The sequence below is a fragment of the Trichomycterus rosablanca genome, chromosome 12 (genome assembly GCF_030014385.1).
Source record: "Trichomycterus rosablanca isolate fTriRos1 chromosome 12, fTriRos1.hap1, whole genome shotgun sequence".
NCBI classification, from domain to species: Eukaryota; Metazoa; Chordata; class Actinopteri; order Siluriformes; family Trichomycteridae; genus Trichomycterus; species Trichomycterus rosablanca.
This window is the reverse complement of record NC_085999.1, coordinates 11,704,497-11,992,854: the sequence shown is the minus strand read 5'-3', so window position 1 is coordinate 11,992,854 and position 288,358 is coordinate 11,704,497. Positions and strand designations below refer to the sequence as shown.

General features: G+C 38.6%; 2 protein-coding genes and 1 long non-coding RNA gene across 3 annotated transcripts in view; 1 reads left to right on the top strand and 2 right to left on the bottom strand.

Moving 5' to 3' along the window:
• The first annotated feature begins 88,816 nt into the window (after nt 1-88,816).
• Nucleotides 88,817-215,601, top strand: epha3 (eph receptor A3). Its single transcript, XM_063006562.1, has 17 exons — nt 88,817-88,972; nt 98,240-98,304; nt 109,422-110,082; nt 155,644-155,799; nt 161,888-162,223; nt 169,798-169,922; nt 178,458-178,620; nt 181,475-181,577; nt 182,491-182,558; nt 183,759-183,884; nt 184,893-185,078; nt 192,143-192,204; nt 199,088-199,297; nt 204,077-204,226; nt 207,574-207,764; nt 211,904-212,059; nt 214,888-215,601. Exons 1-17 carry the CDS (start codon nt 88,885-88,887, stop codon nt 214,991-214,993), a joined length of 2,952 nt encoding a protein of 983 aa, XP_062862632.1. The 5' UTR covers nt 88,817-88,884; the 3' UTR covers nt 214,994-215,601.
• Nucleotides 212,130-244,498, bottom strand: LOC134324656 (uncharacterized). The gene is made up of 5 exons (XR_010014210.1): nt 244,421-244,498; nt 243,250-243,305; nt 237,473-237,594; nt 231,656-231,762; nt 212,130-212,266 (listed from the first exon to the last, which is right to left on the bottom strand). It is a non-coding gene; the product is annotated as an uncharacterized LOC134324656 (long non-coding RNA).
• Nucleotides 244,499-281,351: 36,853 nt separating this feature from the next.
• Nucleotides 281,352-288,358, bottom strand: part of stx19 (syntaxin 19) — a 7,695-nt gene continuing 688 nt past the window's right edge. Inside the window, exon 2 of the mRNA XM_063006478.1 lies at nt 281,352-283,210. Within this exon, the coding sequence (XP_062862548.1) occupies nt 282,242-283,126 (885 nt within the window). The 5' untranslated portion in view covers nt 283,127-283,210 and the 3' untranslated portion in view covers nt 281,352-282,241. The remainder of the gene's footprint in view (nt 283,211-288,358) is intronic.

Below are 288,358 nucleotides of genomic sequence, written 5' to 3'. Positions count from 1 at the left end.
TTTGCCCTACCCAAATTGCCCCTGCAAAGTGCAGATGAGAGAATGTTTGTTGGAGTATTTTTAAAGGTACGCGATCCAGAATTTATTCTTCTTTATTTTTGTTTTTATGCATTTTCTCCCCTTTTGTCTCCCATTTAGTGCATCCAATTGCCCGAATGCGTCATGCTTCCTCTCCACCAATGCTAACCCTCCGACACATGGGCAGCAGCCGTATGCATTTTGTCACCTACACTTTGACAAGTGCAATGCGGATCAGCACTGTGTACGGAGAGACACACCCTGACAACACTCTTTTCCCGTCTCTGTGCAGGCGCCATCAGTCAGCCAGCAGAGGTCGTAATTGAATTAGTTATGAGAGAGTCCCAATACGGCTTTAATATTCCACCCCATTCGAACAACAGGCCGATTGTTGTTTATGTGGCTGCTCAGCCCAGCCAGCAGGCAGAGCTGAGACTCGATACGATGTATTTGAGATTCCAGCTCCGTTGTTCCAGTGTGTGTTTTTACCACTGCACCACCTGAGCGGCGAATTACGAATCATTTTATACTTTTTTTATACTAATTTCTCAACTGTTTCATAAGTTGAAGTTATTTATAAATAACGGAAATGTTGGCTTCTGAGTCTGTTACATAAATAGAGACTAAGTTCAGCATGCACCATGTAATATGGTCCCACCTTCCCTCAGAATGAATTGAAACAGATTTTGATTCATCAGGACGGACAGCTCTCTAAAAATATCAGTTTCCTGACCTGAATTAAACTTCCTGTCACTAATCTGTAACATGAAACATGACACACTGAATGCAAGTCACTGTTTTAATAATGAAAAATCAATGACTAATACAGCTAATGCCTATAGCATTACGAGCAGTTTAGTTCTTTATCCAGGCAGTTTTGTGCATGACTTCTATTTCCATATGGATTACATCTGCTAATGAAGGCTTATGATGCAGGCCTGAGGGTTTGCTCAGGGATCATGTCATGCTAAAGGTATGGAGTTGATCAGACCATAACACTGCTCTGCTTGGGCCTCTGAATACAGCTGAAGGAATAGAGAATTTGGGATCTTTTTGTTGGGAGGGGAAAATATTTTTCTCCATCATAAAGTTTGTTTATCTTTCTTTTTTTCCTGAAGGCAGTCAGGGTGGGCTTTGGGAGGTGCGGCTTCTATATTGCTACTTAATGAAGATTTCTTTCTGAGACCCTGAGCGGATAGGTTCTTTACAAAGTGAGGCTATAAAGAAGAATTATGCAGCTAGTGTAGTCTAATCTTCTCCACCTACATTTTCTCAGTTACTCAACAAAGGTCATCATATTAAAATGTCATTTTTAATGTCTTGTGGTGTATAATTCTTCACTAAGAGCAGTTATTTAGACTATATGGATGTCCTTTTTTCCTAAAACATTATGATGGAGGAGGATGTATTTTTTACAAGCGCTTGTATGAGATCAAACGGAGCTGTTGCCGTCTCTGCCCGAAGTCTGATCCTTCCCTCAGCACACCCGAGCACTGCCAAAAACCAGCAAATCTGCCGTTACAATCCTAAATTAGCATGCTGTAGCTTTCCTAGCTTATCGCAGCACAATGAATGGCTCATGGGTTGTGCACGTTATGATTAGAAATGACATCTTCATCGGGTATGAATAATAATGAACCGGATTTCTAATGCTCCAGAATTACATTTCAGTTGGTATAAGTTCACAGAGTTCATGGAATCAGAATCCTCTCACTTTAGGCTTTTAATGGAAGTGGTATTAATTTTTACACCACATATTGTATACACCGATAGGCCATAACAATAAAACCACCTCCTTGTTTCCGCACTCACTGTCCATTTTATCAGCTCCACTTACCATATAGAAGCACTTTGTAGTTCTACAATTACTGACTGTAGTCCATCTATTTCTCTACATACTTTTTTTTAACCTGCTATCACCCTGTTCTTCAATAGTCAGGCCCCCCACAGGACCACCACAGAGCAGGTATTATTTAGGTGGTGGATCATTCTCAGCACTGCAGTGACACTGACATGGTGGTGGTGTGTTAGTGTGTGTTGTGCTGGTATGAGTGGATAAGACACAGCGGTGCTGCTGGAGTTTTTAAATACTGTGTCTACTCACTGTCCGCTCTATTAGACACTCCTACCTAGTTGGTCTATTGCTGCTGTTTGAGTTGGTCATCTTCTAGACCTTCATCAGTGGTCACAGGACGCTGCCCACAGGGTGCTGTTGGCTGGATGTATTTTTGGTTGGTGGACTGTTCTCAGTCCAGCAGTAATAGTGAGGTGTTTAAAAATTCCATCAGCACGACTGTGTCTTATCCACTCATACCAGCACAACACATACTATCACACCACCACCATGTCAGTGTCACTGCAGTGCTGAGAATGATCCACCACCTAAATAATACCTACTCTGTAGTTGTCCTGTGAGGGTCCTGACCATTGAAGAACAGCATGAAAGGGGGATAACAAAGCATGCAGAGAAACAGATGGACTACATTCAGTAATTGTAGAACTACAAAGTACTTCTATATGGTAAGTGGGGCTGATAAAATGGACAGTGATTGTAGAAACAAGGAGGTGGTTTTAATGTTATGGCTGAGAGTTTAGAGACTGAGACAGACTGACTATATTCTCTTGGAAAATGCACAGCATTGCATGTTCAGGCCAAAAAAATGCAAGTATCACAAAATAAAAAAGTGTGTGTTACGGTTCAGCTGCAGTTCTACCAAACTAAACTTGAACTGTGCGTACATAATTCCCAACCCATAAAGTCATTGCTTTACTTCAGCTTCTGCAAACAATTTGTCTGTGGCTGGAGGATAGGAATTAACCACCACAATCTCATCATCTTTAAATTGCAAGGTCAATTTGTCTGTCTTCCTCAGAACTCTAGAGCTTCTGAAACTTCCAAATCCTGGCTAGGAAGATAAGAATGAGGAACATCGTTGTAGAAGTTTCACTAACTAGTGACAGAAGATTTTACAGAGGTTAATCTGACATTTAAAAACCAGACTTTATATAGAAATGTACATTTATTCATTTACTTTATTCACTTAATCTCAGTAGCTGCTTGATCTTGATTATAGGGTTGCAATGGATATCTGTCGCCATCAGGAAATACCAGGCACAAGGCAGAAACCAAGTCATTGTAGGGCAACACAGACTCATGCATTTACTTAATCACTGAAATTTAAGGCGATTTTAAAGTTTCAGTTGATAGTAACCTGAAGAAAAAATGAATTAATATAAAAAAATTATTACAGATAGTAACAAGCTGTGGGGTTTGAAGCTTATCATTTTTGGGGGAAAAAAGAAAAGAAAAATACAAAAACCACATGAATATTTACATAAAATAAAATATAGTGCTCGTCTCTGTGGAGATACATTTTTAAGACTTTTTACTTATTATCTTTCACAATAGATGTCAGCTTATCATTTCTCACAATGGATGTCAGCTCATCATCTAAAACTCAATCCCAGCAAGACCGAGCTGTTACTTATTCCTGGAGATCAATCTCCAACCCAGGACATAGTCATCTCTCCTGATGACTCCCAGATCAGACCATCTGACAATGTGAGAAGCCTTGGTGTTGTCCTGGATAACCAGCTGACCTTCTCTTCTCATGTAGCCAACGTGACGAGATCGTGCCGGTTCCTGCTCTACACCACCAGGAAGATTTGGCCATTTCTCTCCATGGAAGACACTCAGATTCTGGTCCAGTCACTTCAAAATGCTCTCTTCACTAGCTTCCTGTAGCTGCCCACATTCCGTTTAAAACACTAATGCTCGCCTACAAAGCCAAAAATGGACCAGCCCCAAGTTACCTTCGTGATCTAATCAAACCCCGCTCTGTACCACGCAACCTCCGAGCCACTAGTCTCGCTCGACTTGATCCTCCACCCAGGACTCGAGGAAGACAAGCATCAAGGCTCTTCTCAGTTCTGGCACCCAAGTGGTGGAATGAGCTTTCCCTGTTAGTCCGAACATCTGAGTCTCTTGCTGTCTTTAAAAAAACAATTAAAAACCTTCACCTCTTTACTAAGCACTTAAGCTGACTTGTACTTACTTACTTACGCTCTTAATCATTTCTTGCAAAAAAAAAAAAAAAAAAAAAACTTTGGTTTTAGATTTAAGCAGATTTGAATTCTTGGACTGTTGTCTACTTAAACTAGAGTAATGAAATGTTTACAATGGAAGCACTTCTGTAAGTTGCTCTGGATAGAGGCGTCTGCTAAATGCCAAAAATGTAAATGTAATTATTTGGATATTCCTGGGGCAACACGGCATATTTTAATCTAGTAGAACAGTCTGTACGTATCATGTGTTGATCTAAACTTGATAAGCATGTTTACAGCATGTCAGCTAATAATAAAGAATCTTATTTTGTGCTGTTCCCACAAGCTGTTCCCACAAGAATGTGACAGCATGATGTGCTTACAACACATCATGTGGCTTATAAAAATATATCCTTTAAATGAATTGCAGTTATTTTCTGAACAGATCTTGGAATTTAAATTACACATTTTTCCCAGCAAGTGCAGTAGCTAAATTAAACGTTTTTGGGTTTTTTTCTCTCCCTCATTTTCTGTAACTTGTTGACAGCTCTGACTGACTAAGCAGATGTCCAGGAAATGTGTAAATTGCTCAAAACTATGTAGTCCAGTTAAACACTTTTTACTTTATTTTCATGATGCTGTTGTTTGCATAAGCTACATAGAACATAGAATTAATCGGTGCATACGTCTAGATGTGTGACGTCTACACACACACACACGCACATGTACTGGGATTAAAAAGAAGCCTAAATAAACATTAACTCCATAATGTTACCAACAAGCAAATTAAAGTTAGTCTACCTGCTTTTACTGGTGCAAAATAACCAGACGCTATATGCACAGTAACAGTGATCAAACTCATTAACTGTTAATACAGGTTTTTGAAAAGGTAAATATTAACTACATGGTGGCAGTGTTACCAACAAACTCATTATTAGAAGTATTAGAGGTCCCAATAATCTCATATCTCATATCCAAATGTGGCCTTACATTATTGTGCTGCTTATAAAGTCTCTGTTTGGTATGGGGATGGTACAGTTTATTCATTTTTTCAGTTATTACTACTGTGCACATACACCGATCAGGCATAACACTGTGTTGGTCCCTCTTTTGCTGCCAAAACAGCCCTGACCCTGGCATGGAGTCTGACACCTTTCTATCAGAACCAGCATTAACTTATTTAGCAATTTGAGCTACAGTAGCTCGTCTGTTGGATCTGACAACAGGGGCCAGCCTTTGCTCCCCATGTGCATCAATGAGACTTGGTCGACAGGCCCATGACCCTGTCGCCGGTTAACCACTATTCCTTGCTTGAACCACTTTTGATAGATGCTGACCACTGCAGATCAGGAACACCCCACAAGAGCTGCCGTTTTGGAGATGCTCTGACCCAGTCGTCTAGCCATCACAATGTGGCCCTTGTCAAACTCGCTCAAATTCTTACGCTTGCCCATTTTTCCTGCTTCTAACATCAACTTTGTGGGTTAAAATGTTCACTTGCTGCCTAATATATCCCACCCACTAACAGATGATGAAGAGATAATCAGTGTTATTCACTTCACCTGTCAGTGGTCATAATGTTATGCCTCGTATGTGTATATACCAGGATTAAAAAGCAGCCTAAATAAACTTTAACTCTATAATGTTACCAACAAGCTAATTAAAGTGAATCTACCTGCTATTAGTCTTGTTGTCACAAAGCTGAAAACATATAATTTATTTAATATAATGGATTCAAAACACCTGCCATATACTTTCAGCCAAATGGCACAAATCTCCTAATATTTCTGTAGTTTCTTAAAGAACCAATAAGACAACATTAAAACTAGACTTTTATTTAAGTCTACTGTTTCCCACTTATTTTTCCTTGACCAAAAAAATACCACAATGTTCTCATGTGTCTCCTATAAGTTTCAGCTGAGACTGTCAAAGCTTGGATCTGCCAGGCTACTATGTTCTCAGTTTGCATGGGTCTCCTTAAGGGTTCCCTCCAAAACAAACCAGCAGGGATTTTAGCAGCTTTGACCAAAATCTTTTGGGCCAAGATATTTTTTTTAAAAGAAACAAAAAAGACGCAATAGAGATATAACTTGCATCAATGGGATTCCCAGACTTACACCGATCAGCCATAACATTAAAACCACCTCCTTGTTTCTACACTCACTTTCCATTTCATCAGCTCCACTTATCATATAGAAGCACTTTGTAGTTCTACAATTACTGACTGTAGTCCATCTGTTTCTCTGCATGCTTTGTTAGCCTCCTTTCATGCTGTTCTTCAATGGCAGGACCACCACAGAGTAGGTATTATTTGGGTGGTGGATCATTCTCAGCACTGCAGTGACACTGACATGGTGGTGGTGTGTTAGTGTGTTTTGTGCTGGTATGAGTGGATCAGACACAGCAGCGCTGATGGAGTTTTTGAAAACCCCACTGTCACTGGTGGACTGAGAATAGTCCACCAACCAAAAATATCCAGCCAACAGCACCCCATTGGCAGCGTCCTGTGACCACTGATGAAGTTCTAGAAGATGACCAACTCAAACAGCAGCAATAGATGAGCGATCGTCTCTGACTTTACATCTACAAGGTGGACCAACTAGTTAGGAGTGTCTAATAGAGTGGACAGTGAGTGGACACGGCATTTAAAAACTCCAGCAGCGCTGCTGTGTCTGATCCACTCATACCAGCACAACTCACACTAACACACCACCACCATGTCAGTGTCACTGCAGTGCTGAGAATGATCCACCACCTGAATAGTACCTGCTCTGTGGTGGTCCTGTGGGGGTCCTGACCACTGAAGAACAGGGTGAAAGCAGGCTAAAAAAGGTATGTAGAGAAACAGATGGACTACAGTCAGTAATTGTAGAACTACAAAGTGCTTCTATATGGTAAGTGGAGCTGATAAAATGGACAGTGAGTGTAGAAACAAGGAGGTGGTTTAAATGTTATGGCTGATCGGTGTATTTCTTTACTCTCAAAAAAATCCTATTTGTCCTTTTCCTTTTAATGAAATTCATTTGTAATAAATGTTCTTAAAACAACTTGAACATAAATCAAATTAGAATCACTATTAGAATAAAAAGAAATAGCATTATCTATGGGTAAACCTTTTTTATTAGAGCCCTTGGTTATAAATGCAATTGTCTTATGAAACATGGTGCCAAATAACATATGGGGTTCATGGGGTTGTGGTTATGAGAACTGAAGAGAGTGGCTTTAGGCCCTATTCAGTTTCATAGGGTTTGCTCAATTGCCCAGTTTAACTCGGAAAGTATGGCTTATAGGTGTAGCTGTTTTTGATTGTCTGGTCTCAGTGGTGCCTCCAGTGGTATACCATACCATACCATGGTGTTTTTTATCCACATTTGAAGGGAAATTCTAAAAATATTAATGAATTTATATAAATATAAATATCTGCATAAAAGCAACACCTACCTTCGAAAAACCCCCAAACACCCAAATAAGGCAGTAGAGGTACAAATGTTAAAATAATGACAGGGTGTACATCTGAAAAAATTATGACATGGAATTGTTTAACCAATAAACAGCTAATATCTACAGAAGCCTGTAGGACAGTTAATGTAAAAAATAGAGATGCTTAAAATCCCCCTGCCTGACTGCTAAAAGAAGGATTAGGACGTTTTTGTAGAGGTACAGAAATGGTTTCTAAGTCCCATGCCTGCCTGTTCCTATTAAAGCATGCAATAATATATAACACATTTAATATTACAGGGTTTCATAACTCCAGTCCTGGAGACCTTCTGCCCTGCAGAGTTTTTAGCTCTTCTTGCTTCCAACACGCCTGATGTAGCTTTAATTAGAACGTATTAAGAAGTACTCGATAAGTGTGGTCAAAAGGAAAAGCTTGAGACTGTGCAGGGCAGTCGGCTTCCAGGGCTGGAGCTGAGAAACCCTGACATTTTATATTATCTGGCAACTTAATTAGAGACGCCATAATAATACTGAATTAGACACAGCTTTAAATATTTGTGGTGTGGATTTCACAAGATGTTAAAAAACGTTATATTCAGTGTTGGTATTTGTTAAAATGACAGCATCAGATATTTGCTGCAGAGTTGACATCTGGATTCAGATCTGGTGACTGAGGCCAGTGAAGTACACTCATGTTCACTGAACTGAATTTAAATAAATTCCACTTTCTGGATTTTTTTTGTACCAGCTTTAAAATACAGTAGACCCTTGACTTACGAATTTAATTTGTTCAGAAGGGCTGTTCTTAAGTCAAAATGTTCGTTAGTTAAACCTATTTTTCCATCTATCTATTTAACCATCTAACCTTTCTAATGTCTTAAATGGTCTTTTTTTGTTATAAATACAAGTATATTTTCCCTTAATCTTAAATTATAGAATAGATAATACTGTAATAAACAATAATGAACAATGGTGGTAATCCAAAATTTTTTTATATGTTAAGTTGAAAAAAATCGTTCGTAACCCAAAATGTTCATATGGTAAACCGTTCGTAACTCAAGGGTCTCCTGTATAGCTATTGTTGTGCAGAAAATCTATAGATCATTTGACACACCAACCAACCACTCTCACAGTCCTTTCCAATGATACTGTTTTGTTTAGACATTATCTGGAGCTCTTGACCTGCGCCTGACTTAATGCATTGTGCTGCTATACCATATGACTGGATAATCACATACAGGTGTTTCTAATTAAGTAGCTGGTGAGTGTGTATTTCAGTGTTAGTGGTGTGTCAACCTGATCAGTTGCAGCTATAACCACACTCAAAGGAAACCAGTAATAAGGATATGAACTCATCTAGCAGTAATAAGTAACTTGTGTTGCTATAATCCTGCTGAACATCAAGATTAAACACTCCAGCTGTTACTTCTACACATCTTTGAGGTAGGTTAATTGTTTCCTTATTTTATGTACATCGATCAGCCATAACATTAAAACCACCTCCTTGTTTCTACACACACTGTCCATTTTATCAGCTCCACTTACCATATAGAAGCACTTTGTACAATTACTGACTGTAGTCCATCTGTTTCTCTACATACATTTTAGCCTGCTTTTACACTGTTCTTCAATGGTCAGGACCACCACAGAGCAGGTATTATTGGGGGGGTGGATCATTCTCAGCACTGCAGTGACACTGACATGGTGGTGGTATGTTAGTGTGTGCTGTGCTGGTATTAGTGGATCAGACACAGCAGCACTGCTGGAGTTTTTAAATACCGTGTCCAATCACTGTCCACTCCATTAGACACTCCTACCTGGACAGTGAGGTGTTTATAAACTCCAGCAGCGCTGCTGTGTCTGATCCACTCATACCAGCACAACACACACTAACACACAACCACCATGTCAGTGTCACTGCAGTGCTGGTCCTGTGGGGGGTCCTGACCATTGAAGAACAGGGTGAAAGCAGGCTAAAAATGTATGCAGAGAAAAAGATGGACTACAGTCAGTAATTGTAGAACTACAAAGTGCTTCTAGTTAGCTAGTAGTTACAGGTTACACATGATTCATCAGTTCAACTTGTATTACATCTAACTTGCATGTCTTTGGACTATTGGGAAAACACACAGACATAGGGAGAACATGCAAATTCCACAAAGAAAGAACCCGGACCACTCCACTCTACGCAACAGTGCTACTCGCCAAGCCACAGTGCCACCTGATTGAAAACTGTTGATAGGATATGCAATAGTTTTGTTTGTGGTTTGTATAACCCTTACTGGCATCCTGTTTGACTCACATTTTATTCAATGACATGAAGGTCCTGGGTTCGATCTCCAGGTGGGGAGGTTTCCTTTCTGTGTGGAGTTTGCATGCTCTTCCTGTGTCCGCGTGGGTTTCCTCCGGGAACTCCGGTTTCCTCCCACAGTCCAAAGACATGCAAGTGAGGTGAATTCGAGATACAAAATTGTCCATGTCTGTGTTTGATATAAACTTGTGAACTGATAAATGTTGTGTAATGAGTAACTACCGTTCCTGTCATGAATGTAACCACAAGTGTAAAACATGACGTTAAAATCCTAATAAAACAAACAAAATTATTCAATGACACGTCACCAGTGTAATGTGACTTACCACGTTGTAAACCTACATGGATAGTAACATTTAACTGTCAAAATCTAAGCTGTTCTTGTAAAACTTCATGTGCCACTGCTAAACACAACTGCTGTAAAATAAATTACTCTAGTAGAACAAACATGTCCAAACTTAATTACATTTTGGCCTCTATCCTTAGATTTGTCACCTGCCCACCAAAATCTTACCCATGTAGTGAGTGATGTAACATGCTTCCTCTGAGACATTTGAAGCTAGTCAGTGTAGCTTATGCAACCTCACTTGTCAAGTCAATGTTCTGCCACCCTTAAACAAGTTGATAGATTCTTTTGATTCATAAAGGAGACGAAAAGAAATGTTACTCCTTCTGAAAGCAGAAGATTAAGGGCAGCTGTAGCCTAGGTTGCCGGTTCAAGCCTCACCACTGCCAGGTTGCCACTGTTGGGCCCTTGAGCAAGGCCCTTAACCCTCAATTGCTTAGAAAGTATACTGTCACAGTACTGTAATTCGCTTTGGATAAAAGCGTCTGCTAAATGCCGTAAATGTAAATTAATGTTTACCCCGAGAACAGGTTTCCAAACTTGCCGTCTATTTCACTAACCAGAAGCTCAGCAAGCTTAATGGTATTAAAGTGACGGAGTAAGTGCTGGATCAATAACAACAGCAGGGCATGAATTTATATATTTACAATTTAATTTAATTGAATTTAATCTGAAGTCGTCGTGTAGGTCGTTATTTGCGTACTTTTCGGTGTCTCGTGCCTTGTTTGAGCTCGGGTCTTTTATGCAGATAGCATTTAGCCATCCTGCTAACCAGTTTCAGCCACATTAAACCCCCCTACAACATTTACCTTAATAATATCTCTTTTATTCTAAAGGTTTTTTTTTTTTAACTTTAATGTGTAATTAATTTGTATTAGCGATATATTAATGTACTGTATATATTGTATGTATTAGTTTTCTTTATGCGCTTGTTAATTTAAAAAAGTTGTTCTGCCAGTTAGCTTAGCACAGCAAAATTGTTTTCGCTTATTATTATCACCTAAACATTATTTTAACAGACATTTTAGACAGAAAACATTCTACCCGGTCAAAATTCCTTAAAAATAACAATAATAAAAGAACCTTCTGTTGTTTTATTTAATTTTGTTATTTATTGTTTATTTTACCAGTTATAGTGGGCGGCACTGTGGCTAAGTGGGTAGCACTGTCGCCTCACAGCAAGAAGGTCCTGGGTTCGATCCCCAGGTGGGGCGGTCCAAGTCCTTTCTGTGTGGTTTGCATGTTCTCCCCGTGTCTGCATGGGTTTCCTCTGGGCGCTCCGGTGTCCTCCCACAGTCCAAAGACATGCAAGTGAGGTGAACTGGAGACACTAAATTGTACACGACCGTATCCGATGTAACCTTGAGAAGTGATGAATCTTGTGTAATGAGTGACTACCGTTCCTGTCATGAATGTAACCAAAAGTGTAAAAGTTGACGTTAAAATCCTAATAAAACAAAACAAACCAGTTATAGTTATAGTGGCAGTTGTAGCCTAGCGGTTAAGGTATTGGTCTAGTAAGCAGAAGGTTGCTGGTTCAAACCCTGCCACTGTTGGGCTCTTGATCAAGGCCCTTAACACAACTGCTTAGACTGTATAATGTAAGTTGCTTTGGACAAGAGCGTCTGCTAAATAATTCACATAGACAGAAATGCTCTCACTGGAACTCTGTGGTAATAATAAAGACCATTTAGGATCATTTACGTTTGGGCTCCACATGTTAATTAAAAAGATATATTTAGTATCTGTGTTTTACTGATTATTTAAATGTGCTTTAAGGTTCATTAAGACCACATCACAATCAACCTAAATGTATACCTTGCACTTAAAAGTCTAAACACCTACAAGTTTATGTTCCTCCTTTTCCTTCCTTTTAACAGTGGGGTCTTGTTGTAAGTGGCCATGTCCTGCCTTTTTGTTAGTAAAAGCTGTAGTTTTAATTTAAAATAACATGCATCTGCTTTATACAGGCTTATTACCCACCTGTCATTCACATGTTTGCACATATGGTTGTGATTTTCTTAATATTTCATGAAGTTTTAATGAAACATTCCCTCAAGGTAAACCTGTTCGAAACAGCTTAGCAGCACAGACTTGCTTCTTACAGCTGTGAATTAAATTTGACTTCAGTAGGGCTCCCACAGGACGCAACTGTCGACATTATCATTCAAAGGGAAGGGCGGCAGCATGTCTCTCCCTGCCTACACCAGCCACTTTTGCTTCTGCATAATAGCTTGCACAGCGGAGCACAAAGGATTCTTCGTAAAGTGTGTTGAGTTTGGCTTTGCTGTGTGGCTGGTAGTTTAAAATATGCAACAGCTGATGTGTGTGTTGGCTTCCACTCGGCCAGACTGTTTTTTGACTGATTTAAGAATACGCTGTGGAAAGTGTAGCATGTAAAGACAATCCAGTGAAAACATGGTTATGTCATCTGTAGTATATCATCAAGATGTTTAATCAGGGAAGGACCTCATGCTAGCTTTGTGCAATACAGATAAGCTTGAAGATTTTAGGACTGTTGTGAGCTTAAACTAGACAGATCTGTTCTTACATTAAATGGAAAAAACAACAACTTGTAATTGTGCAGTATAACGACAATGAAAATTGGTTTAGCAGCTACCAAAGACATGCAAAGGTGAACAAAAGTGCATATGCTAACTGTACAGTATAGTATTGCTTATATGATAAGTAGCGAAGCCAGATAATAGTCTTAGTCTTAATACAATAGTACAACACTACTTTTGATTAGGTTCCTAGAAACAGGGCAGCAAACTAGTCTGGTAAGGCGAAATGGGAATACCAATTAAAATCAAGTGAGGCTCTAAAATGTGTTCCTATAGACTTAAAATCATTAGTATTTTTTATGTATTTGTTTTATTATGGCAATTTTATTGTAGTTGTTGTTGGTAATAATGCTGGTGTGTATTATAGTCCAGAGGAAAGCTAATCTTAACGTTAGAATGGGTATTTGTGCAGTTTTAACAGCACTATCATTGAACACTCACTATCATTGTACACTCACTATCAAACTGTGGTGTTAAATGTCCTCTAAATATAAGTTGATAAATTACATATAAACATTTTACAATGGTGTGGCTGCAAATACATGAATTCATATTTGTTTTACTACCGCTTTATCCTACTCAGGGTTGTGGTGGGTACAATTCACCAGGCAAAAGGTAGGAAACACCATACAGGTCAAACTCATACACACATTTACACCTAGGGCAATTTTAGTAGCTCCAATTAACCTAACTGCCTGTCTTTGGATAGTGGGACTAAATCGAAGCTCTAGGAGGAACCCCACACAGACACTGGAAAAAGAGAAAGGACACAGCCCTCTCCACCTGGGTATCAAACTCAGGACCTTCTTGCTGTGAGGTGACAGTGCTACCCATTACGGAACCCTGCTGAAATACAGATATGATATAAATATTGTCCAGTTTTCTCGATTTGTCCAGTTACAAATAGTGGTCAAAATAAACAGCAAGCAAGAAAGCCCAATATAACACAATGTAATTTAAACAAGGGTCAGTAAGTAGCTCTGTCGCTTCACAGCGACAAGGTCCCGAGTTCGATATCCAGGTGGGGCGGTCAGAGTCCTTTCTGTGTGGATGTTCTCCCTGTGTCTGCTCCGGTGTCCTCCCACAGTCCAAAGACATGCAAGTGAGGTGAATTGAAGATACAACATTGTCCATGACTGTGTTCGACGTTAAACTTGAACTGATGAATCTTGTGTAATGAATAACTACCATTTCTGTCATGAATGTAACCAAAGTGTAAAACATGACGTTAAAATCCTCATAAATGAATAAATAAATACTATAATAGCTTCATAGGGTGTTACAGGCAGGTCTATGTGATGCACTGCATCTTATCATGTTAAATTACAGAATAAGTAACAAATACCAGTTTTGCTTTCAGAGTAACTGTAACTATTCGATTGCATGTACTGAAACACAATGCATTTCTTTAAAAGGCCTGTAGTTGTTTGACTGATGTAGAAGGTGAAAACTTACATCACATTTTGTTCCAGAACTTTGCATAATAGTTCAGTAATGCTTATATTAGATGATTTATGACAACTGGACAAAGCTTTAATGACTGATAGCTTACAACTGTTTGGCTGTGTGTATGGAACCAATAAATCATAAATGATTCAGTGTTGTGATGATAAAACGGCAATAATTATTTTCCTAACTGCATGCTTCTGTTTCTATTGATCTATCCTATTTTATCTATTTCATCTTATCTATCTAATCTACAATAAGTTAAATGCTTATAAGAATTCACCTCTCTTTTTTCTTTCCTTCTCTTGATTAAAACCTTTTTTGTGCTATAAAACAAAACAGCATTAAATCTCTTATGGACTTATGGACTCTGGGATCTGCTCTAATTAATTTCTTCATTTCATTCTCACTTGATGCTTCATCCTGATAAAGAATCGTCTTTAATAAAATATGCTCCCCTTTTACCAGAAAAAAGTGTGAGCACATTGACCTAAAACCTACTATCAAAGCAACAATGGACTGGTGTAAAATTAAGTGGCCCACAAACTATCACAAACATCAAAGATTAGATCTAAAGATTGCTTGGCAGAACTGAAGAATTTTATTAAGATTAATGAGGAAAATTGTTTCATCACATTAGTCAAAATTAAGAACAAGACCAGTAACTATAATGACTGCCAAAAACAATACTGGTACTAAACCAGAGGAATAAAAACCTGGTAACTGTTAACTGTTTTTTTTATTTATCGTAATTGCTTCATTTTGGTCTTTAATTTTATTTATGCAAAACCACAGTTGGTGTCTTAAGACACCATTACAATATACACTGCCTGGCCAAAAAAAAGGTCACCACCTAGATTTAACTAAGCAAATAGGTAAGAGCCTCCCATTGGATAATTACTGCATGGGTGATTATGTTTCAGCTAGCAACAGTTATTTAACCCTAACTGATGCAGTGAGTAGCTTCTCATTTGTTAAACAACCATGTCGAAAGACACATCCTGTGGTCGTGGAAAAGATGTTCATCTGTTTCAGAAGGGTCAAATTATTGGCATGCATCAAGCAGAGAAAACTACTAAAATCGGGTTAAGAACTGTCCAACGCATTATTAAAAAGTGGAAGGACAGGACCGTACAAGCCTCTGGGGTTGCTGCAGTTGGTCAGGTCTAGGTTCAGCAACGTTATGTGCCCAAAGAATGAGGTCAGCTGACTACCTGAATATACTGAATAATAACGACCAGGTTATTCCATCAATGGATTTTTTCTTCCCTGATGGCACAGGCATATTCCAAGATGACAATGCCAGGATTCATTGGGCTCAAATTGTAAAAGAGTGGTTCAGGGAGCATGAGACATCATTTTCACACATTGATTGGCCACCACAGAGTCCAGACCTGAACCCCATTGAAAATCTTTGGGATGTGCTGGAGAAGACTTTGCGCAGTGGTCCAAATCTCCCATCATCAATACAAGATCTTGGGGAAAAATTAATGCAACTCTGGACAGAAATAAATGTTGTGACATTGCAGAAGCTTGTGGAAACGATGCCACAGCGAATGCGTGCCGTAATGGAAGCTAAAGGCGATCCAACCAAATATTGTGTGTGTGACCTTTTTTTTGGCCTGTGTGTGTGTGTGTGTGTGTGTGTGTGTGTGTGTGTGTGTGTGTGTGTGTGTGTGTGTGTGTGTGTGTGTGTGTGTGTGTGTGTGTGTGTGTGTGTGTGTGTGTGTGTGTGTGTGTGTGTGTGTGTGTGTGTGTGTGTGTGTGTGTGTGTGTGTGTGTGTGTTAATGCCTAGTAACTTTTGAAGCTATGGGTGAGCGTTTTACTCCATGTTGGTTTGGCTTTAACTTTTGGAATTTCATGTGGCAGGAGAAACGTCACTGTTAAATGTCACACTAATTTTGGCCTGAATTATCCAAGACTTTGTGAACTGGTTTCTGTTATATCATTGCAGTGATGTTATTAGCCTAACAGCTAACATGGTGGTTTGTTTACCCTTAAGTGTAGCTTACTGTAACAACTTGAACACCGGCATAATTACACCCTTTTTGAGCCGTATGAGCCACTTTGGTTAGCCATATATAGTGTCTGAATTTGACTTTCCTACAGTTTGCCAGTACGCTGTGATTAAATGAGAAATAAGAAGGAAAAAGCAAATCAGTGTGGTTTATTTTTCACTTCCCATTTATTAAAGAATAATCTGAATCTAATCTAGTGGCTTGTTAAACTAATTTAGTGGTTAGAAAATGACAGTATGCTGTGCAGTATATTTGATAGATATTTTACAGTTAGCCAGTTTAAATAATCCACCTTCATTTCATACCAAATTTCACCCAGTAAATCCAACCATGTGTTAACATTTGAATGTAAAGAATACTATACTTTTGTAAATATAAGCATGCTATACTTTTATCACATCCAGTCTGGTAAATATGAAAAAACAAATGTTAAACATAAATCTGTATTATAGGAGCTGCTCATCTCAGTTCCACGCTCCATGTGTTTTCTCCAGATACTTTCCTCCCTGCTTTGAAAAAAACACGCCTTTCTGGGAAGGGCTTCAGTCCCACTGCAACCCTAATTAATACAAAGCACTGAAAAAAAACCACATTTGGTGTGGGACAAGATCTTAATAAGCTAATTTTTACTTTCTTTTAAAAGGTGTTAGTGAATAATCTACATGTATGTCATACAAAGTGCTTAAATATATTATGACTTCATAAAATTCTACCTGCTTCTGTGTATACACAGAATGAATACTTGTGTAGTTCAAAAACAAGAATCCTTTAGGGAGGATATAACTGTCAGCATTAATTATTCAGGGTCATTAAGCCATTATGAAGAAGCATCTCACACCCTCTGTGTATTATTGCCACTGTAAAATAAAAATTTTGTTTCAATTTTGAGCATAAAGTCGAAATGATTTTGAGAATAAAATCGAAATCTTCTGGCCAAAGAGTGTGCAGCCATCGTAGGCTTGTCAGTTCAGAGAAACATGGGTCTCAGTACCTGGATCTTCACGCAAGCACTGAGGGCAGCCTATAATGAGTGTTACTGTGGTTATCCAGTAACCCGCGATTACTTTTAGGTCGTTGTTTGTATTGTATCTTTCCATCCACATGACATGACGATGACAACCCATCAATGCAACCAGTTATAGCGATGCCATACGGCTGTAGTTTGTCGTACGGGTCCATATGCCATAAGGCTATAAGTCTGTCTGATTTTTTTTCTAAATAAACACAGTTTGTTGCAAAGCCATTTCAGCATCCATATGCTAATACCAAACTGGTGCTGCTGTGCCAGGAGATTGGCACATTCTTTTAATATTGTTATATCAGGTTGAGTTGAAGAGGTCAGTAAAACACCAAATAGTAGTTCTACTGTAACTCCATTAGGCCTTGTTAAGCAAGGCCACCAGCTCTGTCAAACCACCTTAATAAAGGTTATTAAGTCTAAAAATCACCATGGTGCAGCATGATCATGAATAAAGAGGTAATGTTTAGACAGGAACACAAAGTAAGTTTTGGCTGGGTGGTAGGGTAAAGTGCATTGTGGTAACAATAAGTATTTTCTATTTTAATTTTAACAATTGACTGTGTTTTGTTTGGTTTTGGTAATCATACAAAGCTTTACTTGACTAGTACGTATCCTTACTGGTGGACAAAATATGACAATAACTAAAGAGTCTACTGGCTAATGTTAAACACTTCATTCAAGAAAAGGGAATTCCATGGTTAAAAAGGGCTATCATCAATTCTGTTTCCTAACTGAGGATAGGAAATGTCTTTGATAGTGTTGTTTCTTCCAGAGGGTCTGGCAGGCTGAAGTGATAAGATATGAAAAATACCAGATATTTTTGCCCATTTAAAAGTCTGGAAAGTCAAAATTCTTTTAGCCTGATACACAAAGTACTAGGCAGCCAAAAATCTATTTAAGAGCAGCTCTTCAGGCTATGCAAAAATGTGTTGCCCCTTAGTATTTATAAAAAGCAAGTAGCAACCTTAATTGAAAGTGATTTTTTTGGAAGCTGTTAGAACTGAAAAAAGCAAGGATTGGAGACCTGTTCAAGGTGTTCCTGCCTTGCACCCTGGTGGAACCGGACCCGGTTTTAGGCATTTAGTGAAAAAAAAGTCCAGGGTAGATTTTAGCCAATATATTAAGACTTCACTTTAATCTAAAACTATAGTTTTGTGAGGGTGAGGGCAAGCATGAGCTTTCCTTGAGAAACTTAAAACTACTGACCACTTTTAATCTTTTCTGCCCACTTCTGCCCACCAGTGCTCAAATGCACCATATTGGCGAGTGCATTTGACCATCCCTTTCATCTAAAGATCAATGCCTATTATTTAAAGATTTAAAATAGAAATCTTAACCAGCAAGAGGAAACAGTTGTCTAAAGTGTATAAGCCTTCTCGAAGTTGATTTTAGTGACAGCTAATAGTGACTCATTTTGCTGTCACAAATGAGTCTTTGTGTGTTGGGAAAGAAAATCCAGATGTTTTGGGGTGAATGAGTGGGTGAATATTTTGTGGAAACAGTTTTGTAAAAGTGATTTGTTATAGGCAGCATGCCTGACACTAAGCCGGACCAATCTTTTTGTAAGGCTTTTAATTAATAGGCTCATTACCTTTCAATCTAACCTTGCTCCCTCTCTCAGGGCCTGAAAAGGACTTGTCTTTGTGAAGAATACCACCTCAGGACTGTTAGCAATGGTTCACTGGTGCTGTGCAATCGATGTCATTGTAAGCGGAAGCCCAAACAATGGAAGAAGACAGCAATGGTGCATATTTAATGCCTTCTGGCCCTTCGGCCAATCACGAGAAGGCACTGAAAGGCCATTATCACTCAATCTTTATTGCCTAAGCTTTGACGGGGCCCACTGATGAGATGCAAGACCATCTATGTGGGCACAAGGGAAATTACACTACCTTGATGATACATATAGACAGGGAGCTGGAAAAGCGTCTGGAGGTGGGTGCTGGGGCCCCTCTTGCAAATATTATTGAAAGGATTATTTTTTATTTTAATGATCACCTAGGAACGGTGTAATTAGATCTTAGAATATATTGTTATTTATAACAGCATGCCTGTTTTCAAATGTTTATCAGTGCCAACCAAGGATGACCTTGGTTAAAGCAAATCTAATCACTTTTTCATATGTAAAATTAAATCTTACATTAACATTTAAAAAGTCTAGAATAGAAACAGTAGTTACAATGTATTTAAGGCAAAATGTTCTATTAAGAAAACAGACCATTATATTCCTCCAGTCTTCCTTTTTTATTGTCAACAGTCAAACTATTGGTCTTTACAACTGATAACATTTTCATACAAGTCAAACACCCCAATCTTTGATCTTTATATTGTTTGATATATATACAGTATACACTGATCAGCCATAAGATTAAAACCACCTCCTTGTTTCTACACTCACTGTCTATTTTATCAGCTCCACTTACCATATAGAAGCAGTTTGTAGTTCTACAATTACTGACTGTAGTCCATCTATTACTCTACATACATTTTTAGCCTGCTTTCACCCTCTTCTTCTATGGTCAAGACCACCACAGAGTAGGTATTATTTAGGTGGTGGATCATTCTCAGCACTGCAGTGACACTGACATGGTGGTGGTGTGTTAGTGTGTGTTGTGCTCGTATGAGTGGATCAGACACAGCAGCACTGCTGGAGTTTTTAAATACCGTGTCCACTCACTGTCCACTCTGTTACACACTTCTACCTAGTTGGTCCACCTTGTAGGTGTAAAGTCAGAGACGATCGCTCATCTATTGCTGCTGTTTGAGTTGGTCATTTTCTAGACCTTCATCAGTGGTCACAAGACGCTGCCCACAGGGTGCTGTTGGCTGGATATTTTTGATTGGTAGACTATTCTTAGTTCAGCAGGGACAGTGAGGTGTTTAAAAACTCCATCAGCATTGCTGTGTCTAATCCACTCATAACAGCACAACACACACTAACACACCACCACCATGTCAGTGTCACTGCAGTGCTGAGAATGATCCACCACCCAAATAATACCTACTCTGTAGTGGTCCTGGGAGAGTCCTGACCATTGAAGAACAGCATGAAAGGGGGCTAACAAAGCATGCAGAGAAACAGATGGACTGCAGTCAGTAATTGTAGAATGACAAAGTGCTTCTATATGGTAAGTGGAGCTGATGAAATGGACAGTGAGTGTAGAAACAAGGAGGTGGTTTTAATGTTATGGCTGATCGGTGTATATTGATTTGATCAGATTTGATAATTGCAGGTCTTTTCACTGCACTATAGCCCAAATTTATTTGCCTCAGATTGTATCTTCCACTATTTTAATAAAAGAGAAAATAATTCCCAGTCTTGCTTAGGCCAACCACAATTTGTAAGAGGATCCTCAGTGACCAATGGTCCATATGCAAATGAATAGTTTGAGTTGTTTTACCAGACATTTTTTTTCTGGTGCTTTCTCGCTGGGGCACCACAAGTCTGTGGTAAGATTATAAGAGCAGTAGTCCTTATTCAGCCTGAATTGTGTAAGCTTTTTTAATTTATTGAGTCTGATCTCTGCTTGCATTTATTACGTTATGTAAAAACAAGAAAAAATAACAGAATTGGGTAAATTTGATCAGTATGTTTTTTAGATGGTGATGTTATTGTAATGTAGTTAGTTACTTCAGAGCACACACTTAGGGCTCCCTGTGGAAATTTAGGATAGCAAATTAAGTATCATTTTCAAAAAAATTTCTGGTTTTAGGAGGAATGTTAAAAAAATAAATCTTCATTTTAACCATAATTATATTTTAAATTTTCTGAAGACCTTGATTAACTGACTGGGTTGAAGCCACAATAAGACAGGGATTTAAATCTCCAGAACTGTGTTTAGGCTGCCGTAAAGGAAAAAAAAGACATAATAAGTTAGTGGATTTTTTACACAATAAAAATTTCTTGATGATTGCAGGTCACAGCACTATAAACTAAATCGCTCTGCCTCTCTAGGTTGTCTCCTCCACTATTTTTAAAAAAAGAGAAAGTAATTCCCAGTCTTGCTTAGGCCAACCACAATTTGTAAGAGGATCCTCAGTGACCAACAGTCCATATGCAAATGAATAGTTTGAGTTGTTTTACCAGACATTTTTTTTCTGGTGCTTTCTTGCTGGGGCACCACAAGTCTGTGGTAAGACTGTAAGAGTAGTCCTTATTCAGCCTGAATTGTGCTTGTTTGTGTGTAAACACAACCAACATGACTCATGAGTCTTACCTCTGCTTGCATTCATCAAGTTACATACAAAAGAGACAACATAACGAGTAAAACAATAATTTGCGTGACTTATTTACTTATGATTTTATTTAACTAATTAAGTGATAAAATATTTTTTATATATACAGTATACAACCCCTGGCAAAAATTATGGAATCACCACTCTTGGAAGATGTTCTGTCAATTGTTTAATTTTGTAGAAAAAAAATAAATCACAGACATGCCACAAAACTATCATTTTTCAAAATGTCAACCTTCTGGCATTAAGAAAGAATAAAAAAAAGAAACAAATATAATAGTTGTGGTCAGTCACAATTGCTTTTTTTAGATCAAGTAGAGGAAAAAAATATGGAATCACTCAAATGTGAGGAAAAAATTATGGAATCACTCTGTAATTTGCAGTTTAAAAACAAAACATCTGCAGCAGATTAGATTTGCTAATTATTCTTCAGTTTAAAAAGAGTGCTCACACCTCGGAGAGCTGTTGCACAAAGCAGATTGTCATGAATCATGGTTCCAACACAAGATATGTCAGTTGAAACAAATGAGAGGATTATAAAACTCCTTCAAGAAGATAAATCATTGTGGAATGTCGCAAAAGATGTTGGTTGTTCCCAGTAAGCTGTGTTTAAAATATGGACCAAGTACAAACAAAATGGGAAGGTTGTAAAAGGGAAGCATACTGGTAGACCAAGTAAGACATCAAAGCATCAAGATAGAAAACAAAGCAATATGTCTTGAAAACAGAAAATGCACAACAAAACAAATGAGAAACAAGTGGCCGGAAAGTGGAGTCAATGTCTGTGACTGAACTGTAAGAAATCACCTAAAAGAAATGGGATTTACATACAGAAAAGCCAAACAAAAGCCATCATTAACACCTAAAAAGAAAAGAACAAGGTTAAAGTAGGCTAAAGAAAAGCAATCGTGGACTGTGGGTGACTGGATAAAAATGATCTTCAGTGATGAATCGCGAATCTGCATTGGGCAAGGTGATGATGCTGGAACTTTTGTTTGGTGTCTGTCCAATGAAATTTATGAAGATAACTGCCTAAAGAAAACATGTTAATTTCCACAGTTGTTGATGATATGGGCCTGCATGTCGGGTAAAGGCACAGGGGAGATGGTCTTCAATAAATGCCAAAGTCCACATTGAAATTTTGGACGCTTTTCTTATTCCATCAGTTGAAAGGATGTTTGGTGATGATGACTTCATTTTTCAAGATGATAATGCATCTTGCCATAGGGCAAAGGACATGAAAACTTTCCTTCAAAAAAACATATAATGTCAATGGCATGGCCTGCAAATAGTCCGGATCTCAATCCATTTGAAAATCTCTGGTGGAAATTGAAGAAAATGGTCAATGACAAGGTTCCAACCTGCAAAGCTGATCTGGCAACAGCAAGAGACAGTTGAAGGCAGATTGATGAAGAATACTGTTTGTCATTAGTTAACTCCATGCCTCATAGAGTTTAAACCATTATAAAAGCCAGAGGTGGTGCAACAAAGTAATAATGGTGCAGTGTTTTCTAATGATTCCATAATTTTTTCCTCAGATTTGAGTGATTCCATATTTTTTTCCTCTACTTGATCTAAAAAAAAGCAATTGTGACTGACCACAACTATTATATTTGTTTCTTTTTTTATTGTTTCTTAATGCCAGAGGGTTGACAGTTTGAGAAATGATAGTTTTGTGGCATGTCTGTGATTTCTTTTTTTTCTACAAAATTAAACAATTGACAGAACATCTTCCAAGAGTGGTGATTCCATAATTTTTGCCAGGGGTTGTATACTTACTTTTGGATGGCACAATGGTCTATTACACTAGGCTTTCAAACAGTGCTATTGATAGGCTAGGCGCTTACTTGGATGTGATTAACTGTGTCTCGAGGGCAAGTGGAAGATGACCAGAATAATGCTGTTGAATTAATAATTTTCTTATATTACATTTTATGTATTTTTATATTAATACTGTTTATAATGGACATACTTTACAGTGGTACCTTGTAACTCAACGTCCCCTAAACTCAAAATCTTTGAAACTCAACGCCCTTCGTCGAGAAAGTTGTGCCCTTAAACTCAACGTTTCCCTTAAACTCAACGTGTGCAACTGCTGCTTTGTTCAGCGCTCATCTTGAGTGGTGCGGTAAAACGTCATGTGAACAATACGAATCTGCATTTGCATGAAATAACTGTCAAATCCCCTCTGAAAGCTCCACATGTATCTGTGTTTAGCTGGATTTTTCTCCTGTTTCACTTTCAAACTTGTGTTATAGCTCAGGGTACCGAGAAACTCTAAGAATCAGCTTTTTTGAGACCGTCTAAAATGCTTATCATAAAAAATAATGTAATTTAATGTATTAAAATAATGACATATAAGCAGTAATAATTAAGAGGGGTTTAGTGTTTCTAAGTTCTCTCCACTAATTAAGAAGCAAAAGAAAACAATAAAGAAATAAAGGTAAAGTGAAGGTTTTATTGTATTTCTTATTGATTTTAACTGTTTTCAATTATATTTCAGTGTTTTTATATTATATTTGTGTTATTTTCAGTGTATAAGTGTCAAAAGCAACCCCATTATTTTACTTTCGCCTAAAATATATGCAGTTCCTCAAAACAATGGAGCGCATTAACACGTTTCCCATACATCCATGTGGTTAAAAAAAAACCTTAAAACTCAACGCCTTTCAAACTTAACACCACTCCCAGAACCAATTGACATTGAGTTTCAAGGTACCACTGTAACAACATTGACAAAGTAAAAGGTGGTCATAACAAAGGCAGTGAAACCAAAACCAGTTACAACCAAGCCAGTAACACTGAAGACAACTGCACATAATTATAATGTATTATTCAAACAAATAAAGGTTTTATCATTTTAGCTAAAAGAATCATGATGACATTACATTTTTTTCTTGGGTCCTGTTTTATTGGGACACTAGACAGGGTGCAAATCCATGGCTTGGGTAATAATGAGCAATGTGTAATGAACAGCACCAGTGGTGGTCTTACAAGTATTTCATATTCAAATGTTTTTATATCTTTCTAATCTCCTCTTTATTTAACATTAAAAGCATTGAATACATGTTTAAAAGTTGTTTTTTTTACCAATATAAACATTTATATATTTTTTTCCTTTGCAAAACAAAACAATGTCAGTATTACATAAAATGCACAATGCAATTTATAACATATATTATTGACTCCAGATCTGGTCCAGAGGCAGTCATGATGCTGCTGGGTTATTTTTGCTACTACAGCTGAAAATTAAAAGATAAAATAAACACCCAATCTTGGTTTCCCTTCAGGCATTACTGGTTAGTTACTGAGAGAAAGCACCTTCACCTTTGACCCTGACCTGGAATAATTTGACCACACATTTTCATTGAGGGATTATGCTTTGTTAAAAAAAAAAACATGCTTGTGGCTAAAAGAATGGCTAAAAGCCCAGCTATTGAAGAAAAATAAAAGCAAATGTGGGTGTATTTAGTGAAGTGAACCTGATGCTTTGAATTGTGAAGTGTAGATTGTAGAATCTTTGAGTGCATTAATGTTCTGAATCTAATTTGAGTTGACCTGTAAATGAGAAAAAGTCTCTCTAAGGGCTGTATTTACTGAATAACTGAACAAATGGCAGAGTGAATGAGATTATTAGCCTTTGCATAATAGAGGTTAATATTTTTGCTTCTGATATTTTGCTGTGCAGGCCTAATTAAAGGACACACTGGCATAACAAGTGGCACTCCAGTTATATAAAAGGTCGGCACATATATCTATAAAGATTTTCAAGATGATGTTGGGTGATATATACACTGATCAGCCATAACATTAAAACCACCTCCTGGTGTCTACACTCACTGTCCATTTTATCAGCTCCACTTACATATAGAAGCACTTTGTAGTTCTACAATTACTGACTGTAAGCAATCTGCTTCTCTACATACTTTTTAGCCCCCCATCATGCTGTTCTTAAATGGTCAGGACCCCCACAGGACCACTACAGAGTAGGTATTATTTGGGTGGTGGATCATTCTCAGCACTGCATTGACACTGACATGGTGGTGGTGTGTTAGTGTGTGTTGTGCTGGTATGAGTGGATAAGACATAGCAGCGCTGATGGAGTTTTTAAACACCTCACTGTCACTGCTGGATTGAGAATAATCCAGCAACCAAAAATATCCAGCCAACAGTGCCCTGTGGGCAGCGTCCTGTGATCACTGATGAAGGTCTAGAAGATGACCAACTCAAACAGCAGCAATAGATGAGCGATCGTCTCTGACTTCACTCACTGTCCAATGATGTAGACACGGAATTTAAAAACTCCAGCAGTGCTGCTGTGTCTGATCCACTCATACCAGCACAACACACACTAACACACCACCCCCATGTCATTGTCGCTGCACTGCTGAGAATCATCCACCTAAATAATATCTGCTTTGTGGTGGTCCTGTGGGGGTCCTGACCATTGAAGAACAGGGTGAAAGCAAAGTATGCAGAGTAACAGATGGACTACGGTCAGTAATTGTAGAACTACAATACTATATGGTAAGTGGAGCTAATAAAATGGACAGTGTGTGTAGAAACAAGGAGGTGGTTTTAATGTTATGGCTGATTAGTGTATATATCTACGTGTACAGTACAGTGAAGTTCTTTTCTCGCATATCCCAGCTTGTTTGGAAGCTGGGTTTAGAATGCAGGGTCATCCATTGTACGACATCCCTGGAGCAAACAGGGTTAAGAGTTGGGTTCTTAATTCATTGCTCAAGGACCCAACAGTGGCTACATAGCAGAACCTGGATTTTAACTGACAATATTCCGACTAATATCCCAAAGCTCTACCCACTAGGCTACCACTGCCCCCCTTCAGTATCATCTTTATTTTAATCAGGCTTACAGTAGGCCCATATAGCCATGCAGAAAATTCTGGGCTAAATACACCCTACATGGGGCATCTATTACAGGAAACCACATTCACCGATTTACAAACTAGCTTACTCCTAGAGGCGGTTTATATTAGTCAGTACATTTACTGGCATGTTTTTCATAAGTGAAAGGAAACCAAAGTACTTAAAAGGACACCCACATAAACACAAAGAATAAGGCACACATTTTCTGTTCATCATTTTTTACACTCTGGTTTCTCCATAAGTCAGTTGCAAACAGTCGTACAGTGAAGTTTTATCTAACAGTAAACATAACATTTTCATTGGAAGGGGCTTGAGCAAGCACGCCAATCTTTTACAATCTAAAAGTGAGCTATGCAAAAATATAGTGAATAAAAGACAGTCCTGGTGGCTTGATCCTGCTTTTATGAAGTCTAAAAAAGCTAGAAAGGCTGCAGCATTTATGCCAGAGTTTACTGTACATAGTAAAACACAAAAGTACGATGCTATAAATGTGGAGTAATGAGGTAAATGAATAATAGTTTCCTCTCCAGCCGTCTGCAGCTGAGAGGCTGTAGCACACTGAATGATGTACACACAGCACTCAAGGCCTCTGTTTTTCACACTCTTCTTGACAGCCAGTGGCTAACTTAGCAACTCACTTATTACCCGGGTTGTTCAATAGACCAGTCTGGTCTGTGCTTAGCTCCAAGATAGGGGTTTTAGTGTTATTGTCCTCCTGCACCTGCTCGATGCCTTGCAGGGAACGCCAGCCCAAAGTTCTGTCATCTTTGATTACTTAAATCCCTTATATCCCAATTCTTACACACAGTGGGGGCCTATAAAGCCCTATTCTTGTAATGATTTGCTATCAGGGGCAGCGTGGAACAGGGACTGTGGTAAGTTCTCTGGACAGCCTGAAACAAAGACTTTAGATAAATATTGGGACTACGTCACATGTATCTGATGCTACTGGGTAGAAACAGTAGAAATATAGTACATTATAAGCATGAATCCCTATTAAATACTGTAATACACCGATCAGGCATAACATTAAAACCACCTCCTTGTTTCTACACTCACTGTCCATTTTATCAGCTCCACTTACCATATAGAAGCACTTTATAGTTCTACAATTACTGACTGTAAGCAATCTGTTTCTCTACATACTTTTTTAGTGTGCTTTCACCCTGTTCTTCAATGGTCAGGACCCCCACAGGACCACCACAGAGTACGTATTATTTGGGTGGTGGGTCATTCTCAGCACTGCAGTGACACTGGCATGGTGGTTGTGTGTCAGAGTGTGTTGTGCTGGTATGAGTGGATAAGACACAGCAATGCTGATGGAGTTTTTAAACACCTCACTGTCCCTGCTGGACTGAAAATAATCCAGCAACCAAAAATATCCAGCCAACAGCGCCCCGTGGGCAGCGTTCTGTGACCACTGATGAAGGTCTAGAAGATGACCAACTCAAACAGCAGCAATAGATGAGCGATCGTCTCTGACTTTACATCTACAAGGTGGATCAACTAGATAGGAGTGTCTAATAGAGTGGACAGTGAGTGGACACGGGATTTAAAAACTCCATCAGCGCTGCTGTGTTTGATCCACTCATACCAGCACAACACACACTAACACACCACCACCATGTCATTGTCACTGCAGTGCTGTAAATGATCCACCTCCTAAATAATACCTGCTTTGTGGTGGTCCTGGGAGAGTCCTGACCACTGAAGAACAGCATGAAAGGGGGCTAACAAAGTGTGCAGAGAGACTACATTCAGTAATTGTAGAACTACAAAGTGCTTCTATATGGTACGTAGAGCTGACAAAATGGACAGTGAGTTTAGAATCAAGGAGGTGGTTTTAATGTGATGGCTGATTGGTGTATGTTACATGTATCTGATGCTACTGGGTAGAAACAGTAGAAATATAGAACATTATAGTTTTTTTTTTCCCACTAAGCATGAATCCCTAATAAATACTATAATAAATTGCTAATAAAGTTCTGATTCATTTACAACCTTTTGCCATTTACCACATCATTAAATTTAACAGTCCACATTAATTCTCTACCAAATGGTCTGATCGTCAAGGATGCCATAAAAAAGATTAATGCATTCTGTCTAAAATAAACTATTGTATTGTTCTTATCTATTGAATCCTTTAAATAATCAAACTGAAAAATCTTCTGTCTCTATTTAGTAATTATTAAAACCTTTATTGTCTGTATGTGTAATTCAAACTTCACAGTATAGTGGAGAACTGTAGATCATAACTGGACTTGCCACAGCATCTCTATTATACGGTGGCCGAGAAGTGCAAAACAAATTTACATTTCAGAAAACAAAATTACAAAAAAACAAAAACAACATTTACAATGAAAGCAAAAACAAATTTACAAGTGCTTGGGTACCCAGTGTTTGTAAATATGTTTTGGCATATGTAAAAGTGTTTCAGTACTTGTAAATTTGTTTTCGGCATATGTAATTTTGTTTTCTAAAATGTAAATTTGTTTTGCACTTCTCGGCCGCACATTTCTGACGGAAAAGGTAGGGACAATAACACCGGAAGTGCGTGTTGCTTACCTGCTGTCAAACAAACTGTTTCTCAGCGGTAAAGTGAACGGAGTTTGTGATGAGAATCACAAGAAGAAGAAGAATCTGTGATTCATTAAGTATCCAGATTTCCAGTTTTTCATGGTGTATTTTGTATATATAAACACACTTAGAATTTAATGCCTTCAACACACACCAAAAAAGCTGGGACAGAGGCGTGTTTACCCCTGTCATGCATTACCTTTTTTATTAATGAGACTTTTCTAATGATTAGGGAATTGATGGCACTAATTAAAGTTTTACAAGTGAAATTTACTTAATTATTGCTTGACTTTAGCTGCTCCACAGTCTGAGGTTGCTGTTCTTTGATTCTCACCATTACTATTCTATGAAGTCAGTGTTATAGTGCATGCAATATACACTGATCAGCCATAACATTAAAACCACCTTCTTGTTTCTACACTCACTGTCCATTTTTTTCAGCTCCACTTACCATGTAGAAGCACTTTGTAGTTCTACAATTACTGACTGTAGTCCATCTGTTTCTCTACATACCTTTTTAGCCTGCTTTCACCCTGTTCTTCAATGGTCAGGACCACCACAGAGCAGCATGATTCTCAGCACTGCAGTGACACTGACATGGTGGTGGTGTGTTAGTGTGTGTTGTGCTGGTATGGATCATATGAAATTATGGTATGGTCTGGAGTGGATCAGACACAAAGTGCTTCTATATGGTTTTAATGTTAGGGTTGATCGGCCTGGCATTATTTTGCTAAAGAAAAAACGTTGCCTTGATGACAGCATGTGTCTCTCTAAAATCCCAATATACACCTAACCTGTGTTAATGGTATCTTCGCACATTTGTAAGCCACCCATGCCCATTTCACTAATAACAGTCTGTGTGGTGTTTTGTGAAGTTTGGCTTAAAGTCGTCAACCACAACCCGTCACTGCTTATATAGACTGATCCCTTGGTGGATCCTCATTTTATACCCAGTTATAAGTTCCTTACCTGTTCGCCTGTGTATTGTGTAATGTTTTAAAACACTGTAACTTGAATATTCTATAATTTTTTACTTTTTTGCCTCTGTCCCAACATTTTTGAGTGTTTTGTAGGCATCAAGTTGTAAATGTGCTTATATTTACAAAATACAATGAAGTTGATTATTGAAAACATTGGACATCTTTTCTTTCTGCTTTTGTCAGTTAACCAAAGATTCTAAAGTGAACAAATACACATACATTTATTTACAATTTACAAAATGTCCCAATTTTTTCTGTGAATGGGGTTTGTACATGAAAAGTACTGTTCTTTTTTGTGTTATTCACTTACTAAGACTGAAAATCAGGTTAGTCCTGGGTTCACAAACTGTTCTCATGCAGCTGTAAAATACCCCTAAAATAAATAATGTAAAAAATAATAATGCCAGTGTGTTTATGAGGAAAATGGATTGATGTTTGCTGTGTTAAAAGCCTTCCTCGTGCCATTCAATTTCCCCCTTTTCACACCCACTGTGTTTTCCCCAGACCAAAAAGTGTAAATGAAAAGCATGCCAGGGTATACTCCATATTTTTAAGGACTCCATGGGAGGGAAAATGTGAGACATTTTTGTGAGAGGAGATTTTGATTCTCTCACTAACACGTTACTACAAGCCAAAAGTTCAAGGGCGCTTCCTAATGGGAAGAGAGCCAGCATGTTTGTCTGCATGTGTGTGGTACAGGAGTGCTGCTTAGCATGGATATGTATATCAAAGTCTGCTCAAAGAAGCCCACAAATCCCTCTCATTCAGGTTAAAGCACTTACCCAGCAATACAGAATGCAGCCATCAACATGTGATGTCTCACTCCTGTATTTTTTCTTTGAGCTCCTGTGAACTTAGGAGCGATGGAGTGTTGATTAAGGACGATGGGTGGTGAGAGTATGAAAGTGTTTGCAAACCCACTGAAAAAAGTGAGAAAAGTCTGTGTGAAATGTGAGATGTGATGAAGATGGGATGGCACAGGGCTGGCTGGTAAGCCCAGGACTCACAGGCTTGAGGAATGCACAGACAGATACAAAGCAAATAGGATTTTATACCACGTTGTCAAGTAGAGTTCGGAACTCCAATCTGGCACAACCTCAGTGGGAACTTAAGGCTCACAATAGCAGGGAGTGTTTTCTGCTTTAAGAGCCATCTTTATTAGCCAAACCAGCGGGCTACTGGGTTCAATGGAACTCGGATGAACTGCTTTAAGTTTAACTAAGGTAACCTACCTTTCAGACGGCTTTAAAATATTTGCAAAAGATTTAATATTTAAAGACACAGCAGACTGTGATTTAGAGTTTTTGAGTGTAAACAGAAAAAGAATCCTAATAAAATAAGCTTAACATGCCACAAGTGAAAGAACAATTGAAAAAACAAAGTGGATTTAGAAATTATCCATATTCAGTGACTGTGTTGCGGATTTAATTGACAATGACTAAGTATAAAGGTTTTTATAGTATTTATTGGGAATTTGTTGTGCCTGGCCACAATTTATAGTGCCACATCAGAATTTTTTATTGTATCATTGTAGAATGATGCATAAAAAATTCAATTATATACATTTAAAGTCATTCATAACACATTAAATAGTTATGAGCTGTAGCCTAGAGGTTAAAGTACTGGACTAGAGCATAAGGTTGCTGGTTCAAACCCCACCACTGCCAGGTTGCCACTGTTGGGCCTTTGAGCAAAACCCTTAACCCTCAGCTTAGACTGTACACTGTAAGTCGTTTTGGATAAAAGCATCAAGGGTCTGAGTACTTTTTGGATCCATTTTACCTACCACATTTAGAAACACCTGCACTTGTACATTTGAAATGCATATAATCATACAACTGGTCAGCAGCTTCAGTTTATGTTTTCATTAAACATTAGAATGAGGAAGAAATGGGATTTAAGTGAATTTAGCCATGATTTTACTGTTGGTGCCAGACAGGCTGGTTTAACTATGTCAGAAACGGCTCTCATCCTGGAATTTTTTTTTACATACCCTAATCTGTAGAGTTTACACAGATTGATGTAAAAACATTGAGTTAGCTGCAGATCTGCTTAAAGCTGGTATTTTGTGTATAAACTTTATGTATACATAAATAAATATATATATATTGTTGGGCCTGTTGTCATGTTTGTTTGTTTTTCAAATGATCCATCTGCAAAGTTGATTACCCCAGTATGATTCAGGGGTCTGTAGTCTAGCTGTTTGTCTGTTATTGAGGCAGAGACAGTAGAATCCCCTGAGACCCACTAGTTACAGAAAGCAAATGAGCAAAGGCTCTGGTGCTCCTGGTCTGTGAGAAGCCCTGTGAGGGCAATCAGTAGGATTAATTCCCAGAGTTGATTACAGCAGAACAGAGATGAAACACTAACTAGATGCTGCAAATCTACTGAATCCCAGTAATACTTCGAGTAATAATAGCAAGAACAATACAAATTAAGCACAATTCAGTAAAGAACCATGAAGAAATAAGTGCAGATGATGTTGGGAGCATTTCGCAAACACTGTTTTAGCTCAAAATAAATCAATACAATGTAAATTATCACCTAATCAAATCATGAAACATTTCCTTTGATGGGAGTAGTTTCTATCAGGATCAATATGTCCATATTATAAGTAACAAACTGATGTTGGTATCACAAGTCAGTTAAATCAGGTTCAATGGCATTTTCTATTAATAGAAAAATAGCTGTTAAGGGTATGATAGAAAAAGAAGAATTTATTAGGCATATGTGGGTGATTCAGGAGATGAGGTCGTCTCTAGTTGTAATTCACATTACTTTTAAGTCAAGCTTTTAAATACCAGTGGGGTAAACAACTACCTCCCAGCTTCCCAGCTATTTTACCATAGATCATGTACCGCTGGTACATTACAATAGACTTGAAAATGATGTGTTTGCCCTCTGATCTGCAAACCAGCACATTTTAAGGATTAAACCAACACCCGCCCAGTTTAAACCAGCAGTATGTAAGCGTGTTATAACAGAAACTAGCAAATCTAAGTAAATCTATAATAATAAAAAATCTATGCAAAAGCTTTAGTGCTAACACAATTTATATGAAGGCGTATGCACATGACTGTTGATTTGTTCACAGACCAGTGATTAGAAAATGCCTGATCACCTCTCTGTGTGACTGAGCACAGTGGTTAGTCCAGCACAACCAGCCGCTCTCCTGGGAAAGACCCAGGTTTAATTTAACAAAAGGTAGGACAACACAAAGCTGGATATATCATAAATAATGCCTTAAAAAATACAAAGCTAATATGAATTATTAAAACCCTCAGACTATATTGATAGTAGGGAAAACAAGATTCAGGGTTTGAGGTGTTTATTCATTAGCTGGATTAGGGCAGGGGCCTCAGGGTGACTGTTCAGCTGCCCCAATGTGTGCTCAAGCAGTCATTATTGAATCATGACCGACATGGCTGGCTTACACAAAGCTAAGCAGCAGGAGCTCCATATAGCTTAAACCACAGGAAAACCCTCTCTGTATGAGCACTGAGGACAGAAACAGCAGCACAGTGAATTCCACAAAACCATCCAAAATGTGTGTTTGTTCCATGATGTATGTATGCAGACTAAATTATATAGTACATGGAGAAAAAAATGTGTATGTCCAGATTTATAAACTGACACTACACAAATAGAGAAGGTCTAAGCAGTAGGTCTTTAACAGTGGTTAAAAATAATAATGACAGTGCATGACAGTAAACATGCTGTTCTATTACAGGCAGATTTCAGACAGAGTTCCTGAATTTTAGTTAAAATATTCAATTAAACAAAAACTTACTCTTACACAAAAGTAAATATCAATCCAAAAGTAATATCAATCAACTGTAATAAACTATAAAAACCAGAATGGCTTTTGTCAGGGGGGGGGGGGGGGGGTGGGCAGTGCAGTGCAGTGCGGGGTTTAGTGGATAAAATATGCCACAAACAAGTGGATAAAATATGCCACAGCAATGACATTATCAAGAACTATTTTATCCCTCCATTGATAAATTTAATAAAAGGACGAGGCTGGAAGGCACTCAAGAACTGCATGAATTTCTGGCAAGTACAGGTTGTGTACTACATGTAACAGTCTGCCGTATCCTTTATATGTTTGGGCTGTAGGGTAGGGTGTCAAGAAAAACATCCAAGCATCCCAGCATTTTGCCAAAAGCTACATCAGGTCTGCCAAAAGCATGTGGAAAAATGTGTTATGGTCTGATGATCACCAAAAGAACATCATACCCACAGTAAAGCATGCGTCTTCCTTTGCTAAAACTGGGGCTTTATTTAAAATAGAGGGGATTATGAACAGCTCCAAATATCAGTTAATTTTAACAAAACATTCAGGCCTCTGCTAAGAAGCTGAAGAGGAATTTCACATTTCAGCACAATGGCTTATTAAGAATTATTAATGAAAAAAAGAAATACATTTTTTTATTATTATTTAATTTATTAGGCTTTTAACGTCATGTTTACACACTTTGGTTACATTCATAGCAGAGACGGTAGTTACTCATTACACAAGGTTCATCAGTTCACAAGTTTAATGTCAAACACAGTCATGGACAGTTTTGTATCTTCACCTCACCTCACTTGCACGTCTTTGGATTGTGGGAGAAAAACCGAGCTCCCGGAGGAAACCCTCACATACATAGGAGGAACTTATTTATTTAAAATCAAGTAACAGCGGAAATAGTTTATGTAGAGGTGAAATGTAAACATTTATATCATTGTAGTTCCTGAGTTCTGTTTTGTAGCTTATCCCAATAAACACTTCACACATATGCAACTTCACACATATGCAAGCCACCCATGCTTGCACTGATGCATCATCATACCAAGAAACACGTTGGCTTTTGCACCTTTTATTAATAACATAACACTAGATTGACACAAAGACCGCAACGTTTCTTTTTCCTGAAAACAAGCTGAAACATGGGCTCATGTGACCACATCACACATTTCTATTATCTTTTGGTCTGGGATGAGCTTAAACCCTGAGAGTGTTATGTACTCCAGAGCTCACTGCTTTTTTTTTTTTAAAGCAGCATGCCAGTTTCCCACGCAATGATATCTGAGGGCTTAAAGGTCATGCCTTTTCAACAGTGCTGTTACCTGTTACCAATTCAACCACCTGCATTTAAATTTTTAGCATTTAGTTAACACTCTTATCCAGAATGACTTACAGAAGTGCTTCCACAGTAAACAGTTCCCTACTCTAGTTTGAATAAACAACAGTCCAAACCCTGTTAGAACAAAGGAATAGGTAGAATATTTTTAAGATGCTATAGAAGATTAGAAAGTGCATGTTAGTTCTCAGCTTAAGTGCTTAGTAAAGAGGTTGGTTTTCCCCAGTGGTGTCACGTAAATATTCTATGAACATCTTATTTTGCCCTGTCCCAACTTTTTAAAAATGTGTTGCAGACAACAAATTCTTAATTAGTTTATTTATACCTTTGTTCATTAAAATGAAAACAAATCACAGATCAGCCATAACATTTTATCAGCTCCACTTACCATATAGAAGCACTTTGTAGTTCTACAATTACTGACTGTAGTCCATCTGTTTTTCTACATACCTTTTTAGCCTGCTTTCATGCTGTTCTTAAGTGGTCAGGACCCTCACAGGACCACCACAGAGCAAGTATTATTTAGATGGTGGATCATTCTTAGCACTGCAGTGACAATGACATGGTGGTGGTGTGTTAGTGTGTGCTGTGCTGGTATAAGGCACAGCAGCGCTGCTGAAGTTTTTAAATACTGTGTCCACTCACTGTCCACTCTGTTAGACACTCCTACCTAGTTGGTCCACCTTGTAGATGTAAAATCAGAGATGATCGCTCATCTATTGCTGCTGTTTGAGTTGGTCATCTTCTAGACCTTCATCAGTGATCACAGGCCGCTGCCTATGTGGTGCTGTTGGCTGGATATTTTTGGTTGGTGGACTATTCTCACAACACACACTAACACACCACCACCATGTCAGTGTCACTGTGGTGCTGAGAATGATCCACCACCCAATTAATACCTACTATGTAGTGGTCTTGGGAGAGTCCTGGCCTTTGAAGAACAGCATGAAAAGGGGCTAACAAAGCATGCAGAGAAACAGATGGACTACAGTCAGTAGTTGTAGAGCTACAAAGTGCTCCTATATGCTAAGTGGAGCTGATAAAATGGACAGTGAGTATAGAAACAAAATCAGATTTATTGGCCAAGTATGTGGATACACACAAGGAATTTGGTTCTGGCTGATGGTATCTCTCTAGTATCAATCCAGTATACAAGAAATGTACAAGTTACAGACAATGCACAAGGAGGTGGTTTTAATGTTATGGCTGATCTGTGTATCTTGTAAATAAATTTACCTGCACTAGTGTTTAATAATCTGTTTGCGAGTGTTTCTCATTACAGCAGTAAAAGCTTAGCAGGCTTTGATCTCTTTCTTATTGAGGTCTTGGTCCTGGCCTGTTTAGACTACAGAGCTTCAGGCCACTGGCCAGTTCTTGGCTCTGAGCTGATCTACGCAGCTGAATAGAGACGTGTCCCACCACAACTACCTTGGCCTCTGACTACTGAGCCCATTGAACTCCTCACCCCCTTCAAAGACCTCCTCTCTTTTCATTACACAAATAATAGCCAGTCTTGACACCATTTTGTAGGTCAGCTAGCGGGGTCTTTGTGCGCATGCTAAATAACCACAAGAAACGCCTTTAATTAAACATGCTAAAGCAAAAAAATCTGCCTTTTTAAATAAGAATTGGCAGCATAGAATATATTTAGGTGTGTTTTATTTATAGGATGTAAATTCTGCAGTTTGTTTCACAGAACTGTGCAGTGTATGTGTACTTCTTACTTACTGCTGTAACAAAGTTGTTCATGAGAGCTTTTTGTCTGATACTGGCAGGGAGGAAAATCAAAGAAGAAGTGAGCACAATGGCAGCAGTTTAAACAGGTTGGTGAAATTTGTTTAGAGACACAAAGGAACCTGTGAGATCCCCTGAAACAATTCTTACACAGAGCCTGGATTTGCATCTCTAATAGCGTTCAGGCTTCTGTTTGTAAAAGGCTTTGGTTGGGTCCAACCCTGTGGAGCAGCCCCACATTGACCCTCTGCATCCTGCCTTGGCCCCATCTTATCATGGGAAAACTCACCAGGCTCAAGGATCTTTTAAGAGCTTTAGAAATGGAAGCTTAAGGTGACTGCACTGGTGTTTATTAGGGAGAATTACTTGACCATCAGTGACCATCAAGCAGTTAGTTACTGGTAATAAGGCTCCCCAAGACCTGCATCACCAATATTAAACCTCTTCCTTTAAAAGTATTTTCTTATTTACTTTAAGTTCAACAACAGTATGCATTTGTTAAAAAAGACATCATGCATGTGTCCTTTTTGTCACTGGGATTTTTTCTAAACCCTTGCTATTAAGACCCTTAAAATAGATCAATTTAAAACAGATCCAGATCTAAACAGAGTCTACTAAGTCTTTATCAGAACATAAGAAGCCTGTTGGGACAGGGACAGTGGTAGCCTAGTGGGTAGGGCTTTGGGCTATCAACTGAAAGGTTGAGAGTTTGAATTCCAGCTCTGTCATGCAACCACTGTGGTGCTCTTGAGCAACTCTGCTGTAGGGGTGCCATTATGGCTAACCCTGCGTTCTGACCCCAGCTTCCAAACAAGCTGGGATATGAGAAGAAAGAATTTCATTGTACTGTACACCTGTACTGTACACAATGACAAATAAAGGCATTTTCTCATTCTCTATTGTTTTCATGTAAAATAGAGTACAGTTATACAGTTATTATACAGTAGAGTTAAAGGGCAGTTGCAGCCTAGCGATTAAGGTACTGGTCTAGTAAGCAGAAGGTTGCTGGTTCAAACCCCACCACTGCCAGGTTGCCACTATTTGGCCCTTGAGCAAGGCCCTTAACAATGTTATAACAAATACATTTACAAGAAATACAAAATGGATCTTGTTTTAAAGCTTAGCATTGGTCTGTTTTTAGTGAAAAAATATGTATAGTTTTGCTCAGGGCGTTCAGCTGGTGAGTGACATGAAATAAATCTGAATAATATGTAATAAATGTATGAAATATATCATATATTTATATATATTTACATCAGCAAGTGCAATGCAAAGCATCGGATGCAGTGGTGTAAAACACTGGACTCTAGAGCAGTGGAGACTTGTTCTATGGAGTGACGAATCACGATTCTCTGTCTGCCAATCTGATGGAAGAGTCTGGGTTTGGCAGTTGCCAGGAGAACCGTACCTGTCTGACTGCATTGTGCCAAGTGTAAAGTTTGGTGGGACAGTTGTGGCCTAGCAGTTAAGTTACTGGACTAGTACTCCAAAGGTTGCTGGTTCAAGCCCCACCACTGCCAGGTTGCCACTGCTGGGGCCCTTGAGCAAGGCCCTTAACCTTCAATTGCTTAGACAATATACTGTCACTGCACTGTAAGTCGCTTCGGATAAAAGCGTCTGCTAAATGCTGAAAATGGTGTGGGGTTGTTTTTCAGGAGTTGGGCTCGGCCCCTTAGTTCCAGTGAAAGGAACTCTTAATGCTTTAGCATACCAAGAGATTTTGGACAATTTCATGCTCCCAACTCCCTCCTCCTGTTCCAGCATGACAAGGTCCATAAAGACATGGATGAGCGAGTTTGGTGTGGAAGAACTTGACTGGCCTGCACAGAGTCCTGACCTCAACCCGATAGAACATCTTTGGGATGAATTAGAGCGGATACTGAGAGCCAGGCCTTCTCGTCCAACATCAGTGTCTGACCTCACAAATGCGCTTCTGGGGGAATGGTAAAAAATCCCATAAACACACTCCTAAACATTGTGGAAAGCCTTCCCAGAAAAGTTGAAGCTGTTATAGCTGCAAAGGGTAGCCGACATCATATTAAACCCTATGGATTAAGAATGGGACGTCACTCAAGTTAATATGTGTGAGAAGGCAGACGAGCGAATACTTTTGGTAATATTGTGTGTGTGAGTATATATATATACTGTATATAATAAACACACACATACATATATAATAAACACACACATACAGTACATACAGTATATACTGATATAAATCATGATGAAAAGTTTTGGTATGACTGCTCTTGACCCCTCTTATAGCTCTGTCTACTTAGCACAGCTGGAGCTGAACACACATATTCTCCCTCATGCCTTGCTGTGTTTCCCTGTGAAAAAAATGAAAACATCAAATAGCGCTGGATGGCATTATGGGTGAAGTACTATCCAATTAGTAAGTCCAGCAATTTTGTTGAATTTATGGGGAAAATAAGCTAAGCTGTTCATTTCCCATATCATGAATTTCATAGTTTGAAAATGGGTTGCATATGTTGAGTAGTTTTCCCTCCTCTATGGTTTTCATAATTATGTCAAATTTTTTCACCCATTGCTTATTCACTCCTGTTACAGAAGAATACTGTCTGAAGTTGAATATTCCAAGTTTTACATATGTTAAATTTAAGAGAAGACGATTTTTATATATACAACCCCTGGCAAAAATTATGGAATCACCACTCTTGGAAGATGTTCTGTCAATTGTTTAATTTTGTAGAAAAAAAAGAAATCAGACATGCCACAAAACTATCATTTTTCAAAATGTCAACCTTCTGGCATTAAGAAACAATAAAAAAAAGAAACAAATATAATAGTTGTGGTCAGTCACAATTGCTTTTTTTAGATCAAGTAGAGGAAAAAAATATGGAATCACTCAAATCTGAGGAAAAAATTATGGAATCACTCTGTAATTTGCAGTTTAAAAACAAAACATCTGCAGCAGATTAGATTTGCTAATTATTCTTCAGTTTAAAAAGAGTGCTCACACCTCGGAGAGCTGTTGCACAAAGCAGATTGTCATGAATCATGGTTCCAACACAAGATATGTCAGTTGAAACAAATGAGAGGATTATAAAACTCCTTCAAGAAGATAAATCATTGTGGAATGTCGCAAAAGATGTTGGTTGTTCCCAGTAAGCTGTGTTTAAAATCTGGACCAAGTACAAACAAAATGGGAAGGTTGTAAAAGGGAAGCATACTGGTAGACCAAGTAAGACATCAAAGCATCAAGATAGAAAACAAAGCAATATGTCTTGAAAACAGAAAATGCACAACAAAACAAATGAGAAACAAGTGGCCGGAAAGTGGAGTCAATGTCTGTGACTGAACTGTAAGAAATCACCTAAAAGAAATGGGATTTACATACAGAAAAGCCAAACAAAAGCCACCATTAACACCTAAAAAGAAAAGAACAAGGTTAAAGTAGGCTAAAGAAAAGCAATCGTGGACTGTGGGTGACTGGATAAAAGTGATCTTCAGTGATGAATCGCGAATCTGCATTGGGCAAGGTGATGATGCTGGAACTTTTGTTTGGTGTCTGTCCAATGAAATTTATGAAGATAACTGCCTAAAGAAAACATGTTAATTTCCACAGTTGTTGATGATATGGGCCTGCATGTCGGGTAAAGGCACAGGGGAGATGGTCTTCAATAAATGCCAAAGTCCACATTGAAATTTTGGACGCTTTTCTTATTCCATCAGTTGAAAGGATGTTTGGTGATGATGACTTCATTTTTCAAGATGATAATGCATCTTGCCATAGGGCAAAGGACGTGAAAACTTTCCTTCAAGAAAACATATAATGTCAATGGCATGGCCTGCAAATAGTCCGGATCTCAATCCATTTGAAAATCTCTGGTGGAAATTGAAGAAAATGGTCAATGACAAGGTTCCAACCTGCAAAGCTGATCTGGCAACAGCAAGAGACAGTTGAAGGCAGATTGATGAAGAATACTGTTTGTCATTAGTTAACTCCATGCCTCATAGAGTTTAAACCATTATAAAAGCCAGAGGTGGTGCAACAAAGTAATGATGGTGCAGTGTTTTCTAATGATTCCATAATTTTTTCCTCAGATTTGAGTGATTCCATATTTTTTTCCTCTACTTGATCTAAAAAAAAGCAATTGTGACTGACCACAACTATTATGTTTGTTTCTTTTTTTATTGTTTCTTAATGCCAGAGGGTTGACAGTTTGAGAAATGATAGTTTTGTGGCATGTCTGTGATTTCTTTTTTTTCTACAAAATTAAACAATTGAAAGAACATCTTCCAAGAGTGGTGATTCCATAATTTTTGCCAGGGGTTGTATATATATATATATATATATATATATATATATATATATATATATATATATATATATATATATATATATATATATATATATTAGGGCTGTCAAACGATTAAAATTTTTAATCGCGATTAATCTCAGAATTTCATATAGTTAATCGCGATTAATCGCATTAAAAAAAATCTGTGTAAATGTTATAGAAAACAAGGATTTTTATGTGAAATGTTACAATTAAAATGGTGAACACATTTTATGCTAAATGTACTGATGTTAAAAACTGCTGGGACAAGAGAAAACTGTAAGGGAGTTTTATTCACTCACATACTAGGCAGTAAATGTCAGATTGTAGTTTAGAATTTCTCCATCAGCAAACATTGTAGATCAGCAGTGCTTTAGGTGGGATAAGGCGTAGTTATTGTAACAGACTTTTCTGTGGTTGTATTGTGACAATGGTTTGATGGCCGTTTCTACACGAAGTGAGTGTGTTTTGACCCTTTGGGGCTTCCATAGCGCATGGACTAACGTGCTTGACTCAGCTTTCCGGTATTTGGTACCTTAACAGAATAAGTTCATAAAAGTGTTCTGCTCCCGACAACTTGTGAATATAGCGTGTATTTATTTCTTTATAAGTGCATCACTACAACGCTCGGTTACATTATGCTAACAAACCGCAAATGAAAAACGGTGGCAAGTCCGACATTAAAACGTTTGTTTTAACATAATGTTAACATAATGTAACCGAGCGTTGTAGTTCTACCAGTCAAGTCTCAACATTAACTAGAATTTGCGTTAACGGCACTATTATTTTTAATCGCGTTAAATTGAAATCGCGTTAATGCGTTATTATCGCGTTAACTTCGACAGCCCTAATATATATATATATATATATATATATATATATATATATATATATATATATATATATATATATACAGTATATACATACTGATATACTGTATATATATATATATACTGATCCATATACACCAATCAGCCATAACATTAAAACCACCTCCTGGTTTCTACACTCACTGTCCATGTTATCAGCTCCACTTACCATATAGAAGCACTTTGTAGTTCTACAATTACTGACTGTAGTCCATCTGTTTCTCTGCATGCTTTTTTTTAGCCTGCTTTCATGCTGTTCTTCAATGGTCAGGACCCCCACAGGACCACTACAGAGCAGGTATTATTTAGGTGGTGGATCATTTTTAGCACTGCAGTGACACTGACATGGTGGTGGTGTGTTAGTGTGTGTTGTGCTGGTATGAGTGGATCAGACACAGCAGTGCTAATGGAGTTTTTAAGTACCGTGTCCACTCACTGTCCACTCTATTAGACACTCCTACCTAGTTGGTCCACCTTGTAGATGTAAAGTCAGAGACGATTGCTCATCACGATTATTCTCAGTCCACCAGTGACAGTGACAGTGAGGTGTTTAAAAACTCCAGCAGCGCTGTGTTTTATCCACTCATACCAGCACAACACACTGCAGTGCTGAGAATGATCCACCACCCAAATAATACCTACTCTGAAGTGGTCCTGTAGAACTACCAAGTGCTTCTGTATGGTAAGTGGAGCTGATAACATGGACAGTGAGTGTAGAAACAAGGAGGTGGTCATAATGTTATGCCTGATCGGTGTATATTGGTGGCAAATTCTTCTTTTAAACAAATAAATAAATAAGAAATTAAACAAACAAGCGGCTTTAAAATGCTGCTGTGAATAAATATTTTTGTGCTCAGAGGATTTATTGTTAAAAAGATTTATGCTTAAATGTATTAGACAAACACTGCAGTAATTAAATAAGCACAGAAGAAGAGCTGACTGCAACAATCACAAGCACTGAAGTATGAGTATTTGCCAGGGAACATTCAATTACAGAGAGTGAATTGAACTGTTGCTGCTGCATGTGCAAGATAAATAACAAAGAGCTCAGCCAGTAAATGAAACAATTAAACCAATCCATAGATTTAATTAAAGAAACACATCTGGGAATGTTGACCATGTAGACAATGATTGTTAGTAATAGACGAGTGCCTGGCAAATCGAAGTATCTAACACAATAACTTTTAAAGCCTGTTCATAAAGCATTCCTATAGACAAGCGAGACACCCCCGAGCCTGACTCAAACACATTGCTTTCTAGGGAGTAAGCACTCCTACTTAAGATTGGTGACTTCTGGCATAAAAGCTCAGGTTTCAATGATTGTGAATTATGAGCAGAAGTGGACAGTGTATCAGCATGCATTATTGCAGTGACTGACTTTAAAAGTAAATATCCCTGTCAGATTAAACTATTGCTCTCTTAATGGAAACTAGACAAAAATGAATAGGCTTTTGAAGCCATTTCCTTTAATTGTTTACAATTGTTTATCACAGTAGCATTCAATCTTATTCGCAAAGAGTTGGTGTGACTACAGGGTTTTATATTAAAAGATCTTGACGTACTTGTATCACGTGTTGAATGCTGCAGATATGGGCCGGCATAAAGAACTGACTTTCATAAGGGTCAAGATGACTGGATGAAAGTATCTCAGAAACAGCAAGGGATGCACACAGGCAGCCGTGGCGAGCACCCACTTATGGTGACCCGAGGAGACCACTAAGACTCGTTGATGCCAGAGTTGCTGAAGGCTATGAAGTCTTGTACGGACCAACAGAGGTGCTACAGTGGCTTGAATTGTAGATAATTGTAATAGTGTTGATGTGAAAGTGTCACAACACACATTGCACCAAACCCCTTTGTATATGGTGTTGTATAGTTGTAGGCCAGTCAAAGTGACCATGGTTTGGGGGACAAGGTTAAAGACACTTCACTAGTTCACTACAGTTTTACACTAGACCTTTAGTCTGCTTTCTATTAATGACAACTTATTGTAATAGTACTACAAATATTAACAATAATTTCAAACAATATACTGTTCATTATACCCTTTACCATTTTCATTATACCATTTAATCAATACTACAGTCACTTATTGTTCAGGAGTAAATCAGTGGCCATTTAATGCGATTGTGTTTGTTTTTGCTTAGGGCAACAGACTACAGATTTATAGGGCTTGATGACTGTAAAAACATCTACAAGTTTAATAGCACTTGTAAACAAAAGCATTACACCGATGAGGCATAACATTATGACCACTGACGGGTGAAGTGAATAACACTGATCATCTCTTCATCACGGCACCTGTTAGTGGGTGGGATATATTAGGAATCAAATGAACATATTATCCTCAAAGCTGATGTGGTAGAAGCAGAAAAAATGGGCAAGTGTAAGGATTTGTATTCAAGGTCAGGGTAAAAAAAAATACACACAGGCTTGAAGAATTTTTTAAATACAGTAATTACTAGGGCAGCACGGTGGCTCGGTGGGTAGCACTGTCGCCTCACAGCACCTCCTGGGTTCGATCCTCAGGCTGGGTGGTCCGGGTCCTTTCTGTGCAGAGTTTGCATGTTCTCCCCGTGTCTGCGTGGGTTTCCTTTGGGAGCTCCGGTTTCCTCCCACAGTCCAAAAACATGCAGTCAGGTTAATTGGAGACACTGAATTGTCCTATAGGTGAATGTGTGTGTATGTGTGTCTGCCCTGCGATGGACTGGCACCCCGTCCAGGGTGTTACTGTGTGTCTTGCGCCCATTGAAAAGCTGGGATAGGCTTACCGCAACCCTAATTGGATAAGCAGTTAAGAAAGTGAGTGAGTAATTACTAACAAAATAATGTGGGCAGCTAGATCACCCAATATTGTAAAATATTATGTTCTAATTCATGGTGTAGAGGAATTATCCACAATGGGGTTAAAGAGACATATCTGGGGTGTTTCCCAACTTTCTCCCAGTAAATTAGCTCCAGTACAACCCTGAATTGGATAAAGCAGTGGTAAAACAAAGAATGAATGAACAAATTAATGAATAAATAAATGAATTAATAAGCTGTGTTGAAGGTGTGTTCCAACATCAGGTGCCGACCTTGTCATTCATGGTCATTTCACTACTGTGAAGAGTTACATTTCTACTCATGTACTGAACTTATAGCAAGAACAGGTACACAAGGCTGCGTTTGTATGGTAAATAAGGGCTTGCTTCAACACCTGTGATATGTAGCTCTGAGGCACCATGGGTCAGGTGAGCCAGTACAGTGTGTAAATGATTCCACAGCTCCTCCGGTGTGTATGAGCAACGGGGCCCAAGGTGACTTGGGTTCCATTAAGTGTCTGAGGGCAAGAGAGGCCCTTCAACTATTATTCTAAGGCCTGACTCTGCCTGCATTTTCTCAGGGAACCAATGTTCTCCGAATGAAAGAGCAATTTGTGCCGCCTATACGATACAGGACATGTGTTTCCTATTCACAAAGTCTGTGTAGCTAGCCAGAGTCCAGATTAACATAAAATAGTAGGTTGAACTGTTCTCACATTTAGCTTTCGGCCTGCAGGGAACGAGTGTGAAGAAAAAGAGTGCTTATGGATGACCTAATTTATTATTCTTTAAATCCTATTTACTTTTCTAAGTGTGCATCAGAATGAGACAAGCTTCTGCAGACCGTGGCTCTGTGCTAATCACATTCTGCTTCTGCGGGTAGGCCGAATAATGTAGGCTTCTGTACGAAAGCTGCCAGCCTTAAGGCCAGCACACATACCCAAACAGACCAGACCACAGTATGCTGACCCTAATGGCCCACTTACACACACAGGTGGCACTGGACCGCTGCCACAGGATGTAATTGAAATGGTTCTTGCTCTCAAGTGCAGTAGATGTGTGGCCTTTCCTCCCTATGGAGAAGCTAGTTGGACAAGCATTCTCTAATCCGTCTCCGTCTCGCCCAGTCTCAGCTCTTTTCCACATGCTTTGGGCACTTCCCTATTAAGTGGTGTCAGCTGCAGAACACAGCTTCGGTTTGGCTAATGCTCAGGTTCTGAATTGATAGTAGTTACAGGAGTTCATTAGTGATTATGATTTATAGCATCGTGTAGAAAACTGTTATTGGAGAACTTAAAGCAACAGGTCTCTTCCATATGACATTTTTAAATGAAAATACAGCAGTCACTTGAATCTAGTGGAAAATCTGCCGTTTGAAGCATTTAAACACATTTTTACTAACATATCATTAACTCCATTCTTCTTCCACAATTGCTTTAAATTGTCACTAAGCTTTTTTCACATATACATACATTCAATCCTTTACATTTGTACTATATAAATTAGCTTTTTTTCATTGCCCTAAAATAGTGCCTAACATCACAGTAGCATAGCATACTACAGTCTCAGTAAATACAATGACACTGTTAACATTACTGGTACTGTTATTACTGTTCTTATGGCAATGTAAATTAAAATCTAACAAAAGAAAAACTTTTTAAGGCTCAGTTTAATTAAATGGTTTGTAAACGCTTAATAAACTAATTGTTATCAAATGCTAGCTAAGTTTTGTCATAGATGCCACATGCATAATGTTTTTTAGCTTGGTAAATAGTAGCTATCGACAAACTTGTCCACTCACTCATGCCATTGTATAAATTACTGACACTGCTTTAATATAATCATTTTATTTTAAGTTAGTTTATAGGCTTTACTGAACCTAACCTACCTTAAAGATTGTGATTCAGTGTAAAGAACAGTTTAAAACTTAAAGGATCCCTTCTACTATATGTTTATCTTTTACATTAAGAAATTCATTCACTCATTCATTCTCTGTTTTACCACCATTTTATCCTGGTCAGGGTTGCAGTGGGATGGAATCTTTGGGTAAAAGGCAGGAAACACCCTGGACAGGCCAGTCTAACATGAGGCGGACACACATGTAGTCAGACTCCAACTGGCCTGACGACATGTTTTTGGACTTGTGAGTGGAAACTAGAGCACCCTGAGTAAAGCCAAGCAGACACAGGGAGAACATGCAAACTCCACACAGAAAGAGCCCCTGCCACCTGGCCGGGAAATTAAACCCAGGCCCTTTTTGCTGCGGTACTGTGGAAATTGTTCTATACCAGAAATTGTTCTATACCAATTAAAGTCCTAGAACAAAATGAAGCAAAAAACACAAACACCACAAAAAACTAAACATAAATCCTCCTAATTGTTAGGATACACCTTAGAACCCAGTCTTTATCCATTATTACTTCATTAATTTCAACTTTCTGAATTGATTAATCTATTTCTTTTGCACTTAGGTTCTATTTCATATTTTTTTGATGATTTGGATGTTTATAAGTAGTCTGAAAAAAGTCTAAATGTAAATTTTATTTATAAAAGGTATAAAACTGTACATGTTATTTCTATCCATAACAGTGTCAGCATGAGACAGTGTGAGCATATGTGGAGATCAAAGTGTGGTAGACTGCCACTAAGAGTGGCTCCACTTACTGCCAGTCAGTGCCCTCTCCTGGAAGGCCTGTTGCTGATGGGCATAAGCCACAATCTAATTCTTTTGATCTTTTGAAAACCTCGGTCTGGATCGTCTTTGCTTCTTGTTGTTGATTCAGTGAGGAGCTGTTTTAGCTTTGCACAACTTCAGTCTGGCCTTTTGGAGCCTGTTTTGAACTGTCCTCACCATGCATTTTAACCCAGCTGCCATTTGTTATTCTTGAGGTCACTTGATGTCATCCTATGGTTATCGAGTCAAAAAGTTGGCAGTCATCTCAGTCAGTGGGTAGTTATTTTTGCTGTCTGCCTGTCTTACCTTGTTCTTATGAACTTTTGTTTTTGAAATTTTAGAAATGGTAGCAACCTGACGATGGTTTTATTACTCTTCCAGTAAAGAACTGAACCCCTCTTTTACTAACTCAAAACTTTTCCAGTCTTTGGGATGTTAAATTGAATTTTTTACCTCAGTAACTTTTGAAGGGGCAGTGGTAGCTCAGCAGTAAGGTAATGGACTAGTAATCAGAAGTTTGCCAATACAAGCCCCCAACAGCCAAGTTTCCACTGTTGGGCCCTGAGCAAGGCCCCTTAACCCTCAGTTGTATTCACCTTGAATTGTATTCAGTTGTAATTGTAATTGCAAGTTGTTTTGGATTTAAGTATCTGCTAAATGCTGCAAATGTAGCCCATTGGACAGACAGCCATCTCTGCAGCACTCCACATATCAGGCCTTTATGACAGTGTGGCATGACTGAAGTCACTACTTGGCAGGAAAAATAAGGCCACATCATGTTATATGGGTGCTTCTCAGTGGCAAGGAAAAAGAGAATTTAGGGACAGATGAATACAGCCAAAAACAGAAACATCCTTGAAGACAGCCTTCTCCAGAGTGCATGCGAACTATGACTGGGGTGCCAGTTTACCCACAACATGACAATAACCAAAGCATAATCTAAGTCTCTGAATATCCCTGAGTGGCCCAGCCAACTCACAGATGCTCCACATCCAATCTGATTGAGAAGGTCTGTCATGAAGAATGTGATAAACCACCCAAATCCAGCTGTGAAAAGCTTGTAGAGATGCATCTAAGAAGACTTGCAGCTGTAATTGCTGCCAAAAGGTTTCTACACAGTATTGAATTAAAGGGTATGAATACTTTTGAGAGTAACTAACATGAACGTGAGTAGTAGCAGATGCAGCACCAGTGATAATGTTACTATTTGTGTGTGGGGATTAAAGTTTGTGGTTCCGAGCACTGTACTTTAAAACCTTCTGCTGAAGATGAACAAAGTCAGACAGAAACCATTAACATAATTAGCTGGAATTTCACCTGAAGCCGGAGTTCGAGCTGCACTGTGGAAGTTCTGCACCAATCCAATAGTAGCAATTAGACCATGTGCCTACCAGCCAACATGACAGCAGAAATAAATGAGCCTTTTGTCAAAGAATAATGAATATCATTTTGTGCAGTTTGATTAAATCATAATGTGTTTCATAATGAATCCTGCACTCACTTCCATTACTCAACATGCGTTATCAATGCTAAATATAGCTGCGTAATGGATTCTGGCTTTTCCTGCTTCATTTTAAGGGCTTTTATGCATGTGTCAGGTGTAGTTTGTTTGACTGTACTGTTACATTTACATTTACACCAGAACAATGTTATAAATCCTTACAGTGTTCCAGTTAGATGGAATTATAAAATGCAAACAAAAATGTGTATAATGCTGTACTACTAATAGCTTACTTTAGTAAACAATATCTTCAATTTGCTTACTAATTACCAACAATAATTGCTAGATAAAGTTTGATCATTTAATTTTGTGAAATTCAATGCTAGTATTTTATTTAAAGTCCTGCAAATATGTACACAGCACAACCTTATTTCAAATGGAACTACCTTCCTCAACAGAAGGAAAGGATTAACTGTAGATAAGTAACTCATCAATGAATCTGAATTGAAAAACTAATCTGATAGTGCTCCGATTAGAGCTGGTGTGTGTTTATTCTAAATCTCATTAAGTGGACCAGCTGTGTGATCCCAGTTTTGGTATTAGGGCAGTAATGTATTCCTGTTGGTTTGTGTATGCCCCATAGCAGGCAACAATAAAAGTGCACAAAGGTTTAAATCCCTGAGTATTCTTTAGAAACAGGCAGATTTTAAAAAATAGAGTAGTAGTGTAACTAATGTAAATGTGTATAGTTTACAAGTTAAAACATTTATATAGGTTTCCGCACTTTTATATTTTTGTGGAAATGGTGAGGGAGGGAGGAGTAGTAATTGGTCATGTCTGAGAAACTGAGTAAGCTTATAGTCTGGATTTAGCACCATCTGATTTCCCCCTTTTTGGATAGGTGCCGTGAAACCAGCCACATTTTGGGTTAGAACACAAGATTTATTTTAACGTTTCACACCACAAAATATTAGAAACCAATGCAGTGCAGGCAGATTTGAAGATTCATTTTTTAATGCACTCATGTGGCACACTACGCAAGCCCACCACCACTGAGACCTGGGTTAGAATCACAGTGGTGCTGCAGTCTGGCTGGGCATCTACTCTGATGTATAGGGGATGATGCTTGGGGGTGGCCAAACTAGACATGACACGACCCTGACCAGGATAAAGCAATGATAAAAAGCCTTTTTTGGACTGCTCTAAGAAGCTTTAAGAGGAAGAAGCTTCCAAAACTGACCCCATCCGGCTTAGTCCCGCCCATATCTGAACAACAGGCCAATCGTTGTTCATGTGGCCGCTCAGCCTTAGCCGGCAGGCAGAGCTGAGATTCGATATGATGTATTCGAGATCCCAGCTCTGGTTCCAGCATGTGTTTTTACCGCTGCGCCACCAGAGCGGCCTAGATCTATAGATCTTTAGTTTAATATTTTGTAGAAGCTTCTTTGAGCAACTACAGCTGCAAGTCTTCTTGGATACATCTTTACAAGCTTTGCACACCTGGATTTGGGTAGTTTATCCCATTCTTCATGGCAAATCCTTTCAAGCTGTGTCAGATTGGATGACCAAAGCATTAAGCCACATTAAATCTTTAGAGAGGCATAATCAAAAGACTTGCAGCTGTCATTGCTGCCAAAGGGTTTCTACAAAATACTAAATAAAGGGTATGAATTCTTTTGGGACTAGAAGTTAGATTTCAGTTCTTGTATTTGGCCTTTTTTTTGTTTTCACTTTGTCATTATGGGTGATTAAGTGTAGATTGAATTATTATTAAACCCACAACACAATAAAATGTGCAAAAAGTCAAAGTGACACGAACTGTTATAAGGGCGGTACAATAAAACATCAACAAGTATTAGTGCTACAAATTAGCAAGCTCGACTCTAGGCTTGATCCTAGTCTCAGGTTTCTGTCTGTGTAGTCTTTGCATATTCTGTCTGTGTTAATGGGTTTCATACGACTTGCCAAAACATGCCAGTATTTAGTCTGGCTACTCTAAATTGCCCCTTTACTCTAAAACTGCTGGGTTAAAAATAGCCCAATTTAGGTCAATTATGTGATCAAATATAGACCAACCCAGTCTGGGTTCCACTTTTAACACTGCAGGGTCAGGTAGGGTTAGGTTAGGTTGCTAAGGTTAGTTTGTGTTAGGTTACTTTTTTGGAATATGCTTCAGGCGTTAAATGTAAATGTGACTATATTTACAAACCTCATTAAAGCTGATCAGTAAAACATTGGAAATCCAGAGAATTAACAAATCACAGATTCTTCTTTTTTATTGCATTTTACTAAACTTTCCAACTTCTTCCAGAAATAGGGTTGCAGTTTTTATACCCTGTACTATTTAATTTCAAGTTTATAATAACATTATATAACATTAAAACCACCTCCTTGTTTCTACACACATTGTCCATTTTATCAGCTCCACTTACCATATAGAAGCACTTTGTAGTTCTACAATTACTGACTGTAGTCCATCTGTTTCTCTGCATACTTTGTTAGCACCCTTTCATGCTGTTCTTTAATGGTCAGGACTTTCCCAGGACCACTACAGCATAGGTATTATTTGGGTGGTGGGTCATTCTCAGGACTGCAGTGACACTGACATGGTGGTGGTTGTGTGTTGTGCTGGTATGAGTGGATAAGACACAGCAGCGCTGCTGGAGTTTTTAAACACCTCACTGTCACTGCTGTACTGAGAACAGTCCACCAACCAAAAATATTCAGCCAACAGCGCGCCATGGGCAGCGTCCTGTGACCACTGATGGTCTAGAAGATGACCAACTCAAACAGCAGCAATAGATGAGCAATAGTCCCTGACTTTACATATACAAGGTGGACCAACTAGGTAGGAGCGTCTAACAGAGTGGACAGTGAGTGAAAACGTTATTTGAAAACTCCAGCAACGCTGCTGTGTCTGATCCACTCATACCAGCACAACACACACTAACCATGTCCATGTCAGTGTCACTGCAATGCTAAGAATGATCCATCACCTAAATAATACCTACTCTGTGGTGGTCCTGAAAATTAAAGAATAGCATGAAAGAGGGCTAACAAAGTAGAGAAACAGATGGACTACAGTCAGTAATTGTAGAACTTCAAAGTGCTTCTGTATGGTAAGTGGAGCTGATAAAATGGACAGTGAGTGTAGAAACAAGGAGGTGGTTTTAATGTTATGGCTGATCGGTGTATATAAAATCATAATTATAGTTTATATACAATCATACAAATTAGTGTGTGAGTGAATAGTGAGTGATGGAGTAAGTAAGTAAGCAAGTGTTGTACTGCTCTGTCTAATGTAAATTCTTGATTGGCTCTCGACCCACTGCTACCCTGATTAAGATAAAGTTATAAAAATGAATTACTAGTTTTCAAATACATATAATTGTACACCTAGTGTAGTATTAGAGTCTTGCTTTCTGGCAAAAAACTTACTGGCATTTATAAGAAGCCTATTATAATCACATTTTTATGGAAATATATGGTATCATTAGGATCAGCAGCAGCACCACTGTCACATCATTAACATTTTATGGTTTGTATTTTAATGCAGGCTGAGTGGTTACTGTTCTTTTGGTTTGGTGGTCCAGCTTTGATGTTTCCACCACTGATGCTGTCAGCACATTTGCAGTTCACTCACATCCCACACCTTCATGTTTTGCAAGAATCTCAGGAGACAAAGATCTTTGAGTCGCCCTACCTCCTACTCTTACGTCTACCTCTCTCCCCTGGTCACACCTGCTGTTTCCTTGGTAACCAAGCAGGTGCTCCCCTGGTGTGGCAGGGTCGTCTCCCCTGACGTTTCACCCTGGTGCTTGGAAAAAAAAAAGAAAAAACAGAATGGTACATAGTGACTAAGCAGTGAGCTCCTACCTAAGCAAATCCATACACCATTAATATACTTAGACAGAGTGATGGCCATATTTGAACTTATTAGGTATTTTATTACATTTGTTTTACACTTTGGTTACATTCGTGACAGGACAGGTAGTTACAGGTTTACATGATTCATCAGTTCAAGTTTATTGTCAAATATCGACACAGTTAATTTTGTGTCTCCAGTTCACTTAACTCACAGAGGAAACCCCGAGCTCCCAGAGAAAACCCATGCAGACACAGTGAGAACATGCAAACTCCACACAGAAAGGACCCTAACCGCTCCACCTGGCAATTAAACCCAGGACCTTCTTGCTGTGAGGCAACATTGCTACCCGCTGAGCCACCATGCTGCCCTGTTTTGTTTTGTAAAAGACTGGTGTAAAATTGCTTGGAGAGGTCCCATGGATATGTCCAATGAGCAGGTGTTAATCTTGAAGGGTCACTGGTGATCATAAATCAACAGGGGAGAAGTAGGGCATAAAAACAAATTGAATTCTATAAACAGAACATTGTGTTTTCACAAAATGTTACATTTATTTCATTTGTCCATTTCATGGTTGACATCAAAGAAATTATTAAAGTTAAATTTTATCTTAATTTTATGTTAGACTTTATAGATACTTTATTCATCCCAAGGAAAATGTTCACCAAGCATTAGATGGAACACAAAACAACACCCTTGTTTAGTCACAAACCAAATACTAGGTACTACATATTGTGTAGTAATCTACATCCAAAGTGTATTAAGGCCATGATTTATAAGGTAGAATAGTTTGGGTTTGAACCCACAGTTAATTTATGTTACAAGGAAGCAGATTTAAAATGTAAACTTAATGCTACACCGATCAGCCATAACATTAAAACCACCTCCTTGTTTCTACACTCACTGTCCATTTTATCAGCTTCAATTACCATATAAAAGCACTTTGTAGTTCTACAATTACTGACTGTAGTCCATTTGTTTCTCTACATACTTTTTTAACCTCCTTTTACTCTATTCTTCAATGGTCAGGACCCACCCAGGACCACCACAGAGCAGGTATTATTTGGGTGATGGATCATTCTCAGCACTGCAGTGACACTGACATGGTGGTGGTGTGTTAGTGTTGTGCTGGTATGAGTGGATCAGACACAGCAGCACTACTGGAGTTTTTAAACACCTCACTGTCACTGCTGGACTGAGAATAGTCCACCAACCAAAAACATATCCAGCCAACATTGCCCCATGGGCAGCATCCTGTGACCACTGATGAAGGTCTAGAAGATGACCAACTCAAACAGCAGCAATAGATGAGCGATCTTCTCTGACTTTACATCTACAAGGTGGACCAACTAGGTAGGAGTGTCTAATAGAGTAGACAGTGAGTGGACACGGTATTTAAAAACTCCAGCAGCGCTGCTGTGTCTGATCCACTCATACCAGCACAACACACACTAATACACCACCACCATGTCAGTGTCACTGCAGTGCTGAGAATCATCCACCACCTAAATAATACCTACTCTGTGGTGGTCCTGACCATTGAAGAACATGGTGAAGGCAGGTTAAAAAAGCATGCAGAGAAACCGATGGACTACAGTCAGTAATTGTAGAACTACAAAGCGCTTCTATATGGTAAGTGGAGCGGTAAGAAGTTTGAGTGTAAAAATAAGGAGGTGGTTTTAATGTTATGGCTGATCGGTGTATTCTGTCTTTTATTCATTTATTAGGATTTTAACGTCATGTTTTACACTTTGGTTACATTCATGACAGAAACGGTAGTTACTCATCAGTTCACAAGTTAAATGTCAAACACAGTCAAGGACAATTTTGTGTCTCCAATTCACCTCACTTGCATGTCTTTGGATTGTGGGAGGAAACCAGAGCTCCCGGAGAAAACCCACACAGACACGGAAAGAACATGCAAACTCCACACAGAAAGGACCAGACTGCCCCACCTGTGGATCAAACGTTGCTGTGAGGCGACAGTGCCACCCCTTATTCTGTCTTTTAATTAGATGGTTCATCTGCTTTGTTTATTTTATGTTTGTATCAGCGTATCAAGTATCAACGTTAATACCACACCATTTCATAGATGAAGATTTGATCCTCACCTCCTGCTGCTATTTGTCATGAAATTTTATGTCCATCTTATGTATTTTAGGCTTCACTTTATTAATTTCCTATTACCTTTTTAAAAGCTTGCATGGATTAATTACCTGTTCTAAAATTATTCATCCAAGGTGGGAAAGAATAAATGTGTTATTGATTGAGTAAGAGCAAGAGAGAGAGTTAGCGGAAGGATGTAATTTTAGAATAGGTTCAGACCCACTGTGACTTTAACCAGTAAAAAAAGGCTAAATAGATTAATAAAAACTGCAATATTATTAATTTAGTAGTTCTAAGGCACCCACCAGGTTTGGACATGAATTCTAGTGGCATGATATGAATGGTGTACCACCTCTGCTCAGCAGTTCCACATTAGGCTCTAGATTTACCCTGGTCAGGATCAGAATAAATTGCTCACTGAATGGAAGTCATTTTTTGTCAGCTTACAATTAGTTTACTTTTTTTTTTTTAACCCCTTTTTCTCCCACTTTAGCGCATCCAATTTCTACCCGTCAATCATCCTCTCACTAATGCTGGTCCCCGCTCCTGATTGGGGAGGACGAGGCTGCTCCACGCCCCCTCCGAAACGTGCACAGCAATCGAACATCTTATCACCCACACTTGACGAGCGCAGTGCAGTACAGCGCTGTGTACGGAGGGCCACACCCCCTGCCACACTCCTTCCCCATCTCCGTGCAGGCGCCACCAACCAGCCAGCAAAGGTCGTAATCGCACTAGTCTGAGAGAGAGTCCCCATCCGGCTATAGTCCCGCCCCTTATCTGAACAACAGGCCAATCGTTGTTCATGTAGCCACTCGGCCTCAGCCGGCAAGGCAGAGCTGAGATTCGATACGATGTATTCGAGATCTCAGCTCTGGTGAACAGCGTGTGTTTTACTGCTGTTATAAATGCATTACTTTGCATTTATATTTTGTTTGTCCCTTTTGGATAAAATAAAGAAATGCAGGCAATTAAATACATAAACTACCAAAGATCATCTAGATCAATAAGCCAAAAAAAGCTTTGTTACCATTATAAATGATTTAAGATACAGCTACAGGCCAGAAAACCTACCCCCACATTAACAAATATCAATCAATGGCACCAGTGGTTGCAGATTAATTGGTTATCTACTACCAGTGAGTATCTTGGTCTGTGCTGGACTTCCCAAAGATGGTGTCTAGCAGCCATTGACTTAAAAAGAGTTTAAAAAAATGGGGGTAAATGGCCCTAAAGTTCAGACCGTGAAATCTTCTATAATGATGCGTTTGTTTTTTCAACATTTTCACAGTCATGCCGACATTTTGCAGACTGTTGGTCAATAAGATCTAGACCACCTGAGCATTAACCTCAAGGTCAGTGCACTGCAAGGTCATCTTGAGATAATTACCTTTTGTATCGGGACAGAACCATACTAGCATAATCTCAGTCACTTGAACAGTCCAAATATGATCAGGGGACCTGAGGCCATCATCTGGCCCCAGTGTTGTGATAGGCGCTGCTTTTGTTTTCTCAAAAAACATGGAGGGTTCTCCCAGGGGAAGCTCCTATCAGAGCATGGCTGGGGTCTAGGTCAGCCCATATGATAAGGTTAGACCAGTCTTGAGCAGGTGCTGATGAGTGACCATGACCACTCCAGACCTTTAACATGCTGTATTTGCCGTTGCCTTCAGCAACATGAGGCTGTGGGAGATAAGTGTATTTGCTTCTCTATCTTGGGTGCAGACAAACAGACTTAACATAATCATTTTTTTAGACTAAGCTCACATAATTAGGGTTTTGAATAATGAGAAATCGAGAGTGTATTGTCTGTTTCACCTCGTAGTTTGCTTATCACTTAATTATACACACCTAATGTGCTTTTACATGTGAGCTCACAATTCATGGCATTGTATTAAAATAATTCTGGGTTCTCTTTGAGTTTATAAAGCATGCATCTGTGCAGCACGTTGGCATAGCAGGTAGTGCTAATTCTACCATGCTGTAGTGACCCAGGTTTAATCCTTACCATTGTTGAGTTTGGCATAGTCTCCTTGTGTATGGGTTTCCAGAGGGAATTCTGGTTTAGTACCACCTTCAAAAAGCGTTCCAATATGTTGTCTGGCTACATCAAAAACTTGTGAATGGATGTGTGGTGTCCATTTATACAAAAAATTTATATTTATATTAAAATGTATATTTTCACTCACTCACTTTCTTAACCGCTTATCCAATTAGGGTCGCGGGGCGGTGCTGGAGCCTATCCCAGCTTTTCAATAGGGGCAAGACACACAGTAAGACCCTGGACGGGGTGCCAGTCCATTGCAGGGCAGACACACATACACACACCCATTCACCTATAGGGCAATTTAGTGTCTCCTGTTAACCTAATGGCATATTTTTGGACTGTGGGAGGAAACTGGAGCTCCCGGAGGAAACCCACGCAGACACAGGGAGAACATGCAAACTCCGCACAGAAAGGACCCAGGCCGCCCCGCCTGGGGATCGAACACAGGACCTTCTTGCTGTGAGGCGACAGTGCTACCCACAGGGTTGGACAAATCTTCCACAAAATCTTTATACTGCTGCTTTCTCCAGATTGTTGTCTTAAAAAAATGTCCACATTAATTTATTTAGTATTAATTCATCATTAATAATTATCAGTATTGACTTTAATTACCAATACATGCTTATTTTTAATATTACTAAATAATTATCATGTAATCATAGGGGGTTATCTGTGGTATTTACGGCATGGTGGCTAAGTGGATAGCACTGTCGCCTCACAGCAAGAAGGTCCTGGGTTTGATCCCCAGGTAGGGTGGTCCGGGTCCTTTCTGTGTGCATGTTCTCCGCGTGTCTGCGTGGGTTTCCTTTGGGTGCTCCGGTTTCCTCCCACAGTCCAAAGACATGCAAGTGAGGTGAACTGGAGACACTAAATTGTCCATGAGTGTGTTTGATATAACCTTGTGAACTGATGAATCTTGTGTAATGAGTAACTACCATTCCTGTCATGAATGTAACCAAAGTGTAAAACATGACGTTAAAATCCTAGTAAACAAACAAACAAACTATGGTATTTAATTGTAAAATTGCTTCCTTACAATATACATATTTTGAATTGATCTGTAGAGGACAGGTGTTTAAATGTAAGGTTTTTGTCATTCATTCAATTGTCTTTATTTACCACTTTATTTTGTACTGATCAGGATCACTTTGGATCCAGAGCGTACCCTCGGAACACTGGGTCGAAAATACACCCTGTACAAAACTTACTCGTTCATTTTCACTCATGCACAGAGTAGCCAGTTCACCTGGCTCTGGATTAAACATCTGGATCATAAAAGAACCAGCATTATACTGATACCACTGTTATGCACAGATTGCAAACACATCTGCACTTATTTCTTTAACACTTACAACACTGAAATAAATCATCATCATTTAAATCCTCATGCTATATTTTTGTGTCTGTGATTCATTCACAATATGTCGAGGTGTAATGAATTTTCGTTGTGCAAAGGGCCTTTTTTACATCTCGATCACACCCTTGTTTTGGCACATGTATATTTAAACATTTCTAACATCTTTGAGATAAAACAAGGGAGCGGCTTGGTACATGTAGGAAGTTCCCCCTAACACCCTCCCAACCCCAGGCCTTAATTAAGGTGGGAAGTAAGAGAGCTGCCAAGCTGGAGAGAAAGTGAAAAATATTCAGTGAGATGGAGGAGGGGAGGTGTGATAGTGGGGTGAGAGTTAGTGGAAAAGAGGATGAGATAGAGAAGAAAAGGTAAGGGAAAAGCCTAATAGGTCGGTTAGGGTTGGATGGGTCATTGACCCAAATACTGTACATGAAACATATAGGTATTATTAGCATTATTACTTTCTAAAGGAAAAAAGGAAGAGTAAGGATGCAATTTCAGGTTAGGTGCGAGACCAACATACACTGCCATTAAGGTTTTTTCAAGAATTAAAAAAGTATGGCAAAGAAATTGTCATGTTAATAACCCAGGTGAATATTTAGCTCCAAATTGTGCATGTTAAGCACAGATTCTGTCAAAGCACTTTTTCTTTCAAGATTTTAAGTATATCCCATCATTCACATCCTTCACTGCATGTTTGCGTTTGCACTTTCACCATCTCACTATTTCTCTTTCTTTTGTTTGCTTTCCGTCTTTCTCTGTCTGCCCTAAATGCTTGCGTTGCAGTTTCATTTTTCGGCGGTCATTAACAGATCACTTCTTGAAAGGTCACAGAAAAGAGTTAAATAATTCACTGGGACGAGTGAACCCTGCCCCTTGGATGAAATAATCAATTTAAATTGGGAACAACTGTGACATTAAACAAAGCTGAGCTTATAATTCTTTGTGACATGTGCTATGACCCCAGCTAACATATATTCAGTGCTTGTCTACTCTCATCCATCCGTTCCCACTGCATTTATTGTTTGTTTCTTGTTACTATCATTAAGGTTTTAAAATTAGGAAAACAGTAACTTAGTGGTTACTGTACTGGTCTAGTGAGAAATAAACTGATCAGCCATAACATTAAAACCACCACCTTGTTTCTACACTCACTGTCCATTTTATCAGCTCCACTTACCATATAGAAGCACTGTAGTTCTACAATTACTGACTGTAGTCCATTTGTTTCTGTACATATCTTTTTAACCTGCTTTCATGCTGTTCTTCAATGGTCAGGACCCCCACAGGACCACCACAGAGCAGGTATTATTTAGGTGGTGGATCATTCTCAGCACTGCAGTGACACTAACATGGTGGTGGTGTGTTAGTGTGTGTTGTGCTGGTATGAGTGGATCAGACACAGCAGTGCTGCTGGAGTTTTTAAATACCGTGTCCACTTACTGTCCACTCTATTAGACACTCCTACCTAGTTGGTCCACATTGTAGATGTGTCAGAGACGATCGCTCATCTGTTGCTGCTGTTTGAGTTGGTCATCTTCTAGACCTTCATCAGTGGTCACAGGATGCTGCCCATGGGGCACTGTTGGCTGGATGTATTTTAGGTTGGTGGATTCTCAGTCCAGCAGTGACAGTGAGGTGTTTAAAAACTCCAGCAGTGCTGCTGTGTCTTATCCACTCATACCAGCACAACACACACTAACACACCACCCCCATGTCAGTGTCACTGCAGTGCTAAGAATGATCCACCACTCAAATAATACCTGCTCTGTAATAGTCCTGGGAGAGTCATGACCATTGAAGAACAGCATGAAAGAGGGCTAAGAAATGCAGGCAGATAAACAGATGGACTACAGTCAGTAATTGTAGAACTACAAAGTGCTTCTATATGGTAAGTAGAGCTGATAAAATGGACAGTGATTGTAGAAACAAGGAGGTGGTTTTAATGTTATGGCTGATCGGTTTGCCAAGTTGCCACTATTGCATTTTTTTTTCTTTACAACTGTAAGTTGCTTTGGATAATAGGGCAGTTGTAGCCTAGCGGTTGAGGTACTGGACTAGTAATCGAAAGGTCGCTGGTTCAAGCCCCATCACTGCCAGGTTGCCACTGTTGGGCCCTTGAGCAAGGCCCTTAACCCTCAATTGCTTAGACAATATACTGTCACGGTACTGTAAGTCGCTTTGGATAAAAGCGTCTGCTAAATGCTGAAAATGTAAATGTAAATGTAAAATGGATAAAAGCATCTATTAAAATCCATAAATACAGAAATAGTATAAAGAGCATGTCTTTGTCAGGGTATTTGATTTTTCCATTAATCTTTAGTAGCTGCTAAATTCTGATTATGGTCACAGTGAGCTTATCCAGAGCTTACCAAGAATAACTTATAATCATTATCCTCAAACTATGTACTGCAAACACACCTAATAACATGCTGGATCTAGTTCTGTGGAAATACAGCATAACAGCATAGTACACTGCAGCGTTTAAAAAATTTCCTTGACAACATAGATGACCTTAGCAAAATCCTCAAAAAAATCTTATGAACTTCAACTTATGGAATGCTCTAACACAGATCCCGGCCTCCAAAAACAATAGTCAAGACTGCTCAGTGTTATTATGTGGTTGCATGGATTATGCATATTTGAACTGGATTCACTTAAGTGCATTATAATGGATGGCATGATAGTTTTTTGAGTTTTAAACCTAATAAGAAACAAATGTTCCTCTCTCTTATTACCGAGTGCAAGCGCAGGACAGTTAACAATCATCAGTTATGTTGCATTAATAATAAAAGGCTGAAAATAAAACAGAGGAACAGGAACATGAGACAAGAGAGGTTGTACTGTTGTACTGTTAAAGATCATAGGCATTTTTATGCTTTAAAAGGTAAATAACCAACTATAGTATAGATCATATAGCATGATCTTATTTACATATAGCTGTGTAACAAATTAAAGAAAACCTTCCAGATGGGCATAATTCATAAAGAATGTACACAATATACAATTTTACCATGCTTAGTTAGATGTATAAAATGCTTACCAGGTCTAGTTCATTTTGATGTTGAATGAAGTTGGTGGCGCGGTGCACTTAGTGATCCACTCTTATTAATTAATTAATTTCTACTAACCCTTTCATCGTGGTCATGGCCACAATAGTATTGGTGCTTCCTTAGGTGCTAGGCAGAAATACCTTGGACAGTTAGCAGATCTAAACACATACACCAATCAGGCATAACATTATGACCACCTTCCTAATATTGTGTTGGTCCCCCTACTTAACAAACTGTGATGCACTGAGTATTCTGACACCTTTCTATCAGAACCAGCATTAAATTCTTCAGCAATTTAAGCTACTCGTCTGTTGGATCGGACCACACGGCCCAGCCTTCGCTCCCCATGTGCATCAATGAGCCTTGGCCGCCCATGACCCTGTTGTCGGTTTCGGTTCTGCAGACCGGGAACGCCCCACAAGAGCTGCAGTTTTGGAGATGCTCAGACCCTGTCGTCTAGCCATTACAATTTGGCCCTTGTCAAACTCGCTCAAATCATTGCGCTTGCCCATTTTTCCTGCTTCTAACACATCAGCTTTGTGGATAAAATGTTCACTTGCTGCCTAATATATCCCACCCACTAACAGGTGCCGTGATGAAGAGATAATCAGTGTTATTCACTTCACCTGTCAGTGGTCATAATGTTATGCCTGGTTGGTGTAAAAAAAGACTTTGTGTTTCATTTCTACAATGCAATGCAATAGCCTTGTAGGATCTGTGCCACTACATATAAAAGCTGCTCTGGCAGCTCACTGTAGTACAAAGCCTCACTAAGACATGTTATACAGTATTACTTTCCTTGTGAGAGCAACCAGATATTTTACCATACATACATGGATAAAGTGTGGAGGATTGACGTAATTTGCATTTTGGCAGTGCCGCTACATAAGAAGAGGACTTACTGACCAAACGATCAAAATGGCAAAAACAGTGTAACCACAAGTGAAAAGACAAAACTCATACAAAAATCAGAACCAGACACAAGTGACAGCAACATTAGCAGCAAAGTAATTGTTTGATTAGAAGTTGGTTAGATGTTGTCAAACATGTCTGTTCTACTTACCCAAGTTGAGCATTATGGCAAAAGCTTGCCATGTGTAGCTTTGCTAATGCAGGGTTGTGTTCATTTGCCTTGAAGGCTGCTCTCATTCACTGCACATATTGGACTAATTGCAATATTGGTAGCCCCAGTCATTTAAGTGTTTCTTAGAACACGGTTAATTGCTTGAACTTGGAGAATGAACTAATTATCTGTTCGATGTTTTCCCAGCAACGTCAAGTAATTTAGAAGCAATTGACCCCCTGCAGTTCACTGACAAATGAAAATATGTAGGCCAGTTCACTAATGACCCAGACTAACAACCTGGCTAAAGTCTCTTTGCTTTACAATGGTTCTGCCTTCAGCTCTAATTTACCACTTATTTACTTTAGTGTGAAACATTACTCCAGCTTCTTTCTGTCAATAGCATTATGAAACAGCAGTATGTTTAAGGAACTAAAGGCAACTTCTCAATATTAAGCTTATAAAATGAGAGAAAACTAGTATTTAACTGTATATTTAATGTGCTTCCAGCTGAGATATTGACTTTGAATTCACTAATAATGGGGCTGGACTTTGTTCTTTAGAATATGAACAACAAAATATGTATTTGTAGGCGCATACAACGACTTAAAAATAAAAATGACATGCTTTGAAGTTAATTGATTTAGAAAGTGTATTTGTACACTGTAATAAAATGTATATACAGTGGATACAGAATGAACTCAGACCCCTAGACTTTTGCAGACTTTATTATGCAGTGGATTTTATATTGAATAGATACAGTATATTTGCTATTTTTATACATCAATCTATACTGAATCCATTCACATATATCCATATACTGTACATTCACAAAAGTATTAAAACCATTTATTCAAGACACATTTATTTGTAGACACACCTTAGGCAGCATTTACACATTCACGTCTTGGACTAGTCTTTACAAGCTTTGCACATCTGGATTTGGGCAGTTTATCCAATTCTTCGTGGCAGATTTTCTCAAGCTGTTTTAGATTGCATAGCAATAATCTGTGAACTGCCACATTGAGGTCTCAGAGCACTTCTTAAGGTTGTTGATGGCTTCTTTAGGTTTTGGCATCCAGTGAAAGGTACCCAATTTTTTGCTGGGCAGGACAATTAGTGCTGCAGGGACAGTAATAAAGTTCTTTATGAACCACTTGAAGAAATTGTTGAAGCCCAGGAATCGTTGAACCAGCCGAACCAGGGTGGGACAAGGCCACTCCATGATGGCCTTTGTTTTGGCCGGATCCATTTGCAGGCTGAACCTTGGAACAACAAAATCCAAGAAGGCCACAAAGCTGGTGTGGAACTGGGACTTCTCAAGTCTGACAAAGATGGTTATCCAGGAGGTATCTGTAGAAAGCACCTAAAGTGTGCCACATGCTCTTCTGGATTCTTACTGTAGATAAGACTGTCAGTGAGGTAGACAAACATATAGTACCCCAGTGTTTCCTGTAGTACCTCATTAACAAAGCAAAATTCAATCCTACAGCAATGCAAAGTCCCTACACAAACAAAAACACTTCACAGAACAGCTTCCCGGATGGTTAAAGTATAACCTGAATACAGTGCGGGAACACAATTAATTAACCATTTTAGTTTTTATTTAATTTACGTCCAGTGCACATATCCACTTTAAGTTTACACATACAGCCTTTCCACTTTGGACTTTATTTATTTAAATGATTCAATGATTCAAACCAAAAACAAACAAAAAAAACCTAGCCAATGCTATGGAGGGAGAGCACTAGGTGAAACAATGACCAGGATCAGTGTACTAGCTACTCGGTCCATCAATACACTAATAACAGCCCTATACTTCTCCTCAACCTTAACTAGGGAACAAAAGAACAAAGAAATTGATAAATGGAGTCAGATGGCTGACCCAACTCCAGGAGTCGATTTAATGAAGCGGAGATCCAACCCAGCCATAAAAAATAATAAGAATAACTAAAAAAAAATGTAATAAAATATAAAGGGGGTAAAGTTTTTTTAAATTACATATCCATCTGAGGAGGACAATTGAATGTTTTGAAATAGAGAAAACAATTGAGTTTACTGTCTCAATGCTGTAAATGCCATCAAGTGTGTTGCAACAAAGTACTTATTTATTTTGTTCATTTGTAATGTCTTAATACTATTCCAATTTATTTATGTCTTATAATCTGCTTAAATAAATTTTATGTTCATATTTATAAGCCCAAAGTGGAAAGGCTTTATGTGTAAACTTGAAGTGGATACGTGCACTGGAAGTAAATAAAAAGAAACAAACCTGATTAAATAATTGTGTTCCCGCACTATATTCAGGTTATACTTTATGTAAACCATACGAGAAGCTGTTTGTCTAGGGAGTTTGCATTGCTGTAGGATTGAATTCATGCTTGTGTTGGAAATGGATGTAGCAGAAGTAAATCAGCCCAATATTCAGAACAGGTTTTAACATATTCCCAATATAGAAAATGTTTTTTATTTTATTTAAAGCTACATTTTTTATCTAACATTACTCAAAATATACATTGATCAGCCATAACATTAAAACCACCTCCTTGTTTCTACACTCACTGTCCATTTTATCAGCTCCACTTACCATATAGAAGCACTTTGTAGTTCTACAATTACTGACTGTAGTCCATCTATTTCTCTACATATCTTTTTAACCTGTTTTCACCCTGTTCTTTGATGGTCAGGACCCCCACAGGACCAATACTGCGCAGGTATTATTTAGGTGGTGATGATTCTCAGCAGAGCAGTGACAATGACATGGTGGTGGTGCGTTAGTGAGTGTTGTGCTGGTATGAGTGGATCAGACACAGCAGCGCTGCTGGAGTTTTTAAATACCGTGTACACTCACTGTCCACTCTATAAGACACTCCCACCTAGTTGGTCCATCTTGTGGATGTAAAGTCAGAGACGATCGCTCATCCATTGCTGCTGTTTTGAGTTCTATGAGTTCTTTGAGTTATTCTAGACCTTCATCAGTGGTCACAGGACGCTGCCCACGGGGCACTGTTGGCTGAATATTTTTGTTTGGTGGACTATATTCAGTCCAGCAGTGACATTGAGGTGTTTAAAAACTCCATCAGCACTGCTGTGTCTAATCCACTAATACCAGCACAACACACACTAACACACCAACACCATGTCAGTGTCACTGCAGTGCTGAGAATGATCCACCACCTAAATAATACCTACTCTGTAGTGGTCCTGTGGTGGTCCTGTGGGGGTCCTGCCCATTGAAGAACAGGGTGAAGGGGGGCTAACAAAGTATGCAGAAAAACAGATGGACTACAGTAGGTAATTGTAGAACTACAAAGTGCTTCTATATGGTAAGTGGAGCTGATAAAATGGACAGTGAGTGTAGAAACAAGGAGGTGGTTTTAATGTTATGGCTGATCGGTGTAAGTAATGTGTTGCTTCAGGAAACTTCTTTTTTCATGGAAAACAGTGTAAGGAGTTAAGTGTCATGTTATAGTGTCTACATTTTTGATTGACTAATAGACCACAAAAGACATTATTTAACCCACACAAAATTAATAGTCCAACCTGAACCCTGCTTCTGCTGCTTTATGTCAATGGATTTTTGCTGAAGAACATCACAGCTATCAGCTGGAAGGTTTATGATAAACAGTTCATGACATCCTTGCTTGTCTCCTACTAGAGTTGCTCTTTTTGAAAACAAAATGGTTTCCTTAACCATACAGTATTTAAATGGAATATTATATACTGAAACACATAACTCAGACCTCCCACTTGTTCACTGCCAGCACATATGTCGACCTACAAAGAAATATGAGGTGACAGCAGTGTTTGAAAAGATGTATGTTTACAGCAAGCGACTGAGTAACAGTTCAGAACAGATGCACTGAAACATTAACCGTCCATACTTTTGGGTGTTGTGTTAAACAAAGAGACAGCAGAAAATAAACAAGTGAACCACGGCATCTCAGATAAGATTGATCACACCGAGTCATGTCGTATTTACAGTGTTTTTATATGCGAGTAACATTTTAAACACACTAGAATTTTAAATATTACATCCTGATCAAGGTTACTCAGTAATACTGGCATCACACTGGCATCACAAAAACATCCCCAACCCCAACCTGGTGCCAATACATCACAGGATCTCAAACTAATTCACTGGCAAACTCACATACAACTAGGCATATTTTAGAAGCCAATCCATCTTCTGCTTGTTTCTGGGAGCTGGGAGTGCCCAGAGGAAGTCAATGCAAACATGGGGCAGCAAGCAAACTCCTCAAACACTGTAACCTGAGGTAAAGTTTAAAGCAGGAACATAATGCAAACATTCTGCCTCCTGGGCATCATTTTTAAGTTAAACCTTAAAAGGAATTACATTTGTGACTTTTGAGTCATAAAAGCATATCACTTGAGTTAACTATTTTAATGTTTGTTTATTAGGATTTTAACGTCATGTTTTACACTGTGGTTACATGCACGTCCTGATATTGCAGAGTGAGATGTGGCCCTGGGTCAACAGGGGATATGTGTTCCCAGGAACATCATCTATGTGGTCCCAGGAACATCATCTATGTGGTCCCAGGAACATCATCTATGTGGTCCCAGGAACATCATCTATGTGGTCCCAGGAACATCATCTATGTGGTCCCAGGAACATCATCTACAACCCCTGGCAAAAATTATGGAATCACCACTCTTGGAAGATGTTCTGTCAATTGTTTAATTTTGTAGAAAAAAAATAAATCACAGACATGCCACAAAACTATCATTTTTCAAAATGTCAACCTTCTGGCATTAAGAAACAATAAAAAAAAGAAACAAATATAATAGTTGTGGTCAGTCACAATTGCTTTTTTTAGATCAAGTAGAGGAAAAAAATATGGAATCACTCAAATCTGAGAAAAAAATTATGGAATCACTCTGTAATTTGCAGTTTAAAAACAAAACATCTGCAGCAGATTAGATTTGCTAATTATTCTTCAGTTTAAAAAGAGTGCTTACACCTCGGAGAGCTGTTGCACAAAGCAGATTGTCATGAATCATGGTTCCAACACAAGATATGTCAGTTGAAACAAATGAGAGGATTATAAAACTCCTTCAAGAAGATAAATCATTGTGGAATGTCGCAAAAGATGTTGGTTGTTCCCAGTAAGCTGTGTTTAAAATCTGGACCAAGTACAAACAAAATGGGAAGGTTGTAAAAGGGAAGCATACTGGTAGACCAAGTAAGACATCAAAGCATCAAGATAGAAAACTTAAAGCAATATGTCTTGAAAACAGAAAATGCACAACAAAACAAATGAGAAACAAGTGGCCGGAAAGTGGAGTCAATGTCTGTGACTGAACTGTAAGAAATCACCTAAAAGAAATGGGATTTACATACAGAAAAGCCAAACAAAAGCCATCATTAACACCTAAAAAGAAAAGAACAAGGTTAAAGTAGGCTAAAGAAAAGCAATCGTGGACTGTGGGTGACTGGATAAAAGTGATCTTCAGTGATGAATCGCGAATCTGCATTGGGCAAGGTGATGATGCTGGAACTTTTGTTTGGTGTCTGTCCAATGAAATTTATGAAGATAACTGCCTAAAGAAAACATGTTAATTTCCACAGTTGTTGATGATATGGGCCTGCATGTCGGGTAAAGGCACAGGGGAGATGGTCTTCAATAAATGCCAAAGTCCACATTGAAATTTTGGACGCTTTTCTTATTCCATCAGTTGAAAGGATGTTTGGTGATGATGACTTCATTTTTCAAGATGATAATGCATCTTGCCATAGGGCAAAGGACGTGAAAACTTTCCTTCAAGAAAACATATAATGTCAATGGCATGGCCTGCAAATAGTCCGGATCTCAATCCATTTGAAAATCTCTGGTGGAAATTGAAGAAAATGGTCAATGACAAGGTTCCAACCTGCAAAGCTGATCTGGCAACAGCAAGAGACAGTTGAAGGCAGATTGATGAAGAATACTGTTTGTCATTAGTTAACTCCATGCCTCAGAGAGTTTAAACCATTATAAAAGCCAGAGGTGGTGCAACAAAGTAATAATGGTGCAGTGTTTTCTAATGATTCCATAATTTTTTCCTCAGATTTGAGTGATTCCATATTTTTTTCCTCTACTTGATCTAAAAAAAAGCAATTGTGACTGACCACAACTATTATATTTGTTTCTTTTTTTATTGTTTCTTAATGCCAGAGGGTTGACAGTTTGAGAAATGATAGTTTTGTGGCATGTCTGTGATTAATTTTTTTTCTACAAAATTAAACAATTGAAAGAACATCTTCCAAGAGTGGCGATTCCATAATTTTTGCCAGGGGTTGTATGTAGTCCCAGGAACATCATCTATGTAGTCCCAGGAACATCATCTATGTGGTCCCAGGAACATCATCTATGTGGTCCCAGGAACATCATCTATGTGGTCCCAGGAACATCATCTATGTGGTCCCAGGAACATCATCTAGTCTTCACCTGGGAACATCACACAGTTGTATGGACCTGGGCATTTCAGTATTTTATATTTTAGCTTTAATGAGACAGTAAGCTATTTAGCATATTATGTGGTCCCAGGAACTTAAACCAGTCTTGACCTGGGAACATCACACAGTTGTATTGACCTGGGCATTTCATTATTTTATGTTTACCCAGGAGGAGTAAATTTGATATTAACAGTTGCAAAATTCTGGAAGTGATATTTTAGCTTTAATTACACTGTAAGCTAGCTATCAAATTTGCAGTCCCAGGAACATCATCCAGTCTTAACCTGAGGACACAATACAGTTGTGTTGGCCCAGGGATTTCATATTTTATGTTAATCCAGGAGCAGTATTTTTAATATTAACATTACTAGCAAAGTGCTGGAACTGATAGCTTTTGCATCACAGTAAGCTAGTAAGCATATTTTGTAGTCTTAGGAACATCATCCACTTTTGACCTGGAGACATCATACCCAGGTATTTCATTATTTTATGTTAATGCAGGAGCAGTACATTTTATATTAACTGCAGTTCTGGAACTGATATTTTAGATTTTTCACTACAGTAAGAAACCTAGCATCTTATTTAGTCCCATATGGATTTGAAAATGTATGAAAAATCTGTTTATTTAATGCACCACTCCCCCAAAATGATAAATGTATCCATGCATGAAAGATTTAGTGAATTAATTAATTAATTAATTAATTAATCTCTCCACTCAGGAAATGGTGAATAATGGAGGACTGTATTAAGAAAACAGTGCTGCGTGAGGAGAAAAGAAAAGGAAACTAGCATATCACAACTGATGTACATCTCTTAAAGAAAGAAGAGGATCATGGGATGTTCATAGAAGCAACACTTGAAACTTTGACAACCTTCAGAAAAACAGATTCAGCATGTCACAAGGACAAGGGATACTACATTTTCTATTGTATCCGGTCAGGAAACACCTGTGATAAAAGCTATAAGATTTTAGGATTTAAGGCTTACACGTCATTTAAGATAAAAAAATGATTCGTTGAGCCAAAAGTAATTGTGCAGCGCGTTTACAATGAGCACAATGGAAAAAGAGGGTCACTTCCAAACAGTATGTCCAGATTTGGTGTCACAATAACAACAAATACACCTACTCTCTCTCAAAACAGCACTTTATTCCAATCCAGTGAAACAGCAGCACATAGCACTACAACAGTAATGCAGAAACTAAATGAGATACTGTGCAAGAGTGGTTCCTCAGCACATTAGGCATCAAATTGAAATACTACATGACACAGTCACAAATGCCAGCAAGGCTACAGGTGTGTTTCCAGCAGTAACTGATAATTTGACCAGAAAGATTAGGCCATTGTTTCCACACAGGGCAAAAAATATGAAACGGAACTATAGAAAGCATGTTCAGAAGAAAACTGATTAAAAAACTGAACAACATTGCAAGTAGATAAGAACATCACCTAAGAAAATCAGCTAAGTAGTGTTGAATTTAACATATGAACTTTAATTTTCGTGTAGCATCACTTGACCCCATTTTTGTTATGCCCTTCTGTGTAGTTATTTCAAACTATAGAGTCTCTAAGTGTCCTCTGTATGGCAAAGATTTTAATGTGTTTGTATCTGTTGTTTTCCATGAAATATTGTTCTGAACAGAAATGTATTTGGATTGTTTTCTGATTACTTAAGAAGGCTGATTAAAAATAACATGTCAACTGCCTGTGGTCCAAATGTATGTGTGAGAAGAGTAAATTAATCTCCCAGTTTTTCCCTCAGTGTTTGCTGAATTGTGCAGAGTGTCCTGAGAAAGAACAGAGAGAAACATATTTTTAATACAAAGAAGTGATAGAACATTACTAATCAACAGTTATATCATTTTTATTAAGGGTAGATTTGTAGACAGCAGTCAGTAGCAGCAATATTTTTAATACTTATAGGCAGGATAAATCCATACTAACAACTTACTTTGTAGCAGTGAAGATGCTCATTTTAGTCTTGGCTTTTTTTGGTCTTTGCTCTCTAAGCTCCTCAGGGAGATCTTCTTTCCGAACCTTTCGACAAAAGCAAAATGATTTAAAAAATTGCTATAAAGTACTAGAACTTACAGTCCCTTAAGTCTGTGCCTTAACCAGATTAGTGTTAGGTACAAACTACAAAGTGGAAGGTGTTTTTAAGATGGTGGTAAGTTTTAAAACAGTGTAAATAACACCGAATGCACTATACTGTCTACAACAGGGCTGCCCAAAGTTGGGCCATAAGGATATTTGATTTACCACACCAGACAGTTATATAGTTTAAAGTGATGAAATATATTTTTAAAGACTGGTTTAAGTTCCTGGGACCACATAATATGCTAAATAACTTACTGTGTCATCAAGGCTAAAATATAAGTTCCAGAACTTTGCTGCTACTCTTATTATTAAATGTACAATTCCTGGGTTAACATAAAATAATCACATCCTTGGGTCAACGCAACTGTATGATGTCCCCAGGTGAAGACTAGATGATGTTCCTGGAACCACATAGATGATGTTCCTGGGACCACATAGATGATGTTCCTGGGACCACATAGATGATGTTCCTGGGACCACATAGATGATGTTCCTGGGACCACATAGATGATGTTCCTGGGACCACATAGATGATGTTCCTGGGACTACATAGATGATGTTCCTGGGACCACACAGATGATGTTCCTGGGACAACATAGATGATGTTCCTGGGACCACATAGATTATGTTCCAGGGACCACATAGATGATGTTCCTGGGACAACATAGATGATGTTCCTGGGACCACATAGATGATGTTCCTGGGACCACATAGATGATGTTCCTGGGACCACATAGATTATGTTCCTGGGACCACATAGATGATGTTCCTGGGACCACATAGATGATGTTCCTGGGACCACATAGATGAGACCACATAGATGATGTTCCTGGGACCACATAGATAATGTTCCTGGGACCACATAGATGATGTTCCTGGGACCACATAGATGATGTTCCTGGGACCACATAGATGATGTTCCTGGGACCACATAGATGATGTTCCTGGGACTACATAGATGATGTTCCTGGGACCACACAGATGATGTTCCTGGGACAACATAGATGATGTTCCTGGGACCACATAGATTATGTTCCAGGGACCACATAGATGATGTTCCTGGGACCACATAGATGATGTTCCTGGGACCACATAGATGATGTTCCTGGGACCACATAGATGATGTTCCTGGGACCACATAGATGAGACCACATAGATGATGTTCCTGGGACCACATAGATTAGACCACATAGATAATGTTCCTGGGACCACATAGATGATGTTCCTGGGACCACATAGATGATGTTCCTGGGACAACATAGATGATGTTCCTGGGACCACATAGATGATGTTCCTGGGACCACATAGATGATGTTCCTGGGACCACATAGATGAGACCACATAGATGATGTTCCTGGGACCACATAGATGATGTTCCTGGGACCACATAGATGAGACCACATAGATGATGTTCCTGGGACCACATAGATGAGACCACATAGATGATGTTCCTGGGACCACATAGATGATGTTCCTGGGACCACATAGATGAGACCACATAGATGATGTTCCTGAGACCACATAGATGATGTTCCTGGGACCACATAGATGATGTTCCTGGGACTACATAGATGATGGTCCTGGGGCCACATCTCACTCTGCAATAACAGGACATGTGTGGTTACATTCATGACAGAAATCTTTGCAATCATGTATTGAGATAAAGGTTATTCTTAAATCTCATCTATTTGCTTTCTTTTTCACAAAAGTGGCACCTCAATCCATTCTTGGGATGGAAGTGGGTAAGTGGGTAGCACTGTCGCCTCACAGCAAGAGGGTCCTGGGTTCGATCCCCAGGTGGGGCGGTCCGGGTCCTTTCTGTGTGGAGTTTGCATGTTCTCCCCCTGTCTGCGTGGGTTTTCTCCCACAGTCTAAAGACATGTGGGGGAGGTGGATTGGAGATGCTAAATGACTGTCCATGACTGTGTTTGATATAACCTTGTGAACTGATAAATCTAGGGTAACAAGTAGCTACCGTTCTGTCATGAATGTAACCACAGTGTAAAACATGACGTTAAAATCCTAATAAACAAACATAAATAAACAATCCATCCTTGGTCAGAACCAACTGAGGACTTTGATTAATGTTGATTTTTACACCCATTTACTGTAGTGTCACTTGGTACCTATTAATCTGTTTACATAAATTTTTTTTAAATGGCTGCTTTTGATCCTTTCTCAAACTTTTCAGTCATACATTGCCTTTGTCCTAATCTTTCTAATATTTTGTAGGCATGACATTAAGAATTAGGAATTCTGCAAACATGAATTACATTAAAACATTTCGTTTTTGGTTGTTATTTGTTTACCACTTCTTTTTTTACCACTTGATCACAGAACCAGAAGCCACAAAAACAGCTTAGATGTATTCTTTAGTTTCAGCAAATATTAAACAGGGGATTTTTGCCTGAAAACCTTTAATCCCCACCTTCCCATAAGTTACTGAAATGTTTCTGTGACTCATCTTGTGTTTACAAATGTACAGCTCACTTAAAACACTGAGCTAAACTGAACATTATTTGCTAATCTACGTAAAATAACACAGTGTATTTCAACACAGGATATAAACAAAATGTTTTAAACCTTATAATTATCACCTGTGTTCTTTTTAAAAACCTTAAAACTTATCCCTAAGTGCTTTCGATTGGCTTATTTTGGGGCTGGTTCATGTTGTTGCAGACTTGTTCTGGCAGGCTTATTTGCTGGAGTGTATTGTCAAGAGTAATAATGTTCTCGCTGAACATCGTACACATTTTACTGTACCGTTATAATGCTCACTTTCTGCAACAGCTAATTAAATGCAAACAAGTACAAAATCTTTTTAAATACTACACTACACTTACTTACACATTACCACAGTAATACAAAGCAAGACAAGGCAAAGTTTATTTGTACAGCACCTTAAACACAACTATGGTCGACTTGCTGTACAGTTCTGTACAGCCTCAGTACATTAAATTCAGATAAAACTATTAAGAATACAAATAAATAAAAAACTAGACATCAATGCATGACTCTCCGTCTGCAACACTAATCCCTGTGTGAACCCATGGTGTGCAGTGGTTGGCAACTGCACACTAGGTTAGGAACAGCCCTCCTTGTCCAGGATAGGGATCTTCAGCGGTGAAGAAGAGATATGAATTCACATTAAACTATCAAGAATACAGATAAATAAATACAGTCATACACACTTTAGTTACATTCATGAGAGAACAGGTAGTTACTCATTACACAAGATTCATCAGTTCAAATTTAATATCAAACACAGTCATGGACAATTTTGAATCTCCAGTTCACCTCATTGCATGTCTTTGGACTGTGGGAGGAAACCGGAGCTCCTGAAGGAAACCCACTCAAACACGGGAGGAACATGCAAACTCCACACAGATAGGACCCGAACCACCCCACCTGGGGATCGAACCTTCTTGTTGTGAGGCGACAGTGTGGCCCCCAGTCATAACAAAAGCCTAATTTATAAAACATAATACATGGTAAAATAATGTTAGTCACAATCGCTACACCACTCAACCAGTATTAAAAACCAGTAGTAAAAATATGTGTCTTTAGCATTGACTTAAAAATGCCAAGTGATTGTGCAGTCCTTATCTGGGGGGGCAAGTTATTTCATGAAATTGGAGCATCTAGTGCAAAGGCTAGATTGAGCTTGAGATCTTGGTGTTTCTAAAAGAATTAGGTTGCCAGATCTTGGGGCTTTTAGTGGAATGCAAACTTGCAGAAGATCTGGAAGAGCTGGAATCTCGAATACATCGTGTCGAGTCTTAGCTCTGCCTGCAAGCTGGGCTAAGCAGCCACATGAACAACGATTGGCCTGTTGTTCAGATAGGGGTGGGATATTAAAAGCCGGATAGGGTCTCTCTCTCATAACTAATGCAATAAAGACCTCTGCTGGCTGATTGATGGCGCCTGCACAGAGACGGGGAAAAGAGTGCTGTCAGGGTGTGTCTCTCCGTACACAGTGCTGATCCACGTTGCACTCGTCAAAGTGTAGGTGACAAAATGCATACAGCTGCTGCCCACGTGTCGGAGGGGGCGTGGGTTAGCTTTGTTCTAATCAATCAGAGTGGGGATTGGCATTGGTGGAGAGGAAGCATGACGCAATCGGGCAGTTGGACGCGCTGAAAGGGAGAAAGAAGGGGAAGAAAATGCATAAACAAACAATATATATATTATATTAATTTTTTTTTTTTTTTTTTTTTTTGGTCCTGGGAGAGTGCTTCTATATTTCTATATGGTAAGTGGAGCTGATAAAATGGACAGTAAGTGTAGAAACAAGGAGGTGGTTTTAATGTTATGGCTGATCTATATATAAAACGGGCATTATCAAGACAGGTTTCCTTCTCCCAGTTAAAAGACAGGCTTCTAAATTTTGCACCAGTTGCAACCAATGTAGAGACAATTGATCTACGCCTACATACAAAGAGTTACATTAATCTAACTGAGAAGAAATAAAAGCATTGGAAGGCCCTTTCAAAATTCTTAAATGACAAAGACCAATACAAAGATAAATACATTTCATTTCTCAGTTTTAAATTGCTGAATTGATTGTCTTTTTTCTTGTTCAGTGACCTGAGTTATATCTTCCTCCCTGATTACTGTCAGTGGAGTTATGTATATTTGGCCTGGTTTTCTTCTTACATGTACTGTAGGTACTCTGGTATTCTCCTACATCAAAACAAATGTCAGGAGATGGGATGTGGAAAGAATAAATAATTGGGCTGCAGGGTGGTGTAACTGTTAGAGTGGTTGTCTGGGCTTAATTCTGTGTGGGTACTTTTTCTCCTAGAAAAAAATGGCAGTAGGTAATGCCGGATTTTTATTCTTGCATCTGGCCACTATACGGGTACTTTTCGTCCTGCTAAATAAATGCCAGTAGATGAACTGCATGCTATAAATAGCCTCTAGTTGCAGGTGAGTAAGTAAAGTGCTATTGTGTGATGTTTTGTGATGGGTTGGCATCCTGTCTAGGGTGTTTTCATGCATTGCAAATCTTTAAGGGACTTCACTGACCCACCACAACTGTAAACAAGATACAGGGTGCAGTAGTAGCTCAGTGGTTAAGGTACAGGACTAGTAAGCAGAAGGTTGCTTGTTCAAGCCCCACATCTGCCAGCTTGCGGTGGTGCGGAGGTAGCTTAGTGGTTAAGGTAATGGACTAGTAATCAGAAGGTTGCCAGTTCAAGCCCCATCACCGCCAAGCTGCCACTGTTGGGCCCCTGAGCAAGGCCCTGAACCCTCAATTGCTCAAATCGTGTTCGGTCATAATTGTAAGTCGCTTTGGATAAAAGCGTCTGTTAAATGCTGCAAATGTAAATGCCACTGCTGGACCCTTGAGCAAGGCCCTCAACCCTCAATTGCTAGCGATGCATACTCTCAGTTGTAAGTCGCTTTGGATAAAGGCGTCTGCTAAATGCTGAAAATGTAAATGTAAATATGATTGGTGCACTGCATCCAGCTTTTCTGCTCTACCTGACCATAAGTTACTGAATATGAGTATATATTCTTAGTTCTGTTATCGGCCGGCCGGGTGCTTGCATGTAGACATGATTGGTTAACATCTGCCTGGTAGGAGGGCAAATGGGGTCCTCATTGCTGCTGTAATTACGGCCTCAGCTGGCTGGTCTGAAGTGCCTGCACAGAGACTGGGAATAATGGAGATCAGTGCGTGATACTGATCCCTGAGTGAATCTGCCTAATGAAGGTGAAAAGAAGCGGTTGGCAGCTGCACACTTGTCAGAGGGGGGTGTGATAGCTACGGCCCTTCTTAGCCATAATAGGGGTCTGCAGAGGTTTAGGAGAGATACAAGCATGTAATTGGATATGACTAGGTTGGGAAGAAAAGGAAAAATGCATAAATAGAATTAGTATGCATGAGTATGAATAAATGATCCTTGTTTCCAGACTTGATCATGAGTGAACATTTGCATTAATTATTTACAAACAACACTCTGTTTGGCAGCTCTTTTGATTTAAATGGAAAATATAAATAGATATACTGCATTAAATGCTTCTTTTAAGTAGCAATGTCTACAGAAGCATTGATTTATTTTCTTACTTTTCTCATTGCCAGATGAAGTGAGACCAGTAAGTGTCTTTAAGTAGACCCAAACAGGACTAATCCACCAACTGATATAGAAGCAGATGACAGACATGGTGATTTATTTAGTGAACTCCATACACTGCTGACACAGTGTCCTCGCCATCCATTGCCAGACAGGGTGGTGCACCCAAACTCACACTTCATCTATTTAGCTTGAACTGCTGGCATTATACATGACGTTTGTTTTATCCACATCTCATTTAGGGCTTAGCACAAGGGAACACCAGTCACACATTTCTTAAAGCACATATTTAATTTTGTGCAATTGGCAAAAGCTCTATGTGTATTTTAGGCTGTTTAGAAAAACATTTGTGCCTTACTAGTAATGAAGTGGTTAGTAAGAACAAAAAGTGGTCCAGGGAAGGACAACCGGTGAACCAGTAACAGGGTCATGGGCACCATGGGCTTACTGACGCATGTGGGAAGCAAAGTCTTGCCCATCTGCTCTGATTCCCTCAGATGAGCTACTATAAGACAAATTGCTAAAAATGTTAAAGCTGGCTTTGATAGAAAAGTGTCAGAAAACACAGTGCATTGTAGCTTGCTTTGAACCCTGAGGGTTCCGTACTTAACCCTATCCACCTCTAAAAGTGCCTACAGTGGGCAGGTGAGCATCAGAACTGGACCGTGAATGTAAGAAGGTGGTCTGATACGATGAATCACACTTTTGCCTGGGGCTGAGATGGCACCACCAGGATACCTTAAGTGAAGAAGGCAAGTTTGTAGAGGTGGTGTGATGATCTGGACAATGTTCTGCTCAGATACCTTGAGTCCTGGAATTCATGTAGATGTTACTTTGACAAGTACGCCTGCCTAAACAATGTTGCAGACCAAGCACTCTACCTATGGAACTGTTTGTGGAAAATGACAAAAAATTCAAGATGTTGACTTAATACAGTATTTCTTAGATCTTAATCCAGTTGAGCATATTCAAGGTGGACCTATCTCACAACATATAGAATTGCTAATGTCTTGGTGCCAGATGTCACAGGGCACTCTCAGAGGTCTTGGGAAGTTTATGCCTTGGTGGGTCAGAGCTGTTTTGTCAGCACAAAGGTGGAAAATTAGTATATATATAGTATAGTATAGTAAATATAGTATAGTAATTCAGCTATGAAAATGAAATCATGGAATTATATTAAAGCATTTGATGATACTGAAATCAAAGATTCGAGTGCTTCATTGGCCAATCGAGTTTAAAAGTTGTCAATAGTAAAGTGACACCAACCTCACATTTTAATTAAATTTTTCATTTTTAACCTGCTTTAAAACAGCAAAGTCTTTTGCTATTGTTGTCATACATTTTAGTACTATACTTAACAGTACAGTAATATAGTATTTTAAATTCAATAAAACAATCACCCTGGTATATTAAATTATTATTATTATTTTATTATTTTTTACCGTTATTCAGAGACAATCTTTTAATCACTCTATAGCCCTGACACTGTTTAAAAGAAATGTATACACTAAGTTTACATATAAGTAAAAGTGGATGCTCTAGGGGCAGCACGGTGGCTTGGTGGGTAGCACTGTCACCTCACAGCAAGAAGGTCCTGGGTTCGATCCCCAGGCGGGGCAGTCCGGGTCCTTTCTGTGCGGAGTTTGCATGTTCTCCCCGTGTCTGCGTGGGTTTCCTAAAACATGCAGTCAGGTTAATTGGAGACACTGAATTGCCATATAGGTAAATGTGTGTGTGTGTGTGTGTGTGTGTGTGTGTGTGTGTGTGTGTGTGTGTGTGTGTGAGTGTGTGTGTGTGTGTGTGTGTGTGTGTCTGCCCTGCAATGGACTGGAGCCCCATCCAGGGTGTTACTGTGTGCCTTGCGCCCATTGAAAAGCTGGGTTAGCCCCCCCCCCCCCCCTCGCGACCCTAATTGGATAAGAGGTTAAGAGAGTGAGTGAGTGGATGCTCTGGTAAGCACAGTGGTAATTTATGCTAGACCTTTACCACTGACCACTGAGATACAGGGTTTGATTCATCATTGTTGCTATTGGCCGGTCAGGCGTCTTCAAACAGACATGATCGGCTATGTCTGGAAAGGTCAGGGTGGGGGTCGGAGCATTGTAATGGATTGGTGTTCTAGCTGTGTGTGATGCTCCAATGTGACCTGGGATTCTCGAGAAACTATAAAACTAAATTAATGAAATGTAAGTAAATGTATTGTGTTTGCCAAGCACCAGTCCTGACTAAGGGAGTGTACTTATTTGTTTATTCATTTAGTCAATTAATAACTCCTAGGATTTGTATTAACTTACAGACTTAACTTAGTCTGATTTTCATTCTGATTTTCACCAACCACTTTAACCTGGACATTATTTAATTCATAATTCATTGTAAATAAATGTAACCTAACTGATTGCAAACTACCCAGGTCCTGTGGTAGCAAAGCACCCCAAACCATGATGGAACCACTTTGGGAAAGTCATTAGCATAGAGGTTTAGTTTGTTTGCATCATAGTTTTTCTCTCTAAGACAACACAATTGTTTTTCAATAGTTTAGAAGAACATATCTGTCTATTATTAAGACTTAATTAAAGTTTAGACTACAATCTTTGCGTAACGTGTAATATGCAGTTAATGTAAGAGGTTCAACTCAAGAGTTATAAAGGCACATGGGTGGCGCAGCAGTCTATTATGACAGCCCGCCACTGTGCTTTTGGCTGTTCGGGAGTCTACATAGACATGATTGGCTGTGTCTGGAAAGGGGTGGGGGTGTCAGAGACAAGCTGGAATGTTTGCTCAATAATAGAACAATTCTCTGCGTTGAGTCAAGTTTTAATGCCTAAAGACCCACATTTCCAATCACATGCACAAACAAACAACTGTGTGTAATTATTAGCAACTGCATTCTGGGCCTGCTGCTACACAGTTTAGCTTCTGAAGCAAAAAAGCAAAATCAAAATAATATGTTTTCCAGGGTTGCTTGCAATTATTGTCTTTTTAAAGCTTTTGAGGTCTGGAACTTGGAAGGTCTGCCTCACCATGCCTTGAAAATAGTGAAACTACTGAAGTGCATCCCAACACTAATAAAATTCTATTGACATGAAAACCCTATTTCAAAGATTGCAATAGCTCACTGCCTTGAAGTTGACTGGTAGGCTTTGGGGGATTTCTTATTATATAATTGACTTTGCTGGAAGGTGTGGTTGTGCACACATTACAAACTGCACACTACTTACTAAACAGTAACAGCACTAGTATAGCACTAATTTATGAAGAAAATATGGTATTTGGGACATAACAGATCATAGGCTCTGCTCTGCTCAGTATATTAATGTCTTGGACATACACTGATCAGCCATAACATTAAAACCAACTCCTTGTTTCTACACTCACTGTCCATTTTATCAGCTCCACTTACCATGTAGAAGCACTTTGTAGTTCTACAATTACTGACTGTAGTCTATCTGTTTCTCTACATATCTTTTTTAGCCTGCTTTCACCCTGTTCTTCAATGGTTATGACCCCCACAAGACCACCACAGAGCAGGTATTATTTAGGTAGTGAATCATTCTCAGCACTGCAGTGATGGTGGTGGTGTGTTAGTGTGTGTTGTGCTGGTATGAGTGGAGCAGAAACAGCAGCGCTGCTGGAGTTTTTAAATACCGTGTCCACTCACTGTCCACTCTATTAGACACTCCTACCTAGTTGGTCCACCTTGTAGATGTAAAGTCAGAGACGATCACTCATCTGTTGCTGCTGTTTGAGTTGGTCATCTTCTAGACCTTCATCAGTGGTCAAAGAACGCTGCCTGTCAGTGTCACTGCAGTACTGAGAATGAGCCACCACCCAAATAATACCTGCTCTCTGGTGGTCCTGTGGTGGTCCTGCCCATTGAAGAACAGGGTGAAAGCAGTCTAAAAAGGTATGTAGAGAAATATATGGATTAAGTCAGTAATTGTAGAACTTCAAAGTGCTTCTATTTGGTAAGTGAAGCTGATAAAATGAACAGTGAGTGTAGAAACAAGGAGGTGGTCATAATGTTATGGCTGATCAGTGTATAACCCCAATGTCCTATGTTAAATACATCCCTCATCTTTTTGGTTACTCCTTGAAAAGTTCAGAGTATATAATGAAGTCATAGTGATTGATCATCAAGGTGTGGACATCACGTCTCTAAAAAAAAAAAAAGCTCACACTGCACTCCACAAAATCTCGTGCACTAGGCTTTAAGAATCCCCGTCCTTGCTGTAGGGAAGGGTAGAGAAGACTGACACAGCCCGGGCCAGCTTAGAGAAAGGCAAAAGACAGCTGTAATTATGTTGCTTTCAGTTAATTACCCCCTAAAACCCACATTTTTAGTCGAGGTCCCCTTGAATATGCAGATGCTGCTCTGTTGTAATTAATTCTGCTTTGGAGCTTTTCAAAGGCTCCTCTTCCCTTGGCCTCTGATCAAGTGAATCGTGCCCAGCTATATTTAGAGGAAACTTTGAGGCTTTTCAGGAGAAAGGAAAAAACAAATGTGCTGAGTTTTGCTGTCAGCAGTTCAGACTTTCAGTGTCTTCTGAGCTGGAGCAATGCTTTAGAACAGCGTCGCACTCGCTCGTGTAGATGCCGTCAACCAGACAACCTGTAATCATGGGACTCATCTGTCAGCATCTTATTATTAGTTGATAAGATTACTTTCAATTGAGCAGCAGCAATTATCTACTTGACAAACTGCTTTATACAGAGGGAATTATGCTATATTCAATAAGCAGCCTGTAACCTGTCTGAAACAGGTCCAAATTAATATTCCCTTTATTCCTAATGTAGTTTTAACTGTTTTCAATTGTATTTCAGTGTTTTTATATTATATTTGTGTTATTTTCAGTGTATAAGTGTCAAAAACAACCCCATTATTTTACATTAGCCTAAAATATATGCAGTTCCACGGGACCATGGAACGCATTGACAGGCTTTCCATACATCCTAATGGGAAAAAAATACCTTAAAACTCAACACCTTTTAAACTCAACGCCACTCCCAGAACCAATTGACGTTGAGTTTCAAGGTACCACTGTACATTATCATTGTTCAGTATGTGGTGTCTTTTCCAGAGAAACACCTGGATGTTTGTCAAAGCTTTTGGTTTGTGGTATCTGAATAATAGTACTGATCTCTGTATTATTCCCTTAACCTAAAGAGTATTTTTCTAAGTATACATAATTAGTAATACAAAATAAATTAAGCAGAATCACAATCAAATTGACTAAAATGCTTAAACTTCTGTAGTTAATATAATGCTAAACACAGTTTTATTTAAAAAGAAGTTTCAGTAATTAGTTAAATACTGTAGGGTAGGGTCTTTTATTGCAATTGTTATTTATCATTACAGTGCTAATAATAGATAAGCTAAAATGATCTTCTCTTAATAAAGATGTTGTTGCCCACAGAAAAAATTCACAGCAGAATAACTATACAGCAACTGTTACATTGGCTGGCCAGATAGAGGTGCCATTCCAAATGCTGATTGGCATACTGCAGGAGCAGATGGTAAATGGATGGAATCCAAACGAGGCTGGCATCGTCACTGCAACGTGGCACAACAAATCTGTGAATCCACTGAAGCACAAGATGGAAAAGACGTGTCCCTTACAATCATAGAAGCTCATCGGCATGTCTTCTATTAAAGCTTAGAAAGTCGTGAACCAAATGAAAGAAACAAGCAGAGGAATAGATGCGTGTTAGATATTAATTACATTTTGGGTAAAATGCGGAATTTCTCTGAATTTTGTGAACACACTGAATCTGTCAAACTGCTTGTTGTGCTTTTATTACTCAAATGAAATCAGATCAGATAAAAGTAATTCCCTCTCATATTCACACAATATAATAGAAGGAATTTATGCATCATGAAAACAAATCATCAAGAGTAACCAAACTTTGCGTCCCATCTTTTATGTGATTATATTAATGTGAGGCCTCTTTGTTTTCTTCATCAGATCCTGTCAGTCATTTTTACTTGATAAACAGATTGTAGAATTTGGGCTTTTGCTTTATATTCTTTTGGAAGAGGAATGTGATGTGAAATAACATTGGCTGATTCTGGGCCGTTATGTGGGAATATCCCCCCAGGCAGCTTGGGCCGCGGCCCAGGTTTCCTGGTAATATTCATGCTCTAAAGCTCACTGCCCAACATGAGAAGTCATTTAGCTTTGCATTTAGAGTTTTTCTGCCAGCTCCCAAAACTGTTATTACAAATAATCTACAAACCCAATTTCCAGAAAAGTTGGGATACTTTTTAAAAAATGCAATAAAACTGTAAAAAAAAAAAATCTGTAATTTGTTAATTTACTCGAACTTAAATTTGACAGACAAGAAGAACAAAGAAAAGAATTTTCCAATGACAAACCTAATTACCAAATTATATGTGTTAAATATACACTGATCAAACATAACATTAAAACCACCTCCTTGTTTCTACACTCACTGTCCATTTTAGCAGCTCCACTTACCATATATACTTCTTTCTCTATATACTTTGTTAGCCTTCTTTCATGCTGTTCTTCAGTGGTCAGGACCACCACAGGACCACCACAGAGCAGATATCATTTAGGTGGTGGATCATTCTCAGCACTGCAATTACAATGACATGTTCGTGCTGTGTTAGTGTGTGTTGTGCTGGTATGAGTGGATCAGACACAGCAGCGCTGCTGGAGTTTTTAAATACCGTGTCCACTTACTGTCCACTCTATTACACACTCCTACATAGTTGGTCCACCTTGTAGATGTAAAGTCAGAGACGATCGCTCATCTATTGCTGCTGTTTAAGTTGGTCATCTTCTTGTCCTTTATCAGTGGTCACAGGAAGCTGCCTACAGGGCGCTTCCTGTGTCTTATTCACTCATACCAGCACAACACACACTAACACACCACCACCATGTCAGTGTCACTGCAGTGCTGAGAATGATCCATCACCCAAATAATACCTGCTCTGTGGTGGTCCTGTGTGGGACCATTGAAGAACAGCATGAAAGGGGGCCAACAAAGCATGCAGAGAAACAGATGGACTACAGTCAGTAATTGTAGAACTATAAAGTGCTTCTATATGGTAAGTGGAGCTGATAAAATAGACAGTGAGTGTAGAAACAAGGTGGTTTTGATGTTATGGCTGATCAGTGTATAATTCACCTATAAATTTATTTCTAAATCACTTTAATGATCTTATATTGCTGTCTTGTAGCCATACACGTATTTCAGAACTCATCACTGATAGCAGTGTCATTCATTTTATCATATTTGTGGACAGACCTGGTGTGAAAATGCTGGGCTCTTTATTTTAGTATTATAAAAGTTGTGCAAAATGTTTTAACTAGTAGTGTAAGTCGGTTTATCTGGGCTCTTTACACGTTTGCCTGTACTATAGTAGACACTCCACCCAGCAGCTGCCCACAGCCCGTATGAAATGCACACATATGACATCATTACCATCGTGTTTCTGTATAACAGTGGTAGTATGAATGTAGTCATGCATTAATGCAGATTTGCCCAGTAAAATATGGATTTAAGCCTGTGGTCACTGGCAAATGTTTCCTTATCCAGAGGACATGAAATTAAAAAAATGTAAAAATATGCAGTTCTTATAAGCGTGACAGCTGTAGCTAAACCACTTATGTGGAACATATGAGAGAGATTCTAATAAGGAACATAAAATGTAAACAGTGCTAAATAACTCAATAATCAAATTGTAAATGTATTTTTATATCATTGTTCAGTTCGTCAATCAGATTTAGCATTGATTATTTGTTTTGAGGTTACCAATGTAGGTATGATTAAAAAAGATACATTTACATCAGATGAAACAGGCAGACTTATGAAAATGAGAAAGTAATAACATATTAAATTTTTTGTAGGTTGCATTAAAGCTGTCTGTGTGTATATGTATGAATGTGTTCTTCCTACATACATTCACTCCTAAATTATACATAATCCTTGTCACCTTACAGCAAGAAAGCCCTGGGTTCGATTCCCAGGTGGAACGGTCCTGGTCCTTTCTGTGTGGAGTTTGCATGTTCTCCCCGTGTCTGTGTGGGTTACCTCCAGCAGCTCCGGTTTCCTCCCACAGTCCAAAAACATGCAAGTAAGGTGAATACAATACATAATTCTCAAAATTATGAAACGGCTCTAAATGGTAAAGATTTGTTCCAAATAGAATATAAAGCTTGAATAAATGCAGGAAAATATAATAAAAAAGAAGACTTAATTTAGAAGATTTAATAGATTTTCTTGTAGCATTTGAGCTAAAAAAAAATCTAGTCGTATTTAAGCAAGAAAACCAACCTTCAACCAAACTCCAAACACACTTGAAACATGAATTCAGATGTAAACAAACTTGTGCTGTAAGCATGGCATACTTGGACCACTCTTAGATGTTCACTTCCAGCCCTTATTGGCATATATTAGCCTTGTTATTGAGAAGTGAAACTAAGCATGTCAGGACTCTCACAATGCATGCAGTTTACCCGTCTCTGACAATGCAAAGCTGTGTTTACATTAGCAACATCGGGTTAATTAAATCATGGCTGTTTCAGAAACGTTCAGGTTGAAGTAGTCTATACACTAGCCCACCATCACTGGGATCCGGGTTCGAATCTTAGCGGTGCTATCATTTTTAGGGTATTTCTGCCTTGAACCCAGCATTTCCCAACAGAACCAGACCCCCTGCGACACTGCCCACTTATTGTTCATAACACTTATTGTAGAAGATTGAGAGAGAATATGAGAGAGCGTGACAGTTACAAAAAGGGGGCATATGCCCAACAACCTCACCTGGATCTGTTGGAAGACTAGTGCCAGAACATGGCCGTGGCCTTAAAAATGTCATGTCTTAGAAAATGCCCAGGAGCTAGGACACCAGTTCAGTCTAGGTAACATTGCACTAGAACACACAAGGCAATACACATGTCTCTACAACATCATTACTGCATCAGTAAACACACCTAAAAAAAAAAGCTTGCAGAGCATCAAAAAGAGAACATTTTACAATATGTATATACCAGTGGCGGCTGCTGGTCTTTCAAAGAGGGGAAGCTCATTGTCGGCTTACATCATAAAATTTGTCAATTTATTTATACATAAATTCTGCCCTCCGTTCCTTAGCATTGTCTGCCATCGTGTGCACCTTGCTAACTGGCTAGTTCACTCCGACCTAGCCAACTGTGTGAATGATTGATTGAACGAACTAACAAAACAATATTAAACTCGAACAAGGAAATGTTGAAATTATGTTAAACTGAGTGTGTTTACTATGAGTGTGTTTTATTTACACAATGAACAATGGACATGGTCAAGTAATTTCACCAAGCAAATACCAAGAAATGGGTTGCAGTTTGTCTTTCGACTTCACTCGCAAAATCCGCGATTGGACTGAAGCTCCCAGTGATTAAGTGACAGTGTAGATCTGAAAATAGCTGTCAATCAAAACAGGATTCAGCCTTTCGACTGATCCTCCAATCATCTTGAGGAAGCTCCGCGTCCAGACCCGCCCACAGCTCCATTCACCCCCAGAGACGCTCAGCGTCCTGGGGGCGGGACAAAATTGTGGCAGTCACGTTGAAGTGAATAGACGCTCAGCTTCTATGGGCAAATGCACTGACGCTACGGGAATGTATGAGAAGTTAACAAAATCGAGTCAGTCGATTTGTGATAAGTAGCTGATTCTGAACGAACTCGTCTTCGAGATGAACGTGTTCTAACGCATTTGTAGTCAATGAAATGTTAACACAACTGTACATATTTGACCATTTAATTTTTTACATTTTAGGGGAAGCTGAGTTTCCCTTGCAGTCTTAGAGAAATCCCCACTGGTATATACCCATTATTATTTGGTTACATTTATTTGATAATGCAATCCAGTCTATTGCTTGCTTGGAGTGATATATGAGGTCCACTTAGTTACCGTTTTCACTCATAATGGAACACACCTCTGTCAGAAACCCTGTTAAATGCTTTTAAAAAACAGAAAAATAACACCAAGCAATAGACATTAGCTATAAACATCCAAAAAATAGCCCTTAAGTTATGGGTGCATCTACAGATCAATCCCAGAAACCATAGATTTTTGCCTAGTGAAACTGCAAGTGGGTGGCATGATTGCTTGGCGGGTAGCACTGTTGCCTCACAGCAAGAAGGTCCTGGCTTTGATTCCCAGGTGGAGCGGTCTGGGTCCTTTTTGTGTGGAGTTTGCATGTTTTCCCTGTGTCTGTGTGGGTTTCCTTCGGAGGCTCCAGTTTCTCCCACAGTCCAAAGACATGCAGTCAAGTTAACTGAAGATACTACAAAGTCCCTCTAGGTATGAGTGTTTTGTGTGTGAATGTGTGTATGCCCTGTGATGGACTGGCGACCTGTCCAGGTTGTTTCCTACCTTTCGTCCAGTGAATCAGACCAACTGCGACCCTAAATGGGATAAACCGGTGAATTTTAACTTCATGTTTTACACAGTTTGGTTACATTAATGACAAGATTCATCAGTTCACAAGTTTAATGTCAAACACTTGCATGTTTTTGGACTGTTGGAAGAAACCAGAGCTCCTGGAGGAAACCCACGCAGACATGGGGAGAATGGACAGAATGGACCCGGACCGCTCCACCTTGGAATCGAACCCAGGTCCATCTTGCTGTGAGGCGACAGTGCTACCCACTGAGCCACCGTGCCACTCCAATAAAATGATTAAAACTGCATAGTATAGTATAAGTAAAGTTGTATCAGGTCTTGAGTTCAGAATACAGGTTGGCAGAATATCTCCTTATTGTCAGAGGTACAGAGCAGAGATGTATCCTGTCCAGTTACAAACTCAGTTAAGGGCAGACACAGAAACATCTGGAAGCCCAGGAAGAAGAGTTATAAATTTATTAGGATTTTAACGTCATGTTTTACACACGGGCGGCATGGTGGCTCAGTGGGTATCACTGTCGCCTCACAGGAAGAAGGTCCTGGGTTCGATCCTTTCTGTGCGGAGTTTGCATGTTCTCCCCGTGTCTGCGTGGGTTTCCTCCGGGAGCTCCGGTTTCCTCCCACAGTCCGAAAACATGCAGTCAAGTTAATCGGAGACACTGAATTGCCCTATAGGTGAATGTGTGTGTGTGTCTGCCCTGTGATGAACTGTCACCCCGTCCAGGTTGTTACTGTGTGCCTTGCACCCATTGAAAAGCTGGGATAGCCCCCAGCACCCCCCCCCCCCCCCCCCGTTACCCTAATTGGATAAGCGGTTACATTAGGGTCATGAATGTAACCAAAGTTACATTCATGACAGAAACGATAGTTACTCCTTACACAAGATTCATCACTTCTCAAGTTTAATGTCAAACACAGTCATGGACAATTTTGTATCTCCAATTGACCTCACTTGCATGTTTTTGGACAGTGGGAGGAAACCGGAGCTCCCGGAGGAAACCCACACAGACATGGGGAGAACATGGAAACTCCACACAGAATGGACCCGGACCACCCCACCTGGGGATCAAACGATCTTGCTGTGAGGCAACAGTGCCGCCCCAGAAAGAAGAGACTCTGTGCCCATTGCGTGACGGTTTAAGACAAAGGTTAAGACAGAGATGCACTGTCTCTTTTATTGCACAAAACTGCAAAACTTCACATTCCAGACTTAAGAGATACTGGAGGAAAAACTACCAGGATTCCCAGAGGGGGAGAGAATGACATTGGAAGTGAGGGAGAGGAAAATACTGGGAGAAAGAGAGGGGAAGTGGGAAATTGAGGAGCGAGAGAGAGAGAGAGAGAGAGAGAGACTCCTCCTTGTCTCCGGTGTCAAACTTGACATCAGCGCTCCTCGCTCGCGCTGTGAATGGTAGCCTAACTGAGCGGGGCGGCGGGACGCTCAGTGTTGTCGGTGGCATGCTTCATGGAGTAGTTATGTACCTTGCCTTGTCCGTTCATTTGCCGTCATGGGTTGCACACGCTTCCTACCGCTTCTGTTGCTTCTTATAACGCTGGTTTGCTGCGCTCAACCCGCCGTTTATCCGTCTAATGAAGGTAAGCACAGAGACGCTGCGTGTTTAAAAGAGTCGCGAGACGGAATGTGGAATGTGCGTGCGCGTGGCTGCTCTCAGGTTGGCTGTACCGGACTCGACACTGCTGTGTGTGACCACTCTTTAAACCGGGTTTAAACCGCCGGACTGACTGGATTATATGTGACAACCCCAGCAAACACTGAACATCAAACATTATACAGATTTTCCTTCTGAGATTTAGTAATTATATCCATGTTAACCGACTTAATTACTCACATATGATAGTGATCGTGCAAGTGCCACTGACACGTGTGTCAAATAAGTTCATAGTTATGCAGCGTTCAACACACGCACAGTTTGTTTAAGTTGTTAGATATTGCACACTGCGAAATACATTTAGCAGATAATGTTTTTTTTCTCACGGTAGTAATGAAAAGCTCGTTACAAGGAAAAATAAATGTAATGATTTTATAAAGGACTTAACTTTATTAACGTAAATCGATAACATAATAAATGTGCTTTATTGAATTACAAGGCAGACAGTCGAATATTCGTCCACATTCGAGTTTCCTCATCGGCCGACGGACTGTCACTCCACACAGTTACACCGCACATGTAGAAACATGTTTAAATTATATATAAAAACAACTTCTATACTTTTAAGACATTTAAAGAGGCTTAAACTTTTAAATAAAATAAATAAATCTTAAATTATATAATACTTAAAGCGTGTATTTTAACAAAAATAAAGACAAAGGCTATTTACTCGTATTTACATACTAGTTAATGTCACAGGAAAGCTAACTGGGATTTATTACAGTATGTAAAATAAACAAGTAAATAATGTATTAATATTGATATGCATTGTTTTCTTTAAAAACAGAATTTAACTGACATTTTGTTAGTCCTAAAGCCTTAAATCCAGTACTCAATGGACAAAAAGTATGAGTGGGACACTAAGGACAAAAACACCAATACTTTGTTAAAATAAAATAAAAAAAGTAAGAAAAAGATACACATTTATTAAACTTTACTTTTAGTTTCATAATGCAACTATATAAGCTACCAAAAGTGAACTCAAAACGCAAAACTAACAAAGTGGCAAACATAAACAACCTAAAGCAAATACAACAAATATAAAGTAATATAAAGTTGAATGATTGTAATACTAATAAATACAAGTATAACCTTTTAAACACATGTAATGTTATGTTACAATACAATGGCATTAAAAATGTCATACATTACGACACATTACTGTGTTTTTATTTTTTTATTTTCTTACTGTGTGAACTGATAATGAGCTTATATTATTTAGTGCTATTTAAAGGTGTAATTAGTGATATTAAATGTGTAATAGTGTTTTACATTTTATGCACTTTAGGTGCAAAAATCCAGCCAGTGAGTGTCAGTATAGAGCCACTTCATTGTTGTCATTATTTAGTGAAAATGATCAGCTTTTTCTCTTAATCTTACATTGTATATATTTTTATTATTACACTTATTATTTTGCACATACATGTTAACTTAAAGAACTAAAAACTGATGTAAGTTTAGTGTAGAATTATTGTAATCTAAAGTTTTGCCATCGCGCTTTAGATGGTATCTGTTTTATGCAGGTGTACTTTATGGCCTAGTTTAAAATATCCTATACTAACCATTACTAGCTTAAAATACTACTATTTTTAGTAGTTGAGTCTTGTTCTGTTTATTATATATAGAAATACGTATTGTCATTTATTACAATATTAATATTAAAACCATAATTACTTACAAAAAGTATTAATTTGATATTGTTTTAGTAATATATTATATATATTTTTTTTTTTGTAAATGGTAGAGCGCTGTAGACATTAACAGTTTTTAAAGAAAACACCAGTTCGGCCTGCTGTTCCATGCACAATGGTTGATTTATAAAGTGACACATTTTAAAAGTGGTACAGCCATAAGGTGACGATAGGTTTTTTCAGCACTGTAATGTAGGTGGTGTTTATGATCGGCACTATTTCTCGTGAATGTTCTCTGTAATGTTGCGTGAGTGTGAGTGTAAGCTAAAATTACACCTGGAAGCCTAAACATAATGTATTTTGCTGTTAAATATGAAGCATGTTGCCATTTAAATGACCAAATATAGGTTACATTTTATTAAAACTGTACAGTACTCACATCAAGTTCAATTTTTTTTTATCGCTCGGTCATAATCTGGCATATAGAGAATATAAAAAGCTAATTATACCAACACAGAGACATTTACATGTATAAAATACAAACAAATTGTCTTTACATTTGTTCATCAAAATAAAGTTGTAAATACATCGTTGTTTACTGAAAATTTTAGATAGATGGTGAAATTAAATAGGCAAAGTATATGTCAAAAAGTCAAGAATTCTAATTGTACTTTGTTCCAATTTATTAAAATGTTTATTATGATTTTTTAGTAGGTCTGTTTAGCATTATCGTGTACCCGTCTTTAGTATCCGTCTAACACAGACTGAGTGGTTTATGAGGAAGTCAGCAAATTACTAAATTAGCTATAGGTAGCTACTACTGTTTGTACTTGTACTACTACAGCTTCTACTGCCAATAATAATAGAAATAATGTAATAAAATACCCGTTTTCCCGTTTCATTTTACTGGTTGCTATTAGTATGTCAGGTTAAACTCTACATGAATGTTTTCATTTTCAAATACATTGTTCAGAGTACGTTTACATTTACAGCATTTAGCAGACGAGACTTACAAAGCGACTTACAAAAGTACTTCCATAGTGAATATTACTCTAGTTTAAGTAGACAAACGTCCCGTGTAAATGTCCCGTTAGTGTGTTTAACCTTGTATTTTGTTAAGACTTTTGTTAGTTGTCTTTGTAACAATAACTATTGTTAGATAATAATTTGTTATTGTTTGAACAGGTAAAAGCTACTTTATATATATTTTTTAAGTGTATTTTACAAAGGCTTGCATATTTTTATAATAAATTTCACAACAACGGTTATGTCCCATGGCAAATTTATATTTTCAATAATAATAAAAATAATATGTAGAAGAAACTAGCCTGCATTTTGCTATCTATCTTTAATCTGGGTAGCCTGGCCAGTGAAACAAACTTCTGTTTAAGTAAATAATTGTTTGTCCGTTTGTAAGTAACATCTGTGGCTTTAATGAATCCTGTAGGACTTTTCCCATGTATTTATGTCAGCCATAGCTTACAGTGATGAACATTGTCTTATTATTTGATATTATTTAAGAAGTATTATCAACTATTTATTCTAAACAAAACTCTTTTAAAGTTTAACGTTACCATAACTCACACTCATAAAACAAATAAAGGTAGGCCCTAAAACGACTCTCTGTGTTTTTATAGTATAATTGTCATTATAATGGTTGCACATTATCAAAGCTGTTACTAAAGGCTAGTGCTTTGTTACGTCTGGTTCTCTGATGAAAATCTGTTTACACAGACGCCCACAGTAAAAACTAGTGCATTTAGGACCTGCAGTGTGACATGCAGGAACACTGCTGGTTTCTTATAGGGAACGGACTGCTGTACAGCGTCTGGGACAGAAACACATAGAAACGCAGCTGAATTATTCATGCTCGGGAGTTTAATACTTTATTACCACCAGTGTAGGTCAGGTCTGTGTTATTTACATATCTAGATGCATATAATGTGCGGTTGTCTTTGTATTTTAAAAATAAACAGTATTTGTATTTGTTGTCTGTTGTACTTGTTGTCTGTAAGGTTGCCTCAGCCTTACTTTTCCTTTTTCCATTTTTCTCTCTTTGTTGTAGATTTTGAAGCCTCTATTTTATACAGATGACAGTAGGCAGCTGAATACTTGTATGCATTTAGTTATTTTACTGTTTTTAACATATGTGTGTGTTAATATTAAGTTTGGAGATATTCTAGCAAGCTTGTGGGTTTAGGGTGGAGATTAGGGGAGACTCAGTGGGACTTATTCTAACTGGTCCCGAACTTCTCTCTGACTTTCTTTAACACTCAATCACATTTAAATGAAATTGGGTTTGCACCAGTATCACCCCCTTGGACTACACCCCCTAGTTTGTTGTTCAGATAATAGCTATTGTTTTGGATTTATTTTTCAATTGGTACAGTGCAGTACAGTAAAATCTGATCCTGATAATGTCAGCATTTATTATAGATGAGTTGGCATGTAAATGTCTTACATAAGGCATATTTGTTGTCTTTTTCCTATCGCTGCTGATGTGTTCAATAAAGGCATCATATGCTGATGAAAGAAAAACAATACTGCCGCAAAGAGGATTTATCAGGACAATTGATGGTCATAGATCATTGTCTCTCTCTCCTGTATTGATCTGCCTGCACTGCCTCGTGTTGTTCATTCATAAGAACAAGAAGTAGATAAGTTATTAAGAAGCTGGCACTGCATTATTGACCTGAGCCTGATGTACCCTCATGTCTTGGTGGCTGGGTGGGTTTTGTCTTCGGAGGAGATTTTCTGCTTCTGCAGCTAAAGAATTTGCTTTAGCACAATAGCTATCTAATTTTCTGTTCTCAAATTCCCCCGGTCGGCTCAATTTGAGACGTTGGCTCGGCTCATTGAGAAAGTTAAATTGGAACCAATGGAGCTGTATGTCAGCTGCCATTATCTGACACAAGCAGATATCTTCATTATAGGAAATGGGCTACTGTATGGTAACAGCCTCCTGTTTTTGGTTAGTGTGGCACTGGAATGTAATAATCTGTCCATATCTTAATGCTTCAACCACTGATTTATCCTGGTCAGGGTCGCGGTGAGTCTGATTCATTCGGCGAAAGGCAGGAATCACCCCGGACAGATCGCCAGTCACCACAGACCAGTTAATATAATCTGAGTAAATAGTATTCTAAAATTGTGGTATGTTGTGTCCAGTGTTCCTTTACTAGAGATTAGATTATTTCATAATTTATTAAAGGTTTGGTTTGCAAAATGTGCACAGTCAAGAGCAAAAAAATACTTTCTTGCATGTTGGGGCAATTTGAAAATGCCACTTCATCTTTTGCATGAAAACCGAATTAGCCGGAACTATTTAGACACATGAAGAACATGCCAAACATTTTAAAGACGAGGAGATGAGGATCACTCACGCTATCTGCTGTGCCATCACTCCGCCCTATTAAAACACTTTCAGTCTGTCAGAACTAAAATAACTTGAAATAAATCTGAGACTAAATAAACATAATGGAAATCAAATTAACTAATTAAAAAAATTAAATAAAATGTCCATAATAAAATAAAAAATAAATATAGCTAAAAAAAACCCAAAACTATTCTTTTATTCAAAGTTAAAAGATAACTTAAAAGATAAAAATAAAAAAAACACTAAAAACTAAATTTAAATACATAATTTTACAAAAAGGTAGCAACACAGATACAGACAACATTCTCTAAAAAACAACTTTTTAAAACGTTAAAACATTTTTTGTGAATTTGAGATTTTTTTTTTTTTTTTAGACAAGTTTTTATTAAAGTGACCATGCCACTGTCCATTCTCTGTATTTGTGTAGTTTCTTTGGGCTGGACAGGACATCAGTAAGTGGGCGCAGTAAGTGATAAATCCGAGTCCTGGCTTCCATGCTATATGTTCCACATGTTAGCCATGTTTATGCAATAAGTACATCGACAGCAGCTTTTGGTCAAGTCAGGTCAGGTCAAGTTTAATTAATTTAATAATAAGCGCTTTTCACAATATACATCGTCTTAAAGCAGTATTACAGAATCCGGGACCAAAAACTTAACGTTCTCATTTAGCTTTGCTCAGTCGTACAGCGGTCAGGACAGAGAGATGGTAAAAGCTTGTCAGGGTTGCAGAATGAAGGTGTGTTTTATAGACAGCCACCTCTTCTCTCTTCGTTCCAGCATGGGACCACGTAGTGCAATAAAGCGCTCATGTCTTATAGATTTACAAGTCGACAGCCATTTTGTCCTACATTCCCTCTTCTGTATAACTCAAACCTCCAAACTTTTCTTCCCATGCTTTGTAGTAAAATAGATCAGTAATGCCAAATTACACCCGAGTTCAAAAATAAAGTAATAATAATATAGATATTGATATTAAATCGAATTCAGATAATCAAATAATAATAATAATAAAGTTCCCACTATTAGGCCTGTCACATTTATGAGATATTAGCTGACGTTTATTCTGTCTTTGACACTCTAATAACAAAAAGCTGATACTGCTGTAAATGATGGATATATGCTTTATAAGGAACAGCAATTTATTTGTCTGCCTTTCATAATTTGATAAAGAAGCAAATACTAGAAAGACAAAAATATTAATTAATTAATGAAACACTATTACTCAAAAAACACAAAGTAACAATTATAGAGCAAATATAAATGCTATATACTACATTATATAAAAAATATATGACAGCAAAATACTAATGGGTCACTATAAATTATGAGCTTATTTATGGGTTTTATTTTAGTATTTAAATAGTGATATAAAAATTATGATTTATATAATATATATTAATATTTTTTAATTTATTATTATTTGTGACTGCATTTATAACTAGCAGTAATTATTATTACTACCTAAAACAGGTGGAACAACTAATTAATAATACACATACTATTTTTATAACTAATCAAACATGTTTAAAGTAATGTTTTTATGACTACACTGCATTAGATGTGAGCCATTTTTATTTCTTTATTTATTTTTTTATTTAGGACTCTTAGGTCTGATTGGAATAAATTTAATAGTGCATTATTATTTTTTGTTCGTTTGTAACTGTAATTGATTTAGACATACATTTATGCCATGCTGTTTAATTTGATTAATTTGATTGATTTTGGGACAGTCATAATTTGGGACAGTTTTGTAATTTGAAATTGAATTTTTTTTTTTTATGTCTACATGAGTACATAAAATCATAATAATCTGATATGTCATAGATTTATTGAATTGCTTAAACATTTTAAAACTGAATTGACAGTTACAAAATATACTATGACAAAATAACAGGCCATATTTTTGTCATCCAGTAAAACTCTAGTAATATATTCTTTATTTATGTACTTTATTTATTTTTCCAATTACAAATACTTACAGTACTTACAGTAACTTTTATATTTAAGTAATTATCATTTCTAATAATTATACATTTTATTTTATTCTGTGACTTGCCTTACCCAAAATACAATCATTTTATAAGTTATAGACTTAAAAATAACAATCATTAATTTAAATATGGCAGCAAAATATACATTTATTTTTAATGAATCATATGTTTATCAATGTTAAGATTTTTGTTTAAAAATATTCTGTATCCCTTTATATTTATATAAAACTACTACCTAAAACAATATCACTGCACTTTGTACCACACTTAACTTTGTACTTTTTACAAATGTATCATCTCAACTGTATATACCATCAGTATTTTGCAAATTTGCACATGGCACTATTGCACTGTTTACACCAGCACAACAATAATGTGTATACTGTATATACTTGCTATACTTATACACTTCACTTTATTTATTCTCATTCATTACCCATTCATGTAGCCACTTTAGTCACCTTTATTACTCTGTAAATACATATTAGTCTATACACTGTACAGTACAATCATTATTATTTGTTTAATAGTCTTAATATTCTTATATGTCTCCTCATTTCACTTATCTGGTCACTGGTTAGATGCTACTGCATTTCGTTGGCTCTATACTTGTTTACTCTGCACAATGACAATAAAGTTGAATCTAATCTAACTATATGGTAATAAAAAAAAGCAAATGGTCAATCACAGTCATTTTAAAGTATAATAATTAGTAGGGATGCATCGATACAATTTTTTCCCAACCGAGTACGAGTACAAGTACATGTATTTTTGTACTTGCCGATACCAATACCGATACCAATACCTATTTAGAATACCGTTTTTTTTAAACAAAAACACACGTGAGAAGTGACGAGAAGTTTAATGATACCACGTCCAAAAATGCACGTCAACAAGTAGCGAGTGATCAAAGTGTTTGTGCGCTGACGTGATGAAATCAATGTGATTTGGCAACACGAATAGCATGGATTGTTCTGTAGTGAGTTGGAGGTTAATAAATATTTTTGCAATGTTGGTGTTTTGTTGTTATGTTTTGTAGAGAACGATCAGATCAGAAATACTGTAAAACGTGTGTGTGTGTGCCGGTGTATTCTGATATAAACTATATTATCCCCCTGTCCCACCTGTTTACACTCCTCTCCTGCGTTTCCCCTCACACCGTATCCTGCGTTCTCATTGGCTGTTCGACATGTCACTCATTCCCAGTCGCACATCTGAGATCAGATATCTGACGTGCTAGAAAACTCGAGTGGTCGGCGAGCCGGTCGGATCGAGTTGTTGGGTAGTTCACACTTTGCGATCGAGAGCCGAGTTTTGATCGCCGAGTTGCTCCCGAGCCGGCAAATCTAGCGCCGATCAGTCGCCGAGCGAAAATCAGGGCAAAGATCGTGTAGTGTGAACTAGGCATAACGCAGCAACGTGCACTAGGCACACGGTATCGGATGTTTAGTATCGGAGCCTCGTTTGCGAGTACGAGTACAAGTTAATGAGCGCGGTATCGGGCAAATACCCGATACCAGTATCGGTACTCATGCATCTCTAATAATTAGTTTGAATAATGTAATAATTATTACAAGCCTACGTGTAATATTATGTAACCACAGTCAGTGTGTTATTATTGTGGTGCTTATGGTCTGATTGGTTATTACATTTTGAAAATGTGAGTACATCTCATCTCCTGAATGTGGGAAATATAGAGATCAGATCATTCTGTCACCAGAATCATTTTAATAATCTTCTATAGTAATTTTAACACAGTTTTAGATCACAATTTGAAGATGCTTGTCAGATTTGGTTTTCCTCTCCTCCGTTTTTGATTCCTATCAGTAACAACACATAGATTTGTACATAGAATCACCGCGGTAGACATCACCATGTGAGACACCACCACCCACGGTTCAGACTTGTTCTGTTAGCAGGACAGGATTTAAAATAAAAATATCCTCAGATGTGGGTATTATTTCCCAGTCACCCAAACGGCTGTACAGGCCATAGCTATTTGGAAGAAGAGTCTGAAGTACTAAGAGAACAGGCTCGCAGTGTTTGTTTAATTTAATCGTGCCATGAGAGTAGCACAGCTGAATAAATACTCCAGTGTCCAGAACGTACATGCCTCCTGGGAAACGGGTGGAATGGTAATGGAAGCTAACAAGGGATAGATGCTCATTTGTCTTTCTTTTTCTTTTCTTGCAGTTAACCTGTTGGATTCCAAAGCAAGCCAAGGGGAGCTGGGATGGATTTCATATCCACCGCATGGGGTATGTATGTCTGAGTTAACCATAATTCTTAGAACAAACATAGAACATAGTAAGTAGTGCAGTTTAATGACTCAGATTGAAAACCTTCTTTTTTCAGTTAAATAAAATTAGTTCATATAAGCTTTGGATAAAAAAAGGGAAATGGTACGCTCTCTCAGGGTGTGTAAATTTTATTTGTATTCTTTAAGCCTAAAAGGCCCAGTAATGGCAAAGTTTATTTTTCTAACTATGAATCGGTCTCGTGGGCTACTCAACACAAACCATTATTAAATTTTTATTAAGTGGTTAAATTACTTCTTGGCAGTTACTTATGGTAATCTAGTAATTTGCTCCATGTAGCTGGTTTCCACTTGCTCTTTTCTTGTTGGCACTGTAAAATGGAGCTTGAATGTAATGTAAATGGCTGGCAAAAAGACAAAAAGATGAAGAAAGCATGCTATTAGAATGATGCAATATTGTAAATGTATTTCTGTAGTATCTAGGTCTTTAGCTAGCCAAATACATGATACATCCAAAATGATCTGAGCTTTTTACACCACCAATGTGGTAACAATTATTTTATTTATGTCATTGCCATAACCAGTTAAGGAGAATACTGAAGATTGAGTCTTTCAGGGGAATTTTCTCATTTTTCTCAAATTACTCAAGACTTTTACCTAGTTTTTAATGATAAACATTTTGCCCCGTGAGGCATGCCCTAAAAAATGATTGCCCATAATATTCCAGCACAGCACTGACACTGATGGATGGGTCGCCCGCCTTCTGCCGTTGTAAGCACAAACTGGGCTGGTTAAACTAATTAGAAGCTAAACCTATCAGACGCTCTCCACGTGGCCACCTGCTTTAGAAAGGATAGCAAATAGGAATCAGCTCAAAGTGCTCGAGTCGTTAAACACGCAGTTCTGTTTATTAAGGCTCCTTCAGAATGCACCAGTCCTTAGTCTGGGATTCATTACTTGCGGCAGGGGGGATTATGCTGCATTCGATACAGTATTACCCAGACTGCCTGGCTGTGCACAAGGCCATGATGTAGCCCAGTGCCGACGTGGCAATTATCTGTTCTGTAAAGGGAAGAGACGTGGGGCTTCATTATCTAGTGTAGATTAGGTGTCTGATAATGCCTCGACACTGTGCATTAGGCATCATTATGCTGGATCACTTCTGAAGGACACGATGGTAAAAACAGCCGTTTAAAGCTCCACTGGGATAACTTTAGCCAAGCTTTTAATTTAATTTAAGATTTTCAAATTAATAGTGGATTGTTGCTACACACTGGTGAATATTTACAGAAATTGTTTGAATTCTAATTTAAAATTGAATAGATAAAGCACTGTTGGTTGTGTAAAAAAATATTTAGGTGGTGGATCATTCTCAGCACTGCAGTGACACTGAATGGTGGTGGTGTGTTAGTGTGTGTTGTGCTGGTATGAGTGCATCAGACACAGCAGTGCTGCTGGAGTTTTTAAATACCGTGTCCACTCACTGTCCACTCTATTAGACACTCCTACCTAGTTGGTCCATCTTGTAGATGTAAAGTCAGAGACGATCGCTCATCTATTGCTGCTGTTCGAGTTGGTCATCTTCTAGACCTTCATCAGTGGTCACAGGACTCTGCCCACGGGGCGCTGTGGGCTGGACGTTTTTGGTTGGTGGACAATTCTCAGTCCAGCAGTGAGGTGTTTAAAAACTCCAACAGCATTGCTGTGTCTTATCCACTCATACCAGCACAACACACACTAACACACCACCATGTCATTGTCACTGCAGTGCTGAGAATGATCCACCACCCAAATAATACTTACTCTGTAGTGGTCCTGGACAGTGAGTGTAGAAACATGGAGGTGGTCATAATGTTATGCTTGATCGGTGTATATTCCAACCTCTTAAATCTGTTTAAGTGACATATGAAAATTATTGTCTTTTGATATACCGTATATGAATATATATACACAGTATATGCAGTATATGGTTGGTGTTTTTGTGTACTAAAAGCAAAAGCGAAAAGTGCCCAGCTGCACGAAGTGTGAAGAAAAGCTGCTGTATAAACTGGGATTAGCACATCATATGGCAGCGGTAAGGTAAACGCGCAGTGCACAATGCGTTATAGTTCCACAGTCGTAAAACAGCGAGGAAAAGGCATTGACTGATAGGTTGCAGTTGTCATGACGGCCTAGTGTTGGAAATCGAAGCCGAAAGAAGCATTTACAGCCACTTCTACTGTTTCCAAACTTGGTGTGGGAATGATTTTAAGTTAATAAAAAGATAAACACAAGGTTGGAGTGGGTTTGGGATCGGGTTTGAAAAATTGCAGTGGTGTTTTTGTTGAGTAACAGCAGTTATAGCTGCAACTATATATAAGAAATAACACTTACATACACGACATCTTTAACTTTACAAATAATAAGATAAAATGTATTTCTTGTAGTTTCCTGTAGTAGTTTCTTGTTTTTAAACATGCAATGAATTGTACATGTTAGATTGATCTTGTAGCCACTGTGTGTGTTGGTGTGTTTAAAAAAAGAGTTTTTTGTTTAATACAATTTTTTTTATTGCCAAAAAAAACAAACCTGTGGGTCATACTGTAAATGTAAAAATATATAAAGTGTACACATTTTAATGTAAGTTTAAAGTTTTATTATGATTCTTTTAACCAGCACGAGTTCCTTTAGTGCAGCAATAAATAATTCTTTTTGGCAACTTAAGTAAAAAAAAAAATAATAACCCCGAAGCCAACACCCTAACCCAACCCAGCTTGTTCAAAATGATTCATTTAGAGTTTTTTTTTGTCTATACTGGACAGAGTGCTATTTTGTTTCTAGAACTGCTGTTTTCTGACAGTGTGATTTAAAACAGTTACTAAAATGATAACACTTACCTTTACCAGTCCTGGAGTGCAATAATATAACAGTAAATTTGACTTGGCATCTGAACAGAATGGCATATCCAAAATTCCTTCTGTGTGTAATTTATTTTGCATATACACTGATTAGCCATAACATTATGACCACCTCCTTGTTTCTACACTCACTGTCCATTTTATCAGCTCCACTTACCATATAGAAGCACTTTGTAGTTCTACAGTTACTGACTGTAATCCATCTGTTTCTCTGCATGCTTTGTTAGCCCCCTTTTCATGCTGTTCTTCAATGGTCAGGACCCCCACAGGGTCACCATAGAGCAGGTATTATTTAGGTGGTGGATCATTCTCAGCACAGCAGTGACATTGACATGGTGGTGGTGTGTTAGTGTGTGTTGTGCTGGTATGAGTGGATCAGACACAGCAGCGCTGATGGAGTTTTTAAACACCTCACTGTCACTGCTGGACTAAGAATAGTCCACCAACCAAAAATATCCAGCCAACTGCGCCCCGTGGGTAGCGTCCTGTGACCACTGATGAAGGTCTAGAAGATGACCAACTCAAACAGCAGCAATAGATGAGCGATGAAACTCCAGCAGCGGTGCTGTGTCTGATCCACTCATTCCAGCACAACACACACTAACACACCACCACCATGTCATTGTCACTGCAGTGCTGAGAATGATCCACCACCCAAATAATACCTGCTCTGTGGTGGTCCTGACCATTGAAGAACAGGGTGAAAAAAGGTTAAAAAAGGCATGTAGAGAAACAGATGGACTACAGTCAGTAATTGTAGAAGTTCAAAGTGCTTCTATATGGTAATGTTATGGCTGATCAGTGTATATATACAGTGCCTTGCAAAAGTATTCAGCCCCCTTGAACTTTTCAACCTTTTGCCACATTTCAGGCTTTAAACATAAAGATATGAAATTGTAATTTTTTGTGAAGAATCAATAACAAGTGCGACACAATTGTGAAGTGGAACGAAATTTATTGGATATTTTAAACTTTTTTTAGAAATAAAAACCTGAAAAGTGGGGCGTGCAATATTATTCAGCCCCTTTACTTTCAGTGCAGCAAACTCACTCCAGAAGTTCAGTGAGGATCTCTGAATGATCCAATGTTGACCTAAATGACTGATGGTGATAAATAGAATCCACCTGTGTGTAATCAAGTCTCCGTATAAATGCACCTGCTCTGTGATAGTCTCAGAGTTCTGTTTAAAGCGCAGAGAGCATCATGAAGACCAAGGAACACACCAGGCAGGTCCGAGATACTGTTGTGGAGAAGTTTAAAGCCGAATTTGGATACAAAAAGATTTCCCAAGCTTTAAACATCTCAAGGAGCACTGTGCAAGCGATCATATTGAAATGAAGGGAGTATCAGACCACTGCAAATCTACCAAGACCCGGCCGTCCCTCTAAACTTTCAGCTCAAACAAGGAGAAGACTGATCAGAGATGCAGCCAAGAGGCCCATGATCACTCTGAATGAACTGCAGAGATCTACAGCTGAGGTGGGAGAATCTGTCCATAGGACAACAATCAGTCGTACACTGCACAAATCTGGCCTTTATGGAAGAGTGGCAAGAAGAAAGCCATTTCTCAAAGATATCTATAAAAAGTCACCTGGGAGACACACCAAACATGTGGAAGAAGGTGCTCTGGTCAGATGAAACCAAAATCGAACTTTTTGGCCACAAAGCAAAACGTTATGTTTGGCATAAAAGCAACACAGCTCATCACCCTGAACACACCATCCCCACTGTCAAACATGGTGGTGGCAGCATCATGGTTTGGGCCTGCTTTTCCTCAGCAGGGACAGGGAAGATGGTTAAAATTGATGGGAAGATGGATGGAGCCAAATACAGGACCATTCTGGAAGAAAACCTGTTGCAGTCTGCAAAAGACCTGAGACTGGGACGGTGATTTATCTTCCAACAAGACAATGATCCAAAACATAAAGCAGAATCTACAATGGAATGGTTCACAAATAAACGTATCCAGGTGTTAGAATGGCCAAGTCAAAGTCCAGACCTGAATCCCATCGAGAATCTGTGGAAAGAGCTGAAAACTGCTGTTCACAAACGCTCTCCATCCAACCTCACTGAGCTCGAACTGTTTTGCAAGGAAGAATGGGCAAAAATTTCAGTCTCTCGATGTGCAAAACTAATAGAGACATACCGCAAGCGACTTGCAGCTGTAATCGCAGCAAAAGGTGGCGCTACAAAGTATTAACGCAAGGGGGCTGAATAATATTGCACGCCCCACTTTTCAGTTTTTTATTTCTAAAAAAAGTTTAAAATATCCAATAAATTTCGTTCCACTTCACGATTGTGTCCCACTTGTTGTTGATTCTTCACAAAAAATTACAATTTCATATCTTTATGTTTAAAGCCTGAAATGTGGCAAAAGGTTGAAAAGTTCAAGGGGGCTGAATACTTTTGCAAGGCACTGTACATACAGTGTATCACAAAAGTGAGTACACCCCTCACATTTCTGCAAATATTTTATTATATCTTTTCATGGGACAACACTATAGAAATAAAACTTGGATATAACTTAGAGTAGTCAGTGTACAACTTGTATAGCAGTGTAGATTTACTGTCTTCTGAAAATAACTCAACACACAGCCATTAATGTCTAAATAGCTGGCAACATAAGTGAGTACACCCCACAGTGAACATGTCCAAATTGTGCCCAAAGTGTCAATATTTTGTGTGACCACCATTATTATCCAGCACTGCCTTAACCCTCCTGGGCATGGAATTCACCAGAGCTGCACAGGTTGCTACTGGAATCCTCTTCCACTCCTCCATGATGACATCACGGAGCTGGTGGATGTTAGACACCTTGAACTCCTCCACCTTCCACTTGAGGATGCGCCACAGGTGCTCAATTGGGTTTAGTCCATCACCTTTACCTTCAGCTTCCTCAGCAAGGCAATTGTCATCTTGGAGGTTGTGTTTGGGGTCGTTATCCTGTTGGAAAACTGCCATGAGGCCCAGTTTTCGAAAGGAGGGGATCATGCTCTGTTTCAGAATGTCACAGTACATGTTGGAATTCATGTTTCCCTCAATGAACTACAGCTCCCCAGTGCCAGCAACACTCATGCAGCCCAAGACCATGATGCTACCACCACCATGCTTGACTGTAGGCAAGATACAGTTGTCTTGGTACTTCTCACCAGGGCGCCGCCACACATGCTGGACACCATCTGAGCCAAACAAGTTTATCTTGGTCTCGTCAGACCACAGGGCATTCCAGTAATCCATGTTCTTGGACTGCTTGTCTTCAGCAAACTGTTTGTGGACTTTCTTGTGCTTCAGCTTCCTTCTGGGATGACGACCATGCAGACCGAGTTGATGCAGTGTGCGGCGTATGGTCTGAGCACTGACAGGCTGACCTCCCACGTCTTCAACCTCTGCAGCAATGCTGGCAGCACTCATGTGTCTATTTTTTAAAGCCAACCTCTGGATATGACGCCGAACACGTGGACTCAACTTCTTTGGTCGACCCTGGCGAAGCCTGTTCCGAGTGGAACCTGTCCTGGAAAACCGCTGTATGACCTTGGCCACCATGCTGTAGCTCAGTTTCAGGGTGTTAGCAATCTTCTTATAGCCCAGGCCATCTTTGTGGAGAGCAACAATTCTATTTCTCACATCCTCAGAGAGTTCTTTGCCATGAGGTGCCATGTTGAATATCCAGTGGCCAGTATGAGAGAATTGTACCCAAAACACCAAATTTAACAGCCCTGCTCCCCATTTACACCTGGGACCTTGACACATGACACCAGGGAGGGACAACGACACATTTGGGCACAATTTGGACATGTTCACTGTGGGGTGTACTCACTTATGTTGCCAGCTATTTAGACATTAATGGCTGTGTGTGGAGTTATTTTCAGAAGACAGTAAATCTACACTGCTATACAAGTTGTACACTGACTACTCTAAGTTATATCCAAGTTTCATGTCTATAGTGTTGTCCCATGAAAAGATATAATGAAATATTTGCAGAAATGTGAGGGGTGTACTCACTTTTGTGATACACTGTACATATACATATATATATATATATAGTTTTGAATGCTTTCAGTGCTTATGTGTCTCAGCAGCAAGACATGTAACGGAGTTATTGGAAGCAATACAGCGTTGTTCTATCACATGCATTGCAATAAAAAGTGGGATTGAATGGAATGGAATGTCCTGTATCACATGTATATTCAGCAAACGTCCATGTGATAACAAAAGAACCCTAAATATGTGCCGTCTCTAAATAAGTAATTCAATTCAATGCAAGAAAGAAGAGGATTATTATTACATTCTGTTTCTCTAAAACATAAGCTCCTTTTATACTCTTGTAACAGGGATTCGCCAAATGTATTTACCAGTTGGTCTGTTTATAATAAGTGTACATACAGAGAGGGAGTTTGGCCATATGACACACGCACACACAGCTCCGCCAAATGTACCAACTGGAGATTTTCACATTGTCTTGTTGCTGCTGTAGCTGGAGGGGGTTTACTGTTGTAAAGTGATATTTGGAAACATATCTTTAGTCAGCCCATCAAATGTTGGCTCATAAAGTCATGAGAGAATAATAGAACTAAGTTTTATTTATGATGCACTTTTTATATAAAACCAACGATCAAAAAGTGTTTCACATGCACAGTGTAGCGAAGTTTTAACCTCTGAGACATATAAATACAGAGACAAAAAGAACAAGGGAATATGTGATAGGATAATGATGTTTGTTAACAGTTGATTTAGCTAAAAAAAAAAAAAACACACCATGATTTTACAAAGCTAGAATTGCCTTTGATTCTGCTGCAAATTCATCTCTTTTACTGTTCATTAAACATAAACATACACATCATTATGATCTAGCATAGAGAATGCTTTATAGCATTTGTTATGAAGAAAGTCTCTATGATTCACAGCTAAGATTTGACCTATTTGATTGATCTAGCAAAATCTCACACTGACAGAGACATGCATACAAGAAGCGTCTAATTCATTCTTAAAGCCACAGATCATTTGTGAAGGGATTTAAGATCAGGAGGGGTTTGATCTCTTATTCTGATGCTTGTCTGGATTCTGACAGAAACTCTCTGTAAGAAAATGATGCATCACTTAGATTGGCCAGATATGAAGAAATTGCAGTAATCTATTCTACACAGAAAAGAAAAATGTTTTTTAATGCATTCATTTATTTTCACTTACTGCTTTAATTGGGTCCAGCTTTAGGTCGAGCTAAACTTGCATACAAACACTTAATATTAATTTCTCCACCTTCTTTATGTTTACATTTCATTTACTACTGTTTATTTGTGACACTGAGCTCATCAGTGTTAAGTCCTTGCTCTTTTAGGGTAATCACCAAGAAAAGTGTGATTTTTTTTTTTCATTAGAATTCATACATGTACACAGTGTTATTATAGTTTTTAATTTTACATGACCTTTCATTTTTATTTTGTTCATTTTTTATAATTTGATTTCACTAAAAGGGTCAATGATAAATTATAAAAATCATTTAATGTGACCACGTGTTTTACTGTTTGACTGAAAGATAAAATATTATAAAAAATATTTTTAAATATTTAAACCAAATTTTAGAAGTAGCTTTAGGTTAAGCTAAACTTGCTGCAGTGAGAACAATTAATATCAGTCTTAACACTTAATATCAATTTCTCCATTTTCTTAATGTTTACATGTGATTTACTACAGTTTATTTGTGACTTTGGTGTCAGAAGTCCTGTGGTGTACTGTTGCTATTTTAGGGTGATCATCAAGTAAAGGGTGATTGAAAAAAAAGAGAATTTATACATGTACACGCCGTTATTATAGTTTTTAATTTTACATGACGTTCCATTTTTATTTTGGTAATTTTTTTTTATTATTTTTTTACACTTAAGGGTTAATAATACATTATAAAAATCATTTAAATGTGACCACATGTTTTACTGTTTGACAAGGTAAAATAAAGATAAAATATTATACAAAAAGTTTTAGAAGTAGCTTCATTTGAGTCCAGCTTTAGGTCAAGGTAAACTTGCTATGGTGAGAACAATCAGCAAATGCAAACACTTCAATCAAAATCAATTTCTCCACACTCTTTATGTTATTTGTGACTTATTTATGGTAAATCCTGACAGAAGTCCTGTGGTGTACCGTTACTGTGGGTAACTCAGTATTGTGATACAGTAGGGTGACTTGTGCCACAATGATCTCATGCATGACAGCAGACAGTTCGTATAATGTGCTTCTCTCCAGTGTGTGATCCACACATCATATATGATATTTCATTTGTTTTGGCAGTCGCGGTCTAAGCACAGCCGTTCTCAGCAATATGGTAATGTGCTGCAGCCCAGGCACCTGGATTTCATTTTAAGCATCGATCACTGGTGAACACAATTGGCAATTCAAAAAAATACCTCATATAACCAAAGTAGCTTTGACAAATCACCACTTGAATTTTCCATATTTTACTTTGCAGCCCAGTTTTCTGCCTGAAAATTCATAAACACATTGTTCATAACACAGTTTTAGACTCTCTGGTGTAAAGAAAGAGTCTTTATACCAGACAAGTGTAAGGCAGTTGCTAGAGCCACTGATTTAAAACAACATTTTAGTCTCTTGGTCATAATTGATACTTTAAATTGACTTAATGTAAGTTATAATCAGCACAGTGTGATTTGTGTGAATTTTATCTGACATAAGGTATAACTAATGAATCACTAAATGACTCTCATTAGCTCACATTTTTTAAAAGCAACAGTTTGATTCTAGACAAGACAGTGCAGCGGAGATGGGAGATGGGGCAATAACACAGCTTGTCTATAAGAGTTTGGTATGTTTTCCTTCTTGTGTCCAAGTGAGTGTCCTAAGGTTACTCCAAAAAAAAAAAAGGTTATACAACAAATATATGCATGCATGTAAATAATTACAATACGTTCAGATTGGACTAATCATCAACAAAAGTGTGATTTAAAAAAAAATTAGAATTCATACATGTACACAGCGTTATTATAGTTTTTAATTTTATATGACATTTTTATTTAGTTCCTGATTCTTATTTTTATTATTTTATTACACTAAAAGGATTAATGATAAATTATAAAAAATTTTTAAATGTGACTACATGTTTACTGTTTGACAGAAAAAATAGTATAATTAATATAATAATATAGTAAATAATATAATAAATAATATCACAATTAATTTAATTAATTAAATTATAAAAAATAGAACTAAATTAATCAAATTTAATTTTTAAACAAAGTTTTAAAAGTTTATGATTTTGGATCACCTATCCACAAATAAAAATAGTTTTTTTTATCTGAAATATTTAACAATCTGAAATATTTCTTTGTTATTTATTTATGTTACATTACAAATTTTTAGTTTTTAATATATATATATATATTATATATATATATATATATATATATATATATATATATATATATATATATATATATTTTTTTTAGAATACAGTATAAATCTTTACTGTTAATTTCTGTCTGTGACTGTATTTATTAACAGTAATTACTGGTTATTCTTATGTTGTTGTACAGTTGATTTTGTTAAAAAAAAAAAATAAGAAAATAAAAATCACCATGAATTTACAAGGGCTGTAATTGCCTTTGATTCAGCTGCAAATGAATCTTCTTGTCTGTTCATTAAACTAACAGGTACATCATTAAGATCTGGCATAGATAATGCTTTATTCAATTGTTATGAAGAAAATGTGTGCTCTTTGTGTTTTAATAACTACCACTTACCTCCAGACAGATTCCTTAGTCTGAGAGCACACTTGCTAATGAACAGCTCATGACTACTTAAGACAACCCACTTGACTCCAACAAGAGCTTTTATAAACTCCAGCTTAAAGAAAATCCTAACAGTGTTCCATTGTTGCTATAGGACATATTTTTTTCAAACTGTGCTACCATTAACACTTGTAGTATTTAAAGCTAGACGTACTCTAGATGACCTTAGAAAAGTTGATCTGCGCAAAGTGCAGTAAAATAAAATGTCATCATTTAACATGTGTGCGAATATCCTTTTAGATCTATTAATTATCTCAAAACATAGTTAATAAATACATTAAATGAATTCATTTCATTTATTATTCTGACTCACACTCATTATGGTCATGTGAAGCGTTTGCACAATTGCTGCCTAGTTTATGATTTGACTTCAGCAGTCATTGGTTTTACTGATACTAGTTTAATTGTTTCTTACTCTTTTCCAGTGGGAGGAAATCAGTGGTGTGGATGAGCACTACACACCAATCCGGACCTTCCAGGTGTGCAATGTGATGGACTACAGCCAGAACAACTGGCTGAGGACCAACTGGATTCCTCGCAAGTCTGCACAGAAGATGTACGTGGAGCTGAAGTTTACACTGAGAGACTGCAACAGTATCCCTATGGTGCTGGGGACCTGTAAAGAGACCTTTAACTTACACTACCTGGAAACAGATGAGGACCAGGGGGACAAGTTCCGTGAGCACCAGTTCTCAAAAATAGACACTATTGCAGCCGACGAAAGTTTTACCCAAACGGACCTAGGCGATCGTATACTGAAGCTCAACACAGAAGTAAGGGAAGTGAGTCCTATTACAAAAAAAGGCTTTTACTTGGCCTTTCAGGATGTAGGGGCATGTGTGGCACTGGTCTCGGTACGAGTGTACTTTAAGAAATGCCCTTTTACAGTACGAAACCTTGCTGTGTTCCCTGACACGGTGCCCATGGACACTCAGTCATTAGTAGAAGTGAGAGGCTCATGTGTCAACAATTCCAAAGAAGAGGAGCTACCAAAAATGTACTGTAGTACAGAAGGAGAATGGTTGGTACCTATTGGGAAATGCCTGTGTAACGTTGGTTATGAGGACAGAGGAGTTACCTGCCAAGGTAAAGTTATATTTTTCTTCATTTTATTTAGTTTTTCATTGCAGTTAATCTCGACACACATGCTGTAGAAGTGAACGGAATGCACTACTGGGATTTTGTTTACTTGTTTATTCTACTAATTTAATCATTTCCTGTTAAACAAAATGTGTTCTGGTTAAGCTGAGATTACTAACATTTCTACTTTCCTGGGAGAGCTGAATCTGCAGTCTAGTTGGGAAGTAAAACAGATACACCTCTGCTCTGTAAGCCATTGTGGGTGTGGGTGGGTGGGTTAGATCTGTGGTGTAGACATCCACCGAAAAGCAGCTTGAAACAGTTAGGACGGTGAAATATTCCAATCTATCACCTCATCACGGGACAGAATGGATGTGTGTTTGGCATTTAGGACATTTGTGGTGGAAGGTGTGTGTGTGTGCAGGGCGCCTGCAAGATTCCCTTAGTGGTTACAGGAAAAAGGTTAAATCCTGTAAAGAATACCAGGGTTTTTGGTGTACAACATGAAGCGCACAAGAATGTGATAAGATGAAATAAATTAGTAAAAAAGGTTTATCAGTCCTTTATGATTTAAAGTAATACATAACAGTAATACATTATAGAAATGTATAAATGAAAACATAGTTTTATATAAGATAAACGTGCTATTTACAATTACAATAAAAAAATTAACTGACATTTATTTTTTATTGCCACTGAAGTGCACAATAGTGTTGAATTTTTCACATCTAGTGTAAAACAGGAGATTTTCTATCACCTCAGACTGAATGATTTATGAGTGAGTGAGTAAGTAGACCAGTGTAAATGCTGTGTGATGTATGGGGGAATTATCTCAGGCTGTAGCGCATTTCTGACAGGCTTTGTTAAGATAAGATGTAAGATATAAACGTTAGACTTGACTGATAACATTTTGCAAAAAAAAACATTTGATCTCTATCTATATATCTGTCTGTCTGTCTGTCTGTCTGTCTGTCTGTCTATCTATCTATCTATCTATCTATCTATCTGTCTGTCTGTCTGTCTGTCTGTCTGTCTGTCTGTCTGTCTATCTATCTATCTATCTATCTATCTATCTATCTATCTATCCTTATGTCTATCTATCTATCTATCTATCTATCTATCTATCTATCTATCCTTATGTCTATCTATCTATCTATCTATCTATCTATCTATCTATCTATCTATCTATCTATCTATCTATCTTAATGTCTGTCTATCTATCTTTATGTCTATCTATCTATCTATCTATCTATCTATCTATCTATCTATCTATCTATCTATCTATCTATCTATCTATCCTTATGTCTATCTATCTATCTATCTATCTATCTATCTATCTATCTATCTATCTATCTATCTATCTATCTATCTATCTGTCTGTCTATCTATCTATCTATCTATCTATCTATCTATCTATCTATCTATCTATCTATCTATCTATCTATCTATCTATCTATCTATCTATCCTTATGTCTATCTATCTATCTATCTATCTATCTATCTATCTATCTATCTATCTATCTATCTTTATGTCTGTCTATCTATCTTAATGTCTGTCTATCTATCTTTATGTCTATCTATCTATCTATCTATCTATCTATCTATCTATCTATCTATCTATCTATCTATCTATCTATCTATCTATCTATCTATCTATCTATCTATCTATCTATCTGTTTGTCTATGCATGAGTTTTGCAGCTGTAAATGTAAAGCATTAGTCTACTGTGAATTCATCAAGATATAAGTCTTTTCTGATATTTTGTTTTGTTTGAAGATTAAAGGCAACTTCATGCTTTAAATACAAAATCCACACTGAATTAGAATTATTATTGATTTGTGTAATCAGGAGGGTGCATCATAAAAACAGCCCAGAGCTCCTAGGCCAAAAAAATACCAGCTCAGACAACTATATTCAGTCTGATTTATAATTTCAGTAATTTTTTTATTTTTTTATTATCTTTGTAGTGACTTGCATTATTTTTTGGGGACAAAGTTTTTTGATACAGCTTATCAAGCTGTCCGTGTTTGCATAATTATAATGTGCATACTGTAAAACTCATTTATATAACTATTATAAACTGATATTGCCTTTTTTAAATGTTTTTATTTTTATTATGCATTTTCCCCCCAAATTTCCTCTCATTCTAGTTGTATCTAATTACCCGATTTGTAGAGTCACGCACCAGTCTCCTCTATCCCTCATCTTGAGCATTAAGCATGTGTTATAGATCAGCCAGCATCGTCCATATAAGCACTCGGGCGGCTGTTAGCAGAGCTGAGATTCAAACTCACGAGCTGGACATGTCAGCACTGGTGGGCTAGCTCACTTCACCGCTGCTCCACCTGAGTGCCCCTCTGCTGTTACAATGTTGATTTTGGAGGACACGCTATTTTCAGCTACATTCCGAATATATGTTTCCTTTGTGCAGCCTACCATTTAAGAAACACTACTCTAGAGTACTGGAGGCTACTCGAGGCTCGGAATATGAAATGAGTAAGAATGGTAACATGAGGCTGATGGTCTTTTTGAATAGTAAGCATACTAATGCTTGTCCGTGGTATTATTTAAAAAAAATAATAACAATAACTCAAGTATCCCTCATGTCTTTTTCAACGGGGCCCTAAAATGTTATTCACTTTTGGAATTCTATGAGTTTCTATTTGAATTTTTATTTCTATTCAATTTAGACTTTTAGTGTTTATAGAAGATTGAGATTTTATTGAAAGCCAGTGTGAAAATGTGAGCATGTTTTGAAGATAAGTATGTGGATGAACTATATAGATAATACATTGTGGGCTCCTGAGGAGCTCCTGCGGAATCTTACGCTGTGAGTGTTTACTGATGAAATAGATGTGATGTGACACAAACTCCCCTCGCATGAGTCAGGTTCGGACGGGAATACATCTGCTGCTTCAGGAAACCGGAACACATTTGCTGCTTATGTGGATAATTGTAGGAAGGGAAGGAACAGAAATGTTTGTGCAGTTGTTCTCTTAGTTAGACTAATAGGGATGTAACGATACACTCTACCCACGATGCGATACGATTCCTGATACTGGGTTCACGATAAGATTTTTTCCCGATTTTTTTAAACAAAATGAAATCGAGTTTCCTTTTATTATTTCTCTTTAAAAATTTAATTAAATACTGTATTTGTGCTTATCTTTTATTTATCCAAATAATGAATGTCCTTTTATTTCTGAGGTAGGTACAAACTATGCAAAACAAAGCTGCACATTTCCCTTTCTGTGTAAAAAATCCCACATTAAATAAATAAATGAATAATACAAATAAAGAAAGTATCCTTACATGAATACATTTGGCTGGAAAATCCCATACCTGGCAACCCGGCAAGTGCCGTCAACCAGGCGAGGTAAATGGCGCCAGTGCTGTTTAAAGTGAATAACGATTCATATTACATGAATTACAGATTCAAATCGTGCCACATGTGCACCGATTTTTAACTGTCTTGTGGTGCATCGTTACATCCCTATAGACTAATTCACTTTTACTGTTGTCATTCAATGGTGAAGGGCAGATGGGTAATATAAAGGCTGAAATCTGGCACCTGGCACAGCTGGGTTTACCAAGACAAGATCAGAAAGGACAGCATAAGTCTTAGTGAAATCAGTCTTGTCTTTGGTTACTGCCTGTAATGAGTTTCACATGTTCTTTCATGCATGTGTGGGTTTTCTCTAAGAACCCAGGTGCCAGTAGGTGGACTAGCTACTGTACATGAATGTTTATGTAGGTAAAAGTGTGTGGCCTTAGACAAACTGTTTACAGTGGTAGCTTAGTGGGTAGAGCTTTGGACTATCAATTGAAAGGTTAAGAGTTTAAATCCCAACTCTGTCATGCTGCCACTGTTGGACCATTGAGCAAGGCCCTTAACCTTCTCGACTCCAGGGGTGCCATACAATGGCCGACCCTGCGCTTAGACCCCAGATTCTAAACAAGCTGGGATATGCAAAGAAAGAATTTCGTTGTATTGTACACATGTATACACTGATCAGCCATAACATTAAAACCACCTCCTTGTTTCTAAACTCACTGTCCATATCAGCTCCACTTACCACATAGAAGCACTTTATAGTTCTACAATTACTGACTGTAGCCCATCTGTTTCTCTACATACTGTTTTAGCCTGCTTCCACCCTGTTCTTCAAATGGTCAGGACCCCCACAGGACCACCACAGAGCAGGTATTATTTAGGTGGTGGATCATTCTCAGCACTGCAGTGACAATGACATGGTGGTGGTGTGTTAGTGTGCGTCGTGCTGGTATGAGTGGATCAGACACAGCAGCGCTGCTGGAGTTTTTAAATACAGTGTCCACTCACTGTCCACTCTATTAGACACTCCTACCTAGTTGTTCCACCTTGTAGATGTAAAGTCAGAGACGATCGCTCATCTATTTATTGCTGCTGTTTGAGTTGGTCATCTTCTAGACCTTCATCAGTGGTCACAGGACGTTGCCCACGGGGCACTCTTGGCTGGATATTTTTGGTTGGTGGACTATTCTCAGTCCAGCAGAGACAGTGAGGTGTTTAACAAACTCCAGCAGCGCTGCTGTGTCTAATCCACTCATACCAGCACAACACACACTAACACACCACCACCATGTCAGTGTCACTGCAGTCCTGAGAATGATCCACCACCCAAATAATACCTGCTCTGTGGTGGTCCTGGGAGAGTCCTGACCATTGAAGAACAGCATGAAAGGGGGCTAACAAAGCATGTAAAGAAACAGATGGACTACAGTCAGTAATTGTAGAACTACAAAGTGCTTCTATATGGTAAGTGGAGCTGATAAAATGGAGAAACAAGGAGGTGGTTTTAATTTTATGGCTGATTGGTGTATGTACACATAACAAATATTATGGGGTGATAACTTGCCATTATTATTCAGTATGGAAGTTTGTAGCCTAAAAACCACTCTGGATCATTTATTTAATTATTTATTCATTTTCACTTATCACTTTAACCTGGTCACGATTTACGTGGTTTTAGTGCCACCCGGAAAGACACGGCACAAGGCAGGAATACACTCACTATTACAGAGCAGCAAATGCTCACACAAGAGTTCCCTCTTTGCTTGCTAGTGTTTCCAATTATGCTCTGGACCCAGCACAACCCTGGTCAGGATAAAGCGGTTAGTGAAAAGGAATGAATTATTAAGTGTGTGGTACCCTGCAGTGGGTTGGCACCCCGTCCAAGATGCATTACCTCTTTGCTCTCCAGGGTTTCTGGGTAGGCTTAGTACCCACAAACCCTAATTCGGATGAAGCTGAATTACTAAAATAAGAAATTAATACTTATGCTTTGTTTGAGACAAATGTTAACAATTCTTTTTGCATTTGCAGTGCATTTATTTTAGAACGGACTGTTTTCTTGCAATTTCTTTATAAAATGCAAATCATAGAAAACATCTGTGAATCTTTTCGCCCTCTTTCTCATTTTACTCCACAAATGAAATGAACTGTACACGCAGCCAAAAAGACAGTTTTAGTGAAACTAAATACTCATACTCATGCCTGAGAACTGATCATACATTTCAAATAGTTGTGCATGGTCATGCATTTTTGTTGGCCAGTTTTGTAGCCTGTGGTTTGGCAGGAGTTTGATGCCTATGAAGGTGATGGCTCCAAACAATCTATCAATCCTAACACCAATTTGTGGCACGTAGAACCAGACGCCCGACGAGTGCTTCTCGTGTTACGTTGACGGAAGTGACTGTGACGGTACAAAGAGACACACCGAGTGTCTGAGTGAGCAGATTAATTAGTCAATATGAGTCAGTAAGTGTGTGAACGTTATAACAAATATTCACTTTGCAGTAAATAAAGTCCTGTGCTTTTCTATCTTATAACTACGTCTGCATTACCTCTTTGGGTGATCACATTTTTCTGTGCCATGTTGTGTACAGATATTGTGTGAAAGTTTATATGTATTTGACAATCTCTTATTAGTTTCGGGGCAGACTAATGGACGCTAATAAGGGCTTGTATTACTAGAAGGTGACAGCTGCACCTCCGTACTCATAGGCGCATTTGTAGGGGAAGGGTTTAACTTAAAGCTCACTCTGCAGGCCTGTTGTGTTAATGGATTGATTACTGTGCACAGCCCAAGTGTCGCTCTTACACCCATGTGCAGATGTGTGTAGATCCCTACTTCAATGTAAGTGGGAATATAAGTGGAAACCTTGACATACGGCATTAAAGGACAGCCCTTAAAAATATTTCATGTGTTGCTGTGTCTAAGTTAAAGAGTGATGTTGTTTGCACTACTATTAATGAGTATAAAATCATAATTGGTTTTATTTGGTAAAATCTTATTAAATATTTGAATTAATTCCAAATGACCAAATACAAAGAGTAATAATATTAACAAAATTATTATTACTATTATTATTATTAGTGAGTGGTAGTATTAATAATCATAATAATACTAGTAACAGTAATGATATTAAAATGACTGTCCTTGTTATTATTATATTATTATTATTATTTTTATTATAAGTATTATTAATAATAACAGTGATAATAATAATAATTATAGTAATAATAACAATCATAATAAATAATAGTAACAATAATGATATTATTCATATTAATTTTGTTCTTGTTACTATATTAGTGTTTTGATTTTTTTTTATTACTGTATATTAATAATAATACTGATAATAATAATAGTAATAATAATAATCATAATAATAATAGTAACAATATTGATATTATTATTATTATGATTGCCATTTTTATTATTAATTATTATTATTATCAATAATAATATTTTGTTGTATTACCTTATTATAATAATAATAATTATTATATTATAATAATTATAATTTGATAGTAATAATTAATAATAACAAACTATTATTAATTAGTAATTACAATAATAACAATATTCATATCATTATTATTGTTTGTTGTTATTTTTATTATGATTATTTTCAATAATAAATATGAATGTTGTTCTTATTATTATTCTTATTATTCTTATTATTCTTCTTCTTCTTCTTATTATTATTATTATGTGTCTTTCATAGATTAATTAAATTACTAGACAAATAAATCTTATTCATAAGCCCCAAGAGGAAGTACTGCTATAACAGCATTAGCAAAAATAAATAAATAGATAATTATAATTCAAAGCATTTTTATTTCATCATAAACGTAAATCCTTTTTTGCTTTGCTCTCGACCAGACTTTACTGCCAGAGCTTTGGTAAACTTTGAGTAAGTCATAGGACGATGTGAATGTATAACCAATTACCGTAATGAAACAGAGCACTTGAACTGTCTTAAATCAGGGTTTAAGTCTTTTAACAATAATTTGATCCTAAAACAGCAAATAAAAGCACTATCTGATCCGGATGTCTGTCTGCTCGCTCAGCTCTCCGTGTTCGCAGCTGCCACAGGGATCCTTTGAGAGCCGCAATGGTTTACATTCCTCCTGGATTTACCAGGATATCCAATCCCCAGGCCTTCTAGCCCTGATTAGTTATCAGATCTTATTAACGCTGCTGAAGAAAGTGCAATGGGTATTTTAACAAGCCCTAAAGCCTGACCAGATGAAAGAAGCTGGGCCAGAGGACAGTGTTTAATGCAGGCCGACCCTATTTTGACACTTCGGCGCTGACCGCCTGTATATTTTAGGTCTGGACCTTTAAAGCAGTTGATGTCACAAAGAAAACAATTTTGAATTAATAGATCACAGTGTGGATTTTTATTACAGGACCTAACTGGGCTCGGTATTGTTAGCTAGCTTTTTTTTTTTGAAAAAAGAAAACACACATTTCATTCCAGCTAACATTTTAATCTTAAGCTGTATTGGAATGTCTTCAGAGTCAGACATCTGTGTGTTCCTTCCTGGCCTTCCTGGTTAGGTTTATATTTTACAAGACTGACTGGACAAAGGCCTGGCTTTGTTCAGACGTATTGATTGGGTACACACATGGCTCGTTGAATAAGTTTGTTGCTTTAATAATTGCTTTGTGTATTGACATGTTTTGTTTAATCATTTAAAATTATGTACTGAACAAGTATGTGATAACGTGGGGAACTGTAAACTGTGAATAATTTTTTATGCATGAGTGTAAATGGGTAGCACTGTCACCTCACAGCAAGAAGGTCCTGGGTTTGATCCCCAGGTGGGGCAGTCCGGATCCTTGCTGTGCAGAGTTTGCATGTTCTCCCCATGTCTGTGTGGGTTTCCTCCGGGAGCTCTGGTTTCCTCTCACAGTCCAAAAACATGCAGTCAGGTTAACTGGAGACACTGAATTGCCCTATAGGTGAATGTGTGTGTGTGTGTGTGTCTGCCCTGCAATGGACGGGCGCCCCGTCCAGGGTGTTACTGTGTACCTTGCGCCTATTTAAAAGCTGGGATTGCCTCCAGCACAATACCCCCTACCCCCCCTTCCCCGCGACCCTGATTGGATAAGCGGTTAAGAAAGTGGGTGAGTGAGTGTATATGGCATTTGCTTTTTATCATGTCTACATTTTTAAACTCTAATGGGTAGGTAAACCATTGGTGACAGCATTAACCACATTAGGTGGAAGGTCCACAGTGGAAATTCACGTCCAGGATGTTTGTTATTTCCATTCCTGGATGACGCTGATGCTCTGTGAGGTGGTTGAAATGATGGTGCTGCACTGGTGGCTGACAGTCCTGGCTCAAATATCAAAGGCTGGTTTTGCGTGCCTAGGCGTTGGTCATATGCCACGTGTTTTCTATCACTCTCCGCCCTTTCCCCTTTGTTCCGCCCCTCACCCAAACATCCAAGGCTCATGTACAAGTTGTCAAGACATCGCCTTATGTCACCCTAATGCTGATGGTCCACATCATTGCTCCTAAACAACGGCCAAGCCCAAGTGATCCCCCACTGAATGAAAAACAGGGTGCGAGATGTTTTGCGTTTTGGGGTTGTAATGCTTGTGGGTTTAATCCACAGTGAAAGCTCTGCTTAGGCTATCTGTAATGAGAGGACTGAAATGTTTCTGACTGGTCTGCTTTTGCTCAGAGCTGATAGAGACTCAAGAAACGTACATTGCTGTACGTACACTGCTTAATGTCACATCTACATCAAGCGACTTTAATACATACAGAATTGCTGGAAATGAGCTAAATCTATCCATCTCATGTGTTTTTAATTTACAAATCCAAAAAATGACCAGACAGAAGCCTGTATCTGAGTGTGCATTTGTTTGGAATTTGTAACGACACGTTTAAATGTCAAAAACTCAAGTTTCAGTTTGCCTACACTAACTGAGAAATGCTCTGGTTTTTGTTGAGACTTCTTACAGTTGCTTCAACACTTAGCCGCATCAGTTAATCATTATACAAAGTCATGGCCATGACAAAAAAATGTAAATATTGTTACGCGACAACAAAACAGGCATAGTATAGATTCCTAACCGGAGCCGTTAACTCCGAAGTATGTTTATACAGTGCGACTCTTCAGTAACAGCCCTCAGGATAAGGTCACTGATCTCTTCTTTTGGAACAAGCGGACACTATTCTAGAGAGGACAGGTTAAGTCCTGTGGAACTCCAGGACTCGTGGTTGCTGATTCGACAGCTTGTGGTTTGAAATTGATTTTCAAGGTCGCGGCCAGGACAAAGCAGCATTATTTAAAATGAAATGTTATACTGAACAGTCAACTGTTGTGAATAAAATATTGAGAAGCATAAATCACAATCACTACAGCTAAACATGTATTCTTTCTCATACAGTTATTTTCTACTTTACTTATTAACACTGATCAGCCATAACATTAAAACCACCCCTAGTTTCTACACTTACTGTCCATTTTATCAGCTTCACTTACCATATAGCAGTCGGGCGGCACGGTGGCTAAGTGGGTAGCACTGTCGCCTCACAGCAAGAAGGTCCTGGGTTCGATCCCCAGGTGGGGTGGTCCGGGTCCTTTCTGTGTGGAGTTTGCATGTTCTCCCTGTGTCCGTGTGGGTTTACTCCGGGAGCTCCGGTTTCCTCACACAGTCCAAAGATATGCAAGTGAGGTGAATTGGAGATACTAAATTGTCTATGACTGTGTTTGATATAACCTTGTGTGAACTGATGAACCTTGTGTGAAGATAAACTACCGTTTCCTGTCATGAATGTAACCAAAAGTGTAAAACATGACGATAAAATCCTAATAGACAAACAAACAAACCATATAGTAGTCCATCTATTTCTCTACATACTTTTCAACCTGCTTTTACCCTGTTCTACAATGGTCAGGACCCCCACAGGACCGCCACAGAGCAGGTTTATTTAGGTAGTGGATCATTCTCAGCACTGCAGTGACACTGACATGGCGGTGGTGTGTTAGTGTGTGATGTGCTGGTTTGAGTGGATCAGACACAGCAGCGCTGCTGGAGTTTTTAAATACCGTGTCCACTCACTGTCCACTCTATTAGACACTCCTACCTAGTTGGTCCACCATGTAGATATAAAGTCAGAGACGATCGCTCATCTATTGCTGCTGTTCGAGTTGGTCATTTTCTAGACCTTCATCAGTGGTAACAGGATGCTGCCCACGGGGTGCTGTTGGCTGGATATTTTTTTGGTTGGTGGACTAAAACGAAAACTTTACTAAGCTTTTAGAGTGACATACACCAACGAGGCATATCATCATGACTACAGACAGGTGAAGTGAATAACACTTATTATCTCCTTATCACGGCACCTGTTTAGTGGGTGGGATATATTAGGCAGCAAGTGAACATTTTATCCTCGAAGTTGATGTGTTAGAAGCGGGAAAAGTGATCGAGCATGAGGATTTGAGCGAGTTTGACAAGGGCCAAATTGTGATGGCTAGACGACTGGGTCAGGGCATCTCCAAAACTGCAGCTCTTGTGGGGTGTTTTCAGTTTGCAGTGGTCAGTCTCTATCAAAAGTGGTCCATAGAAGAAACAGTGGTAAACCGGCAACAGGGTCATGGGCAGCCAGGGCTCATTGATGCACGTGGGGAGCGAAGGCTTGCCAACAGACGAGCCACTGTAGCTCAAATTTCTGAAGAAGTTAATGCTGGTTCTGATAGAAAGGTGTCAGAATACACAGTGCATCACAGTTTGTTGCATATGGGGCTGCATAGCCGTAGACCAGTCAGTTAGGATAGTGGTCATAATGTTATGTCTGATCGGTGTATGTTGGCATCACGGTGAAATCATGTCCTTGGATGTCAATGGAAATCAATTTTAGCAAGACAAAACCTGCAGGCAAACGTCAGTCAGTTAACTCACCAAGAGCCACAATTAAAAACTGCAGTCACAGAAACAGGCATTGTTCTGAGTTTGTTTGCTGAGCTAGCTTATTACACATGCTGTGTTGGTATTTTGCTTGCCTTTGTCATATGGACCCAAAACCTACATGCCCTTTGAGTTTTTGGCTGGATAGCAGTAAGCTAGGTAGATATAAGATAGATCTTGTAAGAAAGCATTTTCTGGTGGATTAAGAACACTGACTTTGTTTTCAGGAATGCACAGGCTGAATTTGTCAAGATTTAATTATGACTTTAAACTTTTGGACAGTTATTTTCTCTCTTGACCTCAAAAAATAACTGTTTGACACTTTTGCAGAACAAACGACTCAACTGCTGAACAGTTTGATGTGTTTGGTCTTCCTAATGCATTTATTGGCAGGTTAATGTTAGGCCTTTTATGCTGGAATTATTCTTTATAAACGCAGGTTAGGTCTCAGATGGAAGCTATTATTTTACCACAGACTCACTACATTGTGTCTTTCTATCAATTTAAAGTTAAGGGACGCTATAGACTGTTTTTCTAGCTGCTTTTCTTCTAACCCTAAAGCATTTTGCACCATGAAGACTAATGTTTGACATTTTCCATGGCCAAATTGAAATGGGATTGTTTCAGGATGGGCTTTAAGACTTCAGAGGCTTAGGAATCCAATATGGTCGGGGCAAAAATAATTCTTTCATTTTTATGACATCACAAATTCCATGGACTGATAAACCAAGGATATAGATGAAATATAAAGCAATACTGATTTTGCTCTGGCTTATGTTCACCAGTTTACTTTGATGGGTTTTTTTTTACTTAATAGTCATAGTAATTCTGTGCTTTGCATTTCTTGACATTCCTCATTAAACATGCAAATATATTATTTTGGAAAATCTCATACAAATATTTTATAAATCTAATTCAATCGTACAAACCCCAACAGCAATAATTCTGTTTTCAGGCATTAAATGTTATGGAAACTTGTGGAAAATGAAAGATCTAAACAGTATGAGTTCATAAAGTTCATTTTTACTGAAGGCATCATTCTAAAATTCAGATCCAATAAATCCATTATGCTGAAGAGTACCCAACAGCACAGTGTGTGAGACGGGCGTACTGTCTGTGCTTTCTCTGGCTATGCATGTTATTAAAAGTGTATTCCAACCTCTTCAGCCATTTCCATCTCTGCTTTTTCAGCATTTTTAACTATTCGGCATTTATCGCATTACCTTCTACAGCTCCAGAGTGGGTTAAACATGACCCGGTCCTATATCCAGATAGGACCCTTTCTAAAGTGGGCGCTTTTGACTTCAAAGATTGTTACCACAGGCCCAGGAATGCAAACCCCAGGCAGCCACGGTGTAGGGGCTGTTTATTTGGGATGGCCCCCCGTTGGGCGGATGGGACGTGGGCTGTACGGGGGTGCAACTGTGATCGATGAGCGAGCTGCTAACCTGACAGCAGGACAAGGGCGCTCTGACAGCCAGCATTTCAAGCATGTTTTAGTCTGCACAGGGGGAAGTGGACTATTCAGCGGGGTGACACAATGGCAGTCTCTTTTGGCACCGACTGTCTGTTTTTCCAAAATCACATCTCGGTTTTGAGAAGACGGCTTTTAATCAAGTCTTCACTGAGACTGGCGGGGCTCTCTCTTGTGCTTTAAAGAATGGCAAATCAATGTCCTTTGGTGAGGCCATGAAGGACACAGCAAAGGGTGGACAGCAAATTCAAATACTTGGTCTTTTACCAGCGTTAATGGTGAAGTCCAGCACTTCTAAAACAATGCTACCCTTACATTTGGACCAACTGTGCTTCTTTGTCCCTGTATAAGCTGGAGTCCTTCACCTTTACACTTTAAAGTCAGAGTTCATTTTTTTGTCTCTAGCAGTTTATCCTCATGATAGTTATAAGTGGTTGGATTGGCCAGATGCTTCTGCAGACCAATGTGGGGATGATATCTCAAAATAACATAACATTTAAACCATTATTTATGAAATTGTGCTTAATTTCTTGGACCTTTTTTTGATTTTAAAGAAATGATTGAATGATAGAAAAAATGTAAGCTACAATACACAGCACAGCTACCTTAATAGTGAATGTAAACCTAGAACATTCAGCGAGGTTGTGTGGCTTTATGTTCTGTCTCAAATACGAAAATACACGTCTGTGTTTTGACACCCCCCCCCCAGCATCCACAGAATTGGTTGGGGGTTTCCAAACTCAGTTATCTGAGTCGTGTTTTTAGCTACTTTACACTTCGACATCTTGGACATTTTGACTAACCTATTGCTAACTGAATTGCTGTAGGATTGCATGCTAGTGCAAATTAATCTGTAAACGTGAAGCACTTGAACACTACATGAGTGAAAAACATTAAGTCGCTAAACACAAACCTTAAATTTGGAATTTTACTGCAGTTTTCATCGTCTGTGGGTAGGATTAGAATTAGGTAGGTTATATTACTTCATATATAAAACAGAAATATTATAAAACAAACAATTCAAATTTTAGCAGGAATAACTGTTTATAGTTACATTTAAAATATTCTCACTTTCAGAGTGTTTTTCCTATTTATGCATTATCCCCCAATTTTCTCCCAATCTAGTCATATCCAGTTGCTGCAGACCTCCACTCCTGACCGAGGAGAGTTGCAATTGTCACATGCCCCCTTTGACATGTGTGCAGTACCGGTCCATCTTTTTACCTGCACGAGGCACGTTCACATGGAAAGTCACGCACTGATCCCCATCATCCCCTGCCTCATAATGTAGGTGCCATCGATTACAGAAGTTATGAGGAATTCCTTATCAGCCATTGTTCCACCCCTACAGACACACAGCCAATCGTATGTCAGTGTAAGCACGTGGCCGGCTGATTGCAGAGCTGAGATTTGAATTCTAGAGCTTGAGATGTTGGCACTGGTGGGTACTGCACACGTGTCGGAGAAGGCGTGTGATGGTTGAGACTCTCCCTGGTCAGTATTGGAGGTCTGCAGCATTAGGAGTGAAGTACAATCGGGTAATTTGGTACAACTAGATTAAGAGAAAATTGGGGAAAAAATGCATAAATAAAAAAACTATAAAGAAATGTAATTATTAAATAAACTATGCAATGAAAATGTATACATCTATTGCTTTTAAATTATACATATATAATTACTGTTTTATGGTTTATTATTTATTTGTTTATTACAATTTTGAAAGCTTGAATTTTGAATCTTGTTCATCTTGTCTGCACTGCCCTGCAATTTTTTTCCGTTCACTACAAATGAGTACACAGTGTCTGGTGTGGCTGTGTCCCATGGGTACCTGTGTGAGCCTTTTCTATATTTGCTTCCTTCTAAACCTCATGGGATAGCTCGCAGTCTCCGAATGATTAAGTGACCGTGCTGGGGTTGTAACAACAACTGGATTGCTCAACATAAATGGGATGGATAGTGACTTTAAAAAGTTAGAAATTCAGCAACAGTCACATACTTACACTTTATCGTCACAACTTCAGTCTGAATAATCAATACGTGTTTTCTTATTAAAGCACAAGTAAGAAGTAAGAAAATCCTGTTTACTTGAATACAAATATAATTCACTGGGTGAAAGGGAGGAAACACTTCGGACAGGTTGCCAGTACTGTTTACCCACCTGAGGTTGAATCCTACAGGTTCAAGACTGCCGTGCCTACAATGCTGCTCCTGCTAGATGTGTTGGGAGCCTGGCGTGTTTGCACCAAAAATGTCAAGAACTCACTATGGACTTTATCACAGACTGGACTAAATAATGAAGAATATAATAATAATGTTTACATTATTATTTGCTTATTATAACTTTTAGTTCAATTTCATTTTCTGTGTGTATGATTTGTGTAAATCTTATTTATTCAAATTATCCTCCAGGCCACATTTTTATTGCAAGAACATGTTTACCAATAAAAAAAAATTAATAAAATTATGATAAAATTATTAAATCTAAATTATTTGTAGTTGTTAACAGCTACCCATCTCAGCCAGTTATTTAAAATGACAAGTCTGTTCACATGATCTTATATTTATAAAATAATGTTTATATATATTTCCTGTTTGTAACCCTGTCACTTAACACAGGCGCTCAGGGTACTAATATGAACCATTTCTAGATGCAACACGTATAACGTCAAGTGGACCCACATCGTTAACTATGTTAAAGCGTCTACAGTCCATTGCGATCCACTTAACACCAGTGTTTGTAATGTTGCCACGACATGTACAGTTCATGAGCTTTCCATCCAAATTCCTCTGAAATAAAGTTAGACTGAGTCTGAGCTCATTTTGCCTGTACTGCATATCCGTGCGTGCAGATGATATTAAATCGTCAATTAATAACTGTAATTTTGTCTGCTGATCATTTCTCACGCTTTTTGAAAACAAAAATTATTGTTTAAAATGTTCTATATTGAATATTAATATATAAGCTACTTCAGCAGCTAGAGTAATTTGCAAACTGGAAAAAGACCATTGTTATCACTATACAGTATAAACACAATTTTGCTGTGTTAAATAATTAACATTAAATAATTAATTAAATAATAATGTATTACATAATTATTATTATGTATATCACTGAATTTTTCTGCATGTGCAATACTTCACATATACTGTACGTATATATAACAATTTTTTTTTCTTTTTTTCATTGCTATTTTATATATATATATATATATATATATATATATATATATATATATATATATTTTATTTTAAACCTGCGGTGTTTTTAGCATGAACCAATGCACGTAATTTCGTTTTTTCTGTACACTTTGGTGTACAGTGAAATGACAATAAAGTACATCTTGAATCTTGAATTGCAGCGCAAATTATCACAGTGACACAAGTGGCACAAACATAGCCCAATAAAAATGGTTTCATTAAAAATTTTATTCTTCGCGATTAAAATTTTAACACGTTAATCGCGTTAATTAACAGCCCTAGATAAAATACATTCATTGCAATAAAAAAAATCCCAAATCATAAGAAATGTATTAAGAGGCCAGGTCTATCGTGTCAAGGATGCTGATTTCTTGCATTCAGCCAGAAAGTGAGAGATCAGTCAAGGGAGAGGAGCGCACCATTCCTTTACACTGTAGGGCTAAGACCTCGCATTTCTCCAGAGAGGCCTTCATTTCTACACCCTCAGCTTATTAAAGCATTTCAGGCTTCACTGCACCTGCACCGTTCCCCAACCTTTTAGCACGCTCTCTACCTTCAATGCCAAGCATAGCAGTGGATCCTCCTGAGCAGCAGTGCGTGCAGGCTACAATGGCTACCCGGAAAATGCTGCGCTTCAGGGCTTTACACGATGACGCCAAGAAGCCTTGGATCTGAGCCGACACACAAACAGCACGTTTTTTCATCGCGGGATGTTTTGTAGCGGTGATATCAGGCGGTTCTCTGAGGCCCAGACCCTGAGGTATCATTGTGCTTTAATTCAGCCAGCAGATCAGAACTTGTAATCTAGCTGTTGTGAGAATCTTCAGACAGGGGCGATTTGATGTGTCTTCCTCTTAAAGAGGGGACAAAAGAGGAGACCTTTAAAGGTTGTGAGATGCTTTTGAGATGAGCAGTGACCTTTCAGGAAGCCTGTCTGAAAGATGTGTTTTTAAACACATCTGGCCAGGGCAGAGGACCATACAGATTTAAAATGCCAGTGAGGACAGTCCACTAAGATTAATCTATCCATCTTGTGAAATTAAGTGGAGGGAATTTTCACCCTGATTTTCATATTAATCCTAGTTACTATAGAAGTAGTTGTAAAAGGAAATGAAATGGAATCTACTGAGAGTTAGTAATTACGTTTAAAGAAATACTGTAATAGGGGTCTGTCTGAAAACCTAGTGAGCTTCCTTGCTGCCTATTGCCTAGAAGGGATTCTAATAAGATATTGGACTCATACGGCAGGGTGGCATGGTGGCTAAGTGGGTAGCACTGTCGCCTCACAGCAAGAAGGTCCTGGGTTCGATCCCCAGGCGGGACGATCCAGATCCTTTCTGTGTGGAGTTTGCATGTTCTCCCCGTGTCTGCGTGGGTTTCCTCCGGGTGCTCCGGTTTCCTCCCACAGTCCAAAAACATGCAGCCAGGCTAATTGGAGACACTGAATTGTCCTATAGGTACCTAGCTTCTAGGATGCATAAACCAGTGCATTGTAGTGCCGGTCCCAAGCCCAGATAAATAGGGAGGGTTGTGTCAGGAAGGGCATCCGGTGTAAAAACTGTGCCAAATCAATAATGCGGATCACGATCCCTAACGGGAGCAGCCGAGGAAATAGAGATTGAACTCATAAGGCAGATTAGACGTACTACTTAGAGAGCGATCACAACAATTAGGTCACTGCAGTTTTCGCTTACTTGCTACAGGCCATTCAAGCCAAAGGGCTGAGGCGGTACAACCCACTAGCATGCCAGCTAACATCTCCCTCAGTGTACAGAAAATGGTTAAATCGTCACTGACGAGCCTGAATTTGAAAATAAATGACACTTATACACCATACCATACAAATAAAAAAATGAATGACAATTTATTTATATTTGAATGGAACTCCATTAGTTGCTCCGCATTCATCCACTTTATTTGTGAGAAAGTTTTTTGTGAGAAAGGTTGTGCCGCACAGAATGCTGGGATTGCCTTCACTGTTAAGGAAGCACTGGATGCTCCCTCATCATTCAGTCAGTTTAGAATATCTTTCAGAATTAAGGCACCTTAGTAGGCAGCATTTTAAGGCATCTAAGAATTTAGACAGGTTTCGTCTTGGGAGCGCACGTACGATGACGTAAAATGCTTTCGATTTAGAGAGCTCTTTGATTTTTTTAGACCCTATATCTTGATTTATGTACTGCATTTATTAAATTAATGCATTTAATGCATATTAATTTATTATTATCTGCTCTTTCTGTTTTGATTGGCTGATTTTGATTTAAGTTCATTTACAAAGAAATGTGGTGATTGGAAGTGATGAGCCCAAACCTGTAATTATTTGTCCATCACCGTTTTCTTGTTCTTAAAGCTTGCCAAAGGAATGTCAGTCATCTGCCAAGGGCTACTTGCTACGCCCAATTAAGTCTTTAAGCCATTTTACATTAACGGTTATGCTGTGGAGATTAAAATGCCAACACAAAGACTTGAAACTCTAGCAAAGCAACACTTTCATTAAATGCCTTTAATTTCCTTGGAAGCACCAAACACAGTTGAAAAGCATACATTTTAAACATATAAATGTATATAATTCAGGTAATAGACCTGTAGAATTACCCGAATTAGTGTATGTGTGTGTATTCTAATACTTGAATGAATGCAAGACAAGATAGCAGAACATAGAACAGGAAGGGAAATGTTAGAGGGCAATTATACGACGGTTACAACAGGGGAGGTTGCCATTGATGACTCGCCATGTTTAATGAGGATGAACCAATTAATAGATCAATTTACATATAAATTGATAGAGAAAGGCTGCAACTCAATGACATTTACATCTCGTTACCATACAGATTATTGTCAGAGAAAGGACGGATATGATTATAGTAAAATGTGTTAATCACCGTGTCATAAATTAAACATGCACTTTCATACATTTTTGATTAGTAAATCTTGTTTTTAATGAGATATAAATGTACACCGACTGAACAAAATAACAGAAATCCTTAATGAAAAAAGGAGTTTTACTATTAAGTGAAGTAATGGCAAGTGTTGGCAAGAAGGAACACTAGGGATGAGTTGAAATGCTAACTGCTTTAAAAGTACAAAAAACACATTACTTGGTGTAAGGAGCACAAAACTTAGACCCCTGAACAGTTAAACAAGCAATACGGTCTAAGTTTGGAAAAATACAAAGAGTATTTTAATTTTTGTAGTCTTCAGTAATAACAATAAACATTCATACATGTTCAGTTTACACATTTTATAATTATATATATTTTATTTAGCAAACAGTAATACTTGTGTTGTAAATGTTATAAACAGTGTTATACAGAGTATGTATAGCACTACAACAACCGTAGCACATGGGAAAAGGATCCTGGGTCCAAGAATGACGTTTTGTTCTGATAAACCTTGTCTTTTACATTTGCAGCATTTAGCAGACACGTATCCAAAGCGACTCATAATTATGACTAGGGATGTAACAATACATTCTACCCACGATGCAATGTGATTGACGATACTGGGGTCATGATATGATTTTTCAAAATTAAATTGAAGAGAATATCTGGAATAGCTTTTTTCCAATTAGGGATGGGGGGGGGGGGGGTTGCTGGAGCCTATCCCAGCTTTTCAATGGGCGCAAGGCACACAGTAACACCCTGGACGGGGCGCCAGTCCATCGCAGGGCAGACACAATACAAACACACACATACACACATCCATTCACCTATAGGGCAATTTAGTGTCTGCAATTAACCTGCCTGCATGTTTTTGGACTGTGGAAGGAAACCGGAGCTCACAGAGGAAACCCACACAGACATGGGGAAAACATGCAAACTCCGCACAGAAAGGACCTGGGCCGCCCCGCCTGGGGATCAAACCCAGGACCTTCTTGCTGTGAGGCGACAGTGCTACCCACCGAGCCACGATGCTGCCCTGTATATCATCACTACTCCAAAAATTGTAAAAGAACAGCAAGTCTGTGTAATTGTTTGTCTAACATTGAGGTCACTATGCTCTTTAAAGAACGATGAGCAACTAGAAATTACCGGTTAAAGATCTAACATAATTATCGCACTATAGTGAATGATGCATCAGGTAATTGTCTCCAGGTGTACAAAGAATTGGCACTTTTAATGCGGTACTTATGATTGCTGCTGCTTAACTGGTATTTAGGATAAATGAATGCCAGAGGAGGTACAGACATACGTAAGTGAAGCAAAAAGGAGTTCATCCAAAGCTAATATTTTTACTAAGTACAATCCATGATGATAAATTGAAGGCTGCTTTCATGCCATTTGATACCCAGCATCACTAAATCTACTGCAGGTTCTCTTAATGGTAATCTAAACCTAAGTACATATTTATTATTCACATTATATATAAGCAGAATTTAGTAACAGGTCCAATGTAAGAGTACAACATTTCCTCATTGTGGAAAACATATTGTGGCGCCGGCGAGACGCTACAATATGGACGGCAAATAGCTGTGTGGGACCAGTCAGAGTTATAAGACCCAGTGCTCTCTGACATGGCTTTTTGATCCTGCACTAATAAGAGCAGTCATGGGCTTTGCTCGATGCATTGTCCAGGCTGCACTTTCAGATGCTTTTTGAGAAACAGAACGAAATACCATGTGTGCACCCAGTAGGGGGACATTCCTGCAGACCAGTGATTTCCTTACCACATTCAATGCACAAATCCACCGGAAACCTCTTCATAATCACGTTGTCCTCAGCCTTAACCCCAAACCAATCCCTCTGGCATCAGGTCACAGTGTCAGCATGGAGCAGTGATGTTACGGCTTCCACATTAAAACCTCCATCTTTACCTTGGCTCAAGTAATCATCCAACCACATTGTGTGTATGTTACATTTGATATACGTTGAATATACATTCAGTGTCATGGTGGCATAGAGGTAATTTTGTGTGTGTTTATTCTGGGTACTCCAGTTTCTTCCCATCTCTGAGAAGTCTTGCCCACGTCTTGCCCATGTATCTTGGCTCTTTTTAATTGTTCGTAGGTGTTAGTAGGTTTTGTGACGGAATGTTGCCATGTCCATATAATCTCTGCCTTGTGCCCACTGTTTTAAGGTCAGCTTACCCCAACCCTGATCAGGGATTTCTGAAAATAATTCAACATTATATGTTTATCATTAAAGCATGGTTGATCTGTTGTATACACAGATCAGCCATAACATTAAAACCACCTCCTTGTTTCTACACTCACTGTCCATTTTATCAGCTACACTTACCACATAAAAGCACTTTGTAGTCCATCTGTTTCTCTGCATGCTTTTTTAGTCTGCTTTCACCCTCTTCTTCAGTGGTCAGGACCACCACAGAGCAGGTATTATTTAGGTGGTGGATCATTCTCAGCACTGCACTGACAATGACATGGTGGTGGTGTGTTAGTGTGTGTTGTGCTGGTATGAGTGGATCAGACACAGCAGCGCTGCTGGGGTTTTAAATACCGTGTCCACTCACTGTCCACTCTATTAGACACCCCTACCTAGTTGGTCCACCTTGTAGATGTAAAGTCCGAGACGATCGCTCATCTATTGCTGCTGTTTAAGTTGGTCATCTTCTAGACCTTCATCAGTGGTCACAGGACGCTGCCCACGGGGCACTGTTGGCTGGATATTTTTAGTTGGTGGACTATTCTCAGTCCAGCAGTGACAGTGAGGTGTTTAAAAACTCCAGCAGCACTGCTGTGTCTTATCCTCTCATACCAGCACAACACACACTAACACAGCACCACCATGTCAGTGTCACTGTAGTGCTGAGAATGATCCACCACCCAAATAATACCTGCTCTGTGGTGGTCCTGTGGGGGTCTTGACCATTGAAGGCAAGGCAAGGCAAGGCAAGGCAAGGCAAGGCAAGTTTATTTGTATAGCACCTTTCATACACAGTGGCAATTCAAAGTGCTTTACATAAGGAAAAAAAAATTAATTAAAAGCATTAAAACATTCCTGAGATCTAAAATCTCAGAAAGATTTCTTGCAAACATTTAGTTACAATTAAGACAACATGAAATTTAAACAAGAGAGATAAAAAAAATTAAGGACATGAAAAATTAAAAGAAAATATTGTAACGTATAACCTACAATTTAGGGAATATGAAATCAAAACAAGAGAGATAAAAAATTAAGAACATGAAAACTAAAAGAAAATATAGTAAAATATACACTACAATTTAGAAGAGCATGAAAAACTAAAAGAAATATGGTAAAAATATGGTGAAGAACAGCATGAAAGGGGGATAACAAAGCATGCAGAGAAACCGATGGACTACAGTCAGTAATTGTTTCTATATGGTAAGTGGAGCTGATAAAATGGACAATGTGTGTAGAAACAAGGAGGTGGTTTTAATGTTATGGCTGATCGGTGTATGTAAATAAATACATGAACTTTAAATTTTCTTATTTGTTAAAAATGATGTATCTACCATGTCTTATTAAACACAACTGGGGAAAAACTAGAGACACCACAGATGTTTTATTTCTTGCTGTGTTTTTACTCTTGACTTTTACAACCACCATCATTTTTGTGTTTGTTACATGACCAATGTTTACAAAAATCATGACTTAGACTAGATTTTAAAGCTTGCATTGAAAGCATTGAATTCATTGCATCTGCTTTACACAGAAATCTGCCTATGTAATGTTTAGGGTCCTTCTCAGTCTGTCAGTCAATGAGGCGATCAGTTAACTAAAAACATCTATCATGCACAGCTGGACAATGCTCAGCAAAGTGACTTCTGTCAGCTTTAAAAGTTGGGTTTTGTTAAGCACAAACAAACCAGACTTATATTTATCCAAACCTTGATTAACAAAACCCTTATTGTTCTTTTCTGAGTGCAGACTTAGTTTGTCATGCCAGGAAAGTGGTGTCTGTGATAAACACAATATTTTGACCTAGAGCGTCAGTGCAGCAATCTGCTACACAAAGATCTCTTTTAGTGGTCCTGTTCCTAAGCCATCCACACAAATTCATTTCCCTTGCTTGGCTTGGTAGGTCTGTTTCAATACTGTAGCTTTAACTTTAATAAAGATTTCATCTTTCTTTTTTCCACTGCATATCTGTCACATGTGTGTGACCGTGCTGATGTGTTTGCTTTAGGTGTGTGATTTTAACTGCATGGATGTAAGTGAGAACGTGCACAGAAGTTTACACGAGCATGTGCTGACATGTACGTGCCATGCCGCGTTGACATGCCGCCATACGATGCTGTCGGACAGTCAGCTAGTGTGCGTTTGTGTGAGCGCATGTGTGTAAGATTGGGGCATTGAGAAAATCGATGGGAAAGAGAAAGGAAGTAGGCTGCCGTCAACTCATCTACTGTCTGCTGCTCAGCTGCTGCTCAGGTACTGACAATTTGGGTTTGAGCGCACATCGATCAGGCTTGGGAGAAGGGGCCCTCTGTAGGGATTGTCTTTCACAGTCAAGTGTTCTCTAATCTCTCCACTGATGTCTCAAAAAGTCCATCGGTGTAACTAATCATGAACGTCTGCAGTCTAAAGACAGAAGCTGATCCACTAATACATCATTGTTAAGGATTGCCTCGGTCAGTTCAGTGGACAAATCTAAACGTTTTTCAAGACTACAACTGCAGTGTATGTGTTGGCTAAATCTGCAAAATTTCCATATTCCTGTCATTATATTGTGCATCAGTAATTTAAGTGCAGTTGTATTTTTTACAGCAAAACTGACATGAATAGTTTGCCAACCGTTAACTATAGGAATTGATCAGTAACGCTTTGGGTTGTGTGGCAGCCAATGGTACAAAATTGTGTCTGTTAAGTTAACCAAATATAAGGTATCTTTGCATTACCTTTTGCAAAATATGCTGCTTAAAAATGTGAGGAAAAACCTGATCATCTCATTATAACACCAAGTCAACTATACTTCAGGACTGTCAGTCTGTCCAATTACAAAGCAAAAGCGATTGTGAATCATTTTCACCTTCTTTGGTACAAATTCAAGTGACAACAGGTGCACAGGAGAGATGAACAAGAAAACCACCAAAAAGGGAATGGTTTTGCAGGTGTTGGCAACAGACAGTTACTCTCTCCCTATCCTTCCTGACTGATTCTTTTGTAGTTTTGTTGTTTTGCTGTCCCTGTTAATACGGGACTGGTAATGAGGCGGTACCTGCAGCCCATTCAGCCTGCACTGGTAAGGGTCGCATCGGGTCCTGGTTCCACCTGGAAACACTGGGTGCAAAGCAGGACTATGCAGGGTGATCTGTTGCAGGGCTCCCCCACCCCCAAACCCCACTAAGTCAGCCAATAGCAAATTCAGACCTGAAAACAAATTAATTGTTGATATTAATAATAAATTAATATTAAAATAAAAATAAAATTATAATTATTGTAATAAAATAATAAGGAAAATATGATACGTAAATAATAAAATAATAATAAAATAATTATTATTCTAATAAAATAAGAAAAATATAATAATAATTATTATAAAATAATAAGAAAAATATAATAATAATACCTAAATAATAAAATTATAATTATATAATAATAATAATTATTATTATTATTGTTGTTATTATTATTATTATTTGATCATCAAAAATACATATAATAATTATTATTTTTATTACTATTATTTGTTTATAATTTTTTATGTATTATTGTTTTATTTTGTCCTTAGTTATTATAATTATTATTGTATTTATTATTATTATAGCATAAAGTCAAATTTAGCAGCATTAAAATGCAGTGTGACTACACTTACCCCTTCACACACGTGTCATAAAAACACAGACAAGTTGATCTGCAAACTGCCAACTGTACATTTAAAGCAGAAATCAGCAGATCCTGATTATAGTCATTTCCGGTCCTGCACCCCTATTTGTCAGTAACACATACAGTAGCTGCTGGGTGTATTTTTTTAAGTTCTGAGGTAGAATTTCACTGATTGTGAGGCAATGTGTAAGGTGAGCTTTAATAAGAGTGTTCTGCTCCCAGGGCACAGTAAGACCTGGCAGCAGCACAAGCACGCAGGCCAGATACCGATCCTGCCGTGCAATGATGAGTTTGGAATGGGTCATTATTTTGCACTCAGTACAAAACTCTGACAAGTTCTGCACATTTTCTGAGCTGACTCTGTGCTACGTGTGTGAAGTTTTGCTGCATGAGCAAATCTATAAAAGCCTCGAACCTCAAGGAGGCACATGGGGACCTACTTCAAGTAAGAAACGCATTCGAAAAGGTTTAGTCTGAGAAAGCTTTAGCTCACAGATTGTTAGTGAATAACAGTAATTTTGTTTGGATTATGATTTATATGTTTAAAGTAGAAGTATTTTTACAGACTCCAGTACAGGCTGCATGAAGGATGACTTGGAAGGACGAGTGGAGATGAAGGATGAAATTGAAACCTGAAAACAGTTGGAACTCGTTTCCACTGACTTTTGTCCCAGAGTGCTGGAGCCAGCACTCGTTCAGAGAATCATCAAGGATTTTGTAGAAACAAGCCATGTTTCCACCAGTTTAACAACCAAACTATTGCATGATCAGGTTGTGGGAACACAATGACCACTGTGGAAAGGTAAAAAGATAAAGGAGCATTACAATTGCAGAAAAGGTTTGGAAAGCCTTTGGAATTATCTACTTTTTTACATTAATTACTGATTTTTCATTATCCAGGTCATAACTATCAACAAAGGCATTCTTTCTGAATTAATAAATCATAACAACTTATACGTTTCTGGCTGTTGGCTGGATATATTTTTGGTTGGTGGACTATTCTCAGTCCAGCAGGGACAGTGAGGTGTTTAAAAACTCCATCAGCACTGCTGTGTCTTATCCACTCATACCAGCACAACACACACTAACACACCACCACCATGTCAGTGTCACTGCAGTGCTGAGAATGATCCACCACCTAAATAATACCTGCTCTGAGGTGGTCCTGGGAGAGTCCTGACCATTGAAGAACAGCATGAAAGGGGTCTAACAAAGCATGTAGAGAAACAGATGGACTACAATCAGTAATTGTAGAACTACAAAGTGCTTCTATATGGTAAGTGAAGCTGATAAACTGGACAATGTGTGTAGAAACAAGGAGGTGGTTTTAATGTTATGGCTGATCGGTGTATCTACCTTACTTAAAGGTATGTGTAATGTTTAGGGTTTTTTTGTGCCTGGTTTTGATCAGGTTGTAAGTGCTACCACATGCATTAGATCTAACTATTGTGAAGAATATTAATTTTAACCACAATCTTAGGTTTTTCTCACACACACTGACTCAATCTTTCTTGCCACCAGTTAGTTTAGTTACCAACCTGGACATATTATTATGTTTTTCTCCCGTAAAGTTCACCTAGAGAGTCAGTACTATAGAGGCCATGTATCAGGCTTTCCTGTGTGTCAGTAGAGGACAGCTTCAGGTGAGGCCATGCGTATCAGAAGACTAGGTGAGCTATTGATCTCAAGGGAAGCTGCTGGAGTGGAACGCTGCATCTGACCTTCCTCTGAGGTAATTGCCCCCCTGTCTGCTGCAAACGCTCTGATAATTGCCACAGTGTCCTAGAAGAGAATAGGAGCATTGTGGGCCTTTGTGTAAAACGTCTGAAATGTCAGCCCTCCATAAGTAGTGGATAGTGGAGGACCCAAAGAGACTCTGTCTGTCCATAGAGTTCTAACGAAGCTTTGCTAATTTTTAGGACCAGCTGTATTTTATTTAAAAGCGCAAGTAGCAGAAATGGATAAACATTAACTGCCTTTTTGTTCTTGTGCTTCATAAAACATTTGGTGTCATACTGTGTCATCAGGAAAATGCTTCAGAACTCAGTAGGGGTGCTTTTACGTAACGTTGTGCTAAAAACACTGGAGTTCAGTTTGTGTATAGTGTATATGACTATATATGACTCTGTAATGAGGCGGTTCTCATCTCGCCACAGACGACAAAACAGAAGCTACAGACAGCTGAGCAAACAAACAAACAAACCCACCTATCTGTTTTGTTTTCTCTCTGCTTTAGTTTGGTTTGGTTCCCTTATGTGCTGGTCCTACAAGGGCATAATCCATAAGCCCCCAGCAAAATGCAAGACCACACAGAAGAAGAGAAAGGGATAGAAAACAGAGAAAAAAAGAAAGCCATGCTGCCACCAGTACCAGCTACTCAATCCACCAACAAGTGATAACCCAAGACATGGACCTCAGTAAAATCAGCTTAAAATGAGAAAAAATACAAAATGCCTCTTCAATGCCTGGATGCCATCTGCATCCTGGATGGACCTCATGTGGCAGCTGCATAACAGGAGTGTCCCCCACCAGAAGCAAATTTCGTGTAGGAAGTTTTGCTCGTGGTGGCAAAGTTCAAAAGGTAACAAGCCGAGTTCCTGAGGAAAAGATCAAAAGAACAAAGAGCTGGGCAGCATCTTGGCTTCGTGTCTGAGTGCAAGAGAAAACAATGAGACATCGCAGAGCTGAACAACAATGCTGGGATTTAACAGCCAGTCCTGGTAAAAGAAAAACAGGCATTTGATGAAAACAATAGCATGTATATCAGAAAAAGTTGGGACTGTATGGAAAATGCAAATAATAAAAAATACAGAGTTTCTTACAATTACTTAATGTTTTGTCTGGTCAACTTCATTTCATTTATTAATAAACATCCATTCCTGCATTTCAGGCCTGCAACACATTCCAAAAAAAGTTGGGACAGTAAAGCATTTACCACTTTATAATGTTGCCATTCTTTTTCACCACACTTACAAGACGTTTTGGCACCGAGAATACCAAGCGATTTAGTGTTTCAGCTTTTATTTTGTCCCATTCGTCCTGCAAACACGTCTTTAGATGTGCAACAGTACGGGGTCGTCGTCAAAGTAAATGTAAGGAACACTGCATTTTTTATTTATTTATTTTATTTGCATTTTCCATACTGTCCCAACTTATTCTGATTTGGGGTTGTAGTTGAATATATTTGTAAAATTATATTGTGGCTTCAACAAGACGTAAGAAAACATTATACTCCTTGCTCTTAGGAGATTAGCGCTTTTATTTAGGAAAAATAGCTCTTGTGTGAATTACAAGGACATGGAAAAAGAGGCCAGGTCTGATATACGGCAGATCCCTTCCACTTAGTTAACAAGTGAAAACGAATGCATAGGTCGCTATGTACAACACACTTAACGAAAATGTTAACTTTAAAAACTCATTACGGGGCACCCAGGAGGATATTCTGCTAGCACACCAGCGCCGAGATTCTGAACTCCTCAGTTCGAAACTCGGCATTGCCACCGGTCGGCTGGGCTCCATCTAGCGGGCATAATTGGCAGTTCTTGCAGCAGACACTAATTGGCTACAGTGTCTGCTAAGGCGGGATGACCGGACTATGTGGGTGGGGTCTTCTAACGCTGCGCAAGGACTTTGATTAGCAGATAGAGGTGCCTGTGCAGAATGCATGGGTGAAAAAAAAACAGTCCGCTAAGGACTGCACACGGGTTAGAGGAGGCATGAGCAGGAAATATACCTTCCTCGAATGCAATCATTTTTTAAACTATTCAACCATTATTTACTCTTTAACCCAATTTAACCCTGATTTTATGGGATATAAAAACATCATTTAGTGTTAATAAAGCTGTTGAGAACATTTTAATGACACTTTTTTGTTTTTTTAATACAGGTAACAGTGTAACATAAGAACATTATATATAACTAGATCTCAACAGCTGTGCTGAGAGGCAATGTAAAAAAACACTTTTTTATTTAAGAATATTGAAATGCCACTCAAATATTGAAGTGGCTAATAGTTTATGCTTATCGATATGTGTGTGTGTGTGTGTGTGGAGACAGAGTAAAATCAGCAGCTGTTAATGGCTAGGTAAGAAGAGACGGTTGATGTGCACTGGTGTCTAGGGATCAGCTGCGTTGTCTCCTCCAGCCGTGACAGCCCTGCCACGCAGCTCCACATTCAAGCCCTCCTGATTTATAGAGGTGTGATTCTCTGTACCCTCAACCTTCCCCCTGTGCCCCTTCTTCCCCACACGAAGACGAATGGGGACAGGCCAGGCTTAACAAATGTGTGGACACCCTGCCGTGTGGCCTGACATTAGAGATTGATTTGTAGGCCCCTCGGCCCATATGAGCACAGCGGCACCTGCCAGGGGAATCTTAGTAGCGCGCTGCTCTTGTTTGCCGGTAAGGATGTCACCTCACTCCCTCACCCCGCTCAGTGCTGCTGACCGCTGACCAAGCTGATCTTTCTCTGGGTTATTTCATACGCAGGCATCTATTAAGATTGGTCCGAGGCCTCCATGTTCATAGCTTTGTTAGAGTGGTGTCGTGAAGTGTCGTTCCCACACATGGAGAGTCATTACCACATTTTTCCATCTGGATACATTTCTGGTACTTTTGGATCTACATCAGAGAGTTGGTGTGTTGATAATCATCTCACATCTGAAGTAGAGTGATTAGATTTAAATGCCCTCAGGTCTAAAGCAGAAGTGCTCTAGGTGAGAAAACATGGGCAAACGCAGGGATCTGCCAGATGGCTGCAATGAAAAATGAAATTAGATTTTAAGAACTCTGCCGGGTTTTCTGTGCTGCTTTCTATTCCCTTCTGTATGATTCTAGTTCCCTTGATAAAGTTACTAAAGCTGTGTAAATAAATATTCAAATTTCATTTCGTGTTTCCCAGACAGAGCATGTATTAATCAAAGTCAGAGCGGATTGTTCTTGTTGTGAACAATGTGTAAGCACTTAAACATGGCATAAATATATACAAATAAGTTTCTTCATATGACTTTTTGTAAGATAAAGGTAACAATTTCTAATATCTTATAATATAGGCTGTCTGAACTGTGTCTATAGTCATACTTTTTTGAGGAAAGGTAATTTTTTATTGTTTTTTATATATATTTTATTATATTATTGTTTTATTATTTTTATTATATACAATAAATTATTAATAATAGTATAATAATATTTTATTATTATTTATTGTATTATAATATTTTTAATATTATATTAATTACAATTTTTATAATTAAAATGTAAAGATTGATTGTATGTAAGCAATCATAATTCTTTTTTGAAGTGCTGATCCCCATTGTCAAAATCTGTAATGTTACATATACACCAATTAGACATAACATTATGACCACCTTCCTAATATTGTGTGTCCCCCTTTTGCTGCCGAAACAGCCCTGCTACTGCGACGCACTGTGTATTCTGACGTCTTTCTATCAGAACCAGCATTAACTTTGAGCTACAGTAGCTCGTCTGTTGGATCAGACCACACGGGCCAGACTTCACTCACCATGTGCATCAATGAGCCTTGGTCACCCATGAACCTGTCGCCGGTTTACCACTGATCCTTCCTTGGACCACTTTTTATAGATACTGATCACTGCAGCCCGGGAACACCCCACAAGAGCTGCAGTTTTGGAGATGCTTTGGAGTCTAGCCATCACAATTTAGCCCTTGTCAAACTCGCTCAAATTCGTACGCTTGCCCATTTTTCCTGCTTGTAACACATCAACTTTCAGGATAAAATGTTCACTTGCTGCCTAATATATCCCACCCACTAACAGGTGCCGTGATGAAGAGATAATCAGTGCTATTCACTTCACCTGTTAGTGGTCATACTGTTATGCCTGGTCAGTATATGTCACATTGGGTGTTTATGGTAAATACCTCATTGGAAAAAAATCAGCCTCACTTTTTTGATTAATAATTAACATTTGCATTTCCACAACACTGCTGGTTAAGCCAAACATATTTTTTACAACACATACATTTTGCAGACTGCATAAAAATAAACTGGTCTTCATTGTGGGAGCTACTGTAGCTGTAGAAAACTGATAAACAGACATATGTAGTGAGATACACAGACATATGTAGGAGAGATGTCCGCATTCATTTTGCCATATAGTCTAGTTTATAAGTGTATCAAAAGCATATGTTATATAAAATATCATAGCAGGGTTTCAGCTTTTAACACATACATAAATAAGTAGAATAAATACAAAGCTCGTTTAGTGTCGTTTATCAGATTTGAGTACTTGCACATGCTTTATGTTTGCAGATGTGCTCCAGTTTGTGTGTGTTTGTGGCATTAACAATCTGATTATGAAGTGTGAATCGATAGCTGCCGGGTGTTGATGGGGGAAGTGGGCCATCCTGAGTGTGAGCGCAGTATTGTTGCTGTGGAGGATTCCAGCTGACCTATTTCAGCACTCATGAAAGCAGGACACTTCTAACTCACTAGCCACGTTCAGATGGTTGTTTGTTCAGGATGTTCTTTCTTTTTTTGCCTACCTCATAAACACATACATGCAGAAATGCTGCTTGAACAGAACAGAATAAACAGAAGGCTTTTATTTGTCATATATACAGATACACATGTGCAGTACAACGAAATTCTTTCTTTGCCTATCTGAGCTTATTTGGAAGCTGGAGTTAGAGCGCCAGGTCAGCCATTGTACGGAGCCCCTGAAGGAGAAACGGTTAAGGGCCTTGCTCAAGGCCAGCCCAACAGTGGCTGCATGGCAGAGCTGGCATTCACACTCTCAACCTTGCAATTGATAGCCCAAAGCTCTACCCACTAGGCTACCACTGTCCCATATAATCATCATTGCTTTCATCTATAAAAGGCATGGAGTTGTGTTTCTAGCCATTCTTTACCATTCTTGTGTGAATTACGTTCATCATCATTGTATGGATTGTTACTGGCATGTAGAGCACGTCCTGTTGTTGTTGGCTGCTATTGTTGGTGAATATGAACACAATAGAGACACAGAATCTAATTAATGGGCTTATCAATACCTCCCCTATATACAGCTTGGTTATCAGGGTCTCACTTGGCATGGAAGCACCACAATCACCTAAAGTAGATAATTTGGTTTAGAATAGCAGGTTTTATTGCTGGTATTTTGCTTCATCTCCTGTGTGAAAATAATACCGCTGTTATCAGTCAGGGCCATGGCTGACAGTCAGCGTACATTATGAGTGCCCAGCACAATCCCTGAACCCTTGGCTGACCCTTCTCTTTCTTCACGCGATAGATTTATCTGGAGCAGCGGATTCCGTGTGGTCCAGCGTCTCCGGAGGAACCGAGTGCCACAAGTGGCACTGAAAAGGGGCGGCCATAAACCTGCCACAATAGTGGATTAGGTGGTGGCCGGAGCAGGGCTCCTATTGTATCGCCTTCTGTCTGAGAGCTGTACATTTTGTCTAACAGAGCCAAGAGGGAGGATCGAACCCAGGCAGGGCAACACACATTTTCGTGGGGCTTTGAAAACTATGCTAATAGGCTTAGTTGTTTCAAAGCCATTTCTCTTTTTCTTTGGCTCCCACTTCTCATCTGCTCAATTTGCTGCAGGCATAATGGTGGCTTATTGAGACGTGTCGGGGGATTTCAGTGAAATGGTGTCCTACAATTACTGACTGACCCAGTCATATCCTGCAGCTTGTGGAAAAATCATGTGGAAAAGGTTGCAGCACTGTTTTTAGCTCTGCGCTGTCATACATTTTGTATCCAAATACCCATGTGTATATTTCTATCTGTATGCTTGGGTGGTTCTCAGTCTCTAGTCTAACACTGTCTATTCAAAACTATGTACCTATACATCAGTGTTGCACTGGGACCCAAAACTAGAGAGACTTGGCAACCTTGTTCACGGGTACTATTATATTGAACAATTTCCTCTGAATGAACAGGATTGTTTTTGTGTGTAGATAGTTGTTTATCATACTTTTAGAAATAAACACCTTAGAAATTAGTTTTGATCCTTACCATCTGATCCATATAGACCAAGCCCGGAGTGGCTAATCGGGAGATTCGGGAGGATTCCCGATGGGCCGGCTCATGTCAATCTCGAGTTTGGGCCGGTTGGATGGGAAAAATAATTTTGACACTTATCTGTCACTTATCTAATCTTCTTCTTGCATTCATTCTCCATTCATCTGACAGCGCAGCCCCTACATCGCAGTAGATTAGATGGGTTCTACCATCTGAGGGAATTCTCCCCTCCCAAATGTTTAAGTTGGTTGGGCCCACGAGGCGTCTTTTCTGGAGCGCCGGTAAAAGTAAATATAGCAACAGAATAGCGCAAACCATCAGTCGGTGGTGATGGAGGGCAGGAAGAGGCCAGGTTAAAAAAAAGAAAGGCGTTGGAAGAAGAGGCTGCCATATGTGGCAAAATAACAGACCTGTTTTCCAGAGGACAGACCCCAGTTGCAGCCGGTATAGAGAGATATGGAAATAATTTTTTATTGTCACTGTAAGGCTATTGCGCAACATTTGCAATGTCAACTTAGCGTAGTTTATTTTGTAGAACCCAATACACACCATTAATCACAAATATCCAGTTTCAAGCTGAAAATAATAAACATAATTTGAAGTGTAATATATTAAATAGCCTAACTCATTAATGGAATGTTTTTGTTCCGACGCTGTACTGATGATCCAGAGGAGGCCATGACTACTGAAGGGACGGGTAGAGTCTAACAGAATTATTAAACTAAGATAGTTATTTGTAATGTAAAATATAACGTAGAGAATATACATGATATATGTTAAATTGTTCAGACATTCAGAAAGATGTCAGCACGATAGCCTAATTTATTTTAACAAATGGAGACAAATAGCCTAAATCACTATCAATTCTACACCATCACAATATAGGCTAAATTGTCAAAAAAAAAAAAAATTACTTAACAAAATAGGCTAACCCTTAATGAAATGTTTTTTTAGCCTCAGAGCAGCAGATATAGACAATCTATAGACAATGACACCGTTATTAATAAAGTTGCAGAAACCAGTGCACTGCTTAGGAGGCTTTTGATGCTGTAGGTAGCCTACTACATATGCGTGTAGTGAAGCTACTTAAGAGTTTAGTGTAAACCTAACAATAGAGCACCTCTCTGTTGGGAAGACAAATGCAATTTTAATTTCAAATTATTTTTATTTCAACTTATTGCTCCTGTACAAATGTAAATACGTTTTCATCTTTATCACTTTTTTATACCTTTTAAATCTTTATCTGATTTAAATTTGAATTAAACATGTTTAAGTGAAGTGTTTTCTGTTAACTTACCAACATATACCTGAACTTATACCCAATAAAAAGGCACTGTAAGAGCTAGCTGCTGTTTCATTTATTCAAATTCCTCCTCCATGGAAAAAGTGGGTCGGGTTTGGGCATGAAACTCCCGGGCTGAAAAAGGGGCCCACTCCGGCCCTGATATAGACTCATATGGTATCCCTGGGGCGCCCAGGTGGCACAGCGGGATAATCCGCTAGCACATCAGCGCTGAGACTCTGAGCACCTGAATTAGAATCTCAGCTCTGCTACCGGTCTGCTAGGCACCCTCTAGCAGACACAATTGGCCACTAGTCTGCTGGGTGGGAAAAGACCGGACTAAGAGGTGGGGGTTATCAATGCTGTGTACAGACCTTGGTTGCCCAGGGCACCTGTACAGAAGTGGAGGGTCGAAGAGATCAAAACGTGTCAAATCCACCAAACTATGGGACAGTAAGAAGGGATTGGTGGACTGCGCACACATCGGAGGGAGTGTGTGTCAGGTGAATATACACCCTCCTTGGAAACCATTGGGTTCCCCGGCAGCAGACTGGGGGACAAAATATAGATATATAGATAAAGATATCTATGTAGATATGTAGATATAGAAAAAATATAGATATCCATATATGATCCTTATATGATGTATACAGCTTGTATTCAAGCAGTGTTCAGGCAGCTCGTATTTTGGCAGTGTTAGGTCAGCGCTTAATTCAATTCAGTTCAACATAATTCAAAGCTGCATAGACAGTAAATACAGAACAGGTAGTATTGAAGTGTATGCTGTATCAAAAAATCAATAAATATGTAGTCTGAGCGACTGCAGCTGAGGTGTTTTGTGAGCATTAATTAGTAGTGTACAGTGTGCATACAGTAAGTATATGGGAAGGTACTGGACTAGTGATTGGGAGGTCTCTGGTTCAAGCTCCACCACTACCAATGTGCCACTGTTAGGCCCCTGAGCAAGGTCTTTTACTCTGATTTTCTTTCCTGTTCTATTTAGTGACACTTAAAAGTTGCTTGTGATAAAAGCATCTGCCAGCTTTCATAAATGATAAATGTAAATGTATTAACATGCAACAATTTATATTAATAGTATGTATAGAATAGTAATTATACTAATCGTATGTAGTATTTACAGTAATTCGAGGTGTACAGTTTGGATTATAGTAGTTTGCATCCTGAGACAGAGCATTATTAATTCTCCACGTATTTCAATTAATTAACAATATATGATCACAAAAAATGGTCCCTGTAGCTGCCTCAGTCTTTATACTATTTTTATATATAAATAAGAAAATCATACAGGCACTCAGTTGGCGCAGTGGTAAAACACCAGAGACATTTAGACATTTAGAACTCGTTGGTTCGAAACTCAGCTCTGCCATCCGGCTGGGCTGAGCGCCTACGTATACAACGATTGGCTGTTGTTCATACAGGGTGGGAAGCCAGACAGGGACATCGTAACTGATGCAATAACGACCTCTGCTGGCTGATTGATGGAGCCTGCACAAACCTGTGGCTCTCCGTACACAAAGCTGATCTGCATATGAACTCGCCTCGTGCAGGTGAAAAGAAGCAGTCGGCTACTGCACACGTGTCGGAGGGTGTGTGTGTGTCAGTCTTGTTCACCTCAATCAGGGCAGGATCGGCATCAGTGGAGAGGAAGCAGAATGCAGTTGGGTAATTGGATCATATTGGAATGCACGTGTTTTTGAGTACTGGCTTCAAAAGAAACTAAATTAGAGAGGCTGAATTTATCTGATGGCTGAGTTTTAAAAATGTTAGCTTGGGGTAAAAGTAATTACGTTCCCTATAATCACTAATGTTTCCACTAATTAAGTATTTAATGATTGCACTGGCATGCATTGTCTTGAATTTTGACCCAGTAGTCTTGAAATCTGTTTACTCATCCTCTGATAATGAATTGTTTTGTCTTTGGCACTTTCCTGGGCTGGGCTTGTGCAATGTTTTTGCATTTGTGTCTTTATTAAACCTTAATTAGGATCCAGGCGCAATATTTAAAGTCACTTTGACAGATTTACAATGCAAGTGGCACAACAGAAGGCAACAATTCATTTATAAAGATCTTTAAAAGGTAATACTTCAACTAATATAGTCAAATGCTGCATGATAATTGTGTTAAAATGCGCCATTGTTGTTCATTATGACAGAATGTCGGAATAGTTCAGCTTTATGAATAAAAAGTGTTTGTGAGACACAAAGCAGTGTTGAAGTCATTAGCTGAATTCCCGAGCTAAAGCCAGTGCTACTGCAGTGCTGTTGGTAATGCTTTAATAAAGGATCAAAATGTTTATCGTCGTCCTTGATGCAGCACATTCACACAAGCTGAAACGATTTAAAACTAAACACCCAAAGCACCCATATTACACGTGCAGTCTGTAAGCGGACCAGCGGATGAATAAGGAAGCTGTTCAAGAGGCACTTTCATCTGCATTATATCATTTCTGCCTCTTCTCTCTCAGATTGGTGTTTGTGCTGGTGAGTAGAAGATAACGACACTACAAGAATGAGTGTCGGCTCATTCGTGGCACAAGGGCCTCGACGAGTCTCTTCACATTTAGAGCTTGTTTGCTTGTGATGTTTTTTGGACGACCTAATTAAGCAGACTGATCTGGGCCTGATTTAAATGAGAAAAGCGTTTGATTAGCAACTCGGGAAAGACGAGAGCACACCGCTGTCATTGAAACACAAAAATAAACATTTTGAAGGTGTAAACAGTCCCCAAAGCATGGTACATAATTCAATCCATTTTTGGTTGAGTGGGCTTGTAGAAATCACTCTGGTGTGGCTGTTTAGGGCATGAACTATCATACCCTACAGCAGATGTATTCAAATATGGTTCTGGGGGTTTTTTTTAACCACCAAAGGGGTATTTACCCTCGATTTCAACTTGTTGGACAACATGTTGGTCTTTATATTTAACTTCTAATGAAGGTACAGTGTAATTAACCACTTAAATACAGAACATCTGTTACAGAAAGCATTCATTCATTGACTGTTTTATCACTGCTTTATCCTATTCAGGGTCACTGTGGGTACAATTCATGGGGCAAAGGATATGAAACACCCTGGAAACACACACACTCGTACCTAGTTTTGTATCCCAATTTTAGTATCTCTAATTAATTTGACCTGCACAAGGATGGGAAAGGAGTGCGGTAGAGGGTGTGGCTCTCCGTACACGGCGCTGTACTGCACTGCACTCGTCAAGAGTAGGTGATAAGATGTTCGATTGCTGTGCACGTGTCGGAGGGGGCGTGGAGCAGCCTCGTCCTCCCCAATCAGGAGCAGGGACCAGCATTAGTGAGAGGATGATTGACGGGCAGAAATTGGATGTGCTAAAGTGGGAGAAAAAGGGGAATTTTTTAAGTTACCCAGTCTCTTAGACTGTGTCATAATTTAGGGATATTGGTCTTGTTTAGTGTACTGCATGTGCTCCTAGATTATAAAGGTCCCTGTTATTAGGGTGTTCTGGTAATATGGGTTGTCACTGGTATTGTTTACAAAGTTGTATGTGTATTGATTTAGAGTAAGGGAGCCTTGTTCACCTATGAGAATGCTATTGTACTGATGGCAGGACAAACAGAGGCTGGCTGAGAAGCTCTGATCACATTTCAGATTCTCACTGTGCTACAGCTGGTCCCTCCTGAGTGTCGCAATTACAAATGGGCCATCAAGTCTACATTTCGATCTGTGATTTATGTGCATATTTTTCCCATATGATTGTGTGTGAGTACAGTGATTGCTGCGTTTAGCTTTTGGAATTACTTTTGACTTGTTGGCATATTTGCCAGATATCTGCGTATTTCCCTGGAAGCTTGGAACTTTCTGATTCAGTCCAAAATGTCCAGCACGGCAGAGTGAAAAAGGCTGAAACTCGGAAGATTACAGTCTTCAGAGATGAGGAGTAGGTTCTTTGTGGCGGAACCAGGCAGTCATTGATCATGGTCAGAGGTTATGAGCTGTGGAGGTGTCACTGCTGATGATGATGTGATTAAAACAGAAGATGAAACCCCCATGTGTGCGCTGAAATTGTATTTTGCCAATTACACAGTCAGTCTGTCAAAGTGTGAATGCTGTGAAGGTATTTTGTTGCCATCTTTTAGGTCAATTTATCCTTTTCAATCCAAACCAATAAATAGTCATTTTTAATAGCTGAAGAGTCAATGCAAACCAATACATAGTTATTATTAATAATATTATGTACTATAATATATAATATACACCGATCAACCATAATATAAAACCACCTCCTTGTTTTTACACATTATCCATTTCCATTCTTTGCCTACCATATAAAAGCACTTTGTAGTCCTACAATTACTGACTGTAGCCCATCGGTTTCTCTGCATGCTTTGTTAGCCCCCTTTCATGCTGTTCTTCAATGGTCAGGACTCTCCCAGGACCACAACAGAGTACGTACTATTTGGGTGGTGGATCATTCTCAGCACTGCAGTGACACTGACATGGTGGTGGTGTGTTAGTGTGTGTTGTGCTGGTATGAGTGGTGTTTTTAAACACCTCACTGTCACTGCTGGACTGAGAATAGTCCACCAACCAAAAATATCCAGCCAACAGCGCCCCGTGGGCAGTGTCCTGTGACCACTGATGAAGGTCTAGAAGATGACCAACTCAAACAGCAGCAATAGATTTGCGATAGTCTCTGACTTTACATCTACAAGGTGGTCCAACTAGGTAGGAGTGTCTAATAGAGTGGACAGTTAGTGGACAAGGTGTTTAAAAACTCAAGTAGTGCTGCTGTGTCTGATCCACTCATACCAGCACAACACTCACTAACATACCACAACCATGTCAGTGTCACTGCAGTCCTGAGAATGACCCACCATCTAAATAATACCTGCTCTGTGCTGGTTCTGTGGGGGTCCTGACCATTAAAGAACAGGGTGAAAGCAGGCTAATAAAGTATATAGAGAAACAGATGGAAACAGAAGTGCTTCTATATGGTAGATGGAGCTGATAAAATGGACAATGTTAATCTTCACTATCATCAAGTTACTGTGAAAATATCTGTTAAAGTAATTGTTTTATTATTTTATTATAGCTCTAAAATGGTGCAGTAAAACTGTTCTGGAGATGTGAAGTGGTCCAACAGGTTACTAGGTTTATGTCAGCCGTCTGTTGGATTATTCTGTACTTTCTACTGTTTTATATTCTTTACTTTTTACTTTGCAGTAAAAGAAAACACATTATATTTTAATTGTAGATGAGCGTATTTAGTGACTAATGCCTAATACAGATCTTGATTTTTCAATTTTGTCTAATCGAGTGGAAATAAGGTTTTAGGAAATGCTTTGTTACCCTGCGTATTAAATGACATGCATTTGCAGTTTATGTTCTGCACTTAAATTGGAATTTGACCTGACCTTTGTTCTTCAGTCCCGAGGGAAAGAGCATCCCTAGCCCTCTTAGGAGACAGATACAGTTTCACAGGCAATTAGTCTGAACAGGAGCTGCTGAATGAATGTATTTGTTCCCAATAGCTTCTCTGTCTTTGTGAGCTACTGTAAGGATGTAACAGTAAACGTATCCAGCCGGCACTTTCTGTCATGTTGGCACCAAATGCGTATTGATTGATTTAGGGCTGATGAGTCGTAATCTGCCGGGACTTCTTTCTGTCACGTTTATGGATTATGTCTGCTTTTGTTGCACGGTTACAAGTTATTTTGTCTTACTTAAGCAATAAAGAACATGTTCACTGAGATGGAATTGTTCCTCAGTTCCTCAGTGGTAAAATAATCTGTACAGACAACAAAGAGACATTGCCTTCAGTAGGCATAGATAATACGACTCTTGTTGTATTGCATGGTTAAAGAGGCACTACAATATTTTTGTACTTAATACAGGCACTACAATGTATTGTACTACATTTCCCAGACATTCTTGCAAGATTTTCTTGTTTATCCTGTGTTATAATGCAGTATATACAGTACATAAGGTCATCACACAGGGCTTTTTTCTTAATTATTTGCAAATACATCAAAGACAAATGTTTGTTTGTTTTATTAGGATTTTAACGTCATGTCAAGGTTCATCAGTTCACAAGGTCATATTGAACACAGTCATGAATAATTTAGTGTCTCCAATTCACCTCGGACACAGGGAGAACATACAAACTTACAGCAAGAAGGTCCTGGGTTCGATTCCCAGATGGAGTGGTCTGGGTCATTTCTGTATGGAATTTGCATGGTCTCTCTTGCTTTGGTTACCTCCCACAGTCCAAAGACATCCAGTCAGGTTAAGTGAAGATTAAATTCCTTCTAAATTTCCCTGTAATGGACTGGTGACCTGTCCACAGTGTTTCCTACCTTTCGCCCAGTGAATTGGACCAATCATGACCCTGTTCTGGAGATGTGAATGTCACCCATCTGTTGGATTATTCTGTACTTTTTACTGTTTTATATTCTTTACTTTTTACTTTGCAGTAAAAGAATTTGCATGTTCTCTCTGTGTCTGTGTGGATTTCTTCCGAGTGTTTTGGTTACCTCCCACAGTCCAAAGACATCCAGTCAGATTAACTGAGGATTAAATTCCTTCTAAATTGTCCTGTAATGGTCTGGTGACCTGTCCATGGTGTTTCCTACCTTTCGCCCAGTGAATTGGACCAATCATGACCCTGAATAAGATAAAATAATGGTAAAACATGCAGTGAATGAAAAATTATTTGCCATGCTGAACAACCAAAACATACATGGTACAATAAAAAGCATAAGAAGCCTAAACACAGAAGTTTGGCTAGTTCTGCAGTAATAAGATGTCTATCTAAAATCTATTGCACTTTTTGTATGCAATCAAATGCAATAGAGTTCAAACAAGGCTGTTTCTTTATGTTAAATAGTTTTTTACTTCTCAGCTGTTTTAGGGTGTGGTTTTTCCATAATTGCTTAAAAGTGTAATGAAGCACAGAAACTTTAATGATTTATGTCAGGCTGTTTATGCTTAAACTCTTCAGTACTTCATGCGTTCCCAGATGGGCTGGAAAATGAGCTAGCACACCCACAAGTTGGGCTAGGCTAGTAGGCTGTTTACAGTACCCCAAAGACATTCCGGGAACGTACGTAGAGTTTAGTCGTAAATAAGAAACCATGACATTATTCTGGCTTTTTACTAAGAAGTAGCTTTGATGGGTTAGAATGATTGTTTCCAATGCTGTGGCATTATTTCAGATTTATACCACTGAAAGCAGGAAAACATATGGGTGCTATTTAATCGTCGTGGCTCATTTAGATTTAATTTGAGTCCTAATCTTCCAGTATGTGTTCTTCCTATTAGTTTAGGCTTAGTAAGCCTTACAGGGCTGGCCATTTTCTTTATTGAGACTGCAAAAGTTGGCACTGAAAACAAGCTTGGCTGCACCCACATGCCTGGTACCGATGCCCATGTTTACCATTAACATGTCATAACAAGTTATAGCCAGTGACATAAACTCTGATGGTATCGCATATTATAAAAGCTGTAATTACAAACACCGAGATAACACTTTTATACCCGCTATTAAACGTGTTGAGCATTCATAACAGCATTTGACATCTGGCATGACAGGTTTATGACATGCTTATGTCAGTGTAATGATCGAAAACTCAAGGACAGTGCAACCAATATAACTTACAAAGGGCAGTGCATTGCTGCTGGTCATTTTTCATCAAAATCTTTCTAAGTAACAAAGGAAAGATCGACAAAATAATATCATCTGTCATAGCCTAATTAAGCGCTGCTCCTGGGAGAGTGTCTGTGTGCCCATATTAAGACGGAGTGTGTATGGAGAAAGTGCTCGATGAGAAATCACCTCTGTGGCTCTATACAGTCACCCGTCCCCAGACTGTTAGGCTGGGAGTCAGCTCCAGTGTCTCCTCACTGCACACGTGCAATCAATAACAGCACCCAGTCCTTCTCTTTCTGCTTTCTCTGTCTCTATCTCTCTTAAACCCTCAGTCTCATACTCATTCATTTAAGCCCACGTGTCCAGAAGAAGTGAGCAACTCGTCTCTCCTGACACGACTTGTTAGAGACGCTCACTTATATACCATCACACAGTCCACACGCTCAGACAGGGCCATCCAGAACAGCCGAAGAGTTCGTAGGATGTAGAGGAAGTGGACGCAGGCCTCTGGTTAATCTCATTCACTGCATTCATGACTGCACAATAAATAAAAATCTATAAAAATGAGATTCATATATCACCTGGACTAATTACTTTCCCAGCTTTAATCAAAGGCCTGTCCAGAACAAGCACCAGCAAGACTGAGAAAAAGAAACTCATTATCCCATACTAAAATACAGTGGTAGCAGAAGTGTACAAATTCCTTACTCAGGAATATCAGATTCAAAGCAAAAACAATTGGGAGTAGGGCAGAAATACCCTCCCACAAGGACGCCAATCAATTGAAAGGTGTTACACATTCACCCGCTGACTTTTTTATTCACACCTAGTGTCAATATGGAGCTTCAGCATGTTTGTGGGAGGTGTGGAAAGAGGACACACCCAAAGAAAAAAACCATCATTTTTTATTTTCATTACTTCATTTCATTTTTATATTTTTTTATCATCATTTTAATCTGGTCAGAGTGGTGGTTGGTCCGGCTTCACTGGGATCACTGGGCACAATGCGGTAACACAACCCGGACAGGTCGGCCACCCTTCCTCCCTCTTGCAGACTTAGCCAGTCATGTTTGTGTATAGACACCTGGCTGGCCGATAGCATCACTGGGCATTCAAACCCTGGATCCCAGTGGTAGTGGGCTAGTGTAATTTACCGCCATGCCACCAGAGCACTGGAACCCAAACATACATAAGGAAAATATTATTGATAATAACAGTGGTTTAAGTGTAAAGTAACATGACTAATATGTAGTAAGAAGAAGTAGTAAAATCAGATGCCGTAGCGATAATCCACAAGCACACCAGTGCTACCGGTCGGCTGGGTGCCCCTCCAGCAGGCATAATTGGCAATGCCTGCAGCAGACAGAATTGGCCATTAAGTCTGCTGGGTGGACAAAGATGGGACCGAAAAGTGGGTGGGGTCTTCAACGCTGTGCTAGGAACCAGGTTAGTAGCCCAAGGTGCCTGTTCAAGAAGTGGAGGAACTCGGAAATCAGGGCGTAGTACAGCAATACAGTAATACGTAAAGAATTGTGGCAATCCGGCTTACTTGACACATTCCACAGATGTAAACAACACACCCTTTTGTCCTGTGATGTAATCTGCTTGCTCGGGGGTTGCAGGTAGGGGACCACCCATGAGGCTACATGCCACCTAAGTAATTTAATTTGGGTTAAATTCAGCCTCCATACCTGTTCTTCCACCCACTGATTCACATCAACGAATGAGTAGATTCTTTTGGTTAATAAAACAAGCAAAAATGATTCCTGCTGATTCGTCTCAGTCGGTGTTGACGCCACAGTGTTTAGTCTGTTTCTTTCACCTTTGCTAATTGCTACAATAGTATCTTATTACTAGTACTACGTCCAGCTGCCCTTTAGTGTCCCTAGCTATTTCTTTTCTTTTCTAGTTAGGTTCACTTTCACTTCTTATCCAGTGTAAATACACAGAAATCTTTTGAATAATCAGCAGCTCATGAGGTGACACTCGGAAAACACTCAAGGCTAAGCACTAAATAAATTCACAGTCATGTTTGCTATTTTCAGAAGCTGCAATCCTGTAGAGAAGTCTCGCGGCTACGCAGCCTGCGTCGTGTTTATCTCATTTGAGACCGTGTTTGCCGATTTGCCGAGGAAGCACTGTGTCACATTTGATTTCCCATAACTCGAGCTAATAGAAACTTCAGATTTTTTGTCAGCCCAGGCCTTCACAGTGGCGAGGAGAGTCTCCAAGGAGCAGCGGGTTAATGTAAACGTGGTTTCCCATATATCATTGCTTCCCTGTTGTGCTCATGTGCTCATACTGCATGTTACTATAGAAAAACGTCGTCATTTTCAGCTTTTAGTAGGACTGTACATTGCGGGGGAGCTTAACAGTGACCACCCCATTTTTAACTGTTATAATTCCTGAAAATAAAGCACTGTCCAAATATTTTCCCCAAATATTTTCTCTCCTAATCAATCAAAGTACTCTGATTGCATTACGCATCACCTCTGCCGATACAACCCTACACTGCTGACTGAGTAGCTTCGCAACTGACACACGCCCCCTCCGACACGTGTGCGGTACCGACTGCCTCTTTTCACGTGCACGATGCGAGTTCATATGTGTATCAGCTTTGTGCTTAGACAGCCACACCCTGCTCAGCATTATTCATCAACTCTGCGCAGGCGCAATCAATCAGCCAGCAGAGGTCGTAATTGCACCAGTTATGAGGAACCCTGGTCCGGCTCATCCCACCCGCTCAGTCCAGCCGGATGGCACAGCTTAGACTCGATACGATGTATTCGAAGTCCCAGCTCTGGTGTGTTAGCGTGTTTTACCACTGTGCCACCTGAGCGGCCCCCAAATATTATTTTAATATCTTTAAATATTTTTTCCCATCAGTAACATTTTTATTAAAAGTCTAATTACTGTTTCAGCACTGTTTTACTGTTTAAGCGATTTCCTGTCAGATTAAAATCCATAAGATTTGTTTATCCTGTTTAAGGAGTAAACTAGTTTCATTTCATTACAGTGTCCATACATTATCAGCCGCATTATCCTGATTAGGGTTGTGGCAGGCCGATAGCACCACTCATACTCAAACCCAGATTTCAGCATAGGAGGGCTAAGTAATTACAAAAATATTGTACTTCTGGAGCTTCATATTGAGCTTAATTGATAAAATGTGAGTGCCAGAGGAATGTGGTGGAATGACTATCACTGATATACTGATTGCAGTCATACCCATGAGGGAGCTGTATTATTATTATAGAAGAATAACCCACTGCTGTTTCTCTGCTGGAGTATAATTCAGCAAACTGCTATGAAATCAAATCCCACATAGCTGATCATTAAGTGCAATTGACTTGGGTATAGAAAATCTTCTCATAGAAGCTTTGGTTCCCCATCCGTATCAGGGATAAGTACCGAACCTAAGAAAAAGGAGTGGAAAGCAGATTTTTGTGTAAGCCCCTCTAATTAGTCGGCTTGTCATGATTTTTGCCCATTCATTATGGATAAGGGAATGAGATTGTCGTGAATAGGAACGGATGAGCTGCTCAGAACAATTTAATACCAGAGATATTTAAAGAGAGCTTTTTTTACATTTGAAGAGGTAAATTTGCATAATTCATGCAACTCCTGGTCGACCTGCTGAAGGGAGAGACTAACGACACATTTTTTAAATGTTTTATCGCTGGGTTCGGGATTAGCACCCACTTCTGTACGTTTTAGGAGCCCCTCTAATTCCTCTCACTACATCATTACCGTTTACACATAACTTCTCCATGCTTTGAGTTTATTGGGGTTTAGGTCAGATAATTAAAAGTCTTTTCAGTTCGTTCACCGATGGATTTTGTCATGTGAGATGATCCAGTCCATTAAAGATGGCAGCTGAGTAATAGGGTAATAAATGACTCAATCAGCTCAAGGCTCCATGAATCTTAATTTGTCTTCAACTTCTGTTTGTTGCTGCAGCTTGCCGGCCTGGCTTCTATAAGGCCCTGTCTGGGAACATGAAGTGTTCCAAGTGTCCCCCGCTCAGTTACACCAACCAGGAGGGGGCTGTTCACTGCAGCTGTGAGAAGAACTACTTTCGAGCAGAGGGAGATCCGGTTTCAATGGCCTGCACCCGTATGTATTCATCTCTGCACCATTATCATACACATACAAGTCAGTCAGGCTCATTGATGTTGGATTGTGTTTAGCGCAGCATTTCCACTTAGGTTAAGGGTATTAAACGTACAGTTAAAATTTAAAATTAAAGTGAATAAAACAGCTTTTATATTCACATTGACAGTATGTACAATTAAATATTATATTAGTGAGTGAAATGTACTCTAAAATGTGGTGCTTTTGCAGCTTGATGACAATAGACCAGGGGGTCCTATTGCATTTGATTAAGAAGAGTAAAAATAATCACACATAATAGGACAGAAAAAGGATCTCTTGTGATATCATATAAATCTCTTTTAAATTACCTTAAGCCTACGGTAGGTCTCTGTCCACCTTAAAAGTGCAGAGGTCAACAGATGGCGACCACGAATGATTTTGATTCAGTTGTAGATGCAGATCCCACTTAAGCCGACCCAGGTGAGGAAGCTCCCACCACCAAAATACCAAATATGTACCTTCATCATGAATTGTGGGGTGGGACAAGTTGGATTATGAAATGCAGTTTAGCTACACTATATTGCCAAAAGTATTCACTCACCCATCCAAATAATTGAATTCAGGTGTTCCAATCAGTTCCATGACCACGGGTGTATAAAACCAAGCACCTAGGCATGCAGACTGCTTCTATAAACATTTGTGAAAGAATGGGTTGCTCTCCGGAGCGCTGTGAATTCCAGCATGGTACCGTGATAGGATGCCGCCTGTGCAACAAGTCCAGTCGTGAAATTTCCTCACTACTAAATATTCCACAGTCAACTGTCAGTGGTATTATAACGAAATGGAAGGGATTGGGAATGACAGCAAACCAGCCACGAAGGGGTAGGCCACGTAAAATGACAGAGCGAGGTCAGCGGATGCTTCATGAAATGGGTTTCCATGGCCGAGTAGCTGCATCCAAGCCTTCCATCACCAAGCGCAATGCAAAGCATCGGATGTAGTGGTGTAAAGCACACCGCCACTGGACTCTAGAGCAGTGAAGACATGTTCTCTGAAGTGATGAATCACGCTTCTTTGTCTGGCAATCTGAATAGTGTAGTTGTATTCTGTAACACATTTAAATCCACAACCCCCAAATGATTATTTTTTTAGTTTTTCTTTTAATTTTATTTGATTTTTTTTTTTTTTTACTTTTGGTAATGCTAATGTAATGTTCATTTTATAGCTAAAAAGTAATTTTGTATCTGATCTTTAGTAAGAAATGCATACATAATGGAATCAGTCAGTATTATTAGTTTAGCATCCAACTATTCAATAAACAAAGCAGATCAGTAAGTTTTTTATTGTTCAATCATTCCCTTTCTGATATGGTTTGGATTACGGGGGGTGGGGTCTGACCCTTGTAATTAATCATTAAATTTCCCCACTCAAAAAAAATGTAATATCAACACTTCGGGGAGTTGTTAGTTAGCTAATAATATCACTGAATAATTCACACTCTGGTTTCTGAGATTTTAGTCACAGCTTCACCACTTAACTCATTCAGGCAGAGTGAGATTTTTAACTACTATTTTAAAGCTTCTTCTTAATTTGTACTGTAATTAATATTTTTTATTCATGTTTACATTTCGCATTGTACACGTCTTGTCATGAACTAGCCTATAAAGCATAATACGTTAACAGTTAGCTCATTCTGGCAGAATATAAAAATGCACATGGACGTTTTACAGGGAAAATAAATGTAGAAAAATAATAAATAAAAAATTTATGAATGTAGAATTAAACATCTGTACCTTTTAAACATTGCATTGAATGAAATATCAATACAAAACATCAGTGTTTGAAATTTAAATTGTATCAGAATGTCAGGTTCTAAGGTTTGCTATTTAAAAATGTTTACATTTGTACAATAATTTGTACTTTAGTGGGCTCTCATTTTTTTAATTTCCACTCTTTTTTACACACATCGTTTAATATTCTGACATTTAGGTCAAACATGAGCAATATCTGAAATAGAAATGTATTTATTTGCTTTTTAATGTATTAATTACTTTTGGAGGCACTATTTCTAGTTTTCTGTCACATAATTTGTATTTGTAAGAAGCTTTAAGGGGAAGAAGATTTTCATTTGATGATGATGTGAAAGCAGCAGTGCATTAGTGGCTACGTGCTCAACCAAAAACATGTTTTGCTGATGGCATTAAAAAGTTGGTACGACGATGGGAAAAATGCTGTATAGAAAAGTGATTTTGAAATTCCTAATAAATAGAGTTTTAAAAAGGTGCAGAAACTTTTTGAAGAACCCTCGTATTTATATATAATCGGTGAGAGCTTCAAGCATAGCCAAAAATCTGAATCATTTAGAGTTTTAATTTTCTTTTTATTATTGGTAGCTTCGTTTATTCTTAAGCAACTGTGTTTGTTTTGCTTACAAATCTTTATGTGATTACCCAGTGTCTATGTAAAGTTTCTTTACTAACTGGTTACTGAAGCTCCCTCCTAGCCAGTGACTACTTTTTTAAAATTACATTCATGCAACATCATGATATAGATGTGATTGGGGTAGGGGTGAATCCTCACCACATTTGTTATACTTAAGCTTAAAAAATGCCCAAAATTAGTTCAGGTTAATTTGATTGACAGTGTAGATATGAATACCAGCTTTCCCATACAAAGAACAATTAAGCTTTCCTACTTTCAACAATGGACAGCTGCAGCATCATTGGGATTTGATTTGAACTCTTAATTTTCCAATGTGTTTTATGGTGTTTGTTCTGGGATTGATGAATTTGTGTTGGCTCAGTCTGAAAAAGCTTTGTATCCTGATGACTTCCATCCAGCCAGACCACTAGGAACAGTTTTTTTAACCATCACTGCCAATGAGTCTCCCAGGGCTGCACCATGGAGGAAGCTAACCGCTTTTCTTTTATAGACAAGGATGCAGATGGTACACAGATGCACCCATGTATTCCTAAATGCATTATCCATAAATCATGACATTGATATCCGTGCTAATGTAGATCATATACAGCCGTACCAAGCGTGTTGAGTTCTGTGGCCAGTTGTAAAAGTGGATGTCTTTCGATACCTCCAATGAAAGACAGTGAGATGTTTAAAAACTCCAGCAGCGCTGCTGTGTCTTATCCACTCATACCAGCACAACACACACTAACACACCACCATCATGTCATTGTCACTGCAGTGCTAAGAATGATCCACCACCCAAATAATACCTACTCTGTAGTGGTCCTGTGGGGGGTCCTGACCATTGAAGAACAGCATGAAAGGGGGCTAACAAAGCATGCAGAGAAACAGATGGACTACAGTCAGTAATTGTAGAACTACAAAGTGCTTCTGTATGGTAAGTGGAGCTGATAAAATGGACAGTGAGTGTAGAAACAAGGAGGTGGTCATAATGTTATGCCTGATCGGTGTATGTTATTAATACGTATAGAGTCAGTTACATACCTTTACTAAACATTTATGCTGAATTATGTAAAGCCTTTGCAGCAAGGTCATGTGTCCATTCTTTTTCACATATATCAAAAGAGCAAAATTTTATGCTGGCATTTAGTATATAAAAATAGCTCTGTTTATTTCTGCCCGTGTCCTTTTTATGACCCCATAAAGCCTGTATTTTCAATCACATAAATTCTGAACTTGAGGATACGTTTGCTGTAGAAAGCAATGAATCTGGAATATTTATCAATAGCATGCAAACCGTTTACGACTCGCCAACACCACTCACACAGCAGTCGTGTCATTCACACCAAATTACAAGCCTGCGACGTGTCGGTGCCACAGTGTTTTGGTTGCACCGGTAATTCAAATCTATAGTGGTCCTAAATTCTGTATTCACACCTCTGTGAGCAGGAAGCTGAGCTGCTTGTCAGAATTGGTGTATGTGGACGTAATGAATGGCTATATTCCAGCATGCCTCACATCTTCCTGCTGGCAGCACAGTCAGTATTTTACAGTTAAATAGCACATTGTGATTTCTATTATAGGTCCAGATCAAAAGAGGCTGTGCTCTGGTAAAGAGGTTAACCCTGAGTAGAACTCCACTTTTCCTCTGATCTGAGAGGGTACACGATTGTTTATGGCTTTGCTTCTGTTTTATCTTTTACTTGTAAGTCATTGGAATGATTTATTAAATACAATTATGGTTGTATTTTTATATATTCATTATAAAGCCACATGTATTTAAACAACCCTTCTAATTAATAAGGTTGGGTGTTTTAGCCAGACCCTTTGCTAACAGGTTTATTAATTTATTAGTAAGAAATTAATTATACCGGATGCCTTGAGCTTTGTGGAAACATTTTTGCCCCATCCTGTTTCTGTGTAGCTGTGCCCCTGTGATCAAGGGAACTCCAGAGGCCTTTACAGAGCCATAAACTCTATTAAACACTTTGGAATGAATTCAAATGTAAATTGCGAAAAAAAGAAATGTCACATGTAACATTCATTCATTCATTGTCTGGGGCGGCACGGTGGCTAAGTGGGTAGCACTGTCGCCTCACAGCGAGAAGGTCCTGGGTTCGATCCCCAGGTGCATGTTCTCCCCGTGCTCCGGTTTCCTCCCACAGTCCAAAGACATGCAAGTGAGGTGAATTGGAGACACTAAATTGTCCAGGACTGTGTTTGATATAACCTTGTGAACTGATGAGTTTTGTGTAATGAGTAACTACCATTTCTGTCATGAATGTAACCAAAGTGTAAAACATGACGTTAAAATCCTAATAAACAAACATTTATTGTCTGTTTTACCACCGCTTCATCCTATTCGGGGTTGCAGTGGGTCCAATTCACTGGGCGAAAGGCAGGAAACACCCTGGACAGGTCATGAGTCCATCACAGGGAAATCAAACATACACACACACTAATATCTAGGTGGACTTTAGTATCTCGAATATCCGGGAAAACCAGAGCACCTGGAGGAAACCCACACAGACACGGGGAGGACGTGCAAACTCTACACAGAAAGGACCCAGATTGCTCCAACTGGGAATCAAACCCAGGATAGTGCTACCCACCAAGCCACTGTGCCGCCCTCATGTAACTTTTTGCATTTGTAAACTACCTGTAGTGCTTTTTAATGATTATTAGATTTCTTAGCAAAAAGTGCTTTATACACCGATCAGCCATAACATTAAAATCACCTCCTTGGTTCTACACTCACTGTCCATTTTAACAGCTCCACTTACCATATAGGCGCACTTTGTAGTTCTACAATTACTGACTGTAGTCCATCTGTTTCTCGACATACTTTTTTTAGCCTGCTTTCACCCTGTTATTTAATGGTCAGAACCACCACAGAGTAGGTATCATTTAGGTGGTGGATCATTCTCAGCACTGCAGTGACACTGACATGGTGGTGGTGTGTTAGTGTGTGTTGTTCTGGTATGAGTGGATCAGACCACAGGATCAAGAATTGAAGCCAAAAATATGGTGCTGGAATTATCCTAAGCATATTTGTGTGTAGCAGAGAGTTTCTTTAAGAGTATGTTATTACCTAACGCAGTATCAAATCCTCTCCTTGTTTATTATCTGAGACTTTTAGGAGATCTTAGTCAAAGTCAGGCAGACAACACGAGGCGCAACAGTGTGTAAATTCTTCACATTTAAATCAAACAACCAAACACTACTTTTATCTTGTAACATAATCCCCTTTTAACCTGCAGCACACTTACTCAGATCTTCAGAGCAAAGCCAGGAGCAATTTAGGCTTGTTTGAGGTCTGGATGGATTTGGTGTCATGCTCCTTGCCTTATCCTGAGATTTATTTTCAAATTGCTCTCGTGATTATACGGAAAGATTGGGTTGTCTGACTCAGTTTCTAAAGCTTTCGTGAGTCTGCTTTTGCAATCAGAGGAAATCTGACTACATGGGATTTATTTCCTCTTATTTTCTTTATTTTAGATACAAATCTTTAAAAACATACGTTCCCTGATGTAAAAGTGATTAAATACAGACAGGTAACAAATTTGAGTCATAGTAAGGGCACCTTAAAAACAGTTATTGTTTTTTCCCCACCATTTCCACCAGTATTCTTTGTTGAATTATTTTTTACTTACAGTTTTTACTCACATGCTTATTTTTCTACCAGGTCCTCCCTCTGCTCCTCGGAACGTGATCTCCATCATCAATGAGACATCGGTAATCCTGGACTGGAGCTGGCCAGAAGACACAGGTGGCCGGAAGGACGTGACATTTAATGTATTGTGCAAACGATGTTTCATTGGCTCCAAACAATGCGAGCCATGTAGAGGAGCTGTGCGTTTCCTGCCCCGTGCTACAGGCCTTACTAACACCACTGTGACCGTGGCTGACCTTTTGGCACATACCAACTACACCTTCGAGATTGAAGCACAAAACAGTGTTTCCTCTTTAGCTCATATGCTCAGGCAACATGCTACTGTCACCATAACTACAAACCAAGCAGGTAAGGATGTGTTTACAGTATCTGTAATTGTTTTGACTGCCTGGGGGAAAAAGGAGGGTATAGGCAGATAATAAACAATATGAATTCAATAATCTGTTAGCATCAGAAAATGAAGTTATGTGATGGTTATGTGATTGATGTTGTTATTTATAGTATAGATTTTTTTTGTATAAAATTGTATTGATTTTACCACAATTATACTGACAATAGCAGCTTAACAGAATAAAATAGGTGATGTTAAAACGTGAATGATGTACCATGCAGGTACATTATGGTGCATTCATTCATTCATTATCCAATTCAGGGTTGTGGTGGGTACAATTCACTGGAAGAAAACAACCTGGACAGGTCACCAGTCCATCTCAGGGCAAACACACACACACACACACATTCACCCACACAATCACACATGGGGCAATTTAGTATTTTCAGTTAACCCAATCGCATGTCTTTGGACTGTGGGAGGAAGCTGAAGCTCACACTGACCCACATTGACACAGGGTGAACATGCAAACCCCACACAGAAAGGACCTGCACAAGTCCACCTGGGATTCAAACCCAGGATCTTCTTGCTGTGAGGTGACAGTGCTACCCACTGACCCATTGTACTGCCCCTGATTGAACATATGACATGTAAATACTGTTAAGACACTGAGATAGAGACCAATCAGGTATGTGGTCATTGAGATTATTTAGTTTATTAATAGATTATTAATTGAATTATAATACTCTTTATTTAATAAAAAAACCACGTTTGTATCTGTTTTTGTAGTTCTTCAATTACTGACTGTAGTCCACCTGTTTCTTTGCATGCTTTGTTAGCCCCTTTTCATGCTGTTCTTCAGTGGTCAGAACCACCACAGAGTAGGTATTATTTAGGTGGTGGATCATTCTCAGCACTGCAGTGACAATGTCATGGTGGTGGTGTGTTAGTGTGTGTTGTGCTGGTATGAGTGAATCAGACACAGCAGCGCTGGAGTTTTTAAACACTGTCTCCACCCACTGTCCACTCTATTAGACACTTCTACCTAGTTGGTCCACCTTGTAGATGTAAAGTCTATTGCTGCTGTTTGAGTTGGTCATCTTTGAGACCTTCATCAGTGGTCACAGGACGCTGGATATATTTTTGGTTGGTGGACTATTCTCAGTCCAGCAGTGACTGTGAGGTGTTTAAAAACTCCAGCAGCACTCATACCAGATCCACTCATACCAGCACAATATACACTAACACAACACAACCATGGCAGTGTCACTGCAGTGCTGAGAATGATCCACCACCTAAATAATACCTGCTCTGTAGTGGTCCTGGGAAAGTCCTGACCATTGAAGAACAGCATGAAAGGGGCTAACAAAGCATGCAGAGAAACAGATGGACTACAGTCAGTAATTGTAGAACTACAAAGTGCTTCTGTATGGTAAGTGGAGCTGATAAAATGGACAGTGAGTGTAGAAACAAGGAGGTGGTTTTAATGTTATGGTTGATTGGTGTATATGATCATTTACGTGTGCATGTAAATATAAACTAACATACAGCCTCTGTCCCCTGTTTCAATAATTGGCTACAATATATTTCTAAATCCATTTCCATTATCTAGCAGTGATGTGCAACAACGCTAAAAATCACATTTACTGGGAAGAAAATGGGCATTTAATATCTCAGATTGCCCGTTTGATCCCCCCGTTCTGATCCGTCCGGTGCTATCTGAGCCGTTTGTGCACATATCTGTCTGCAGGAGCTGGAATCCGGTCTATCAGTCTGAAGGTCACAATTCCTCAGGTTACTATAAAGCCTAAATGCAGGACCATCTGCCTTTTATTTCACCAGGGTTTCCTCTGTGAAGATGAGCAGTTATGTTCCCGGGCCCTATGAGGCCCTGGCCTCTGGTCTGTCTTGTCAGTTCTGCCCTGTCTTTAAAGTGATCGGCACGGAACCTGGCGGATGATTTAGCACCAGCTTTAGGACTAAGCTTACAGACTAGAATTTGCCATCATAAAACAGGAGGTGGGAAGCTACTGTAGATCAAAGGCTAGGGATTGATAGTTTTGCACCCTTTTACCATGGGGAGCGGTTAAGTCTAAACCTTTAAACCTTATAAAAGCTGTACAGTCAGGAAGAGAAGACCGGAGATACGCTGAGCTGATCTTTATGCCGTATTTGTGCACTATCAACTACAGATAGTTGTGTGTTTTAAAAAATAATGATTATAATAATGAGGAAATGCTTGTGGCATGTGGTTTCATTATTATGACAAACTATAAAGCCAGCGCTATGATTACAGGCTTAATGTATCTCATTTTTCCTCATTAATCTCAGTTTGAACAAACACTGTATGACTAAGCTCTGCTCATTTAGATTTTATAATGTACTGGCGTCACAGTTTTGATGACATTTTCAAGTCAGAGCTGGTTTCAGTTGATGGTGCTGGGATTTTAGCTTTCCTTGTGTTGTCACAGCTGTTAGCTATTAAAATAGTGATTCCCAGGCACTACAGCTTTAATGGGAAAAAGCTTTAATTAGACAGTAATTTTGAGGATATGGTTTATATAAAGTGCTAGCTCAGTGTGCTCTCTAGCACGCTGTATGGACCTAAACCTAAGCCCGTATGCACACCAGACCATAAGCTAGTTGAAAAGCCCATTCCAAAATCATGGACATTAGAATAAATTTGCTTTGTCTTTGAGCCTAAAACAGCCTCCACTCATCTGGAAAGGCTTTTTAGAAGATTTTGGAGTGTTTCTGTGGAAGTTTTTGCCTATCAAGAATGTAGCGTGGCCTTATTTGTCATATATACATAAACTCAAGTACAGTACAACAATTTTTTAGGTATATTGTCAGAGCTAACAGGGTTAAAGGTAAAGCCTGGATTCAAACCCATAATGTCTTAATTAATATCCCAAAGCTCTACCCACTAGGCTACCACTGTCTCTATTGAGTCAAAAGTAAATTTGTAAATTGATGTAATGCACTGATGTTGGCTGAGAAGCCTAGCTTGAGGTCTGGCTCATCCATTTAAATTATACATAATTTATTATTTATAATTATTATAATGTATTTAATGCAGTAGTGGGTTTACTTCTGGTGAACTGATGGTGGGAGCTTTCTCACCCTGGTCTTCTTTATTGGGATCTGCAGATTGGAAGCTTTCGTAGTCGCTGTTCATTGACTTTTGCTCTTCTGTGGTGGGCAAATCAGCATTGAGTCTTTGAGTGTCAGTTCTCAAAGATCCAATGTAGGCTGTAGGCAGTGTAAAATAGATCTATATTACATCAAAATAAATCTCCTATATTCCAATAGCCTATTGATTTTCCTATTCCATCACGTGATTCTCTTTTTTTTTACTCTTAATTAAAAGCAACGGGACCCCCTGTAGGATCTCTGAGGCCCCCTAGGAGGCCTCAGCCCTCTGGTTGAGAACCAATGATTATAGCCACTCTTTATAATTGTGGCGCGGGGCAGACAAACACATACACACACCCATTCACCTATAGGGCAATTCAGTGTCTCCAATTAACCTGACTGCATGTTTTTGGACTGTGGGAGGAAACCGGAGCTCCTGGAGGAAACCCACATAGACATGGGGAGAACATGCAAACTCTGCACAAAAAGGACCCGAACCGGCCCACCTGGGGATTGAACCCAGGACCTTTTTGCTGTGAGGCAGTGCTATCCACCGAGCCACTGTGCCGCCCTAAACTAAGGCTGCAATACTGTACAAGATGAAAAGAGTAAATAACTTATGCAAAGTGGCAGGTAGCAGCAGATTATAAAGGTAATAATTATAAAGGTAATAAGCAGGTAATAATGGTGGTCTAATGGTCTAAAACTTTTTATCTGGGCATGCATTGGGCCCCCATTACCAATGTTAAATCTGCATTTTCCGGTAAGGCTTTGAGTTATTTCCCCAAATGTGAAGCATTGTGTAAGGAGCACAAGAAAGTTCTCTTTGTTGCTGAAATGTTCTTAAATTTTTATGTCTCTCCTCTTAGAATAAACAGTGAAATATAAACAAGGATTTAATTTGATCATTAAGCTTTTAGAGAGCCCCAAAAATCTGAGATCACAACCACTTTTACCGCATCTTACTCCCTCGACCTTAAAGAAATAGCGCAGCTACATTTACTGTCTTATAAAATGCAAATGTAAGCAGAAGATAGATGCGTAAATGGCCAATCCAATGCTCTAACACCACAGCTGCACTCTCTGTAAAAGAGCACATTTACGAGGGCTTGCAGGGATGTCAGTTCAGTCTATTCTATATAAACACAGTTAGCATGTGCGCCGCAGCCCCAGGGACACCTCACAGGGACGAGCTTGCCCTTTATGTTAGGACACTGCTCTCTCTTGGCCTCCATAGATTTTAAACTGCTTTGTGTTCTGCTGTTTTGACAGGGTGTCGTCAGACAAACCACGGCCTCCTGCTCATTCCTGCCAGCACAGGATGTAGGTTTTCAACAAAGCTGATGATAATAGAAGAGCTAGAGCTGAATGCGATGTCCTTTTTACAATGATTTAATCATGTTGGACTGTGGCTAATGGAAAGATTTAGCTGGACGGTATGGTGGGTTCTCTAAATAGAGTGTTGTACTGGTTGCCAGATCGTTTTCTTAGCTCTGCTGGGCCTGTTGGAGAGTCAGGGGAGCGGGGGAAAATGAAATAGAGGGTTCATGCGAGACTATCCATACTGAGAGTGTTACTCCAAAAGGCAGATTCTTCATGCCATGTGGAGCATATTTGGTGACATCTGCAGATTCTCAGTGCCAAGCTTGCATTTCACCAAGATCACTTACAAACTTTTATGTCTGGAGCAGTACAGTGATGGAGTATTCACAACACCTGTACATACCACTGACATACACTTTGGTTTTCATTTATTACTGCAGGGATATTCAAATCAAGCCCACATAAACATAGGTGAGCAACAGGGGGCACTAATTGCAGTATCAGGCTTAATTGCTATTCACTGGGACTGGCGGGGGGCGTGGAGGTGCAGAGGACTCGCAGTATCGATTCCTTAACTCGAACGCCTCTGTGCATCATTAAACGCTGTTTTGCTTCTGCCATTAGAGTAACTTTTAATGCCTTGTGTAATGCATTTTGTTGTGCATGCTGGGTTGCTCTAGGCACAACTTTCTTTTCTGGAATTGGTATTCGGTTTCTTTTTTCTATGCTTTTCATCTTTGCTTAGTGGGCATCCATTTCGCTGGACATTATGACAGTCACCCCACAGGGGTGAACACATGGCTATGTGCCTTTTCTGACGTTTGCTCGAGGCAGCTTAGGCATATGTCCCTGTGGGGCCAAAATCCTTCTTTTCTTTTCTGGGTGAGCTATTGGTTGTCATATCTCCTACTCCACTTATGCGCTTGTCTTTTTGTTCTATATGCTTTGGGGTGCAGATTAAGGTTTTTTTTTATTTCCATTATTTTGTAGTTTGTTTGTAGGTTGTTTTTGCCCGGAGGTTTGTTTTTGGCTGCAGTGCCGTTCTACCTTGGTTAGGTATCCTGCAACTGGGTTTATATCTTGCCACCTTGCAGGTATGGGATTTCTATCTGGCACCCCTGTAATAAGGTGTGTCCCCCTGTAAAGCATGCACTTCTAAAAATGCCATCTTTGCTATTTAGTGTGAAAAAGAAAAGACTTTTTGGTAAAATGCTGATCTATAAACACCATAACTTAAATGCTACAGTAGCTAGCTGGGCGGCACAGTGGCAAAGTGGGTAGCACTGTCGCCTCACAGCAAGAAGGTCCTGGGTTCGATCCCCAGGTGGGGCGGTCCGGGTCCTTTCTGTGTGGAATTTGCATGTTCTCCCCGTGTCTGCATGGGTTTACTCTGGGTGTTCCGGTTTCTTCCCACAGTCCAAAAACATGCAAGTGAGGTGAATTGGAGATACTAAATTGTCCAGGACTGTGTTTGATATAACCTTGTGAACTGATGAACCTTGTGTAATGAGTAACTACCATTTCTGTCATGAATGTAACCAAAGTGTAAAACATGACGTTAAAATCCTAATAAACAAACAAACAGTAGCTAGCTGATTTACACATATTCTAGCTTTGGTTCAGAGGGTTTAGATTAAACCCTGACCAGATATTTGTAGACTGTGATGGAAATAAACTGTACAATGTTGGTATATCTCACTGGCAAGTCGCATTCTAAATCACCTTATTTAGTACACTACATAGTGTGTGAAAGACATTATTGTAGCACCCTATGTGATGCATTTAAGCAGAAGGTAGAACACATTTTGGATTTCAGTACTGTATTGCTTGTTTGCAGCATTAAAGTAAACAAAAATGTACAGAGGTGGTCCTAGGTGAGTTTACATTTACATTTTTGGCATCTAGCAGATGCTTTTATCCAAAGCGACTTTTAGTACTGTGACTGTGACTGAAGGTTAAGGGCCTTGCTCAAGGGACTATAGTGGAAACTCGGCAGTGGTGGGGCTTAAACCAGCGACCTTTTCATTACTAGTCCTGTACCTTAACTACTAGGCTACAACTGTCTAGTGAGTCAATGGGTGTGTAAGTATCAGGTTTCTTACATTCTCCAACACATGGCAGTAGGTTAATTGCCTTGTCCACAATGTATTCCCACCTTATGGCCAAATTTTCTAGGAGAAACGCTAGACCCACTGTGACTCTGAACAGAGTTGTGTAAATAAAGGAATGATTGAATTAATATTAGTTCCAATATCTGCTACATTTTATTAGTGTTGCTCACTTGTGATCAGACTTTGGAATATCTGGTTCTCCTTAATACACATATTTTAGAAAACTCAGAAGGATGTACACTAGTCTGTACACTATAAATCTCGCCTACTATAAACTCTGGTCACTATAAAACTTGACTAATAGCTTATCAAAATGGAGTGTAGGAGTGCAGCAGAAACAGACTGTGTCCATCTGGATTCATTAACAATAAAAAAACTACCAAATGGAAAAGTGCGTTTCAGAACTGAGTAATCAAAGTCAAGAAAACCTTAAACATTTCAAAGAATAACATGTTTTTTCCTGTGGTCTAATAAAATTAAAACACGGGCCAGTCAGATGCCTTCATGGCTTCGGTGTTGCCTTGCAATTAGAAAGCAGTAAAACTGGAAGAAAGCAAGCGAGTGAGTCAGGCTGGAGCAGGGAAGGACAGAGCTCTGACTTGAATTATGATCACATATTGTGACCATGTGAATGCTGGAGCAGTGAGACACATCAGAGACCGATATTTGCACCACGTTGCTTTAAAAAATATGAGAGCTGACAAGCCTTTTTTTTGTAGCCTAAACTTGGACAGACAGTAGCATGTTTTCTGGTGACAAAACCATACTAACCATTCCCAGATGAAGAAAATCGTAAACAGATGCATCGTTACGCCTTTCTGAACTTTCAATGTGACCCCCATCAGAGAGACGTGAAGACGTGATCAGCCGATCAGAAACCAATTCACAGGACACAAAGAGCTGAATCAAAATGTTGCTCTGAACTGTGCATGTTCTGCGGTCACAGGCAGAGCAGAATAAGCTAATCCTCTTTTCGGCTCTTACCCCCCTCTAACCCAATCCCTTTTTGATTCTCTCTGCAGCTCCGTCCTCGGTCACAGTCATCAGGAAGGACAGAACCTCCCGAAACAGCATCTCACTATCATGGCTGGAGCCAGAGAGCCCCAATGGTATCATCCTGGACTATGAGGTCAAGTACTATGAAAAGGTGAGGGCAGTGTAAAAGCGTTTAAACTGAGCCTTTGCTTTTCATTGTGGCCTAAAAAAGCTTTTAATTTTTAAGGTCATTAAGGCTTCTGAAACACGACTCTTTAAATGTATAGTTGCAGTCAAAAATATTCAACCTCAATTACCTTAAAAGGTATTATGGTGATGTGTATAGAATTTAGTAAATATATACAAGAAGTTACATTTACATTTTCAGCATTTATCAGATGCCTTTATCCAGAGTGACTTACAGTACTGTGACAGTATATTGTCTAAGCAATTGAGGGTTAAGGGCCTTGCTCAAGGGCCCAACAGTGGCAACCTGGCAGTGGTGGGATTTGAACCAGCAAGCTTTTGATTACTAGTCCAGTACCTTAACCACTAGGCTACAACTGTCTTTGTAAACAGAGAGAAAAATATGATCTATATAAAATATCTTCAAAAAGTTTCCAAGCTTTAAGGGGAAGAAGATTTTCATGTGATGATGATGTGAAAGCAGTGGTGCATCAGTGATTACACACTCAAACTAAAACATTTTTTGCTGATGGCATTGAATAGTTGGTACAATGCTGGGAAAATGCATCGGAAGGTGACAGTGTTCAAAAGTGATGTCATTTGTCAGTCTGCTTTTTTTGTCAATACTGCAATATGTACAGGACATACAAAGGATTGAAATTACGTTACTCTCAGATCCATGGTGCAACAATAAACATTAAGTAAACACTAAACCTAAAATATATGAAAAATATAAATAATGAATAAAGACACTAAAACGCAAAATATATTTACACTGAGTCGTAAAATATGAAAAATATAGGTCCCGATATTAACAACTGAGACAGTAAAGTGACATAATGCAGATTTAAGATTGTGGGTATGACCAGTGCAATTATAAACAGTAGTGCAAATTGGATGAGCTTTTAGACAGGTTAAAGTAATGAGTGTGTAAACAGTTCCTGGGGATGTTAAAGTTTTAAAAGTGCAGAAACTTTTTGAAGAACCCTCGTATATTGATACATACAAGCAATTCTAATTTAAATAAAATAATATGACATAGTTTTAAGTTTAATGAAAGTCCATGTGCACTATTATTCAGCCTCCAGTATCAGTACTTGGTGGAACATTCTTTAGCCTCTGACTCCACTTGTGGAATCTTTCTCATTCATCATGCAAAAGCTTCCAGTTCTTTTTTTTTGGAAGGGGGTGGGTGAATATTTCCAATTGCAAGTGTGTACATACAGTATATACACATACACAAACCTGTCCAGAATTATAGTGCTGGAAACACAATGACCCTAATCAAGATAAAGCATTTATGGAAAATGAATACAATATTTTTGCAAATTTAAAATACCTGTCTGTGATTGACTCAGGTTTTCCCATTCTTAAAAATATTAATATGAAAATTCTTAAATTATTCTAAAATCTGCCTAATAATAAAAAATAAATAAATATGCAAAACAGAAAATGCTATTTTAAAACCAGATCTTACAAATTAATAATCTAAACAATTAACTTATTTAAAAAAATAATATACTTGTTAGACCTGTGATTGGTGGGCTTAGGTCCACTGCAATGCCAATTAGATTGAGAAAGTTAATAAAGCTGAATAAATAAAGCATAATATTGTATTTATTTATATAAAATAATTATTTATTATTTATAAAATAATTATATTTATTTTAAAATAATATAATTATAATAATATAATAAAATATCTAAATAATTCTATTTAAGTCAATCCTTTTAAGTGGTTCACTTAGCCTAGAGTGGTTTGTTTATTTTGTAACCTGTACTATATACTATATACTATAGCCTTGCAAGGGAATTTAGATCTTTCTCTTAAGGGAATTTCTTTAAATACCGACAAGTCGGCTTATTCCTTGTCAAATATGTAAGTTAAATAAATCTTGCGCTTTAAGTTAAAAATGAGTTTTAAACACCACCTGTTTGATTGAACCCATGTGAGCTAGAAGCCTTGGTTCTTTCATTTTCTAAAAGAATAAATCACAAGCTGAGCTCTCCCGTCAAAAGCTAGTTAAAGCAGCCTTTGCCCGTGTTTGCTCCGGCTGCCATGTGATTAATGAAGCGTACACGGATTCAGCCCTGATTAATTTAATATGCAGAAAACTAAGAAAAGCATTGTTGCCCCGTATCATTGTTGCCGCTGTGAGAGCTTCAATGGGTCAGCGTTCAAAGAAGCTCTTTCATGCTGTCAGGCACTGTGATACCTTCTACTCCTGCAACAAGTGGGTAATGTATCCCTCAGGGCGGCCAGGCTGCAGGAAGCAGGGCTCTGGGTTTGGCGCTTAATTGGACCCTGACATTGTTGGGGTCTTGCTAAACTGGCAGGAAATCTGAGGGTGTGAAAAAGCCCTGTCTGTGATGGCATTAAGCCAGAATTCTCCCACGGAAACTAGGCTGAGTAAACTACTTGACTGCAAAACCACACAGAAACCATTTTTTATATGTGAAAAATGAATTTTAATTGCAGACAGATGTCCAATAGCAGACAGTATGCCCAAAATCTGGGGTTGTATTGACAGCAAAATCTCTTACATTTGCAGCTTTTCCTTTAATTAGTGGTAAAACATATTTTGGTCAAAATCAGCGACAAGCTATTAAGTAATTAAATACTGTAGTGGATGTTATAGGGCACTCGTTTTTTGAGCGTGTGTGGAAACATGCGGACCTAATAAAACAGCAAAATGCTAAATAAGCTTATTAATTTGCATCTTTAATATTAATATTGTATCTTTTAAATTAATAAGAAAATGTATATAAATTTGGTATTTCTACCTGTATTTTAGCTAGAGTTCAAATACATGGAAAGGACAGCAGTTTGATTTATTCTGCTTTCTTCCTGTCTTTTTTTTCTTGAACCAATGTGGTAATTGCTTTTTATTTTTTATGTAGTCATTTTTCAAATATTTTTCCACAGATGTTTTCCATTTCCATTGGTTAGTGAAAATACATTACACATGCCTTGTGCCCTACCTACCAAGTGTAGTAATAATTATAAAATATACTAATTTACTCAGCCAACATTATAATGTAACACTTTAAGAGAAAAATAAATAAATATAGATTAAATACACATTTTTGCTGAATTCAGTACGTCTTCTACCTGCTCTGCTTAATAGCAGCACATTCTGCCAATCACTGGCAAAAAGCAGAGCTGGTGATGAGGAACGGTGCTGTGCTTTCTACGGACAGCTTTTGTAAAATGTCTTTCAGTGTGATCAGCCAGACTGAAAATCTTTGCCTGTGAAATGCTGTGGGTTGCCAATAATCTTCTTATTTGTAACCAAAGCCAGCTCATCTGGGGATCTGGTATCTACTATGTCATCTTTGACCCTGGGTTAAACAGTATCTTCCTTTTACAGTCAAATCTTTTGTGTTTTCTCATTGATTGTGTTATTTACACATGCTTCCAAAGGATTGTTTTCAAAAGCCTGGTTTGAGCTGTCCCAATCCTATACAACCAGGTCTGCCATGTGGAAACGGTCAGATTCCACTCATTGAACTGATGATGCCCTTGAGCCAGGATGGCAGAGGATAATAGAGTGCCTCCCACCCTTGCAAGAAATACAGAAAACACAACCACTGGGTGAGAAAGGGGCCCCAAATCTGTTTCCAGGGCTTAAAACTCACACTTACCACATCAACACCACCAATGCTATACAACTCATAAAAGAGTTTTTAATTTAATTTAATTACTTTTTGGAAAAGAAATTGCATGAATTGGATTAACAAGATTCAGCACATTGTTTGACTGTGTGTACAGTAAAATAAAAAATGTTGCTAAATAAGCTTCCTAAACAACATTACAGGTGCCGGTTAATTGAAATTATGCAACGTACATTAAGCACAACAGTCACAACAGTGCCGAATAACTCCAGTCATAATTAATCATGTAAATTGACATTCTGTATTTTTTTGTGTGAATGTTATTATTATTGTTTTTTACTATTATTATTATTATTATTTATTTTTTATTTCATTTATTTTTGTTTTTTATTTTTCATTATACTTTATAATTTATTTCATAAAATTTTGTTTTTTATTTTTCATTTTATTTCATAAAATTTTATTTTGCCCTGCCCTCTTAGTAAATCTGGAGGAGGCAGTAAATAACATCTTGCACATTTATTAAACATGTTAAAAAAAATTAAAACCACTCAGCAATAAATAATGTTAAGACACACATAAAATAAAGAGCAAATATTAAAAACAAAAGCTTGTAAAAGGTGCTCAGAAATACTTTAGTTTTTTATTGTAAATTGTACATATAGATTTTTTAATTTTATACATTTTTACTTCATTTTTACTACATTTTTGCTTCATCACAGTTTGCCAAGTGCTATTATTGAACACTGGGACCTTTTGCATGTTTCTGAAGGGGGAAATTGAACCAAAATACAAAAATCTGAACCTGCTAAACTCACTACAGATAGTGATTGTTGATGGGTATTTAGCCCAGTTTTTTAGAACCAAAGTTGATGTATGGCACCCACTCGACCAGCTTTGCCACTGTGCCACCCAGATATACAAGTTGCTAGAGGGAATGTACAGGGGTTGGACAAAATAACTGAAACACCTGTCATTTTAGTGTGGGAGGTTTCATGGCTAAATTGGACCAGTCTGGTGGCCAATCTTCATTAATTGCACATTGCACCAGTAAGAGCAGAGTGTGAAGGTTCAATTAGCAGGGTAAGAGCACAGTTTTGCTCAAAATATTGCAATGCACACAACATTATGGGTGACATACCAGAGTTCAAAAGAGGACAAACTGTTGGTGCACGTCTTGCTGGCGCATCTGTGACCAAGACAGCAAGTCTTTGTGATGTATCAAGAGCCACGGTATCCAGGGTAATGTCAGCATACCACCAAGAAGGACAAACCACATCCAACAGGATTAACTGTGGACGCAAGAGGAAGCTGTCTGAAAGGGATGTTCGGGTGCTAACCCGGATTGTATCCAAAAAACATAAAACCACGGCTGCCCAAATCAAGGCAGAATTAAATGTGCACCTCGACTCTCCTGTTTCCACCAGAACTGTCCGTCGGGAACTCCACAGGGTCAATATACACGGCCGGGCTGCTATAGCCAAACCTTTGGTCACTCGTGCCAATGCCAAACGTCGGTTTCAATGGTGCAAGGAGCGCAAATCTTGGGCTGTGGACAATGTGAAACATGTATTGTTCTCTGATGAGTCCACCTTTACTGTTTTCCCCACATCCGGGAGAGTTACGGTGTGGAGAAGCCCCAAAGAAGCGTACCACCCAGACTGTTGCATGCCCAGAGTGAAGCATGGGGGTGGATCAGTGATGGTTTGGGCTGCCATATCATGGCATTCCCTTGGCCCAATACTTGTGCTAGATGGGCGCGTCACTGCCAAGGACTACCGAACCATTCTGGAGGACCATGTGCATCCAATGGCGGTGCCGTGTATCAGGATGACAATGCACCAATACACACAGCAAGACTGGTGAAAGATTGGTTTGATGAACATGAAAGTGAAGTTGAACATCTCCCATGGCCTGCACAGTCACCAGATCTAAATATTATTGAGCCACTTTGGGGTGTTTTGGAGAAGCGAGTCAGGAAACGTTTTCCTCCACCAGCATCACGTAGTGACCTGGCTACTATCCTGCAAGAAGAATGGCTTAAAATCCCTCTGACCACTGTGCAGGACTTGTATATGTCATTTCCAAGACGAATTGACGCTGTATTGGCCGCAAAAGGAGGCCCTACACCATACTAATAAATTATTGTGGTCTAAAACCAGGTGTTTCAGTTATTTTGTCCAACCCCTGTATGTTTACATTCAGTAAGGAAGATGCGAACTTTGAATTAACATCATTATGATTTCTTTGGTACTAGCATACACTGTTTAATCAATTTTTTTTATTTGTGATGTTGACAAAACTTAAGTGAAAATGAACACAATGAATGCCTAGTTAGTTTAAATCACATGACTTGGATTGGAATTTTGTCGTAGGCCTTTGAAACTTTAACCTTATCTGTATGTAAAATGCTATGATGGCTCTGGATGTGTGTCTAATTATAAAGGCTCCAGCTAAACATTTAGTGTAACTTGAGAATTTAGAGTAATGAATGTAATGTAATAAAACTGCAGATCTCTCTGACAAAAATATGATTTTGCATGCAGTTTACATTTAAATTTTTTTTTGATAAGTTTAAAGAAGAATCCAAATCTGAGTTGACTGGTTTCAACTCTGAATGAATGCTTGAAGTCTATTTTCTATTGAATAAAAGCAGAATAAAATACATGAAAATATTAAATAAGTAACAAATAAACTAAAAACGTGTGCTGCAAAAGCTAAAAAACTGTTCTTTCTAGACTTTTTAGTCTCTCCTGGGCTTTTTATTGCACTAAATGTAAGCAAGGGTGGAGGAAATACACATTTGTGATTATGTTTCTGCTCTATCACGTTGATCTAGGACTGTATGAAACAAAGTTTGCTCCAATTTGGCAGTGTTTATTTTATCAAGCTTGTAGAGAAGGAATGCGCGTTGAAGTAAATTTTATATTTACACAATTTCTCTGAGGCAGTGTGTTCAGATTGGAGTGTTTAGATGGTCAGAGCAGAACATGACAAGCATATTAAATTTCACCAATAACCAACACACTGAAACTAGCAATTGCATGCCTTATCATGATGAGCGTCTGGAAGTGGCAGACAATCAGCCTGGACATATGGTAAGAATACTTCCAGCCGAAAGAGTTTAAACACACCTGTGTGTGATTTCCAGTGGATTGGGTGGTGTCATGAGTAGTGTACAGTGACAACCTGTGAAAAGATTTATGACTTAAATGAGGACACGGACAAAGCGATGCAGGGTATTGGTTTCATTTTCCCAGACTTTTAGAGTGAGTTTATTTTGAAGTGTCCTCTGAATCATAAAACCTCTTGCATTCCATTTACAGGTTAGGATTGTTTTTTTTTTAGATGTTTAAAATAAAAAGCCTGGAGAGGTCAAATGTGTCCTGCTTGTTAAGATGAGGGATTGGGAAGAGGTTGAATATCGGATCATGCTGTTTGGTTTAGTCTCAGACCTTTGTTAAGTAATGCTTTGTATGACTGTAGTCCACTCACTGCCAAAAAAATACACATATACTTACACATTGAAATACTTTTTAAAATACATTCTGGGTGCTCAGGTGGCGCAGCGGTAAAATACGCTAGCACGCCAGAGCTGAGATTTCGAACACATCGTTTCAAATCTCAGCTCTGCCATCTGGCAGGCTGGGCGCCTACATGAATAACGACTGGCTGTTGTTCATACAGGGTGGGAGCCGGATAGGGACCTCGTAACTGAAGAAACTACGACCTCTGCTGGCTGATTGATGGCGCCTGCATAAAGTTGAGGAATAAAGCTCCGTACACAAAGCTGATCCGCATATGAATTTGTCTCATGCAGGCGAAAAGATGCAGTCAACTGCACACATGTCGGAGGGGGCGTGTGTCAGTTGCGGTGCTCCTCAGTCAGCAGTGGAGGGTTGTATCAGTAGAGGGGAAGCGGCTAGATTAGGGATAGAAAACAGTATCAGAATTGTACTTTGAGCTGTGTGGCACTCACACTACCTGCTGTGCTGCCATGCTATCCATCAGTAAATCATTTTTGTTTGAAAGTTTGTGTATGTTTGGCATATTTTTGCTTGCTGGTAGTTAATGTCCTTTAGCATGGACGTTAATATAACTACAATTGTGACTGCAGTTGAGCTAGTTTTAAATCTAGCACAAAAAAAATACACAACATACACAAAAGTAAATTGGAATGCACTTGAAGGCTGATATAGTATAGTATATAAAGAAAACCCAAAACTTTGACCAGTTCTGCCATCCTACCAAGAAAAACCCACCAGCAAATGGATTAAAACTCCACACCACGTTCATTCCACTGGTCCAACTATACCTCATCAGAGGCACATCTGGAAACAATGGGTGGAAAGCAAAGACACCCAATAAATCCATTGTACCCTGGTGGAGAAAAATACTGCACCTTATAGATTTTTTTTTAAAAAGCCATAAAAATAAAGGTGGCAGTTTATCAAGTCTGGAACGTACCTGATTATGAACACATTTTGGGGCGACAGCGAAATTACCTAACATGGTGTTAACATCTCCACGTCCAGTAACTGCTGTTTTATGCAAAACTTGGCATACCACTCATGGCATATTTTGTTGATTTATAAAGTAAAAAGTACAATATTTTTATTATTATTTCTGTGTATTAACAAGATGTAGACATGTTAATGGTTTGCTGCAGAGGTTGTGCTTTTTGCTTTACACTTTAAAATTAACAAGGTGTGTAATCTGACCAGGGTGCTGAAACTTTTGCATGTAACTGTACATAGTCTGATAATTAGGGCTTCTGCCCTAATATGACTAGGTCAGCCTAACTTTTAGGAAAGAAGTATTTTAGTTTTGCTTAACTATCTTAACTATCTGCATCACTATCTTGGAGTTAACACGACTCTATTTCATTTTTTTTTGTTTACTGTAGCAGGAACAGGAGACCAGCTATACAATCCTGAGATCCAAGGGCACCAATGTGACTCTGAATGGACTGAAACCAGATACCAGATACCTCCTGCAGATTAGAGCCCGAACTGCTGCGGGATATGGTGGAACCAGTCGCAAGTTCGAATTTGAGACCAGTCCTGACTGTAAGCATACGCTTGATCTCCGGATCTGTCCCGCTATAAGAAATTGTACCAATTAGGCATTTAAATGGCTGTATTTAGAGCGTAGTTTTACAAACATAATAGGGAACAATACACCATACATTGTCATATTTCCTGTACAATATTTACCTCAGTGTTGAGGAGTAGCTCCAGAGTTAAATAATTTAAATAATTAAATAATATGTGGTGTTCGCAATATATTACAATAAGAGTTGTGTATAATGTAATGTAAATTTAGCACAAAAACCTGTAGAGCCTAGTAAATCTAATAATCAAGTGACATACCAGTTCTATTAATTTTCAGTGATAGAAATATATATTCATAATATATACACACTGATCAGCCATAACATTAAAACCACCTCCTTGTTTCTACACTCACTGTCCATTTTATCAGCTCCACTTACCATATAGAAGCACTTTGTAGTTCTACAATTACTGACTGTAGTCCATCTGTTTCTCTGCATGCTTTGTTAGCCCCCTCTCATGCTGCTCTTCAATGGTCAGGACCCCCACAGGACCACTACAGAGTAGGTATTATTTGGGTGGTGGATCATTCTCAGCACTGCAGTGACACTGACATGGTGGTGGTGTGTTAGTGTGTGTTGTGCTGGTATGAGTGGATCAGACACAGCAGCGCTGCTGGAGTTTTTAAATACCGTGTCCACTCACTGTCCACTCTATTAGACACCCCTACCTAGTTGGTCCACCTTGTAGATGTGAAGTCAGAGACGATCGCTCATCTATTGCTACTGTTCGAGTTGGTCATCTTCTAGACCTTCATCAGTGGTTACAGGACGCTGCCCACTGTTGTTGGCTGGATATATTTTTGGTTGGTAGACTATTCTCAGTCCAGCAGTGACAGTGAGGTGTTTAAATACTCCATCAGCGCTGCTGTGTCTGATCCACTCATACCAGCACTAAACACACTAACACACCACCACCATGTCAGTGTCACTGCAGTGCTGAGAATGATAGAGAATATATGCTCTGTGGTGGTCCTGGGAGAGTCCTGACCATTGAAGAACAGCATGAAAGGGGGCTAACAAAGCATACAGATGGAGTACAGTCAGTAATTGTAGAACTACAAAGTGCTTCTATATGATAAGTGGAGCCGATAAAATGGACAGTGAGTGTAGAAACAAGAAGGTGGTTTTAATGTTATGGCTGATGACTTTTTATACTTTTTACACTATTTAATCATATAAATTGCACTCAGTTCTACAACAGTATTTCATTCTTAATAAATATATCCCATAACTTGCCTGTAAAATGAGATCTGAGAAAGTGTAGAAAGTTAAGGTTTCCATTTTATTTGCTTGCCCTGTCATCCAGAAGTGGCTAGATTTATTTATTTTGCCAGGAATATTATCTGGGTAGAAAACGGCAAGTTTAATTTGTGGACAAAATGAGATTAAAAACAACCTCATGGCCTGAGAGCTCTACAGAGGAAAAACTGGTAACCTTACAGGTGTAAACATCAGGCAGATCATTTTCATAATCTCAATAAGATTATAGGCTTGCAATCTGTGAGGTGCACAATTTGAGCCTTGTCCACGCTGATGATCTGTTGATGTACATTGACATAGAATGTACATAGAATTCTGCACCCTCGGTCAAATTAAATCAAATTAAGGTTAAAGGTTAAAAGAAATCACAGGTGCAATTTAAGGGTAATTTTCTTTCAAGACTGAAGAGCCTTAATCTGCTGCTCCTTTTGTAACTCTTCATACGCTTGTAATGTGTATTCCATTTCCCCAGACTTGGCCATGTCCTTACCAATGACAGGAAGGTCTCATCAATATTACAGTAAATCATCTGCACTTAGACCAGCGTGTACATTTGATTCACGGTATATTCGATTTTCAGAGCAGAACCACTCCTTTCTCTGTGCCGACTTACTAATGAAACATTTATAGGAAATCAATGCACATTCAGAAAATGATATAGTGCAGGGCAACAGGCATTTTCTTCTCTTTACGTTACTAAACTGGCCATGCCTCCAGAGCTTCACATGCATAGCAAATATAAAATGTGAAATAATGGCATAATTCCTCTGAGATGATAGTTCCCATTATTCATCTGTTAATCTGGGCAGAAAGTGCTCCACATTTGGGGTTTAAAGAATCAGTCACCAGAGCTTTTTTCCTTATTAGTTCACACTCTGGAGGTTTTCCAAGAGTCATGGCTTATTTAAAGAAATTATTGCATCTCTGTAGTCAATATCTTGTGATAATTATGTAAAATGATCATCATCTTTAGGGGAAAAGATAAATGGAGTGATAAATTATGGTTAAAAAATCTCTTTTATATTCATTTATTCATTCATTGTGTGTTTTACCACCGCTTTATTCTGGTTGGGGTTGCGGTGGATCAGATTCACTGGGCAAAAGGCAGGAAACACACACACATTCACACATACACACACACACCTTTACACTTAGGGCAATTAATATATATATTTTTTATTTTGCCTTTATTATGTTTGTTGTAACAGCAGTAGTTGTCCACCTGTTGCTTAGAAGATTAAAACCACAATTTTATTAATGCACAATTTGGAAACACCTGCTGATATTAGGCTAAATTTTGTTCCCCTTTATTATTAATGTCAAAGTTAATGATTAGTCTTTTTAAATGGAAAAAATGGACCTCAGAGACTTAAAATGAATCCATAACAAAATCAGAATTAAAGTCATGTTTTTTTGTTAATGAGAATGTTAAGAATCTCTATGTTGCAGGACTCCTTAAGTCTTTACAAACTACCTCCCAAAATGTGTTAAAATTCTTGTTCTCTTTAATATATGCTGATCTAATTCTTAGTCTTTGTTCTTTCCAGCTTTCTCAATATCCAGTGAGAACAGTCAGGTAGTACTAATAGCCATCGCTTGCGCTGTGGCCATCATCCTCCTCACCATTGTGCTCTACATTGTGATTAGCAGGTAGGTCTTTCACACAGACATATGTTTACATAAGCTTACACATAACCATTGTGAACGTGTCATTTTTTCCTCCTTTTTACACCACCACACCATATCTGCTAGATGAAGAAGTACATGGTGAAGATCCTGCTATACCCTTTGCGTGCCAACTTTTTTTTATATAGTTTTGGATAACTTACTTGGCAAAAGTTCTATTATTTTTTCTGCCCTTGCTTTACTTGATCTAAAAGAGCACTGCGCCAACCAGAGTGTTATGTAAGACAGCGGGGATGGTGTTGGCAAACAGCACTGTAGAAAGATGGCATAAATATCTGACTCACCATAATACCCTAAATACTGTTCGGCATCATAGCTAAACATTCAGGTTCTGCCTGGCTCAGATTTTTGTCTGTTAAGTTGTATGTTCTCTAGCTCACCAGCACTGGAATTTTTAACTCTCAGAGTTTGAATCTCAACTCTGCTACTGGTCATCTGAGCACAGGCACAACTGGAAGTGCCTGCAGCAGACTAAATTGGCCACTAGTCTGCTGGGTGGGAAATAGCGAACTTAAAAAGGAAGGGGGGATGGGATCTTATACACCTTATACACTAAGGACTACTAGGGTTATTAGCCCGTGGTGTCTATACAGAAGTGGAGGAATGTGGAGATCAGTGCGTGACTCTCCAGGTGCGAGACTGGCCTCATGTGCGAATCCACCGAAGTATAGGTGAATAAGAAGGTGTTGGTGGATTGTGCATGTGTCGGAGGGAGCGTGTGTCAGGCAAATATACCCTCCTCTGATGCGATTAGGGTCCCCAATTTGGCTATAAAAAAAAAGAGAAAATGCATAAATATAAATATAAATAGTATAAATCTCACTGAAATGTTATTAATGTGTTATTAATGATTAAGTTTCATCACTTTGATTAACAGGTGTTGTTGTGGCTATAGCAAATCTAAACATCCAGACAAGAAGCGACTTCACTTTGGCAATGGCCACTGTAAGTACAATGTCTTTATTTTCTGTACCTGGAACCTTGTTTAGAAAGGTTGTTTGCACTAGTAAAGTAAGCTCTCTAGATCAGTGGTCCCCAACCACCGGGCCACGGACCAGTACCTGTCCATGGGCTATTTATTACCGGCCACACAGAAAGAATGAATAATTAGAGATTGCTAGAAAAGCAGTTTTCACCGTTTCTATTTCAGGTGTTATTGTCACCCCTAGGTGGGAGCAGCGGCTTGTTGCAGCGAAAAAAGCTTTTACATAATTTGTGAGCAATATTATTAAATCCTCCCTTCCCCGCCGGTCCGTGAAATGATATCTTATATGAAACCGGTCCGTGGTGCAAAAAAGGTTGGGAAACGCTGCTCTAGATACGAACCAGTTCCAAAGCGGTGGGTTTTTTATCGTTTTTTAAAGACAGCGAGAGACTCAGAAGTACGGACAGACAAGGGAAGTTTGTTCCACCATTTGTGCAAGTTTTTAATTTTTTAATTTAGTTTTTTAAGTTTTTAAGTTTGCACTTATTTAAATATTTAAATATTTTTAATATATTGCACATGCACATCCGCACTTTTGAAAGTTCACAGGTTGAAGGTTTAATTCTAGAGGACTTACTTCATTGCGGTAGCCAATACTTTCAATTCAAATTTTACACTTGCTTAATTGTTCAACACATCACAGTTTTGGTTATCAATATTTGTCCACCTCGGCCGCTCAGGTGGCGCAGCGGTAAAAGACACGCGCTGCAACCAGAGCTGGATTTCGAAGGAGCGTTGTTTCGAATCCAGCTCTGCCTTCACGGTCGAGGCTGGGCGGCTATGGACAACGATTGGCCTGTTGTCCGGGTGGGGGGCGGGACTTGAGACCGTAGGGGATGCTCTCTCTGGAACGGGGCGGTTGCGCCCTCTGCTGGCTGGTTGGTGGCGCCTGTATGGAGACGGAAGGGGGTGTGGCGGAGTGTGTGATCCTCCGTGCACAGTACTCTGCCACGCTACACTCGTCAAGTGTGGGTGATAAGACGGTCGATTGGCTGTGCACGTTTCGGAGGAGGCGTGGAACGGCCTCGTCAGCCCCAATCAGGAGCAGGAATCCGCACTAATGAGAGGATGATAGATGGGATGAAATTGGACGTGCTAAATTTATATTTAAAAAAAAAAAAAAAAAAAAAATATTTGTCCACCTCTTCTTTTGTGTTCAGTGCGTCTGCCTGGAATCAGGACTTACGTGGACCCCCACACTTACGAAGACCCAAGTCAAGCGGTCCATGAATTTGCCAAGGAGTTAGATGCGTCTTGCATCGCGATCGACAAAGTAGTGGGTGCAGGTATGCAGAGTCATCCCTCCACCTCCAAACTGTAATGCACCGTTACCTGCAAGAGCACAGGACACATTTGTAACAGATGTAGCAGGTGATGTAAATGAGAATCATTTAGCACCTCAGCTGGAAGTGAGCGTTTTTGATTGTGAGCGGTGAAATGGCGAGCGCGTCCCTCCCAGTGCTCATCTTCATTGCCTCACTGCCTTTAATAGAGTGCCTGCTGATGGGGCTCAGGAGTGTGGGTAAGTGGAGCGAACCTCCAGCTGGGATATTATTTTTCACCCCCCCCCGTAGCTTGTTCTCTCCCAGGCACTCTGTGTTCTTGATGTCTTAAACACTAGAGCACAAATCAAGATAATGCCTCATGATTTATTGCTGCACAGGCTAATGTAAGAGAACCCAGCAAATAAAGGAACAAAACTCTGTAGACTTTCTCTACAGACGTTATATAGACAATAAAATTTATATGAGATATTTAATTTCCTTGTACTTTTGTACTTCTGAACTTTTAACAAGAAGGTACATATCCTTCTTCCACAACTGCATTTTTGAACTTATATTCTACTGTATATGTATATATTTTTTAGTTTGTTAAAATTGTATAAAAGAATGGTTTATGGATTGATTGTATGCACAAAATAATGCCCCAAATTTGTAAAAAAAAAATAATAATAATGAAAAAAAATTAAATCAAGGTCAAACAACTAATTATACAATACGTAATTACAATTACAATTTGAATTATAATTACACATATGTACCAAATTCTCCATTATAAATAGACATTAAATGTATCCAGATCCATTATGGCATCTTATTCTTGCCACCAAATAAAAAATGAATCAGTTTGGTCATACCCAGTAATCATACAATAAATTCACAGCATTAAAATAAACAATATCTAAAATTCATTAACATAGCAGCAATTTTTTGACCAATATCAGACAGATACAGGCACTTAAAATTGATATGTTGCCTCCCCTAATCTATTTTACTTTTACTGCATGTTTGCAGGTGAATTCGGAGAGGTGTGCAGCGGTCGTCTGAAATTGCCTTCTAAAAAGGAGATCGGTGTGGCCATTAAGACACTGAAAGCCGGATATACAGAGACGCAGAGGCGAGATTTCCTAAGTGAGGCCAGCATAATGGGACAATTCGACCACCCAAACATTATTAGACTGGAAGGCGTGGTCACACGCAGTAAGTACCTCTGAACACATTTCACTGTTTGGTACGGATGCTAAACCCTGTGTTAGCTTAGTGGTAGTCAATAACTTTTACTAAGCCTAAGGGCAAAGCTTAAATGTGTATGCGGTTGCCTTAGTGCATTCTACATTAAAATACTTCAAAAATGTATTATCGGTTTTGGTTTTTTAGCAACTGGCTCCTGTCTGATGGCCTCCTGTTAAAGAAAAACAACCATGTTTTCCTTTTGTTAAGACTAAAAACACTGTATAATGCCAGAGCTTTAAAAACTTCTAGGATTTACAGTGCTACAGGAAATAGGAGACACGTGGTTTATCAGTGCAAAGGCAGCCTGAAACGTGGAAAAAATACCAGTATACTAGTACAGTATTTCTAAAACCACCACCAAATGTTATATTTCTTTTTCTTTTATATTTTGTTTTCATTTCATATTAGTACATTCAGTAAAGAGAGTTTTATGTATGTGTGTTTTATATTTTTTGACAACTGCATTGACTGCTTTGAGTTGATGGTGGAGTACATTTTAGTGTCTTTAATATGTACAGGTATGTAAAGGTCAGTTACGGTTAAGGACATGGCAAACCATTCATAGACCTTTAAAAGAGCTAACAGATGTGTTTTTACAGTTTAGGTTTTTGTGTCAAATGGAAAAAATTATATAGTCCTGTAGATAGGCTATACAGTGTATCACAAAAGTGAGTACACCCCTCACATTTCTGCAGATATTTAAGTATATCTTTTCATGGGACAACACTGACAAAATGACACTTTGACACAATGAAAAGTAGTCTGTGTGCAGCTTATATAACAGTGTAAATTTATTCTTCCCTCAAAATAACTCAATATACAGCCATTAATGTCTAAACCACCGGCAACAAAAGTGAGTACACCCCTAAGAGACTACACCCCTAAATGTCCAAATTGAGCACTGCTTGTCATTTTCCCTCCAAAATGTCATGTGACTCGTTAGTGTTACTAGGTCTCAGGTGTGCATAGGGAGCAGGTGTGTTCAATTTAGTAGTACAGCTCTCACACTCTCTCATACTGGTCACTGAAAGTTCCAACATGGCACCTCATGGCAAAGAACTCTCTGAGGATCTTAAAAGACGAATTGTTGCGCTACATGAAGATGGCCAAGGCTACAAGAAGATTGCCAACACCCTGAAACTGAGCTGCAGCACAGTGGCCAAGATCATCCAGCGTTTTAAAAGAGCAGGGTCCACTCAGAACAGACCTCGCGTTGGTCGTCCAAAGAAGCTGAGTGCACGTGCTCAGCGTCACATCCAACTGCTGTCTTTGAAAGATAGGCGCAGGAGTGCTGTCAGCATTGCTGCAGAGATTGAAAAGGTGGGGGGTCAGCCTGTCAGTGCTCAGACCATACGCCGCACACTACATCAAATTGGTCTGATTGGCTGTCACCCCAGAAGGAAGCCTCTTCTGAAGTCTCTACACAAGAAAGCCCGCAAACAGTTTGCTGAAGACATGTCAACAAAGGACATGGATTACTGGAACCATGTCCTATGGTCTGATGAGACCAAGATTAATTTGTTTGGTTCAGATGGTCTCAAGCATGTGTGGCGGCAATCAGATGAGGAGTACAAAGATAAGTGTGTCATGCCTACAGTCAAGCATGGTGGTGGGAATGCCATGGTCTGGGGCTGCATGAGTGCAGCAGGTGTTGGGCAGTTACATTTCATTGAGGGACACATGAACTCCAATATGTACTGTGAAATACTGAAGCAGAGCATGATCCCCTCCCTCCGGAAACTGGGTCGCAGGGCAGTGTTCCAGCATGATAATGACCCAAAACACACCTCTAAGACGACCACTGCTTTATTGAAGAGGCTGAGGGTAAAGGTGATGGACTGGCCAAGCATGTCTCCAGACCTAAACCCAATAGAACATCTTTGGGGCATCCTCAAGTGGAAGGTGGAGGAGCGCAAAGTCTCGAATATCCGCCAGCTCCGTGATGTCGTCATGGAGGAGTGAAAAAGCATTCCAGTGGCAACCTGTGAAGCTCTGGTAAACTCCATGCCCAGGAGAGTTAAGGCAGTTCTGGGAAATAATGGTGGCCACACAAAATATTGACACTTCAGGAACTTTCACTAAGGGGTGTACTCACTTTTGTTGCCGGTGGTTTAGACATTAATGGCTGTATATTGAGTTATTTTGAGGGAAGAATAAATTTACACTGTTATATAAGCTGCACACAGACTACTTTTCATTGTGTCAAAGTGTCATTTTGTCAGTGTTGTCCCATGAAAAGATATACTTAAATATCTGCAGAAATGTGAGGGGTGTACTCACTTTTGTGATACACTGTATATATATATATATATATACAGTATAGTATATAACCTTGTGGGTAGAGCTTTGGGCTTGGTTGAGAGTTCGAGTCCCAGTTCTGCCATGCAGCCACTGTTGGGCCCTTGAGCAAGGCCCTTAACCCTCTCTGCTCCAGGGGGGCTGTACAATGGCAGACCCTGCACTCTGACCCCAGCCTCCAAAAAACAAGCTGGGATACATGAAGAAAGAATTTCATTGTACTGTCCATCTGTATATGTATAAATAACAAATAAATTATTATATCATTTTTGTATCTAAGAATTTAGAAATCCCTTTAATTAAATTGATGCTAACCATATATTGTTTTTGCTTGTTAAATATCCTTCCTGTGTTTAAAATTATGTTTGCATAGCTGGTGATGTGACATGATTTACTAAGTCAGCCCTGTTAATTCACAATAACCTAGAGTCTTTCACACCCCATTTAACCTTGTGTATTTGGCCTACCATTTGGCAAAATATTTCAGCAAGTACGATTGGCATTTTCCAGAGCCGGACAGGCTGAAATTCTAATTACTAGCTCACAGCAAGGCAGATTAAAGAGTTCCTATTAATACTAGTATTATTGTTGTATGGTGGCTGAGGTATTGATGGTCTGCCTGATTGTAGTTCAGTATAATGTCAGTGAGTTTAATATTATTCACGACTGGTTGTAAGAATAGCCTTCATGTTTGGATAAAGTGGCACAGCACTGTCTTTTTTATGTAACAGTTTAGACTATTAGTGTAACAGTTTAGACTGTTACTCGATAAAATAAACTATACAATGTAAGCAGCTCCTGCTTAGATAGCAAGAGACTTTTGATTTAACATTTTTAATTTGTCACAGTTTGGTCCACTTTGCTGGGACTATATTCTAAACATCTCAGATTTATCTTGAGTGGTATGTAACACAGTAGTTTAAGTGCCACACAGATAAACGGTACCAAATCCCATTGCCTGTTAGTGTTAGTGTACTCATGTCAAGCTAAAAATATTCAACTACGCTAGTGTGCTGGTCTAATGAGAGTGTATGTGATGAACTGTAATAGACCTGTCTAGGTTGTATACATGCATACCTATACTGTCCTACCCCAAGTGTTCCTGGGATAGGCTCTGGACCCTCCATAGTGAATAAAAGAAAAATGTTAGGTTGTAGATATTGTTCATGCCTCATAAATCCAGGCTTTTGGGATTAATTCCAGTTCCAGTTACTGGCTGTGTGGACATTAGTATGTCTCCCCAGTGTTCATGTGGGTTTTCTCTAAGCACTTCAGTTTCCTCACACTTACCAAAACCATGCTGGTAGGTGGACTGGCTACAATAAATTGTCTCTGGAATAAATGTCAGTAAATAAGTGAGTAAGTGATGCCATGTGATGGACTATTGACCTGTCCAGGGTGTTCTAAACAAGATAAAGCAGAATATATAAATTAATACAGATTAATTTCCTGGGTCTTTTACAGTCAGCTGTGTGATATTCACATATTCTTTTGGAAAGTGTGCAAATATAAAGCAACTTTTAAATATTCATCATGTACTTATCAATCTGTTTAGCCAGCTAAGCCAGATTTTATTTTGTACTTGAACCTATGTGCTTCTATAGGGGCTGTAATAAGGCGCATTTGATAAAAGCAGTAATTTATGGCTAGCGAGGAAGATGAATAAAGCTGTCAGGTAGTGACAGCTGACCTTGTGGGACCTCTAAATCTGTCCAGAGGCTCGTTTTATCCTGCAGGAAGCGTTCTTGAACCCAAGGCCTGAGACTGACCCCACCGTATCAGGAGTGTCATGTGAAGGAGTGCACCCAAGCACTCGGAGCTTTGTTGTCTGGGGAGCTCAGATATGGTGTCTTGTACGTAATGAAAGCCCCAGGGCTGGTCCAGTTTGTTGCCTTTGTACACTGCATTTGCTCCTCAAACTTGTAAAACCGTCATCTGTTAAACTGGGGCTTTTTTATAATATCCATATGCATTCAAGGTGAAAGCAGTAAATTTAATTCTAACTGAAAGCGTAACTGAAGGTTATGACTGCATGTATATTTAGAAAAAGGTCATATAGATGGCTAAGAAAATAAAGAATAAAAAAATAACAAAAAAGTAGAGTAGAATGCTGTGCCACTACACGTAATGGACACTATACTGAAAAGATATAATACAATTCTTTTAATACACATTCCCTCAGCTTGTGTTTTAATTATGATTGTGGAAACATTTGGTCCAAAATCTTACTGTGTTTGAGTTAGGATCAGGTAAATGCAAAGCCTTTACCATATAATTCAAATGATTATCATACAGTGACCTCTCATTAGGATAATAAAAATAAGGTTAATCAAGGGCAAATAATAATAATAATAAGTTAGATTTATATATTTATATTGAGACAACAGGTATGTTTTATGTTGAGTTTTAAAGAATGAAAGTGAGGAGATTGTGGTAAAGAGTTCAATAGTTTAGGGGCCATGATACTGAAAGATCTGCCCCTGCCGAGACCAGTCTATAGTTATGGAGGACCAGCATCAGAGGACCTGGGTGTACAGGCAAGGCAGTATAAGTGTATAAGTTCTGCTAAATAAGGGGGTGATGATGGCAGTTGTTACTTGGGATAGTAACTGTTTTCCAAGTAACACAATGGAATTCCTATATACAAAAAGTCCTCTAGATACGAACCAGTTCCGTTTTGAGAGTGGGTTCGCATGTGTAAACAGTTCACAAGTCCAGCAAAGTTAGCCGAAGCATCCAGCTTATGAGCCTCCAACACCTGTCTAGATTACCGCCAGTGAGCTAGGCTGTATCAAGTCGTACAGCTATTTGTACATGATAAAATACATATAAAACTTAACAAAAATGCTACTTCTAATTAAAAAAATAGATATCTTACCCTATACAACGTAGAACAGCTGGCATACGGAGGCAGACTTTGAATGGCGAGCCAGGTCAACATCCTTTGTGCCTTGTTCCACTCTTTCTATTATTTTAATTTCCATTGTTATTGCTTATCACTTCTTAGCATTACAAGCGAGATTATTCCTATTTTTATGCTTAATACCAGGCATCATGGGTTTAAAATAGTGCAATATTAAAAAGGAGGTAACAACCACTTGTTCAAAGCCTGCATGTGACTGAGACCGACTAAAAAATAACAAAGCTCTGCTTACTACCAAGCGCCAGAGATGCTAAATAACCTAAAGCCAGTTAATTTTTTTAATTTTGCACTTATTTAAATATTTTCATAGATTGCTAATGCATGTTTGCATCTTTAAAAGTTAATTATTTGAAGTTTTGCATTTAGAGGACTTACTGTATACATGTACAGTACAATGTACAGTACAATGGAATTGTACAGTACAATGAAATTCAAACCCACAACCTTTTAGCTGGTAACCCACAGCTCTACCCACTAGGCCACCACTATCCCTAAAAGTCACTGCCATCCACTTATGTATTGTGGATGGATGCATTGTTATCCTGAAAGAGACCAGACCTCTATCATCAGGATTTAATTGTTCTAACATACTGATCAGTCAGAATAACTTTGCTGTCACCCCTTACTGGATATGTGAACCTTCAATATGCAGCAAAATGCTCCTGTTAGCATAACAGAGCTGCTGAATCTCTCACTTCAGTGTTTTATATGATGATGTTGAACTCACCTTACCGTATCACTTTTTCCACATCTTCTTTTTTAGCCATTCTAATAAAAAATCAGAGTCAACTAACCTCGGTCTGCATTTTTATGCATTATTTGGAGCATAGTAGGATATTAATTGCATTTTTTATGCAGTAAAAGTCAGGAAGTATCTGCATTAGTAATGTTTCATATTCCTGTGAGTTCCCCTATAAATGTGAGTGTACTTATACACCGATTAGGCATAACATTATGACCACCTCCTTGTTTCTACACTCACCGTCCATTTTATCAGCTCCACTTACCATATAGAAGCACTTTGAAGTTCTACAATTACTGACTGTAGTCCATCTGTTTCTCTGCATACTTTTTTAGCCTGCTTTCACCCTGTTCTTTAATGGTCAGGACCCCCACAGGACCACTACAGAGTAGGTATTACTTAGGTGGTGGATCATTCTCAGCACTGCAGTGACAATGGTGGTGATTTGTTAGTGTGTGTTGTGCTGGTATGAGTGGATAAGACACAGCAGCACTGATGGAGTTTTTGAACACCTCACTGTCACTGCTGTCACAGCGCCCTGTGGGCAGCATCCTGTGACCACTGATGAAGATCTAGAAGATGACCAACTCAAACAGCAGCGATCGTCTCTGACTTTACATGTACAAGATCGACCAACTAGGTAGGAGTGCCTAATAGAGTGGACAGTGAGTGGACACGGTATTTAAAAACTCCAGCAGCGCTGCTGTGTCTGATCCACTCATACCAGCACAACACACACTAACACACCACCACCATGTCATTGTCACTGCAGTGCTGGGAATGACCCACCACCTAAATAATACCTGCTTAGTGGTGGTCCTGTGGGGGTCCTGACCATTGAAGAACAGGGTGAAGGCAGGCTAAAAAAGTATATTGAGAAACAGATGGACTACAGTCAGTAATTTCAGAACTACAAAGTGCTTCTATATGGTAAGTGGAGCTGATAAAATGGACAGTGTGTGTAGAAACAAGGAGGTGGTTTTAATTTTATGGCTGATCGGTGTAATTCAACAGAGTAAATAGCAAGAGATGTAGATCATCTCTGTTTCATATGATCTCTCTTTTTAGGTAAGCCGGTAATGATAGTGACAGAGTACATGGAGAACGGCTCCTTGGACAGCTTCCTGCGAGTAAGTATGACACACCGAGAGCAGATAATGAGCATTCATTATGTATGACCAGAAAAATCGTGCAGAGGTTTCATCCTAAACTGATTTAAATACCTGTCTTTTTCCTACTTCCTCGAATCTTCATTTATCCTGTACCTGCAGAGTGTATTTTACTTTTACAACCCCAAATCAGAAAAAGTTGGGACAGCATGGAAAATGCAAATAATAAAAAAACACAGAGTTTCTTACATTTACTTTGACTTTTATTTCATTGCAGACAGAATGAACCTGAGATATTTCATGTCTTGTCTGTCAACTTCATTTCATTTATTAATAAACATCCATTCCTGCATTTCAGGCCTGCAACACATTCCAAAAAAAGTTGGGACAGTAAAGCATTTACCACTTTGTAATGTTGCTATTCCTTTTCACCACACTTAAAAGACGTTTTGGCACTGAGAAAACCAAGTGATTTACTGTTTCAGCTTTTATTTTGTCCCATTCTTTCTACAAACACGTCTTAAGTCGTTGTCGCATTTTTCGTTTTTAAGCTTCCTTAAATTGTTTAATGATATTATGCACTGTAGAGGGAGAAATATGCAAATCCCTTCTGATCATTCTTTAAGGTACATTCTTTTTTAAGCATTTCAATCATTTTCTCACACATTTGTTGACAAACTGGAGATCCTCTGATCATCTTTGCTCATCAAAGATTCAGCCTTTCCTGGATGCTGCTTTTGTACCAAACTATGATTACAATCACCTGTTGACATCACCTGTTTAAAATCGCATCATTATTTAGTTTTTTCAGCTCATTACTAGCCCTAAATTACCCCCGTCCCAACCTTTTTTGGAATGTGTTGCAGGCCTGAAATGCAGGAATGTTTACTAACAAATGAAATGAAGTTGAGCAGATAAAACATGAAATATCTCAGGTTCATCCTGTCTGCAATCAAATAAAGTCAAAATAAATGTAAGGAACACTGCATTTTTATTTTATCTGCATTTTCCAAACTGTCACAACTTTTTCTAATTTGGGGTTGTACTTACACCGACACAAATCTGCCCTGATAACTCAGACTCTGTAGAATACTGATTGTGGGACAGATCGTTTTTGTGGTGATTACTATGGAAAATGATCAGGCATTGTGTTTTATTTTGTAGCTTAAAGGAAACCATATTTAAATAGAGCCTGATGTTCCAAAAGCCTTCAAGTGTCAGTGGTTTACATGAACCCGTCTGCACAATGGCCTCATTCTTTCACAAAGAACAAACTTGGCTGCTATTTGGGGGAAAAAAAGAAACAGATAAGTGGCGTGGATTTGCACAATGCAGGAGCACTGGCCTTCTGCCTGCCAGCTCATCCATGCCAATTAAACAAACTGGGCATGCGCTGTCCTTCAAATGACTTTTCCTTACAGCTACATAAGCAGAAAAAAACAAACAAACAATCACATGTACTGTGTCTACCGTGCCTAGAGATGGCCTTTCTGTAAAGTGCTGATAAAGCATTAATAAGCTCTGAGCTAACAGAGTCAGAATCACAATATAGCCTTGGCATTGTTACATCTGGCATTAATTTGCCAGCCATTCTGTCAATTTCCAACCAGTTACCACCACCAGAGGCTGTGCTAGTCATGTTTCTGTTCGAAAGGGGTAGTAATGCACTAAGTATATTTCACTATATAAGAACGCTCTACTTATCATTTAGTTTTGCCGCAATTGCTCTGGACCAGCGATGGCGATACCTAATGCAGTTTGAGCTGGTGGCCGTCTTAGCTGGCTGGGACAACCAGGTCAAGACAGTGCAGCTGGCCGCCAATCTGGCAGGAGCATTGTTACATGGGAAAAGCTCACTGAAAACCTGAGCTGGCACTTTAGGGACCGTCATGCCTCCTCCAAAAGTTGCAACTAGGAGAGAAGCTGGCAGAGAAAGATGCTGAAGCCACTGATAGCCAAAAATAGTGGTTTGTGGAGAATTTCCCGCCACTGTAAAAGAATGCCCTTACGTTTGACACTCCCTAAGGGCAGTAACAGCCAATCCGCTTACAGTAACAGCTGTACTCCAGGAAGCGCTCCTGTCAGAGGAGATTGAAGCGACCCTGGGATAACTAGACAGCTAAGAAGTGGTACGCACTGTGATGGAGGATTTTATACTTTTTTTTTCAATATAGAGACTCAGTTGCATCTTAACTCAGTTGCCATCTGCGACACTCGTAAGCTTTAGTTTGCTTCAGGTGGAAGGTTTTTTATACAGTGTATCACAAAAGTGAGTACACCCCTCACATTTCTGCAAATATTTTATTATATCTTTTCATGGGACAACACTATAGACATGAAACTTGGATATAACTTAGAGTAGTCAGTGTACAACTTGTATAGCAGTGTAGATTTACTGTCTTCTGAAAATAACTCAACACACAGCCATTAATGTCTAAATAGCTGGCAACATAAGTGAGTACACCCCACAGTGAACATGTCCAAATTGTGCCCAAAGTGTCAATATTTTGTGTGACCACCATTATTATCCAGCACTGCCTTAACCCTCCTGGGCATGGAATTCACCAGAGCTGCACAGGTTGCTACTGGAATCCTCTTCCACTCCTCCATGATGACATCACGGAGCTGGTGGATGTTAGACACCTTGAACTCCACCACCTTCCACTTGAGGATGCACCACAGGTGCTCAATTGGGTTTAGTCCATCACCTTTACCTTCAGCTTCCTCAGCAAGGCAGTTGTCATCTTGGAGGTTGTGTTTGGGGTCGTTATCCTGTTGGAAAACTGCCATGAGGCCCAGTTTTCGAAGGGAGGGGATCATGCTCTGTTTCAGAATGTCACAGTACATGTTGGAATTCATGTTTCCCTCAATGAACTGCAGCTCCCCAGTGCCAGCAACACTCATGCAGCCCAAGACCATGATGCTACCACCACCATGCTTGACTGTAGGCAAGATACAGTTGTCTTGGTACTTCTCACCAGGGCGCCGCCACACATGCTGGACACCATCTGAGCCAAACAAGTTTATCTTGGTCTCGTCAGACCACAGGGCATTCCAGTAATCCATGTTCTTGGACTGCTTGTCTTCAGCAAACTGTTTGCGGGCTTTCTTGTGCGTCAGCTTCCTTCTGGGATGACGACCATGCAGACCGAGTTGATGCAGTGTGCGGCGTATGGTCTGAGCACTGACAGGCTGACCTCCCACGTCTTCAACCTCTGCAGCAATGCTGGCAGCACTCATGTGTCTATTTTTTAAAGCCAACCTCTGGATATGACGCCGAACACGTGGACTCAACTTCTTTGGTCGACCCTGGCGAAGCCTGTTCCGAGTGGAACCTGTCCTGGAAAACCGCTGTATGACCTTGGCCACCATGCTGTAGCTCAGTTTCAGGGTGTTAGCAATCTTCTTATAGCCCAGGCCATCTTTGTGGAGAGCAACAATTCTATTTCTCACATCCTCAGAGAGTTCTTTGCCATGAGGTGCCATGTTGAATATCCAGTGGCCAGTATGAGAGAATTGTACCCAAAACACCAAATTTAACAGCCCTGCTCCCTATTTACACCTGGGACCTTGACACATGACACCAGGGAGGGACAACGACACATTTGGGCACAATTTGGACATGTTCACTGTGGGGTGTACTCACTTATGTTGCCAGCTATTTAGACATTAATGGCTGTGTGTTGAGTTATTTTCAGAAGACAGTAAATCTACACTGCTATACAAGCTGTACACTGACTACTCTAAGTTATATCCAAGTTTCATGTCTATAGTGTTGTCCCATGAAAAGATATAATGAAATATTTGCAGAAATGTGAGGGGTGTACTCACTTTTGTGATACACTGTATATACGGCTTCTCTCTACCCTCTTTTCCAGCTCCTTGGTTAACACACCGGAAATCCGGTCCAGTTTTCTGCTAATGAGTTTGTCAGAATTCTGTTCTGGAATTCATATTTCTGGTAACTCGCCCCGTTGTTGCAACTTGTTGGGCTTCACGACAGAGACACCCTGGGAGAGCGAATTGCCCCAGAGGTGGTGTGACGTCCCTTTTCCTAAATTGGATTCACCCATACCACAGCTATGGACAGGAGAAATGCGAACTGGTGTGGTCTGGGTTCCGCTGGTTGGTTTGGACAGTTCCTTGTCTTTCCTGTGTTCCGGTCACTCGTTAATAATAATTTGGCTGCTTATTTATTTGCAATTGTCCCAACGTTTTTGTTAATAGCTAATTAGCCACAGTATCATACTACCTTGATTGGCGGCACGGTGGCTTAGTGGGTAGCACTGTCGCCTCACAACAAGAAGGTCCTGGGTTCAATCCCCAGGTGGGGCGGTCCGGGTCCTTTCTGTGCGGAGTTTGCATGTTCTCCCCGTGTCCGCGTGGGTTTTCTCCGGGTACTCCGGTTTCCTCCCACAGTCCAAAAACATGCCACCAGGTTAATTGGAAACACTGAATTGTCCTTTAGATACCTAGCCGCTAGATGCACTAGTGCATTGTAGTGCCAGTCCCAAGCCCGGATAAATTAGGGAGGGTTGTGTCAGGAAGGGCATCCGGCGTAAAAATTGTGCCAAATCAATGAGCGATCATGAGGATGACTCGCTGTGGCGACCCCTGAAAAAAGGAAAAAAGCCGAAAGAAGAAGAAGAAGATCATACTACCTTGATTAAAGATCTGAAAATGTGTTGTTTCCTTTCTTGCAGGTGTGTGGGGATCGTTTGAGTTTATAATCATTAATGTCCACAATGTTAAGTTTGCTTAGTCTAAAACTGTAAGATTGTTGACATTCAAGTGCATTTTAATAATAAAAGCTTTTAAGTAGGTGAAATTTAAATTTAAACATCAGGTGTCCAGGTGGCGCAGCGGGATATTCTGCTAGCACACTAGCACCGAGAAACTCCTCGGTTCGAAACTCGGCATTGCCCCCGGTCGGCTGGGCATCTTCTAGCGGGCATTATTGGCAGTGCCTGCAAGGAGGGGAGACCGGAACATGTGGGCAGGGTCTTCAAACGCTGTGTAAGGACCCTGAGCGGCACCTGTGCAAAGTGCATAGGTGGAAAAGGGCTCCGTTAAGGGCTGCGCGTGGGTCGGAGAAGGTGTGAGCAGCAATATACCCTCCTCAACTGCAACAAATCAGGGATTCCCAGCAGGGGAAGACAAATTAACTACACTAAATTGGGAGAAAAACACATAAAATAAGTAATTAAATACATTTAAACATCAAGTATATGATAATTCTAGGTTGTATATGCTCATCAGGATAAGTTTTCAGATGAAAGTACATCCTGCATGATATAATACTTGATAAAGTATGAGTTTACCTTTAATGTTGGCTCCTACATAACAAAAATGTGCAATTTAAGACCTTTCTATTTCTTATTATTAAGTTATTTTCTTAATTAAGTAGGCCTACTTTTACCATAGTAATTTTTTACTTGAGTAACATGTTATTTTGAGAAGGATCTGGGTTTGATCCCCAGGTGGGGTGGTCTGGGTCCTTTCTATGTGGAGTTTGCATGTTCTCCCCGTGTCTGCGTGGGTTTGCTCCGGGAGCTCCGGTTTCTTCCCACACTCCAAAGACATGCAAGTGAGGTGAATTGGAGATACTAAATTGTCCATGACTGTGTTTCATATTAAACTTGATCTGACGAATATCTACTGTTTCTGTCATTAATATAACTAAAGTGTGTAAAACATGACGTTAAAATCCTAATAAACAAACAAACATGTTATTTTGCTGTACCAACTAGTAATTATTGATTGCACAAAATGAATCAAACAACAAATCAAGTTTTACTTCTATTTCAGCATTAAAAATGACAGATGTTTAACATCAAAAATGTATGCATCTGGTAAAGCAGCTGTAAACACTGATGTTGCACAGCACTGCGCAGTTCTGCTAAAATACAGACTCAGGTTGACTGGAATTAGCATAGTGTGAAAACCAAGTAAAGACCAACTGACCAAATTTGCCGGGACCGAAATGAACTGTATTCCATATGTGCCTGCACAGCCTCATACTTCCAAAAAAAGAAAAAACAGTTGCAGTTTCTGCAGCAATTTCCTGTGCATTTTACTATAGCCTGCAGTTTATCAAGGAACACTGGCGTTTTCATCTGGATACCTTTCCTCCCCGGCGCTCATGTCACTGTTATTATGCAAGCTTTTGAACCTCTCCGAACTGAAGTCGGTTCCAGGTGGTCCTGGGTTTTATTTTCATCCAAACTTCATATGTATGCAGCACACAAATGCACTTCCATGCCATGCCTGCTTTTGTGCACATGAAAAGACAGAAATAAATAAAGAAGTTAAACATGCAAGAGGAGGAAAAAGAACAATAAAAGATACAGAGAAAGACAGTTCTCACGGCGGCCATCTGTGAATGGTGCGGTTTGTCTGTTTTTAGTAAAGAAGGCTCTGTCTCTAAAGCTTGCTGACAAATCAATGCTATCTTATTCATATGGCCGGTCTCTCCTCTTGTACTGAAGAGCTTCCTCCCTGGTGTTTATCTTTGCACTCAGCACTGTGTATATCTCTCCATGTAAACCCTTTTCATACATGCCAATATAAACAGCAGCTGCCTGCCAGCGTGCCTCTGAAAAACAGATAGGCTGCGTCTGATGTTATTTTTTGTACATTTTTTATATGTGTTGTCAAATTATAACAACCTGCTATCATTTCCTGAATAGAACCACTCTGAATCATGTAGAACCAAGTTAATAATAAGTTTTATTAGCTTTCTTAGCTGCTGGGACTAGCTGCTGTAAACCTGTATTACATGTCATAAAAATGTTTTGATGTATTAAAAACATCTGTTTTACAGCATTTTTTCCACAATAGTTTTATAGAATAGTCTGTTCCATCTCTCTGTAGCTATTTATCTCTTTTTTTTTTTCTGTATCAGAAACACGACGCTCAGTTCACAGTCATTCAGCTGGTGGGAATGCTGCGTGGGATAGCATCAGGTATGAAATACCTCTCAGACATGGGCTATGTACACAGAGACCTGGCGGCTCGCAACATCTTGGTTAACAGCAACCTGGTGTGCAAAGTGTCTGACTTTGGCCTGTCCAGAGTTCTAGAGGATGATCCCGAGGCCGCATACACAACCAGGGTAAGTGGTAGTTTTTCATAAAATAACTGAACTAACATTATTAGAAGCTAATACTTTTGTTTAATTCATGAGCTCTTATTGTAGGAATAAAGAATGTGCTTAAGACTTAAATTCATAGATAAATAGAAGCTTTTCTTTACATACTTCATTTAAAACAGACTGATATTTTTGCCCATTGATGTTCTATTGCTTTTGTAGTAGTTACCTAGCAAGCAAACCAAAAATTGCTGAAATTGTCCGAAGTCTAGTTCCACCACAAGTGGCTTGTTCTACTAATAAAATAAAAAATGTAAATGCTGTATTAACTAATGAACAAATTAGGTAATAGTTAATATGTGGGTGCATTAAGCTGCTAGATTATTGTCTTTAGGGCAGTGTTTGTTCGGAATTTATCCTACCAATGTCAAATTTTTATTTAGAGTCTGACCAAAGTACTGTACATCCCCAATTAAAAAAAATGTTAGGTAAGTACAGTAGGTAAAATCCAAGTACAAGCAGAAATCAGTGATTTAAAAACTGTCCTTTACAGGTTTTTAATTAAAAACCGCATAGAGGGCGCCCAGGTGGCGCAGCAGGATATTCCACTAGCACACCAGCGCCGAGATTCTGAACTCCTCGGTTCAAAACTTGGCGTTGCCATCTAGCGGGCATAATTGGCAGTGCCTGCAGCAGACACGGTTCTGCTAGGGCGGGATGATCGGACTATTTGGGTGGGGTCTTCATACGCAGAGTGCATAGGTGAAAAAGGGTCCTGCAAAGGGCTGCACGCAGGTCGGAGGAGGCGTGAGCAGCAATATACCCACCTCGACTGCAATCAGGGATCCCCCAGCAGCAGAAGACAAATTGACTACGCTAAATTGGGAGAAAATGGGAGAAATGCATAAATAAAACCGAAAAAAATGCACAATTAATAGATATTTACAAGCAAAAAATGTTCACTATTTTTTTATAAGTACCATTCAGAGTATTATCAATAAGTGAAAAGTGCATGGCACCATCAACACCTTGCCGCAAACAGGCCATCCCAGGCCATCCGTTCAAGTTGGATGACCGAGCAGAAGGATACTGATTTGGGAAGCTACCAAGAGGCCAATGGCAACTTTGAAGACAAGTCTGTACTGCTGAAATTTGTTAGTCTGTGCACATGACAACAATCTCACAAGCTTTACACAAAGCTGGTCTGTTTGGAAGGTTGGCAAGAAAGGACTTGCTCCTAAATAAAGTGCCATGCTGAAAGACTTGGAAAATTTTAATGCCATGTGGCAAAAGGTTTTATGGTCAGATGAGACCAAGATTGAACATTTTGGACTGAACTCTAAGCGGTATGTTTGGAGGAAACCAAACACAGCACACCACTGAAAATATATCATACATACCGTGAAGCAGGGTGATGCCAACATTATGGTATGGGGTTTATGGCAGTGGCAATTTGTCTAAGACTGCAAGGGAAGCTCAGCTTCCCCTAAAATGTCAAAAATTAAATGGTCAAATATGTACAGTTGTGTTAACATTTCATTGACTACAAATGTGTTAGAACACGTTCATCTCAAAGACGAGTTCGTTCAGAATCAGCTACTTATCGACTGACTCGATTTTGTTAACTCCCGTAGCGTCAGTGCATTTGCCCATAGAAGCTGAGTGTCTATTCACTTCAATGGGGCTGCATGGAAAGGTTTTTTTCATTGCTTTGAAACTCGCCGGTCATTGAATAAATGCCACGATTTTGTCTGGACGCTGAGCTTATGCAAGATGATTGGAGGATCAGTCGAAAGGCTGAATCCCGTTTTGATTGACAGCTATTTTGAGATCTACACTGTCACTTAATCACTGGGACCTTCAGTCCCATCTCGGATTTTGCGAGTGAAGTCGCTTACTTGGTACGATAGGATCACAGGCCATTTTCTTGAAAAGGAACGGAGGGCAGAATTTATGTATAAATAAATTGACAAATTTTATGATGTAAGCCGACAATGAGCTTCCCCTCTTTGAAAGACCAGCAGCCGCCACTGGTTTATGGGGTTTATTTTCAGCATAGCAATGACCCTAAACACACTGTATTTGATGGAGAACTCAATGCAAAAGCTGAAACGTACTACGTAATTAACAAATTATTAAATTATTTGTTTAAGCTAAAAGGATTATTACCATCACCTAGGAACCAGTGATATGAAAAGTAACATAGATATGATGAAAACTATATTGGCTATAACAGCATGGTTATTTTAGTTAGTATGGTTTGTTTTTGAGTGTGTGTGATTGAACTACAAGACACTACCAATTTTTGCTATTCTGAATTGCATATTAGTCTATGAAACATCATGGAAATTCCATATAAATGTAAATGTATATATACACAAGGTGTGGACAAAAAGTTTGTTGAACAGTCTGATATCTCGAATAAAACACATGTGACACGTTCAAGAACGCGCACACACATTGACTGACATGTCTAGGAGCGATATCTAGTGTATACTGGCCGTGACTTATCCGGTCTATGTGGCGCAATCATTTGAACGCAGTCTGTTAAAAAGGTGTCGTCACACAGGAATGGAGCAAAGACAGAACACTATATATATATATATATATATATATATATATATATATATATATATATATATATTTTACTTTATAAGGTACAGCCAAGATTGTTTCCATAAGTTGTATCTGCACACCAAGACGGAACACATAAACATGAAGATCAAGATTAGAATAGAGTATAATTAGAGTAGAACAGGTCATTCAAATTAGGAAATATCATTAAATACATGCAGTATTCTACACATGCTAGAATAGGCAAGTGATTTGAGGGACATACATTACAGTGTTAATCCACTGCCGAAATCACAATTATACACTGATCAGCCATAACATTAAAACCACCTCCTTGTTTCTACACTTACTGTCCATTTTATTAGCTCCACCTACCATATAGAAGCACTTTGTAGTTCTACAATTACTGACTGTAGTCAATCTGTTTCTCAATATACTTTTTTAGCCTGCCTTCACCCTGTTCTTCAATGGTCAGGACCCCCCACAGGACCACTACAGAGTAGGTATTATTTGGGTGCTGGATCATTGTCAGCACTGCAGTGACACTGACGTGGTGGTGGTGTGTTAGTGTGTGTTGTGCTGGTATGAGTGAATAAGACACAGCAGCGCTGATGGAGTTTTTAAACACCTCACTGTCACTGCTGGACTGAGAATAGTCCACCAACCAAAAATATCTCGCCAACAGCGCCCCATGGGCAGCGTCCTGTGATCACTGATGAAGGTCTAGAAGATGACCAACTCAGACAGCAGCAATAGATGAGCGATCGTCTCCGACTTTACATCTACAAGGTGGATCAACTAGGTAGGAGTGTCTTATAGAGTGGACAGTGAGTGGACACAGTATTTAAAAACTCCAGCAGCGCTGCTGTGTCTGATCCACTCATACCAGCACAACACACACTAACACACCACCACCATGTCATTGTCACTGCAGTGCTGAGAATGATCAACCACCCAAATAATACCTGCTCTGTGGTGGTCCTGACCATTGAAGAACAGGGTGAAAGCAGGCTAAAAAAGTATGTAGAGAAATAGATGGACTACAGTCAGTAATTGTAGAACTTAAAAGTGCTCCTATATGGTAAGTGGAGCTGATAAAATGGACAGTGAGTGTAGAAACAAGGAGGTGGTTTTAATGTTATGGCTGATCGGTGTATGTGTTATACTGCCCTTAACGTTTATGCTTTTATTACGGCATTAAATTTTTCTAAGCATATGTGAGAGCACAAATAAACCCAAATATAACCCCAGCCTTATGCTTATTATCTCATTTTAGCCAGCCTCTCTCTAAATAACCATGAATTAATGACTATATATGTCCCTCTCCCAGACTCATAAGAGGCCTGACTCCAGCACAGCAGATGGTCACCATATAAATAAATTGTGGGCCTGATAAGGCTGACGTAAATCCACAACATTACTGCCTAATTAGAAGCACAGGTTTACCTCACACCTTAGTGAACACCATGTGTTAAGGCTCATTGCATATTTACTTAGAGAAAACCAAACCCCATGTGTTCCCCATTGTGTTGACTTATTGCCCACCTAAAAAGGCTAGATCTATAACGAATCTGGCACTTTAATTTTTTTTAATTAAATCTAGGAGACAGTAGAAAATGTTAATGTCAGGTTTTACACATATTAGTGGTAATCTAGGTGCTTAGCGAGCTCACAATGTGCTCACTGGGGAAACATGCATGCAAGTGGTTTTATTTTCTGAGGGCCATGTGTTTGAAGAAAGCAGGGCAGGAGTTGTGTTACTTGGCTGAGTAGCCAGTTGGCTTTGGCTCCATTACTTCTCTTTCTTTCCACTCCTGCTGCAATGATGAGGGCTGAGCCCAGAGTAACTCCAGCAGCCTGGGTAAGCTGGGTAAATACGGTGCAGCTCCTTAGGGAGGTGACTTTGCAGATGAAAGTAGCACAGGCTGCATAAAGTACAGTCCTGTGTCTTAAGCAAACTCACACTGACACTTTTCAGACAGGTTTAAAAGAAACAAATGCTGATTTAATGTAAAATTACGTCAATGGTATATTTTATTCAGTACATACATACCAATTTGATACTTCCTGCTTGCTCAGCAAGTGCTCTGGCATGCTTTATATGGTGGACCCATATTTTCCAACATATAAATTTGAAATTGAATATAAATCTGTAGATCTTTTGCACAGTATAAAGAACAATGTAAAGCTTGTGCTTGTGTTTATTTTAATTCCTGCATTATCTTTCAGGGTGGCAAGATCCCAATCAGATGGACAGCACCAGAAGCCATTGCCTATCGCAAGTTCACCTCAGCGAGTGACGTATGGAGCTACGGCATTGTTTTGTGGGAAGTCCTGTCCTACGGAGAAAGACCTTATTGGGAGATGTCCAATCAGGATGTAAGTTAAGCTTTGTCTGTATGGTAACATAATTAAAACCCTTCTGTGAAAAGACGAACTGCATTGAGGTGACAGGTGGCTAAACAAAACTGGCCGGCTCCACATTGACTGTCACCTGAACACTTTTAGGTATGCAGGCACACAGACGAGGGGCAATGCAGTGTGCCAAATACATGGGTCCTGATTTACTGTGCAAACTGATTTACTAGCTGTGACTGTTCTATTAAATCAACACAATAACACATCAAACTCGTGTTTCTACTTATTGGTAAAAGTACAGGATGATACCTATTATTAAAAGAGTTGTACCCACAGTGTAATTTTATTTATTGTTATTATCTACATTATGTAAAGAGAAGGATGTGTACTAATTTGATGCACCTTTTGCACAATGTCTGCATAATAGCTGTCACAAGACTACAAAAAGTTCTGTGTTTTTCTGTTTGACTCGAAGCTATTTAAGAATTCTAATAGACTTTTAAGTGTAAATGGCAATCTTGAATCTTGAAAGCATTTAATCACTTTTGTTCTGCTTTTATTCACTGGTTTCTGCTAAAGCAGCAAGTATTATTGTAGGAACTATTTTATTCTTCTCACATGTAAACGCCATGTGGATTAAAATCGCTATAACAAGCCTGTGATAAGGTAAATCTGTGGTACGGGAGGCATTTTAACATGACCACATACAGTCATGTCCTCGTACACCGATCAGCCATAACATTAAAACCACCTCCTGGTTTCTGCACACACTGTCCATTTTATCAGCTTTACTTACCATATAGAAGCACTTTGTAGTTCTACAATTACTGACTGTAGTCCATCTATTTCTCTACATATCTTTTTATCTGTTCTTCAATGGTCAGGACCACCACAGAGCAGGTATTATTTAGATGGTGGATTATTATCAGCACTGCCGTGACACTGACATGATGGTGGTGTGTTAGTGTGTGTTGTTCTGGTATGAGTGGATCAGACACAGCAATACTGCTGGAGTTTTTGAATACAGTGTCCACTTACTGTCCACTCTATTAGACACTCCTACCTAGTTGGTCCACCCTGTAGATGTAAAGTCGGAGATGATCGCACATCTATTGCTGCTGTTTGAGTTGGTCATCTTTGAGATCTTCATCAGTGGTCACAGGATGCTGCCCACAGGGTGCTGTTGGCTAGATATTTTGGTTGGTGGACTATTCTCAGTCCAGCAGTGACAGTAAGGTGTTTAAAAACTCCATCAGCGCTGCTGTGTCTGATCCACTCATTCCAGCACAACACACACTAACACACCACCACCATGTCATTGTCACTGCAGTGCTGAGAATGATCCACCACCTTAATAGTACCTGCGCTTTCCAAAGAGGCTTACAGTACTGTGACAGTATATTGTCCAAGCAATTAGGGGTTAATTGCCTTACTTAAGGGCAGTGGGAACCTGGCTGTGGTGGGGCTCAAACGAGCAACTTGTGGATTACTTGTTCAGTACCTTAATCACTAGGCTACAACTGCCCTGTTTGCATAAGTATGCAAAATAGAAGCATGTTAGAAGCACTGTTAGTTTCAGATTTGTGGCCCTCACTGAAGTTCATCAAGTACATCTTGCAGATATACAGTGGAGAGGTACAGTGTATCACAAAAGTGAGTACACCCCTCACATTTCTGCAAATATTTTATTATATCTTTTCATGGGACAACACTATAGAAATAAAACTTGGATATAACTTAGAGTAGTCAGTGTACAACTTGTATAGCAGTGTAGATTTACTGTCTTCTGAAAATAACTTAACACACAGCCATTAATGTCTAAATGGCTGGCAACATAAGTGAGTACACCCCACAGTGAACATGTCCAAATTGTGCCCAAAGTGTCAATATTTTGTGTGACCACCATTATTATCCAGCACTGCTTTAACCCTCCTGGGCATGGAATTCACCAGAGCTGCACAGGTTGCTACTGGAATCCTCTTCCACTCCTCCATGATGACATCACGGAGCTGGTGGATGTTAGACACCTTGAACTCCTCCACCTTCCACTTGAGGATGCGCCACAGGTGCTCAATTGGGTTTAGTCCATCACCTTTACCTTCAGCTTCCTCAGCAAGGCAGTTGTCATCTTGGAGGTTGTGTTTGGGGTCATTATCCTGTTGGAAAACTGTTTTCGAAGGGAGGGGATCATGCTCTGTTTCAGAATGTCACAGTACATGTTGGAATTCATGTTTCCCTCAATGAACTGCAGCTCCCCAGTGCCAGCAACACTCATGCAGCCCAAGACCATGATGCTACCACCACCATGCTTGACTGTAGGCAAGATACAGTTGTCTTGGTACTTCTCACCAGGGCGCCGCCACACATGCTGGACACCATCTGAGCCAAACAAGTTTATCTTGGTCTCGTCAGACCACAGGGCATTCCAGTAATCCATGTTCTTGGACTGCTTGTCTTCAGCAAACTGTTTGCGGGCTTTCTTGTGCGTCAGCTTCCTTCTGGGATGACGACCATGCAGACCGAGTTGATGCTGTGTGCGGCGTATGGTCTGAGCACTGACAGGCTGACCTCCCACGTCTTCAACCTCTGCAGCAATGCTGGCAGCACTCATGTGTCTATTTTTTAACACCAAGCTCTGGATATGACGCCGAACACGTGGACTCAACTTCTTTGGTCGACCCTGGCGAAGCCTGTTCCGAGTGGAACCTGTCCTGGAAAATCACTGTATGACCTTGGCCACCATGCTGTAGCTCAGTTTCAGGGTGTTATCAATCTTCTTAAAGCCCAGGCCATCTTTGTGGAGAGCAACAATTATATTTCTCACATCCTCAGAGAGTTCTTTGCCATGAGGTGCCATGTTGAATATCCAGTGGCCAGTATGAGAGAATTGTACCCAAAACACCAAATTTAACAGCCCTGCTCCCCATTTACACCTGGGACCTTGACACATGACACCAGGGAGGGACAACGACACATTTGGGCACAATTTGGACATGTTCACTGTGGGGTGTACTCACTTATGTTGCCAGCTATTTAGACATTAATGGCTGTGTGTTGAGTTATTTTCAGAAGACAGTAAATCTACACTGCTATACAAGCTGTACACTGACTACTCTAAGTTATATCCAAGTTTTATTTCTATAGTGTTGTCCCATGAAAAGATATAATGAAATATTTGCAGAAATGTGAGGGGTGTACTCACTTTTGTGATACACTGTATATCCCTCAAACCACAGAACTCATGATTAAGTGATGAAAGCCAGAACATTTCTGGCATGCTCACAAATCAAACAACGCAAATCTGTCCCAAGATGGTGTCAGAAGTTTGATAAAGCGTAAATCTTTCGCGTGTCTGTTCTTTGCTTCAGGTGATCAAAGCTGTAGACGAGGGCTACCGTCTTCCCCCACCGATGGACTGCCCTGCAGCTTTATACCAGTTAATGCTTGACTGCTGGCAGAAGGACAGGAACAATCGGCCCAAGTTTGAGCAGATTGTCAGCATCTTGGACAAACTTATCCGTAACCCTGGAAGTCTGAAAATCACGGCTAGTGCCTCCAGGTGAGTGTTTGTTTTATCTCTCACATCCAGAAGATTAAGACTGAAGTCTGTGTGGTTTGGAGATTACAACACACTCATTTGCTTTATGTCATGTTCTTTTTATTTACACACAGCTTGCCTATGAAGTTTAATGAATGGAATTGGGATTACTACTGGTCAGTTACTAAGTAGGGTAGAAGTAAACAAATTAGTGTAATTTACTAATACAAACAATAGCAACTATTGTATAGTTAACTATTAATGTATAGCCAAAAGTATGTGGACATTAATAGTGTGGAGTTTTTCTATGAAAATCTGTGCTTATTTAGTCCAAAAAGAGCCGTATTAAGTCAAGAGGACATGGCTTACAGTTGACCTTCCAGCCTCCAACAGGTGTTCAAGCATTAACTTTATAAAGGGTGTATTCGAAATCCTAGATGCCTTAATATGCTCACTAGTAAGTTATCTTAAAATTTCAACGCTATTTTGACTCAAGAATGAGTGAGCATCCGATGCTGCCTTAACGGTGTAGGCAATCCCAGTATTCAGTGCGGCGCAACTTTTCTCACAAAAAAATAAAAAATATGGTGGACGGTGCAAAGAAATGAACGGAGTTGTTTTCAAATGTAAATAAATTATTATTGATTTTTAATTTGTATACACTTGTGCAATAACCTGACTTATTTTTTGCGCATAACCTGACTTATTAGTCAATGACTTATTAGAATCCTCTCTACTTAGGCAGCTGCAGCAAGGCAGCTCACTAGGTTTTCGAACACACCCATAGAATTGCTTTTATATACCTCCTAATAATGGTTGTGGCTAAACAGCAGAAGGTCAGCAGAAGGTTTTTCCACATACCTTTGGCCATTTTGTTCATTTGCTGGAGAACTATACATTATCTGTAATAACAGCTACTACATTTACTGTCCAAGTGCTTAGGAATTTACCTGCTAATGTAAAGTGACTGATACTATTTTATATTGTAGGCTTTTATGTTCTGTATTGTCTTTCTGAGACATCGGATGACTTTATAGTCAGTATTATTAGCTGTTAGGACACTTAATAACACAGGAATAGTGAAATAATTGTGCTGTTATCATCATTATCGCATTACTAATGACTAACAACTTGTTATTTATGTAGGTATTAAGTTAATTATTTTTTAAACAGTACTTAAAGATGTTTTAAGAATGTTTACTGTCCAATAACAACTGCAGAGATGGTGAAATGCTGTTAGGCCTAAGTGAGTTAACTATTTCTCCTCTGCATTTGTATTTGAGTATTTGTGTTAAGTGATCGGGTTTTATTTAATTGTGATTAGTTTTAGCTCAATATTATTAGTTTTATTATTAGTTGTAGTAATTCTGGCTTGCAGTATTATTAGTCCCTACACTATAAGGTAAATAAATATTTACTCATAACAAGAACAGCTGAGCTATCAGTACATACCTTTTTGCTGTGTAGTGAAATTGTATCTGTGGAATGTAGCAGGAAGCTATTTTATCATTAAAATGTCCAAATATATAGCTGTGACTAATGTGCAAATAAGTCTCAAGGAGTTTGCCGGCAATTACCTTGATTGGATTTTAATACGGATGGTCAGGAAGCAGTAAGCCCAGGTGATTTATTGTCCTGAGGTGCTGACAAACTCGCGTCTACAGCCTCAGCTGCGCTTGCTTCCAAGCACCTCATTTATTTACAAGCGATACACGCTAACAGAGCAGCACTTTAGCCGATTTTAACACCCCAAGCTTGACCTTTCATTAAGCGGGTGAGTGAGATCAACAGAGCGTTTTACTCAGGGAGTGGAATGTGGGCACTCCAGAAGCTCAAAGGTGACTCGGACATTCTGCTCCTCTTCACAGCAGGAAGCACATTTTTGTCCATGATGAAGCTGAGCCAGATGTCTCTCATGCAAAGGAGAGGAGCAAGTCCCTGCCTCTTCACAGATCTCCCCGGAAAGCTTAAAAAACACGATACTACGCAGCCGCAGTTATTTAGAGGTCACTACACCAATAGGGAGAGAATAAGGAAAGAATAAGGGAAAAAGGGAAAAGACAGAGAGGCGATTGTTTACCCCGTTTTGTCCCATGTGTCTTTTGCACTCATGCTGAGAGAAAGAGTCACGGAGCCAGCAGTTTTTGAGCCACAGGGGTTTAAGGCTATTATGTCCATTCCTAACAACAAAGCTGTTTTTTTTTTATGTTTAGATATTGTCCTGTTTCTTATGGGTTTTTTGTTAAGAATTTAGTGTGCCATTCGACAATACACCACCGGATCAAACACAAGAAAGAAGTACAGGTCATTTTCAGTTCACTGGTATACTTGGTCGGGTAAGTGCTCAGTTTAGGGGTCAGGAAACTCTATAAGGGTCTCACACACTCTGACCCAGATCTTGGTAAACCATAAAATATTACTTGTACAAACAACTGCACAGTAGGACGCATTTAAAAACTACAACTGTTTAAATCTGGGAATGGAAAATGAAAAGACTGTCTTTTAGTATATTGAGGTAGCACTGCAGCGGAAACACCAACACCAAATATCCAGCGCTTCTCAGTGAAGGAGCCATTGTATGAAAAAAAAAATACTTGCATAATAAAGAGATTGAAGCAAGCCTAGAGAGGTAAAAAAGTTTAAAGAGTTAAAATTTATAAAACACTACTAATTTTAAAATATCTTACTCTTATGCAAGCATTAGCTATGGTAAATAAATGAAGTGTTTTTTAGTTGTGTTGTTTCGCCATTTTAAAATTACATATACAAATGATATTAAAAATACAAAAGATATAAAAAATGCAAAGAATTTGGGTGCCCAGGTGGCGCAGCGGGATAAGCCACTAGCACACTAGCGCCAAGATTCTGAACTCCTCGGTACCCCGACACAGTAAACTGAACAAGCCTGACTCAACCCTGACACAAAGTCAAATAGCTAAATGTAACTTAATACTTTATATACAAGCCCTATATCAGTTGAAGTCGAGGCATTTGTCAAAGTACGATAAAACACTTCTTATACCATATTTTTATACACTCAGGTTGGAACAGAGGTATGTTTTCCACTGTGTTACATCTCCTTTCCTAATTACACTTAACTACTGTTTTAATTGCTTGGGAATTAAGGGCACTAATGGTTGTAGTTCTGCAAGTACATTTTTGCCTATTCTTGCTTAACCCAAAACTTTAACTGCTCAACAGTCCATGCTTGATTCTGGAAGAGCGAATTACCCAAGAGGTGGTGTGACATCCGTTTTCTTGAATTGGATTCACCCGTAAAGCCATGGTCATGAGCAGGGTAAAGCAAATTAGTGTGGTAGGAGTTCCACTCACATATTGTCTGGAGTAGACGACCGACCAGTAGACATAGTCATATTGTGACATCCAGTTTCTCATTTCTGCACTAGCCCTTTTCTATCCATTTTATTCGTATTTTGGCCACTTGTTCATTTGCAGTTTTTTGCTTTTCAGCCATAGTATTGTTTTACCATGATTAGATATCTGCAATTGGGTTCTATTTCTGTTCTTACAGGTGAGTGGGTATCCGCCTCAAACTTTCAGCAGCAAGGTGCATTTCAGCTCTGTTACAAATAATCGAGTGTTTGGTAAAAAAAAAAATTAAAAAAAAATTAAAATAAATAGTCAGCTTTACCTAGGATTTTTTTAAATTGACTCAACACTAGAAAGCAAAGACCCAAGCTTATCTATACCTGGTCATTTCAGGTGTGGTGTAACTAGATTGTAACACTACACATGTACTCTTGATGTTAAATGGTTTTTTGGAGTCATTGACACAATATTTTTTACTTTATAATTAAAATAATAATAATACTAATTGCATTAGGTGGTACAGTAACACATTGTCTTGGCTGGACATCCCCAGGTACCCAGGTTTGATCTTTATATCTGGTTACTGTGTGTTTTCTTTAAGTTAAAACCTGTAGCTGAATTGACTGCTCGATTCTTTCCTAGGTAAAAATAGGAGATGAAATTATGCTCTGTACATGTTGTGCTGTCATTTTGCATCCAGTGGATTTGGGGTAGCCTCTGCAGCCACTGTATGGCTGATCAGGATAACCTGATTACTGAAGATGCACTCAGTAATAACTATTTTTCAAAGAACAGAGAGGTTTTACTCTTACGCTTTCTGCTTCTTTCAGGCCTGTTAATCAGCTTCTGGACCGAAACAGCACAGACATCACATCGTTCAGCAGTATGGGTCACTGGCTGGAAAGTGCCAGAACGCTGCCCTGTAAAGAAGCCTTCAGTGGGGTCAGCTACAGCTCCTGTGACACACTACCCAAGACTTCTGCAGAGTAAGGCGTTTATTTTACTCCTCTCATACTAACATATGGTCCACATTTTGTCTAAATGTAAACTAGCATCGTATAGTTTTGCATGAAAAACATAATCGTATTTAAAATGCAGCGCTTCTGTGATGACTTGAGTGAAGCAGAGGTAAACAGGAGTTGTTACAGATGTTTAACTGTTTAGGCATCCCTCGTCAGTACCAGCTATAGTGTCTGCAATAAAAAAATCCAGCTGAAATACAACAACTTTTTTAACAAGTCTGTCACATAGAGGCAAACATTCAGCAATCTTCCAGCAAGTCAGACAGGAAACACAAGTGTGGTCCTTTTTGTGTGTAAACTGGATGCTCTGACCACCCAAAAACACTCAACAGAACAAGAATCTTATTTACAAATCGGCCCCCATTATAACATCAATCCCAGCGCTGGTTCACATCCTTCAAATGTGGTCGCTTCTGCATCTGGGAAAGCCGTGTAGTAGCTGGCAAGAGATTTTCTTCTAGCCTGAAAAGCATCTGAGACAAACCCCCCCCCACACACACACACTTAATTGATAAGGTATTTGACAGTGTAAATAATGTGACATTCATAATCAGCATGATCAAAGGCAGGAGCCTGTAGCAGTGGGTTTCCTGTACTGTGCCGTGCTCTCTGGAGGAAGCAGCTAAACAGTGAAACGCCAGCCTGTGAGAATGCTGTATGTGTATCTTTGGTTCAGATGTCAGATAAATAATCACATGCAAATAGCGTAGGAAATTCTCTCCCATACTCATGACCTAGAAAGGGTGGCTGAACATGCAGATTGTTTCCTTGCAGCTCAGACTTTCATGGGGAGTGAACTGTACAGTGCTATCTGTAAGGACTGGAGAAAACTGAACCTTCTGTTTAAAACTGTAAACAAATAAGCTGTTCATTATCCAGACAAATTAGCCTCAGCTTAAGGATCATTAGATTGTTAATACTGTATGTGCTGTAGTTTGAGTTTGCATTGAATTGGTATATTATTTTTATAGTATGACATGTTTGAAACTTCTGCTATACAGTGCTAGACCTTTTTATCTTCTTATTACATTTATCCTCTAGATTTTTTAGCAAAAGCTTCAGCAAACCAAACTAAACTGTTGTGAATGTTTATTATTGCGGTGAGTCTAATTGCACCCATAATACAATAAACAAATATTTTCCAAATATTGGAGCCAAGAATAGGGTGGTACAATGACACATTGTCTTGGCTGGACAACCCCAGATACCCAGGTTTGATCTTTATATCTGGTTACCGTATGTGTCAGAAGGGGCGTGTGTCAGTTGAGAAGCGTCCTCAGTCAGCGGTGGAGGGTTGAATCAGTGGAGGATGCAATCAGGGTAATTGGACCTGACTATATTAGGGGAGAATATATATATATATATTCTCCCCTAATATATATATATATATTATATATATTAAGTACTTATAATGAACTTGCTGGATTAAGTAAATATTAGTCCATAGATGAGCTTTTAAAATTTGACATTCACTCTATGACCGAAAGTATGTAAACACTCGACCATAAGCTTGTTCAACATACCATTCCATTAATGTAGAGCTGGCTCAACATTCACAGATTTAACAACCTCTGCTTTTCTGGACAGGCTTTGCACAAGGCTTTTGACTGTCACTGTGACAGTTAGTGCCTATATAGTCAAAAAAGCATTGGTGAGGTCAGGCACTCATGTTGGATGAGAATTCATCCCAACTATGTTCAGTGGGGTTGAGGTCAGGGCTCTGTGCAGGTCACTGGAGTTCTTCCACACCTTTAAACTATGTCTTTATAGGCCTTGCTGGTGTGGAAAATTATGCTGGAACAGAAAATGGCCTTTCCTAAAGTGTTGCCAAGAAGTGTTATACATTTATAATAATTGATTTCATACACAGAGGTGTGAGGTGTCCACACACTTTCGGCCATAAAGTGTAAATTATTTACATAAATACACAACCATTTTTACAACTGTGTTGGTTATCCCAGACCTGTCTTATTACAGTATTGATTATGCTTTAGCATTTACCAATAGTGTTCTGTTTACAGTTATTAAATTCCTTTTCATGCAGCACAGTTTAGTTTTTTCTTACTCTTTTCCGCTGTAAATGATGAGACTTGCGTTCCAGACAGAAAGAGTGGTAGTCAGTCTAAAGGTTTGCTTTGTCCATAGAATCTGCCTGGCTGAGATTAGCCCTGCTGCCACTTGTCCTGAGTGGGAGCCATCCATGGGAATTACGACCCTTTAGGCCGTGCAGTGTGGACGGTGGGTTTTGATCCCGGTTCGCTGAGTGCTGACTGCTTCCTTAAGCTTTTGCTTTCACTGATGTTTTCAAGATTGTACAAGACACTGACTGCACCCGCTGCCTAATTTAATATTATGTATTAACTATGCAAATTCTAACTTTAATCTGCTTTTACTAATATGCTATGATGATGTGTAAGATAACAAAGCTTGAGGTGTGACTGTATGTTTGAAACATCTCGCTGAAGACCTCTTTCCTGCAGTGCTACTAATTTAGAAGTCTAAAGTTCACAGTTAAAACAAAAAACAATGCAAACCTAACACTGTGTGTATGAGATGATTAATGTGCAATATTAGTAATGGTGAGTGTACTGTGTAAACTCTGCTTCGTAATGCATGAAGGAAAGTAAAGAATAATGTGCTGCTCTTAATCGTAGTGTTCAAACCAGATCATTAAAACCTGTTTCACTGTGTTTTTAATGAATGTGACAAATTGTGGCAAAACAGTGACTTAGAGAAGATTTGCACTTGTTAATCATGTTTTCTTTCTGATTTTTTTCTCATGTATCTCACAGGGAATTTAAGAAAGTTGGCGTAACAATCGTTGGACCTCAGAAGAAGATTGTCAGCAGCATCAAAGCACTTGAAACACATACGAAGAACGGCCCGGTTCCTGTCTAAAAACGAACAAATATCTAAATAAAATCAGGCATGAGAGAGAAATTCAAGAGACTGTCGCTGCTTGTGGCTTTATCAGACAGGAATTACGTTTTAGAGAAAGTAGAAACTATAACATAAGGTTATCAGGGCATAGCAGAGCAACGCTCCTGGTGAAAGGATGCCTTTATATGGATGTGTTGCCTTATGTAAAAAGAAAGAGAATGTGCCCTGGATCGGGGACTCCTGTAAGCTCCCTACTTATCATAGGTCTCAGTGACACAGAGTGTCATATGATGAGCAAGATGGAGCCATAATGAGCCTTTGGGATACCACACAAAAAGCTCTTATGACAGAAGGGTGAAAAATGCTTTTAGTATAAAAAAACATTGCAAAGTATCCTCTTTTGTTTAGGGTGGGAGAAATTAAGTCAAGACCTGTTTCTTCAGCATGCCTCACTGGTCTTTTGTGGTCATGTAGGATTGAGTATGTCTTAGCTAAATGGAAGCAGCTGCCAGTAGAGATGCCTTTAATTTTAACATTTCGCAGCAAAATAAGAGAAACAACAGTGCACTTGGCTGTAAAAGTAGGACTGTCTGATGAAAGGCAATTTGATGTTCTAGCAATTTCTGAGGAGATGACACGCTAAGCAGTTTATTTGATGAACTATTATAAAATAAGATAACTGAAATTAGGAGTCAGTGTAAACCTTCAGACTGTGAATGTACTTCATAATTGGAATCTTTATGCCACTTAAAGCCAACAGGTTTTTTGTGGTGAAAAAAAACATCTAAAACTACTTTTATCATGACAATATCTGCAATTAAACGTGAGCATTTACTAGGGGTTCATTAATCCAGTAATGAGTAATGGTTTCCGAGTTGAAATTGGTCTGCAGTGCTGGATTGATATTTAAAATATGCTAAGGAGCCAAAACACCCCTATTTGTAACATGTGCATGTCAAGGTCAGGGATAAATGAAATATCAGGCTGATGATTAGGCAGAGATCATGCATAGAGCATGTTATTAATGCAGCAGATATGGCCAGGCATAAAGACCTGAGTGACTTTGATAAGAGCCAAATCATTATAGCCAGATGATTGAAGCCAGGTTGAAGTATCGCGAAAACAGCAAGGGGTGCTCACAGGCATCTGTGGGGGATTACCCACCCCAGGAATCATTTACCCACAGGAGATGGCACCAGGATGGCCTAACTAGATACCTAAGGACCCGTTCAATTGTCTTGTGGAGCCATGTCAAAGCTGTTTGACAACATATCAATATCATAGAACAGAATGCCTTTATTTGTCATATGTACAGTACATATACAGGTGTACAGTACAATGAAAATCTTTCTTCGCATATCCCAGCTTATTTGGAAGCTGGGGTCAGAGCGAAGGGTCAGCCATTGTACGACGCCCCTGGAGCAGAGAGGGTTATGGGCCTTGCTCAAGGGCCCAACAGTGGCTGCATGGCAAAGCTGGGAATCGAACTCTCAACCTTTCAGTTGATCGCCCAAAACCCTACCCACTAGGCTACCACTGTCCCCCAAACATTAAACAGGGTGTTATAATGTTTTGGCACATTCAGATGATCTTCTGCTATATTTTATGCTGTAAACATGTTTAATGTCAACTATAATTAAGGCAGACCTTGCACTTCAACAAAAGCCACCCACCCACATATTAATAACATGCTTGCAGAGAGGTGGTTTTGTAGCCGTGAGATTATGTCCATTGATATAAACCAATAACTAAAAGTTCTGGTACCTGAATATTTTCAAAAATGGAAGAAATCAGAAACATTAATTTAATTTCAAAATGTATTTGTATGTGTATTTCTTCTAAACAACTACCTTCAGAGATTACTTAAAGAAATATAATAATATTTTTGGAACATTATTAAACATTAGCATAGTTTTCATATGTCTAGACAGTACTGTAGCCCAGAATTGATAGATTTAAATATGCCAGGAATTAAGGAGCTCAGTAAAAAAAACATGGCATAATAATTCCTGCGTTAAAGATGTATAAACCTTCACTAAGATATTTGAGGGGAAGTGCTTCAGGAACAATGTCAAAGCTACTACAAAAGCTCAGGATGCACCACCCACATTCAGTTTAAATAGCAAAAGGAAACTGAGAACTATTAACCATTCAACCAGCGACCCAAAATATTCAGTGTAATTTTATCTTTGATTTGTTTTCTGCCTGCCAACATAAACAGAAATCATGGGCTAAGAAAAGGACGTTATTATAAACTTCCTGTTATTGCTATTGTTGTGTTTTATCAGTGCATCATTACATGACTTATACAGCTCAGTAATTTGGAAAAAGCCTATTTGTGCAAACAGGGGTTTTCTTGAAATAGCATCACTTTATACCACTTGAACTGATATTTTAGTTCTTCCTTCTTCTCTTCAATTTGTCTGTAAATGTTTTTGTTCTTAGCATGTACATATGTATACAGCACCTGTAATAATAGCAATGTTTAACTTACCCGGCCATCCTTTTGTACAAATGTTTGTATGTATAAAAGAATGAAGAAAATGTGTTCTGACTTTAAAAAAGCAAAAACTTTGTATTATATTTTATGCTATTTTGTATCATATTTGTTTTTTTTTCTACTTTACAAAACGGTATTGATCTATTTATTTGATAACAGACAGTATACCGTGCTAATTTGAGTGTTTTTATTTGTAGCATTCAGTAAGTTATGACATGGTTATGTGATTACATTATCAGTGTTGTGCATTTTACTTTATGAAACATGACTTTTAAGGAGCAATACTGTTTTCCAACCTGTCCTCCTCTACTCTTCTCTTAGAGTGGTTTGAGCGCCTGTGTGTGTATGTATGTGTGTGTGGGGGGGGGGGGGGGGGGGATGTGTCCAGATACAAATTGGTATGCAAATGTAGATGACCTTGTCTACTAGTGTCAAATGATTTGTAGTGGAAACATTTATATTTTTATAATAAACTGTCTGAAAATATTTTCTACATAATGAATGCTGAGAGGATCGTGTCTTAGTGGTTTTACTTCAACTTTCTTTATTGAATCAGTCTTTCTTTACTTGATCATAAGGAGTTATTTTTGTAGAATCTGCACTGTTACAGGAGGAAGCCAGTTGGTCTATAGAAACGCCTTATGTTCTAATACAAACACAAGATTTGTTTTCTCTGTATTGTTATAATAAATTACTCTGCTCTTAGTTTGTGCACACACTGAACTGTTTCCAGTTCATTAAATATGGCAATTTTATTTGCTTTTACATGTACCTTTTAAAATTAATGCATTAATTCATTGTCTGTTTTATCACCGCTTAATCCTAATCGGGGTCACCATGAGTTCAGTTCCTGGATGAAAGGCAGGAAACACCCTGGACAAGTCGCCAGTCCATCACAGGGCACACACACACTTTTGTATTTTTATTTTTGTATCTGCATGTCTTTGACTGTGGGAGGAAACCGGAGCTGCTGGAGGAAACCCACATGGACACAGGGAGTGTATGCAAACATCATACATAATACACCCAGACCACTCTACCTGGGAATAAAACTCAGGACCTTCTTGCTGTGAGGCGACCGTGCTATTACTATAGCTTTTTATACTAAACATCTTTTCATTATGACAGATTTACTTCATGTATTTGCAGTTCAGAGACTTGGACCAGCAAGTACTAGTGCTTCCACTGCCACATGGCAATTATGCTAATCTATCTTCTTCAATTGGACTCTAATCTATAAGTTATACTTGTATAGTGTTTCTTATTCCCTGTATATGAAGAACCAGTTTATTGTTTTCTTTGCTTCCAACACAACAACACGTTAGAGCAGAAAAAATACTAAATTATGCAGCATAGGAAAACTCCAGCACCACGACTGAGAAACACTGCACTAGTTCTGTTTGCTTCTCTGATTCCTCACTTCTCCATCCTATCCAAAACTATGTCATAGAAAGTGTATTTTTTTAATGAAAACAATAACATTAAAACACATACATACATTTATTATTTATTCATTTTACTAACTACTTGAGCATTGACAGGGTTGAGTAAACATTGGACACAAAAAATGACTACACCTTGGACCAGTGGTACCAGTCTGTGGGGCGCACAGAAAGAATAAAAAAAATTTTTTTTCTGTTTTATTGACAATTGCACTCTGAAAGATGTTTTTTTAATACTGTCTTTTTTAATACCATCAGTTTGTTCCTCTTGACGAGTTTCACGTGATACCAGAAAATTAAGCCCACAAACTAGCTAAAATAAGCAAAAAACTATTTTCCTTGGAGTGTCTCGTTCCCACTGATTTTCCATCATTATGCTTTTTGTGTTTTTTATTAGGCTTGTTGTATAATTTTATTTTAAATCCTCCTGCCCCCACCAGTCTGTGAAATTATATCTTATATGAAACTAGTCCATGGTGCAAAAAAGGTTGGGGACCACTGCCTTGGACTGATTGTAATCGATTACAAGGCATCACATGCTCTCTGGTTTACTTACTTTCTTACAAATGGGGTAATTTAAAGTAGTCATCTTCTTTATGTATGCAAATGTAATTAAAAATGTTGATAAAATATGTCCATACAAGCAGCACAGTGGCACAGCAAGTAGTGTTGGTTTACTTTAGGTTCTTCATTTGTTATTACACATGCCACTGAGTGTACTGGTTATTTTAAATTGACCTCTGTAACAACTACAAGCCCCATAATGCTCTTCACACCATGCCACCTGACCTTAGTCACATCACCTGATCATTCCCACCTGAAGCTCATCCCAGACCTGATTTCTTTTTTTCTACTTCATCATCTATCCCGAGATTTCCAAGTATGTCCATGATTGTCTGTTTTATTTATTAATATATTAGTTATTTAGTTGTTTTTTTCCTCTGTTCCTTGGTTAAGTATTATTGTAGCCTATCTGCTTCTTTTGTTGAACATAGCAGTTCGCCTTTATATTAGCGTAGAAGGTAGGTCCTGTGATTTATCCTGTAGAATTCTAGTCCTGTGATTAGTTAACATTGTATATCTTGCAGTAGCAAGCAGTAGTGGTGAGCATTACAGTTAGCAGTGTAGTATTAGTGTAGCAATTAGCGTAGTCCTTTGTAATCTTGGATTTAGAATCTTTTGGATCTAGAGTCTTTACCTTTGTCTTATCTCTTCAAAGTACCCCTCTCTAGTTATTGCATTGTACTTCATTTTAGTCACAATAGACCTTAGTAGTGTTACTAGTCAGAGTTGTTTGGATTTAGTCACAATAGACCTTAGCAGTGTTACTAGTCAGAGTTGTTTCGATTATCATGTGGTGGTGTGTCTATTACATACTGAATGAGGTTTTTTTTTTTTTTTTATATATATATCTATTCTTTTTGGTGTAAATAAGTACCTGCACTAGCGTTAGTTTAAAGTTTTGAGTGGTACACCCTATTAGAGATTGAATAAGTCAGTTTGTGATTTGCTCTGATGATTTGACTTGTGTCCCGGCTGTATTTCCACACCACATTTAATGATTGTGGGATAGGCTGTGTAACCACAATGACCCATGCCAGTTTAAATTCTAAACCAAATTAAATGAGAACGGGGAAGTATTTTAATCACACTGCTCATTTGCAGTACTGTATTAATCTGTTAATTTAGTTTCAGACAGTTTAAACATTTCGTGAGCAAGCACATCTCGTTTGACAAAATAAGCATAGAGAAAAGGAAACATGGAAGTGAAAATAATTCAGAAGCACTCCATTAGTGTGTTCGATGTTTCAAATCATTTTGCACAATACATGTGTTTCCCATTCTTCAGTTCTTTCACTCTCCCCATTGTTAAGCAAATAGTCAATAAAGGCCATGTTACAGTCCATATTTAATAAATCATTTCATATTCTCCCATGCATAGTTAGAAGCCGGATTTATTGTCTGATTGTAATGCAACTGATTTTTAAGGTTTGCGTTGCCATCAAACCTGACTGTCTGAGAAATGAGTGATGGGGGAGCTGCTCAACCCAGAAAGCGTGAGACAGAACAGATGTGGAGAGCCAGATGTGCTGGAAGTTTAGAGGCACAGGAAAAGTGAAGGAGATCAGGGTGAGAGGCAGTGAAGAGTGCGTGGGATGCTCCTCTATTTGTACTGCAGGTGATGTAATGCCTCTCCCTGCACCTTCAGTGCTCCTGTGTGCTGAGAGACGTGAAATGAGACGTAAAGCACCAAGACAGGTGTACAGATTTATTCAAGGTATCACTTCCTCATAACAAGGCCACAGGAGTGTACTGTATGATAATGTTTACTGTACAGAGGGAGCTGCACTTCATTTGGCCTACTGGGAGGTTTGTGGCCTTGTAAATCACACCACAGACACAGAGCTGAACTGTGAGGTTTTACAACTAATTATGGGAAATGGTTTGCGAAGCCTTATTTTAAATTAATTAAGTTTTTATCATAAAATAAGAGTCTTGGGATACCACTGAATTAAAAAAGAGAAAGTCATCCTTTCAGCCCAGTCAGCTTTTTGCATTAAACCACTCTGATAATTCCTAGATCAACAGTTTTATATGCTATTCTGTAATCTTTTAATCACATCTGAAATTAAGATTATAAGAGAATTTATTAAGTTATAACTATCACTAGGATTCCCAGAAACCTGAAATTTTCTTTATAGTGGTTGTAAGCAGGACCCTTGTTGTATTTTAGCCTTTTACCCTATATACAGTATAGGGCGGTCCTGGGTGGCTAAGTGGGTAGCACTGTCGCCTCACAGCAAGAAGGTCCTGGGTTCGATCCCCAGGTTGGGCGGTCTGGGTCCTTTCTGTGTGGAGTTAGCATGTTTTCCCCGTGTCTGCGTATGTTTACTCCGGGTGCCCTCGGTTTCCTCCCACAGTCCAAAGACATGCAAGTGAGGTGAATTGGAAATACAAAATTGTCCATGACTGCGTTCAATATAACCTCATAACCTCAATCATACTGATGAACCTTGTGTAATGAGTGACTACTGTTCCTGTAATGAATGTAACCAAAAGTGTAAAACATGACGTTAAAATCCTAATAAACAAACAAACAAACCAACCCTATATATAATTGTGGTAAAAATAGAACATCATATAGTTTGGCTACTTTTCTCAGAACATGATGATGATAAGTAAAGCTTAAATAATGAAATCACACTTTTTTCCACCTATGCACAAAGGCAAGCTACTCAGTTAGCTGTTATTTGCCTGTTTTTCAAGTGGCCCAAATCACATAACACATGGAATTATTGTACAAACTATTTAGAACAGTAGTGTGTTATGTGCACACAAACAATTTGTTCTGGATCTGTTTAATTCTTTCAGACCTCTATCACTGAATGTAAGTGTTAAGTGTTAAGTAGAAGGCCAAGAAATAAGCTATTATTAAAATAGCTAATAGTTCTATTATTACTCCTGTCTGTTCCCCATTTTATGGAACTGGTAAACGGGTCCAGTGCAACATGCTATAACAAACCAGAGCTGTGTGGATATTAAAACAGGTATTGTTCATTAGGTGATCCAAGCTAATCAAATAATACAATTCATACATATAGAGTGTATTCAGAGTGCCACTTTGCTGTGACACTCCAAATTTTAGTCAGATGCACCCTCGAATGATAATGCAAATTGAAACTGTGAAACCAAGGTCTAATAGCAGCTAGCTAGCCAACCTGTACGAAACAAGCTTTTTGTACATTACATATGTTCTAAAGAAGCTTAACATTTAGTTTAATAGCCTGGATGCTGAATTTCTTAACGGTTATACTGTAAATCTGTGCTCCTATTAGTGGTGCTGAAGAGCAGCTTTATTGTTTATTTTAGTCATTTCCTATTTTCTAAAACTGGGTTGCTAAAATGCTAAAAATGCATAGAACAGAACAGATTTATTCCATGCGTACATAGAACCCAGAGTCCAGATTTATTAATCATTGGTGTAGATATTATATGACCGCCAGTGAGTCAGGGAAGATGACTTATTTTTAAAAGTAAATCCTACAAATCAACCGTGTAACCCCTCTTATGATTGGGTAGCAAAAATTTCTGCATTCTTTTACTTTTTTCAGAGAAACTCCGGAACATCACGTCTATTCTTCTAGCCTTTAAAATGTCTCCAGCTGGTTGCAGCTGCACCACAAAGCAGAACAACACCTTGCAAAACTATAAGCGACCCTCACTCTGACAGCTTCGGTTCAGAGCATAACATCTGCAGATGTCACTTCCTAAAGGAGGTCAGGGGTCAGCAATAAACTGGAAGATGGTACTTTTTAATCATTTTAGCAGTGTTATTCAGTACTCTGCATTTGTTTGATGCAGCTTATACTTTGGGGTCCTCCTGTCATTTTGTATGAGGAGTTTCACTTGCTATCCTTGGTTTCATCTGGGTATTTGGGTTTCTTCATGTCTTCCAAAACACGCATTTTAACACAAAATTGTGGTAGAATGAGTTGTGGCCAATAAAAACATTAATCAATGCTAGCCACATACAGTACTGTGTAAAATATATATATTGATCTCAGTGTAGCATGTTGTGATCAATATGATCATGAAACAGACTCAGTATTGAATTTTTAAATATACAGCAATCTGAAATATTGTGGCGCCGGCGAGTAGGAAGAATAGCGTCAGGGCCGCAAGTGAGCTGCCTTTGGCAGTTCATTCAGTGGTTTAGGGACAGACACCCATTCATACAACAGACAAACATTTAAGCTACTTACCCAACCCTCACCGCAGCCACCCCACTCCCAACAACGGGATACACGGCTACGGTGAGCTTAGACACCACTGCCGCAAGGCTTTCTGGGTAAAGCCTGTGCCGGCCCCCCAGTGGCGACGCTACACTATTAAATCCCTCTCACTTTTAAAGTCTGTATGGTGATGCATACAGAGAAAAAAGATGTATTGATACATACAAGCAGTTTCTGAGAACACAAGTCAACATCATTTTGTGTTTAAATGAAAAACATCTGGTTCTCTTGACAGTATCCATGTGCACAATTATTCAACCCCCAGTCTCAGTACTTGGTGGAACATTCTTTGCCTTGATAACCTTTAATAAGCAATTTTGGTAATTGCTAACAAGCTTCTGACTCGTCTCTTGTGGAATCTTAGCCTGTTTATCTCAAGCAAAGGCCTCCAACTCACGGAAGTTTGATGACTTTTGTGCTGCAAGTGTGTTCTTTAAATCCCACCATGGGATTTAAATTTGAGACTGAGAATGCCACTCTAGGACATTACAGGACTGATTACTTAACCAATGTTGGGTTGACTTGGGGTGGCACAGTGGGTCCTGGGTTCGAATCTCAAATGAAGCAGTCTGGGTCCTTTTTGTGTGGTGTTGCATGTTCTCCATGTGTCCAAATTGGTTTTCTGATCAAGGTGTTTCCTACATTTCGCCCAGTGAATTGGACCCTCCACAAGCCTGACTAGGATAAACTAGTGGTAAAACAGACAATGAATGTTTACCCTAGGTTTGAAGGAGCAAGTAAATGTGCTGTGATAAATTAACCCCCTGTGAAGAAACCCACCATGACCCTGACTAGGAGAAAGATGTTAGTTTAAAATGAATGAATAATTAAATAACCAAACAAAACATCTTTACTGAATTTCCCATCATTTGTGCCTAAAAAGCCATTCTAGTTCAAAAGAATCTGAAGCTCATCTGTTTTTCCTCTCATAACAGATTGTTGCTAGCTAATACAGTGGTTACAATCTATCATCTGAAGAGGGTTAAGTGGAAACTACTCAAAAACAGTGACTAGTTTCCAAACATTTGCTAAGGATGAAGAATGGTAACTTCCATTTCCAGGACTAAAGTCAGACAACATTCCGTGGCTCTGGGAATGTAATTCGGCCCATTCTATCAGAGCTGTTTGCTTATGCTCTGGTTTATTATGATCAAAGCTGAGTCACAACAACACATCACATCTACAGTAAGTGTGCTTAAATGAAGTAAGAATTCCGTTAACATCTTGTTGTGTTTGTTGTAACTGTGGTTCTGTTGAAATGTAAATGGGCCAGAACAGCTGGAGCTGGGGTTCCTGGGTCTTGTGCCTCTTTATTTTGATAAAAACAGATAAATTTAAAAGGACTGCTTATGATATAGTGGCATGGCTTGTGCACACAGCTTGAATTTGTCTGGTTGCATAAGCATCTGATTATGATGTTACATTAGTGCAAGACCTTAGAGCTTTAAAATCTAAAGAAGCCTGAATGGTAAACGACGGCTCCCATGCTACGCATGCACTCTCTGATTTCATATTGGATACATATTTCATAGAGTACTGTCACAGATCAAAAGCAGTTCAATGGACCACACTGAAGATTTACGAACTTCTAACAGTCATTATCTTAGCCTCAGACTTTTATGGTATGGGCCCCTGATGTGCACTCGTTACTGACTACTGTCGCTATTATGTTCTTTCCTGTGACCATGAGCAAGATGCCTTGAAGTGCAGTAAATCTAGTTTTAGTTTGCCACTATGTTAACAAACATACTCTTAATATGCAGTCTTTGCTCTTCCCTTGTAGTGTTGTGAAGACATTTCATTTTTTAACTTTCTGTTTGAAATTCATTTGAAGCTGCTCCTGCACTTAAGTGTAAGCAGTGACGGAATGGACAAGTCTGATTAACAGTGGGTGAGGTAGAGAAAGGATTACATCTGGACACCAAAAGGGATGGGGTAGATGAGACTCCCTGTAGACTGCACTGCTCAGCAGACAAAGACGCCATAGAGCTGTGTGGAAGGAGCGTGCTGGGAGGGCAACCCACAAGAACCCTGGCTTCAAGCAGGCTAAGAGGAAGTAGGAGGAATCTGCCATAACTCACTTATAAAACAACATACAGAGCAGCTGATCTCAGGCCAACAGGCAGAGACTTTCTTTTAGCTTTTAAATTCATTTTAAATGGAGCTGCTTTTATATTTATTTTACTTACTAAATTATACGGCTTCTAATTTCACTAATATAAAATTGTAATAATAAAGTTGTTTTTGTCTTAGTTTAGTTCTTCTCATTAGCTGGGCTTACAATCAGCACAGAATATTTCCATACTGTTCAGATGGGACTAATACTTTCCACTCATCTATTATGAAAGCAAGTGCCCTTATAATACTATTTGCATGACTATTGTACTTCCTTAATCTTACTTTGGGACTAAATGGAATATGTCTTGTATTCTCTATTTGCTATTTTATATAATTATATCAGTAGACGTATTGGCTACACTAAAACGCCCATATGTGACTGAGTAAGTAAATGTGAATGTGTGATATCCTCACCATGCACCCACTGTTTCTGGGTAGGCTTCAGACCCATCAAGACCCTAATCAAGATGAAATGGTTGATAAAGATTAATAAACCAATAATTAAAACAATACTGTAATGGTTATTATAGGTCAATCAAATTAAATATTTTTATTTAATCTGTTTTATTTAGTCTCTAATCAGAAGAGCAGAACTATTCAAATCTAACTAAACATAATAAGAAAAGTATTTACTTTATTGTTAACTACTGTTTTATTTAAGAAATAATTATCATGAAAATAACATATAAACACTAGATAAAATTAATGGAAAAAACGGTTAGTTATTCATGGCTGCACCCAGGGATGCAACAAATTTTATGGTGATAACACAACAATTCATGAATCATAAATCACATTCACGCCATTGTTCATTTAATGGAACATGTTTCCCCAATTAGGAGTTGTCACAACAGGGCCTCCTTATTCAAAGAACAGCACTATGAAGGCCTCCCATTGGGAAGAGTGACTGTTTTTCCCTTGTTCTAGCTTTGTTGATTTGCTGCACAAAGGTAAACCTATTTATTCCTCTCTTAATTCTACCTGACGTTTACAATTACTGGCGATTTCCATTCTAGCAGTGACTCCTTCAGAAGTGCTGTTGATTGTCAAACACTTTGAAATGCTCAGACCACAGCTTGTTTTGTAAAGACAAAATACATGGCCTTTTTTCTAATGGGCAGAGAAACAATAGTGTACCAGCTATTCCATTACCTTTATTAATTACTATTTAAGTAATAAAATGGTAAATTAATTTACCATTAATTACTGATTTTTACTATCTTTACTGTCCTGGTGAGGTTGCATAGTTTTCTTAATACCCCACACCACATTTTAGAGCAGCCAGTCCACCTTCTACCTGTTTCTTCAATATTCCTCACAGACTCTGACCAGAGACAAGATTTCTAAGATCCATTGTTAACAGAACACTCTACCAGCTGCACCATGCCACCCTAGTATCCATCACACAAATGATTTAAATTACAAAATTAGTAGCAATGTAGACATTTTCTCTGGTCAAAAATGACCCACCTGCTATCACAGGTATGGACTGCTTTATGGGCAAGACACTATATTGTCTCCTATATCTAATGTATATACACTGATCAGCCATAACATTAAAACCACCTCCTTGTTTCTACACTCACTGTCCATTTTATCAGCTGCACTTACCATATAGAAGCACTTTAATTGAAGTTCTACAATTACTGACTGTAGTCCATCTGTTTCTCTACATATCTTTTTAGCCTGCTTTCACCCTGTTCTTCAATGGTCAGGACCCCCACAGGACCACCACCGAGTAGGTATTATTTAGGTGGTGGATCATTCTCAGCACTGCAGTGACAATGACATGGTGGTGGTGTGTTAGTGTGTGTTGTGCTGGTATGAGTGGATCAGACACAGCAGCGATGCTGGAGTTTTTAAATACCGTGTCCACCTTGTAGATGTAAAGTCAGAGATGATCGCTCATCTATTGCTGCTGTTTGAGTTGGTTGGTCACCTTCTAGACCTTCATCAGTGGTCACAGGACGCTGCCCACGGGGCGCTGTTGGCTGGATATATTTTTGGTTGTTGTAGAACTTTAAAGTGCTTCTATATGGTAAGTGGAGCTGATAAAATGGACAGTGAGTGTAGAAACAAGGAGGTGGTTTTAATGTTATGGCTGATCGGTGTATCTTTATTAGTTAACTCATGTTGGGCTATAAAAATAACATTTGCTTAATTTAGTTTCTCACTGGTTGGTAATAAGAGCCAGGGTACAAAAATGATCCACCATCAGCCTCCTAGGGCACTTTTTACTAAATGACTGAAGCTGCCTACAGAGAATTTCTGGCTGATGTGCAGTGGTATTTGGGCCAAAAAAACTGTGTTCCAAAAATATCTTTGTGTCTGTGACTGTGTTTATCCTTTTGTTTCATTAAACAAAAATCTCACTAATATAAAAGCCTGTATGTATACAAATCTACAACGTGTCCTAAGAAGCCAAAGATTACGATGGCAATATTACTGGCAGAGTCTGATCTAACCTGGGACATTTAGTAACAGTAATAAATAGAACAGTATGTCAATCTGCAAACCACAGTGGAATCAAGAAATTTATTTGTTTGTCATGCTGGAACAATTTCTTGGATTCTCCATCGATGACTCAGCCCACAGACCAACATGTACAGTGAAATCAATCTTTCCAATAGATTATCCTTGGATTATTTCAGCAGATGATTTTAGATGTGATCATATGCTTCCTAATTTGCTTTGAAAGCAGGCATTGCTTTACATACTAATTATGTGATGGTCCACTTACACTTCAGCTTATGGAATATGTTGGCATAGGTTAGCTTGGTCCATTTAGTTAAAACATTCCTTAATCCATTTTTGACTTTTGCTTGGAACTATGCCATGCTTCTCCTCTTCCCATAATTCTTTGTATGTCTCCAAAACACTAATCAACAGGATTTGATCTTAATTAATGTTGATCAAAGGTTTAATCAGATTGAAAACTCAAAAAGTAATACAGACATTTACAACCTGTTTTTTTACTTATTGAACAGCTAATCATTTTTGAGGCTATGATTTTTTGGGCATAGTGGATATGCACCTGATTGAAATCTTCAGCCAAGTCCAAAATACCACTGCCAAATCCAAACTCTGTCTTAAGCAAAACAGGCATACAGTAAGTAGAGTATTGCTATGCTTATGTTCATGACAGCTCTTAAATGTATCCAAATGTCCTGCCAGACATCTCAGACTGGATTATTGAAGTAGGATTGTGGTTTGCAGACCTATGGTAGCATTTTGTATTTATATATTTCAATATCTAATATTTATGCTCCAGTATTACACCCTAATCTAACATAAGCTCTCTTATCAGTCCAAAATTGTATATTTCATCAAAGTTGACTTTATATATGCAAAAAACTATCCCAAAACATCCCCATTTAATTAGGCACTAGCAAATCTGATCTGGCAATGACTTTTATTTGTAATGCATTATTGCTTCAGTGTGTGGGCTAGGAAATCTTCTCCATACCACATCTGAGCCCTCTTAAAATGCTAGCCCAGTACCAAAACACATGCCTGAAACACAAATACTGTTTTTCAGACCTCGTTCACGAAAAACATAAACAAGTCAAATGGTCTGTAGAGCAAGTATTAAAGCTGTAATCATATCTTCTGTTTGTTAGCTCAATGTAGCCATTCATAAAACTGGATGCAGCAGTCTCTACAATGTTTGCACAATACAATTCCCACACTATCATATTTAACCCTTAATTAGGATAAATACATGATTCTCTTTCTGTTAAAAATGTTAAAGTGGAATTTTCACAAACTTGAAAAAATGAAAAAAATATGACACAGCCTTGTGTCTGTCCAGAGGAGGTTATTCACAAAGGGCATTAGTCAGAGAATCAACAGTTTACATAGGGGAAACTGTTCGTCCTAACCCGACACTGCTTATTAATGTAAAAACTCCCTCCCCATGGTGTTCTCAAAATCATATTGTGGAAATGTCTTTCTACAGAAGAGACTGGAAAATGGTCAAGATTACCTCTAGTGGATGTCATGATTGCCATGTACAGAGTAATCAAGTCAAGTCACCATCATTTCTTTGGTACATTTCAAAAACAACAATTGTCAGCCAAGTGCTGTACAAGAAAATTAACCAACTTCAACAGGCAGTGACCAACCCAGTAGACAACACAGAATAAGTAAAGAAATAACCCATGATTCATAATAAAGGCACAGAGAGATGCCCTAAGAATGACACTTTAAAATGTATAGGTCTTTTAAATATGTTGCTTTCAATTTCAATCTAATTTCACATTAGTTAATACAAAAAGTTTTTTTTTATTCTATTTTATGACCTCATTTGCCTTCTTAATTTTGTGCAGATATACACTTTAAAACATAAAACTGTAGATTTACATTTAGAGCATAAAGTCTGCAGCTTAGTATGCTCAGACCTCCAAAAAAATCTTGTAGTACACGTCATCTTCCAGCTTTAAGCCATTACAAGCAAACTAGACTTCCGCTATCCCAGACCTTCTTGGTTTTTAGACTTATTCTAAAGGTCAAAAGATATAGGTCTTTCTGAGAGGTGTTTTCTGAATGATTACACTCTTGTGAGAGAATATTTAAGATCCCACACATGGCTGCTCTCTCATATTTGGTAAGATGAGAGGAAAGGAGTGGCGGCTGATGCCATGAATCACAGCAGATACACAGGACTGCACTTTCCAGCACTTTCTACATTAGCCAGGACTTCTGTACCTGTATTCTAGACCTTTACATTTATACTCAAGTATGGTAAAGAAAACCTCTCAGCTTTTATCACAAAAGTCAACAACAATATTTTTGTTTTATTCTTCTATCACATCTTTGTTGTGTCTACTTTTGTGTTTACTTAATGGCTTGTCTTTAGATTCTCTTTAGAGTCTCTCAGATTCAAAAGATAATTCTACATACAGTAATCCCTCCTCGATCGCGGGGGTTGCGTTCCAGAACCCTCCGCGAAAGGTGAAAATCCGCGAAGTAAAAACCATGTGTTTATATGGTTATTTTTATAACCCGATTCCATCGGCTTTAGCATTTAGCATCTTCTGATTAAAACCAATGGATTGAGGTAGCACACCATGCTCATAACATTTCCCTTCATGTAACGATAACAGTTACATTTCCTGACAAGCCCGAACTTGCAAATAAAAACACTCGGTACAAGTTTATACCAATTTAGAATCAGTAATATTTTATTTACGTTTGAAAAGAACTCCATTCGTTTGTCCGCACCGTCACTTGATCACTAAGGCAGTGTCGGATGCTCACTCGTTTTTGAGTGAAAATAACGTTGACATGTTAAGAAGTGAGGATTTTAAATCATCTAGGATTTGGAACAGCCTACTTATCGGGAGCGCGCACAGCATGATGTAAAATGCGTCTATGTAGAGCTTTTCGAACACATCCCCCTTGTCTGCAGAACTTTATTAAGTTCTCCCTCCTGTTCGTGTGCACGCTGTCTGTGCATGCCACTCTACGCATCTTGACCAATCACGTGCGGCTTTAACAGAAAAAAACCGGGGAAAAACGAATCGGCTCCCAACCAGGAGCCGAATCCCGTCGTTCACTTTAAAGAGCCGACTCTTAGAGCCGGATCGACCCATCACTAGCAGAAATCCGCGATTTATATTTAGACATGCTTGAAAATAAAATCCGCGATAGAGTGAAGCCGCAAAAGTCGAAGCGCGATATAGCGAGGGATTACTGTACTCTAAAAACAATGGTAGATAACAATAACCATTACATTTGTGGTAACCTAATGTATATAGACTAAACAAAAAATAACAACAAAAACATTGTTTGAAAACACCAGAAAACCCAATGTTGAAACACTCACTTGATGTTAAATGTCCAGTTTGTGAATCCCTGCCAGAAGCTGTCGCCCAGTCCAAGGGTGTATTTCCACCATGTTTTTCCAGATAGGGCTTCAGAGTCAATCCTGACCTACAGTAAATTAGTAATTAAAGTTAAGTGATTGTCACCTGTCTTCTTTTAGACAATATTAATTAAAAAAATATATGTAAATCACACATTAAAAAATGAAATAGCTAGCAGACAAAGCATAGACTATTTTTGGAAACAATTGTCACTTGCAAAGAGAAAGTCATACATCAGTTCTATGATTCATGGTCCTCTGGATCCACACTTATCTCAGATGGACGGAAAGACAGTGTTAATGTGTGCCATCAGATCCAAGTCCATCTTTCAGCTAATTCACAGGAAAAGCTCTCAGGAATTTAATTATTCTGTGCCAAAGACGAAAAGGACAACCCAGATTGTCATCAGTGAAGGGTGCAAAAAGCAACATCTGTCATGGTATGGAGGTGCATTGGTGCCCACAGCATGGGTGACTTGCATATGTGTGAAAGTACCCTTGACAGGAAGTGTGTATTGGGATTTTAAAGCGGCACATGCTGCCATCAAGATGACGTAATTTCCTGGGAAGTCCATGACTATATGAAAGGCATCTTTCTGCACGTGCTACACCAGTGTGGACTCGTAGTGAGTGTGCTTGACTGGCCGGACTACAGTCCAGATTTGTCTCCCATTGGTGCATCATAAAGAGAAGATTCAGACATTGTTGACTAAGTTCTGTTGAGTAGCTAAAGTCTCATATCAATGCAAAACTGCAACAGTTGGTGTCCACAGTTCCCCAAAAATTAAAACATGTAGTTAATAGACAAGAGGATGTAACGCAATGGCAAATATGTCCCAACTTTTTTGAGTGTGTTGCAGGCATAAATTATACATTTGTTTATATTTACAAAAGTCGGTCAGTGAAAACACTGGAATTTTTTTTTCTTTTATTGTATATATTGCGTTTTACATTTAGCATTTTACATTTCTGTAAATTGGGCATATTTACTCAGTACTTACTCAACATTTATTTATATCTCTAAAGTTAGCTTTTTTTGCAACAACAAAAAATAAACTAAAAAGTATTGTTAGTTAAATAAATAAACTAGATTGTTTTTTTCACTATTCCCCCCTAGCTTATTACTTTAGGTGGTATTGCAACATATCTACAATGATTTAACAGTTTGTTGGACATAGGGATAGTTTCTGTTAGCCATGATGCAGAAATTGTCATTATTAAATAGTTTTGTCTGTTCCGTGCATTACTTCTGCTGCCTCCTTCTTTGAAGGTTATAGCTTGAAGCAACATCATTAAAAGAATAAACTAAGGGTGGAGATTGAAGCATGCCATGAACATATGGTTGATTTATGTTGCACATGGATGCTTTTATGTTACATATTCATGTCTTCATCCTTCAGGAAACAAAACTTCTGCCAGCAGATGCTCTTCATGCTAGCCTAACCCCAGGAGAGTGCAAAAGAGAATCTGTACCTGAGTGAGAGCCTGATCTGAGCTTTCATTCAGGATTCTCAGAATGCTACAGGTGTTTCTGATAAGTCGAGCTGCTGGCCATGGTTCGACACGGAGAGCTAAACTCTTTTATAAACAAAACCAAACATAGCCTAAACAGCAGGAAGTTGTCTAGAGGGACAGAAAGAGACATGTCTTGGCTTTTCTATTAGAAACATATTTATAGATAAAATTCTTATCTGTTTCTAATAAAACATTTACTATTAGTAATCATTCATGTAATAACATTAGCAGATTTGTGTCAGCATCAGAATGCTTAAAAACACAGTTATAGGATCAAGATTTTTTGTGTTTATGTGTATCACCTTAGCAGTCAGTTTAACAATGCAAATTAGTTTAATAACTATTACATTTAACACATTGCAAGGAACAAAATGTAAATGTGTCAAACAATTGTGCTGTGTTGCTGTAAAAGTAATGAAAATTCACTTTGTAGTGCTTTAGGCTTATTTATGTTATAAATGCTATGCACCCCATTTTGGAAAAAGAGAATAATTGTGAATAATTCTGTAAAATATATATTTATTTACAAAATGGCTTTTTATGTTTTGTCTGACCAACTTAATTGCAATTTGAACACATTTTAAATTTGATGCCTGCTACACACCTAAAAAAAACATTGGGACATGGGCAAAATAAAAATGTAAAGTTTATAATAAATTAAGGTTATACTGTTTAGTAATTTGGTACTATGTTTCTTCTTATTTAATTCTGATCTTAAAAGTTTTTGTTTGCTGCATTTTATGTGATTAATTCCCTCTTGTGAATTTAGGGTTTAGCCATGTGGTTATAGCCTAAATCCATAAGTGATTTAATTTTGTAGGAGACAGATGGAATTTGTGAGATTACTGAATGGTCCCATCCAACCAAACACATTGATATATTTATCTTTAGTAACCTCTGTTCCCCAGGTCAGGATAGCTGTGGATAAGCAGCATCCTGGAAACACATAAAAGCAATATTATGCCATATTCATATTAGACCTAGGCATGGGTATCGAATACCCAGCCATTATATCACACCTAAGGGCAGTTAAGGACTGCCAATCCATGCACTTGCATGTTTTTGAAGGTAAAAGGAATACTAAGCCACTTTTCCACACGCAAGGTTTATAGAACACAACCATTATGGACTAGAAATGAATCAATTAATAAATAAACAAATGTTTTAAAAAGCATTTTATTTTAATTATTATAAATTCTGGCTTGCTTTTAAAAATAAGCAACTTGCAGTCTTTAACAAGTAATAATTTCCCCTGCCATTAGCAGCCCAAGATCAGCCAATGTCTTTTTAATACAGTAGTGGGTTTTCTCATCAGTCTGCAGAGACCACAGTACAGCCCAGAATTTACACAGGACATTTTATAACAATGATTTAAAAAATGATCCTGTAGTCTTGTAAACGATTGTTTCCCTTAAGATATAAACAACAAGGATTACGCAAAATTAATTAATGTTATGGCTGGAAGACTGTTTTAGAAGGTTTGGGGCACCGTTTGTCTCAGTGCCTGCCAGCATTAGTAAATTATAGATGCTGGGGCATCATAGCAGACCACAGAGGGAGTTAATGACTGGTAAATGTAGTGAAAAATAAAATGACTGGAAATAATATGAAAGGGTTTGGATAAATAATTTGATTAAATGCTGCACCTCAACAATCAGAGGTATTGCTATTTAACAGATGTGAGTGTGGTTAACATTAGCTGTTTTTCTAGGGTGTTAGTCACTGGTGCATAGATGCGAGGAAAGTATGACCAAAATTGCAAAGGTTATACAGTACCCTAAAATCAAACTGTTGTTCGGGTTTTATGCTTTTAAGTAACATTATGACTAACTAAAACTTAATTCTGATTTGAGGGGATGTATCAGCCAGCAAATTTGTTGGTATTATTAACTGTGCCAGCTTGCCAGCTAGACTTATAATCATCATTATTTCCATGTATTATCATTTCTAAGATAATTTTCCATTCATATTAGAACCTGTTGCCCCATTAAAATGTATAGGTTTGCTACTGCCTATGCGGCTCTTTAGCACTGTATTCTATTTCCAAATCTCTAGTCTCTGATCTCTGAATCAGAAATCAGTTCTACATAGATCTTCCAAACCCATGTTTCATTTGCATTGATGAATTTCTTTACAGATATACAGAACATTTCCACGTCTAAGGCTGATCCTTGGCATGGTATGATCACACATCACTTCACACAAAACAAGAGAAGTTCCTGTACTAAAAAAACAGGCCTTGCTTAAGTAACGGGCCCATTTTAAATATGCATTGCTCTTTGCTGAAGTGTGCTTACACAGTGATCTCAGTCAAGAACAGCAGACCAAATCCTGCATGGGGGAAACACATTGCGGGTGGTATTTCATGCTGGACTACATTTCAATAATGTCACGCCAAGCCACGGTGGATTTTGCTCCTGGTGGCATTTAGAGAAGTTGGTAATGTATTCTTCACAGTGTGGTCCATTTCTTTTCTAGGTGGACTTGAGATGCAAATTTGGCTGATGACAAATTGGGACAGGTGGGAAAGGTCACACAGATTTGCCCTTAAGTTTGTTCTGGAAATATAGAAAGGTAAGAACAAGGCGTAGTTAAGACTTGAATAAAACTTCTAAACTGTATTAAATACTGTACTTTGATAAAAAATTAGGTCTAGACAGTAATACAAACAAAAGGTTTCCTGCTGATGGCATGTTTGTAGTTTGTGTTGTGTAGTTGTTTTTATCCTTTCTTATAATCTTTAAAGTATATTCTACACACACAACTGCTTTAACAGATTTAACCTACAAGAACGGGAAGCAAATCAAGTTCCTCAGATGTCTTTAAAACAGGTATTCAATCTTTCTGTCATATATCGTTAAAATGAGTCATTAGAGTGTTTGTGCACCAATGAATAAGCTCAGACAGCAGTCCGATTTGTATCTCCTTGAACAATAATATATGAATTGCGAGCATAGAAATGGTCTGGAAGTGTAACCTTACGAGACGGTACCCTCTGCTGGGTTTAGCTAATGTTCAAACCAGTAAATCTGTCGGCTGAATTTTAAGACGCCAGTGATGCAGCAGTAGACAAAGGGAGGCTGAAGCTGTGCAGTTCAGAGTTCATGCCTGCAGAGAGAAGGGTTCTGAGACTTGACACAAATTATGTTAGAGACCAAGGAGCAGAGTTGTAAATACATAAATATGCTAAAGCACTTGGATGTGGGAAACATGCCGTGCACATCATTCCTGTTGCAACATGACCCGTCTCTCTCTCTCTCTCTCTCTCTCTCTCTCTCTCTCTCTCTCCTCTCTCTCTCTCTCTCTCTCTCTCTCTCTCTGACATAAATGTGGCAATGCTTGATATTTAGATTTTTAAAAGTGGTTTTAAACTACAAACTACCTTTCCAGAACAGTTTTGTAAAAGGAATGAAAAAGTTCATTGTTAATTCTTTTAAATCTTTACTTTAAAAAAGTTCCTGTGATTTTACTATTAACTTTATTATATTTTGAAAATATAAACACATACAGAATTTGATGCCTTGAACACACTCCAAATAAGTTGGGATAGAGGCGTGTTTACCCCTGTATTTCATCACCTTTCCTATTAATGAGACTTATTAATGGTTTGGGAGCTGATGGCACTTATTCTATACCATACCTTTACAAACAGAGACAAATCTGGACTGCAGGCAGGCCAGTCAAGCACACATATTCTGTGTCCACAAAGCCAAGTCATTGTAGCTTGTACAGAAGAGGCCTAGCATTGTCTTTCTGAAATAATGGACTTCCTTGGAAAGACGATGCTGTGATGGTGGTGATTTTTCACATAATATTTTTCATTTTAAATAATTAATTTCCTTTTTTGAATGTAACTGCTGGTAAAGCAGCACCCCAGTAATCCTAAAGGACAAGACACCCCAATGTCTATGCAATTTTACTTTGCATAAAAATACAAACAAAGTGTATATGGTATAGAGTTTGGAGGATTACATTATGCAACATAAAATTAATAAATATTTTAAAATAATAATGTCTGGAGTGTTGCCTGACACTTTTTGGAAAGTGCAGGTCAGCATGACCCTTTTAATATTATTCGTAAAGCTTAACATGTCTTTTAGTGTTGGTAATTAAGGTGTCCTTTTTCACAATGTCTGTATTGGGGTGTCTTTTTAAAATTGTAGTACACATGGAAGTTTATATGAAATTACTTTTAATTGTGAAATTCTGTGCATGTGTGTGTGTGGCACTGTTCTAAAAATTACATATTGGACAATATCTTACTATATAAACTCCATCTGAAAACAGAGGCAGGCGAAAACAGCCAGGCAGAGTAGAGAAGATCACAGCATTGCGGGAATGGCAGGTTCCTCGGTGAGTTGAGTGAAAATAGCTTCTCTTCTCATCTGAGATTTCATTCATGGTTAGTCAAGCAAGAAGGAGCTGAGAAGGACTGGTGTTCATTTTTACTTGCCTGTTCTATTTTAAGGCATATGTACATCGTATTTCAAGGAAAGCTTTTTCTTTAGATAGATAGATAGATAGATAGATAGATAGATAGATAGATAGATAGATAGATAGATAGATAGATAGATAGATAGATAGATAGATAGATAGATAGATAGATAGATAGATAGATGCTGATCAGGTTGTGCTTCTCTGTACACAACTCGCCTCGTGCAGGTGAAACGATACAGTCGGCTACTGCACATGTGTCGGAGGGGGCGTGTGTCCGTTTGCTCTCCTCACACTGTGATTAGTACAAATTGTGAGTGGTTTAGACACAAAAACTACTACAGGTCTCTCTGGTAAAGATACTTTCATCTGCTTAGTATGTAAGAAAGTAAATGAGCAGGTAAAAAGCCAGTTCTATGCATGATTTTTATCTAAATACCTTCCTACAAATTTCACATTGTTTTTACCTACTTTGTAAAGCTAAACTGATTACCAAGCAGCAACGTTTGTGTTGATGTATAACAGAAGTACATATTTATTTGGTCGTTTATGAAGACATGAAGCAGAGTATGCAATGCTTTTAGATCAGTGTGTTGCACTGGTGACTGTACTGTTTGTGTTTTCTCCCCTTCTGATAACCACGGATTACATAATGATTCAGTGTCACCGGCTCTACCACCTCCCCCTCATGCACTTTTAAAGAGGATGATGTGCAGTCACCCTCTAGCACGGAGCACATAATGGGTGTAAGCCTTCATGCTGTAAGCCACATGTAGGCCTGCTCTGAGCGGAAGGTATGGCTTTCCCATCACCCATCTCCTCTGTCAGTCATGCAACATAATCCAATTTTGGATGACTGTAAGTGTACTGATCTGCCCAAATGACATTGGACAGAAAATATTATGCCAAAAATGTCAAGCTAGTTTTATTATTAATCATTGACTACATTCGCTACAGTAATTATTTATATAATTTTTATTACTGGAACCTCATTGTTCAGTGGGATTTTAGTATGCCCTGACCCAGCTGTACAAATGTGCAAAAAATTATAAAAACAATCTATTAATTATCATATAATCATCAACTCATCTTAATAAAAAGGAAACGAATAGAAAAAAAGATGAATGTATTGTTCTTCATATAATAACAGATACACCGATCAGCCATAACATAAAACCACCTCCTTGTTTCTACATTCACTGTCCATTTTATCAGCTCCACTTACCATATAGAAGCACTTTGTAGTTCTACAATTACTGACTGAACTCCATCTGTTTCTTCATGCTTTGTTAGTCCCCCTTCATGATGTTCTTTAATGGTCAGGACTCTCCCAGGACCACTACAGAGTAGGTATTATTTGGGTGGTGGGTCATTCTCAGCACTGCAGTGACACTGACATGGTGGTGGTGTGTTAGTGTGTGTTGTGCTGGTATAAGTGGATAAGACACAGCAATGCTGATGGAGTTTGTAACACCTCACTGTCACTGCTGGACTGAGAATAGTCCACCAACCAAAATTATCCAGCCAACAGTGCCCCATGGGCAGCGTCCTGTGACCACTGATGAAGGTCTAGAAGATGACCAACTCAAACAGCAGCAATAGATGAGCGATCGTCTCCGACTTTACATCTACAAGGTGAACCAACTAGGTAGGAGTGTCTAATAGAGTGGACAGTAAGTGGACACGGTATTTAAAAACTCCAGCAGCGCTGCTGTGTCTGATCCACTCATACCAGAACAACACACACTAACACACCACCACCATGTCATTGTAACTGCAAGGCTAAGAATGGTCCACCACCCAAATAATACTTGCTCTGTGGTGGTCCTGTGGGGGTCCTGACCATTGAAGGACAGGGTGAAAACAGGCTAAAAAGATATGTAGAGAAATAGATGGACTACAGTCAGTAATTGTAGAACTTCAAAGTGCTTCTATATGGTAAGTGGAGTTGATAAAATGGACAGTGAGTATAGAAACAAGGAGGTGGTTTTAATGTTATGGCTGATCGGTTAATAATAATATTACACATTTACTTATTCACTTACGCACAGGGTCGGTTTAAAGTAGTCAATCCACCTATGCATGTTTTAGGAAGGTGATAGACAACCTGCATGTACATGGGGGAACATGCCAAACCTCTTCTGAACATTGACCATAGGCAGGATTTAAATCCCGGTCTCTAGAGCTAAACACCACTAACAATACTTGCTGTGCCACTGGGTTGCGCCAATAGTAATATATATTTTTAAGCCAAATATGTCAATGTTTTTAGAATTTAACGCTTCATATTTTAAAAGAGAACTGCCAGAGCTCTCTACACCCTTAAAAAGGGCCTAAGGTGTTCTAAAAATAATAGATTGTAACATAATATAACAAGTTCAGTTCAAATTTTATTTTATCTACTCATATTTGGAAAATCAACATTCAAACAAATACATTGTCATGTTTGCTACTGTCATGTTTCACCTGCATACATCATTTTTTGCCACTAAATGAATTTCCTGCCAACTCCAAAGTGCAGATGAGCCATATATTACTTTCAGTCCCAACCTGCTGCACCTCTACACACTTTGAACTGGAGATGAATTAAAGTGCAGCGCATCCTCTGAGCCTACACCATTCATCAGCAGCTCTGAACAGGTAAAGTGAATGTGAGCTCTAGCAGTTCCACTGAATATTAATTGGCTGTGTGGCAGATGGTTCTCAATGGGGAGCTGAATCTGCCCCGTGTCTTTCAGACCTCAAGGACTCATAAATACATGTAAAACAAACAACCTGATTGCATACGTACGACTCCAGAGCAAGGAAGACTACACAACACAGGAGGATTTCTACTGTGACCTCCATTAACACTGATCCACAGTTTGACTCAGCTTTTATTTATTTATTTTTTATTTAGGTCTCTCGGGGTTAATTTAGGATGTGTCAGTCTGGGTGCTGTGGATGATCTTCTGTATTGTGAAAGTAATACACTGTACACTAAGTGGGGATGGTCCTAAGACATTCTTCTTCCTAGTCAAGTTGTGTTTGGGAGTGCAATCTGGGAGTAAATCTGGTAGAAACAGTTTAAAAAGATTGGTAACTCATTATAAAATTTGATATTTTATAATTTTATAAATAAAATTGTATAAATATTTGAGTTTAGATGTCCCCTAAACTCAAAATCTTTGAAACTCAGCGCCCTTCATCGAGAAATTTGTACCCTTAAACTTTTTATTTTTTTATTTTTCCCACTTTTTTCCCCCCCAATTTTCTCCCCTAATCTAGTTGTGTCCAATCACCCTGATTGTGTCCTCTATACTGATTCGACCCTTCACCGCTGACTGAGGACACCTCTCAACTGACATACGCCCCCTCCGGCACGTACAGTCAGTACAGACCACATTTTTCACCTGCTTGAGTCGAGTTCATACACTGACGGGCACTGTGTACGGAGGGCCACACCCCCATCAGCATTATTCCTCAGCCCTGTGAGATTCGATACGATGTATTTGAAACCCCAACTCTGGTGTGCTAGCGTACTTTTTACCATTGCGCCACCTGAGCGGCTGTACCCTTAAACTTAACGTTTCCCTTGAACGCAACGAGTTCAGTTTGATTTTTAAAAATGTATTTATTTAATTTCAAATTAACAATAAACAGCTTGAGCGGTGCGGTAAAGTCATCAAAGTGTGCATATGCGACGAAACTGCATTTATGTGGAATAACCGGCAGATTCACTCTGAAAGCGTCCACATGTATCTGTGTTTAGCTGGATTTTCCTCCTGTTTCACTTTTAAACTTGTGTAACAGCTCGGGGTTCTGAGAAATTGTAAGAATCAGCTTTTTGTTTCAGTGTTTTTATATTATATTTGTGTTATTTTCAGTGTATAAGTGTCAAAAACAACCCCATTATTTTACAAAAGCCTAAACTATATGCAAGTCCATGGGACCATGGAACGCATTAAGAGGTTTCCCATACATCCTTATGGGAAAAAATACCTTGAAACTCGATGCCTTTTAAACTCAACGCCAGTCCCAGAACCAACTGACGTTGAGTTTCAAGATACCACTGTACTAATTTTATGCTTTTCTTTGGATAATTGTTTGCTTTACTAATCAGTCTGTATAAAGATTTACGTTTTTGACCATACGCCACAACTGCTATACATTTTGATATGCAGAATACTGTTTTAGAGGTGTTGTGGGACATCCAAGTTGTTTCTTAAAATGTGCTACAATGTTTTAGACAGGAAGTGACTGTAAACACTTTTTGTGGACACATGAGCAAATACCTTAGCCAGTTGGTAATTGTCCACCCTTTTTAGCATTGCATATTGGTAGTTTTTACTATAAACTTTGCATGATAATCATTTCCATGGAGATTAGAAACAGCACTGAATATTTTTTTTAATAGGTAATTTGTTCTGTAGATTTAGTCTTGTGGACTAAATAAAATAATTTGGGGTTAAAATACCTTTGTAACCTTTCAGCTAAATGAAACTTTACAGTTTCTCTACTATCCTCTACTAGTCTTAATAGCATACATCTTCAGTTTCAGTAATTAGTATTTAGTCCATTAGAATTAGTATAATTGAATAAAGTAAAAATGACAATGAGAGTAGTTATTGTAGAAATCAAAGTACTGTAAATACAAAGGGTTTTAAATGTGTAAGCAAAACAATAATGAATCTGGTAATAATGTTAAAAATGGAAACAAACACCCCTTTAGGTTGAGGCTCATTGGACTTTCATACAGCATGTTTGAGCATGTGCATCACAAAAAAGCACAAAAGAGGAAAACCAAGCAAGATATAAGAGCAAACTCAGCCCCAGAAGACAAAACCTATTTTCTCCCCAGAAACTGAGAAACAATACCCTCAGCCTATTAACACCTCTTAAGATAGCTGTCTCAGGCTGAATGTGTGTGTGTGTGTGTGTGTGTGTGTGTGTGTGTGTGTGTGTGTGTGTGTGTGTGTGTGTGCGTGTGTGTGTGTAGCTGGTATTAAGAGGACCAATATACAAAGTAAGGCAATAACCATGGTCATACAGCAATATCAGCCATATCTTAGGTAAATATTCAAAACTCACTCCCTACATTTATATACTGTTATGAATTCCAGTTATACTGCAGCGTTATTTGCTTTTGCATAAATGCCACATTACGAAGAATTATGTGAGTGCCTAGCCGTTCTGTTTTCCCAGCAGAATTATGTGGACAAAAGCTTTCTGAAACAAATGTGGTGCTATTAGCAGCAGCGGTCTTGGTGTTAGGGGTGTTCTGACAGAACGAGCTGTAGTTTACATTCACCTTGTGTGAGCAGATATTGCAGGGCCCAGATGGCCACAGACAGGGTGTGAAGGAGACAAGGAGACAGCAGACAGACTACAGAAGGGACAACGGAGAGAGAGAAAGAGACTGTGGTTCGAAAAGAAGATGGGTGGGAAGGAGGGGGGGATCAAAAACAGTAATAACACATCCCACTCTCCTACTAACAATCTTCACACGTCTCATCATTTAGAAGCCTACTGTTGATGTTACTTTAATGTATTATTCTAATAAACAGCTGGAACATCAAAACACATGATCTTTTAAATTAATGAAACACAGATAAGCCTGTATTTACCAATGTGTGTCTTTTCTTCTTCAAACAGCCTGGATCAGAGGATTAGAGACACATCCCTATGAAAAATAAAAAGAACGGATAGGCAGTTGGTATGAGCAGCATATATTAGATTAAGATAAACTGAAAAATCTACATACTTTTGTTTAAAATAATGCCCTGGTCATCTCTAGGTTTGCTCTATAAAATGAACATAATGTAAATGAAGTAGTCAAACATCTTATATTTTTTGCTGTGTAGAGTACAAAGGGATTAGGTTTCACCATTAGCTGTATTGGGAGGGACGGTGCTGCAGTGGGTAGGGCTGTCACCTCACAGCAAGAAAGGCCTGAGTTTGATTCCCCAGCCAGGCTGCCAGGGTCTTTTCTGTGTAGAGTTCGCATGTTCTCACAATGTCCAGGTGGGTTTCCTCCAGGTACTCCGGCTTCCTCCCACAAGTCCAAAGACATTCAGTCAAGCCATTTGGAGCTATAAAAATTGCAGGTGTGTGTGTGTTTCTGAATGTGTGTGTGTCTGCCCTGTGATGGACTGGCAGGGAAATAAATCGGACCTACCACCAGTGATGGCATAGTTACCTTGAAAAAGTAATCTGATTACTGATTACTGATTACTCCTTTAAAAAGTAACTTAGTTACTTTATGGATTACTTGATTTTAAAAGTAACTAAGTTAGATTACAAGTTACTTTATTAGTTATATAATGCGGAATATTGCAAAGATATTCCTTTGCAATACTTTATCAATTGGCTGCCAACTTGTGTGTACTGATGAGACTCAATTGAATCCCAGAACATGCTAGTGTGAATGCATGGAAAACATTTTAATTTTCTTTCAAGAATATGACACAGACTGACCAACACTATTACGCTAAATCAGCATTGAAAATTGACTTTACTTTTAATAGCCTTCTACAATGCTGGAGCTTCTTAAAACGGAAGATTTTCTTTTAAATAGAAGTGTTATTTACCTGCTATTAAATTGTTTTCCAACAAAATCCGCCCAATTTGGCGGATAATCGCCCAATCTGGCAACACTGGAATGCGCAGAGCCAGCTGGCGCTTTTACTCGTAGCGCGCCACGAATACTACTAAATAGTACTACTGTACTTCTGTAATGGTGTTGGTGGTTGACATTTATGTTGAGTGTATTACTGCACTGTTTTGGTGAAGAACTACTCATCTGAGGTGCGCTGCTCCTGCGTGCAGAAATGCTTCAAAAAATTGCCGGCAAAGCGGTGGTGGAGGGGCCAGAGGGGTGGCCGGAGATGACTTTATGGTGGCCATGGCAACCACTGGCCACCCCCTGGCTCCGCCCCTGCCAAGAAGAAAGCAAAAATATATTTTCACTAAGGAAAATGACAAAAATAGTAACGCACAGTAACTTAGATAAGTAACTTTAATCTGATTACTGGATTGGAAATAGTAACACGTTAGATTACTCGTTACTGAAAAATGTGGTCAGATTAGAGTAACGCGTTACTAAGTAACGCGTTACAGACCATCAGTGCCTACCACCTACCCCAACTAGGATAAAGTGGTAGTTTGTTTGTTTGTTTATTAGGATTTTAACGTCATGTTTTTACACTTTTGGTTACATTCATGACAGGACATAGTAGTTACTAATTACACAAGGTTCATCAGTTCACAAGGTTATATCAAACAGAGTCATGGACAATTTAGTATCTCCAAGTCACCTCACTTGCATGTCTTTGGACTGTGGGAGGAAACCGGAGCACCCAAAGGTAACCCACGCAGACAAGGGGAGAACATGCAAACTCCACACAGAAAGGACCCGGACCACCTGGGGATTAAAGGGGTAGTAAAACAAACAATGAAGGAATGAGTGAATGTATTTTCTTTGAAGTTACTCTGAATTTAAATTTATTGACCAACTTAACAATCTGGCATCAGTGTTGCTAATGCTAAAACGTTGCATATTTACAATACCATGGGTAGTGGTAGACCTGGTTGGTTAGTGGTGAATACTGGGCCATTACAATTTGCATATACTGTATTTTAAAGTGGGTGGCATGGTGGCTTGGTGTGTGGCACTCGGTTCGAACCCCAGGTGGGGCGGTCCGGGTCCTTTCTGCTCGGGTTTTCTCCCACAGTCCTATAGGTGAATGGGTGTGTGTATGAGTGTGTGTTTGTGTGTGTGTCTGTCTGTCCTGCAATGGACTGGCACCTCATCCAGGGTGTAACTGTGTGCCTTGCGCCCATTGAAAAGCTGGGATAGGTTAAGAAAGTGAGTGAGTGTACATTAAAGTTTGGTAGTTTTTTAAAGAGTTTAAAACATGATATGTTTTCTTATGTAATTATTTTTACATAAAACTTACAAAAACAATACAATATTTTATTCTACCTTTACTTTAATTATTTTAAATTTCAGCTTTAGATGCACTACAAAATGCTGGCTTTAACAAAAGTCTGTCTGATTGATGGAGAATTTAAAAGGATGGATACACTCTTCTCACTCTTGTTTTTGTATCACTCTTATAGCTGATCCCAAAGCACCAAAGCTGATCTCAAAAGGAAATAAGTGTTGTTGACAATGGCATTAACCTGTCAGAAAAAAGGGTGGGATTATCCTCACTTTTGCTGTCTTCTGTAGGCGTAGAGGTGGCATCGGGATGGAGTGAAGTGGAGAGGAAGCCGTGCTGCAAAAATGAAAGCTTTTCATCTGAACACTAAGCTTATATAAGCCCTTTTCGGTCACTGAAACAAATTATTTTATACCTCCTGTCCCTCCAGAGAATTTTTCCCTTGCTCATACAAACAGTGTTCACGGTAGTGAAACTAAATGCTCTTTCTTTTACAACGAAATGCATCTTACATATATTTTGTCATATAGCTATTTAAGTATGTGACATATAAATACAGATGACTAAAAGGCAATGGGGTGGACCATTTACTTTTTAAAACTCAGGCAGTACTTGCAAAAGTTAAAGTAGAGGTTGATAGTGCATTCTAAAAGAGGTAAGTTGTCATGATAGTTTTAGTCAACAGGGTTTGCCAGTTATTTGATATTAAAACACTGTAATTAATTAAAGTGTTAATAGACAATCATTGTTATTGTTCTACCATGGCGAAACAACTTGGTGGAAATCTTTTGGATCACAAAATAATGACAGCAGGCTGACATGAGTGTTTTAATTCTCTTGTACTTTAATAACATTTATGTAAATGTTTCTTAAATGACTTTTCTTAAACTGACTCACTCACTTTCTTAACCGCTTATCCAATTAGGGTCGCGGGGGGGGGGGGGGGGGGGTTGCTGGAGCCTATCCCAGCTTTTCAGTGGGTGCAAGGCACACAGTAACACCCTGGACGGGGCGCCAGTCCGTCGCAAGGCAGACACACACACATACACACACATACACACACCTATTCACTTTTAGGGCAATGAAGTGTCTCCAATTAACCTGACTGCATGTTTTTGGACTGTGGGAGGAAACCGGAGCTCCCAGAGGAATCCCACACAGACACGGAGAGAGCATGCAAACTCCACACAGAGAAGACCCGGACCACCCCGCCTGGGGATCGAACCCAGGACCTTTTAGCTGTGAAGTGACCGTGATACCCACCAAACCACCGTGCCGCCCCTTTTTCTTAAACTGTTGTACTCAAAATGACTTTTAAGTGCTTTGTAATTTACAGGTCCACTCTTGTGGGTCCCATCGTAGAAACAAAAAAGGTAAATTCAGTACTTCAGTTTCTAAAAGTGTATAGATAGGTGTGTCTATGTATGACTTGCATTCTGTGAAACGTCTGGATTGACTAGAACTTAATCAGGATGAAGCAGTTACTGACTTTGTACCCAGTTTATTTTCCAATGAATTGATCAAAATGCAGTAATCTTTAAAAATATCTGTTTAGACTTTCCCACCATGTTTTTACTATCCATTTGATATGTATTATATCCTATTGAAAACACATGTCAAGACTTACATTCTGGACTCAATAAGCCAACATCTAAAATCTCTGTTGTGTAAATGTGAGGATGTGCAATCAGTAAAACAATATGTGTTGTTGCACTGCCATCCATCTAGGCTCCCAGCCAAGAAGCATTACGTGATATAAATCAGAAAACATCAGATTCAATCTACTCTTTTAGTGTTGTATATCACATGTAATTCAATTACTTTTGTTCTACTTTATCATGTAATGAATAATAGCAGCTTCAACAAGCTAATGGGCTAGGGCCAGTAAACACTGTTTCTTATGCTGCAGCTACTTTGAAGGATGATAGATTGTCTGAATTAAGTAAGGGGACTTTGTTTTTTTCCTTTTCCCCGACCCTTGAGTGCAGAGAGGAAATTACACTCAGACTTTCACAAGTTGCCAAGTTGGGTCCCAAATGCTTTGCAAATGTGCAGTGTATGCTCAATACAATGGCTGAAACTGTTTTTGAATACCAAAGCCAGAACCTAAGGGACTGGTTCTCTTTTCATTAATGAGGGACTTAGGACACATGGTTGGTTAGACTTCCTGATCACTGGCAGACCCTCTAACACTATTACTGATATGCACTGTTTTCTTAATAATTATATCTAAAAGTCTTTGCACTGTTGATCTATACAACTGACTTCTGATTAAGGCTACAGATTGAGACTCCTGCTGCTTCAATCAAAAAGCATAGCTTTAAAACAAATCATATGCCAACATAATCTAAATTTCAATTAAGCAATATAGTGTGTTAATTCATATCTGTACCATTAGAGTCAGAAACTTATAAGAATCACAACAGGGTTAAAAAATTTAACTTGGCTGAGTCAATCAAATAGCCAGTTAAAACAGTGAGAGACAGTTTCTGTTACTGAAAAATGAAGAGATTGTTGGAGAATGTAAGTGTTTCTGGTGTTGTTCAATCCTTGACAATGGACATTATAGTGATCAGACATCAAAACACACGCTAGCACACCAGAGCTGGGATCTTGAATGAAAGATATCGAATCTCAGCTGTGCCATCCGGCTGGGCTGAGCGGCCTGTTGTTCATATAGGGGTGGGGTAGTAGTAAGCCTGATAGGGTCTCCTCGTAACTGATGCAACTACAACCTCTGCTGGCTGATTGATGGCACCTGCACAGAGGCGAAGAAGGAGTCCATTGACCAGGGTGTGTCTCTCCGTACACAGGGCTGATCCGCATTAGCACTCGCCTAGTGCAGGTAAAAAAATGCATACGGCTGCTGCCCACGTGTCGGAGGGGGTGTGGTTTAGCTTTGGGTCAGTCAGAGCGGGGATCGGCATTAGAGTAGAGGAAGCATGATGCAATCGGGCAATTGGACGTGCTAAAAGTCGGAAGAAAAAGGGGAGAAAATGCATAAACAAAATACAAAAAATATATAGATTTTTTTCTTCAAGAAAAATTTCAGGTACATCTGTTCAAAATTCTTATAAATGAAACTTGAAAAAGATTTAAGAAAAGACTGAAGACTAATATTCTAACCAATGACCTAAAATAATATAATAAACTCTGAACTAAAACTGTAAAATCTCCTGATGGTTGATTCACAAACATCACAGTGTCTGTAAGACCTTGTTCTGAACGGCATAGAGCTACAAAACATAAAACTTACAAGCTCACTAATTATCGCCAAAATTACCACATCTTAATGCCCATTCTCACAACATGGTTGTGCTTACTAGTTATTAAAGCTGGCCAATATATTTGTTCTTATTGCAGACAGCTGCAGGAGGCTGTAATTAAGCTTGGCATATATGGTCCTACCTCAGCTGCTCAACAATAGTGAAAGTGAAGCAGTTTAAATGTAGAAAAATAGAATACTGTTTAGGGTAATTTACAGGCACCTTTTACAGGACAACTTTTTACTTCATAAAGTATAAATCTGTCATTTGTTCTGTAAATAACAGATTATTGTCTTTTATAAGGCTGGCACCGATTCGATACTCTGTATCGGTATCAGTCCGATATTGGCCCAAATCACTGGATCAGATATTGGAAGGAAAAAAACGTGTAATCCGATCCGATACTGTTGCTTAATGTAAATAACACAATGTAAATAAGGCCATTGTTTGTGTGTAAAGCAAATAACACACGAAGCTACAGTACGTTCCAACAGAGTGCGGTTTATTGCCACTCACTCTTGACGACATTAACATGTGCCACTGATCTACAACTTATCCGCAACAGCCATTCAGAAATTAAAACACACTGATCTACTTAAACTTTTAGAATTAAAAAAATCATCTACTAGTCACATCTAAAAACACTGTTTAAACACAATAAAAATCGCATTATACATCGCTTGTGAATCGGACTTGGATAAATCGGTCTTGTCGGTCTAAATGGAGATATCTCACATACTCAATGATTATTCCATTAGAGTTATGAAACAAAACAAACTACTCCGTTTCCCGTTTTCCTCTTCAAAATCCAGAAGGGTTTTTAATAAGCGCGCTTTGGTTTTTAATCATCTAAAAGCACGACAGAAAAACTCAACCCTGCGTCAATTCTAATTGGTCCATCGCGTTTGATTGACATCCACATCTTCCAATTGTAGACACTTTTGTTAAACAAGCCAAAAATGCTGCTAAATGTTCTGTGTGTAAAAGTTAAAATAAAAACAGCAGTTTTGCATCAGTGTGATGTTGTAGGTTCTGTATTTATTCCTTTAGAATATTTGTTTCACAGTCTGAGCAATGTTATTTAGATAGCTAGTTTAACCATGGTGCATTGAGACGTATTATTACTGCTTAGTTGTTTGAGAGGAGAAATGACAGTATCGTATCGGTATCGGCAGATACTTAATTTTCGGTATCGGTATCGGACATAGGCCAGCCCTAGTCTTTTACTATAGTGAAAAAGATTTTATATTTAAGTAGTGTATTCCTTAGCCTGTCCTGACTGTGAATTAATAGCTGTTCTGTTCAGTCTAAAGATTATAAATTTCTGCCATAACAGAATAGAATAGAACAGAATAAAATAATGACTTTTTTTTCAATTTGATAAAGGCCAAACTGAAATATCTCAACCACACCAGTCACGATGTACATTAACAGTGAGAATCAATCTAATGGATAAGCTTACTTGAGAAACAAAACACAGAATTCAAACAGTCATTCAGCCTGGTTTTATTAATGTATTTAGACCTACTAGATCCCTCAGTCATGCTTCCTTTCATGTTGGTCCTTCAGGACCATGCATTAACTGTAAGCAGCTATTACCGTGTAGGTGCACCCAAATGCATCATAACAACTACTTTATCTACACCCTTCTGCTTAACTATTTCTGTTTGCCATTTAATAGTTCTATATGGACTGTGGAATAACGAGCTCACTTTAGTCTCAGACAGAAAGCTTTATGGCCATGCCAGTTCCTGACCGTTTCCAATGTCATAGATAAACCACTTGCTTACTCCAATACAAACTCATCTAAACTATATTTTTATGTAATGCTGTGTACAATTAATTTATGTTTAAAACTCACAGCTACATTGCAGAAAGTGATTTCTCTGTCTTCTGTAATCTATATATTTATTGGCAGGCTGTTTTATCTCTGTAATCTAATCCTGGTTGCAGTTTTGGACAAACAGCATGGGTCTGTGTTTGTGCTGTGACTTTACTATAGTCATTTCTGAACCCTGACATAGATACAAGCTGAGGAACATAACCACTATATCTTAATAATTTCTTGCTCTTGCTTTTTCATTCCCCTAAATCTGACTTAATCCTGCCTTTTTACTCTCTTGGCAACAAATGTAGCCCTGATCCAGAGCTAATCCTTTATCTGATAAGAGCATTGTGCATTGTCTGTAATTAAAGTCATACAGGCTTACCTTTGTAAGAAAATACATGACAACCAATGCTGTCTGAGGTCAGGAAATAAAAATGTCTGTAATGTCTTAATTAGGAAATATTTCTAAAGCCACAAATCATGTTGTGGTCACTATAGCAAAAATAAGTAAAACTTAAAAGAATTTACATGACTATTAAAAGATTCATAAGAGTTTTTAATATATATTAAAAGCAAAAGATGTGCATTTATTTCTACCACAATATATTCAGTGTAATGACTTGATATGTATATACACCGATCAGCCATAACATTAAAACCACCTCCTTGTTTCTACACTCACTGTCCATTTTATCAGCTCCACTTACCATATAGAAGCACTTTGTAGCTCTACAATTACTGACGTAGTCCATCTGTTTCTCTACATACTTTTTTAACCTGCTTTTACCCTGTTCTTCAATGGTCAGGACCCCCACAGGACCACCACAGAGCAGGTATTATTTAGATGGTGGATCATTCTCAGCACTGCAGTGACACTGACATGGTGGTGGTGTGTTAGTGTGTGCTGTGCTGGTATGAGTGGATCAGACACAGCAGCGCTGCTGGAGTTTTTAAATACGGTGTCCACTCACTGTCCACTCTATTAGACACTCCTACCTAGTTGGTCCACCTTGTAGATGTAAATTCAGAGACGATCCCTCATCTATTGCTGCTGTTTGAGTTGGTCATCTTCTAGACCTTCATCAGTGGTCACAGGACGCTGCCCACAGGGCGCTGTTGGCTGGATATTTTTGGTTGGTGGACTATTCTCAGTCCAGCAGGGACAGTGAGGTGTTTAAAAACTCCATCAGCATTGCTGTGTCTGATCCACTCATACCAGCACAACACACACTAACACACCACCACCACCATGTCATTGTAACTGCAGTGCTGAGAATGATCCACCACCCAAATAATACCTGCTCTGTGGTGGTCCTGTGGGGGTCCTGAACATGGAAGAACAGGGTGAAAGCAGGTTAAAAAAGTATGCAGAGAAATTGATGGACTACAGTCAGTAATTGTAGAACTACAAAGTGCTTCTATATGGTAAGTGGAGCTGATAAAATGGACAGTGAGTGTAGAAACAAGGAGGTGGTTTTAATGTTATGGTTGATTGGTATAGTTTTGCAGCTTTAAAATTGTATAAATTATTTTTACACAAGAGAAAATTTTACATTTTGGACTTTATTACAACTAACAGCATAAATGATGTTTTCTTAAATAAAAAAAAATCCTGTTGTTATATTACCTAAAATGGTAAACTGAACCAAATTAGCTAGGACTCAACAGTAACAATTTTTCAGTGTGTGTGAGAAGACTGGCCTTGTCACTGCAACATAATGATTACTCTGGGTCCTCTGTATGACAATGCTCTGACCATTTCTTTGTAAGTGCTTTTAGGAAATAACCCCCGTTTAGCTGTCATTGGCTCTACTGGGGCCACTGAAGCATGCTATTTACTAAAATTTAGTGTAGAGGATAATAGTAGCCTTAAAACAAGGTGCCTGAACTTCTCCATTGTCCATGCTTTCTTCAAACTGTGATTATTATTGATGTGTGTTTTTATTCCTTAACCACACAAACTAAAATCATAGCAAGACCAAGCACAAGATGGTCACAAATCATTACAGTTCACAGAGACGCTGGCACTCTAGTGTTACAAAGTGTCAGGACAGCAGAGTTAAATGCTAAATGAGTGAAAGTGCAATGGAGCTAAACAATGAACTCAAGACTGTATTTAATACATGTTTGCAAAGGCCATACATACACCGATCAGCCATAACATTAAAACCACCTCCTTGTTTCTACACACATTGTCCATTTTATCAGCTCCACCTACCATATAGGAGCACTTTGTAGTTCTACAATTACTGACTGTAGTCCATCTGTTTCTCTGCATGCTTTGTTAGCCCCCTTTCACCCTGTTCTTCAATGGTCAGGACCCCCACAGGACCACTACAGAGTAGGTATTATTTGGGTGGTGGATCATTCTCAGCACTGCAGTGACACTGGCATGGTGGTGGTGTGTTAGTGTGTGTTGTGCTGGTATGAGTGGATCGGACTCAGCAGTGCTGATGGAGTTTTTAAACACCTCACTGTCACTGCTGGACTGAGAATAGTCCACCAACCAAAGATATATCCAGCCAACAGCACCTCGTAGGCAGCGTCCTGTGACCACTGATGAAGGTCTTGAAGATGACCAACTCAAACAGCAGCAATAAATGAGCATCTACAAGGTGGACCAATCAGGTAGGAGTGTCTAATAGAGTGGACAGTGAGTGGACATGGTATTTAAAAACTCCAGCAGTGCTGCTGTGTCTGATCCACTCATACCAGCACAACACACACTAACACACCACCACCATGTCAGTGTCACTGCAGGGCTGAGATTGATCCAACACCCAAATAATACCTGCTCTGTGGTGGACCATTGAAGAACAGGGTGGAAGCAGGTAAAAAGGTATGTAGAGAAACAGATATACTACAGTCAATAATTGCAGAACTTCAAAGTGCTTCTATATGGTAAGTGGAGCTGATAACATGGATAGTGAGTGTAGAAACAATAAGGTGGTTTTAATGGTATGGCTCATCAGTGTATATGACCTATGGCAAGACAACGGTAAAGTGAGTCTTCAGCTAAGCATCCATTATGTTAGTCACTTGACCCTAGGCAGCAATATTTTTAAATGATTATATATTGGTGGTTGGTGAGCTGGGTCTTCATCATGTATGTGGCATTTAAGCAAGTTAAAGTTCTCTTGAACTTGAACTCAAACTCTAAGGAAACTAGAAGATTTTTAATGCAGAGCTATGAATTAATTTGTATTTTTTTATATAAATAAGTGATCTCTTTAAACAGAATTTAATTTAATACAGCAAATGTGTTCACATAAATGTATTATTGAATACTGTATTTAAAAAGGCAGGCCATTTACCCTTTTTACTCTGCTGTAGTGACATTTTTCCCATCATGTTGTGGGATGGTGCAGCTTCTATTATGTACATGCTCTGAAGATGGTGTAATCGGGTAAGATCAGCTCATGTAGTCCACACTGCTGTTAGAACAAGAAGGGGTCATTCCTGTTCCTCTGTTTCTACAGAGAAAGGCAACATGCAGGAAGGCTATATTTTGCACACCAGCCATCGCTGACCTAGATAACTGACTGCAGCCCTCATGTTGAAATGTAGCAAACATTGTCCCAGATGCTGTATGCAGTTCAACAACAAAATGTGCTTGAACAAGCAAATTTGTTTCAGCATTTGTTTCAGCACATACAGTGTATCACAAAAGTGAGTACACCCCTCACATTTCTGCAGATATTTAAGTATATCTTTTCATGGGACAACACTGACAAAATGACACTTTGACACAATGAAAAGTAGTCTGTGTGCAGCTTATATAACAGTGTAAATTTATTCTTCCCTCAAAATAACTCAATATACAGCCATTAATGTCTAAACCACCGGCAACAAAAGTGAGTACACCCCTTAGTAAAAGTTCCTAAAGTGTCAATATTTTGTGTGGCCACCATTATTTCCCAGAACTGCCTTAACTCTCCTGGGCATGGAGTTTACCAGAGCTTCACAGGTTGCCACTGGAATGCTTTTCCACTCCTCCATGACGACATCACGGAGCTGGCGGATATTCGAGACTTTGCGCTCCTCCACCTTCCGCTTCAGGATGCCCCAAAGATGTTGTATTGGGTTTAGGTCTGGAGACATGCTTGGCCAGTCCATCACCTTTACCCTCAGCCTCTTTAATAAAGCAGTGGTCGTCTTAGAGGTGTGTTTGGGGTCATTATCATGCTGGAACACTGCCCTGCGACCCAGTTTCCGGAGGGAGGGGATCATGCTCTGCTTCAGTATTTCACAGTACATATTGGAGTTCATGTGTCCCTCAATGAAATGTAACTCCCCAACACCTGCTGCACTCATGCAGCCCCAGACCATGGCATTCCCACCACCATGCTTGACTGTAGGCATGACACACTTATCTTTGTACTCCTCACCTGATTGCCGCCACACATGCTTGAGACCATCTGAAGCAAACAAATTAATCTTGGTCTCATCAGACCATAGGACATGGTTCCAGTAATCCATGTCCTTTGTTGACATGTCTTCAGCAAACTGTTTGCGGGCTTTCTTGTGTAGAGACTTCAGAAGAGGCTTCCTTCTGGGGTGACAGCCATGCAGACCAATTTGATGTAGTGTGCGGCGTATGGTCTGAGCACTGACAGGCTGACCCCCCACCTTTTCAATCTCTGCAGCAATGCTGACAGCACTCCTGCGCCTATCTTTCAAAGACAGCAGTTGGATGTGACGCTGAGCACGTGCACTCAGCTTCTTTGGACGACCAACGCGAGGTCTGTTCTGAGTGGACCCTGCTCTTTTAAAACGCTGGATGATCTTGGCCACTGTGCTGCAGCTCAGTTTCAGGGTGTTGGCAATCTTCTTGTAGCCTTGGCCATCTTCATGTAGCGCAACAATTCGTCTTTTAAGATCCTCAGAGAGTTCTTTGCCATGAGGTGCCATGTTGGAACTTTCAGTGACCAGTATGAGAGAGTGTGAGAGCTGTACTACTAAATTGAACACACCTGCTTCCTATGCACACCTGAGACCTAGTAACACTAACAAATCACATGACATTTTGAATGGAAAATGACAAGCAGTGCTCAATTTGGACATTTAGGGGTGTAGTCTCTTAGGGGTGTACTCACTTTTGTTGCCGATGGTTTAGACATTAATGGCTGTATATTGAGTTATTTTGAGGGAAGAATAAATTTACACTGTTATATAAGCTGCACACAGACTACTTTTCATTGTGTCAAAGTGTCATTTTGTCAGTGTTGTCCCATGAAAAGATATACTTAAATATCTGCAGAAATGTGAGGGGTGTACTCACTTTTGTGATACACTGTACATGTGTGTGTGTGTGTGTGTGTGTGTGTGTGTGTGTGTGTGTGTGTGTGTGTGTGTGTTTATGCATATATATTTAATAGTGGGTGCCAAGCAGATTCTGGACACAGTACCAGTAAATCACATGGCATCAGACATTCACTCCAAAACACATACTCTGGTCTTAAGGCAGCCTAAACAAGATATTTGATGTTGCAACCAATCAACTTTCATGTTTTTACTGTTTATATACTCTCATAAATACATAAAAAGTTGGGACGGGGCATGGTCACCACTGTGTTTCATCAACTGTCCTTTTAACAAGGTTCTTTAATTGCTTGGGAACTGAGGACACTGAAAACAACTGTTTTTGTTTTTCCCCCACTTCACCTCATCTGCTTAACAGTCGAGGGTCTCTGTTTTTAAAAATTGCACTGTACGTTTTAAATGTAAGACAGGTCTACTACAATGTCACACTTATAAAACAAGCAGAACAATTTGCTCCAAACTGAGTACATACCCTTCAGTAATAATCGTGCATTCACAGATGTGCAAGCTACACATGCTAGTGATAGTGACACACATCCTTTATAACATAATAGATGCTGGCTTGTAAACTTTGAGGTGGTCAGGATGGTTATTTTGTTTTTTTTGCACAGGGATGTTGTTGATAAACAGCTTTGGCTTGGCAATTATTGCCTGCACACCGATCGGTCTGGAATGTCTAATGCAATAATGTTATAGGCTACAGATTGGGAAATCCCTAAATTCCCTAAAAACTGGATTATTTGGGGTGGCACAGTAGTGCAATGGGTAGTGCTGTTGCCTCACAGCAGGAAGGGTCTATGTTTGATTCCCCTGATGGGCAGACACAGGGAGAACATGCAAACTCCAAACAGAAAGGACCGGACCACTACATCAGGGAATTGAACCCAGGACCTTTAATTGGAGCTACTAGAAATTGGCCTAAATGTACAGTAAGTGTGTGTGTGTGTGTCGGTGATGGACTGGCGATCTGTCTGGGTGATTATCACTTTTTGCCCAATGAATTGGATCCACCATGACCCTGGCCAGGATAAAGCATGGACTATAATGTTGGACTATTTACTCACCATTGTTTTTCACTCACTTTTTACTCACTGTTTTTATTTAAATTGTACCTACTATCCCAACCTTTTTGGAATTAAATGAAGCACAGATTATTTTTATTACAGTAGCATACTAACCACTGCGTCTACTTTATATTTTGTTTTTAAGTGCTTGAAATACAATGTGCCACTATTACTGCAGGTAAAAACTAGGGTAAACGGCTTTGGCAAGGGGGAGAAAGCGAACCATTTAAGATGAGAGTAGAGAGGGGAGGCTCTTTGATGCAGTAATAAATATAGACATGGTGTGAGCTTGAGGCCATTTTAGTTTAAATAAGGTCTGTATATTATTCAGTTTCTACCTTTAGAGTCATAATCTCATCTGCAAAACTCTCAACTGAAACCCTAAGTTAGTTAGGGAGTGCAAAATAGAGGAGCGAGACAGAGTGGGAGGGGAGTGGGGGAACGCATTGTTGAGCTAATTATCACTATTGAATTTTACCAGAAAATGTTTCCTCAGAGGAGCAAACCTAAATCAGCTAGACCAAGCCAGGGACTTTCTGAGTATGACGCTTTGCCCAAATAGCTCAGCAATTACACCACTGTTACCTATTTCTAGCCACACATCTTCTGCAAAGGGAAGATACTACTCAGGTTTATTTTGGAAGCCCCCTGCCATGTCTGAAAACTGTAGCATAAGCGGCTTTCTTGTTATTGCATTTTACAGCTCTTGAGAGTAAAAGTGTTGATGAGGCTTATTGGTATTTGCCCATTTTGTCTGCAAAACATTTAGAGCAAACTATTTAAGGCACACAGAAATTCCCTGACTGGCGTTATGAGGCATGCCATTAGATCGCCCTCTTCTGACCAACAGTAGTAGTTAATTTGACGTTGAATTATGCTCCAGGGAAGGTCTAATAATAAAAAAGGGGGAAATGAGGCAAATTGAAGTTGATATTCATCAACTGCTGTGAAGCTGCGAAAACAACCCCCCTCTGTGGGGGCTCACAGACTTGGTTCATCATTATTTAATTAGAAGTGTGATCACCTCTTTCACAATGGCTTTAATTCTGAGCACTCTACAATGATATTCTGTATTCTCTTCAATATCAGAAAAAAAGTTTTGCATATATTTGAATATTTATCTCACATTTAGGAATAAATAATTTATTGCCTGGAGGAAAGAAATTCACAAAACAAGCTGCTTACACACCAAGAGTAACAAAAGGCAAGGACTGAGCCCATGTCTCTGGAGCCGTGCAGCACTAATGCCACTCCTACACCTCGCTGTTCATTACAGTTTCACTGACATACTAAAATATACCTATATTTCATTCAGAGAGTTTAATTGATTTGTTTATTTTATTATTATTTCCTTTTAGTATCATCTGGATTATGCTCAGAGTTGAATTGGACACAGCACCCAGTGTTTCCTAAAGGCTTTAAGTGGAAATTTACCTGGACAGTCAATTCAAGTCAATTTCATTTGTATAGTGCTTCTTACAATGGACATTGTCTCAAAGCAACTTTACAGACTCCAGGACCAACAGACCAAAAACCCCTGTTGAGCAAGCCAAGGGCAACAGTGGCAAGGAAAAACTCCTTTAAAAATAGAGGAAACAGACTCAGCAGGGACCCCCATCCTCCTTGGGCACCAATCCATTCCAAGACATTACACACTTACCACTACATCTAGGGACAATTCATAGTAGCCAATCCACCCAAAACACATTGTTGAAAGGTAGAAGAAAAATGATCACACACACAAAAATTAACCAGATCTAAACCCAATGTGCTGAAGCTGTGTGCCACAAAACCTGCTCCACTGTTTTTCACTTGACAGCTTTATAAAATATATTGTACTAATATTTTGCGTCTAACTGTTAATTAATTTGTGTTCTTGTAGACATGTGGCCTAAGTTTTTGTGACTTTGAACTTTGCCAGCATTTTACTTATTAATTTGTACTCTGTCTTAATGTCTCATGCCCTTGTCTTATCTCTGCACCAGTTCTGCCACTGAGTCCCAAATATCCACCTCACACTGGTGCTGCTGATGCGTAGCCAGGAGTGACATTAGCTACGGCCCTTTCGTCCGCCCTTAGTGATCCCAGTGCTGTCCCTGCATAGGGAAATTGATGGCTGTTCGTGTGTGATAGTCAGAAACATTGACCTTGCACTAACACTGGCCTAATGCATTTCTCCCACCTATTGTTCAGCCAATGTGACAAGCACTTTTGCTCTGCCCCAGTTCGGGAAGGTTATTGCATTACAGCCTTGTACTAGAGGACAAGCATATAAAATATTACTGAATTATTTTTAACAACGAAAACTAATCATTGTCTACAGTCAGATGTGATCCGAGTAGCCAATATGTTACTGAAGTAAAAGTACCATAGTTTCAAAGTACCTATATAGATATATTTATTCCTATTCAGCAACCTATAATTCCTGATCAGGGTACAACACAAAGCAGGAGCACGTCTCAGACAGGGCACTAATACAATGCAGGGCTTATGAACTCACCCGTTCACTGACTCAGATCTAGGAGTAATAGGAAACAGCCAGTCAACCTTCTGTATGTTTTATGACAAAAATACAAGCATACATAAAATATTAGAAATATGCAAAAATGAAAATGGAACAATGAATATTAAACAACATCCCTCACTCAGCAGGGTGATACTGGTCTAGTGAATAAAATCCGCTATTGTTAGATGTAAAAGCATGCTTAATTAAACCAGTCAGATATTTAGCCCAAGGTTGCTATAGTCAGAGTTGTAAAGCTCTGGAGTTCTAATCACAAACTAATAATTTGCTTGTCATGTTATTGGTCGATTTTTCTTTCCTCGACCCTAAATACGATAAAGCGGTGGTAAAACAGATGATGAATTTTGTTTGTTTTCTTAGGATTTAAAAGTTATCTTTTACATTTTGGTTACATTCATGACAAGAGAGGTAGTTGCAGGTTACATTTGATTCGTCAGTTCAAGCTCAATGTCAAACAACAACACAGGCAATTTTGTATCTCCAATTGATGTAACTTACACGTCTTTGGACTCTGAGAAGAAGCCCACTGGGAGAACCTGCAAACTCCACACAGAATAAACTCAGACTACTCCATCTGGGAATCGTACCCAGGACCTTTTTGCTGCGAGGTGACAGTGTACAATGCAAACCTCACTTAAATGTTGGATAGAACTCTCAGACCTCAGAGAAGCATGCATATTTTAATTAGTTAATTACAGAAAACATTTCAGTTTATTAAGTTTTACTTATATTTGACATTTACTGCCAAAAGTCCTCCTTCTTATCCCTTTGCACAAGGAGAAAATGATTATTTTTTCCTTTTCCATTTTTCATGGTGGACTATGCCTGTCTGCAGCTTGACATCCAGCTTAAGGGCAGATGTGCCTGACTGCCCTGGCTGTAACTCATCAGTGGGCTGTGCTCAAGAAACCTAGAGCTGGATGGAAGGGAACAGGTGGGGGGGTAGTGAGAATAAGTCTTGTGCTGAAAGCAGCCTGAGACTTTGCAATTAGCTGCACATAGTCAGACACCTCCACTGCTGTTAATCACAGCTTGCATGTGATTCTTAGCAGAAGACCATCTGCCTCTGCCTTTGTCTGACACATAGCCCATGAGAGCATGAAAAGACTTTTGTCTCATTGCTTGCTCGATGGAAACCATCAGACAGGACTTGCAGTGGACATAGAGAGTATATATAGTCATATATAATGTTTTTGAGAGGGTAAGCCAAATGCCAAGATTTCAATTGCCCTACATCTGCACCTGTTTCTTAAGTATTTTAAAGCATGTTTAAAAAATGATTCAAGCTCCTAATACCACACATTAGTAACTGGGATTAGACTCCAAAGCTTTGCTTTATGCGTATTTGTTACTGCACATTTTTACCACACATTTTCTAACTTAAAAAAATTGTGGCATACACAGCAAGTAGACACAAACAGATCACAAACTACCTTGCTGTTCACCCAGATTACACACGCAAATAAATGCAAATTCCTGACTGAGAAAACAGATGAGATTTGCACTGAAATATTAGTTCGATGAAGATTCATTTTGTGGAACACTGAGGCTGTACAAAATAATGTAATCTTATTAAAGGCTAATACAGGCTCAGTGAAGTTGGTGCTACCTAATTTAGATATGAATTCATAAAACAAACATTAAATCAATGCATGGAAATGAGGACAAAACTCAGCTCATAAGAAACGTACAGGCATTTATCCAGATATTTTGACAGCATAGACAACAGCAAAAGTTTTCACACATTTTAATTATTATTGCATTTAAATTCTTGAAATGAGCTTTAAAGTTAAGTAAAATGCAAAGAAAGGATATACTTTTACAAAAGTTTACAAAAGTAGTTCTAATACATACTAACTATAATACCACTGATGTTTATCTGACACTATCTTAGCATGAGAATATTATGAAGTGATTCTATCCAAAGTTTTTAAAGCACACATACTAAATGCAGTCATGTAGTCATGTTTTCAAAATAATACACCATTGGTAGGCAACGGCAGAATTATTCAGAACACAAAAAGTACTTGTATCCAGTTCAACATCAATTATAAAAAGGCATAATTCAGAAAACAATTACTTTATTATTTTTTAATTGTATTTTAAAAACATGTGTGCCTGCATTGATCGTTGTGTTTGCTTAGTCCCAGTTTTAGTTCTACCTAGTTGTAAAAATAATTTTTGCTCTATTAGAACCTAATTCCTAACATGTACTGTATATTAGGGCACACGTTGTAGCTCATATCTGTGAGCATTAAACTTAACCTACCAATGACAGAGACTGTCTGGTGGTATTAGAGCTTTTGAGAAGAGATTAACAAACAAGTTCACAGTTTATATTACAAGAAATGACTGAAGCTAGGTAGTAGCTTAATTACAGTTATTTTAAACACTGATAACATGCACTACTAAACATGTACGTTGGTATCTTCTCAAGCACTCATCATGTTTCCACTGGGAACTTCATGGTATTATGTCTATCTTGTCATTTGAAATTGTAAATAAACAGTTGTGAGCACAATCAGTTTTATGATGTACCTGTATATATGTTTTTGAAAAATTTATTAAGAAATTGCACTGTAAGACTGTTCACACTGTAATACACTTAACCAAAATTTCATATGACAGAAATTCATCTGACAGCTTAATCTAAATTAAATCGGGTTTTACTGCCCATTAAACAGTTTTTAAAGTCACTCTGAGTTGTACTAGCAACAATCAGATTGGATTAAAACAGGCCTAAATTATACATTTTCCACTTGGAATGAAAGTGCATGATTTAAGCCAGAATGTCAAATACAGCCAATACAATAAATAATGGACAGCATTTATGGCAATGAACTCAAGATGCATTCTGAGTTGCATGCTTAAATTTATAGATTTTGGACCGTGCACCTGCAAGTATATTTGTGGCTAGTTTACTTAAAGACATTTCATTTTTTCATTTTGCTATATACACTGGAACAAAACGGAAACCTTAACACATAAAAGTGCTCATAATTTATTGTGCTTTCTTTGTCCCACCCAAGTGCACTTTAATTCTTACTCACTATTGGGAGTTTGTGTATGGGCTTGTGTAAAAGAATTGGTGATTTTAATGGCTGCTTTTTAGTGTAGGTGGTCAGCAATCCTCCGGGGATATTACCTACAGCACTTTTTGCTCATTTGTATGGTAGGGTAGAGCTGTTATAACAAGATGTTTCTTCCCCCACAGAGCAGCACGGGCATGGCACACATTTGCTTATTAAGTTATAGGGCGATGGTGCAGGTGCATAATGGAATTATGTTAACTTCATTTATTTTAGGTTTGATGTGTCATAAAGAGAAAGGTCATGGGACAAAGTCACTAACAAGCAGCACATCTAATTGGTTCCTAAGGCTTGAGCCATACAATAAAGGCTCTGCCTAAAATATGAAAGCATGGGAACATCACACAGGCACTAATGCATGTAAACCAGAATAATATCAAAATGTCTAGTCCACTACATCTTGTAATAACAAACTTATAATTACAATGTTTTAAAATCAGATTGGTACTTATTAAAGACTTTGTAAACAGCATCAAATGCAAATGAAGGAAAGTACTTTACAGCATTAAACAGTTCATACAAATCAACCATTTACAGAACGTGAGTCATGCAATGAAAACCATTTGACCACATTATGTAAATGTGATCATTAACATATTAAATATTAAGCTGATTATTCAATAATGAAAACACTTTACTACTGTTAAATTAAAGCAAATATAATTAATGTGTTTAAAGTGGCAATTGTGTTGATAATGGAAAGGAAAATTAAAAATTAAAAAAATAAGACAGACGGTTAACCTTAAATGCTCTTTATCAGACCTAGTAATTTTCTGTAACTTGTTTATAACATTTTATTACATTTTACATAGTAGTGGTTAATTTACAATTAAAGACATTAAAGACAAAAAATGTAATTTATAAAGAATTCAAAAGCAGGACAGATTTTGATAAGATTGCAAATTGTACTATGCATATTCCATCAGAAGTTGCATACATAAATGGGAAAATGTTTAAAAACCAATGTTTAATAATGTAAATAATATTAATAGATGTTTAAAAAAGAGTATTTTGTGCCATTTGACCTTACACTGTGAAAGATTATACGAGGGTTCTTCAAAAAGTTCCCGCACTTTTTTAAAACTCTATTAAGAATTTCAAAGTCGCTCAGGTGATGCAGTGATAAAATACGCTAGCACACCAGAGCTGTGATTTCGAATACATCGTACGGAATCTCAGCTCTGCCATTCGACTGGGCTGGGCAGCTATATGAACAACTTTTGACTGTTATTCATCCAGGTAGGGAGCCGGATGGGGACCTCATAAGTAGAGGAATAATGCTGATCAGGGTGTGGCTCTCCGTGCACAGGGCTGATTGGCATATGAACTCGTTTCGTACGGGTGAAAAGATGCAGTCGGGTACTGCACATGTGTCGGAGGGGGTAAGCACCAGTAGAAAGGAAGCATAACGGGTAAATATTGGATGTGCTAAAAATGAAAGAATTTCAAAAACAAGTGACGTCACTTTTCTACATAGTCACCTTTCAATGCATTTTTCCCAGCATCATACCAACTATTTAATGCAATCAGCAAAAAAAAAGTTTTTGGTTGAGCACGTAGCCACTAATGCACCTCTGCTTTCACATCATCATCACATTTAAATCTTCTTCCCCTTAAATCTTCTTTGAGCGTCCAAAAAGGTGGAAATCAGATGGTGCTAAATCCCGACTATAAGCTCTCTCCCAGCCTCTCAGACACGACCAATTTCTACTCCTCCCACCCTCACTGTTTTCAATGAAATTATAAAAAGTGTGGAAACTTTTTGAAGATCCCTCAAATTTAAGAGCTTTAATATTCAAGAGAATGTTTTGGTTTAGGAAAATATGCACAGAAGGCAAACTAAGAGTCCAATTTTCAAAAAATGACCCTTAAAAACGGATGTAAGTGGATGTAATAGGAGAGTAATAACAATGTGTAGTGTGATCTTCAGAAAGGCCTGTGTCTCTGGTCTTCGCTGAGTAAAACAAGGCACGTCTTTCCGGTGCATTTCTTAGCACTCTGATCATCCTGCACCTGCTCGGGAAACTCCACATTTATGAAACACGTACTTCTGCCTTTGTATTTAATTGAAATGCAGTGACATCTGGATGTGATTTGAGACAGCAGACATGCTATTCAATACATCCAAGCAATCTTTATTTATGACATACAAAAGCCACTCAAACATGGCTTTCAATAGTCATGGGCCCCGTTTGTGGGTCATCCATCAAACTTGAGTTTGGAAAAAGCATGAAACGTCTGTGTCTAAAACATGACACTTTCGGCATGGTTCCTGTCACAGACACTCATCGTCCCTGCTCTGCTTTTTTATTGTTTATCCTAGAACACAGCTTGGAGCACAGCTGATCGTTTTGCTCTGTGCTTACAATGAGTATTAACTAAAATAAATCTATTTCAGCTGTCAAAAGTGTGTAATAACCTCAAAGCCAAGCAAGAGCCATTGGGTACTGCACTCTCTCTTACATCAGCAGAAAAAATTACAACTATTATTACACTATATTAATTTCAACTGAAAATCTGAAAAAGTAATGTAACTAAATATTTAACATAACGTGATGGAACTGGTAATAAAAAAAACACATTTATAAAAGTATTGGCATGAACTTAAGTTCTAACTTGTAGTACAGCACTACTGTCACATTCCTGTAGTATTGAATAATGAAGTGGGATGAACTGTAGTCCAGTGCTTCCTCCAATATTGACCATTGTTAAAAAATGACCAAACGAATATTTTCCCATACACTCTGAAACATACTGATACTTTTTGCGGAATTGCATCCCTATTATATAACTAACATTAAATAAAGATTCATCTGATGTACATAAGCCCACCTTATTATATAGTTTTAATGTTTAAGACAAAACCATTGCTAACAAGTGTATAATTAATTATACAAAACAAATTTTTAAATTTGTGGCTACCTTTTGGGAAGGACCCATTCTTGTTTCAGCAGAACTGTGCCTCCGTGCACAATGCAAGGTCCATAAAGACATGCTTTTAGTGTTTATCCTTTAATGTTTAGGTTGGGGGTGAAAGTATTCCAGAGGCCTGCACAGAGCCATGACCCAGCGAACACCTTTTGAATGAACTGAAAGATCAATCTGAGCCAGGCGTCTATTTATGGCGTCTATGGATTTGAAACAGGATGTTTAACAAGCTTATGGTCATATATCACACATATCATACTTTTGACCATATTGTGTGTGTGTGTGTGTGTGTGTGTGTGCATAATAAATAAAAAAAATTTAAATAAAAGAAATTGAGGCCGCTCAGATGGCGCAGCGGTAAAATACACTAGCACACCAGAGCTGGGATTCCGAATACATCGTATCGAATCTCAGCTCTGCCATCCGGCTGGGCTGAATGGCTACATGAACAACGATTGGCTGTTGTACACAGGGTGGGATGGGCCGGACCAGGGTTTCTCAAAACTGGTGCAATTACGACCTCTGCTGGCTGATTGATGGCGCCTGCCCAGAGTTGAGGAATAATTCTGATCAGGGTGTGGCCCTCCATGCACAAGACTGATCCGCATATGAACTCGCCTCATGCAGGTGAAAAGATGCAGTCGGTACTGCATACGTGTCGTAGGGGGCGTGTGTCAGTTGCAAGGCTCCTCAGTCAGCAGTGGAGGGTCGTATCGGTAGAGGTGAAGCGTAACGCAATCAGGGTAATTGTATACGACTAGATTAGGGGAGAAAATTTGGGGGGGGTGGGGGTTGAGAAAAAGATTTTAAAAATGTTACAAATAAAAGAAATTATTTTTAAAATGAGTGTTGTATGTAATAGTAGTATTATGTTAAAATGTAACACTTAGAAAGAACCCATTTTAAGCATGTACGATTTAAAAATAAGAAATGTCTTTATGAACTTAATAAAAATATAAATATTATTAAGACTAGTTATGTAAAAATGAGCTTAAAATGTTGCTTAAATATTTCTTGACTACTACAAGCTATCACAGCCAATATGAATGTGCCATGTACAGAACATTCATTGTCAATTCTAATGCCATTTGGTGTTTATTCCTAACACTAGTATAATACTATAGCTGGCTTGCAACTGCTTGACTTATTTTTTATTTCAAGAATTTATTCATATTCCAAGCTCAAACATTCGATAAATATGGAAAAGGCTCAATATTAATGGGAACTTCGGGACCATGTAAATTCATTTTTGTGTGTCACACTTCATTGCACAGCCTGGATTAGCTCTGAGCACAATAAGATATTCTTTCAGCACTGATGAGTAAAAGCGCCTCATGAAAAATATACCCTCTGCTGTTATACTGCTTTTATTAACAAAGAAGTTAATGTAAGTACATGTGGATGACTGCATATTCTCATAAGGTTGAATGTCTCTTAAAGGTCTAATATTAAATTTAAAAGTTATACACCTATGCAGACAGACTGGATTTCAATCATTTGTTGGTATATTTTCCACTCACGTTATATTAGATTCAAGATCTTCAATATTTTTTCTAGTCTGTGTGGGTGTGTTAGCATATATTACAGTTAGCTATAATAACTTTTTCTGCCCATTCACCTTTGAGTTTCGAACTATTTGACACCCAGCTTGAACCCAATCACAGGCAACATAAAAGCACTGCGCTCAGGCAGACGGCCCATGGGCAGAAAGGAAAATTACCCAATCTTTATTCAGTGGCAGAGATTAAGCTCCTGCATTGTCTAATGCCTCTCCTCGCTCACAACAAAAAGACAGAGCCTGTTCCTACTCAGTCAGAACTAGCTGACTTCACTTATCTATTCATCTCAACAGGTTAAAGAATACACATAAAATTATTCATAAAATTATAAAGCAAGAGACGTCAATGATCATCTCAAGAGACGAGAGAGGCACTTTTTATTCTTCTTTCCTAATGCTCATCATCGCAGACATGAATGTATCAAATTATCAATGGGTCATTTTTTGCCACACATCAAGTGTTCCTGGGTGGATGAGTTACTCGATGGTTTGCTTTATCATCCGTCAAAAATATGAGTGATAAAAGGATTTAAAGAATGTTGAGTTTAAACTACCAGAGGTTAAAAATGGTTTGGTTACTAAAAAATTACATATTGTTGATTTTAGGGTTATAATAAGAAGGCTGTATCAGGTCACTGACAAGTAAAAACGTGCAGCTATTTTACAGCAGTGGAAATACACCGATCAGCCATAACATTAAAACCACCTCCTTGTTTCTACACACATTGTCCATTTTATCAGCTCCACTTACCATATAGAAGCACTTTGTAGTTCTACAATTACTGACTGTAGGCTGTCTATTTCTCTGCATGCTTTATTAGTCCCCTTTCATGCTGTTCTTCAATGGTCAGGACTCACAGGACCACTACAGAGCAGGTATTATTTGGATGGTGGGTCATTCTCAGCACTGTAGTGACACTGACATGGTGGTGGTGTGTTAGTGTGTGTTGTGCTGGTATGAGTGGATCAGACACAGCAGCGCTGCTGGAGTTTTTAAACACCTCACTGTCACTGCTATCCAGGCCAACAGCGCCCCATGGGCAGCATTCTGTGACCACAGATGAAGGTCTAGTAGATGACCAACTCAAACAGCAGCAATAGATGAGCGATCGTCTCTGACTTTATATCTACAAGGTGGACCAACTAAGTAGGAGTGTCTAATAGAGTGGACAGTGAGTGGACACGGTATTTAAAAACTCCAGCAGCGTTGCTGTGTCTGATCCACTCATACCAGCACAACACACACTAACACACCACCACCATGTCATTGTCACTGCAGTGCTGAGTATCATCCACCACCTAAATAATACCTACTCTGTGGTGGTCCTGTGGGGGTCCTGACCATTGAAGAACAGGGTGAAAGCAGGCTAAAAAAGTACAGATGGAGTACAGTCAGTAATTGTAGAACTACAAAGTGTTTCTATATGGTAAGTGGAGCTGGTAAAATGGACAGTGAGTGTAGAAACAATGAGGTGGTTTGAATGTTATGGCTGATCAGTGTATATTAAGCTTTGAAAGTTGATGCAAACAGTTAAAAAGCATTGCTACACCCCCTAGGTCAATACTTTGACAACATTGCACTGCTAAATATAGTATACAGGGCCATTGTTATGGCAAAAAAGGCAACTGACAAAAGATAGGCAGACCTATAACCTTTTAAAATGTAGTTCTTTCCTATCCGCTTGTTAAGTCGTGACGTGTCGACCTTATGAAACGTCACATCCGGGTCCAAGTTGGCTGAGACCCCTCGTATTTTCAATATACCACAGTGCTGTGTCCGAGTCGGAAAAAAACTACCCAACTGTCTTTCTACCGCTTTTCTTGCAATTAGATATCATGAAGTAATATTTTTGTTCATAATTTAATGTAAACTGTCAAATTGTATATTCATTACACGTGTTTCGAGCTGTTTTTAATTTACATGTAATATGTTCATATAATTTACATGTGATATCCTGGATTTTTATAAGCTATAAGCTATACTGATTAAAAGTAAAACCAAAGAGTCAGAAATGTCAGTTTTCATGTAATGAATTAAAAATATGACCGCTTACCTCTTGATGAGTTGACATGAAATTAAATAATGACATGAACTAGTGTACTGCACATCTTGTCTATATATATATATATATATATATATATATATATATATATATATATATATATATAAAAGACCTTTTCTCGTCCAGATCGCTATTGAGAAGGACTAGAAGTTTATGACTCGTGTTTGTAAACCCAATTTCCAATGACAGCGACACAGAGTTCCATAAGTTTTCCCACAAACATTATTTATTTTAACTTTCTTCTTTAATTGGCTTATCCATTAATCCAAGTTTCTTATAAAAACTAAATAAAAACTCAATATGTTCGCAATTGGGCGAATAACAAACAAAACTACGGTAAAAAATCTATTGCTCCGCGTCCTCTTTCTTTCCGTATATTTTATATATATTTTCCGTATATAGAGCCAATACAATTCTGCCCTCTTAAGGGCTAACCAAAGAGGACTAATGAATAACAGCATACATTGATTACCAGGAAAAATTATCAATAGTTAAAATACCAAGTCTCCACTTCAAATAAGTATTATTTAACCAAACAGGAACTATTTATGACAATAAACATAGAAAATTACAATTAGTGCAATATTGCTTTTACAATATATATAAAAAGGTTCAGAGGTTCAGCCTTATCTTATCTTATCATATCATAGTTGTTTGCGTTTGGACCCGGAAATGGTCCGAACGTCACGTGTGACGTCAGACTTAACAAGCCCTGAATCTGTAAAGTAAGCCAAGGTATCAGTAAGTAGTTTCATAAACTGTGAGATTTGTCTCAAGTGTGTTCAGTTGTTATGTCTACAGAAGGTGGCTACTTTGATTAGTCAAAATCTACAACTATTTATTGGATCTATGCTTTAATTTTAAAGTAAATCTGCATAAATATAAATACAAACTAGAAGAATGTAGGTGTTCAAGAGTATAAATCATAAAGATTTCATATTAAGACAGTGTAGGACCCCTTAACCCTCTGATTGTATGTTTTAGATGCAGAACAATGCATTTTTATACAGTATGTTTTATGTGTAATTCATGTTGACAATAAAGTGAGATACCAGAGAATACTAAAATGGCTAATGTAAGGATCAAACAGAGCAGAGTTATAACATCAAAGCACATTTATTCTGCTATTTCAAGTCCCAAGGTAAAAATAATATTTTCTAGATGAGAGGGTAATTTTGCCATGCACATTGTGTATGTGTATGTGTTTGTATGTGGGCAGTCTTAAACACAGGATTTAAAAACCATGAGTAAGAATTAAGCCTTCGAACAGGTTATTCCATTTAACAGTTAGGTGAAGGAAGCAATCATTTTTCACCACATATTATTGTGGTGTAAATTAATTATGATAATTGGACCAAATTTAAAGGTTCTATAATCCTAAAACTTTAAAATAGACTTTTATTAGTTCATTAAAAGAAAATTATAGCAGGAAGCATTCCCTGTAGAGCATTTTAAACAGTTCAGTGAAAATCTGCATGTGGAAGTCATCACCATTAACCCGTCCCGGTAACAAAGCATTTAAGCCCTGGACTTTACACAGTGACAAAGACATTCATTAATGTAATAAAACATCAGATCAAGCACATTTTGTTTTTTTTAGTTAAACATATGTAAGCATTCCTTTCTGGTTTTAATTCTTCAGTTTGTTTTACCACCAGAAGACTGAACCCTAACCATTAAAATTGTGCAGGATAAGCTCTTTCTCAAAGCCTTGTTCTTTCTTCAGACAGTTATTAGGTTTAGTAACAGTGTAGACACTAACATACTAAATCCAGAGCTTACAAAAAATGAACACTATATTACCATCTAACATTATAAAAAATCCAGTAAAACCTTTATGCTATTAGCCATTAAGTACAATATACACCGATCAGGCATAACATTAAAACCACCTCCTTGTTTCTACACTCACTGTCCATTTTATCAGTTCCACTTACCATATAGAAGCACTTTGTAGTTCTACAATTACTGACTGCAGTCCATCTGTTTCTCTGCATGCTTTGTTAGCCCCCTTTTACCCTGTTCTTCAATGGTCAGGACCCTCACAGGACCACTACAGAGTAGGTATTATTTGGGTGGTGGATCATTCTCAGCACTGCAGTGACACTGACATGGTGGTGGTGTGTTAGTGTGTGTTGTGCTGGTTTTAGTGGATAAGACACAGCAGCGCTGATGGAGTTTTAACACCTTACTGTCAGTGCTGGACTTAAGAGAATAGTCCACCAACCAAAAACATATCCAGCCAACAGCGTCCTGTGGGCAGCGTCCTGTGACCATTGATGAAGGTCTAGAAGATGAATAACTTAAACAGCAGCAATAGATGAGCGATCGTCTCTGACTTTACATCTACAAGGTGGACCAACCAGATAGGAGTGTTTAATAGAGTGGACAGTGAGTGCACACGATATTTAAAAACTCCAGCAGCGCTGCTGTGTCTGATCCACTCATGAATGAGAATGATCCACCACCTAAATAATACCTGCTCTGTGGTGGTCCTGTGGGGGTCCTGACCATTAAAGAACAGGGTGAAAGCAGACTAAAAAGGTATGTAGATAAATAGATGGACTACAGTCAGTAATTGTAGAACTACAAAGTGCTTCTATATGGTAAGTGGAGCTGATAAATTGGACAGTGAGTGTAGAAACAAGGAGGTGGTCATAACGCTATGCCTGATCGGTATATGTAAAATGGCTTTGTGTATTTGGGTAAAATCCTGTAAGATAAAGACAGCAGCACACAGACAATAACAGCAGAGGTCTTCGAATTAACATTACATGACTGTGACTCATATCAGGGAGAATAATTCATGCCATCATAAATAAATGACTGTGTTATTTATGGTGCCAAAATTTTGATGTATAACATTCTGAAATATTTGGACATGATTTAGCACTGCTGGCCAACAGATGTGAGCAGGGCTGGCTAACTCAGGAAATGTCAAACTGATTTGCAAGGCTAGAGAAGGTGAAGCCCTGGTACTGCTGGGACAGCAAGCTGAGTGCTGCTTGTCTGTCACTGCCAGTGCTCAACACCTCCCAGAGAGAGGAGCTTTGAGAAAACAAGAGCTTCTCCAAAAGCTACAGATACAGAGAATCTCATAGCTTTTTGTTGCTCTGCTCAATTCCTATGTACTGTTTAAGTATGTTGGGGTGTAATGGGATAATATATACCTGGAAAATATGGTGACAAGGTTCTCAGTAAAGCCTACACCTGAGGGCCAAATTTTGTGGGCACCTGACCATGAGCTTGTTGGACATCTCATTCCAAAACCATGGGCATTAATAAGTATTTGCCATCATGAGACTGTATAATGTTGCTGGGAATTTGTGTCTGTTTAGTCAAAAAAGCATGTATCACATCAGGCAGTGATGTTGAATGAGAAGGCTTAGCTCACAATAAACATTTTAATTAATCTTTCAGGTGTTTATTAGTGTTAAGGTCAGGGATCTGTACACCACCTGAGTTCCTTAACACAAAGCTTGTCAAACCCTGTCTTTTATTAACCTCACTTTGTGGACTAGAACAAAGTAATATTGGAACCGTAAAGTCTCTTCCCCAAATTGTTGCTTATAGAATTGTTTTATATACATTTTAGGAATAGGTAAGTCTTTGTGTGTGTGTATTTGATGGGGTTTAAGTCTAGACTTACGTCGGCTGGGCCACGGAAGGACATTCAGAGACTTGCCGAGTCACCTCAGTCTGAGTTTTAATGTGCTATAGAGGAGGTTTTCTTTAAGGATGTTCTTGTATTTGACTTCATGCATCTCTTTATTCCTACCAGTTTTTTTTCTGTACCTGCCACTGAGCACTGAATGTTTATTAATTTAGCTGTCCAAACTGGGCATCTAGGCAAAAAAGAAAGAACCCAATATTCGTGCTAAAAGAATGAAAAAAATTCAGTGCAGAGATAGAAAATATGTTGTATAAAGAATTTTCTCTTATGCAGCACTTAATAAATTAGATCTTTATGGAAGAATGGCAAGACTGAAGGCACTGTTAAGTAAAAATCATATAACACCTTGCTAAAAGTTTGCTAAACAGTATGTAGATAGATAAATAGATACTTTATTGATCCTTTGCAGGATATTTCTTTGTTACAGCAGCTCACATCAGACAACAAACAACTTCTTGCATACATACATACAACATTCACTAACAATATAAAACAAGCAATAAAAATTCACAGTAAGATTCTATATACATGTAAAAACTATTTTTATGGTGCATGCATAGCATACAAAATGTAGGTACATATTAGGTATTAGGTATGTAAACATTGGTCTTATGGTGCATGCATAGCATACAAAATGTAGGTATTTATAATAAATTATTATGAATTATTTTGAATTATTATGAGTTGTTGAACAGTGTGATTGCAGTTGTAAGGAAAGATTTCCTGTAGTGTTCTTTCCTGCATTTGGGAGGAATCAGTCTGTGACTGAAGATGCTTTGTCGAAACACCTCAAGGGTATGAAGTGGGTGTGAATGATTTTTGATTATTGAGTTAAGTTATGTAAAGGACTAATGCAATAAGAGGACAAAGATATTCGGGTTTGATGAGATGAAAATGTCATTTTTTATGAGCATCGCACTGATTGGTGAGGTGGCAGTCCTTAAGCCAAAGCATTTTGGCTCCATAACAAAATGCATAAAACTGTACTAAATAGTATGTCAGATTTAAAATATGACTTACAGTGGCCTTAATATACTGAGCGTACTGTATATGCAATGCAGCGTATGATTTGGAATGCAGCATCAAATAAATCACAACCAGAACAGCAGGCTAACAACTGGCCAGAGGTTATAAACTTGTCTGGTAGACAAGTTAATAATTTTAGTATCCAAAAAATAAAATCACAATTATGTATGTAACATCAGCATGCAACTAATAGACCATCAGTAAACAGCTAACTGCTAATAAACTAAATTAGATCAATAAAAAGAGTGGGACTTTAACATTAAAGTGTTGTTTCACATTATTTAAAATATAACACATGATTTTAATTTTAGGCATAGCTTAATGGCATGAATACAACTGTGTGTAGGTAACATTAGTATATTACCAGCAGGTGATACTAACAGATAATAAACACCTTGCAGGTAAGCATAAAGGTGGACTTGTCAGTTGTGAGAAAATCTACAGAATCTGCTTACCTAAAGGGGCAAGCTCTTTAGAGAACTGCTTTTTAATATATCTGACTCTCTGTAACTTAAAAAAACTATTTACATATAATAAATGCACTGTTTTCTGCTGACCTCACAATGTATATGTATTTGAAATAACTTTTAAATTCACTGTTTTTTGCTGAAGTTGTTTACGTTAATAGCTGTGCTTGTGTACACAACTTAATAAAGAGGTTAAAGAAGGAATGTTGCTGAAAAACAGCTGCAGGAATGTTAGCATGTACAGCCAATATTTATGACAGATCCTTGAATACGAAATCCAAGAAGTTCAACCGTGGCAGCTGTGACATCAAAATGTCACAGCTAAGGTCTTCAGAATGCATCTTGGAATTCATGAGTATCGGTTTCAGTGCAGAAGTCCGGCCAAACCTCATCACTCATCCGAACCTGGGCAGTCGTAACAGCACTCTTGTGTATCTACTGCCCTTAGACAACAGTAACAGTGGGGAAAAGATGCATTTTAGCATGTCCTGACCTTGTAGGTAAGCAGTAGAAGAGCATGGGAAAGCAAGAGGACAACATTAAACCAATTCAACACACTGTGCTTCTGTCCGGCATGCTTAAACACTAAGCTCCCAGCACCAATAATTTATGAGCAATTAAAAAATGAGAATGTAAAAGAGAGTGTAGAGAGTTCATAACCAGCCCTTAAATATAGAGACTAAACCTAGGACAGCTCTGCCCATTTAAATCAACTAAAACATCGCCTGGAGAACATCGATAAAACTGGGGAGTTGTTCGAAAACAGACGAATTGCAGAAAGCTCAAAGCCCTTTTACATATCTAGATGTGATGTGCCAGACGCCCCTTAGCAGTCCTCTTCAACAGTATGTGCAGCTTATTGTTATTCCTGATGTTCTCCCACAGCTAAGAAAGTTGTCAAACTGTGGTGTCACTTTGGCGTACCCACTGTCTACCCAGTTTGGCAGTGTGGCAGTGATCTGATGCTTCAGTGTGTGCAGAACTCCACTGTGGCTATTTTCCCTTAGAAACCATCACTCTCATGCCTTTTCCTTTTGCAAATGGGATATCGAATGCACAAATGTTTTACCACAGCAAATCTGGCAATTTCTTTCTTAAACTATTTCCAGTCTGCCAAGGTTATTTTATACTGAGTTAGTTTATTAGGCATTATTAGGCCAAATACCAGACTGCACAGAGAACTAAATGATTTTGCACCCGAGCTCTTATTAAATTAAAAACAGCAAGTGGGGTTTAAAAATAAAACTACCAAAATAATACTTTAAACAAGTAAATCTGTTTTACAATTAGTTTCCTTTCACATGCATTTTCTAGAGCATTACATTAAACCCATTGTATAGGCAATATATTATCATTGCTATTGCTCCCTTTTTTACCATTATTTCAAATTCTCTCAGTTTGAACTGTATTATCACTCCCTGAACTATTCCAAAACCTAAATAATTAAATTTTTTATTGTGGGAACTGTATCACCCAGGTGACACCGGTCAAAGGATACGATTCCAAGGTGACTCATTAATGAACATGCAATCCTCTCTAGAGCCACATTCACATAATGAAAACTAAACATGTAGAAATCTGGATTTTACAGCATTCCAAAATAGTAATGGTTCAAAGTTATAATGTTATTAAGTCAGCCTAACCAGCTGGAGCTTCACAGCTTACATCGTTTGGGTTTTCGGGTCAGGTAGAAAGCTCAAGTCATGTTCCAGGTACGGCAAAATCTGCCTGATGAACCGTTTGTGTGCGTGAAGTTTGTGTGCGTGTTAATGAATCAGGGGGAAACATTAGATGCTCTACATCATGCATCACTTCTAAAGACGGTGAGTTGGCTGATTTGCTCCTTAACAGTAATATTTGGTGTTCTGGGATGAAGATGACAAATGTAATGGATGTCACAGCATGGGCCACTTCTTTTTTATGATTGGTTAGCAAGAACCAGTTGTTATTCAATAAAGTCTGTGTCTTTCATACATTCCTGTCCTGTTCCAGTAAATAGTTCCAGTGCAATTTTGTTTTCTGTCGTCTTGCAAGGACAATTAAGCTACAGGTTTAACCTTTTAAATCTGATTTCTGTTTTGATTATGTTTGCAGAAATACTGCTGAGTGCACTTTACTCTGCCCACTCCTGATCTTATAACCAAGTCAAAATGAGTCCTTAAATTGAGTAAAATATAATTAAAGATCACTATTGTTTGTAGAGACTTTACTGAGGATAGACTGATGATATTGTTGAGCTATAACTCAGATCATTTTATATACGGGTGAAAGAAAAAATCAATAGTGCGTATCTGTAGCTTTATCATTTCATTTTGGGGTTTTTATTGCCTGATTGGATTAGATCTGTCTAGCTGTTTTAACCTTGCAGTCTTCTGAGCACCCAGCTTGTGATGCTTTCCTTTTAAAAAAAAAAATATATATATACAGTATATATATATATATATATATTTTTTTTTATTTATTTTTTTTTTTTTACAAAATTGTTTAGATGACTTTGGGTAGAAAAAGAAATGATGTGCCAGGATCAGCATTGCCTTATGTAACGTTTCATGTGAAGTTTGGAATACGTTTACGTAAGTTTCCTTTGGGTATTTCCACCTTCAAAATACGCCAGTAGGTGGATTTGCTGATTGTGTGTTGCCCTGCCTTGACCTGTGCTAGTAAAAGGGACAGGAACCAGACCCTGCTCACCAGTGATCATAGTAAAGTGGTTGCTAAAGGCAAAAATTAACAATAAACAATTTAAAAAAAACATATTAATGAAATAATGAATAAAAGTAAAGTGTTTAAGTTGTTCGAAAATGCTTACCGTTTTTACACTTGTCTGGACAGCTATACCCATGGCTGGATTACTGACCAGGCCAGTGGGGCCAGCGCCCAGGGGCCCTTGAGGTCAGGGGGCCCCGGCCCAAAACATTTTGCGATGCCTATCAACATTTATGATACAATATATTTTTATTTCCGAGGGCCCTCCATTTTAAGGATCCTCTGACTATTAGGGACTTTGACCCCAGGGCCTCTTGGGGGCCCTAGCCATACTTTTGGGGTCCCTAGCCATGCTTTTGGGCCCCTTATGAAAATGGATGAGGCGTTGTGGCACTGCTCTGACTTCGACTTCTGGCTATTAGGGGTCCTAAGAAAGAGGGGGGCATATTTTTAGAGGGCCCTGGTATTGAGAGCCCCTACCAGGGGGCCCTAGAGAAGAGCAGGGCATACCATTAGAGGGCCCTTAATCACGAGGGCCCCTGCTACTCTTTGCCCAGGGGCCCAGACTATCCTTAATCCGGCCTTGGCTATACCGAAGAAATACTCATATTTATGAATTGGTGTAGTTGTGTATCACTATGTATATTATATATTTATATAAATTGAGCACATTTACATGTGTTAAAAGTTCTAAAATTTTAGTTTTGCGGTTACAGTTTAAATGTAACATTCATTTAAGCCTTTGTTGCATCTTTATTACATAACAGAAATACAAAGACATGAACTACAGTGCAGTAGAAACTTCTCCTCTTACACCTTCTCCTGTACTGCCATCTACTGTTAGCTTAAAATAATTACAGCTGTAGGCTAGGTGACGGGTGTTGTTCGTTTCAGACGTAATTTTTAGTAAGTTTTAACTTATTTTTTCTTTAACTGCAGTTAACTCCAAATACTAGGTTGAAATATGTAGTGAAATATGTAATAAGAAAATAAAATTGTAGGTGAACTGTCAAGTGTTTGTCAGTAGGACTAAAAACATTGTAAATCTCAGGGGCCTGAGAAGTCCACTGAGGGCAACATGGATATACAATCGTGAGTAGATAGTGGGATGCTGCTTTTAGACAAATCGTGAGGTTCACAGAATGTACTTGATACAAGTTCATGCTTTTACTGTTAGTAAAGCAGATACAAACAGTTGGTTTCGCACCAACATACACTCATATCTTGTATACATATTTGTGTGCTACAAGACTGTACACGCTTTTCAGCAGCTAAGCTAAATTGCTAAGCAGCTCATAGTATTGTATTATGTTCAAATCACTGTTTCATCTGTAATTCTCCTGGTAAAAATGAACAAGGCCCCTTAAAACTTTCTATAAAGTAAGTGCTGTCTTGGCTAAGTGGGTAGCACTGTCGCCTCACAGCAAGAAGGTCCTGGGTTTGATCCCCAGGTGGGGAGGTCCGGGTCCTTTCTGTGTGGAGTTTGCATGTTCTACCCGTGTCCGTGTGGGTTTCCTCCGGGAGCTCCGGTTTCCTCCCACAGTCCAAAGACATGCAAGTGAGGTGAATTGGAAACACTAAATTGTCCATTACTGTGTTTGATATAACATTGTGAACTGATGAATCTTGTGTAATGAGTAACTACCGTTCCTGTCATGAATGTAACCAAAGTGTAAAACATGACGTTAAAATCCTAATGAACAAACAATCTTACATTTTGGAAGCAATGTCATAATAACCCTGTTTACGTATCATGTCACATATGTAGGAGTACATAAAGTACAATATTTTTTTGGAGCACTACAACAAAACCACAAAAACTTAGTGATTATTGATTTGTAGGTGATTAGTGTTTAATCAAGACTGATTAGAATTGAGCCAAGCATGTATACCAAATTATAAAAAAGTAAAATTAACAGTGTGACCTAAAACCTTTTTTTCTTTTATGATATCATTGACTATGATAAACTATGATAAATAAGCTCTTCTCCTCAAAAGGAATAAAAAACAACAAAGAACACTGTTTAGCTACAACAGGAAGTTTTGACAGGATGATGTGACTGTTTAAAAGAGGAAGAATGTGTGTGGTTAAAGATGGATGTCTTCGTTGTAAATAAATAATAAATTAGTATAAAGAATTTGTTATGGATCTTTTGCACTAAGAAAACTGTGTTGTAGTTTTTGGCTTGCAAGAACTGCATCTAATGTTTTTTGTTATTGTCTATTATTATTGTCTATATTTCTTTCTGCTTTAAGTTATAAACCTTTAAATATAGTGAACAAATAGGAAGTGTGAAAGTGTTGTGGTCCTTTACTACTAGATATCTGCTGCTGTCCCAATAAGAAACAGCATACAGTGGGTTTTATTTAGGTGCATAGCTTCGTGTTACCAGATCTTTCAGACAGGAACCTTGTAACCTCTTTCACACCAATGATGATTTATCACCGTGTCGATTTCAAATTTCCATTGTGTGTCAGTGCTACTCTGACAGAGAGCCATAAAAAATGTGGATAGGTCTATCTGCAGACTGACCTCAGCTGAAGATACTTTACAGCTCTCCGTTTTTCACATGCCTATGTCACCAGTGAGTTTAAGATGGTAGTTTAAAATTCTTTTCAACAATAATTTGTTTATATTATTTGATTCATAGTTTATATAAAATGTATTATAAAACGGATAGTTCCGGTCCTAAAATCTGATTGGCTGAGCCGCGTTCGGAGCCGTTGTAAAATCCCCGATAAACTCACACCTAGGACCACCTCACATCATTCCATATTAATACGCCACTGAATACAAAAGTTAATGTTATTTTCGCCCTCATGTTGCCTAGCAACACTGTTAATCGAACTTTTTTGCGTCGCGGAAGAATGCTTTATTGTAAGTTTATACACAATAAATACATTTATGAATTAAACATTGTTGTATTTATTATATTTTATGTTGACCGCCGTTTTATAAAAGCAATAAGCCACTCGAGACCGTGCATTACTGTTACGATTTTAGCACGGGGAAAGAAGTTTTAGGCACTCCGCTTCGCGTCCATCCCCGTGCTAAAATCACAGTAACGTACGGCCTCTCGTGGCTTATTGCTTTAACAATCTGTGAAAAACACTGCATGTTGGACTGTTTCTTCTTCTGCCTTGGCTGTTCAGGCTTAAATGTCTCTTACTTAAATTAAATCTTAAATGTCATTATGTATATAAACTGTGTTGAATCTGGAGATAAATATGTGTGCAGTAATCAGTATATGCTTTATATGTTTAGAATATAAAAAAACAGGAGAAATATATAATGGATTCAGGAAGTATTCTGACCCCCTGACTTTTATTTGCACATTTTATTTTTAATGAATGTAATTGTCTTTTTAACCTATTAATCTACACTAGATCAAATACAATGATGTTTTTAAGAGTTGTTCAGTTGCCATGTTGAAACTGTTGCCCCAGTCTACAGTTTTTATGTGCTCTGTTTTCTTTAAGGATGTTCCTGTATTTGGCAGCATTCAATCGTCCCTCAGTTCTTATCAGGCTTCCTGATGTTCCTGTATTTGCCTACATTTAACCGTCCCTCAATTCTTATCAGTCTTCCTGATGTTCCTGTATGTGGCTGCATTTAACCGCCCTTCAATTCTTATTATTCTTTCAGTCCCTGCTGCTGAGAAGCACATTGTTGCATGAGTTTTACTGTAGGGATGGTATTGATCAGATATTAATTAAATGATGGCCAATGCATGTTTTTCACCATGAAATTAGAGTGACCTATTAGAGTTTTTTCTTACTTCCCTGACCAAGACTTTTTTTTGCACAATTTGTCCAGATGGACATGGCTACTGTGGTTCAGGGAACATGTAAATAGATCCTTTGAGATTGAGATTTGAGATTGACGGAGATTTACTTTAAGAAAAATTACTTAAACCATTCTTTACAGAGACTTAAATATGTATTATAACTGCAATACTGTATATTTGAGTGGTTTGCAGTTCTGTAGCAGCATGGAAAACAACTGAATTAAAATTTCTGGTTAGAGTTTAGTAAATGAAAGAAACAATAGAGGATAAAATCTTAATTTAAACTTACTGCCCAAAGTAAAATAAATAAATAAATAAAAATTACACAAATCTGGGTTTTCTTTTCTTTTTTGTCTTGTAAAAAGAAATATCACAATGGTTCAGACATTTCATATGCTTGAACTTGTGTACCTGGATACAAAATGTATTTATTCTTTTTAATAAAATACTTTGTACTTCTACTGAAAAAAAAATTCCATGCATATTTATTTTTCCATATCCACACTGTAATAGTAATAAAACATTTTTTTTTTTATTTACAGCAAAAACGGTGCAACATGGCATTTGGTAAAACATTTTGCTCTATTTGCCCCACAAAGTGTGCATGTATATGTAGTGTACAACTTACAAAAAGATAGATAAAAAGTGCAGTGTTTTTTCATCTAAAATGTGTATATATACAACAAAAATATAATTGCAAAAATAAAATAGATCTCTCATAAATAAATAAGATTATATGAAGATAAATATACATATTATAAAGTGATTTGCAGCTTCATATACATGGCACAAAAATGTGAACATTCATATATAGTTAAACATATACAGATAAACATTTTGTAAGATTAGATCCAACTGTGTTGGATTAGATTTAGTTCAAGTCTTTGTACCTGCCGGTCAAGTTTTTTTCCTCAACAAACTGGTCATTGGCTGGTAATACTGGGCTCAGCCCAATCCTTTAAAGACAGAACCAAACCATTATTACTTTTTCACCACAATTTGTTGGTACTTTGCATTCAGACAGGTTGTGTCCTGCGAGATTTTGTGGCCTACCACTTTACAGCTAAGTGCCTAGATTCCAGTTTCCAGTTTAACAGCAGGGCATGACCCATACCTACACTGGTTGTTTACGGAAATTGCATGGCTCAATGATTGATGTTTTGAATCTGTTGCAAATGGATGTGGCTTAACTTACCAACCCGTTAATTTAAATAATGTCCACAACTTTTGGCCATATACTGTATCAGTCCATAAACTAGACATCAACAGTTCTGACGTCATGTTGCTGTGGCATTGTCTAAAAGTAGTTTCTGTGGCTTCATAGATTTTACTGTCCTCTTTTCTCAGCTCCTTATGTTGTACCCTGGCATATCATCATTTGCATGGGCAGCAGCAACAGAAGAGTCTTCTTAAAGGGTTCTTTTTCTTATACCTAGAGGCCATTTTAAATTTCTCATTAGAGACTGTTACATAGTCTTGAGTCTTCTCTACAATGGCTTGGATATTGTTAATTTGAGCGCCTTGTTCTTCTACAAGCATGAACACATCCAAAAACATGTCTTTCATGTCCTTCATGTTGCTCTCCAGTGTGAGCAGTTCTTTGTGGCGCTGCTCTATCTCAGATAACTGTGTGCGAGTGATCTTGACATCCGTTAGGATGTTCTCGTTGAAAACATCCCACTTTCCCTGCTCCATCATTTTATCCACTTCTTCTTCGGACACCTCATGACCATATACCTCCAGCTGTCTGATAATGAACTGCTTGCACTTGCCCTGCTTACACAGAAGTGAGTCATTGTACTGGCGCATAACCTGCTGGAACTGGCGGAAGAGTTCGTCATGCTGGGTGTGCTGGATCCGGGCTGTGGCAGCTGACAGGCCTAGTTCAGCTTCAGTAAGTTTTGCTTGTTTTGAGAGGGCATCCAGCTTTTTACGCACACTCTCAGCTTGCAGCTTGATGTCCCGAGTGATGCTGCTTTCCTTTTTCATGACACTAAGTCGTCGCATGGTAGCCAACAAGGTTTTCTGTTGCTGACTGAACTTCTTTACCTCAGCCTCCAGCTCTTCAATGCTCTCACGAACATTCTGGGCCTCCTCTAGGAAGTTTTCCACCACGGGCTCGGTCTCAAACAGTACTGCCTGGAAGTTATCAGATGTTGCTGGTTCCTCTTCCTCATCTTGGCTGGTAAATTTGTTCTCTTCCAAGCGTCCCTGGTTGGCTTTTATTTGCAGACGCAACTCCTCCAGACGGTCCTTCATAATGAAAGCTTATTGAGGAATGCCTAGGTGCCTGGTTTGAGCCCGAGGTTCAGTCATGTAAGGATTATATTCTCCTCTTGTATTCTGCAATTAATCATTGAAAATATATATATGATCAGGGTAAGCAAATAGGCTGCTTTTTAACAACTAAAAATCTAATCAATCTTCATAAATCTTCAAAAATATCCTTCAAGAAACATCATGGCCCACCAGTGTATCCTTGCTTTACAAAAACTAATACAGTTTAAATGGTCAGCTACTCTGGAGCTGCTGTGTGACTGATACAGACTGCAAGTGTCTACAATTCACACATTTGTTATGAAGAATGATACGTCAGGCCTAAAAAAAGATATATGTCAAGGCAAGACCATCCAATGCTTTATTTATTTATTTATTTACTTTGTGAATAAGGGGGGTTCATTCTTATAAAATGAATTTGGAGGGTCATAACACTTAAGATATTTATCCACCCTTACAATTTATCTTGTGGTCTTTTGTAAAGGCTTACATACAAGTGCATTTCTTTGACTTGGCAACTGTTTGACTTGGTTATGGTTAATGTTAACGTTAACTTGGAATCGTTTTTTTTCTTTTGTTTTATTTATTTCCACATTTAGTTTTACTGTATTTTGCTGAGCACTTTGTGCTGCACAACAGAAAAAAATGCCTAATTGAGCCTGTTGACAGTGGAAAAATACAACTGCTAAAATCGTATTCAAAAATTATTTAGAATTATACATATAATGATCATTTAACTATATTTGCTATAATATGTAGCTGTCTCCATGTATAGTTATTTCTGTCAGTTTATCTTCTTTCTTACTGTAATGTCTGTATGTTTTCTTTATCTGTTCATATTTTGTCAGTTTTATGTTCTCTCCATTTATCATACTGCAGCTGGTTTGCACTTGTTAACACCATATATGGAATGGTTTTAAAGTCTGTGTGTGACAAGCTATGTAGCTGTACATTCTATATAAGTGTGTGTTTGTGTGTGTGTATTGTCCAGACCAGCATCTTAAGTTTGATGAAACTGCTGAAACTGGATTTATCAGACAAGTTTCTACATAAACTGCAAAAAGCAAAAAAATCCACAAAATGTCTTGCTTTTTGTTTATGGTATGCCATCAGAACATTTCCTTTGACTCTTATCTGATGATTGTTTATCTAGTGTGCGGGTAAGTATTGTATGTACAAGTTCCATAGACTCCTACTTGCACATCCACACAACGATTTCAATTAAACTGCAATAATATTCAAATGTTTATTTTAAAATAAACCCAAAATCCCAAAAAAATATTTACTGATATATAAAAAATTGTATGATGATCTACAGTGGGGTCAAAAAGTATTTAGTCAGCCACTGATTGTGCAAGTTCTCCTACTTAGAAAGATGAGAGAGGTCTGTAATTTTCATCATAGGTACACTTCAACTATGAGAGACAAAATGAGAAAAAAAAAATCCAGGAAATCACATTGTAGGATTTTTAAAGAATTTATTTGTAAATTATGGTGGAAAATAAGTATTTGGTCAATAACAAACAAGCAAGATTTCTGGCTCTCACAGACCTGTAACTTCTTCTTTAAGAAGCTCTTCTGTCCTCCACTCGTTACCTGTATTAATGGCACCTGTTTGACCTCGTTATCTGTATAAAAGACACCTGTCCACAGCCTCAAACAGTCAGACTCCAAACTCAACCATGGCCAAGACCAAAGAGCTGTCGAAGGACACCAGGAAGAAAATTGTGGACCTGCACCAGGCTGGGAAGAGTGAATCTACAATAGGCAAGCAGGTTGGTGTGAATAAATCAACTGTGGGAGCAATTGTAAGAAAATGGAAGACATACAAGATCATTGATAATCTCCCTCGATCTGGGGCCCCATGCAAGATCTCATCCCGTGGGGTCAAAATGATCATGAGAACGGTGAGCAAAAATCCCAGAACTACACGGAGGGACCTGATGAATGACCTGCAGAGAGCTGGGACCAAAGTAACAAAGGCTACCATCAGTAACACACTACGCCGAGAGGGACTCAAATTCTGCAGTGCCAGGCGTGTCCCCCTGCTTAAGCCAGTACATGTCCAGGCCCGTCTAAAGTTTGCCAGAGAGCATATGGATGATCCAGAAGAGGATTGGGAGAATATCATGTGGTCAGATGAAACCAAAATGGAACTTTTTGGTAAAAACTCAACTCGTCGTGTTTGGAGGAAGAAGAAGAACCCAAGAACACCATACCTACTGTGAAGCATGGGGGTGGAAACATCATGCTTTGGGGCTGTTTTTCTGCAAAGGGGACAGGACGACTGACCCGTGTTAAGGGAAGAATGAACGGGGCCATGTATCGTGAGATTTTAAGCCAAAACCTCCTTCCATCAGTGAGAGCATTGAAGATGGAACGTGGCTGGGTCTTCCAGCATGACAATGATCCCAAACACACTGCTCGGGCAACGAAGGAGTGGCTCCGTAAAAAGCATTTCAAGGTCCTGGAGTGACCTAGCCCGTCTCCAGACCTCAACCCCATAGAAAATTTGTGGAGTCTGTGTTGCCCAGCGACAGCCCCAAAACATCACTGCTCTAGAGGAGATCTGCATGGAGGAATGGGCCAAAATACCAGCTACAGTGTGTGCAAACCTGGTGAAGACTTACAGGAAACGTTTGACCTCTGTCATTGCCAACAAAGGTTATGTTACAAAGTATTGAGTTGAACTTTTGTTACTGACCAAATACTTATTTTCCACCATAATTTACAAATAAATTCTTTATAAATCCTACAATGTGATTTCCTGGATTTTTTTTTCTCATTTTGTCTCTCATAGTTGAAGTGTACCTATGATGAAAATTACAGACCTCTCTCATCTTTCTAAGTAGGAGAACCTGCACAATCAGTGGCTGACTAAATACTTTTTGGCCCCACTGTATGTCAGTGATTAGGTCCAATCCCCACCAACGGCAAGTTACCACTGTTGGGCCTTTGAGAAAAAACCCTCAAATTCTTGTAAATGGAACACGTAAATCTGTAGAGCAAATCTAAAGTTAACACATAAAGCTATATAGCAAAATGGACATCATTGTTAAAGTTTGTTTAACAGTGTTACCTGTAAAAGGTGTGTTAACATGATAATCAACAAAACACTGACCAACAGAATTTGACCATGGATGTCCAATCTATAGATTAAAAAATAATTAGTCAAGTAGAATTAATTAGACTAGAAGAATCAATTAGTAATGTAATATCTTTTTTAAGGTAATCAGACAATCAGTTATCATTTTTAATAACTTGCAGGGGAGCAGAAAATATAAATTGCATCCGGCTGAATTAAACTTTTATAAGAGTGGCTTTTCAATTACTAGATGGATTACAAACAAAAAAGACTGCAAATACCCTTAAGCATGTGGCACAATCTCAGAAGCAAAGCTTTTAAAAACAAAAGAGGCCTTGTTTTGCTTAACATGAACTTTGTATCTTTGTAAAAGGCCTCCTAAGGGAGTTGAAAAAGCTTTTTTATTGAAGTTGTACGAAATGTTTTAATGTCGAGTTCCTGTGTCAACATATAAACACTATTTTTGGAAAAGTAAAGACATTTTGTAAAATGCAATAAAAACAAGAATCTGTGATTTGTTATTTTCTAGATTTTTATATTTAACTGGCAAAAGTACTAAAGAAAAGTTCTAGGTTGTAGTGAACAATTTAACTGTGTTTTGTAAATATAAATACAGTACAGGCCAAAAGTTTGGACACACCAGCCAAAAGTTTGGACACACCTTCTCTTCAATGTTTTTTCTTGATTATTTTTATTTTCTACATTGTAGATTAATACTGAAGACATCCAAACTATGAAGAATTATGTAGTGAACCAAAAAGTGTTAAACAAACCAGAATATGTTTTATATTTTACCAACTCTACCTCTGCACAACCCAACTGATGGTCTCAAACACATTAAAAAAGCAACAAATTCCAAAAATTCACTCTAGACAAGGCACAAACATTCATTGAAAACCATTCCAGGTGGAAACCTAATAAAGCTGGTTGAGAAAATTTCAAAGAGTGTGCAAATCTGTCATTAAAGCAAAAGATGGCTACTTTGAAGAATCTAAAATATAAAACATATTCTGGTTTGTTTAACACTTTTTTGTTTACTACATAATTCCATATGTGTTCCTTCATAGTTTGGACGTCTTTAGTATTAATCTACAATGTAGAAAATTAAAAAAAAATTAAGAAAAACCACAGGAATGAGAAGGTGTGTCCAAACTTTTGGCCTGTACTGTACATTTAGAATTTAATGCCTGTAACACACTCCAAAAAGCTGGGACAGAAGCATGCTTACCACAAAGTTACACAAATTTTCCCTTTCATTAACCTTTTTAATAGTTTGGGAACTGATGATAGTAATCGTTGAAATTTACATGTGTAAATTGTACAGATTTTGCTTGACAATACTTTAGTTGCTCGATAGTCTGTGTCAATGTTGTCCTCTTCATTACAGATTTCCAATAGGATACAGGTCTGGCCTGCAGGAAGGCCAATCTAGCACATGCACTGGAAGCAGATGTCTCTCTAAAATTCCAATATACACAAGCGTCAATGATACCTTCACACATATGCAAGTCACCCACAACGTGGGCACTGATGCACCCCCATACCATGACAGATGTTGGCTTTTGCGCCTTTGACTGATAACAGTTTTTGTCTCCATATCAGTTTATCCTAAAAACAAGACATGGACTCATCTAACCACAGATGAAGTACTCCTAAGAGTTTGAAAGTCACACACATTCAAAACTGATTTCACTGTCACAGACTGAGATTTCTCAAAATTCCCTGAATCTTTTTACAATATTATGCATGGTAGATGGGGGAAATGCTAAATTAATTACATCCCACACTGCTTAATTGTTGATTTTATTCTCTCATGGAGTTTGGTATAAAATGGTGAGCCACAACCAATCATTGCTTGCAAAGACTGAGAATGATGATACCCTTACTTGTTACCAATTCACTTGCTTATTGTGGAATGTTTTAAAACAGTGTAACTTATATTATATATATAATATTATATAAACTTTTCACTCTTATTTTGCCCTGTCCCAACTTGTGTGTGCTGAAGGCATCAAATTCAAACATTGTTTACATTTACAAAATACAGTCAAGCTAGTCAGCCAAAACATTTAAAGCCTTTTCTTTGCACTGTTGTCATTTAAATGAAGATTCAAGGGAATACACAAATC

Bases quoted from the DNA above. Each gene is read 5' to 3' on its own strand.
- epha3 (XM_063006562.1), top strand. From the start codon at position 88,885: ATGGGTTGCACACGCTTCCTACCGCTTCTGTTGCTTCTTATAACGCTG. The intron at 88,973-98,239 runs GTAAGCACAGAG...CTTTTCTTGCAG, and splicing joins CGTTTATCCGTCTAATGAAG to TTAACCTGTTGGATTCCAAA. The intron at 185,079-192,142 runs GTAAGTACCTCT...CTCTCTTTTTAG, and splicing joins GGAAGGCGTGGTCACACGCA to GTAAGCCGGTAATGATAGTG.